The following is a 274,648-nucleotide window of genomic DNA, read 5'->3' as shown; positions in this document are numbered from 1 at the left end:
TCAACCTGTATGTTGACCTTGAGGGATGCATGGATTTAGACCCCAAGGCCCCTCTGTTCATCCACACTCTTAAGTAACCGACCATTAACCCTGGTCTCAGCCTTCAGGTTTGTCCTTCCAAAATGCATCACCTCACACTGATCGGGATTGAACTCCATCTGCCACTTCTCCGCATGACTGCATCCTTTCTGTATCCTCTTGTAACCCTCGACAACGCTCAGCTCTATTGACAACTGAAGTAACCGACCATTAACCCTGTACTCAGCTTTCTAGTTTGTTCTATCAAATTGCATCACCTCACACTGATCCAGATTGAACTCCATCTGCCACTTCTCCACTCAGTTCTGCATCTTGTCTGGATCCTTTTGTAACCTACAACAATTGTCCACACTGACCATCAATACCTCCAACCTTTGTGTCATCAGCAAACTTACTGACCCATCCTTCTGCTTCTAGAGTCAAAAAAAATTACAGTTCTGTGGCAAGTGATCTTGTTGGACTTGGAGCAATTTTGTTTCCCATTCATATACACAAGTCACCAATCAATAGTTCAGATATCGCAGCAATGTGAAATGTGGGAGCCCGCCCCCTCCCCCCCACCACTCCTTCAGACTCACTGGAAAAACGAAACCACTGTGGAACGTCAACAAAAGGGAACGGTTGGGAAGAGTCGAAAGGGTGCCTGACCCGGCTGTCTCCGCCAGCAGCTCGCTGTCCGTCAGGAACAACCGTCGGCGTGGCAACGCCCCCCCTCCCCGAGGATCGTCTGAGGTTTTACTGCAATTCAAATCGAGTTTTTGTTCTACTGCTGACAGGGAGATGACTGGGCGGTCGGAATAAAGTAAAACCACCTGCCCCTCCCTGTATAGGGCAGCAGCTGGGGCACCAGGCGGAATTCCAGTCTCCTCAACAGGGGGAGGGGAGGAGGTGGGAGACTGGAATTGGTAGGTGCAGAGGGGAGTGGAGAGGACAGAGTGTCCAAGAATGGAGTGGGGGGGGGGGGTGGTTTGAATGTGAGTGAAGGGAGATGAAGCGGAGGGGTAGAGAAAGGGTGGGGTGAACGAACTCAGAGCCGAGGACGGACCTCTCCATCTGAACATCTCTGACCCCCTCCCCACTCCCAACCACCCCATTCCCCCTCTCCCCTGGGGCAAGCAACGATGGGTCAGGGTGACTAGAGGGGTTTCATGGGGAGATGGACCCGGGGGAGGGGGTGGGGGAAGAGATGGACCCGGGGGAGGGGGTGGGGGAAGAGATGGACCCGGGGGAGGGGGTGGGGGAAGAGATGGACCCGGGGGAGGGGGTGGGGGAAGAGATGGACCCGGGGGAGGGGGTGGGGGAAGAGATGGACCCGGGGGAGGGGGTGGGGGAAGAGATGGACCCGGGGGAGGGGGTGGGGGAAGAGATGGACCCGGGGGAGGGGGTGGGGGAAGAGATGGACCCGGGGGAGGGGGTGGGGGAAGAGATGGACCCGGGGGAGGGGGTGGGGGAAGAGATGGACCCGGGGGAGGGGGTGGGGGAAGAGATGGACCCGGGGGAGGGGGTGGGGGAAGAGATGGACCCGGGGGAGGGGGTGGGGGAAGAGATGGACCCGGGGGAGGGGGTGGGGGAAGAGATGGACCCGGGGGAGGGGGTGGGGGAAGAGATGGACCCGGGGGAGGGGGTGGGGGAAGAGATGGACCCGGGGGAGGGGGTGGGGGAAGAGATGGACCCGGGGGAGGGGGTGGGGGAAGAGATGGACCCGGGGGAGGGGGTGGGGGAAGAGATGGACCCGGGGGAGGGGGTGGGGGAAGAGATGGACCCGGGGGAGGGGGTGGGGGAAGAGATGGACCCGGGGGAGGGGGTGGGGGAAGAGATGGACCCGGGGGAGGGGGGTGGGGGAAGAGATGGACCCGGGGGAGGGGGTGGGGGAAGAGATGGACCCGGGGGAGGGGGTGGGGGAAGAGATGGACCCGGGGGAGGGGGTGGGGGAAGAGATGGACCCGGGGGAGGGGGGTGGGGGAAGAGATGGACCCGGGGGAGGGGGTGGGGGAAGAGATGGACCCGGGGGAGGGGGTGGGGGAAGAGATGGACCCGGGGAGGGGGGTGGGGGAAGAGATGGACCCGGGGGAGGGGGGTGGGGGAAGAGATGGACCCGGGGGAGGGGGGTGGGGGAAGAGATGGACCCGGGGAGGGGGGTGGGGGAAGAGATGGACCCGGGGGAGGGGGGTGGGGGAAGAGATGGACCCGGGGGAGGGGGGTGGGGGAAGAGATGGACCCGGGGGAGGAGGGTGGGGGAAGAGATGGACCCGGGGGAGGGGGTGGGGGAAGAGATGGACCCGGGGGAGGGGGTGGGGGAAGAGATGGACCCGGGGGAGGGGGTGGGGGAAGAGATGGACCCGGGGGAGGGGGTGGGGGAAGAGATGGACCCGGGGGAGGGGGTGGGGGAAGAGATGGACCCGGGGGAGGGGGTGGGGGAAGAGATGGACCCGGGGGAGGGGGTGGGGGAAGAGATGGACCCGGGGGAGGGGGTGGGGGAAGAGATGGACCCGGGGGAGGGGGTGGGGGAAGAGATGGACCCGGGGAGGGGGTGGGGGAAGAGATGGACCCGGGGGAGGGGGGGTGGGGGAAGAGATGGACCCGGGGGAGGGGGGTGGGGGAAGAGATGGACCCGGGGGAGGAGGGTGGGGGAAGAGATGGACCCGGGGGAGGAGGGTGGGGGAAGAGATGGACCCGGGTGAGGAGGGTGGGGGAAGAGATGGACCCGGGGGAGGGGGGTGGGGGAAGAGATGGACCCGGGGGAGGGGGGTGGGGGAAGAGATGGACCCGGGGGAGGGGGGTGGGGGAAGAGATGGACCCGGGGGAGGAGGGTGGGGGAAGAGATGGACCCGGGGGAGGGGGGTGGGGGAAGAGATGGACCCGGGGGAGGGGGTGGGGGAAGAGATGGACCCGGGGGAGGGGGTGGGGGAAGAGATGGACCCGGGGGAGGGGGTGGGGGAAGAGATGGACCCGGGGGAGGGGGTGGGGGAAGAGATGGACCCGGGGGAGGGGGTGGGGGAAGAGATGGACCCGGGGGAGGGGGTGGGGGAAGAGATGGACCCGGGGGAGGGGGTGGGGGAAGGGATGGACCCAGGGAGGGGGTGGGGGAAGAGATGGACCCGGGGGAGGGGGTGGGGGAAGAGATGGACCCGGGGGAGGGAGGAGGAGGGGGGAAAGAGATGGACCCGGGGGAGGGAGGAGGAGGGGGGGGAAAGAGATGGACCCGGGGGAGGGAGAGGAGGGGGGGGAAAGAGATGGACCCGGGGGAGGGAGAGGAGGGGGGGGAAAGAGATGGACCCGGGGGCGGGAGAGGAGGGGGGGGGGGGAAGAGATGGACCCGAGGGGGGGGGTTGGGAGAGATGGACCCGGGGGGGGGGGGGGGGGGGTTGGGAGAGATGGACGGGGGGGGGGGGGGGGGTTGGGGGAGATGGACTCGGGGGACCGACACGCGGCGGGGAGACGGATCCCGCGGGGACCGACACGCGGCGGGGAGACGAAACCCGCGGGGACCGACACGCGGCGGGGAGACGAAACCCGCGGGGACCGACACGCGGCGGGGAGACGAAACCCGCGGGGACCGACACGCGGCGGGGAGACGAAACCCGCGGGGACCGACACGCGGCGGGGAGACGAAACCCGCGGGGACCGACACGCGGCGGGGAGACGAAACCCGCGGGGACCGACACGCGGCGGGGAGACGAAACCCGCGGGGACCGACACGCGGCGGGGAGACGAAACCCGCGGGGACCGACACGCGGCGGGGAGACGAAACCCGCGGGGACCGACACGCGGCGGGGAGACGAAACCCGCGGGGACCGACACGCGGCGGGGAGACGGGACGCGGCGGGGAGACGGGACGCGGCGGGGAGACGGGACGCGGCGGGGAGACGGGACGCGGCGGGGAGACGGGACGCGGCGGGGAGACGGGACGCGGCGGGGAGACGGGACGCGGCGGGGAGACGGGACGCGGCGGGGAGACGGGACGCGGCGGGGAGACGGGACGCGGCGGGGAGACGGGACGCGGCGGGGAGACGGGACGCGGCGGGGAGACGGAACCCGCGGGGACCGGGACGCGGCGGGGAGACGGAACCCGCGGGGACCGGGACGCGGCGGGGAGACGGAACCCGCGGGGACCGGGACGCGGCGGGGAGACGGAACCCGCGGGGACCGGGACGCGGCGGGGAGACGGAACCCGCGGGGACCGGGACGCGGCGGGGAGACGGAACCCGCGGGGACCGGGACGCGGCGGGGAGACGGAACCCGCGGGGACCGGGACGCGGCGGGGAGACGGAACCCGCGGGGACCGGGACGCGGCGGGGAGACGGAACCCGCGGGGACCGGGACGCGGTGGGGAGGGAGACGGCCTGGGGGTAACCAGGGGGAAACGGACCCGGGGGACGGGGGACCCACCACTCACTCGGCTCCTCGGACGCCTCCCCTCCGCCTGACTCAACGAAACCAAAATGGCGGCGCCGCCCAGCGACCCGGAAGTCCCGCCCTGACCCCGTGACGCCGCCGGGCTATCACCCGCTGAAGAAACGCCGCTTCGACAAACTAAATTGACAAATAAAACAAAAGCTATGGGGAAGGGGGAACAAACCTCCATATCATCCGTTGAACCGTCAATTCCCCGAACAATGACCGGTTTTATGTCACATTTAATTAAAGTGGAATCTCCACCATCATCCAAGATGGCGGCCCCCATGCGTCGCCCCTCCCGGCCCTTACCTTCCCACCGACCTCTTCCCTCTACCCGAATCAGCTCCCTGGGCCTCCGGCGGGCGGATTTTCAGCCGCTGCGCCTTTAGACGAGGCGGCGAGGGCGGTGCAAACGTGCGGAACGAACCGAAACCGTCCAGTCGCGGCCGGCGCCGGCAATATGGCGGTGCGGAAGTGACGTGCGGACAGACTTGCGCCCGTTCTTTTCTTGTAAACCCCCTGATTTTTTTTAAACTTTCGCTTTATTTTTTTTGTAAATATTTACCACATCGGCTGGTTTGAGGCGAAAATACCTCGAGAGATTTAAAAATAAAAATCAGTTGAGGGTTATTGCCGTGAGCGGAAGTGGAGCCCGGGTTAACGCAAAGCTTTTTTTTAGTTCGATTCCGCAGTATTTTTAAACATCCTTTATTTTCATTTTTAATCTGTTTTGAGGCTGAATTTGAACAAGGAAAAAGTAATAAAGAAGTAATGCAAAGTTCTTGGACGAGGTGAGGTGGGCGGGAAATAAAAACAAAATGGCGGCGCCCAGCTCCCGGGGATTTAAAAAAAAAGGCTCAGTCATTACCGCAAGATGGCGGCCTTGCGGGGCCAGGGCGGGGGTTGGTAAATCTTGTGGTTCTCGGATTCTCTTTGTGTGAATAGGGAGGAGGAGGAAGAATGAGGAGTTTTGGATTTCAGTCTTCAGACCATAAGAAGCAGGAGCTGGCCAATGGCTGATCATTGACTCAACACCACCGACCTGCCTTTTCCCTTTAATTCCTTTTTATCGTAAAAATCTATCCAACTGAACCTTAATGAAGTCGCCTCATCTGCTTCCCTGGGTAGAGAATTCCACAGGTTCACTACTCTCTTGGAGGGGGAGGGGGGAGAGGGGGGAAACAGTCCCTCTTAAATCTACTTGATGCTGCGTTCCCTAGTTCTGGTCTCCCTGACCGTGACATCAATTTTCCTGCCTCAAGCTGGCCTCAATCTTTCTCGAGGATCTCTCGTTCTTCTGCATTCGAGCAAGGAGAATCCCAGTCTCTCCTCGTAGGTCAACTCCCCCCCACCCCACCGTCTCCGGGATCAACCTCTGGTCCACCCCCGGTGTGGAGACCCAAAACTGCGCACAGGTATAATATTTAAGGCATTTTCATGCTGACAAATTGGATAACATTTCTTTGAAGGTATTGCTGCAGCTTATGTTTTACATTTTGCATATCTTCTTCCTAAAGACAAAGAAAGGATTTGTTGTTGGTCATTTAATCTCATGTGCCAGTCATAATTAAGAACATCCTTCTGGTATACAAAAGATCAGCAAAAATCTGGAAGGGTTGGTCACTGCACATCAGTATTTGTTCTCTGGTTGCCCGATTTCTAGTTTCCAATTTACACATGAAGTTGACAATGATGGTCAAAACTTCAGCACTGAAACAGTGCCATTCAGGGACTGGGAGGTGCTGGGTGCTTATTGCAGCCTTTAGATCACGTCTGACAGCAGTGGTCAGTTAGCACTATTGTGTTAAAGAGATCAAGCAGGCATTGTGGCTCAGTAGAAGAGGCGAGAGTTGAATCCTGTCTGGAATGTCCTTGGTTGCTCTCTTTCTCTGCCCCAGTTTACTGGCAAAGTCTGTGTGATGGTCTCTTCATCATAATTCCCATTACTAGATATTCTATAGCTAATATTGACCTCCCTGCTCTTGGATTCAATGCCTCAAGGCCAACATTCCATTTGCCTTCTGAACCACCTGCTGCACCTCCAACCCAATTTTTTTAGTGATTCCCAGATCCTTCTGCATTACACCAGGCTCACCTTTTAAATGATCATCTGCTCTTCTATTTTTCCTGCAAAAGCCGATGACCTCGCATTTACTGAGTTGGACCCCATCTGCCAGATCTTTGCCCACTCACCTAACTGAACTAGATCCTTCTGCAGCCTCCCACCACCTCTGTACGATCTGCTTACCCTCTCAATGTAGTATCGTCCACAAACTTGGCTACACGACACTCTGTCCCCTGCTTGACACCTCATACACCACTGCTCTATATCGCATTTTGGTCTGTTTTTAAAAAAAATAGTGGAAAAGGCAAAGGTGGAGGCGCAATGCCGGAGAAACTCAAATGGTGTAGAGTGAGGCAGAGGTGTTGACTAATACAGTAATTTACTACTTTAATAAGGAATTCTTGTCCCCTCTCCTGGCCCAACAGCTTCGTGTTTGATTTTGGGTTTTGACCAGTGGTTCTCAACCTTTGTCTTCCCATTCCCATCCCTCTTTAAGTAATCTCTACGCCATTGGTGCTGTTAGAAACAGAAGTACCTTCACAGAATTTGCTCGAGACAAAAATTGAGAACAAAGAACTTTTATTATACTATTACAACAATGCAAAGTTGGGTGCTTCCCCTTACCCTGGGAATACACACAGATACTGGGGCTGACCCAACTTTTATACATTTCATTTCAGTACAGAGATACCTTCCTCCCAACATTCTTCTGCCTCCTGGATTGGTTTAGCATTAGGTAATGATCGAACTGGTATGATCGAAATGTAACGTGCAACTTTTGACTTTTGAACATGTATTTTAGAAGAAAACCCAGCCTATAAGTGTTGTTTAACTACCCCCATCCCCCTCCATTTTACAGCTTGTGACCGAGGTCATAATCCTGCCACCACCCCCACCCTGGAAATGCCAGAGAGGGGTGGTTGATAACTGATTGTCAGATCGGAGGCCCGGTGACGAGCGTAATGCCTCAGGGTTCAGTATTGGGCCCATTACGGTCTGTCCTAGACCAAACAATCTGTGGGGGGGGGGGGTCAATTAGATTAGTCATTACGGTTTATCCTAGAGATTATGGTGTTTGCAAGAGATTACAGTTTGTCCTACACATTACGGTTCGTCCTAGAGATTACAATTTATCCTCGACATTACAGTTCGACCCAGAGATTACAGTTCATCCTAGAGATTACAGTTTGTCCTAGACATTACAGGTCTTCCTAGTGATTATGGTTTGTCCAAGACATTATGGTTTGTCCAAGAGATTATGGTTTGTCCTAAACATTCCGGTTCATCCTCGACATTATGGTTTATCCTAGAGATTACGGTTTTTGTGAGATATTACGGTTCATCCTAGAGATTACAGTTCGTCTGAGAGATTACAGATTGTCCTGTACATTATGGTTCATCCTCGACATCACAGTTTGTCTGAGAGATTACTGTTCGTCAGAGAGATTACAGTTTGTCCTACGCATTATGGTTTGTCCTAGAGATTACGGATCATCCTAGACATTACAGTTTGTCCTAGAGATTACCGTTTGTGGCTTGGGCTTGTAGGTCACCTGGTAGAGTCAGCCGCGCCGGAGTGTTTGGGCGGCCTTTCGCCACCCACATGTTTCTCCAACCCATTACTTCGCTGCTGGATGAATATCTGGTCCAGTGTCCAGTCTTTTGTGTCTGTCGATTTTGTGCTTTCTGATTAATTGATGTAAAGAACTTTGGAACAACATTACATCGTGTTTCAAATGTGCTGTTTAAAAAAAATCCAATTTAAAAAAATGAAAACATTACTTAATTAACATTTTTAACCTAATTTACCAAGGGAGTCAGGTCCTTGTGTGTTGTTCCTATGGTTTTTCCCACTTTTAATTCAACTGTACTCTGGATCTTTCGCTATGGAATTTCATTTTCAGTAAAAAATACAGTGGTTACTTAATGCAGCAAAGATAATGATGCATAACCAATGTTTCAGGCTTGAGCCCTTCATCAAGGGGCACCAAATGGCAAGGTAGTGTCTGTGGGCCGCTGTCCATTCAAGAATCTTGACGGCAACGGGGAGGAAGTCCTTGACCCTCTGAGTGCTCGCCTTCAGGTTCCTAGACCTTTTCCCCGATGGTCGGTTACTTAAGGGTGTGAATTAACAGAGGGATCTTGGGGTCCAAATCCATACATCCCTCAAGGTTGCTGCACAGGTTGATAGAATAGTTGAAAAGATCTATGGGATGCTGGGATTCATTAGTCGGGGGATTGAGTTTAGGTGTCAAGAGGTCATGTTCCAACTCTACAAATCTCTGGTGAGACCCCACTTAGAATCTTGTGTTCAGTTCTGGTCCCCTCATTACAGGAAGGATGTGGAAGCTGTGGAGAGGGGGCAGAGGAGATTCACCAGGATGTTGCCTGGATTGGAAAACCTGTCTTACGAGACAAGGTTATCAGAGGTGGGACTTTTCTCTTTGGTGTGTAGAAAGATGAGAGGAGACTTGATCAAGGTCTACAAAATTCTGAGAGGTGTAGATAGGGTGGACGGCCAGCACCTGTTTCCCAGGACAGGACCACCAAACACCAGAGGATATCTGTACAAGGTGAAGAGAGGGAAGTTTAAGGATGTTTTTTTGCACAGAGAGTTGTGGGGGCATGGAATACCTCGCCGGGGGGTGGGGGGGTGGTGGAGGCTGGAAGAGTGGGAGCATTTAAGAGAGTCAGGCTCATGGATGGAAGAAAAATAGAGGGTTACAGGGTAGGGAGGAGTTAGTACCGGCTAACTCGGTGTTCATGAGGGCCTCAGGGCCTCATGATGGCCCCGTTGGTGCAGGGAGGAGAGCGCTGGGCTCGCTTCGAATCTTCTGATCACCTTCGAAGTCCACGAGGACCAGAGTTGGGCCAGTGAAAGTCCAGAATAGATCAGTAAGAGATGTCGTCCCAATCTCAGAACGAGCTAATTCAACAGCTTGGATCCTCATTAAGAAGAAAAGGAGAGCTCAGTTATTTCATTCAGGTTCAACATCATCTGATTGTACATGTCCAACCTGACAAAACTGCGTTCTCCGGTGTAAAATATGCAGGCGCACAGCCAGACGTAATGCACATACAGACATATACAGGACAAGAATTCATCTCTACAGATAAATATTGTTCCATGAATACAAGAGTCTTGGAGGGTCAGTGTGAGCCCTTCCTTTGGTCATTCAGCCCATGGGGAGAAGCTGTTCCTCAGCCTGGTGGTTCCGGCTCTGATCCTCCTGGATCTTTTCCCCAACGGGAGCAGCTGGAAGACGCTTTTGCATGCCCTCTTCGAACAACGACGGGATGAGGGGTGGGGGAGATTCATCTCTGCCGCTCTTACGGTCCCTGTGAATTAACCTCCAATCCATTTCTCCACCTGGTGATGCAGCTGGCCAGGACGCTCCTGTAGCAGGTTGACAGGATGGCGGCCAGTGGCCTTGCCCACCTCAGTCTTCTCGGGGAGAGCAGTCGCTGTCATGCCTTCCTGACCAGCGAGGAGACGCTGACTGTCCACGATGGTTAAGTAGACTCCAAGGGACTTGGTTCTCTCTCCACTGCAGAGTTGTTGAGGTATAGTGGGGGGGGGGGGGGGGGGAGTCATTCCTGGTCCTCCTGATAATCTCCTTGTCTGCATTGAGACTCAGGTTATCACTCTCGCACCATGCCTCTTCTCTGGAAGCGCAACTCCTCGCTGTTGCTGACGAGGCCAATGACTAGTGTCGGGGCTAGAGGTGGCGAAGCAGTCGAGGGTCATCTGCGTGAACAGGAGTGGCTGAGCACACAGCCCCGAGGTGTTGTGACATTCTCCCATTTTTCAGTTCATTTTATTGTGTGAGACGATTCCTTTAAGACAGGGGTGTCAAACCCAAATTCACCGAGGGCCAAAATTAAAAACTTGGACTAAGTCGAGGGCCGAACTAATTATTTATTGAAAATTTTCAACATCTGCATGTTTTCTCTTCTTTCAACATATGTAATATTAAACTTTTTCTTATTAAAATAAATGTTTAATAATAGTTTTGGATAAACTTTCCAGAAGCATTAACAAATGAGAAATAAAATATTCAATAAATAATATTTCTCTATAGAGGATTTGTCAAATGTTGCTAGTGTGCTGTCGAACAGTAAAATCTGAGGGCTATTGAGAATGTGGGAGAATAACATGATTCCTGAAACAATCAAATGGGTGACTGATTGTGGGCATGAACTCTAGCAGGGTTATTTGCCATGCCCTTTTTCCATTGGTACAGATATCCTTTGATTTACACACTTTTCAAGTTTTATGCCTAATGAGCTTGTATCCAGGTGCAGGACTATTTTTAACCAGGAATATATTTATCACTGTGACATGAAACTATTGGAAGATCGTTTTATCCTGAGATTAAAGTTCATAATACTTACTCAGGCCTGTGTGCGGGAGGGCGGGGTTTGCGGGCGATCGGGTTGGACAATGACAGTGCGGGGGCATCGGCTCTCGCTGCAGGGCGGCATCTCGGTGGATCAGTGGCCCCGTCACCGTGAATCGCTGGTCGGCCTGTGGCAGGGAGGGGGAGTGGGCAATGGTCCTGGTGAGGTCAGGCCCGAGGCCTCCGGTTCCAGGCGCTGGGAAGCGGCCTTGGCTTCCCCTGACACCGACCAGGCCCCAAAGCCAGAGTCCACGGTGAGACCCTGCAACGTAAACTGAGGAGGTGGGGGCGATTAGCGGGCTGACGCCAATGCATTCTGGGATTTATAGTATTAACTGTGCATGCGCTATACTAGCGCGGCTGCCAGCGGGCCACCTCTAATACATTTTTGAAATGATCTTGCGGGCCAAATATAATTATATCGTGGGCCAAATTTGGTCCATGGGCCAGAGTTTGACATGTGTGCTTTAAGAGAACAGATCTAACAACCTGCCTGCAGGATCATTACTGGATAAATTTGCTGAGTCAACACAGAAGCCCTGGAAAAGCCAAGTGCAATGACCATGTGAACAGAACAGTTTCTGAAAAAGGCTGCATCATTTGTTGAGTAGGCCATTTCAAGAAGGCAGGACAAGAGTCAACACCTCAGTTGTGGGAATGAAAAACTCACTTGGCCTCATTGTGTGGTCACAGACAGAGTTGTCAAATTTCCTCCTTTTGCTTTTAGAGGGATGAGAGATGACTTCAACTGACCCACGAAAAGGGCTTTAATTGCAGAAGAAGACGCTCATCTAAAAAAGGTATTTCTCTGAAGCCCCTCCACAAGGGTCTCGTGAGTAATCAACGTTGTGCCACCCTCGGTCTCTTCTTATATATATATATATATATATATATATATATATATAAAACAGTTTTATATATATATATATATATATAACAGTTATATAACAATTACAGCACGAAAACAGGCCATTAGGCCCTTCTAGTCCGCACCGAACCAAACACCCCTTTCTAGTCCCTCCTCCCTGCACAATGCCCATAACCCTCCATCTTCTTCTCATCCATATACCTGTCCAACCTTTTCTTAAATAATACAATTGACTCCGCCGCCACTATTTCTCCCGGAAGATCATTCCACACGGCTACCACTCTCTGAGTAAAGAAGTTCCCCCTCATGTTACCTCTAAACCTCTGCCCCTTAATTCTTAACTCATGTCCTCTTGTTTTAATCTTTCCTCCTCTTAACGGAAATAGTCTATCCCCATCCATTCTGTCTATCCCTTTCATAATCTTAAATACTTCTATCAAATCACCTCTCAACCTTCTACGCTCCAAAGAATAAAGACCCAATCTGTCCAATCTCTCCCCATACTCCAGATGCTTAAACCCAGGCAACATTCTGGTAAACCTTCTCTGCACTCTCTCCACTCTGTTTATATCCTTCCTATAATTAGGCGACCAGAACTGCACACAGAACTCCAAATTAGGCCACACCAACGTCTTATACAATCTCAACATCACCTCCCAGCTCCTATATTCCATGCAATGATTGATAAAGGCCAGCATACTAAAAGCCTTCTTCACCACCCTATTCACCCACATCAGGAACTGCTAACTCTATCTTAAGACCTACATATCTCACCCACCCAAACCCCGTGCGTCCCACCCATCTGAACCCCATTTGTCCCTATCCCGCGCGTCCCACCCATCTGAACCCCTCATCCCACTCATCTTTACCCCATGCTTCACACCTGTTTGAACCCTGCACCTCCCACCCATCTCAACCCCACTTGTCCCACCCGTCTGAATCCCACTCGTCCCACCCATCTTAGCCCCATTCGTCCCACCCATCTGAGCCCTGCACATCCCACCCATCTGAATCCCACTCGTCCCACCCATCTGAACCCCACACCTCCCACCTGTCTGAACCATGCATGTGGCATCAATTTCAAACCCTCATGTCATCAATGAATTTCTAAAACTGAACTTTGAACTGCCTGCAGAGAATTGAGCCTTGGGGTATTCCACACACACCAGTATATTCACTCATAGTTAAAGTTAGATAATTGTATATAAATTTAGATAAGTTAGTTAAATTATTGTAGGTGGTATATGATTGTTGATTAATATTATTTTAAATATAAAACTGTCTGGGCTCATCTTTATCACTGTTGACGTGTACATAACAGGTGTGATTTAGGTCAGATTTAATGTCAAAGTACATACATGACGTCATGTACAACCCGAGATTCTTCTCCCTGTGGGTCAGGCAGAAGTACCTTATTAATGCAAAAATATATTGTGCACATGTATACATGAGAATCAGAATTTATTGTCATGAACACGTCATGAAATTCGGTGTTTTGCAGCAGCGTCACAAGGCAAACATTCATATTATAACCATATTATAACATTACTGTAAAAATAACGGCACAAAAAAATCAAGCTGTGTCTGGGGTTCATGGATCATTCCGGAATCTGATGGTGGAGGGGAAGAAGCCGTCCTTGTGCTTGTCTTCACGCTCCAGTACCTTTTCCCCGATGGTAGCAGAGTGAAGAGGGCATGGCCTGGGTGGGCGAGGGGTCTTTGAGGATAGAGGCTGCTTTTTTAAAGACCCCCAACTTGTGTTGATGTCCTCGATGGAGTGAAGTCTGGGGCCCATGATGTAGCAGGCCGAGTTAACAACCTTCTGGAATTTATTCTTGTCCTGAGAGTTGGTGCCTCCGTTCCAACTGGCCAGAATGTTCTCCGCGGTCCCCACCTGTAGAATTTTACATTCGGTGATGTACCAAATCTCCTCAAACAAGGTCTGGCCGTTGGCAAGCCTTCTTTGTGATGGCATCAATGTGGAGGCTCCAAGACAGATCCTTGGCAACGTCGACCCCTAGGAATTTGAAGTTCTTGACCCTTCAGATTTATTATCAGAGAACATCCATGATATCACATACAAACTGAGATTCTTTTTTTTCTTGTGGGCATGGTAGAATTTCTGGCAAGTGCAAAAAAAAACTGTGCACAATGTAGACGTGTAACCAGATAAAAGAATGCAAACTGACTGTGTATAGGCCATGTTCAAGGACTCTTCCTTAGACTGGAATGAATCTCTGCAAACTGCTGGTCTAGTTCTGCTCGCAGGGCTTGAGAGAGGTGGGTATAGAGACCAGGTTCAGGAACAGCTGCTACCCCTCCTCCATCAGACTCTTCAACGACAAACTCAGAGACTCATTTAACTCTGATTTGTGCACTTTAGTGATTTTTCTCTCTCTGTATTGCAGTTTGTTTACATTTCATTATCTGTTAACAGGTCTATGTTGGATACAGTTTATTTTTTCCATGACCGATTAGTGGTAATTCTGCAGCACCCGCAGGGACAAGAATCTCAGGGTTGTATGTGATGTCGTGTATTCGCCCTGACAATAAATCAGAAATCATGAGGCCTTTTCACACATTGTAAGATGGAGATTCTCGGGAAATTCTCCCATGAACCGGTGTGTAAAGGTCGGCCTGGGAATTTTAAACGGCTCTGCGGCCTTTCCTCATGGGTAGGACCATGGCCCAGGTAATTTTCCCAGGACACCCTCTCCCTGCGGTGTGAAGGGCCAAATGGCCGAGCAGGGAAGCCTCGTGACGTCAGCGTTTGCACCCTGCGATTAAAGTTAAAAGATTCCCACCTCCAGACAACCTCCTTTGGCCAGTGGCGATGGCAGCAGAAGGCAGGATGAATGGCCGTCCTTGTTAACCATAATCCCTCACACTGCTGGATTTATTTGTGCACTTTATTGATTTTCTTTCTCTCTGTATTGCAGAATCAAGGTGAGTCACGAAATTCGGGTTTTTGCAGCATCTTCACGGGGCAAATAGTCATCTTATGACGCTACTGTAACAATAACAGGGCTCAGAAAGTCAGGCCATGTTTGGGTTCACAGATCGTTCGGGAATCTGATGGGGGAAGAAGCTGTCCTTGTCTAGTCTTCAAGCTCCTGGACCTTTTCCCCAATGGGAGCAGAGTGAAGAGGGGGTGGGGGGGCTTTGAGGAGAGAGGCTCTACCTCGTGTCAATGTCCCTGATGGAGTGAAGTCTGGGGTCCATGATGTCACAGGGCAAGCAAACAACCCCCTGGAGTTTATTCTCGCCCCGAGAGTGCGCCTCCATTCCAACCGGCCGGAACGTTCCCCACCAATCCCACCTGTAGATGTTTACGGTACCGAATCTCCTCAGAAAGTCAAGCCTTTTTCGTGATGGCATCAACGTGCAAGTTCCAGGACAGATCTTCAGTGATGTTGCTGCCCCCCAGGAATTTGTTCTTGAACCTCTCCACTATCGATTTCAGATTTATTTTCAGAGTACATCCATGACATCACATACAACCCTGAGATTCATTTTCCCTGTGGGCAGAATTACTGACAGTGCAAAAAAAACTGTACACAATTAAGACATCTAACCAGATAACGAAGGCAAACAAACCGACTGAAATACAGAGAGAGAAAAATGAATAAAGTGCACAGGAGGCCTTAGTTTTGTGGCCCCTGGACCTCTTTCCTGATGGCAGCAGTGAGAACAGAGTGTGTGCTGGGTGTTGTGGGTCCTTGATTGCTGCTGGTCTCTGATGGCAGCGTTCCCCATAGGTGCTCTCGACAGTGGGGGAGGGTTTAGCCTGTGATACCCTGAACTGTGCCCACTACCTTATGGAGGGCTTTATGCTCAGTGGGTATGTGTCCCCATTATCAGACCATGATGCAGCTGGTCAGCCACAAACTGTCTGTACCACACTGATGACTGTATCCAGACTGCCTGCGCCACACTGACGACTGTATCCAGACTGCCTGCGCCACACTGACAACTGTATCCAGACTGCCTGTGCCATACTGACACCTGTACCACACTGACAGCTGTATCCAGACTGCCTGCACCACACTGGCGGTTGTATCCAGACTGCCAATACCAGACTGATGACTGTATCCAGACTGCCTGTGCCACACTGATGACTGTATCCAGACGGCTTATACCACACTGACAGCTGTATCCAGACTACTTTGCTGTTTGCAGGGTTCTTTTTTGCTGTGTCTTACATCTGGATGAAACCTCCATAAACCGTGGAATATCTGCATGTAAAATTGTATTTCTTTACACAACAGACCATTCTCAATAGCTGTGAATGGTCTATCTTGTCCTACAACATATACAGTGCATTTCTGATTATCCAAAAAGCTTGGTTAACTGGATTTTTTGGATAACGGAGAAATGGCTTTAAGCAGGCCAGTTAAACAGCAAGAAATAAAAATTCATGGGAAGATTTTTCGGGCATGAAATCATGTTTAATTCTTACCAAAAAAGCAATATGATCTCTGCTTCCAAAATAAGATAAATGCATAAATTTAAGATTTTTTAAACAATTTTTTTCGGATAACTGAGAATTTCAGTTAAGTGGTTTTCAGATCACATGATCAAGGAACAGAAGCAGCCCATCAAAGTCTTCTCTGACTTTCCACCCTGAGCTGAACCGTTCTCACCTCGAGTTCCAACTCCTGGCCTTTTCCCCTTGACTCCTGATACCCCTGATTCATTTGCTATTGATTAATCTACCGCCCCCTTAAACTCCCCCAGCGATTGGGCCTCCACAGCTGGATGTGGCCATGAATTCCACAAATCCATGATCCCTCTGGCTAAAGAAATTTCTCTTTGTCTCTGTTTTAAACGGGCCCCTTCTCATTCTAAGACCGTGCCCTCTGGTCCTGGATTCATTCACCAAGGGAAACATCTTATTCACATTGACTCTGTCCAATCCTTTCAGCATTCGAAATGTTTCCATGAGCCCTGTTTCCACTGGTATCCCAGTTAACTGGCTGTGCAGTGTCCTGGGATAAGAAGCCCCTTGTGCAGTTGCTTTTCCTCTGATCGGAGTGTTCTCCAACTGGAAGTGGGTGACCCTTCTGGTGTCCCTTTTCCACTGATAAGCACACCAATGTCAGCAGATGCCCTGGAGATGAGTATGGGATAGAGGCGGTTAATCATTTCACACCGGCGTTTGGAAAGTGTTCCTTTTCGAGGAAAGGTAATGATGGAAAAACGGAAAGAGAAGACAAACAAAATATAAAAGGGCTACGCTGAACTATATGACTTTAAATATTAATGGAATACATAACCAAATTAAAAGGAAGAAACTACTAAACTTAAATGAATAAATGTATTCCATTAGAAAAAATAACATATAGGTTAAGAAATAATATTGAAATATTCGAACAAGTATAGGAGCCTTACATTAAATACAATAGCGAAAACCTACCGGGGACAAACATTACCTAAGTTGATGGAAGGAGAAGGAAAGAAAAGAATGGACTCAGTAGAATTTCTGGTGTATTTTTGTTGAATGACAACATTGTCTGACTGGCTTAATGCAACCTAGATTGTATACCTAAAATGGATGAGGGGGGGGTGGCTTGGGAGGAGGGGGGGTGGAGAAAAAGTCACTGTATATGTGTGAAAAAAAAATAGTGTATATCATGGCTAATGTGATTTATGGTGTGAAAAATAAAAAATTTTTTAAAAAAAAGAAAGTGTTCCTTTTCCACTGGACCCTGACCTGCTAAATTCCTTGTTAATTCCTGGGACAGGGTGCCAGTGGGAAAGGGGCTTGTGAGATCCCCTCTCATTCTTCTACTCTCCAATGAATACAGTCCAAGAGCTGCTAAACATTCCTCATATGTTAGCCCTTGTTACTCCTGGTAAATCTTCTCTGGACTCTGTCCAACATCATTACATCCCTTCTAAGATAAGGGGCCCAAAATTCCACACGGTTAATCCGCATGAGGTCTCACCAGTGCCCTGAAGAGTCTGATCAACACCTCCTTATTCTGATACACTGTTCCTCTTGAAATTAATGGCAACATAGCATTCGCTTTCTTTACTGCGGATCCAACTGGCAGTCGGAAACGTACTGTAGTCTTTTTAAGATAAATGTCATGATATCCAACTTTTGTACAGGCTGTGTTAAAAATGCGATTTGAGAGCCCAATTGCATAAATCTAGGGTAAGATAGGAGTTAGACTTGGACACAGCAACTCTGGTCAGATCTGAGCCAGGGACGTTTGTTGGCAATCAATGCCAAGAATGGACCAGTCCACTATATCTTTCTCCACACCCCACAGAGATGACACCAATATGAATCTGACTTATCAGAGATGTGTTTCAGGTGCGGTGTAGAAGTGGATTCTTTTTTTACCCTCTACCTGGCTTTGCATGAAGGCGAGGCCCTTCTGGGACAACCTCTGTGACGCTCTGGCTGAGATTTCCCAGGTTGACCCACAGTTTTGTCTTACCGCAGTGGGTCAATTGCGAATTCATCCTCATCGCCTGATGTGGCCAGAAAATGGCATAGCAGTAACATGTAGATCTGATTCCCACCTCCTCTCAGTAAAGGTTCCATTATTGTCACATACTACTACATTTAGGGTATAACATACATGAATTTCTTTAATTTTGTCAACCGTAAGGCAGAGAGTCCCTCACAGAAACGAGCCCCCAGCAACTCATGACCCCTGGTTTACAGGACCAGCGCTCTAACAACTGAGCTATCAGAGCCTTGTAGGGGATCTTCGGAGATGAGAAGCTGCATACAGTCTCGGGAAGGGACTGAAAAACCAGCAGCCTTCTTTAGGATGTTTGTTAGGCACCTCAGTGGTGCCAATTTAGGGTTCCAATTGCTACTGGCCAGCCGCTAGGCCTCTGTAAAGGTTTCAACACTGTGGTATTCTTGTGACTCCCTGTTTTACTGTACACACTGACGATGGAATGATCTTTTCTTTGTTCTCTCTCTGTTTAATAGGACATATACAGGGGAAGGGGTGGAGGGAGGGGTTCTCTTGATGTTTTGTATTTGATATGATTGTTAAATCTATTTAAGATGATCAATATTACAAGAGTGATTTTACTCTGTGCAGTGTTCGGTTTTATTGCAAGCTTTCTCTGGATGTATACTTTATGTTCAGTGAGTCACATTCATCTAAAATGTTTCGTTTTATACAGCATGCCATTCTGACACCCAGCAACATGAATAAGGAGCGACCATTTGAAGGTTTTATTCTGTATCTTTCGGCAAACTCAAAGGGTGGGCCAGTGTGCTCCAGGTTGAGGAAGGGGAAGGTACCACAGCGCTCCAGGGGAATGGGGAAAGGGTGACACACTCTGGGGGGGGAGGGGCGGTGCAGTCCAGAGGGGGAAACGCACCAGGGTTTGGGTAGGGGGGTGACATGCTCTGGGACTGGGGGGGGCATGGGGAGACAGAGAAGAAGGAAGTGACACGCTCTGGGGTGGGGGGGGGAGACAGGTAAGGGGTGAAATGCTCCAGGGGGACAGGGAAGGGGGTGACATGCTCTGGTGTTGGGTAAGGAGTTGATGTGCTCTGGGGGTACAAGGGGGGTGAAGCACTCCAGGGGAGATCGGTAAGGGGCCAACCTGCCCCTACTCCTCGCCCTCAGGGGGCAAAGCAATCCTGTCCGTGCTGTAGTAGTTCACGTCGATAGCCGGAAGCCCCTCGGCCTCTCTCTGCTTCAGCTGTCGCTCCGCCTCCCTCCTGGCCCACTGCCGCATCCTGGGGGAGGGGGAGGATGTGAGTTAGACCAGGGGGAAGGGGGAGGGGCGTGGATTAGACCTGGGGGGGAGGGGGAGGTGGGTTAGATGGGGAAGGGGTGATAGGGGAGAGGGAGTGAGTGGAAAAGGGGGGTGGCACAGCCAATTGATCGAACTGAGGACGGGAATCCGTTCGTCAGAGGAGGGAAGGCGAGGAGGGAGATCCACGCCATGGGAGGGGTGGTGAGGAGGGAGCTCCCATGCTGTGGGAGGGGTGGTGAAGAGGGAGCTCTGTGCTGTGGGAGGGGTGGTGAGGAGGGAGCTCCATGCCGTGGGAGGGGTGGTGAGAAGGGAGCTCCATGCCATGGGAGGGGTGGTGAGAAGGGAGCTCCCATGATGTGGGAGGGGTGGTGAGGAGGGAGCTCTGTGCTGTGGGAGGGAGCTCCATGCCGTGGGAGGGGTGGTGAGAAGGGAGCTCCATGCCGTGGGAAGGGTGGTGTGGAGGGAGCTCCATGCTGTGGGAGGAAGTAGCTTCACACCATGGGAGGTGCAGTGAGAAAGGAGCTCTGTGCCGTGGGAGGGGCGGTGAGGAGGGAGCTCCGTGCTATGGAAGGGGCAGTGCGGAGAGAGCTCCACGCCATGGGAGGAGCAGTGAGGAGAGAGCTCCGCGCCATGGGAGGGGCGGTGAGGAAGGAGCTCTGCACTGAGGGGTGGTGAGGAGGGAGCTCTGTGCTTTGGGAGGGGCTGTGAGGAGAGAGCTCTCTGCTGTGGGAGGGGCTGTGAGGAGGGAACTCTGTGCTGTGGGAGGGACTGTGAGGAGGGAGCTCCACGCCATGGGAGCAGCGGTGAGAAGGGGAACAGGAGGCCGTGGGAATAGGCAGCTGGGATTGTCGGAGATTGTCCTCACCCATGGTCTGGCAGGTAGTGGACGAAGACAGAGCCCACCACGATGGCCAGGGAGATACCGCAAAAGAAAGCCAGTCTCATGTTCCAGACATCGACATAGGGGTCAGCGCTGAAGCCATGGTAGTCCGGGTTCTGTAATGGGAAGGTGTAGCATCAGCCAGGGGGAAGAACCAGTCAGCGCACACACCCCCCCAACCCCCAAACACTCCACCTGGCTGGTCTGTCACACTGTTACAATTGTTCACCCTCCTCACTACAGAGGGGGTGAAGCAGCTGTTGAGGGGATGTGAATCGAGCTCACAGTCTGCAAGGGGAAGGAGAACAGCCAGAAGTCGTGGTCCATGTGGGGACCAATGACTTAGTTAGAAGTGGGGATGAGGTCCTGAAACAGGATTATGTAGAATTAGGTAGGAAGTTAAAAAACAGGACCTCCAAGGTAGTAATCTCTGGATTGCTGCCCGTGCCACGAGCTAGTGAGGGTAGAAATAGGAGGATGTGGAGGATGAATGCGTGGCTAAAGAGATGGTGCAGGGGGCAAGGGATAAGATTTCTGGATCATTGGGATCTCTTCTGGGGAAGGTCGGACCTGTACAAGAGGGACGGACTCCACGAACTGGAGGGGGACCAATGTGCTGGCAAGTAGATTTGCTAGAGCTGTGTGGGAAGGTTTAAACTAGTTTGGCAGGGGGTTGGGGAACAGAGGGTGAGAGCAATGTCCAGGGAGTATGGCCACCTAGCTAGGAATAAAAAAAGAAAGGTAGGATGGAGATTAGGGTAGAAGGTAAAAAAGAGAATATATGTGAGGGTCATTCTCTGAGATGCATATATTTAAATGCAAGAAGCATAGTGAACAAGGTAGATGAGCTGAGAGCATGGATAGATACTTGGGGTCACGATATTGTGGCAATTAGTGAGACCTGGCAACTTAATGTTCCGGGATACATTTGTTTTAGATGTGATAGATCAGGGGGTGAAAAAGGAGGAGGAGTTGCTCTGCTTGTTAGGGAGGGCATTACTGCTGCGAGGTGGCAGGATGGTATGGAGGGATCGACCAGTGAGGCTGTTTGGGTGGAATTGAGGGGTGGAGGAGGCAAGAGGGTGCTAATAGGGGTGTATTACAGACCACCAAATGGGCCAAGGGAATTAGAGGAACACATTTGTAGGGAGATAACGTATATGTGTGAAAATCATAGGGTAGTGATCATGGGAGAATTTAACTTCCCACACATTGATTGGGATACCCATACGGTTAGAGGGCTGTTTGGGCTGGAGTTCGTTAAATGTGTTCAGGATTGTTTTCTAAATCAGTTAGTAGAAGAACCGACTCGGGATGGTGTAATACTGGATCTCCTGTTAGGGAACGAGCTAGGTCAGGTAGCGGACATTAATGTTGGAGAACCAATTGGGTCTAGTGATCATAATTCTGTTAGTTTTAGGGTAGTTTTAAGGAAGAGCAAGGAGAGGCCTAAAGTTGAGGTTCTGGATTGGAAAAGAGCAAATTTCATAGGAGTAAGAAGGGATTTGGGGAGTATTGAGTGGGACAGGATATTTTCAGGTAAGGATGTTAATGAAAAATGGAGGATATTCAAAAAAGAAATTTTGAGGGTACAGAGTAGTTATGTCCCAGTCTGGATCAAAGGAAAGGCTGGAAGTCATAGGGAGGCTTGGTTTTCGAGGAATATTGGAAATTTGGTTAGGAGAAAAAGGGAGGTGTACAAGAGGTATAAAGAGCAGGGAGCTGAAAAGTTGAAGGAGGACTACAAGGAGTGTAGAAGGAATCTTAAGAAAGAAATTAGAAAGGCCAAAAAAAGGCATGAAGAGGCTTTGGCTGACAGAGTAGAAATAAATCCAAAGGGTTTCTATAAGTACATTAAAAGTAAAAGATTAGTGAGAGATAAAATTGGACCCCTTGAAGATAGTGAGGGTAGGCTGAGTGAGAAGTCTGAGGAAATGGGGGAAATTTTGAATGATTTCTTTGCCTCGGTATTCACTAGGGAAAAAAATGTTGAACCAGTTGAAGTAAAGAAAAATAGTGGGGAGGTCATGAAGCATATAAGGATAACCGAGGAGGTAGTGATGGCTGTGTTAAAAAAGACAAAGGTGGATAAATCTCCCGGACCGGACAAAATATTCCCTAGGACACTCAGGGAGGCTAGTGGACAGTTAGTGGGGCCATTAACAGAAATATTTAGGATGTCACTGGCCACGGGGGTGGTACCAAAGGATTGGAGGGTGGCGCATGTGGTTCCTCTGTTTAAGAAAGGGTCCAAATGCAAACCTGGGAATTATAGGCCTGTAAGTCTGACGTCTGTGGTGGGCAAGTTGATGGAAAGTGTTCTGAGGGATGCTATTTACAAATTTTTGGAGGTACAAGGATTGATAGGGAGTAATCAGCATGGTTTTGTCAGCGGTAGATCATGCTTGACAAACCTGATTGAGTTCTTCGAGGGGGTTACAAAAAAGGTTGATGAAGGGAAAGCTGTGGATGTTGTCTATTTGGACTTTAGTAAAGCTTTTGACAAAGTTCCCCACAGGAGGTTAGGAAAAAAGGTGGAGGCATTAGGTATAAATAAGGAGGTAGTGAAATGGATTCAGCAGTGGTTGGATGGAAGGTGTCAGAGAGTAGTGGTAGAAAATTGTTTGTCCAATTGGAGGCCGGTGACTAGTGGAGTTCCTCAGGGCTCGGTCCTGGGTCCACTATTATTTGTTATATATATTAACGATCTGGATGTAGGGGTAGAGAATTGGATAAGCAAGTTTGCGGATGACACAAAGATTGGTGGTGTTGTGGACAGTGAGGTAGATTACCGTAGATTAAAAGGTGATTTAGGAAGGCTGGAGGTGTGGGCTGAGAAATGGCTGATAGAATTTAATACAGATAAATGTGAGGTGCTGCATTTTGGAAAGGCAAATTTAAATAGGTCATATACATTGAATGGTAGACAATTGAGGAGTGCAGAGCAACAAAGGGATTTAGGAGTTATGGTAAATAGTACCCTCAAGGCTGATACTCAGGTAGATGGTGTGGTGAAGAAGGCATTTGGAATGTTGGCCTTCATAAATCGGAGTATTGAATTCAAGAGTAGGGAGGTTATGATGAAATTGTACAAGGCATTGGTGAGGCCAAATTTGGAGTACTGTGTACAGTTTTGGTCACCAAATTATAGAGTAGAAGATTGAGAGGGGACTTGATAGAGGTGTTTAAGATTTTAAAAGGGACAGACAGAGTAAATGTGGATAGGCTTTTTCAATTAAGAAAGGGGGAGATTCAAACTAGAGGACATGCTTTAAGATTGAAGGGGGAAAATTATAAGGGGAACATGAGGGGAAATTTCTTTACGCAGAGGGTGGTGGGGATGTGGAATGAGCTTCCGGCAGACGTGGTCAAGGCGGGATCATTGGTTACATTTAAGGAAAGACTGGATCGTTACATGGATAGGAGGGGACTAGAGGGGTATGGACTGGGTGCTGGTCAGTGGGACTAGGAGGGTGGGGATTTGCTACGGCATAGACTAGTAGCACCGAACTGGCCTGTTCTGTGCTGTAAGTGGTTATATATGTTTATTAACAAAATTTTCACCTAGAAAAATTATAATGTGTGTTACGTCTGGCTGTGTTTTTCACCATAGAACAGAGAACGCTGTTTCGTCAGATTGTACTTGTGCAATCAGATGATGTTACTGGAGGAGACGCCCCCACCTCCTCCCTCCGCACCATTTGTGGCCCCAAATCATCCTTGCAAGTGAAGCAACACTTCACTTGTGAATCTGTAGGGGTCATCTACTGCATCCGGTGCTCCCGCTGTGTTCTTCTCTACAGCGGAGAGTCTGGGCGCTGTCTGCCATGATAGCATGGATCTCCCAGTGGCCGCCCATTTCAACTCCACGTCCTATTCCCTTGCCGACGTATCTGTCCATGGTCTTGCACTGTCAGATTGAGACCACTTGCAAATTGGAGGAACAACACCTCATCTTCTGTCTGTGCCCCATCCAACCAGAGGTCATTAACGTCGACTTCTCTGGTGTTCGTTAAACCCCCCCCCCCTCCACTTCTGCCCCTGTCGTCTTCCCCCAGTTCTGCCTCTCCGCTTTCCCTGTCTCAGACATGATAAATTCTCACCTCTCCCCGCATCATAACCAATTAACACTCTTTGTTGGCTGGCACTTCCCCTGGCCTCCACTGTCTACATTGAGATTTCCTTTCTCTTTACCCATTCTTATTCCTTGAAGAAGGGCTTAGGGTTGAAATGTCAAAAAATATCTATGGACGCTGAAAGACCCCAGCTGAGCTCTTCCAATAATTCAGTGTGTCATTATGACTTCAGGAAAGCCAGAGGTGTACAACCCAGTGATCGTTGGGGGAATCAGAGGTGAAGAGAGTGAGCAAATGTAGCCACCATCTCAGAGGATCTTGCCTGGACCAAACTCACTAATGGCAACATGAAGAAAGCCCATCAGCACCTCGACTTCCTCAGGAGTTTGCAGGTTTGTTAAGACACCGGAAATCCTGGCAAATTTCTACTAAGTGTGCTGACCAGCTGCATCCCAGCCTGGCACGGGGACACCAATACCCTGAGTGTAAAGCCCTCCAAAAGGTAGTGGACGCAGCCCAGGACACCACAGGCTAACCTTTGAGAACACCATTGGAGAGCAGCAGCAATCATCAAAGACCCCCGCCACCCAGCTCACGCTCTGTTCTCGCTGCTGCCATCAGGAAAGCGGTCTAGGGACCACAAGACTCGTATCACCAGGTTTCAGGAACAGCTGCTCCCTCCATCATCAGACTCCTCGACAACAAACTCAATCAGAGACTCGTTTAAGGACTCTGACATGTGCACTTTACTGATTTTCTTTGTTCTCTCTGTATTGCAGTTGTTTACATTCGTTATCTGTTTATATGTTTACAATGTGTACAGTATATTTTTTGCACTACCAATTCTGCCACACCTGCGGGAAAAGGAATCTCAGGGTTATACATGATGTCAGAATCAGAATTTATTGTCATGACAAGTCATGAAATTCAGAATTTTGCACCAGGTTCACAGGGCAAACATTCATATTATAACCATCTTATGTTACTATAAAAATGTGCACAAAAGGTCAGGCCTTGTCTGTGGTTCACTGATCGTTCAGGAATCTGATGGCAGTGAGGAAGGAGCCATCCTTATGCCCCTGGGTGCTCGTCTTCAGGCTCCTGTACCTTTTCCCTGATGCTAGCAGAGTGAAGAGGGCATGGCCTGGGAGGAGGGGGTCTTTTTAAAGACACTGCCTAATGTTGATGTCCTCAATGGAGTAAAATCTGGTGCTGTGATGTCACAGGCCGAGTTATCCCTCTGGAGTTTATCCTTGTCCTGAGAGTTGACCCCTCTGTTACAGAGTCCAGAGGACCCCAAAAACCAGCAGTAATAGATATGCACCACAACACAAGGTTACAAACAAAAGTAGTTTTTAATTATATTTGAACAAGAAAACAAAATTAAACTCTAACTTATTACTATCAACTTACTTAACCTACCTTACCTACTTAATTCCTCCCTCTAATACTAAGCGCAGGTGTGTGTAATGTATATTTAAGATTAGAAAAGTTCTTTGGATCACAGTCCAATCTCACTGGTTGCAGACAATTCTTGTACTGTGCACAGAAGTTAACATTAATAAAGTTCACCAGTCTTTGGTGCTTAAGAGGCAAATGGTTACCACTCAGGAGGGTTCTTGCTGGTTTTCAGAGAGAGATTCCATTTCCAGGACATCCGCAATGGATTCCTTCTCAATCAGTCTTGCTGACGAAACTTTCCCCCTTCAGGGTTCTCCAGATGATCCTCTTTCTTTCAGGTCACCTTTTACACCGCCAGTCTTCTCCTTCGACCAGACAGCCTTCCAAAGTTTGCCAGCTTGTCCTTCTGGAACTGATTTCTGTGTCTCTCTATGTTTCACACCCTCCCTCTCGGAGAGCAAAACTCTTCTCTGCTTGCAAAGATAACATGCTCTCCCAGGCAAACGGCTGTTCATACTTTGTTGCCTCCTGCAAATATTCTGTGTTTTAAAATGTGTGTGTGTAAGCTGCTCTAACAATTCCTCCCAAACCACCTCTAAATATTCTGTCACACCTGAGATGCAGCCAGCCAGAATGCTCTCCATGGCTCACCTGTAGAGGTTTACAGGAGTTTTCGGTGACACACCTTATCTCCTCAGACGACCTCACAAAGTATAGCCGCTGGCGAATCTTCTTTGTAATTGCATCAACATGGAGGCTCCAGGACAGATCCTCGGAGATGTTGACACCCAGGAATTTGAGGTTCTTGACCCTCTCCACGACTGAGCCATTGATGAATACTGGGTCGTGTTCTCCTGATTTCCTCCTGAAGTCCACAATCATCTCTTTGGATTTGCTGATGCTGAGCACAAGGTTGTTGTCGTTCAATGAGCCGATTGATTTCCCTCCTGCATGCCTCCTCATTGCCGACTGGGATTCTGCCAACAACTGTGATGTCATCGACAAACTTTGTGGATTGTGCCTGGCCACACGGCCGTGGGTATATAATGAGCAGAGCAGTGGGCTAAGCGTATATGTACTCTAACAATAAATGTGAAACTGAATCATTAACACCAGATACAGGTTGGTGCATTACAATTTCTTCGCATCAACCATACCTCACACCACAAAAACTAAATAAATCCAAACCAGAAATCTCAAAATTTCCTTTAGGTGAGGTGTGAGATTGGAACCTTTATCCATTTAACCTTACTATGTACAAGGGTGAGATCCTTCTGGGAGGACCTGAGGGACAATCTGAAAAAAATTATAAAGGTGAACTTTCCACAGGATCCAGAATTGTACCTTCTGGGTAACATTATGCTCGTGAGTTTTAAACCATCCAAGAACTAGATTCAGTTTGTGAAGGTCGCTTTGTCAGTAGCTAGGAAGCGTTTAACACTCATGTGGAAGGCTGACTCCCAGCTAAATATCACACAATGGAATACGGAGATGCAGAGTTGTATTGCCCTGGAGAAAACACACGTATAATTTAAGGAGGAAATATGACACATTCTTTAGGGTGGGGCAACGCTAGCTGCAACACAGGTATAATTCTATCCCTTCTGAATAAAAGAAAGGCAACAATCGTGCCAGAAGTGAGTCGTGGCGCAAGTGATGGGTTCTTGTATTCTGTTCTTTCTCTTTTGTATTTCAGGTTACTTTGGGTTTTTCATAAGTTCCTTTAAGGGTATGTGATTTTACTGACTTTTTTTTGTGTTTGTTTAATTTGTATAAACTCTGTGGTGTGAGGGAATGGGAGGGGTCGGGGGAAAAACAGACTATGTTATTTACCACTGTTGAGATTGTGTTGTTTGGACTTGTGTGTCTTGGAAATTCAACGATCCTTAACACTAAATCTATCCCCAGCTATGTGTAGGTTTAGTGTTTGTCTATGTCTGTATGAATGTGTGTGTGTTCATGATAGAGTAAGACTGTGTGTAAGACTGTGTCCATGTGTTTGTCTGTCAGTGTGAGTATGTGTGTGTGTGTAAGACTGTGTCCATGTGTTTGTCTGTCAGTGTGAGTATGTGTGTGTGTCTATGTCAGTGTGTATGTCTGTGTGTTTGTCAGTGTCAGTGTGTGTGTGCGCCTGTGTGTTTGTCTGTCTATGTCAGTGTGGGTGTCTGTCAGTATAAGTATGTGTGTCTGTCTATGTCAGTGAGTGTGTGTGTGTCTGTGTTTGTTAATGTGAATGTGTCAATGTTTGTCTATGTCAGTGTGAGTGTATCTGTCTATCTATGTCAGTGTGCATCTGTGTGTTTGTCTATGTTTGTGTGAGTGTTTTTGTCTGTCAGTGTGAATGTGTGTCAGTGTTTGTCTATGTCAGTGTGTGTTTGTGTGTTTCTCTATGTCTGTGGAAATCTGTGTGTCCATGTGAGAGAGAGAGAGAGAGAGAGAGAGAGAGAGAGAGAAAAAAATCTAGTAAGTTACTTCAAAGTTCAGTCTTTTAAATTCAGTGTTGAAGCATATGCTTTTGGAGTTTGATGCCCAGAATTAATGATGAACTGATGGGAAGACTGGAGTTGTGTCTGCTACAGACTCATGAATTTTCCCTGTGTTGCCTTTGAAGAAATATCCATCCACATGGACTGTGCTCACAACACTCCTGGTCCTTTTGTAGGCAAGACTCGAACTGGGCAGCCTCCATGAACCTTCCAAGACCTTCATATTAGTCACACCCAAAATGAAGCAATTTGCTTTGCAAAAAGACACTCCTGGCACAGGTCAATCCACCAAAAAGGCCCAGTCTTTCACAGATCTGGCTTTGCTCTGAATTACACAAAAATGGCCGGCCATGAGATTTACTTCAACAAGCTGCTTCCTTCTCAGCAGTCAGAATGGTTCTTCCTTTGCAAATATCAGAATGTCTTTGGAACAGACTGTGACCTGCCTTCAGTTCTTCCAATATATAGAATTGTCGCTGGGCTGTGACTTGTGATGGTGCTTGTGTGAAATGTTAAATGTGACCATTCAGTCCGTCCTGTCTATACTACCCCTTACAGTGATAATTTTACTAAAACGGGAGCTCAAATTCCAATTATCTTGTCTTGATTTTACGTGTTATCACCTTTGAATCCACTTAACTGGACTGATACTTCCCAACAACGAGCGCCAGGACCCTGCGGAGCACCGCTGTGTCTCCGCTCTCTGACCGGCACCGCCGCCGTGTTTTTTCCCTCACCTTGTCGTAGAGCATGACCTCTTGAGGCGGGGCGTCTCCATGCCCGATGGGGAGCGCGGGCTCCGGGGCCGAGGTGACGGACCCAGCCTGCTCGCGGGATGAGTGGCCCAAGACCCGGCGTGAAGATACGGCCTGGCAGCCGGCCCCGACGCCGGGACGCCAGACCCTCAGCCGACGCAGCAGCCCTATGCTGCGAGCCGCCATCTTCCTCCGCCGCCACAGCTGGATGCCGCTCAGTTCCCGATGGACAGTTCGCATCGCCAATCAGCAGCCACCACTCCTCTGACAGACAGGGCACTGGCCAATTGACGCCGCATTCGCCCATGGAATTTTCCACCTTTCCTCTAATGGACAGTGCGTCGCGCTAATCGGCGTAGTAGTCCTCATGGAACCGCCCACCTATTTGCTGATGGACAGTGCACTGTACCAATCGGCACTGCCACAGCTGCTGGAATCACCCCTCCCCTCTGACAGACAATGAGAGGCGCCTTTCGGCGCCGCAGGATCTCATGGAAACGCCCCCTCTCTTCTGCTGATCAGTGTGCCTCGACAATCGACGCCGCCGCAGCCCTTGGAAACTCTCCCTCTGCTCTGATGGACAGGCCCTCTTTCCAATCCGCTGCAGGGCTTGCGATCCTCTGCGCTTTCTTCGGGCGGGCGGGCGGCCCACCTTCGGACAGTCAGCTCACCAATGGGCGTCGGCCCCTCCCCCTTCGTAGCATCTCCGACAGACAGTTCCAACCTCCAATCGGCGTCGCAGCAGCCCATGGAACCGAGGGCTTCTCCTCTGATGGACAGCACTATCGTACAATCCGCTGCAGGACATTCCACCACTTATCAATAGGCAGTAACCCCACCCCCACTTACCAATAAGCAATGACCCCACCACCATCTTGCCTCAGCCTGACAGACCCTCCAATCAGAGCGGTCTGGCTTAGTCTCTTGGCCAATTGGTGCACGCGACCCTCTGTGGGGCTCGCGGTTGACCCCTTCTGCCAGCGAGAAGCCACGGCCTGGCAGTCGGCCCCGGTACAAGACACCAGCGAGCCGCCATCTTCCTTCGCCACGGCCCAGGGGTGCGACCGGGTGTTAATGTCGGAGGGAGAGAGGGCGCGCACATTTTGGGACCACGTTAATGGGCCGCCACAAGGCCCACCAGAGTTTGTGAGGTGTCTGAGGAAGTTCGGCATGTCACCGAAAATTCCCGGATGGCAACGAGGAAGCGGGCAGGAGGGAAATTGTGCTGCTTGTTTTACGAGCTGGTCAACATCAGCTAAACCAAGGAGATCACAAGATCAAAGAACAGAAGCAGACCACTCGGCCCATCGAGTCTTCTGTAAATCTACACTAAGCCCCTCTACACTAGTTCCAATTTCTGGACTTTTCCCCATATCTCCTGATGCCCTCACTAATGAGATACTTGTCTATTTCTTGTTTAAATACTCCCAGTGATCTGGCTTTCACTGCGGTATGTGGCAGCGAGTTCCACAGATCCATGACCCTCTGACTAAAGAAGTTCTCCCTAATCTCTGTTTTATATAGACTTGGAGATGATGGTGGACTTCAGGAGGGAGTCAGGGGAACACGACCCAGTCCCCATCGAGGGCTCAGTAGTGGAGAGGGTCAAGAACTTCAAATTCCTGGGGGGGGGTATCAACATGTCCGAGGATCTGTCCTGGAGCCTCCATGTCGATGCCATCATGAAGAAGGCTCCCAGCGGCTAGACTTTGTGAGATTTTCAGTACATCACCAAAATCTCTCAGACTTCTACAGGAGGACCACGGAAAGTGTTCAGGCCAGTTGGAACGGAGGTGCCAACTCTCAGGACAAGAATAAACTCCAGAGGGTTGTTTACTTGGCCTGCGACATCACGGGCCCCAGACTCCACTCCATCGAGGACGTTGACATGAGAGGGTTTCTTAAAAAAGCAGCCTCTATCCTCAAAGACCCCCCCCCCCCAACCCAGGCCAGGCCCTCTTCACTCTGCTACCATCGAGGACTCAACGGCACAATGACAGCTTCTTCCCCTCCACCGTCAGATAATAAACTGCCTTTCTTTTCAGGTGCTATTATTTTTATTTTTTACAGTAATGTCAGAAGATGGTTAGAATATGAACGTTTGGGAAAAAAACGAATTTCATGTCTGTCCGTGGACTCATGCATGGCCACATTGAGACCAACCACAAACTGGAGGAAAAAGCACCTCACCTTCTGACTGGGCCCACTCCAACCAAACGGCATTAACATCAACTTCTCTGGCTTTCATTAAACAACCCCCACCCCCACCCCCTTCTTCCCCGTCATCTCTCCATTCCCTATCTTCTTTCACACAGACATCATAAATTCTACCTCATCCCTCAACAAATCCAATGAACACCCTTTGTTGGTCTGGATTCCTTCTACTTTCTTTGAATTCTGAGACTTTCTGATCTATCCTACATCCTTACTTGAAGAAGGGCTCAGGCCTGAAACGTCGGTAAAAAATAATTGTCTCCTATAGGTGCTGAAAAGACCATCTGACTTCCTCCAGCATTTCTGTGTGTTTACAATATGGCATAACCCGCCTCCCTATCCCGCCTCAGCCTGACAGACAGTCCCACCCTCCAATCAACACTGCCTGACACCTGGCTTCTTCCGCTAGCCCCGTTCAGCCAATCAGCACTGCGGTATGCAGCAGGACTCACGATCGTCTGCATCCGCGTCCCTAATCTCCCCCGCCCCCCCGACCGACAGCCCCACCTTCCAATCAGCATTGTGATTCCCCAACGATCTGCCCCCCCCCCGTGGCCCCTGTCCTCCAATAGGCGCCCTCTCGACAGACAGGCAGCCCCACTCACCAATCGGCCAATGATGTGAGCTGCATTACCCCCGCCTACTCCCTGACAGATGGCCTGGCTCTCCCACCGTGTGGAGCCTTGCTGGAGACACAGAACCATTTCCTGGCACAGGGGAGGTTACGACACGGGGAAAGCCATTCAGCCCATCAATCTGCTCTCTCATTCGATCAGATCAGGGCTAATGGCCTCAGAACCCCTTCCCCATTTCCCTTTAGTTCAAGTTGTGTGTCCTAACCTCTTAACCCCGGATCCCTCCATCTTTCAACATTCCCCACCGTTCACCCCCATACCCTGAGTGTGGGTCAAGCATTGGCCAATTGATAGGAAGTAGAGAGTCGGAATACAGGGATCATTTTCTGGTTGGCCACCGGTCGCTAGCGGTGTTCCACGGGGATTGGTGTTGGGGCCGCTTCTTTTAATGTTGTATGTTAAAGATTTGGGATTATGTCGTTGTGGCCAAGTTTGCAGACAGAACGAAGGTCGGTGGAGGAGCGGGTCATGTCAAGGAAACGGCAGTGGGGTTGAGTGGGAGAACGGGCTGAATCTATTTTTGCATTCAGGAATAAATTCCATCTGCCAATTTTCATGTTTAATGTCCTCAAAATGATGATTTATTTTCCACAGCCTCCAGACAAGAGATTTCCAAAGAAACTCAGACTTCTTCCCATAACCATCCTGAACCACGGACCCCAGACTCTGATGGTGACCCTCTGCTCGAGACTCCCCAGCACTGAAGTGGGGGGGTCGGGGGGGTATGTGAGTTGGTTCAACGAACCAAGATACATTCTCTCTGTGATTTCATTTAGGAACCTCTGAAAGGTTTCATAAAAGATTGAAATTTTAATATCAATTATTTAAATCCAAACACCGTTTGGCAGAGACATTTAGACATGTTCTGGTCTAATTCGATACTTCCTCCCTGTCCTGGAAAATAAAAAGCACATTATGCTGTTGATTTCCGCTTTACACCTTCTCCTCCCACCACAGCCTCCTCTGGGGTCAGATTGTGAGTGAATCTCCCTCCCCACCGTCCTGTCACACATTCCCCGGTGGGGGGGGGGGTCGGACAGAGTGAAGGTCCCTCCACACAGTCCCGTCACACACTCCCCTAGGGGGTGAGACATAGATGAAGCTCCCTTCGCACCGTCCCTTCACACACACTCCCTTGGAGGGGGGGTGGTCGGACACAGAATGAAGCTCCCTCCACACCGTCCCTTCACACACTCCCTGGGGAGGGGTCGGACACAGAGTGACCCTCCCTCCTTACCGTCCCGTCACACACTCCCCGGGGGTTCGGACACCCTCCCTCCTCACCATCTAAAAGGAGATGAGATAGTTCTAAATTATTTTTTAATTGAAGAGATTGATTATTTGAGAATTTGGGCGGTGGGGGTGAAGGGGAAAGGGTTCCCAGGGGGTGAACCCAAACTCTATGGTCCTCCCAGCCCTTTCCTCTCACCCCTCTCTCCCCATCCCTCTCTTCTCTCCCCACCAAACCCACTTCCCCTGGCTAACTCACAGGAAGCAGGAGCCAATGCCGATGGAGATGGCAAAGATCAGGACGAGGAGGTTTATGACCAGCCACACAATGGCCATGTGGGGAGAGCCCAGCTCTACTTTCCGTGCCACTGTGGGAGGGAGGCAGAGACACCGGTCACTGAGGCTCCCTAGCCGCTGAACTCTCACCTCCCACCCCAACCGCCTTCAACCTATCACCTGCATCCATCCCGGGGTGGAGGCAGGGAGAAGCCCTTTAACCCATTTAATCCCTGCCCCACTGTCTGTGTACACTGGACTCATTTTGGGCTCATCGACTCCATGGACTGCACTCTTTCTCACTCTCCCCACACACATGTATATATACACACACACACAAACACAGACACCCACACACATAAACACAGACACCCACACACACACACAAACATACAGAGCCAGACACAAGCACAGACATACACGCACAGAGACACACAGGCACACCTGCACACCCATACACATACACAGAGACACACACACACACACCCAGACAGATACCAACACACATTCTCTCTCTCCCTCTCCCACACTTTTTCTCTTTCTCACTTCCTCTCCCCCTCCCCCTGAACATGCATCATACCCCAGAGCAGCAGGAAGGGTCCACGGGGGCCTTGAGCACTATCGCATCCACACACCCTCCTCCTCCTCTCATCTCCGCCTCTCCCATCTTCCCTCCCTCCATCCTCACCTCCCTTTCATCATCCCCTCCCTGACCCAGCAGCTCTGGGAGGACATCAAGCAAGAGAGGCAGGGAGAGAGGACATATCTGGATGCACCGTCCCCCTCTCTCCCTCCCTCCTTCCCCCATTTGCCCTCACCTCGCTCCTTCTCCCTCTTGTTCCCTCTCTCCCCACCCCACCCTAATCCCCTCCCCTACATCGACTCTCTCTCCGTTACACTCCCGCCCTCTTCCTTCCACTCTCCCCCTCCATTGCCCCTTGTCCCCTCCCTACATCAATCATCCCACCCATTCCTTCCTCTAACCCTCCCCATCTCTCTCTCTCTCCTTTCCCCTCCTCACTCTCCCTCCTTACTCTCCCTCTACTCTCTCTCCTTCCCTCCACCTTCTCCTTCCTTACTTCCCCTCTCTACTCCATCCCTCCCTCCCTCTCTCATTTCACTCCCCCTCCCACTGTCCCTGCCTCAACCTTCTTCCCCATCTCTCATTTCCTCTCTCGCTCCCCCTCCTTCCTCCCATTCTCTCTTCCTCTCCCTGCCTCTATCAACTGCTTCATCCCTTCTTCCCCTCTCTCCCTCCCTCCACATCTCTCCCTCTCCTTCCCTCGCTTTCCCTGCCTCAACATTTCTCTATCTCTCTTTCGCCCCTTTCCTCTCTCCCTCCTTTTTTCCTTCATACCTCCCCATCTCTCCCCTCTCCCTTCCCTCTCCACCCTCCTTTTCACCTCCCTCTCCACCCTCCCTCTCCTCTTCCCCTCCAGACCCTACCTTCCTCGAGGACCACGGAGCCTTGCACTGTGTCCTCCGGATGCCTGGACACCCAAGTCTTGCAGCGGTATTCCCCGAAATCCTCCCTCTGCAGATTGCGGAGCTGCAGCCGGGATACAAGACCCTGGGAGTGGAGGGCCATCCTCTGAACTTTGCCAGGGAGGAGGTCCAGGGAACCCACTTCATGCCGAGCTAGGGTGAGGGTGTGGTTCCCAGTGCCTGGCAGCACCCGCTCCCACTGCCATGCGATCTGGGTTCTGGGGATGGCACCCTCTGGCACGGCACGGCACTCCAGCTGGACGGCTGCTCCCAGCCAGCCCCAGACCCGACCTGACGGAGCGATGGAGGAGATCCGGGGGGCCGAGGTGGGGTCCGATCCGACTGGGGGCAGGGAGACCTCATCTGGGTTGCTGTCTGTCAACGGGAGGGCAGGTTCAGTGGTGGGACATGTGGTTCATCTCCTCTCCCTCATCTCCCCTCACTCTGCCCCTCCTGCTCCTCGTCCCCTGTCTCTCCCTCCCCACCATTCCCCCTTGCTTCTGCTCTCCTCCCCTTTCCCCTCCACACACCCTCCCCTCCACCTCTCCCTCCCTACCCCCCCCAACCCCTAGCCCCACTCACCCAAGGCCAGGACGGACAGGATGGAGAAAGCCTCTCCCTCCTCGTCAACCATCAAACCCCGGCAGACATACTCGCCAAAGTCAGCCTCCTCTAGCCGCACAAAGCGGAGGTGGTGGTCTGGCCCGCAAGAGAGCAGGCCCACCCGGTCAGCGTAGCCAGGGTCCACCCAGGGTCCTGAGGGTCCGTCCTGGTCTGTGCAGGAGGCCACCGTCACCGGCTGGCCAGAGCGGCTTACCTCCCAGCGCGCCTGGTACCGTGCTCCCCTCTCACCATCCGGCTGGGACAGCAGCAGGATGCGGCAGTACAGGCTCAGGGGGTCCCCGACTCTGGCCCGCAACAGGCCTGTCCCATTCAGCAGCAGTACGTCCGCACCCAGAGATTCATTCCCACTCTCCCCAGCCACCAGGATATTGAGGACCTGGATAAAGTCTTGGGATAGGACAGAGGAGGAGGGGAGGGAGAGAGAAGGGAGGAAGGGATGCAGAGTGAGGAGGGAAGGGAGAGAGAGTGGGGAAGGGGAAAAAAGAGGAGGAAGGGGAGAGAGAGGGGGAAGGAAAGGAGGAAGGAGAGGGGGGAAGGAAAGAGGAGGAAGGGAAGGGGAGAGAGAGAGAGAGAGAGAAAGGAGAAAGGGGAGGGAGAGAGGGGGAAGGGGAGAGGGAGGAGGAAGGGAGGGAGAGGGGTTAGGGGGAGAGGGGGAAGGGAGAGAGAGTGGGGGAGGAGAAAGGGGAAGGCAAGAGAGAGGGTGGGGGGGAGAGAGAGTGGGAGAAAGGGAGGAAGGGAGAGAAGCAATGAAAAGGATGTCTCTGGACAGGGTACATCTGTCAGAACGTCTCTCGCTGGAAAGCTGAGGTTCCCCTCCACAAACCACAGTTACCTTCCACAGCACAAGACTCCCCCTCTCCTCCTTGCTCCACGCCCCTTTCTCACTCTCCTTCTGCCTCCCCTCCAGAACCACCCTCCCTCCCCTCCCCTTCACTCAGTCCTCCTCACCCTCCCGATGTTCCATCGACTGGGAAAGAGGAGTGGACCACGCATCCTTGTCAGTATCAACAAAGCTCCATCCCAGAGTTTCACCCCCCCCCCCCCACCTTCCAGGACATGTCTTGAAGCTCCCTCACACCTTCTCCCCCAGAAGGTCCCTCTTTTCCCCCCCCCACAATCTCCCATCAAGAGCTCTTCCTTTCCTTCCAGAGCCTCATCTCCAAGAGATCCCAATCCCTCCCCCTCCCTCCTTTACCCTCTCCCTCCCTCCCAGAACTTCCTCTCCCCCCCCCCCACCTCCTAGAGCTCAGTCTTCTCCCTTCCTCCCGGAGCACCTTCCCCATCCCTCGCCTACCAGAGATCCTTCATCCTATCCTGGGAGCTACCTCACTGCCCTCTCCAGGGACCCTCCAAGTGCTCCCTCCCTCCTCACTTCTGCAGCTCCCTTATCCCCTTTCTAGAGCTCCCTCATCTCCCAAAGCTCCCTCATTTGCCTCTTGTGAAGGTCCCTCACCCCCTCCCAGCCCTGTGAGCCGGGATACACATTGGCCTCCCCCTCCCGGGGGCTGTGTGGAAAGATTAGGGGAGGGAAGGACACCAGTGGGGGGGGGGGGGGGAGAAATGCAGGCCAACCTACCCAGGTCCGCGGTGGAGACCTGGAGGAGGGAAAGAGCGGCCCACAGGAAGGTACACATGATAGGGACGTAGGGACGACCGGCCTCCCAGCCACAGCGACGGGCCCCTGCGTGAACCGCCATGCGAGGGACAGAGATGCAGAAAGGAGCAGCAAGAAGTGGGCGGTCTTGTTGCCAACGACAATGTTCCCACCGCTTTGTGAGATCACAGTCACTGGTGACATCACAGAGAGGGGGGCAGGAACTCCAACACCCCACTCTATTGACCCCTACACCCCTCCAGTCCCCTACCTGTCTCTGTAATGCGGTGGAATCGGCGGACTATGTCATGAAATGAATGTGCAGTATATGTGTAATAGAGTTAAGATACTGGATACTTTGAAACAATTATTATAACTGTAGAGATAACTTTTGAATGATTGCTGTGACTTACTGAGAAATGGGTATTGGGACCCCCCCACCCAGACAGGTTAGCTGCCACTAACAGCATTCCAGACAACTATCTATTATTACCTCTTCCATAAAGCCATCTCCTGGTCCTCTGCGCACTACAAGCTTGTCAAGCAGAAGGAATGGTCTACAAAGGCTTTGAATTCAGCATCTGGAACCCACCTGGAGTATTGCGTCCAGTTCTGGTCTCCAAACTTGAGGAAGGTGGCTGGGGGAAGCAACTGTTTACATGTGCCAAGAGCCAGCTAACAAATCTGCACTGTCTTAAAGGACCTTTTGAACTACTGTTATCATGTTGGCCGCGAATTCATATCTTTTAATTATATCATGTACATATAGAAAGCCAATCAATGATATAACCATTTGCCTGCCTTTAGAAATGAGCAAACACTGACTGTAACACCTCAGCGTGAAACAATCCCCTCAAAGGAATGTTTCCTTAATCATATGTAGCAAAAATGCCTTAAATTATGTACCCTGTAACCTTGCACTTTGAATGAGGTTCGACAGTATTAGGGAGGTGACTTTGTCGGCCCAACCCTAATTACTGCTCATTCCTGCTAGCGTGACTCTTAATAAATTCTGTGTGTGGTACTTTGTGGTTTGGCTGTACTTCTTCTACCTTGAAAGGGCTAAACTATTACAATGCCCTTCGGTCCCCTACACCCTCCCCTCTGGTCCCCTGCACCCCTTCCTGTCTCTGTAACCCCTTCTGATCCCCTACACCCTTCCCTGTCTCTGTAAAACCCCTCTCCATCCCCTACACCCCTCCCTGTCTCTGTCACCCTCTCCGGTCCCTCCGCCCCTCCCTGTCTCTGTCACCCACTCTGGTTCCCTCCGTCCCTCCCTGTCTCTGTCACCCACTCTGGTCCCCTCCGTCCCTCCCTGTGTCTGTAACCCCCTCCAGTCCCCTCCGCCCCTCCCTCTCTGTAACCCCCTCCAGTCCCCTCCTCCCCTCCCTGTCTCTGTCACCCCCCTCTGGTCCCCTCCGCCCCTCCCTGTCTCTGTCAACTCCTCCCTGTCTCTGTCACCCCCTCCGGTCCCCTCCCTGTCTCTGTCACCCCCTCCAGTTTCCATATCCCTGATAAGTTAACAACTAAAGAAACTGCTCACACCTACCACCTGAAAATCTCCCATGTCCAAACAATATTTATTTTTGCAGATGAATACTTGACCCGCGAGGGTATGTATGTGTGTAACGTCTGGTTGTGTGTCTGCGTGTTTTGCACCGAGGACCGGAGAACGATGTTTCATTGCATTGGACTTGTACAATCAGATGACCATAACACAGCGCCGCAGGGCTGCATTCATAGCCCCCTGCTCTACTTGCTTGGCACCAGTGACTGTTTGGCTCAGTACGACAATACCATCATATGTATATTGATTCCCAAGATGAGGTCTTCCGGTCCAGAGCTTCCGAAATGTCTGCTCTCTTCCACAAACGTGGCTTCCCCATTAAGTCAACCTTACCCGCATCTCCTCCATCTCCCGTTCCTCTGCTCTGGCCTCCCTCTGCACCCAGATGCAACAAACGTGGAATCCCCCTCATCCTCACTGACCACCAGCCTCCATGTCCAACACATCATCCGCTCGAATTTCTGACATTTACAGCAGGATCCTACCACCAGACACATCTTTGTAGGGACTGCTCTCCATGTCTCCCACTTGCACTCATTGCTCCCCAACCATCGCCCACCCCACCCCCCAGCACCTTTCCCTGGGGCAGCAGGAAGTACCGCACTCCCTCACCGTGGTCCGGGGCCCTAAACAGGCCTTGCATGTGAAGCAACACTTCACGCGTGCGTCGTGGGAGATCGTTTCGCTGAGCCCCTTCACTCTGACCTCCCAGTGAACGACCACTTCAATTCCGCGCCCTACTCCCGCGCTGACATAACCGCTAACGGCCTCATGTACAATCCCACCAAGACCACCTGTAAATTGGAGGACTAGGATTTCCTGTCCGGGTGCTCTCCAACCAAACAATCTTAACATTGACTACTATGGTTCCTGCTCGCCCACTCCCCGTTCTCCTTCCCTTCCCCATTCTCTCTGTCTCCTCCAGCATTCCAAGAGCCACCACCCCCCCACCATTTTGTTCACGTGCCTGCCGACTTTTTGTTCACTCCTTGATGAGGGGCCCAAGCCCGAAACATTGGTGATGAATCTTTATTTTTGCTACATAAAACACCCATGACTGTGTGGCCAGACACAATCCAATGCCATCTACAAGTTTGCTGGTGACACCATGGTCAGCAGTAGAATCCCAGAATGCAGGTTCAGAAAGCTGTGAAGAGGGCAAATGGAATGTTGGCTTTCATAAAGAGGGGATTGGAGTATAGGAACAGAGATGCCCTTCTGCAGTTATACAGGGCCCTGGTGAGACCCCACCTGGAGTATTGCGTCCATTTCTGGTCTCCAAACTTGAGGAAGGACATACTAGCTATAGAGGGTGTGCAGCGCAGATTTACAAGGTTAGTTCCAGGGATGGTAGGGTTGTCATATGCAGCAAGGCTAGAAAAACTGGACTTGTATCCATTGGAGTTTAGAAGGATGAGGGGGGACATGATTGAGGTATACAAAATCATCAGGGGGATAGACAAGGTGAAGTCTGATTACTTGTTCCCAATGATGGGGGAGACGAGGACTAGAGGGCATAGTTTAAGAATACAGGGTAGGCCCTTTAGGATGGAGATGAGAAAGCATTTTTTTACCCAGAGAAGTGTGAATCTGTGGAATGCTCTGCCACAGAGGGTGGTAGAGGCGGATTCGCTATGTTCAAAAGAGAGTTAGATAAGACTCTTGTGGGTAATGGGGTTAAGGGTTATGGGGATAAGGCTGGAAAGGGGTACTGATGGTAATGATCAGCCATGATCTAAAATGGCGGTGCTGGCCCGACGGGCCAAATGGCCTACTCCAGCTCCTATTGTCTATTGTCTATAATGAGGAGGTGTGCAGGAGGGAGATGGAACGGCTCATTGAATAACAACAACCGTGCTCAATGTCAGCAAAACCAAGGAGACAATGGTGGATTTCAGGAGGGAGTCAGGGGAACACGACCCAGTCCCCATCGAGGACTCAGCTGTGGAGAGGGTCAAGAAATTCTAAATTCCTGGGGGTCGATATCTCCAAGGATCCGCCCTGGAAACTCCATGAAGAAGGCTCACCAGCGGCTGTACTTCTCAAGGTGTCTGAGCAGATTCAGTACGTCACAGAAAACTCCCATAAATTTCTCCAGGAGGGGACCATGGAGAGTGGTCTGGCTGGTTGGATCAGAGGCACCAACTCTCAGGGCAAGAATAAACTCCAGAGGGTTGTTCACTAGGCCTGCTACATCACAGGCACCAGACTTCACTCCATCGACAAGAGGCCAGGGTCTTAAAAAAGCATCCTCTATCCCACCACCCTCTTCACTCTGCTACCATCGGGGAAAAGGTCCAGGAGCCTGAAGGCGAGCACTAGGACGCCTTTTTCCCCTCCGCTGTCAGATTTTTGAATGATTCATGAACCCCCGACATGGCCTGACTGTTCGTGCTCTTATTTTTACAGTAATGTCTTAAGATGGTTATAATATGAATATTTACCCCATGATGTTTCTGCAAAACACTGAATTTCATGATTAGTTCATGACAATTAATCCTGATTCTGACATCAATAAGATTTTTTTTTAATTTTTCTCACTGTAAACCACATTGATCAAGATACATACATTTTTCTTTTCAAATATATACAGTGTCGTTTTCTCCCCCCCTTCCCATCCCACCCTCCCTATCTCCCCTCCCATTCATTTAAAGTACAGAATCTAAGATACATTAAACCCGTCAAACAATGTTGTCACAATAAAAATAAACAAGAAATTCCACTGAGTCAATTCTTTTCATTTCCTTCTCCTTCTGTCATTTTAGGTGGTAGATGTCCCCGATAGATTTTCTCTATTGTGTTCCATATATGGCTCCCATATTTGTTCAAATATTGTAATATTATTTCTTAAATAATACATTTATTCATTTCTATATACCATTGTTCTATTCTCAAGTTATCTTCTAATTTCCAGGCTGACATAATATATTTTTTTTGCTACGGCTAGGGCTATCCTAACAAATCTTTTTTGTGCACCATCCAAATCAAGTCCAAATTCTTTGTTTTTTATGTTACTTAGGAGGAAGATCTCTGGATTTCTTGGTGCATTGCTTTCTGTGATTTTATTTAATATCTGGTTTAGATCTTCCCAAAATTTTTTCACTTTCTCACATGTCCAGATTGCATGAATTGTTGTTCCCATTTCTTTTTTACAACGAAAACATCTGTCAGATACTGTTCGATCCCATTTATTTAACTTTTGAGGTATAATGTATAGCCTGTGTATCCAGTTATATTGTATCATACGTAACCTCGTGTTTATTGTATTTCTCATAGTTCTAGAGCTTAACTTCTCCCATGTTTCCTTCTTTATCTTTATGTATAAATCTTGTTTCCATTTTAGTTTTACCATTTGTTTCCTCATTCTCCTTTTCTTGCAGTTTAATATACATATTTGTTATAAATGTTTTGATTATCATTGTGTCTGTAATCACATATTCAAAATTACTTCTCTCTGGTAACCTCAGACTGCTTCCCAATTTGTCCTTCAAGTAGGATTTCAGTTGGTAGTATGCCAACACTGTATCTTGAGTTATATTATATTTATCCTTAATTTGTTCAAAGGGTAGTTATTTATTTCCTGAAAAGCAATTTTCTATTCTTTTGATCCCTTTTTTCTCCCATTCTCTAAAGGAAAGGTTATCTATTGTAAAAGGGATTAGTTGATTTTGCGTCAGTATTAGTTTTGGTAATTGGTAATTTGTTTTATTCCTTTCTACATGAATCTTCTTCCAAATATTGAGCACATGATGTAATACTGGTGAATTCCTACGTTGTACCAATTTTTCATCCCATTTATATAGTATATGTTCAGGTATCTTCTCCCCTATTTTATCTAGTTCTAATCTAGTCCAATCTGGCTTTTCCCTTGTTTGATAAAAATCTGATAGGTATCTTAATTGTGTGGCTCTATAATAATTTTTAAAGTTTGGCAGTTGTAAGCCTCCTTGTTTATACCATTCTGTTAATTTATCTAGTGCTATCCTCGGTTTCCCCCCTTTCCATAAAAATTTCTTTATTATTTTCTTTAAATCCTTGAAAAATTTCTCTGTTAATTGTATTGGTAATGTCTGAAATAAATATTGTTTCCTTGGGAAAATGTTCATTTTAATACAGTTTATCCTTCCTATCAGTGTTAGTGGTAAATCTTTCCAATGCTCTAAGTTGTCTTGTAATTCTTTTCATTAGTGGATAATAATTGAGTTTATATAGATGGCTGAGGTTTTTATTTATTTGTATACCTAGATATCGCATTGCTTGCGTTTGCCATCTGAATGGTGATTCTTTCTCAAATTTTGAGAAATCTGCATTATTCATTGGCATTGCTTCGCTTTTATTTGCATTAATCTTGTACCCCGACACTTCTCCATATTCCTTCAATTTCCTCTGTAATTCTTTTATTGATATTTCTGTTTCTACTAAGTAAATTATAATGTCATCTGCAAATAGACTGATTTTATATTCTTTGTCTTTTATTTTTATCCCTTTTATTTTATTTTCTATTCTTATCAATTCTGCTATTTTCCCTTAAATACGGATACACTCATGTACACACATATATACATACACACACATATATTTATATATATATATATATATATATATGTTTTCTTTTTACTCTCTTCTTTCTTGTTCTCGTTGTTTTCTGTGTTCTCTTCCTGTTGTTTTTTTTTAATTTTTTTATTTTTCACACCATAAACCACATTAACCATGAAACATACTTTTTCCTTTTCAAATATATACAGTGCCATTTTCTTCCCCCCCCCACTCCTCCCATCACACCCTCCCTACCTCCCCCTTCCCGTCCATTTAAAGTACAAAATCTAGGATACATTAAACCAGTCAAACAATGTTGTCATTCAATAAAAATAAACAAGAAATTCCACTGAGTCAATTCTTTTCATTTCCTTCTCCTTTCGTTAATTTAGGTAGTGAATGTCCCCGTTAGGTTTTTGCTATTGTGTTTCATGTAAGGCTCCTATATTTGTTCAAATATTTCAATATTATTTCTTAAACTATATGTTATTTTTTCTAATGGAATACATTTATTCATTTCTATATACCATTGTTGTATTTTCCAATTATCTTCCGATTTCCAGGTTGACATAATACATTTTTTTGCTACGGCTAGAGCTATCTTAACAAATCTTTTTTGTGCATCCTCCAAATCAATTCCAAATTCTTTGTTTTTTATGATACTTAGGAGGAAGATCTCTGGATTCTTTGGTATATTGTTTTCTGCAATTTTATTTAATATTTGGTTTAGATCTTCCCAAAATTTTTCTACTTTCTCACATGTCCAGATTGCATGAATTGTTGTTGCCATTTCTTTTTTACATCGAAAACATCTATCAGATACTGTTGGGTCCCATTTATTTAACTTTTGAGGTGTAATGTATAGCCTGTGTATCCAGTTATATTGTATCATACGTAACCTCATATTTATTGTGTTTCTCATCGTTCCAGAACATAACTTCTCCCATGTTTCCTTTTTTATCTTTATATTTAAATCTTGTTCCCATTTTTGTTTAGTTTTACCATTTGTTTCCTCATTCTCCTTGCAGTTTAATATACATATTTGTTATAAATCTTTTGATTATCATTGTATCTGTAATCACATATTCAAAGTTACTTCCCTCTGGTAAACTCAGACTGCTTCCTAATTTGTCCTTCAAGTAGGATCTCAATTGGTAATATGCCAGCACTGTATCTTGAGTTATATTGTATTTATCTTTCATTTGTTCAAAGAATAATGATCTATTTTCTGAAAAACAATTTTCTATTCTTTTGATCCCTTTTTTCTCCCATTCTCTAAAGGAAAGGTTATCTATTGTAAAAGGGAGTAACTTGTTTTGCATCAATATTAGTTTTGGTAATTGATAATTTGTTTTATTTCTTTCTACATGAACCTTCTTCCAAATATTGAGTAGATGATGTAATACTGGAGAACTTCCATGTTGTACCAATTTTTCATCCCATCTATATAATATGTGCTCAGGTTTCTTTTCCCCTATTTTATCTAATTCTAATCTAGTCCAATCTGGCTTTTCCCTTGTTTGATAAAAATCTTAATTGTGCGGCTCTATAATAATTTTTAAAGTTTGGCAGTTGTAAGCCTCCTTGTTTATACCATTCTGTTAATTTATCAAGTGCTATCCTCGGTTTCCCCCCTTTCCATAAAAATTTCCTTATTATTGTCTTTAACTCTTTGAAGAATTTCTCTGTCAGGTGTATTGGCAATGCCTGAAATAGGTATAATATCCTTGGAAAAATGATCATTTTAATACAGTTTATCCTTCCTATTAGTGTTAGTGGTAAATCTTTCCAATGCTCTAAATCGTCCTGTAATTTTTTCATTAGTGGATAATAATTGAGTTTATATAATTGGCCGAGATTTTTATTTATTTGTATACCTAGGTATCTTATTGCTTGCATTTGCCATCTGAATGGTGATTCCTTCTTAAATTTTGAGAAATCCGCATTATTCATAGGCATTGCTTCACTTTTATTTACGTTAATCTTGTAACCCGACACTTCTCCATATTCCTTCAATTTCTTATATAATTCTTTTATTGATAGTTCTGGTTCTGTTAAGTATACTATAACATCATCCGCAAATAAACTGATTTTATATTCCTTGTCTTTTATTTTTATCCCTTTTATATTATTTTCTGTTCTTATCAATTCTGCTAGTGGTTCTATAGCTAACGCGAACAATAAAGGTGATAGTGGGCATCCCTGCCGTGTTGACCTGCTTAAGTTAAATTGCTTTGATACATATCCATTTACTGTCACTTTCACCAATGGTCCCTTATATAATGCTTTAATCCAATTAATATACTTCTCTGGTAAACTGAATTTTTGCAATACTTTGAATAAATAATTCCATTCTACTCTGTCAAAGGCCTTCTCTGCGTCTAAAGCAACCGCTACTGTTGGCGCTTTACTCCCTTCTACTGCATGAATTAAGTTAATAAATTTACAAATATTGTCAGTTGTGCGTCTTTTTTTAATAAATCCACTTTGGTCTAGATTTACCATTTTCGGTACATACTCTGCTAATCTGTTTGCTAATAGTTTAGCTATTATCTTATAATCTGTGTTAAGTAATGATATTGGTCTATATGACGCTGGTGCGAGTGGATCTTTCCCTTGCTTTAGTATTACTGTAATTATTGCTGTTTTACATGAATCTGGTAAGCTTTGTGTTTTATCAATCTGGTTGATTACTTCCAGGAGGGGTGGAATTAATATATCTTTAAATGTTTTATAGAATTCTATTGGCAATCCATCCTCTCCTGGTGTCTTATTATTTGGTAATTTTTTTTATTATCTCTTGTATTTCTACTATTCCAAATAGTAAATTGTTAATTTATTTTGTTCCTCTACTTGTAGTTTTGGTAGTTCAATTTTAGTTAGGAATTCATCTATTTTCCCTTCTTTCCCTTCGTTTTCAGTTTGGTATAATTGTTCATAGAATTTTCTAAAGTTTTTCTTGATCTCCTTTGGATTATATGTGATTTGTTTGTCTTTTTTCCTTGATGCCAATACCATTTTCTTAGCTTGTTCTGTCTTAAGCTGCCATGCAAGAATTTTGTGCGTTTTTTCCCCTAGTTCATAATATTTCTGTTTTGTCTTCATTATATTCTTCTCCACCTTATATGTTTGCAGTGTTTCATATTTTTTTTTTATCTGCCAATTCTCTTCTTTTAATTGTATCTTCCTTCATTGCTAATTTTTTTTCTATATTTACTATTTCCCTTTCCAACTGCTCTGTTTCCTGATTATAGTCCTTCTTCATCTTGGTTACATAACTTATTATTTGCCCTCTAATGAATGCTTTCATTGCATCCCATAGTATAAACTTATCTTTCACTGATTCCGTGTTTATTTCAAAATACATTTTAATTTGTCTTTCAATGAATTCTCTAAAATCCTGCCTTTTGAGTAACATGGAGTTTAATCTCCATCTATACATTCTTGGAGGGATGTCCTCTAACTTTACTGTCAATATTAAGGGTGAATGGTCCGATAATATTCTAGCTTTATATTCTGTTTTTCTTACTCTATCTTGCATACGAGCTGATAACAAAAATAGGTCTATTCTTGAGTATGTTTTATGTCTAGCCGAGTAATATGAATATTCCTTTTCCTTTGGGTGTTGTTTCCTCCATATATCCAAAAGTTGCATTTCTTCCATCGATTTAATTATAAATTTGGTTACTTTGTTCTTTCTGTTAATTTTTTTCCCAGTTTTGTCCATATTTGAATCCAAATTCAGGTTGAAATCCCCTCCTATTAATATGTTCCCTTGCGTATCTGCTATCTTCAAAAAAATATCTTGCATAAACTTTTGATCTTCTTCGTTAGGTGAATATACATTGAGTAGATTCCAAAACTCCGAATATATCTGACATTTTATCATTACATATCTCCCTGCTGGATCTATTATTTCCTCTTCTATTTTAATTGGCACATTTTTACTAATTAATATAGCTATTCCTCTTGCTTTTGAATTATACGACGCTGCTGTTACGTGTCCTTCCCAATCTCTCTTTAATTTCTTGTGTCCAATTCAGTTAAATGTGTTTCTTGCACAAATGCTATATCAATTTTTTCTTTTTTCAGTAAATTTAGCAGTTTCTTCCTTTTAATTTGGTTATGTATTCCATTAATATTTAAAGTCATATAGTTCAACGTAGCCATTTTATACTTTGTTTATCTTCCCTTTCCGTTTCTCCATCATTACCTTTCCTTCTTATCCATTTCTGCTTTCTTGTTTTGAACCCTTTATAAGACAACATTTCTAAACCATCAAACATTTTCCCTATTCTCCTATTTAAAACTTCTTTAACCCCAATCTCCCCTCCCCCTCCTGAGTTGACCTTTATCCCTTGTCGGACAACCACATCTCCCCTCTCCATTTGGATTTGCGAATTCACTCGCAAACGTCAGCTGATTTTGCAGTGACCGTAACTCCTCCCCACCCAGCCCCCCCAGAAGATTTCAATTTTCATATGTAACAAAGGTCACTCTTTTAATTCCCTCCTTATTCCCTCTATTCCATTTCCCTCCCTTATTAATTCTTGTCTATACTCTATATATTTTCCTCTAAATATGGATACATTCATGTATGCACACTATATATATACACACATATACCCCTTTACACACATACATATAGATCATGGTCATTTTTACTCTTATTACATGTCTTCATCTCTCTGCTTGTTTTGTAGTTGTTCTTCAAATTTCCTTGCATCCTCTGGATCCGAGAATAGTCTGTTTTGTTGCCCTGGAATAATTATTTTAAGTATCGCTGGGTACCTTAACATAAATTTATATCCTTTTTTCCATAAGATCGTTTTCGCTGTATTGAACTCCTTCCTCTTCTTCAGGAGTTAAAAACTTATGTCTGGATAGAAAAAATTTTTTTGACCTTTATATTCCAGTGGCTTTTTGTCCTCTCTTACTTTCTTCATTGCTTTCTCCAATATATTTTCTCTTGTTGTATGTCTTAAGAATTTTACTAAAATGGATCTTGGTTTTTGATGCGGTTGTGGTTTCGGGGCTAAAGTTCTATGTGCCCTCTCTATTTCCATTTCTTCCTGTAATTCTGGTCTTCCCAGGACCCTGGGGATCCAATCTTTTATAAATTCTCTCATATTCTTGCCTTCTTCATCTTCCTTAAGGCCCACTATCTTTATATTATTTCTTCTATTATTGTTTTCTATCATATCTATCTTCTGAGCTAACAGCTCCTGTACTTCTTTAGCTTTTTTATTAGATTCTTTCAATTTCTTTTTTAAGTCTTTTACTTCCATATCTACAAATGTTTCTTGTTTTTCCATATTTTCCACTCTTTTTGCCAATTCTGATATGGTCACTTCCATTTTATTCATTCTTTCTTCTGCATTCTTAAATCTTCTTTTTATCTCATTAAATTCTTGTAATTGCCATTTTTTCACTGATTCCATATATTCTTTAAAAAAAAGATACATCCATTGTGTTGCTTTTCTCTTCTTCCACTTCTTTCTGTTCTTCTTCTTCTTCTTCCTCTGGATTGACCATCTGTTGTTTCCTTGTTTTCTTTTTACCCTCTTCTTTCTTGTTGTCGTTATTGTCTGTGTTCTGCACCTGCTGCTGTGCTGCAGGTGTCTCTCTCAGCTGTGGAGATCGACTCCGCAGCTGTTCCCCCCCTCCCGTCAGTGTGTTTTTTTTCCATGCGCATCGCGCATGCGCGACTCCTCATGCATGCGCGTTTGCGCACTTTTACTCGGCTCTGCGAGCCATTTTTGTAGTCCCGAGCCCGGGAGTTCGACTGACCTGAGGGAGCGGCTTCTCTCTCCGCGGTGGGCCTCTTCGGACAGGTAAGGCCTTTACCTTCTTCTTCTGACATTCTTTCTTCCTCTTTTCTTCCCGTTGTTTTCGACTTTTCTCTCTTCGCTGCCATTTTCTTCCCACCTTTACTTTCACTTTGTTTTAATTTTTATGTTTGTGTTTTGTGTGGTTTTTTTAAAACTTTTCCAGAGAGGGCTGGAGTTCTCTGACCGGCCACTACTCCATCACGTGACTCCTCCTGACATCAATAAGATTGAGGGAATGCAGAGAAGATTCACCAGGAGCCTGAAGATGAGCACTCAGCGGCACAAAAACAGCTTCTCCCCCTCTGTCCAATGTTCCCTCTAACTTTTAGTCGTCAGTGTGTGCAAAAGCTCTTAATTTTTTTTTCCTTGTAACAAAAGTAGGGTGGCACGGTTGGTGTAGCAATCCCGCAGCTGTCTATAAGGAGTTTGTGCTATTACGAGCTCCCGTTTTAGTAAAATGGAATTATCACCGTAAGGGGTAGTATAGATAGGAGGGACTGAATGGTCATAGTTAACAATTCACACAAGCACAAGTCAGAGCCCAATGATCATTCAATACATTGGAAGAACTGAGGGAAGGTTTGTCACAATCTGTTCCAGAATTTGTTCCAGAATTCGGTACGTTTCCAAAGACATTGTGATTTTGCAAAGGGAGAGCCGTTCTGGCCGCTGGAGAGGGAACAGCACTTTGAAGCACCTCGTGGCCAGCCATTATGTGGAATTCTGGGCAAAGCATGCTCTGTGAATGACGGGGCCTTTTTGGTGGATTGACCTCTGCCAAGAGGGTGTTTTTGGGAAGCAAAATGCTTCATTTTGAGTGTGACTAACAGAGAAGGCGAGACCAGTGCCAGCATCTTAGAAGGTTCGTGGAGGCCCCCCAGTTCGAGTCTTGCCTACAAAAGAATCAGGAGTGGTGACCACAGCTCGTGTAGATGGATATTTCTTCAAAGACAATGCAAGGAGAATTAATGAGTGTGTAACAGACACAACTCCAGTCTTCCCATCAGTTCAACATTAATTCTGGGCATCAAATTTCAAAGGCCTATGCTTCAACATCCACACACACACACACACACACACACACACACACACACACACACACACACACACACACACACACACACACACACACACACACTCACTCATACTAGGCAGAGACACACACTGTATGTGTACACAGACACATACACAAGACACACAAACAGACACTAGGCTCGCACACAGACACATACACTAGACGCACACAGAAACTAGACACTTGACACACACAGATACTAGACGCACAAACACAGACACTAGACACACAGACACTTGACACACACAGATACTAGACACACAAACACAGACACTAGACACAGACACAAGAAACAGACATTAGACACACACTGAATGCTTGTGCAAATGTACACTTGAAACTGTTCCAAGATAATTTTGGCCCAGCCTATCTGTCACAGGTAATAAAACTGTACTGGCCTGTTTGAATCTAATACAAATGTGAGGAACAACTTGTTCACCCAATTAACAAGTTAACAGAAACAGTTTGCTCAGAGACTATTTTCAATAAGTATAATAATTAATGCCTACATTATTTTGGGTCACTCGCTTTTTGTGCACACATTAATTTTCCTTGTGTGGTGGCTGCAAAACAGATGCACAGCTTCGAGGGAACCGGGTCTCTGCCATCAGATTCCCAAATGAGCAATAAACCAGTCACAGCCTTAATTTGACTTTCTGTGCACTATTTTAAAAAAAATTATTGTTGTAAGGTGGTTTGTATGAATTGTTTGCGCTGCGATGCTGCAGCAAAACAATGAATTTCGTCGTTATGTGTCCGCCACTCTCTCCTACAGTTTAGTCTATGGGGCTCATGTGTCCAAAGTCAGATGATCTCATGTTGCCATTGTGATAAATGCCACAATGGGTCTGGGCACCCATAATGTCACTAGCTTCAAGTTATTTAAGGGAAAGAATAGGTCTGGTCCTCAAGTTGGGGTTCTAAATTAGAGGAAGGCAAATTTTTTGGAAATGAGAAAGGATCTAGGAAGAGTGGATTGGGATTGTTAGCACTAGGCCCTTTCAAACTGCTGTGTAAAACAGGATTAACTGGGCAATTTGCCCGGTTGGTGCCTCAGTTATGAAGCAGTTTGAAAGGGTCTGACCCAGTCAAACTCCGTCAGAATCCCACTGAGTTCCCATGGTGAGAGATGAGTAAACTTGACATGAAAATATGAAAGATGGGGAAACTAGTACAGACACATGGAGTGATGGATTAAACCAGTATGAACAGGCTAAGCATGGAAATTAGGATGCAGGAAGCAGAGTCAGCCTATGTAAGATAAGAACCTTCTAGTCCTTTCGACAGGATCAGTGAGCCCACCGTATGAATAAGATAAGGAGAGGCAAGGAATAATAGAATGTAGGAAGTAGAGGTAGTCTGGGTGAGATAAGGGTCTCCTAGCCCTAGACAGAAGTACCAAGTTCTACATACACCTACGGCTCCTAGAACGCTTCCACCAGCGTTGTCTCCGCTCCATCCTCAACATCCATTGGAGCGCTCACACCCCTAACGTCGAGGTACTCGAGATGGCAGAGGTCGACAGCATCGAGTCCACGCTGCTGAAGATCCAGCTGCGCTGGATGGGTCACGTCTCCAGAATGGAGGACCATCGCCTTCCCAAGATCGTATTATATGGCGAGCTCTCCACTGGCCACCGTGACAGAGGTGCACCAAAGAAAAGGTACAAGGACTGCCTAAAGAAATCTCTTGGTGCCTGCCACATTGACCACCGCCAGTGGGCTGATAACGCCTCAAACCGTGCATCTTGGCGCCTCACAGTTTGGCGGGCAGCAGCCTCCTTTGAAGAAGACCGCAGAGCCTACCTCACTGACAAAAGGCAAAGGAGGAAAAACCCAACACCCAACCCCAACCAACCAATCTTCCCTTGCAACCGCTGCAATCGTGTCTGCCTGTCCCGCATCAGACTGGTCAGCCACAAACGAGCCTGCAGCTGACGTGGACTTTTTACCCCCTCCATAAATCTTCGTCCGCGAAGCCAAGCCAAAGAAAGAAGAAACATATATAATTAGTAAGCCTTACACAGATTTATCAAGTTATTAAATTAGTAAACCCTAGACAGGATTAGCGAACTCTGCATATGAAGAGACTGTAGCTCTGAGAGTTGGAAAGGTGTGAATGGGGACAAGGGCAAGGTTGTGAATAAGGACAATGGGGATAATGACATGAGAAGACACCAACAGGATACCCCCTGGTCCTCCAAGTCCACTGAAACTGCACGTAGGCAGGAAGGATTGCCTCATGCCAAACCTATCCAGGAGGCAAAAGAATGTAAGGGGGAGGGTATTCTGATACTGAAATTCACTGTATAAAAGTTGGGTGAGCCCCAGTGTATGTGTGTATTCCCAGGGTAAGGGGAAGCACCCAACTTTGCATTGTTGTTATAATAAATGTTCTTTGTTCTCAATTTTTGTCTCGAGCAAATTCTGTGAAGGTACATCTATTTCTAACAAATGGGGACTCGTCCGGGATCACACTCCCTCCACTGACAGAGTGCCCGATGACGAGAGTAGGTGCACCCCAGCAGATTCAGCTGGACTCATGGACGACGGGTGGCTGGTCAGTGGAAGAAGCGAGTGATATCCGAGAAGAGGCATTGAGAACAAATGACGGGAGAACGTTAAGGAAGCGCGATAAGAGTAGCTACTGGATCTGGTAAGAGAAATTTTTATACCTGTTAGTATGGGAGGTATGGGCAGTAAGAAAGAGAATCCTAGTGAAGGATTGGATGATCAGATAACCAAACAGAATCCGTTAGGAGTAATGTTATCTGACTGGGGTTCGGGGAGAACCCGGGGAAAAGACAAACTTATCATGATTAAGTACTGTTGTCTTGAATGGGTTAAAAGCCCTATTAAAGGGAGCTCGATATATTGGCCGAGGCTCGGATCTGAGGATGACTGGATGTGTCAGGAGCTGAACATCTGGCTGTATAAGAATCAAAGGGATAACATTGAAAGCAGGGAATAGGCAGCCTGCTGGCTCAGAGGATCGGTTGACGAACTTGTGAGATGGGAAAATTGATCTAAAATTATGAACATGGAAGAAACTAAAATTCATCAGTAACCAGTACAAACAGGATGAGCTTGGGGATTAGGATGCAGGAAAGCAGAGTCAGCACGATTAACATAAGAATCTTCTTTGTGACAAGAGCCACCATAAGACTAAGATAAGGAATGGTAAAGTACAATAGAATGTAGGAAGTTGAGGTAGTCTGGATCAGATAAAGGTCTCCTAGCCCTAGATAGAAGTATCAAGTCCTACATATCTAATTAGCTAACCTTACACAGATTTATACATATTAAATTAGCCAACCTTAGATAGGATGAGTCAACTCTGCATACCAAGAGACTGTAGCCCCGAGAATCAGGAAGGTGTGAATAAGGACAATGACATGATGGGACACTCACAGGATACCCCCTGGTCCTCCAAGTGTACTGAAACTGCACATAGGCAGGAAGGATTGCCTATGCCAAACCCATCCAGGGGGAAGAAGAATGTAAGGGGGAGGGCACTCTGATACTGAAATTGACTGTATAAAAGTTGGGTGAGCCCCAGTATGTGTGTGTATTCCCAAGGTAAGGGGAAGCACCCAACTTTGCATTGTTGTTGTAATAAATGTTCTTTGTTCTCAATTTTTGTCTCGAGCTATTTCTTTAAAGGTAAATTCTGTTTCTAACAAACTGGTCCTGAAAGAAAAGAGAAGTGAGGACAAGAGAGATGAGGAACCTCTTGTACCTGGAACACAAGGATGGGATGTATTACATTCCGTTCCTCAAGAGAATAGGGGTGGTATGATGACCCGTTCACAAAGTATTAGATTGCCTCCACAGTCGACGAGAGACAGAGGCAATGGTAGTTTTGAGCAGAGTGAGAACCTCCAGGAAGAAAGGGCAGGACAATGTGAGTCAGTTTCTGAAGAGCAGGATTTCAGAAATAATAAGCTAGAAGTTAGCTAGATGAGACCCCTACAGGAAGTTCCCTTGGGAGGGGGTCTCGGTTTTGTAAATGTGCCCTTGACCAGTACGGAGGTGCGTAATTTTAAGAGGGAAATGATTTCCCTGATAGAGGATCCCCAGGGATGCGCTGAACAATTGGATCAATTGTTGGGACCGAATATATATACATGGGATGAATTAACGGCTATATTTAGGACTCTGTTTACCCTGGATGAGTGTGGAATGATTCGCCAGGCAGGGATTAGAGTCTGGGATCGGGATCACCAAGGGGGACCAGATGCGGTACCTGGAGAAGCTAAATTCCCCTTGGCTAGACCTAATTGGGATAAAAATACCAATGATGGTCGGGTATTAATGGAAGAGTATAGGGTTAATCTGATTAAAGGAATCAGGGAATCTGTTCCGAAGGGACAGAACTTTAAAAAGGTATTCGAAGTTCCTCAGGGACCCGAGGAGACCCCCTCGGCATTCTTGAATAGATTGCGTACGGCTATACAGCAATATGGGGGTCTGGATATAGAATCCCCAGCAAGGGAACAATTAGTATTAACGAGTTTCGTTACAAATTCAACCCCAGACATAAGGAGGAAATTACAGAAAACTGAGAATTGGCATGAACAGGGAATAACTCAGCTTCTACAAATTGTGCAAAAAGCCTTTGTACAGAGATCTGAGGATAAGCAGTAGGGAAAGGCTAAAATTTTAATGCAGGCATTTAAGGGAGCTGTGGAGGGGCAGCAAGGAAAAGGTAGGGACTGTGTGCCAGCTCCTGGACGTTGGGAGAAGTGCCGGGAGTGGGAGAGTAGAGACCAGAGATAATTTCATAAATCACGACTTCTCACTTCAGTCACTGACCAATATTGATTAAAATTCATGCTAAAATGTAAATGTCATAAATGATCATTTATCAATACTGTAGAATGAGCGAATTTAACTACCAGTTAATTCCAATTTATGAAATAAATTGTATTCAAATGTGATTTTGCACAGGGAGTACCTGAGAGTTGAGTGATGTTATAACATTTGCAGGGAGAAATGTTTGCGCAAATAGGGTGAGTTCTATACGTCTTAACTTTAAATGTATGTGAGATAAAGAGATAAAGAAAGGATCTGATGTGTAAAGTGGCTGGATCAGCCAGTTGAAGGGGGAGTGTGCATGTCCCTTTAAGCACGTTGTGGCACTAATGAATTGTATGCTGTTCACTTGAAACTGAGGCTCCAGGCTCCTCTCTTGCAGTTAGAGGTATGGAGCCCTCTCAATAGATTTAGTACACATTCAGCAGTCAAGGTCTGTGAGCTTAAAGATCGCCCACCTCTGGAGAATAAAGAAACCGCTGGGGAATCCAATAAGTTAATGATTGATTTCTCTGGTGCATTTTCCTCTGGAGTGAAACTCATGCCTCAGCACAATTTCTCTGTATTGCGACTGTAATTTAGTTCTGGAATATGATTAATTAGTGGCATAGTCCAGAACAATTGGGTGCATAGGCATAACAATATCATTAATAGCTCACAGATCTTGTACCAGATGCTATTCAGTACATCTTGACTTAAGGACTGGAGAAATTGACATGATGGGACACAGACAGGATACCCTCTGGTCCTCCAAGTTCACAGAACAGCACGTAGGCAGGAAGGATTGCCTAATGCCAAACCCATCCAGGAGGCAGAAGAATGTAAGGGGGAGGGTATTCCTATACTGAAATTCACTGTATAAAAGTTGGGTGAGCCCCAGTGTATGTGTGTATTCCCAGGGTAAGGAGAAGCACCCAACTTTGCATTGTTGTAAAATAAATGTTCTTTGTTCTCAATTTTTGTCTCGAGCAATTTCTGTTAAGGTACTTCTATTTCTAACACCGACCTAACTGAGAGGGCATCAAGGAACCCAGTTAAACTTACGTAGGTCACGTCCACAGGCGAGTTGCACGGGGAAATGGCCGACCTGCTTCTTCCGGTGATGTCAGCGCTGGCGTGCAGGCGTAACAAGGCAGCCAGATTCCAAACATACAGCAGTATTTCCGGTGAGTGACGCATCATCGCTGGGTTGGGATCCCTCTTAAATCACCTGGTTGTTGATTTAATGGGTCAATCAACCTGAGATTTGAAAGGTGCTTCAGCACCTTTGCCCCAGTAATCGCACCCGGGTCCCAGGAGGGCTACCCAGGGGCTGCAGTTTAAAAGAAGCTATTGTCTGTAATGTATGTACTGGAGGGGCTGCCCCATCCCCTGAACCTGCAACTCCTCCCTCCCAGATATCCCAATAAAGGCTGTCACGCCCAGTATCTGCTTTGGAACTGGGGCAGCCACATGTGAGATGTGTTGATGTCTTAAGGTGCTTCATCACGGCTCCCTGTCTAATGTGGTTGATCAATTTGTGCCATGGACACGGGCGGATAAAATGGACATCGACTCTAAAGATCCGGAGGCCTCCGTCAAATTTGATCAGTGGCCGCACTGCCTCAACGCTTCCATGAGACGCAACAATGTGCAAAGTGAGGAAGACAAACGAGATCTACTCTTCACTCAGCTCGGCCACCGAGTCTTCCAGAGGATAAGGGACTGCACTTCTTACTTGGCCACAGTGTTGGACCCCAACGGATGTTATCAGGGTTATGTTGTTTTTCTGGCAAGGGTGTGTTAGGTAGGTTTTCAAGGGTGAAATTTTGAGAGTTCAGAGTTGGCATGTTCCTGTTAAGATTAGGTGTTGTGGACAGCGAGGAAGATTATCAAAGCTGACAGGGTGATAGAGTACAGTTAGGAGAGTGGGCTGGAGGATGGCAGATGGAGTTTAATACTGATCAAGGTCAGGTGTTACATTTTGGTTGGACTAAATGGTAGAGAATTGAGGAGTGCAGTGGAACAAAGGGATTCAGGAGTCATGGTACATAATTCCCTGAAAGCTGAATAATATGTGGATAGGGTGGTGAAGAAGGCAATTAGTATGTTGGCTTTCATAATAGAACACAGGAGTTGGGATGTCATGTTGAAATTGTTTAAGGCATTGGTGAGGCCAAATTTGGAATATTGTGTGCAGTTTTGGTTGCCGAATTACAGAAAGGATATAAACAGTGTAGAGAGAGTCCAGAGGAGGTTTACGAGAATGTTGCTGGGTTTTCAGGGTTTGAGTTACAGGGAAAGGTTAAACAGGCTGGGATTTTATTCCCTGGAGTGTAGAAGGTTGGGGGGGGGGGGTGATTTGATAGAGGTCTTTAAAACTAGAAGGGGGATGGATGGAGTCAATGTGGACATGCTTTTTCCACTGAGAGTGAGAGAGATTCAAACAAGAGGGTGAAAGGGGAGAGGTTTAGGGGAAACATGAGGGGGAATTTCTTCAAGCAGAGGGTGGTGGGGGTGTGGAACTTCTGGCAGTGGTGGTAGAAGCGAGATCAGTTAATATTCTTTTTTTTAAAAAACTTTATTTAAAAGATTTTTGAACAAGTTACAATCAAACAACAGAAAGAAATCAATTTATATATATATATATATATATATGTGAGAAACAGAAGTACCTTCACAGAATTTGCTCGAGACAAAAATTGAGAACAAAAAACATTTATTATACAACAATGCAAAGTTGGGTGCTTCCCCTTACCCTGGGAATACGAACACATACTGGGGCTCACCCAACTTTTATACAGTTCATTTCAGTGTAGAGGTACCCTCCCCCTTACATTCTTCTGCCTCCTGGATGAGTTTGGCATTCGGCAATCCTGTCTGCCTACGTGCTGTTTCTGTGAACTTGGAGGACCAGAGGGTATCCTGTCTGTGTCCCATCATGTCATTGTCCTTATTGACAAACCTGCCTTTGTCCTTATTCACACCTTCCCAACCCTCAGGGCTTACTAACTCTTATATGCAGAACTTGCTAATTCTGTCTAAAGGTTAAATAACCCTTATCTTATTCAGACTACATTCTATTATCTATTATCTATCCTTACATACTGGCTCTCACAATCCTCACTTTTCTTTTAGCTATGCTTCGTGAATTCTAATGTAACTGGTCTTTTTCCCAGTGAGTCAGCATCATCAGACAGAATTTGGGAAACATACATCCTTTGGGTTATAGTGATCTGACGAGGGGTTTGTTGAATTAAATACTGCACACAAGTCTTTAGGCAGTGGAGCACCATAATCGCCAGAATAGCAAGTCCAGCTGCTATAAGGGCTGTGGGTATCAGACTCCAGTTACCAATAAAAATGCTAGTCCATCCCACACCGGACCAAGGTTGCCAAGTCTGAACCTGGGGATGGGAAGATTTTCGAACTCCTGAAGAAGTGTCTTTAACCGCCTGACCGTTATGAGCATTGTCATTAACCAGTTTTTCACAAACGCTGCCTTCAGCAGCCAACGAGTAATCGAGAGGCAAGCGGTTTTGTTGAACTGTGGCTCGTATCTGTCGTCTTTCTTCAGCCCATAAATTGAGGAGTCACGTGATGGAGTAGGTGCCGGTCGGGGAACTCCAGGCCTCTCCGGAAAAGTTTTTAAAAAAAACAGAAAAAACACAAAGGCACAAACACGAAAATTAAAATAAAGTGAAAGTAAAGGTGGGAAGAAAATGGCAGCGAAGAAAGAAAAGTCGAAAGCAACAGGAAGAAGAATGTGAAGGCCTTACCTGTCCGAGGAGGCCCGCTGTGGAGAGAGAAGCCCGCTGCCTCAGGTCAGTAGAAGTCCCGAGCTTGGGACTACAAAAATGGCTCAAGCAAAAGTGCGCAACCACGCATGCGCGATGCGCAAGACAAAAAAAACACTGACGGGAGGGGGGACCAGCTGAGGAGTCGATCTCCACAGCTGAAATTGACACCCACAACACAGCAGCAAGAGGAGAACATAGAAAACAACGAGAATAAGAAAGAAGAGAGTAAAAGGAAATCAAAGAAACAACAGATGACCAACCCAGAGGAAGAAGAAAAGGAAGAACACAGAGAAATGGAAGAAGAAGGGAAGGGCAAGAACATGGATATATTTTTTTTTAAAGAATACATGGATACAATAAAAGAATGGCAATCACAAGAATTTAGTGAAATAAAAAGAAGAATAAAAGTACAGAAGAAAAAATGAATAGATTAGAGATGGTCATGTCAGATATAGGAAAAAGAGTGGACAAGGTGGAAGAACGAGAAACAGCCATAGAAATGGAAGTAGAGGAATAAAAAAGAAATTAGAAGAATCTAATAAAAAAGTTAAAGAGACACAAGAGCTGTTAGCTCAGAAGATAGATATAATGGAAAATTATAATAGAAGAAATAATATAAAGATAGTGGGCCTTAAGGAAGATGAAGAAGGCAAGAATATGAGAATTTATAAAAGACTGGATCCCCAGGGTCCTAGGAAGACCAGAATTACAGGAAGAAATGGAAATAGAAAGGGCACATAGAACATTAGCCCCTAAACCACAACCACAACAAAAACCAAGATCCATTTTAGTAAAATTCCTAAGATATACAACAAGAGAAAATATATTGGAGAAAGCAATGAAGAAAATAAGAGAAGACAAAAAGCCACTGGAATACAAAGGTCAAAAATTTTTTTTCTATCCAGATATGAGTTTTGAACTCCTGAAGAAGAGGAAGGACTTTAATACAGCAAAAGCGATCCTATGGAAAAAAGGATATAAATTTATGCTAAAGTACCCAGCAGTACTTAAAATAGTTATTCCAGGGCAGCAAAACAGACTATTCTCAGATCCGGAGGAAGCACGAAAATTTGCAGAACAACTACAAAACATACAGAGAGATGAAGACATGTAACGAGAGCAAAAATGACCACAAACTATATGTATGTGTGTATGTGGATATATATATATATGTGTGTGTGTGTGTGTGCATGTATATATGTGTGTACATGTGTGTATGTGTATTTAAAGGAAAATATATAGAGTATAGATAAGAATTAACAAGGGAAAGTACGGGAAGAGAGGAAGTAAGGAGGGAATTAAGAGAGTGACCTTTGTTATATATGAAGATTAAAATCTTTTCTGGGGGGGCTGGGTGGGGAAGAATTACGGTCACTGCGAAATCAGTTGAGGTTTGTGAGTGATTTCGCAAATCCAAATGGAGAGGGGAGATGTGGTTGCCCGACAAGGGACAAAGGGCAACTCAGGAAGGGGAGGAGATAATGGGGTTAAAGGATTTTTAGATAGGAGAGTAATGGAAATATTTTATGTTTTAGAAATGTTGTCTTATAATGTGCTTAAAAAAAGAAAACAGAAATGGATAAGAAGGTGATGATGAGGAAACGGAAAGGAAAGATAAACAAAGTATAAGATGGCTATGTTGAATTATATGACTTTAAATATTAATGGAATACATAACCAAATCAAAAGGAAGAAACTGTTAAACTTATTGAAAAAAGAAAAAAATGATATACCATTCGTGCAAGAAACACACTTAACTGAAGTGGAGCACAAGAAATTAAAGAGAGATTGGGTAGGACATGTAACAGCAGCGTCATATAATTCAAAAGCTAGAGGAGTAACTATATTAATCAGTAAAAATGTACCAATTAAAATAGAAGAGGAAATAATAGATCCAGCAAGGAGATACGTAATGATAAAATGTCAGATATATTCGGAGTTTTGGAATTTACTCAATGTATATTCACCTAATGAAGAAGATCAAAAATTTATGCAAGATATCTTTTTGAAGATAGCAGATACGCAAGGGAACATACTAATAGGAGGGGATTTCAATTTTAATTTGGATTCAAACATGGATAAAACTGGAAAAAAAATGAATAGAAAGAACAAAGTAACCAAATTTATAATTAAATCAATGCAAGAAATGCAACTTTTGGATATATGGAGGAAACAACACCCAAAGGAAAAGGAATATTCATATTACTCGGGCAGACATAAAACATACTCAAGAATAGACCTATTCCTGTTATCAGCTCACATGTAAGAGAGAGTTAGGAAAACGGAATATAAAGCTAGACTATTATCAGACCACTCACCCCTGTTATTGACAATAGAGTTAGAGCACATCCCTCCAAGAATGTATAGATGGAGATTAAACTCCATGCTACTTAAAAGGCAGGATTTTAGAGAATTAATTGAACGACAAATTAAAATGTACTTTGAAATAAATACAGAATCAGTGAAAGATAAGTTTATACTATGGGACGCAATGAAAGTGTTCATCAGAGGGCAAATAATAAGTTATGTAACCAAGATGAAGAAGGACTACAACCAAGAAACAGAACAGTTGGAAAGGGAAATAGCAAATATAGAAAAAGAATTAGCAATGAAGGATGACACAACTAAAAGAAGAGAATTGGCAGATAAAAAAATAAAATATGAAACACTACAAACATATAAGGTGGAGAAGAACATAATGAAGACAAAACAGAAATATTATGAACTAGGAGAAAAAACGCACAAAATTCTAGCGTGGCAGCTTAAGACAGAACAAACTAAGAGAATGGTATTGGCATTAAGGAAAAAAGACAAGCAAATCACATATAATCCAACGGAGATTAATGAAAACTTTAGAGAATTCTACGAACAACTATACCAAACTGAAATCGAAGGGAAAGAAGATAAAATAGATGAATTTTTAACTAAAATTGAACTACCGAAAATACAAACAGAGGAACCAAATAAATTAACAAAACCATTTGAAACAGAAGAAATACAGGAGATAATAAAAAAACTACCGAACAATAAAACAACAGGAGAGGATGGATTCCCAATAGAATTATACAAAACATTTAAAGATTTATTAATTCCTCCCCTCCTAGAAGTAATCAACCAGACTGATAAAACACAAAGCTTACCAGAGTCATTTAAAACAGCAATAATTACAGTAATACCAAAGATGGAAAGATCCACTTAAACCAGCGTCATATAGACCAATATCGTTACTTAACACAGATTACAAGATAATAGCTAAACTATTAGCGAACAGATTAGCCGACTATGTACCAAAAATAGTAAATCTAGACCAAACTGGATTTATTAAAAAATGATGAACAACAGACAATATCTGTAAATTTATTAACTTAATTCATGCAGTCGAAGGAAATAAAACTCCAACAGTAGCGGTTGCTTTAGACGCAGAGAAGGCCTTTGACAGAGTAGAATGGAATTATTTATTCAAAGTACTACAAAAATTCAGCTTACCAGAGAAATATATTAATTGGATTAAAGCATTATATAAGGGGCCATTGGCAAAAGTGACAGTAAAGGGATATATATCAAAACAATTTAACTTAAGCATATCAACAAGGCAGGGATGCCCACTATCGCCCTTATTGTTCGCATTAGCCATAGAACCATTGGCAGAACTGATAAGAGCAGAAAATAAAATAAAAGGGATAAAAATAAAAGACAAGGAATATAAAATCAGTCTATTTGCAGATGACATTATAATTTACTTAGTAGAAACAGAAATATCAATAAAAGAATTACAGAGGAAATTGAAGGAATATGGAGAAGTGTCGGGGTACAAGATTAATGCAAATAAAAGCGAAGCAATGCCAATGAATAATGCGGATTTCACAAAATTTGAGAAAGAATCACCATTCAGATGGCAAACGCAAGCAATGCGATATCTAGGTATACAAATAAATAAAAACCTCAGCCATCTATATAAACTCAATTATTATCCACTAATGAAAAAAATTACAAGACAACTTAGAGCATTGGAAAGATTTACCACTAACACTGATAGGAAGGATAAACTGTATTAAAATGAACATTTTCCCAAGGATACAATATTTATTTCAGACATTACCAATACGATTAACAGAGAAATTTTTCAAGGATTTAAAGAAAATAATAAAGAAATTTTTATGGAAAGGGGGGAAACCGAGGATAGCACTAGATAAATGAACAGAATGGTATAAACAAGGAGGCTTACAACTGCCAAACTTTAAAAATTATTATAGAGCCACACAATTAAGATACCTATCAGATTTTTATCAAACAAGGGAAAAGCCAGATTGGACTAGATTAGAACTAGATAAAAGTTTGTCCTTTTTCCTTAATGGCAATACCATTCTTTTAGTTTGTTCTGTCTTAAGCTGCCATGCTAGAATTTTGTGCATTTTTTCTCCTAGCTCATAATATTTCTGTTTTGTCTTCATTATGTTCTTCTCTACCTTATATGTTTGTAGTGTTTCATATTTTATTTTTTTATCTGCCAATTCTCTTCTTTTAGTTGTATCTTCCTTTATTGCCAATTCTTTTTCTATATTTGTTATTTCCCTTTCCAACTGTTCTGTTTCCCGATTGTAGTCCTTCTTCGTCTTAGTTACATAACTTATTATTTGCCCTCTGATGAACGCTTTAATTGCGTCCCATAGTATAAACTTATCTTTCGCTAATTCCGTATTTATTTCAAAGTACATTTTAATTTTTCGTTCAATGAATACTCTAAAATCCTGTCTTTGAAGTAGCATGGAGTTTAATCTCCATCTATACATTCTTGGTGGGATGTCCTCTAACTCTATTGCCAATAACAGGGGTGAGTGGTCTGATAATAGTCTAGCTTTATATTCTGTTTTCCTAACTCTCCCTTGAATGTGAGCTGATAACAGGAATAGGTCTATCCTTGAGTATGTTTTATGTCTACCCAAATAATATGAATATTCCTTTTCCTTTGGGTGTTGTTTCCTCCATATATCCAAAAGTTGCATTTCTTGCATCGATTATAAATTTGGTTACTTTGTTCTTTCTGTTAGTTTTTTTTCCAGTTTTATCCATGTTTGAGTCCAAATTAAGGTTAAAATCCCCTCCTATTAGTATGTTCCCTTGCGTATCTGCTATCTTCAAAAAGATTTCTTGCATCCATTTTTGATCTTCTTCAATAGGTGAATATACATTGAGTAAATTCCAAAATTCTGAATACATCTGACATTTTATCATTACATATCTCCCTGCTGGATCTATTATATCCTCTTCTATTTTGATTGGTACATTTTTATTGATTAATATAGCTACTCCTCTGGCTTTTGAATTATATGATGCTGCTGTTACATGTCCTATCCAATCTCTCTTTAATTTCTTGTGTTCCACTTCAGTTAGATGTGTTTCTTGTACGAATGCTATCTCAATTATTTCTTTTTTCAGTAAATTTAGCAGTTTCTTCCTTTTGATTTGGTTATGTATTCCATTAATATTTAAAGTCATATAGTTCAACATGGCCATTTCATACTTTGTTTATCTTTCCTTTCCGTTTCCTCTTCACCACCTTCCCTTCTTATCCATTTCTGCTTTCTTTTTTTGAACACATTATAAGACAACATTTCTAAAACAAAATATTTCCACTATTCTCATATCTAAAATTCCTTTAACCCCAATAGTCCCTCCCCTTTCTGAGTTGCCTTTTGTCCCTTGTCGGGCAACCACATCTCCCCTCTCCATTTGGATTTGCGAATCCACTAGCAAGCGTCAACTGATTTCAGTGACTGTAATTCTTCCCCACCCAGCCCCCCCCAGAAAAATTTTAATCTTCATATATAACAAAGGTCACTCTCTTAATTCCCTCCTTACTTCCTTTCTTTCCCTTCTTAGATACATACACACATACATATAGTTTGTTGTCATTTTTGTTCTTGTTACATTTCTTCATCTCTCTGTCTGTTTTGTAGTTGTTCTGCAAATTTTCGTGCTTCTTCCGGATCCGAGAATAGTTTGTTTTGCTGCCCCGGAATAACTAGTACCGCCGGGTATTTTAACATAAACTTATAACCTTTTTTCCATAGGGTCGTTTTTGCTGCATTGAACTCCTTTCTCTTCTTCAGGAGTTCAAAACTTATATCTAGTAAGAAAAAAATTTTTTGACCCTTGTATTCCAGTGGTTTTTTGTCTTCTCTTATTTTTTTCATTGCCTTCTCCAATATATTTTCTCTTGTTGTATACCTTATGAATTTTACTAGAATGGATCTTGGTTTTTGTTGTGGTTGTGGTTTAGGGGCTAATGTTCTGTGTGCCCTTTCTATTTCCATTTCTTCCTGTAATTCTGGTCTTCCTAGGACCCTGGGGATCCATTCTTTTATAAATTCTTTCATATTTTTGCCTTCTTCATCTTCCTTAAGGCCCACTATCTTTATATTGTTTCTTCTATTATAATTTTCCATTATATCTGTCTTCTGAGCTAACAGCTCTTGTGACTCTTTAACTTTTTTTTATCAGATTCTTCTAATTTCTTTTTTAAGTCATCTACTTCCATTTCTCTTTCTTCCACCTTGTCTATTCTTTTTCCTATATCTGTCGTGATCATCTCTAATCTATTCACTTTTTCTTCTGTACTTTTTCTTCTTCTTTTTATTTCACTAAATTCTTGTGACTGCCATTCTTTTACTGATTCCATATATTTTTAAAAAAATATCCATGTACTTGCCCTTCCCTTCATCTTCCATTTCTCTGTGTTCTTCCTCCTCTTCTTCTGAGTCCACTCCAGGATCTGTGTCCTTTACCTCTGTCTCTTCTGGTTTTCTTGTTGGGTTGTTTGTTTTATTTTGTTGGGTATTTCTGGTCTTCTTATTTTTATTAGAAGTGTCTTGGAGTTGGTCTTCTTCAGCTGGGTTGGTCATCTGTTGTTTCTTTGATTTCTTATTTTTATTCTCTTCCTTCTTGTTCTCATTATTTTCTGTTTTCCTCTTGCTGTTGTGTTGTAGTTGTCTGTTTCAGCTGTGGAGATCTACTCCTCAGCTGACCCCCCCTCCTGTCAGTGTTATTTTTGTCTTGTGCATCGCGCATGCGCGGTTGCACACTTTTGTTTGGCTCCGTGAGCCATTTTTGTAGTCCCGAATTCGGTGCTTCCACTGACCTCAGGGAGCGGTCTTCTCTCTCCACGGCGGGGTCCTCGTATCGGTAAGGCCTTCACCTTCTTCTTCCGACGTCCTTCCTTCTTTTCTTCCCGTTGTTTTTGGTTTTTCTTTCTTTGCTGCCATTTTCTCCACACTTTTACTTTCACTTTGTTATGGCTTTACCCGACCTAAATAAGCCATTTGACCTATATACCAATGCGAAAGGCGGTGTGGCCATGGGAGTATTAACGCAAGAGAGGGCAGGCTTTAGACAACCAGTTGCCTTTCTTTCAAAATTTTAGATCTTGTTTGTCGTGGTTGGCCAGAATGTGTGCAAAGAATTGCAGCCACTGCTATTTTAGTCTAGGAAGGACGAAAGATTACGTTTGGTGCCCCGATGATAGTTCACACCTTTCACACAGTCCGCACCATTCTCTTACAACGTGCCGGAAGGTGGCTTACTGATTCCAGAATTTTAAAGTATGAAGCGATTCTCATGGATAGGGATGATTTGACACTGATTATAAACAAAGAACAGAATCCAGCCGCCTTCTTGGTTTCTCCAGATTCTGATACTGTCCCCAATGATTTAGAGCATGTATGTTTAGAAGTGATAGATTTACAGACAAAAATTAGAGATGATTTAAGTGATGAACCTTCATGGGAGGGTGAAAGATGGTTTATTGATTGATTTTCCCGCTGCATTGACGGCATTCGGTATAGCGGGTATAGTGTAGTGGATGGGAATGAAGGAGTTGTGATTGAAGCCGGTCGTCTTCCCCGGTCATTGGTCGGCACAATCCTGTGAATTATATGCCCTCTGTAGAGCTCTCCAGGGTTTAGAGGGAAAGGTGGGCACAATCTATCCTGACTCAAAGTATGCTTTTGGTGTAGTGCACACCTTTGGAAAGATTTGGAAAGAGCGGGGAATGATAACTGGGAAAGAACAAAAGTTGATCCATGAAAACTTAATTGTTCAATCCTTAGATGCTCTTATGTTACCTGAGGAGATAGCTGTAGTTCATGTACGGGGCCATCAACTTATTGACAGTCCTGAAGCACAGGGGAACAGACGGGCAGATGAAGCTGCCAAACAGGCTGCACTCACAGAAAAAATAGACATGCAGCTGTTACTCCCCACCCCACATGAGGTTCAAAAAACTCCCATCTTTTCACAGGAAGAGGAGGTTTATATTAAAGACCAGGGAATGCGTCAAACTGCCAATGGGTTGTGGTGAACGGAAGAGGGACGCCAAGTACTGAACAAAGCCTTGGCTCGTCAGATTATTGATCAGCTCGACCAGCAGACACATTGGGGAACACAGGCACTTGTTGATGCTTTTGTACGGTCCTTTAATTGCTTGGGAATATACACCATATCCAAGCAAAGTACTCGGGGGTGCCCAATCTGTCAGCGAGTGAATAAGAAAGTCATGCGCCAGGTAATGCCTGGCGGTCGCAATATAGCCGTACGCTCATTTCAACGAATAGATTGACTTCACGGAATTACCTAAGATAGGGGTTTATAAATACCACCTGGTGATGGTGGATTATTTTACTCGATGGGTTGAGGCTTTCCCAACCCCTAATGATCGTGCTAGCACTGTTATCCGGATATTACTAGAGTCTCTTATTCCCCGTTATGGCATTATTCAAACCATTGACTCAGATCGAGGTACACATTTTACCTCTCAGGTACTCCAGGGTGTGTGTAAAATCCTGGAAATAGATTGGCAGTTACATACCCCATGGCACCCCCAGAGTTCAGGCCGTGTTGAACAGATGAATCAGACCCTGAAAAATCAAGTCACTCGACTTCATGAGGAAACTGGCCTCTGCTGGATTAAATGCTTACCCTTAGCTTTAATCAGGACTCGCACAGCTCCTCGTAAGGACCTTGCTGTCTCACCATATGAACTGATGTTTGGTCTTCCTTTCATGGGATTCCACACTGATACCCCTACCCCTGAGGCTAATGACCAGTACATATCTAAATATTTACAGGGACTTTCTACTTCTCTGTATGACTTACGACAGAAGGGTTTATTAGCTCAAAACCCACCCCTGGACTATCCTATTCATTCTGTTAAACCTGGTGATTGGATATATGTAAAAGCGTGGCAAGACCATAAACTAAAACCAATATGGGACGGCCCTTATTGTGTACTGATTACAGACACTGCAGTGCGAACGAAAGAAAAGGGGTGGACTCACATACAACACATTAAACAAGCTAATCCATGGACTAAAGACGTTGATAATATACCCTCCACCTGGCGTGCAGTCTCGCATCCTTCTGGTCTGAAAGTTATGCTACGCCGTGAAAAAGTGCTGTAATGTTATTTTTATTATTTGCTGTATTGTTTTTCTGCTGGTTCGCAATTTTTGGGAAACCACCCAATTGTACACAATGTATTAAGTCCTCCTGGAATAGGGGCATCAGAGGTGATAATTACTTTGAGGAATGGACATTTATCTTTAGAATGCAGACAGGGCACAGGTATAGACTCTATTCATAGTGGGGTACCTTATTTAGTATGGTTTAATTTAGGATCCCAACATGGACCAGGGAAACAGAACTGCCCTAGGGGAGTGGATTGGGTTTGCTTCCCGGCCTCTACAGATATTAAAAAGTGCTAAAAATATGGTACAAAGAAGATGGTGGGAAAATGATAGGCAGAACATTAGTCAGGGCTATACCTGGAGTAGGGATAAAGGGGGTATATATGCTAATGCTCGCAGACGAGCTGCTACTCACAGGTTAGGTAACAATAAATGCTCCCCCCCAACTTGGCATCTTGTAAATCATCCCTTGGGTCACGAATACATTCGGAAGGCTAAAGGCCATCACTATAAGGGGGGGATTCCAGTTGTAAACGGCTCAAGCTGCTCCAGAATACCACTGCTGTTTGGCATTTAAACCGTTTAATCAGACTCCAGGCAGTTCTGGAAATTATCACCAGACAGACAGCGATGGCCTTGGATTTATTGAACACATTACACAGCTAATCAAAACCGCCTGGCTCTCGATTACTTGTTGGATGCTGAGGGCGGCATTTGTGGAAGATCGATTGATGACAATGGTCACAATGGTCAGGCGGTTGAACTTTTTACTGGTGACTGGAGGTGGATACACAGCCCTTATAGCAGTTGGACTCGTTATTTTAGCCATCATGATACTTCCCTGCTTAATGACTTGTGTGCAGTGTTTACTTCAACGGACCCTTCGTCAGATCACTACAACCCAAAGGATGTATGTTTCCCAAACTGTCTGATGATGCTGAGATTGCAGTTCGTTTGCTGACTTGCTGGGAAAAAGACCAAACTTCAAGTTGAGAATTTACTAATCGTAGCTAAAGAAAAAGTGTGGATTGTGAGAGATAATAGAATATAGGAAGTAAAACTAGTATGAATGAAATAAGGAATACTAGACTAGACGAAGTTAAGTAAGTGCTGAGTAGGGATGAATTCAGATAAGAGTGTGAGGAAGGGTTACGCAAGTATAATAGAATGGGTCTTATAGTGATAGACAGAATTAGCAAGTTCTACATATAGAATTAGTAAAGTCCTGGGGGTTGAGATGTGTGAATAAGGAGAAAGGCAGATTCATGAATAAGGACAATGACATGATGGGACCCAGACAGGATACCCATGGTCTTCCAAGTTCAGTGCTCCTTGGCATACAGAATTACCAAATGCCAAACCAATCCAGGAGGCAGAAGAATGTTAGTGGGGGGGGGGGGGGGGGGGGGGAGTTATCTCTACACTGAAATGAACTGTATAAAAGCTGTATAAAAGTTGGGTGAGCCCCAGTATGTGTGTGTATTCCCAGGGTAAGGGGAAGCACCCAACTTTGCATTGTTGTAATAGTATAATAAAAGTTCTTTGTTCTCAATTTTTGTCTCGAGCGAAATCTGTGAAGGTACTTCTGTTTCTCACAAATGAAGTGTTTGAAAACCATTGGGGCTCCCCTCCTTCGCAGATGCGTGGACGAGCCCCGTCCGGCAGCTTGGCGAGAGACTGTCCGCGCAGGCGCACAGCCGGCAACAAGAAACGGAGGAGGCTGAACGCGCAGGTGCAAAGCCGGCAGCTCGAGGAATGGGAGGTGGGGTTGCTGGCCGCGCAGGGAAAAGCGGGGCAGTCCAGCGCGAAGCGAGGGCAAAGAGGGATTGACTGCGCAGGCGCGACGGTGGGCGAGCGGCGCATGCGCATTGACTTCACGGCGGCCTAAGGAGGACATGGCGGCGGCAGCCTTCCAGCGTCCATTCGACCCCGAAGACCACGACCTGGACAAGGGGTTCCGGCTGACGGCGCTCTCTGACCTGAAGGGATGAGGGTGCAAGGTCCCGCAGGAGGTGCTGCTCAAACTCCTGCAGGGACTCGGGCCCGAGCCGCAGCCCGATGCCGGGGCCGCAGGCGCGGGCGACGACGACGGCGGCGGCCAGTTTCTCGGCACCGTCCTGCCGCGGATCGGTGAGTGTTCGCCATCGCCAGCCGATGAGCCCAGAGGCGTTGGCCCACCCACCAACCAATCGACAGCCACGCTGTGAGATGGATAGCGCACCATCTAATCCAGACGGGGGGGGGGGGAGAGCATTGCTCTGAGTGACGGGTGCGCCAGCCAATCAGTGCAAGCTGAGCGCTGCTTGACTGAACTGACGGCCAGCCACAGTGATGAACTGGGCGGGTGATGGGTTTTGGTCTGATTGACGTGGGATACGTCCAATCAGGAGTGGAAAGTGGACCAAATTGATTTACTATTGGCCTAGCGCTTAAAGCCCACCTCTGCCTTCGAGAAATAAACACAACAGGAGCTTTCTGATACGACAGGACAATGAACCTTGAATGGCAGCCAACAACTTTTGGCCTGCAACGATTTGATTTCTTATCACCTCACCCAACAGGACGTACACGACAATATCTTGTCAGGGTGAACAGAGAACTTGGGGCTTGGCAGCGAGCAACCTACAAGGAGGCAGACTCCCAGCCCTACCCTCCCTGTCTCTGTAACCCCCTCCAGTCCCACCCCGTTTCTGTAACCTTCCCTTGTCCCCTACATCCCTCCCCATCTCTGTAACCCCCCTCCTGTCCCCTACACCCCTCCATGTCTGTAACCCCCTCCAGTCCCCGACATCCCTCCCTGTCTCTATAACCCCCTCCTGTCCCCGACATCCCTTCCCGTCTCTATAACCCCCTCTGGTCCCCTACACCTTACCTTGTCTATGTAACCCCCTTCTGGACCCCTACACCCCTCCCTGTCTCAACCCCTCCCTCCAGTCCCCTACACCCCTCCCTGTCTCTGTAACCCTCTCTGGTCCCCAACACCTCTCCCTCTTTCTGTAACACTCTCCTGTCCTCTGTTTCAGGGATCGGGATGGACTCCTGTGTGATCCCGCTACGGCACGGCGGTCTCTCCCTCGTCCAGACAACTGATTTCTTCTACCCTCTAGTTGATGACCCCTATATGATGGTAGGTGACCAACGGGTCTTTGCTTTGTGGTGTGGGGTACAGTACTGATGGGGATGGGTTTGTCAATGTGTGACACCAGGGTACAGTACTAGTGGGTACAGGTCTGTCACTGTAAAACTGGGGTACAGTACTGGTGGGGACAGGTCTGTCACTGTGTAACACCAGGGTACAGTGCTGGTGGGAACAGGTTCTGTCACTGTATAACACTGGGGTACAGTACTGGTGGGGACGGGTCTGTTACTGTATAACACTGGGACATAGTTCTGGTGGGGATGAGTTTGTCACTGTGTAGCTCCGGGGTACAGTACTTGGTGTGGGTCTGTCACTGTATAACACTGAGGTATAGTCTGGAGAGGACAGGTCTGTCACTGTGTAACACCGGGGTACAGTACTAGTGGGGTGGGGACAGGGATGGGTCTGTTGCTGTGTAACACCGGGGTACAGTACTAGGTGTGGGTCTGTCACTGTATAACACTGAGGTATAGTCTGGTGAGGATAGGTCTGTCACAGTACTGGTGGGGATGGATCTGACACTGTATAACACTGTGATACAGTACTGGTGGGGACAGGTCTGTTACTGTATAACACCGGACATAGTTCTGGTGGGGATAAGTGTGTCACTCTGTAGCTCCGGGGTACAGTATTGGTGGGGATGAGTTTGTCACTGTGTAACACTGGGGTACAGTACTGGTGGGGACAGGTCTGTTACTGTATAACACTGGACATAGTTCTGGTGGGGATGAGTTTGTCACTGTGTAGCTCCGGGGTACAGTACTGGTGGAGAGTGGTTTGTCACTGTGTAACATCGGAGTACAGTACTAGTGGGGACGAGTCTGTCACTGTATAACACTGGGGTATAGTACTGGTGGGGACGGATTATCTAACCCAGTGGTTCTCAACCTCTTTCTTTCCACTCACATACCACTTTAAGTAATCCCGATGCCATTCATGCTCTGTGATTAATAAGGGATTGGTTAAGGTGGGATGTGGGTGTGAAAGGAAGGTTGAGAATCACTGCTCTAGACTCGATTGTTACTGAAATATTTGGCTTGAGAAAACTTGTCATTGGCCCATTTCCTTTGAAGTTATGAAACCATGCACATAACAAGTCAGTTAGGTACGAGGAAAAGAGTGGTTTTCAAACCTTTTCTACTGATCTAACCTTTGTTCCTCATCTCTCTCTTTCTGCCTCGCCTTCCCTCCCTAACCCTGATCTCTTTTTCCTCTCTCCCTCCCCATGCGTCCCACCTCTTGTCTCTCACTCTCTTTCTGTCTCTCTTCACTCTGCATCTTTCTCTTTGACTCTCTCCACTCTGCATCTCCTCTCCTCTCTCACTCCGTCTCTATCTTTCTCACTCTCTCCTTCCCTCCCCCTGAACACTGCCCCTCTCCATCCCACCCTTCTAACCACACCCCCCCCCCCCCGCATTCCACTCCCCATCTCTCCACTGTCCCCAGGGCCGTATTGCGTGCGCCAACGTGCTGAGTGACCTCTACGCCATGGGCATCACAGAATGTGACAACATGCTGATGCTGCTGAGTGTCAGCCAGAAGATGACAGAGAAGGTGAGGGGTGAGGTGTTGGGAGACCAGAGGGGGTGGCGAAGAGCCCAAGGGTGGGGAGAGTTGCCACGGGTAACAGCCTACCACTTCTCTCCTGGCAGGAGCGGGACAAGGTGGTGCCGCTGATGATCCGGGGTTTCAAGGATGCTGCGGAGGAAGGGGGCACATCGGTGACGGGCGGGCAGACCGTGGTCAACCCTTGGATCATCATCGGGGGTGTCGCCACAGTCGTGTGTCAGCCTAACGAGTTCATCATGTGAGTTTACCTCTCGCCCTTCTCTCCCCTCACCTCCCTCTCCTCCTTGCCCCATTCCCCTTCTCCACCAGGATGGGGAATCGCCTTGTTAGGAGTATATTTGGTATATTTCTTCTGAATAGTGTCTGCTGCCCCCTGTTGACTCCTCTCTCCCTCACCCCCAGGCCTGACAATGCTGTTCCAGGAGATGTGTTGGTGCTGACAAAGCCGCTGGGGACCCAGGTGGCTGTTAACAGCCACCAGTGGTTGGAGAACGTGAGTTTTGGTCTTCAGGTGGGGGGAATCCGATGCTCAGCACCCACCTGCGAGCAGTCACCTCACTGGGTTTGTTTTGTTTTCAATGGCCTGGCAGATTGAGAGGGGTTGAATGGCCTTTCCCTCTCCCTCCAGGATAACAGGCCAGAGAGAGGCTGAACAGACTTTGTTCTGTCCACTGGAGTAGCAGTGAGGTCCTGAACAACATCCTGTCAATGGGATAGCAGGAGGAGAGGGGCTGAACAGTATTCTGTTCACCGTGATAGCAGAATGATTGAGGCTGAACTGCCTTCTGTTCACAGTGGTAGCAGAGTGATTGGGGCTGAACAGCCTTATGTTCACCAGGGTATTGGGGGGAGACGGGCTGAATGTCCTGTCCACTGGGGTAGCAGGCCAGAGAGGAATTGAATGGTCTCACCCCAACGCCTGACGACCCCTCCCTCCCTCCCCTGCAGCCGGAGAAGTGGAACAAAATAAAGCTGGTCGTTTCACAAGAGGACGTGGAACTAGCGTACCAGGATGCCATGTTCAACATGGCCCGCCTCAACCGCACAGGTAACGCCCCCCAATCTCCCACCGTTTCGACCCAGTCTTCCCCTGCCCCAGGGAATCCGTCCACCTCTCCACTCCCGCAGTGGATCTGTCCGCCTCCCCCACCCCCAACATTGGAACCTGTCCCAATCTAACCCATCCCAGTCTCCCCCTCCCTCAGGGAACTGCCCCAGACCCTACCCCAACATCCCTTCCCTCCTCATCCCCTGCACCACGCCCCCCACGTGCACGCCCCCCACGTGCTCTCCCCCCACCCTCGTCCTCACCCATCATGTTCCCCCTCCCCCCCATGACCCCCAATCACCCAACACAGTACAACCCAGTCACATCAGACTTGATCGGACATTGGGCGGCGTGGTTGTTGTGGCGGTTAGCGTAACGGGGTTCGAATCCCATGCTGTCGGAGTTGGTACATTCTCCCTGTGTCTGCGTGGTGTTTCCCTGTAGGGGCTATGGTTTCCTCCCACCCTTCAAAACATCCTGGGGGTTGTAGAGTCAATGGGGTGTAAAATGGGTGGCACAAGAAGGCCTTGTTACCGTGCTGTACTTCTAAATTTAAAGTGAACACTTCCTATATTAGCAACTGTTTGCCCAGACTTCTCACAACCAAGGACAATGTGCTACGCACCGTTCCTTATCTAATGTGGGCACAGCTCAGATGCTGTTGACAGCCCCGATCCTATGTGGTGCACATCTTACCAGTGAATCATCCAGCATTGTCCACAGTGGTGTCCGTCTCAGAGCCGAGGAGCAAAAGATGCTGCACGTGAAGGACTTTGTAGTGCAGTGAGCTGGAGGATCCAGATCGGGTCATCACTAGGTGGTTACAGGGGTTGTTGGTCAGGTGTGCACTCATGGGTGGGCGGAGTCCGACCTTGAGTAGCAGGTGATACAACCTCCGACCTGGTTCCAGTCAGAGAGGTCACGTGACCCTCCACAATCCACACTTCCTTGATGGACTGCATTTTTTCCCTGCCGTAAAGGCAAACAAAGAGCCGCTGCCCGGTGCCCCTAACGATAGGAAAAAGAGAAGCCAAAGAGAGACCCTTCAGAGATACTGAGTGTCTGTGGATTCTCCTCCAGCACTCGGCTCAGACTCCTGTTCGATCCATCGGCCACCCGAGCTCCAGATCTGAACCTCTGACATGCTTGTCACCTGCCTGCCTCAGCAACTTCTTGAGTACCTGGTTCCCACGAGCCAGTCTCCAGCAGCTCGCGGCCTGTATTGGTCCCCAAAGCCCTTGTGTTCCCTAGAGTCATCATTGACTCTGTGAGCTTTCAGACTTTTACACTCCCCTCCCTACCCTGATCTTAGAATACACTTCGACGAGGCCAGTGCTGCAAGGACACAGATTCCAGCCTGTCCCTACAAAGATCTTTGACTGCATGGGCTTCCACCGGGTGCTCCTGCTTCCTCCCACTCTCCAAAACGTACGGGGTTTGTCGGTTAATTTTGCGGCTCAGGTTTAAATGGCTGGATTGTGTTTCTACCATGTTGTAAATAAAGTTTTTTAAAAAACCCTGTTTTGAAGGTTGGGAGGAAACCGGAGCCTGCGGGGAAAGCCCACGGGGAGAACATACATTCACCTGACAGCGCGGGATTCGAATCCTGGTCCCGATCGCTGAAACAGCATTGTGCTAACCGTTACACCAGGGTGATTCCAGGAATGAAGGGGTTGGCCTCTGAGGAGAAATAGGGGCAATTGGGACTGTACTTGCTGGAATTGAGAAGAACGAGAGGGGACTTTATAGTAATGTATAAAATTATGAAAGGCATAGATAAGATAGAGGTCAGTAAGTTGTTTGCATTGGTGGGAGAGAGACCAGACCGAGGGGCATCGCTTAAAGATCCAGGTGAGTAAATTGTGGACGGAGATGCTTTTCCCGCAGGGTGGTGAATCTGTGGAATTCGCTGAAGTAGTGGAGGTGACCTCAGTCAATATATTTAAGACCAGGTTGGATAGATTTCTACATCGTTGGGGAATTGAGGGATATGGGGAAAAGGCAGGACGATGGAGATGAGCCCGTCGTCAGATCAGCTGTGATCACGTTGAAGTGGCATAGCAGACTTGATGGGCTGGATAGCCGACTCCTGCTCCTGTCCTAACCACAAGGATATTGCCAGGACCTGAGCAACTGAGTTGCAGGGAAAGGTCAAACAGGTGATGACTTTATCCCCTGGAGTGGAGAAGAACAAGGGGAGATTTGATAGATTATGTTGGGCCAAGAGCAGTGGTTCTCAACCTTCCCTTCTTGCTCACACACAACCTTAAGTAATCCCTATGCCATAGGTGTTCTGTGATTGGTCGTCACCTTTATTGCTCGTACCACAGTAAAAACGGGATAGTGTTCCTACAGGACCATGGAGCATATTTACAAAAATAGGTTAAATACATTGAAATATTAAGACGTATACAGTAAAAGTCCACGGTACTCTATCCATTTATGTTCTGGGAATTCAGGAGCCTGATGGCTTGAGGGGAAATCTGTTGCCCCCTCTGGACGTAAGGGCCCGAGTGCTGCAGTACCTCCTACCAGATGGCAGAAAGGAGAGCAGTTTACGTGAGGGGCATGTGGAGTCCTTCACAATGTTTATTGTCTTCCGCATGTATCGAGTGTTGTCAACGTCTTCCATGGTAGGAAGAAGTCCCTCAAGTGATCTTTCCCGCTGACTTCACTATCCTCCACTCGGTTTTGAGGTCCGAGGGAGTACAGCTTCCAAACCAGGCAGTGATGCAGTTGCACAGAATGCTCTCAATTCATCCTCTGTAGAATGTAGTTAGGATGGAGGGTGGGAGATGAAACTCCCTCAGCCTTCGCAGGAAGTAGAGGCGCTGCTGGGCTTTCTTGGATATGGAGCTGGTGTTAAGGGACCGGGTGAGTTCTCCACCAAGTGCACTCCAGGGAACCTCAATGGTGGAGCCGTCAATGGTCAGTGGAGCGTGGCCCCCGCCCCCACCCCGGGCCCTGCTGAAGTCGACAATCATCTCCTTTTATTAATGTTCAGATACAGGTTGTTGGCTTTGCACCAGCCCATTAGCAACTGCACCTCATCTCTGTACACTGACTCCTCATTCTTACTGATCAGGCCCACCACGGTCATGTCATCAGCGAACTTGAGTGGTTCAACCTGTGTTTAGCTGCACAGTCGTGGGTCAACAGAGTGAACAGCATTAAGGGATTACTTAACATGGGATGTGAGTGGAAAGAAAAAGCTCGAGACCCAATTGTTATTGAAATATTTTGTTTGAGTAAACTTGTCATTGGCCCATTTCCTTTGGAGTTCTGAAGGGTGAAAGGGAAAAGCAGATAAGAAGGACAAACCAAGAATGGACGCACAGTGAACAGTCAGGCATTGAGGAATGCAGTAGAATAGAGGGATCAGAAACCTAATTCCCTAAAAGTGGCCTCACAGGTGGACTGGGTCGTAAAGAGAGCTTTTGGCACATTGGCCTTCAGAAATCAAAGTATTGAATCCAGGATTTGGGGTGGTGAGGCCAAATTTGGAGAATTGTGTGCAGTTTTGGTCACTGAACTACAGGAAGGGTAACAATAAGATAGTGCAGAGATTTACCCGGATGTTGCCTGGACTTCAGGAACTGAGTTACAGGGAAAGGTTAAACAGGTTAGGACTTTATTCCCTGGAGTGTAGGAGAATGAGGGGAGATTTGATCAAGGTGTTTAAAATTATGACGGGGAAAGACAGAGTAAATATAGGTTGGCTTTTTCCACTGAGGGTCAGTGAGATGCAAACCAGAGGACATGGGTTAAGAGTGAAAGGGGAAAAGTTTAAATTTTACATATAGCACGGTAATAGGCCATTTCAGCCCACGAGTCCGTGCTGCCCAATTTACACCCAATTAACCTATACCCAGTACATTTTGAACAATGGGAGGAAACATGAGCCCCCACCCTGGGTAAAACCCACGCAGAGAACGTACAAACTCCTTTCTCCCAGCGCTGGATTTAAACCCTGGAACCATTCGCTGGTGCTGTAAAGGTGTTGTGCTAACCAGTAGGCCAACTGTGCCATTTAAGGGGAACTTCTTTGCGCAGAGAGGGGTGGGAGTGTGGAAAGATCTTAAATGAGGGCTCGATTTAGACATTGATGGAAAATATGGACCGGTACGTGCAGGGGTGGGTCATGGTGCGGTTGAAGGACAGTGGGCTGATGGTTTCGGCCTGGCCCAGGAACGCCGAGTCTCTGAGCTGCCGTGGGTTAGCCGTGAGTGACCTCTTCCCCCTTCTGCAGCGGCCGGCCTGATGCACACCTTCAATGCCCATGCTGCCACTGACATCACCGGCTTCGGCATCCTGGGCCACGCGCAGAACCTGGCGAGGCAGCAGCGCAGTGAGGTCTCGTTCGTCATACACAACCTCCCCGTGCTCGCCAAGATGGCGGCCATCAGCAAGGCCTGCGGCAATATGTTCGGCCTCCTGCACGGAACCTCGGCAGAGACCTCCGGTGAGTTAGGGGGGAGGGGGAGATGAGCCTCTTGGCATTCGAACAACGCTACAGGCCCCATGTTTTAACAGTTCTCTTTAAACTCGTTAAAAATGTATCATACACGTCGGCGTTCATGTGCTGTAAGACTGTTGTCTTTACTCTCGTCTGCTGTACCTTACAGTGCAAGGAAAAAGGAGTCCCTTCAGAGACAATATTTTTATTGAAATTGGTTCCATATTGAAAAATCCAGAGTAAAGATGAATACATATTAAATGTCCAAAATAGTATGTTACTCTTAGATCATAACAGTCCATCCAAGGTACCCTGCATTCTCAATTAATCAAATGATATTACAGGAATATTTCATTATTAAAAAGTTAACGGTTCCATTATTGTCACATAATACAACATTTAGAATGTAACATACATGAAATTCTTTAACTTTCTCTACCGTAAGGCAAACAGAGAGTCCCCACTTTGTCCAGCACCCCTCACAGAAATGAGGCCCCAGCAAGGAACGAACTCATGACCCCTGGTTTACACAACCAGTGCCCCTAACAACTGAGCTAGCTGGGCCCTTTTAAAATGCCATGTAGAATGGGGTTAACTTACTTGGTTGAAGATCCGGGGCAGGGCCATTTGAAAGGGCCAAACCAGGTCAAAATCCACCCGGTCCCAAACCTACCTTGGAGGTGGGTCAGGGAAGCCAGTGAGACTTAACCCTGGTGTCCTCCTCCCCCGGGAACAGAAAGAACATGGCCTGTGTGAACAGGTGCCTGTTCAATTGACACACCCCTCCTCACCAGTATTATCGACCCTGCCCCCGGCATTGTATCAACTCCTTGCACAGTCCCGTTGACCCCCAGGGGTCAATCTCATCCACTTTGGAGACACCTTGCTTCAAACCCATCACTAACAACGAAGCTGTTTGGCCAGGAGAGGAAACAAAGAATTACTTATCAAAATGGTAAATCACCTTATTAGTCAACACCCCTGCCTTCCTATGAAATCAGAGCTTCTGAAAGTAATTCATCGGGCTCACGTGTCCAGAGTCAAATGATCTCAGTTTTATGCGGATACCAAGACACAAGAGAAACTTGTCCGCGAACTACTCTTTGCAGACGATGCCGCTTTAGTTGCCCATTCAGAGCCAGCTCTTCAGCGCTTGACGTCCTGTTTTGCGGAAACTGCCAAAATGTTTGGCCTGGAAGTCAGCCTGAAGAAAACTGAGGTCCTCCATCAGCCAGCTCCCCACCATGACTACCAGCCCCCCCACATCTCCATCGGGCACACAAAACTCAAAACGGTCAACCAGTTTACCTATCTCGGCTGCACCATTTCATCAGATGCAAGGATCGACAAAGAGATAGACAACAGACTCGCCAAGGCAAATAGCGCCTTTGGAAGACTACACAAAAGAGTCTGGAAAAACAACCAACTGAAAAACCTCACAAAGATAAGCGTATACAGAGCCGTTGTCATACCCACACTCCTATTCGGCTCCGAATCATGGGTCCTCTACCGGCATCACCTACGGCTCCTAGAACGCTTCCACCAGCGTTGTCTCCGTTCCATCCTCAACATTCATTGGAGCGCCTTCATCCCTAACGTCGAAGTACTCGAGATGGCAGAGGTCGACAGCATCGAGTCCACGCTGCTGAAGATCCAGCTGCGCTGGGTCGGTCACGTCTCCAGAATGGAGGACCGTCGCCTTCCCAAGATCGTGTTATATGGCGAGCTCTCCACTGGCCACCGAGACAGAGGTGCACCAAAGAAGAGGTATAAGGACTGCCTAAAGAAATTTCTTGGTGCCTGCCACATTGACCACCGCCAGTGGGCTGATATCGCCTCAAACCGTGCATCTTGGCGCCTCACAGTTCGGCGGGCAGCAACCTCCTTTGAAGAAGACCGCAGAGCCCACCTCACTGACAAAAGGCAAAGGAGGAAAAACCCAACACCCAACCCCAACCAACCAATTTTCCCCTGCAACCGCTGCAACCGTATCTGCCTGTCCCGCATCGGACTTGTCAGCCACAAACGAGCCTGCTGCTGACGTGGACATTTACCCCCTCCATAAATCTTTGTTCGCGAAGCCAAGCCAAAGAGAGATCCTCCCAGGGGCTAAACATTTCACTCTCCTGCACTCCTATGTCTGCCATGGCCTTGTGTACTCTCCCACTCTGACCACCCACAAACTGGAGGAACAACACCTTATTTTCCATCTGGCCCCCTCCAGCCACATGGCATGAACATCGACTTTTCTGCCTTCCGCTAAACCTGCTCGCCTTTTTCCCCCCTCCCCCCCTTTTCCCAGTTCCACCCACCCAGCCATCCCTCCTCCCACTCATCGTTGCTGTCCCGTCCCTCCTTTCTCCACCTATCATCTCCTGCCCTGGCAACCCCCCCACCCCCAACTCTTCGGATACTTGCCGGCATTTTCTCATTCCTTGAAAGGCTCAGGCCCGAAACGTCAGTTCTGTATCTTTACCGTTGCTACATAAAGGACATTGTTTGACCTGCTGAGCTTCTCCAGTATCTTGTGCTTTTACTTCAACTGTAGTGTCTACAGAACCTTCATGATCTATTTTTCTCCTCGTTGTGATACGAGGAGAGACGCTTAATTATTTCATATGTTCTGGACACGCCAGAGTTGAGAAATATTGGAACAAAGTATTTCGACCTTTCTCTGAACTTTTTATAGTTAATATTAAACCTAATTCTCCCAACTCCTTTATTTGGTATTGTTGGAGAGAATGGCACAATGCCAATGGCATCTGATTTGCATGTATGAGCTTTTATTTCTCTTATGGCCCGGTGGGTGGGTGGTGTTGCTCAGACGGAGGGCCGTTTACCCCGTCTAATCACACTCAGTGGCCACGTGACATCACGTCTAAACTGAAAGACAGTTAGAGGCTCTGTTCCCGATGTGAACGTAAATTTTCAAACTCTGTGGTGACGCTTTTTGAGTTACTTTTATAATTGTTGATTTGTTATGAAGGTAGAACAGTCGACTCATGAGGACATTTATCATTCTGATAAGAATTCTGTCTTTCTTTTCTTTTTGGCCAAACAGCTTCATTCTTGGTCGTGGGTTTAGATTTTCCTTTTTTTATAATAAAATATCAACACATAATCTATTTGATTAAAATGTGGCTGAAATGATGTGATTTAAGTGTAACGTATCCTTTTGAATTTTAACATATATCCGTACGTACTCTGTATTTTTGGATGTGAAATTTCAAGATTAATTTAAAAATTGAAAATAAAGACTCATAAAACGGTCTTCACGGAGTTCACTTTGGAAACGGAGCCTCTAACCTTCTGTAAGTTTAGACGTAACATCACATAGCTACTGAGTGCGATTAGATGGGGTAAACATCCCTCCGACTGACCAACACTGCCCATCGGGCTACGGGAGAAGCAAAAGTTCAGACAGGCAAATCAAATGCCGTTGGAGCTACACCATTCTCTCCAACAATACCAAATAAGGCACTTAAAGGATTAGGCTTAAAATTAACATTAAAAAGTGCAAAGTTTGAAATACTTTGATCCAATATTTCTCAAGGCTCTGGTGTGTTCAGACCAGATGAATTCATGAAGTATCTCAACAAGGAGATAGATAAGCAGTTTGACTTTGGACAAGTGAGCTCTATGTAGGAGGGAGTGGTGGGCATTTAAAGAAGAGAATTTGAACATTACATTCCAAGTTCCTTCAGAGATTAAAAGCTGTAGGTTCTGTTCCCAGGATTTTTAAATTTTATCTAAAGGAGCCCCTCTTATTCCCAATAGACACTGAGTGTCCGTGGATTTGCCTCCAGTGCTCCTGTAGCCTCTGCAGCTGCACAGACTCTCGGCCACCTAAGCGTTTGATGCGATCGGCACCCGAAGCCCCTTCAGGAGCCTCTTGGTGCCCTCTCAAATCCCGGCTCAATACCACGTGGGACCCTCTGCCCATCAGACCCTCACTGGGTCAAAATCATGACAGGAGCAGTCGTAGGCCATTCAGCCCATTGAGTCTACCCCACATTTCAATCATGATTTGATCCGTTCTGCCACTTGGCCTTCTCCCCAGAACCTTTGATGCCTTGGCTCATCAAGAAAATACACCCAATGACTCAGTCTCCACGACCGCCTGTGGTGGCAACTCATTCCACAGACTCAACCCCCTCTGGCTGAAGAAATCTCTGTTCTAAGTGGACATTCTTCAATCCTGAAGTTGTGCTCTCTTGTGCTGGACTCTCCCACTGTGGAGCAACAACCTTTCTCCATCTGTCCACACATTTCAACATCAAAATGTTTCAATGAGATCCCCCCCAACAAATTCAGGCCAAGAGCCGTCAAGCGCTCCTCATATGATAACCCTTTCATTCCTGGAGCAAACCTCTGAACCCTCTCCAACGTCCACATGTTCTTCAACGAGGAGCCCAAAATTGCTCACGATGCTCCGTGTGAGGCCTCAACATCACATCCCTGCTCTTGGATTCGATTCTTCTCAAAATGAACGCCAGCATCGCGTTTGCCTTCTTCACCCCCAACTCTACCTGCAAGTTCACCTTCAGGTGCACAAGTAAACAACCATACAACAATGCAGCACAGAAACAGGACCTTCTAGTCTGTGCTTAACTATTCTGTTCTGCCTAGTCCCACTGACTGGCACCCTCCATACCCCTCCCATCCACATACCTGTCCAAATTCTTCTTAGAATTGAGCCTGCATTTCCCTCTTCAGCTCATTCCACCCTCTTTGTGTGAAGAGATTCCCCTAAACTTTTCCCCTTTCACCCTTAACTCATGTCCTCTGGTTTGGATCTCACTGACCCTCAGTAGGGAAAAGCTGACTGACATTTACTCTGTTTACCCTCATAATTTTAAACACTTCCATCAAATCTCCCCTCATTCCCTCTATCCTCCAGGGAATAAAGTCCGAATCTGTTTAACCTTTCCCTGTAACTTAGTTCCTGAAGTCTGGCAATGTCCCAGTAAATCTTCTCTGCCCTCTTTCTATCTTATTGATATCTTTCCTGTAGTTCTGTGACCAAAACTGCACACAATTCTCCAAATTTGGCCCCACCAATGTCTTGTACAACTTTACCATCACATCCCAACTCCTGAACTCGATACTTTGATTTCTGAAGGCCAATAGTTCTCTTTACGACCCCATCCACCTGTGATGCCACTTTCAGGGAATGATGTCTCTGTATTCTTGGATCCCTCTGTTCTACCACACTCCTCAGTGCCCGACCGTTTACCGTGTACATCCTCTCTTGCTTTGCCCTTCCAAAATGCATTAAACTCCATCTGCCATTTTGGAGCCCATTTTTCCAGCTGGTCCAGATCCCTCCACAAGCTTCGGAAACCTCCCTCGCTGTCCACAACAGTGTCATCAGCAAAGTTGCTGATCCAATTTCCCACATCATCATCCCACCACTCTCAGTGGAAAGAAGTTTCACCCTAAACTTTTCCCCTTTCACCCTTAACCCGTGGCCTCTGGTTTGTATCTCACTGACCCTCAGTGGGAAAAAGCCGTCCTACATTGACTCTGTCCCCCTCATTATTTTAAACACCTCCATTAAATCTCCCCTCACTCTACGCTCCAGGGTATAAAGTCCGAACCTGTTTGACGTTTCCCTGGAACTCAGTCCCTGAAGTCCGGCAACATCCTGTTAAGATCACACAATGAACTCTTTTCCGACGTGTTCTGCACAACGTGGATTAGGAGTTTTGGCTGCGCTGTCTCTTACCACTAGCTGTATTGTAAAGGCGCTGTCTCCCTCCTCTTTCCCCCTTCCCCCACCCAGGTGGCCTGCTGATATGCCTTCCCCGCGAGCAGGCAGCTCGCTTCTGCGCTGAGATCAAGTCTCCCAAATACGGCGAGGGACACCAGGCCTGGATCATCGGTATCGTGGAGAAGGGCAACCGGACGGCCCGCATCATTGACAAGCCCAGGATCATCGAGGTGGCTCCACGAGGGGCCTCGTCACCCCAGGACAACAACGCCAGCCCCGAGGCCCCCTCCTAAAGATGGCCGCAACATCCTTCCCGCACCCCCCAGCCTAGCCGTGGAGAGCAACTCTTCTCTGTGACCTTCCCTCCCCCCAACTCCCAGTCAATGGTGTTCCCTCTATAACCTTCCCTCACTCCAGTGTTCCCTCTGTAACTTTCCCCCACTCCCAGTCAATGGTGTTCCCTCTATAAGCTTCTCTCACTCCAGTGTTCCTTCTGCAACCTTCCCCCACTCCCAGTCAATGGTGTTCCCTCTATAACCATCCCTCACTCCAGTGTTCCCTCTGTCACCTTCACCCCAATCCCAGTCAACGGTGCTTTCTCCATAACCTTCTACCCCTCCTGAACAGTGTTCCCTCTGTAACCTTCCTCCTCCGGTATTCCCTCTAATTGTCCCCCAAACTCCCACTCGATGGTGTTCCCGCTATAACCTTTCTCCCACTCTGCTGTTCTCTGTAACCTTTCCTACACTTTACCCTCCCCCCGCAACTGCCAGACAATGGTGTCCCCTCATCCCATCACACCCCGTCCCCACTCGACAGCGTCCCATCTATAACCTTCCCAGACCCAGTCTCCCAGCCGTGGAACAGATCGGCGGGAGGAGTGAAGAGGGGGGAGGATCCCTGGCCGAGGCCGTTTGGGGAAGTGGCCCCTTTTCTACCATTATCGTCCGAGTGAACCTCCCTCCCCCTTCGCTTCAGACCTCCGTTACTTCAGCCGATCAAGCATTCGGCAGACGCCCACCGTCTACCGGGGGGGGAGACCCCTCCTCGTGAGCCGACGACAATGTTACGTCAGTCGCAGCCTTTCACCCGTTTAAAATTCTCCCTTTTGACATCATTCGCCCCCCCTCCCCGCGAGAGGTGCCTGTGCTCTCCCGTGCAATCGACAGAAGCCTCCCCCCCCCCCCAGAGGTGTGAATTTTAAATCGTTTCCCGATTTTGTACAGGATCTAGATGTAAAAAAAATCAACCCCTCCCCCTTCCCCCTCTCTCCCACCCTTGTTTGAGCAGCTGGGGCAGGGAGAGGAGGGAAAGGTTTGCCTCCAGCTGATGAGGGGATTTTTTTTTCTCCCCGCCTCACATCTACCCCCTCCCTACCGCCCCCCCGTCGAGCCCACCCCGCCCTCTGCCCATGACGCCTCTCCCCTCAACCGCGCCCCCTCCCGTATGAGGGGCGACGGGGAGTGGCCGATCTCGAGAGGGCCGCATGGGAAGGGAATACGGGGAGGGGTGAAGGAGGGGAGGAGTGTCTGGCCAGACCCATTCCTTACCCTCATCACAGGGAACAATAAAATGATTTTTACAAAATTCTTGTTTGTGTCTGTGCGTATAGAGATATTACTCCCCCCCCAGAGAGAGGAGACACCGGTCAGTGTACAGATATCCCTCTGAGGGAGAGGGAGAGAGAGAAGACACCCTTCAGCAATCAGACCACACAAACTTTAGAGATCATTTATTACAAGAATAGTGAGAATCATTCAGTCCAGACACTGAACAGCAAAAATAGAAGGAACTCTCGAGGGTCTCAGTGGGTCGGGTGTGAAATGGACGCTCTACACCTTGCCGGGGTGACAGCTCTTTCAATCTTCCCCCACCCCTCTCTTGTCCGACATTCCCTTCCCAGTGCCTCGCAGAAGCCCTCCCTCTCCCGTAATAGGGAGAGGCGGGGGTGGGTCTATCCCGTTCCTTCGACCAGTAAACCCACACCCACTTAGTTTTCGGGTGGAGAGTCAACCCAGGGAAATCCACCCGCCCTCCAACCCCAGCAAGGGGATGAATTCGGGATTCAAAGTTCTGGCTGCTGTGGTCGGGGTGGGGTTGGAATTCAGTCGATAGTGATTCGATGTGGCGAACAGTCCCTCTAACCCTCGCCTCACTCCCCAGCCGTCCGGTGTACTCGCGGGGAGGGGAGAGGGTCCGATCACTGGATGCAGTCCATCACGTGGATCTGCAGGGTGTCCATGTCCGGAGCTTGGTACTGACACTTGGGGCACCTGTAGTCTGGCACGTCGTGAGCGAAGCCGTGTCCCGGCGGCAGGTCGGCAGGAACGCTGAAGGGAACGGTGCTTCCGTTCGGGAAAAAGTTACCTGAACGGGGAAGGAGGGGATGGATCAAGACCGTGGTTGCCGGGAGGGCACTCCCAACCCCACCCTTCTCCCTTCCTCATCCCTCCCTACTCCCTCTCTCCCCTCCATTCCTCCCTTCTTCCTCTTTCCCCTTCATCCCTCCCTTCTTCCTCTTTCCCCTTCATTTCTCCCTCTTGCCCTCCATCCCTCCCTTTTCCCTACCTCCAATCCCCTCCCACCACCTCACCCCTTTCCATCTCCTTTCTATCTTCCCCACACACCCTCGCTCCCCATTAACCCATGTCATTTCCTCCTTCGCTCCTCCCCACTTCCACCCCTTCCTCACCCCTCCCCCTCGCTCCCCATGCACCCGTCTCACCACCCCCAAACCCACCTGTACCCCCCATATGCCCACGTAGGCTGTCGCTGTGTCTTCTCTGCAGCTCCTCGATGTGAGCCCTGGGGACGGGGGGTGGGGATGGAGAAGAGGAGCAGACAGTTTAGTTCACACCCCGGGGGAGAAACATAACTTCCATCTCTCTCCTCCCCCACCCCTTCCTCCCTTCTCCTTCCTGCCTTCCCACCCTTCAACTCCTCCCACTCTCCTCTTCCCCCTCCACTCCTTCCTCCCTCCTTCCCCTCCCCGCCTTCCCACCCTTCAACTCCTCCCACTTCCCTCCTCCCCCTCCACTCCTCCTCCTTTCCTCCCTCCCTCCCCGCCTTCCATTCCCCTTCCTTCTCCCCTACCTCCCTCCTCACCTTACCACCCCTCCACCTTTCACCCTGTTTCCCACTCCCCCTCCTCCTCCTCTCATCTCCCCTCTTCCTCACTCACTCCCTACGTTACCCCCTACCCGTCCCTCCCTCCTCTCTCCCCTTTCCTTCTCTCACCGCATGGCCACCTCCTGCTCTCCACGCAGCCTCTCCAGCTCCAGCTCGACGGCCCTTAGACGTTCCTGCTGCGCTTCCTTCAGCTCGTGGAGCTTCTCGCGGGCCGCCCTCTCCACCAGGAAGTCCGCCTTGAACACCTCGGCCTGCGGGTAACAATGGCATCGTGTGGGGGTTGGAGAAAGCGCCCTGACTCACCCAACACTGGAGCAAGGCGGGGGGGGGGGGGGGGGGGGGGGGAGCCCTTCAAGCCGATCCCCTCCCCGTCAAACTCCTGCTCGTCACAAGGAGAATATTTCCCCTTCCTGGGAGAAGAGGACCCTCCTCACCCACCCGGCACACCGAAACTCAGATGACCCTTCCAGGTCTGATGCCACCTGCCTGAAAAGACAAACCCCTCTGCAATGAGCTGAGTCACCCCTCCCTCGAAACTTCAGCGAGCAGGGTTGCAGAAAACTCGAATAAACTAACTGTCCCCATTACCCCTTCCCTCTGGAATTGGCCACCTTTTTGCAAACACCCCTCACTCCAAAATGGGTCTCTCCTCCCTGTAGTCAGGACAAAGAGCACAGGGCGCGTGGTTACAGACACAGAGCGCGGTGTTATGGACACAGAACTCGGTGTTACAGATACAGAGCGCAGTTTCGGACACAGAATGCAGGGTGTGTTGTTACAGCCAGAGTACAGGGCGCAGTGTTAAGGGCACAGTTCTCCACCCCCTACCTGAGCTTTTAGGACGGGGATGGTCTCCAACTCGGTTTTCATCGACTCTGCCTCATCCTTAAGCTTGTCAATCAAGTCCTGCTTCAGGGCCAGCGCTGACTCTGCCTCTCTCAGCTGTTCTCCAATGTCATCAGCATGGCCCTAGATGGATGGGGGGGGGGGGGGAGGAGAAGAGAGGTAGGTGGGAGGGAGAGGGAAGATGGAGGAGGGACAAGAGAGGAGGGTAAGTGCTTCCTGCCATTTACATCTGCACAGATGCACCAACGTTGTGGTGTCCTGCAGGGACACAGACACCAGCCACAGATACGGACATCAGAGTGCAGAGGAGGTGAGGTTATTTAGTGCTGCATTCACAGTAACAGGAGGCCTTAACGCCCCACTTACTCCTCTCCCTCCAAGCCAGGGGGCGCTGGGGCAGTGGGAGCTATCAGCGGGAACTATCGGGAGTGGGGGGAAGAGGCCGGCACGGACTGTGATCGTCTTCACTGAGCCTCTTTGGCCTTGCCCACTCTCTGCAGCTCGAAACACGGCAGAGCAATGGCCATCTTGCCGACCCACAATCCCCCCCGGCAGCTGGAAATGTTTTGGAAACCACAGAGCGGTTCCAGCTGCCTGGGGGGATTATGGGTTGGGAAGACGACCATTGCTCTGCCACATATTGATGACGGGTGGCGTGGCGGCACCAGTCGCCTTCGTCGGGTCTGGAGGGTGTGACGAGGCGCCTCTGGATATGAAGAGGACGCTGGAGCAACCTTTTAGGGTTGCTATCTGAAAGGGAAGTTTTCCATCCGCTCCTGTCGCCGGCCTCAAGGCGGACGCCTAACGAGAGATGGCAGAGTGAGTCACAACAGATCTTTGGCTGGCCCCAGGATCAATGTGGTTTAGAGTGGTAGTTTTTAAACATTTAGACGCAGTTTGATAACAGGCCCTTCTGGCCCACGAGCCGGTGCCACCCAAAACCCCCCGGTACATCTCGAATGAGCGGTGGGAGGAGACCGGAGCCCCCCCCCCCCCCCCCCCCACTCCGGGGAAACCCACAGATGCGGGGAGAACTTGCAAACACCTTTCAGACAGCGTGGGACGAGCTGTAACATCCTTGCTCTAACCGTGCCCCCCCCCCCACCCCATGGGGTGTGGAGAGATTGAAGAATTGTTCGATGAGAATCTCTCCTTGGCCCTGGACCGAGTGAACCTTTTGCCTGCAGGTATCAGTGAGAGGGGAATGGGGTTCCTTTATTGACATTGGAACAGAGAACATCCCAGCACAGTAGAGGCCCTTTGCCCCACGAGGTTATACCGAACCAGGAAAACCTATTTCAGTCTTCCTCACGTCCATAACCCTCTATTTTTAATTGTACCCACGTGCCTACGAGTCTTTTAAATTTCTCCTATTCCAACCGCCACCACCACCCCCAGTAATGTGTTCCAGACCCCCTCCACTCTCTGTAAACAAAAATGTCTCCTCCCTTCACCTGGACCAGACATCCTCTGGTGCTTGCTGACCCCGCCCTGGGAAAGACACTGCTTGTCCACCCTGTCTACACCTCTCAGAATCTTATCGACCTCAATCAAGTCTCCTCTCGTCCTTCTACGGTCCAAAGAGAAACGTCCTGGCTCTGCTAACCTCGCCTCATGAGACACGTTCTCCAATCTAGGCAACGTCCTGGTGAATCTCCTCTGCCCCCTCTCCGCAGCTTCCACATCCTTCCTGTAATGAGGTGACCAGAACTGAACACTAAGTGGGGTCTCACCAGAGATTTGCAACGTGACCTCTCTCCTCCTGAACTCAGCCCCCCAACTAATGAAGCCCAGCGTCCTAACGACCCTGTCAAGCTGCACGGTGACCGGGAGAGATCTAGGGTCTAAATTGCAAGAGTATGGCTTTGCAGGTGCACAGGTCATCAAGAAGGCAAGTGGGCGGTTGTTCGTTCCTGGAGGGGATTGCAGGGAGGTTTGGCTGCAATGTAACCATGTACAGCACAGAAACAGGCCAGTTCAGCCCTTCAAGTCCGTGCCGAACATCTTCTCCCACTTAGTCCCACTGACTCGCATTCGGCCCATAACCCTCCACACCTCTCCTGTCCATATACCTATCCAACCTTTCCTTAAATATTAACATCGATCTCACTTCTACCACCATGGCCAGTTCATTCCACATCCCTACCACCCTCTGCGTAAAGAAATTTCCCCTCATGTTTCCCCTGAACCTCTCCCCTTTTACTCTCAATCCACACCCTCTTGTTTGAATCTCCCCCACTCCCAGTGGAAAAACCCTGTCCACATCAACTCCTTCTGTCCCCCTTCTAGTTTTAAAAACCTTTATCATATCACCCCCCCAACCTTCTACGCTCCAAGGAAGCCTGTTCAACCTTTCCCTATAACTCAAACCCTGAAAACCCGACAACATTCTCGTAAACCTCCTCTGCACTCTCTCTACACTGTTTATATCCTTCCTGTAATTCGGCAACCAAAACTGCACACAATATCCCAAATTTGGCCTCACCAATGCCTTAAACAATTTCAAAATGACATCCCAACTCCTGTGTTCTATTATGAAAGCCAACATACTAAATGCCTTCTTCACCACCCTATCCACATGTGATTCAGCTTTCAGGAAATTATGTACTCCTGAATCCCTTTGTTCCACTGCACTTCTCAATTCTCAACCATTTAACGTGTATGTCCTATTTTGATTAGTCCAACCAAAATGTAGCCACAGGCCCCTCCCTTGCTGGGTCATCTCCACTTTTCCTCCACTGCGAGGGTATGGGTTGGGGAGAGGGTGGTCTCCCGGTTTTCTGGCGCCCTGAACGTCCTTTGCTACAACCCAGTCCTCTGCTACAACCCAACCCCCCCTCCCAGCCCAAGGCCATCTTGAACCCAGAAAAAAAACTATTCGCTCCGTTTACAGCCTGCTCGGAGCCAAGTATCAGGACTGGGCGGTTGGACCCTGCAGGGGAGTGCCGTGTCTCCGCTCCCCACTCTCCCAAGGGTCCCCACCATGTCCAGACGTGCCCGCTTTCTTCACCACCCCATTGACCACCACCCCATCGACCACCCCTCCCCAGAGGGAGCGTCTCATGCCGACGTCTGCAGCAGACGAGCCTGGGAGCCATGGGCTGAGTCCACCGGGCACTCCGAGTATCCCCAGCGTTCTCTCCGAAGTGCACCGTTGGAGGGAGGTGGCTGACCACGAGGAAGGCAGGACGGCGAGGGGGGCCCACACCTCGGAACTGCGCCGGAGCTCACCCTGTTCTGCCGGCCTTCCTTCACCATCGTGTCGTACTCGGCAAACAGCTGATGGTAGGCCACTTGAAGCTGTGCCAGTTTCCTCCTGCAAGGGATCGAACAAGACAGCCTCGCGTCACATTCCCAGAAACAAAGGCCGAGGTGCAGAGGCACGGGAACGGGTGGTTGGGGGTTCATACAGCGAAGGGGTCACAGGCTGGGGACAGATCCAGGGGTTTGAGGGGGGGTTTATATATAGAGTAACAGATCCCCGGGAGTGGGTCACAGGTTGGGATCTGATCCAGGGGTTCGGGGGCTTTATATATAGAATAACAGATGCCCAGGAGTGGGTTACAGGCTGGGATCTGATCCAGGGATTCGGCAGGTTTTATATATAGAATAACAGATCCCCGGGAGTTGGTTACAGGCTGGAGTCTGATCGAGGGTTTCGGGGGTTTTTTATATAGAACAGGTCCCTGGGAGTGGGTCACAGGCTGGGATCTGATCCAGGGGTTCGGGGTGCGGATTATATATAGAATAACAGATCCCCGGGAGTGAGTTACAGGGTGAGATCTGATCCAGGGGTTTGGGGGTTTATATATAAAATAACAGATCCCTGGGAGTGGGTTACAGGCTGGGATCTGATCCAGGTTTTTTGGGGGCAGGGTTTATATGTAGGATAACAGGAACCCGGGAGTGGGTTACAGGCTGGAGTCTGATACAGGTGCTTGGGATGGGGTCTGATTCAGGTGTTCTGCACGCACTTGTCCTCTGAAGCACCCTGCCTCTCTGTCTTCAACGCAGACTCAGAGTTCTGAATGTCAATGCGGAGTTGGTCGATGGTGATGCTGGACTGTTTCCTCTGTGTCTCTGCCACCTTCTCCTGGTTCCTCCGCCTCTCCTCCAACACCTGGCACCTGAAAATAGCACAGGGAGCTGGTGAACACCACTCCAGTCCCCTACACCTCTCCCTGTCTCTGTCACCCCATCTGGTCCCCTGCACCTCTCCCTGTCTCTGTAACCCCCTCCGGTCCCCTACACCGTTCCCTCTCTCTGTAACCCCCTCTGGCCCCTACAGCCTTCCCCGTCTCTGTAACCTCCTCCGGCCCCTACACCCTTCCCTCTCTCTGTAACCCCCTCTGGCCCCTACACCCTTCCCCGTCTCTGTAACCCCCTCCGGCCCCTACACCCCTCCCCGTTTCTGTAACCACCCCTCCGGTCCCCTGCACCCCTCCCTGTCTCTGTAACCCCCGCCGGTCCCCTACACCCCTCCCTGTCTCTGTAACCCCCTCTGGTCCCCTACCCTCCCTGTCTCTGTAACCCCCCTCTGGTCCCCTACCCTCCCTCTCTCTGTAACCCCCTCTAGACCTCCACACTCCTCCCCTTCTCTGCTCCCTCCATTCCACCCCCAAGGACATGCAAGCCACCCAAGCACTCACCTGCCCTCCAGCGCTGTGCATTGCTTTGTGATGGACTCCACATTAGACTGACTGTCCCGCAGCTCAGCCAGGAGCGAGGTAACCTGCGCTTTCAGTGACATGCGATCATCTGAGAGTTGCTGCAGGAAAAACACATGGCAGGTGCAGGTGAGATGTGCATGATACTGGGAAAAAATATGGTCCGCCGGTCCAATGCAAGACACATGATGTCTGTCACACATCCCCTACCATGAATACAGCCCAAATGCACACCATCCGGTGTACCCAATGCTCCAACACACCATTCAACACTGTCCAGTGCACCCATTACACACTCTCCAAACACAGTCCAATACACCCTCTCCAAGCACAGTCCAGTACACCCAATACACACACTCCACACACAGTCCAGTACACCATTACACATTCTCCAAATACAGTCCAGTACACCCATTACACATAATACAAACACAGTCCAATACACCCTCTCCAATCACAGTCCAGTGTACCCAATACACACTCTCCAAACACAGTCTAGTACACCATTACACATTCTCCAGTCCAGTTCACCCAATACACCCTCACCAAACACAGTCCAATAGACCCAAAGCACACTCTCTAAACACAGTCCAGTACACCCAATACACCCTCTCCAATCAGTCCAGTACACCCAATACACATTCTCTAAACCAGGGGTGTCAAACTCAAATTCACAGAGGGCCAAAATTAAAAACTTGGACTAACTCGAGGGCCGAATTAAATATTTATTGAAAATTTTCAACAACATCTGCACGTTTTCTCTTCTTTCAACATATGTAATGTTAAACTTTTTCTTATTAAAATAAATGTTTAATAATAGTTTTGGATAAACTTTCCAGAAGCATTAACAAATGAGAAATAAAATATTCAATAAATAATATTTCTCTATAGAGGATTTGTCAAATGTTGCTAGTGTGCTGTCGAATAGTAAAATCTGAGGGCTATTGAGAATGTGGGGGAATAACATGATTCCTGAAACAATCAAATGGGTGACTGATTGTGGGCATGAACTCTAGCAGGGTTATTTGCCATGCCCTTTTTCCATTGGTACAGATATCCTTTGATTTACACACTTTTCAAGTTTTATGCCTAATGAGCTTGTATCCAGGTGCAGGACCATTTTTAACCAGGAATATATTTATCACTGTGACATGAAACTATTGGAAGATCGTTTTATCCTGAGATTAAAGTTCATAATCCTTACTCAGGCCTGTGTGCGGGAGGGCGGGGTTTGAGGGCGATCAGGTTGGACAACGACAGTGCGGGGGCATCGGCTCTCGCTGCAGGGCAGCATCTCGGCGGATCAGCGGCCCCATCACTGTTAGTCGCAGGTCGGCCTGCAGCAGGGAGTGGGAGTGGGCAATGGTCCTGGCGAGGCCTTGGCTTCCCCTGACACCGGCCAGGCCCCAAAGCCAGAGTCCACGGTGAGACCCTGCAACGTAAACAGAGGAGGTGGGGGCGATTAGCGGGCTGACGCCAATGCATTCTGGAATTTATAGTATTAACTGTGCATGCGCTATACTAGCGCAGCGGCCAGCGGGCCACCTCTAATACATTTTTGAAATGATCTTGCGGGCCAAATGTAATTATATCGGCCCGCGGGCCAGAGTTTGACATGTGTGCTCTAAACAGTCCAGTACACCATTACACACTCACCAATCACAGTCCAGTACACCCATTACACATTCTCCAATCACAGTTCAGTGCACCATTACACACTCTCCAAACACAGTCTAGTACACCCAATACACCCTCTCCAATCACAGTCCAGAACACCCAATACACATTCTCTAAACAGTCCAGTACACCATTACACACTCATCAATCACAGTCCAGTACACCCATTACACATTCTCCAATCACAGTTCAGTGCACCATTACACACTCTCCAAACACAGTCTAGTACACCCAATACACCCTCTCCAATCTCAGTCCAGTACACCCAATACACACTCTCCAATTTCAGTCCAGTACACCCAATACACACTCTACAATCACAGTCCAGTATACTCAATACACACCTTCCAAACATGGTCCAGTGTACCCAACACACACCCACCAAATGCAGTCCAGTGTACCCAATATACATACTCCAAACACACACCAGTGTACCCAATACACACAGTGTCAGAACCTGCTTGAATAGACCAACACCACAAACAGTCCAATTTACTCAATATACACCTTACAAACACAGACTATGCCCACAGCCACTAACACAATCTAATGGCAACCAACCTGGATGAATACACACATTCACACTCAGACACACAGAATTCAACACACCCGACACAAGCATGGAATCACACACAGACAAACTCCTTCAACACAATCTGCTAAACAGGCTGAGCACACACACACACCCACAGTCCAATACACCCTACCCCACCCCCACACCATAAAAGACACTCCCATAGCCTAATACCCCATAGCCTAATAGACCATTCCCAACCCCATAACACACACACCCACAGTTAATAAAGACATCCCCCACCCCAAAAAACACATACACCCACAGTCTAATGCCCCCTTCCCGACCCCATAAAACACACAATTCCACAGTCTAATACACACTTCCCCACCCTGCACCAGAAAAAACACACACCCACAGTCCAATAGGCCCCTCCCCTCACTCCAACCAATGAGACACAGTCCCACAGATTAATACACCCTACCCAACCCCCACCCCTTAAAACACATTCCCACAGTATAATATAGACCCCCATCCCACACCCCATGAAACAAACACACCCACAGTCTAATACAACCTTCCCCACCCCATAAAACACACGCTCCCACAGTCTAAAACACCCTTCCCCACACCCACCCCATAAGACCTCTCCCACAGTCTAATACACCTTTTCCCACCACTAACAACATAAAACACACTCCCAGAGTCTAATACACTCTTCCACAGCCCCCACCCCATAAAACACACTCTTCCACAGCCTGATACACCCTTCCCCACTGCCACACCCCATAAAACACACTCCCAATCTAATACACCCTTCCCCAAACCCCCACCCCATAAAACACACACTCCCACAGTCTAATACACCATTCCCCACCCCTTAAAACACACACTCCCACAGTCTAATACACCCTTCCCCAAACCCCCACCCCATAAAACACACACTCCCACAGTCCAATACACCCTTCCCCACCCCTTAAAACACACATTCCCACAGTCTAATGCACCATTCCCCACCCCCCACCCTATAAAACACAATCCCATAGTCTAATATACCCTATCCCACCACCACCCCATAACGCACACATCCACAGACTAATACACCCTTCCCCAACCCCCACCCAATAAAACACACTCCCACAGTCTAATACACCTTTTCCCATCACTAACAGCATAAAACACTCCCACAGTCTAATACACCCTTCCCTACACCCACCCCATAAGAGACACACACCCACAGTCTAATGCACCCTTCCACACACCTCACCCATAAAACACACACACCCAGACTAATACACCTTAACCCACACCTAACCCAATAAAACACACACTCCCAGTCTAATACACCATTCCCCACCACCACCCCATAAAACACACACTCCCACATCCTAATACACCTTTCCCCACACTCTCATAAAACAAACACTATCAGTCTAATGCACCCTTCCACACACCCACCCCATAAGAGAAACGCTCCCACTGTCTAATACACACTTCCACACACCCCAGCCATAAAACACCCACCCAGACGGAGGAGGAGTCACGTGATGGAGTAGTGGCCGGTCGGGGAACTCCAGCCCTCTCCGGAAAAGTTTAAAAAAAACACAGAAAACACAAAGGCACAAACACAAAAATTAAAATAAAGTGAAAGTAAAGGTGGGAAGAAAATGGCAGCGAAGAAAGAAAAGTCGAAAGCAACGGGAAGAAGAGAAGAAGAAAAGACATCAGAAGAAGAAGGTGAAGGCCTTACCTGTCCGAGGAGGCCCGCCGCGGAGAGAGAAGCCCGCTCCCTCAGGTCAGGTGAAGTCCTGAGCTCAGGACTACAAAAATGGCTCACGGAGCCAAGTAAAAGTGCACGCATGACAAACAAAACACTGACGGGAGGGGGGAACCAGCTGAGGAGTCGATCTCCACAGCTGAGAATGACAGCTACAACACAACAATAAGAAGAGAACATAGAAAACAACGAGAACAAGAAAGAAGAGAGTAGAAAGAAATCAAGGAAACAACATATGACCAACCCAGAGGAAGAAGAAGAAGAAGAACACAGAGAAATGGAAGAAGAAGGGAAGGGCAAGACAATGGATATATTTTTTTTTAAAGAATATATGGAATCAGTAAAAGAATGGCAATCACAAGAATTTAGTGAAATAAAAAGAAGAATTAAAAGTACAGAAGAAAAAATGAATAGATTAGAGATGGTCATGTCAGATATAGGAAAAAGAGTGGACAAGGTGGAAGAACGAGAAACAGCCATAGAAATGGAAGGAGAGGACTTAAAAAAGAAATTAGAAGAATCTAATAAAAAAGTTAAAGAGACACAAGAGCTGTTAGCTCAGAAGATAGATATAATGGAAAATTATAATAGAAGAAATAATATAAAGATAGTGGGCCTTAAGGAAGATGAAGAAGGCAAGAATATGAGAGAATTTATAAAAGATTGGATCCCCAGGGTCCTAGGAAGACCAGAATTATAGGAAGAAATGGAAATAGAAAGGGCACATAGAACATTAGCCCCTAAACCACAACCACAACAAAAACCAAGATCCATTTTAGTAAAATTCCTAAGATGTACAACAAGAGAAAATATATTGGAGAAAGGAATGAAGAAAATAAGAGAAGACAAAAAGCCACTGGAATACAAAGGTCAAAAAAATTTTTTCTATCCAGACATAAGTTTTGAACTCCTGAAGAAGAGAAAGGAGTTTAATACAGCAGAAGCGATCCTATGGAAAAAAGGATATAAATTTATGCTAAAGTACCCAGCAGTACTTAAAATAGTTATTCCAGGGCAGCAAAACAGACTATTCTTGGATCCGGAGGAAGCACGAAAATTTGCAGAACAACTACGAAACAGACAGAGAGATGAAGACATGTAACGAGAGCAAAAATGACCATGAACTATATGTGTGTATATGGGTATATATATATATATATATTTATATATATTTATGTGTGTACATGAGATTATCCGTATTTAAAACAAAATATATATAGATAAGAATTAATAAGGGAAAGAGAGGAAGTAAGGAGGGAATAAAGAGAGTGACCTTTGTTATATATGAAAATTGAAATCTTTTCTGGGGGGGCTGGGTGGGGAGGAGTTACGGTCACTGCGAAATCAGTTGATGCTTGCGAGTGAATTCGCAAATCCAAATGGAGAGGGGAGATGTGGTTGCCCGACAAGGGATAAAGGGCAACTCAGGAAGGGGAGGGGATAGTGGGGTTAAAGAAATTTTAGATAGGAGAATAAGGGAAATGTTTGATGTTTTAGAAATGTTGTCTTATAAAGTGTTCAAAACAAGAAAGCAGAAATGGATAAGAAGGAAAGGTGATGATGGAGAAACGGAAAGGGAAGATAAACAAAGTATAAAATGGCTACGCTGAACTATATGACTTTAAATATTAACGGAATACATAACCAAATTAAAAGGAAGAAACTGCTAAATTTACTGAAAAAATAAAAAATTGATATAGCATTTGTGCAAGAAACACATTTAACTGAAATGGAGCACAAGAAATTAAAGAGAGATTGGGTAGGACATGTAACAGCAGCATCATATAATTCAAAAGCTAGAGGAGTAGCTATATTAATCAGTAAAAATGTACCAATTAAAATAGAAGAGGAAATAATAGATCCTGCAGGGAGATATGTAATGATAAAATGTCAGATATATTCGGAGTTTTGGAATTTACTCAATATATATTCACTTAACGAAGGAGATCAAAAATTTATGCAAGATATTTTTTTGAAGATAGCAGACACGCAAGGGAACATACTAATAGGAGGGGATTTCAACCTTAATTTTGATTCAAACATGGATAAAACTGGGAAAAAAATTAACAGAAAGAACAAAGTAACCAAATTTATAATTAAATCGATGCAAGAAATGCAACTTTTGGATATATGGAAGAAACAACACCCAAAGGAAAAGGAATATTCATATTATTCGGGTAGACATAAAACATACTCAAGAATAGACCTATTCCTGTTATCAGCTCGCATGCAAGACAGAGTTAGAAAAACAGAATATAAAGCTAGAATATTATCAGACCACACACCCCTGATATTGTCAATAGAGTTAGAGGACATCCCTCCAAGAATGTATAGATGGAGATTAAACTCCATGCTACTTAAAAGGCAGGATTTTAGAGAATTCATTGAACGACAAATTAAAATATACTTTGAAATAAATACGGAATCAGTAAAAGATAAGTTTATACTATGGGACGCAATGAAAGCGTTCATCAAAGGGCAAATAATAAGTTATGTAACCAAGATGAAGAAGGACTACAATCAGGAAACAGAGCTGTTGGAAAGGGAAATAGTACATATAGAAAAATAATTAGCAATGAAGGATGACACAACTAAAAGAAGAGAATTGGCAGATAAAAAAATAAAATATGAAACACTACAAACATATAAGGTGGAGAAGAACATAATGAAGACAAAACAGAAATATTATGAACTAGGAGAAAAAACGCACAAAATTCTAGCATGGCAGCCTAAGACAGAACAAACTAAGAGAATGGTATTGGTATTAAGGAAAAAAGACAAACAAATCACATATAATCCAACAGAGATTAATGAAAACTTCAGAGAATTCTATGAACAATTATACCAAACTGAATACGAAGGGAAAGAAGACAAAACAGATGAATTTTTAACTAAAATTGAATGACCGAAATTACAAATAGAGGAACAAAATAAATTAAAAGAATCATTTGAAATAGTAGTAAAACAAGAGATAATAAAAAAACTACCGAATAATAAAACACCAGGAGAGGATGGATTCCCAATAGAATTCTATAAAACATTTAAAGATTTATTAATTCCTATTTAATAAATAGGAATAATATTAAATATTATTAAATAAACAATATTATTTATTAATAATAGGTCTATTATAAATAAAAGACAAGGAATATAAAATCAGTCTATTTGCAGATGATGTTATAGTATACTTAACAGAACCAGAAATATCAATAAAAGAATTACATAAGAAATTGAAGGAATATGGAGAAGTGTTGGGTTACAAGATTAACGCAAATAAAAGTGAAGCAATACCAATGAATAATGCGGATTTCTCAAAATTTAAGAAAGAATCACCATTCAGATGGCAAATGCAAGCAATACGATACCTAGGTATACAAATAAATAAAAACCTCGGCCATCAAATTAAACTCAATTATTATCCACTAATGAAAATATTACAGGACGACTTAGAGCATTGGAAAGATTTACCACTAACACTAATAGGAAGGATAAACTGTATTAAAATGAACTTTTTCCCAAGGATACAATACCTATTTCAGGCATTGCCAATACACTTGATGGAGAAATTCTTCAAGGAGTTAAAGAAAATAATAAGGAAATTTTTATGGAAAGAGGGGAAACCGAGGATAGCACTAGATAAATTAACAGAATGGTATAAACAAGGAGGCTTACAACTGCCAAACTTTAAAAATTATTATAGAGCCGCACAATTAAGATACCTATCAGATTTTTATCAAACAAGGGAAAAGCCAGATTGGACTAGATTAGAACTAGATAAAATAGGGGAGAAGATACCTGAACATATATTATATAAATGGGATGAAAAATTGGTACAACGTAGGAATTCTCCAGTATTACATCATCTGCTCAATATTTGGAAGAAGATTCATGTAGAAAGGAATAAAACAAATTACCAACTACCAAAACTAATACTGACGCAAAATCAGCTAATCCCTTTTACAATAGATAACCTTTCCTTTAGAGAATGGGAGAAAAAAGGGATCAAAAGAATAGAAAATTGCTTTTCAGGAAATAAATTATTATCATTTGAACAAATGAAGGATAAATATAACTCACGATACAGTGTTGGCATACCACCAACTGAAATTCTACTTGAAGGACAAATTGGGAAGCAGTCTGAGGTAACCAGAGGGAAGTAATTTTGAATATGTGATTACAGACACAATGATAATCAAAAAATTTATAACAAATATGTATATTAAACTACAAGAAAAGGAGAATGAGGAAACAAATGATAAAACTAAACAAAAATGGGAACAAGATTTAAACATAAAGATAAAGAAGGAAACATGGGAGAAGTTATGCTCAGGATCTACGAGAAATACAATAAATACGAGGTTACGTATGATACAATATAACTGGATACACAGGCTATATATTACACCTCAAAAGTTAAATAAATTGGACCCAACAGTATCTGACAGATGTTTTCGCTGTAAAAAGGAAATGGGAACAACAATTCATGCAATCTGGACATGTGAGAAAGTGAAAAAATTTTGGGAAGATCTAAACCAGATATTAAATTAAATCACAAAAAGCAATATACCAAAAAACCCGGAGATCTTCCTCCTAAGTAACATAAAAAACAAAGAATTTGGACTTGATTTGGATGGTGCACAAAAAAGATTTGTTAGGATAGCCCTAGCTGTAGCAAAAAAATGTATTATGTCAGCCTGGAAATTAGAAGATAACTTGAGAATACAACAATGGTATATAAAAATGAATAAATGTATTCCATTAGAAAAAATAACATATAATTTAAGAAATAATATTACAATATTTGAACAAATATGGGAGCCATACATGAAACACAATAGAGAAAACCTACCAGGGACATCTACCACCTAAAATGACAGAAGGAGAAGGAAATGAAAATAATTGACTCAGTGGAATTTCTTGTTTATTTTTATTGAGTGACAACATTGTTTGACGGGTTTAATGTATCTTAGATTCTGAACTTTAAATGAATGGGAGGGGAGGTAGGGAGGGTGGGATGGGAAGAAGGGGGGGGAGAAAACGACACTGTATATATTTGAAAAGGAAAATGTATGTATCTTGATCAATGTGGTTTATAGTGTGAAAAATTAAAAATAAAAAAAAACACACACCCAGACTAATACACGCAACCCCACACCTCATCCAATAAAACACACAGTCTAATACACCCATCCCCACCCCCCCACCCAATAAAACACACACACCCAGTCTGATACACACTTCCTCTCCCCCCCACCCGATTAAACACACACTCCCACAATCTAATACACCCTTCCCCACATCCACCCTATAAGACACACACTCACAGTCTAATACATCCTTCCACACCCCCTAGCCCATAAAACGCACCCACCCACAGTCTAATACACACTCCACCACTCCAACCCCATAAAACACACACCCAGTCTAATACACCCTACCCCACACATCACTCAATAAAACACACACTCCCAGTCCAATACACTCTTCCCCACCCGATTAAACAAACACTCAGTCTAATGCACATTTTCCCACACCGCCACCACATAAATTACACACTTGCAGTCTAATACACACTTCTGCATCCCCACACCATAAAACACACAGTCTAATACACCCATCCCCAAACCCACCCCATGAAACACACACACCCAGTCAACACACCCTTCCCCACCCCATAAAACACACTCCCAGTCAATACACGCTTCCTCACACCTCACCCATAATACACACACTCCCACTGTCTAATACACCCTTCTCCACCCCACCCTATAAAACAATCACAGATTCTAATACACCCCCATCCCACAAAATAAACACACCTACAGCCTAATACAACCTTTTCCAGCCCCACCCCATAAAACACACAATCCCACAGTCCAATACAAGCTTAACCACCTGATAAAGGACACATTCCCAGTCAAATGCACCCTTTCCCACCTGATAAAACACATAGACACCCACAGTCCAATAGACCCCTCCCCACCCTCCAATCAATAAGAGACACAGTCCCACAGACTAATACACCCTACCCAACCCCCACCCCTTAAAACACATTCCCACAGTCTAATATAGACTTCCCCAACCCACACCCCAAGAAACAAACACACCCAGTCCAATTCAACCATCTCCACACCATAAAACACACACACCCAGGCTAAAACACCCTTCCCCACACCCACCCCATAAGACATACTCTCCCAGAGTCGAATACACCCTTCCCCACCCCTTAAAACACACTCCCACAGTCTAAAACACCCTTCCACACACTCACAATAAGACACACTCCCAATCTAATACAACCTTTCTCACCCCTCCAGCCCATAAAACACACACACCCACAATTTAATACACATTTCACCACCCCAACCCATAAAAGACACACACTTAGTCTAATACACCCAACCCTCGTCACCCAATAAAACACACACACTCCCAGTCAATACACCCTTCCCCACCCCCCATCCGATTAAACACACTCCCACATCCTAATACACCATTCCCCACACCCCCATAAAACAAACACTCCCACAGTCTAATACACCCTTCCCCACACCCACCACCTAGGACACACACTCCCAGTCTAAAACAACCTTCACCACACCCCAGCCCATTAAACACACTCCCACAGTCTAATACACACTTCAACACTCCCACCCCATAAAACACACACACCCAGTCTTAATACACCCAACCCCACACGTCACCCAATAAAACACACACTCCCAGTCTAAATAATACACATTTCCCCACCCCCAACCTGATAAAAAAAAACTCCCACAGTCTAATACACCTTACCCCACACCCCCACCACATAAATTACACATTCGCAGTCCAATACACCCTTCCACACCCCCACCCTGTAAAACACACACTCCCAGTTGAATACACCCTTCCCCACCCCATAAAACACACGCTCAGTCAATACATGCTTCCCCACCCCCACCCAATAAAACACACAGCCATATTCTAATAAAAGCTTCCCCACAACCCACCCATAATACATACCCTTCCCCACCCTATAAAACACAATCATAGATTCTAATACACCCCCATCCCATAAAACAAACACACCTACTGTCTAATACAACATTTCCCACCCCCACCCCATAAAACACACTCCCAGTCCAATCCAAGCTTAACCACCTGATAAGACACATTCCCAGTCTAATGTACCCTGCCCCACCCTCCACCCCTATAAGACACACACTCCCACAGTCTAATACACCCTTCCAAACCTCCACCCCATAAAACATACACACCCACAGTCTAATACGCCCATCTCACCCAACCCCATCAAATACAAACGCACCCACCCCTAAAACACACTTCCCCATTCCCCACCCCATAAAATAGACACCCACAGACTAATACACTCTTTCCCACCCCCACCCCGTAAAGCACACACTCCCAGTTTAATACACCCTTCCCCACCCCACACCATAAAACACACTCTCACAGTTTAATACACCCTTTCCCACACCCACCCCTTAAGAGACACACACCCGACATCTCATACACCCTTCCACACCTCCACCCCATAAAACACACACACCCAGTCTAATACAATCTTCCCCACACTTCACCCAATAAAAGACACTCCCAGTCCAATACACCCTTACCCACCCCCACCCCATAAAACACACACTCCCACAGTCTAAAACACCCCACCCGCTAAAACACGGCAGTAGGAAGTGCGTCAAACACATGCTGAAAACCTCACCTCCACCTGCCGGGTCAGGCCCTGAATTTTGGCTTCAAACTGCGCCTCCTGTTTCTTCCACCTCTTCTCCAACTGTGCCTGATGTTTCTCCACCTCTGTGGAACAGTCCTGGACATCGGGATTCCTGGGGGAACGGAACACACATTCCCGGGGACAGGTGGTTACTAAGATGGGGAAGGGCGTAGTGGACCCAAGGGGGTTACAAGGACAGAGAGGGGTGTAGGGGACTGGAGGGGGTTACAGAGACAGGGAGGGGTGTAGGGGACTGTCGGGGGTTACAGATACTGGGAGGGGTGTAGTGGACCAGAGGGGGTTTTAGAGATAGGGAGGGTTGTAGGGGACTGGAGGGAGTTACAGAGACAGGGAAAGGTGTAAGGGACTGGAAGGGTTAGAGACAGGGATGGGTGTAGGGGACCAGAGGGGGTTACAGAGATAGGGGTGGGTGTAGGGGACCAGAGGGTTACAGAGATGGGGGGAGGGTGTAGGGGACCGGAGGGGGTTACAGAGTCAGGGCGGGGTGTCGGGGACTAGTGGTTTTAGAGACAGGGAGGGGTGTAGGGGACCGGAGTGGGTTACAGAGACAGGGAGTGGTGTAGGGGACCGAAGAGGCTTTTAGAGACAGGGAAGGGTGTAGGGGACTGTTGGGGTTACAGAAACAGGGAGGGGTGTTGGGGACCGGAGAGGATTACAGAGACGGAGAGGGATGTCGGGGATCGGAGGGTGTTACAGAGATTGGGAGGGGTGCGGAGGGGGTTACAGAGACAGGGTGGGGTAGAGGGGACCAGAGGGGGGGTTGCAGAGCCAGGGAGGGGTGTAGAGGACCAGAGGGGGTTACAGAGACAGGGAAGGGTGTTGGAGACTGAAGTGGATTACAGAGACGGGGAGATGTGTCGGGGACCGGATAGACAGGCCTGTTGAACTGTACCTGACTGGCATTTGTTTTGCGAGTTCTGGAACAGCTTCATGTTGCTGATCTTTCTGTTGTTCCTGATGGACACAAAACATTCCCTCACCAGGTACTCTCCGCTGACACCTTGCTGACCCCTCCCTACATCCCTCCCTCTCTTCAGCTGAATGGGGGAGAGGAGAGGATTGACAAGGCAGGGGTGGAGTGAGGCTCCGGTGATGGAAGGAGTGGTGGGGGTGAGGAGAGAGGGAAGGGTGGTGTAGGGGAGTGAGAGGGGTTGGAGAGGGTGTGAAAGAGGTGAGGAGGGAGGGAACGGTGAGGAGGGAGGGAGGGGATGGTGAGGAAGGAGGGAGGGGACAGCGGGAAGTGTAGACTCCCATTCAAGTGGAGTTGCTGGACTGCGCTCCCTCTCCCTTTATGTACCCAGCCTGCACCAGATCTGCACCTGGACCAGCTGGAGACGTAACTCCTGGTTCTCCGCCCTCAACACCTGCAGATCGTCCTCCAGTTCCTCCTTGCGTGCCTTCAGAAGGTGGACGTACTCCCCTCCATCCTGCTGAGTTCCAACACAGAGAGTCATTTGCCTGTCCAGAGAACAGTGCAGCACAGAAAGTGACCCTTCAGCCCTTCTTGTCTGGGCCAAACTATTCTTCTGCCGAGTCCCACTGATCTGCATCCAGTGCATCCCCCTCCCATTCACGTCCCTGTCCAAATTCTTCTTAAATGTTTAAATTGAGCCGGCGTTAACCACTTCAGCTCCTGTGTCGGTCCCCGTACCCTGAGTCCTCTCTGTTCTACACTACCCACTGTTCACCGTGTTGGTCACTGTACCCCAAGGTCTCTCTGTTCTACGACACTCCCCACCATTCACCATGTTGGCCCCATACCCCGAGGTCTCTCTGTTCTACAACACTCTTCACCGTTCACTGTTTCGGTCCATTACCCCGAGGTCTCTCTGTTCTACGACACTCCCCACCGTTCATCGTGTTGGTCCCCATACCCCAAGGTCTCTCTGTTCTACGACACTCCCCACCATTCACCATGTCGGTCCCCGTACCCCAAGGTCTCTCTGTTTTACGACACTCCCCATCGTTCACCGTGTTGGACCCCGTACCCTGAACAAGTACAACCTGACAAAACGGTGTTCTCCAGTCCTCAGTGCAAAACTCCCTTCCTCTCTCCCCTCTTCTCTATATCACCCCCCCTCTCCCCTCCTCTCTCCTTACCTCTTACCCCCTGTATACCATATCCCATTCTCTCTTCCTCACCTCTTTTTTCCTGTATCCACACTCTCCCCATCCCTACTCGCTCTCCCTTCTCTGTCTCTCCATCTCTCTCTCTCTCTCTCTGCCCCATTCTCTCTTCCCCCCTCTCTCATAGAACATTCCAGCACAGAAACGGGCCCTTTCAGCCCTTCTAGTTTGGGCCAACCTCTTTTTCTTGCCTAGTCCCACTGACCTACACCCAGTCCCTACCCCTCCCATCCATGTACCCGTCCAAATTCTTCTTAGATATTAAACTCAAGGCGGCATTCCCTACTTCAGCTTGTTCCACACCCCCCACCCCCCAACCCCCTGCTATCTGCATGAAGAACCTTTCCCCTTTCACACTTAACCTCTGGTTTGTATCTCACCAACCCTCAGTGGGGAAAAGCTGACCTATGTTGACTCTGTCTGTACACATGATAATTCTCCATTCTTTTCTCTATGTTCTGAGTTCTATCTTCTGCTTTTTGTAATCCGTCCATGGTCCTGCATTCTCTGTTCTGTGTTCTACATTCTTAGTTCTACATTCCATGCTCCATGTTCCCTGTTCTGTATCCTGTGTTTCATGTTGTGTTTTCTGTCTTGCATTCTACATCCTACATTCCCTGTTCCGTGTTTTATGTCATGCATTCCCTGTTCTGCTTCCTGCGTTCTGCACACTGTGTTTCAAACCCTGCTTTCTATGATCTTGTGTTCTGCATTCTAGATTCTGCATTCCCTGTTCTGCATTCTTTGTCCTGTGTTCTATGCCCTGCACTCTACATGCTGCGTTCTTTGTCCTGTGTTCCCTATTCTGTTCTTTGTCCTGTGTTCCATGCTCCATGTTATGTGTTCTGCGTTCTCTGTCCTATTCTATACATCTTGCGTTCCCCGCCATACATCCTGCATTCTATATCTTGCGTTCCTTGCTCTGTGTTCTATGTCCTGTATTCCTTGCTCCGCCTTCTCTGTTCTGCATTTTACATCCTGCGTTCCCCACCATACATCCTGCATTTCCTGTTCTGTGTTCTTTATCCTGCATTCCCTGTTCTGCATTTTTCATCCTGCATTCCCTGTTCCATATCCTCTGTTCTACCTCCAATGTTCCCAACAAGAAACTCCCTTTGGCCCCTGCAGGGGGATCACACAATTGGGAGAGTGAGGGTTGGGGGTAGAGCGACCAACCTGAGCTCCGTGATCCTCTGCTGGCTGGATGGCCGAGCAGTTGAACATGCTTTGCGTCAAGGTGGAATACGAGGCCAAGGAGCTCTCCACGCTGGTCCGGGGCTGGCTGCCGGACGTTGGACCCTGCGGGGGTGGGGGGGGGGCGAAACCAGCGATCAGGGGGACATGGGGGGGAAGATTGGAGCCGTCAGGACCCTCCCTCCCTCCATCCAGTCCCACAAAACGCTCCTCCCACCCCCACCCCGCTCCCCTGCCCAGGAGACGGAGAAACGCAATAGAGGGAGAGCTGCAGACCCTGGATTCCAGAGCAACACCACCAACAGACTGGAGGGGCTGTGGTGTCAGGCAGCATTCACAGGAAGCTAAGGGTTACCAACGTTTTGGGCCTGAGCCCTTCCTTTCAAGGCCTGGGCAAAAAGCAGGCAGAGTAAAGAGGTGGGGAGGGAGGAGAAGGGAAGGGGCAGGGAGCGGAGGAGGGGAGGGGGCAGGGAGCGGAGGAGGGGAGGGGGCAGGGAGCGGAGGAGGGGAGGGGGCAGGGAGCGGAGGAGGGGAGGGGGCAGGGAGCGGAGGAGGGGAGGGGGCAGGGAGCGGAGGGGGGAGGGGGCAGGGAGCGGAGGAGGGGAGGGGGCAGGGAGCGGAGGAGGGGAGGGGGCAGGGAGCGGAGGAGGGGAGGGGGCAGGGAGCGGAGGAGGGGAGGGGGCAGGGAGCGGAGGAGGGGAGGGGGCAGGGAGCGGAGGAGGGGAGGGGGCAGGGAGCGGAGGAGGGGAGGGGGCAGGGAGCGGAGGAGGGGAGGGGGCAGGGAGCGGAGGAGGGGAGGGGGCAGGGAGCGGAGGAGGGGAGGGGGCAGGGAGCGGAGGAGGGGAGGGGGCAGGGAGCGGAGGAGGGGAGGGGGCAGGGAGCGGAGGAGGGGAGGGGGCAGGGAGCGGAGGGGGCAGGGAGCGGAGGGGGCAGGGAGCGGAGGGGGCAGGGAGCGGAGGGGGGAGGGAGCGGAGGAGGGAGGGAGCGGAGGAGGGGAGGGAGCGGAGGAGGGGAGGGAGCGGAGGAGGGGAGGGAGCGGAGGAGGGGAGGGAGCGGAGGAGGGGAGGGAGCGGAGGAGGGGAGGGAGCGGAGGAGGGGAGGGAGCGGAGGAGGGGAGGGAGCGGAGGAGGGGAGGGAGCGGAGGAGGGGAGGGAGCGGAGGAGGGGAGGGAGCGGAGGAGGGGAGGGAGCGGAGGAGGGGAGGGAGCGGAGGAGGGGAGGGAGCGGAGGAGGGGAGGGAGCGGAGGAGGGGAGGGGGCAGGGAGCGGAGGAGGGGAGGGGGCAGGGAGCGGAGGAGGGGAGGGGGCAGGGAGCGGAGGGGGCAGGGAGCGGAGGGGGCAGGGAGCGGAGGGGGCAGGGAGCGGAGGGGGCAGGGAGCGGAGGGGGCAGGGAGCGGAGGGGGCAGGGAGCGGAGGGGGCAGGGAGCGGAGGGGGCAGGGAGCGGAGGGGGCAGGGAGCGGAGGGGGCAGGGAGCGGAGGGGGCAGGGAGCGGAGGGGGCAGGGAGCGGAGGGGGCAGGGAGCGGAGGGGGCAGGGAGCGGAGGGGGCAGGGAGCGGAGGGGGCAGGGAGCGGAGGGGGCAGGGAGCGGAGGGGGCAGGGAGCGGAGGGGGCAGGGAGCGGAGGGGGCAGGGAGCGGAGGGGGCAGGGAGCGGAGGGGGCAGGGAGCGGAGGGGGCAGGGAGCGGAGGGGGCAGGGAGCGGAGGGGGCAGGGAGCGGAGGGGGCAGGGAGCGGAGGGGGCAGGGAGCGGAGGGGGCAGGGAGCGGAGGGGGCAGGGAGCGGAGGGGGCAGGGAGCGGAGGGGGCAGGGAGCGGAGGGGGCAGGGAGCGGAGGGGGCAGGGAGCGGAGGGGGGGAGGGAGCGGAGGGGGGGAGGGAGCGGAGGGGGGGAGGGAGCGGAGGGGGGGAGGGAGCGGAGGGGGGGAGGGAGCGGAGGGGGGGAGGGAGCGGAGGGGGGGAGGGAGCGGAGGGGGGGAGGGAGCGGAGGGGGGGAGGGAGCGGAGGGGGGGAGGGAGCGGAGGGGGGGAGGGAGCGGAGGAGGGGAGGGAGCGGAGGAGGGGAGGGAGCGGAGGAGGGGAGGGAGCGGAGGAGGGGAGGGAGCGGAGGAGGGGAGGGAGCGGAGGAGGGGAGGGAGCGGAGGAGGGGAGGGAGCGGAGGAGGGGAGGGAGCGGAGGAGGGGAGGGAGCGGAGGAGGGGAGGGAGCGGAGGAGGGGAGGGAGCGGAGGAGGGGAGGGAGCGGAGGAGGGGAGGGAGCGGAGGAGGGGAGGGGGCAGGGAGCGGAGGAGGGGAGGGGGCAGGGAGCGGAGGAGGGGAGGGGGCAGGGAGCGGAGGAGGGGAGGGGGCAGGGAGCGGAGGAGGGGAGGGGGCAGGGAGCGGAGGAGGGGAGGGGCAGGGAGCGGAGGAGGGGGCAGGGAGCGGAGGAGGGGGCAGGGAGCGGAGGAGGGGGCAGGGAGCGGAGGAGGGGGCAGGGAGCGGAGGAGGGGGCAGGGAGCGGAGGAGGGGGCAGGGAGCGGAGGAGGGGGCAGGGAGCGGAGGAGGGGGCAGGGAGCGGAGGAGGGGGCAGGGAGCGGAGGAGGGGGCAGGGAGCGGAGGAGGGGGCAGGGAGCGGAGGAGGGGGCAGGGAGCGGAGGAGGGGGCAGGGAGCGGAGGAGGGGGCAGGGAGCGGAGGAGGGGGCAGGGAGCGGAGGAGGGGGCAGGGAGCGGAGGAGGGGGCAGGGAGCGGAGGAGGGGGCAGGGAGCGGAGGAGGGGGACGGGAGCGGAGGAGGGGGACGGGGCGGGGAGGAGGGGGACGGGGCGGGGAGGAGGGGGACGGGGCGGGGAGGAGGGGGACGGGGCGGGGAGGAGGGGGACGGGGCGGGGAGGAGGGGGACGGGGCGGGGAGGAGGGGGACGGGGCGGGGAGGAGGGGGACGGGGCGGGGAGGAGGGGGACGGGGCGGGGAGGAGGGGGACGGGGCGGGGAGGAGGGGGACGGGGCGGGGAGGGGGAGGGGCGGGGAGGGGGAGGGGCAGGGAGGGGGAGGGGCAGGGAGGGGGAGGGGCAGGGAGGGGGAGGGGCAGGGAGGGGGAGAGGAGTGGAAATGGGGCAGAAGGGAATGGGATATGATTGAGAACTGGGTGGGGTTGGGGGAACCTGCTCAGCCAGGCCTTACCTTTTGGTCCATGCCCTCCTCTCCCAGCCGGCGCCACAGCTCGCCATTCACCGCCCTGAGATGCTCGACCAGTCTCCTCGCCTCGTGGAACCGGCAGGTCACAAACTCCTTTTCCTTCTGGTTACGGCTGTGGAAGTCCTGGAGATCCTGGCAACGGTCCCTCAATGCCTGGTTACTCTGGCGGATTGCCTCTGGGTCAAAGCCGGGGTAGGAAAGAGGTGGAATTGGCAGGGTACGGCGGGGGGGGGGGGGAAAAACATGGTCAGAATCCCCTCAATTTTCCTTCCCAGAGGGGGGTGATACCCACTCATGGAGAACATTCTGTCAGGGGGGTGGGGGGTGGAGTATGACAGAGACCTGACAGCGGAGACACAGGTAGATGGGCGGGGGGGGGGGGTGGTTGGGGAGTATTGTAGAACAGAAAGACCTGGGGGTACTGGGACATCGTTCCCTGACAGTGTGGACACAGGTCGAAAGGATGGGGGACGGGGGTTGGGGAATGTGGTAGAACAGAGGGACCTAGGGGTACAGGGACATCGTTCCCTGACAGTGGAGACACAGGTAGATAAGGGGGTGGGGAGTGTTGTAGAACAGAGACAGTTGGGGGTTCAGGAGATGGAGCAGATCGGGGGTTGCAACCCCTCTGCCTGGGTCAAAGGTCACCCCGCTCACCTCTGAGGCCCGCATTCTCATTTTGCAGCTGCCGATTCGATTGGATGAGGGTCTCCAGGGCACAGAGGTCGGCAGGGATCGCCAGCGGGGTGCCGCCGGGTCGGGGGGTCAGGGGCCTGTCGCTGGCTTCTGCTTCTGGGTCGCCCTCAGCAGGGTCACTGGACTGCACCATGGCCGTGATGGGGGAACCTGGAACCTGAGACATGGAAGGGGCAGGAAAGGTGGGGAAGGGGCAAGGGGAGAGCCTATAGGAGGGGAAGGAAAGTCATTAGTGAAGGGGGAAGGAGAGACGGGGCCGGAGAGAGTGGGGGTAGGAGAGAGAGGGAGGGGGGAAGGAGAGAGGGGGAGGGGGAAGGAGAGAGGGGGAGAGGGAGGGGGAGGGGAAGAAGAAGAGAAGGGGGAAGGGAAAGGAGAGAAAGGGAAGGGGGAAGGAGAGATATAGAGAAAAAAAAACACGAGACATTAGAACCCCAGAGCCGAGTTGGAGTGAATCCAATGTCGTTTGCCCCATTCCGGGCCCAGCGAACCTCGGCACTTTTTAGTTGGGAGAGTTTGCGGCGGGAGGAGTGGAATGGCTGCATATTTAAACTATTGGGGAACGTTCCCTCTGTTGTTTCACCCCAGGATGGGACAGGCAGGCGGCGGGAGTGAAGGTGACGCAGCTTCACCTCTCCCTCCAACTCCTTTCTCCCCCTCTCTCTCTCTCTCTCACTCCCTCCGCTTCGCCCCCCTGCTCCTCCCCTCTTCAGCCCTGCAAAGAAAGAGAGGAGCGACAAAACCGCGGTCCAGGACACACACACAAACCTGGATTCGAGCGGCCTTGGTGAGGAATCAGCGCTCGGAGGAGGCGCCCGGCCCGGAACCCGGAAGCAGAGGGAGGGGAGAGATAGATAGATACTGCAGATAGAAACAGAGAGAGACAGAGTTTGGAGAGAAAAAAGAAAGAAGGGAGACGGAGGAGAGGGAGAGAGGGGGAAGAGGAGAGGGGGAGAGCGCGGGAGAGGAAGGGGAGAGGGAGGGGAGGAGGGGAGAGAGAGGGAAGGAGGGGGGAGAGAGGGGAAAGGTGGGGGGGAGAAGAGAGAAAGTTAACCCGCTAAGAAAGCGATCAATTCCGCACGTCCCAACGTCCTGGGTATTTCCTGGTGAGACGGAGGAATGGCTACTCTGGATGACGATCACTGCTACCAAGTGTCAATCCGACTTTAATACAGGTTAAAAAGTGTCATTTGACCAGAAGAGGACAGTGCCAATATTACAATATGACAACCGCACGACAGTGTCGATACAAAGTTGCACTGGTTACATTGTGTCCATTACAGTGGCCAGTGTTCGCAGACCCCGTGCAAGGAGAGGCGGCACCGGTCGGCAACTCTGCCGCCGCGGTGAGAATGGTTGACCAGGGACCCATCTCTCACCCCAAGGGGCCTGTATTACCCGCTCACCACCCATCTCAATTTCCTGTCTGACACCATCAGCTTCGCCTCCTTCTCATGACAAGGGCAGCATAGATTCTGACACAGTCCCTGTGAGAGATAATGGATTATAGGAAGTAAATTTAGTATGAATAAAATAAAGAATAATAGACTAGACGAGAGCAAGTTAAGTAAGTGCTAAATAGGGATGAATTCCGATAAGAGTGTGAGGAAAGGTTACGCAAGTATAATAGAATAAGGGTCTTATATATATATATATATATATATATATATATAGTGATAGAAAGAATTATCAGGTTCTGCATATAGAATTAGTAAGTCCTGGGGGTTGAGATGTGTGAATAAGGAAAAAGGCAGATTCATGAATAAGGACAATGACATGATGGGACCCAGACAGGATACCCCATGGTCTTCCAAGTTCAGAAACTGCACGTCGGCAGACAGAATTACCAAATGCCAAACCAATCCAGGAGGCAGAAGAATGTGAAGGTGTGGGGGGGGGGGGGGGGGGGTGGGTGGAGGGTACCTCTACACTGAAATGAACTGTATAAAAGTTTGGTGAGCCCCAGAATGTGTGTGTATTCCCAGGGTAAGGGGAAGCACCCAACTTTGCATTGTTGTATAATAAATGTTCTTTGTTCTCAATTTTTGTCTCGAGCGAAATCTGTGAAGGTACTTCTGTTTCTCACAAATAGGGGCTCGTCCGGGATCCCACTCCCTCCACTGACAGAGTGCTGGACGACGGGGGTAGGTGCACCCCGGCTGATTCAGCTGGACTCCCGGACGAAGGGTGACTGGTCAGTGGATGAAGCGAGTGATATCCGAGAGGAGGCATTGAGAACAAAAGACGGGAGGACGTTAAGGAAGCGCGCTAGGAATAGCTACTGGATCCCGGTAAGAGGAATTTATTTACCTGCTAGTATGGGAGGAGTAAGTTGCAAGGGAAACAGTCCTGGAGAAAGACGGGAGGATCAGATACCTAAAAATAGTCCGTTAGGATTAATGTTATCTGATTGGGGTGCGGGGAAAACCCGTGGGAAAGATAAACAGACCATGGTCAGGTATTGCTATCAGGAATGGGTTAAGAATTCGATAAGAGGGAGTTCAGTATATTGGCCAAAGTTCGGATCCGACGAGGACTGGATGTGTCAGGCATTGAACATCTGGCTCTACCAAAATCAAGGAGGTAATACCGAGAGCAGAGAATATGCAGCCTGTTGGCTCAGTTGATTGTTTGATCAAATGATTTTGAGCGAAAAGGATTGTAAGAACAAGAAGGACGAGGAACCTTCTGCCCCTGAAATACATGGAATGTGTTACATTCCCTTCCACCACCTTATGCTCCCCCTGTGCCGGCTCCTATCTTCCCCATCTCACCTACGCTTTACCCTTCTTTACCTTCACCTCCTCCTCCACAGTTAGAGAAAGAAAAAGAAAGTTGGGGTGGTATGATGACCCGCTCACAGAGTACAAGATTACCGCCTCACTTGACACGAGAGGGAGGAGACTTTGATTATGAGGGTCATTCAGAACATCATAGAGGGGGGGATAAGCCAGAAATTAACTGGATGAGACCTCTCATAGAGGTTCCCTTGGGAGGGGATGTGGGGGGGGTCTCGGATTCATAAATGTGCCTCTGACCAGTATGGAGGTGCGCAATTTTAAGAAGGAAATTACCTCTCTGATAGAAGACCCTCAGGGATGTGCGGAACAATTAGATCAATTTTTGGGACCTAATATATATACCTGGGATGAATTAATGTCTATCTTTAAGACTCTGTTTACTTTGGATGAGCGTGGAATGATTCGCCAGGCAGGGATTAGAGTCTGGGATAGGGAATACCAAGGGGGACCTGAGGCGATATTTGGAGAAGCTAAATTTCCCCTGGTAAACCCAAATTGGGATAAGACTACTAATGATGGTCGCACGCGAATGGATGAGTACAGGGTTAATCTAATTAAAGGAATTAAGGAGTCGGTTCCAAAAGGACAGAACTTTAAGAAGGCATTTGAGGTTCCCCAAGGTCCTGAAGAGACCCCCTCCGCATTTCTGAATAGATTACATGCGGCCATACAGCAAAATGGGGAGTTGGATATACGATCCCCACCAGGTGAACAGTTGGTATTGACGGGCTTTGTTACTAATTCAACCCCAGACGTCAGGAAGAAATTACAAAAGACAGAGAATTGGTATGAACAGGGAATAACACAGCTTTTACAGATCGCACAAAAGGCATACATCCAGAGGTCTGAAGATAAACAGAAAGGAAAGGCTAAGATTTGGATGCAGGCAGTCGAGGAAGTTGTGGAGGGACAGCAGGGAAATGTTAGGAGCTGTGTGCCAGCTCCTGGATGTTGGGAGGAATGCCAGGAGTGGGGAAGTAGAGACCAGAGCAGAGGCAGAGATAGAGGAGAATTCCGGGGTCGACGACCATCCACGGGACCCGGTGGAGACCCTGGTAGAAATTTGGAAACAGGAGCATTAGTTAGCTATTATTGCAAAAAGGAGGGACACTTTAAGAGGGAATGCCCAATGCAAGCCAGGGAGACATGATCTTATGCATTGATGGAGGCAGATTATGAATAGGGGGGGTCATGGTTCTCAGCCAATACACACCGTGGGGCTGCACGGAGAACCATTGGTAAAGAGGAGTCACGTGATGGAGTAGTGGCCGGACAGGGAACTCCAGCCCACTCCGGAAAAGTTTAAAAAAAACCACACAAAAGACAAAGGCACAAACATAAAAATTAAAAGAAAGTGAAAGTAAAGGTGGGAAGAAAATGGCAGCGAAGAAAGAAAAGTCGAAAGCAACAGGAAGAAGAGAAGAAGAAAGATCGTCAGAAGAAGAAGGTGAAGGCCTTACCTGTCCGAGGAGGCCCGCTGCGGAGAGAGAAGCCCGCTCCCTAAGGTCAGTTGAAGTCCCGAGCTCGGAGCCAAGTAAAAGTGCACCCCGCGCATACGCATGAAAAAAAAAAACACTGACGGGAGGGGGGACCAGCTGAGGAGTCGATCTCCACAGCTGAGAATGACAGCTGCAACACAACAACAGAAAGAGAACATAGAAAACAACGAGAACAAGAAAGAAGAGAGTAAAAAGAAAACAAGGAAACAACAGATGATCAACCCAGAGGAAGAAGAAGAAGAACATAGAGAAGTGGAAGAATTTAAAGAATATATGGAATCAGTAAAAGAATGGCAATTACAAGAATTTAGTGAAATAAAAAAAAGAATTAAAAGTGCAGAAGAAAAAATGAATAGAATAGAGATGGTCATGTCAGATATAGGAAAAAGAGTGGACAAGGTGGAAGAACGAGAAACAGCCATAGAAATGGAAGTAGAGGACTTAAAAAAGAAATTAGAAGAATCTAATAAAAAAGTTAAAGAGACACAAGAGCTGTTAGCTCAGAAGATAGATATAATGGAAAATTATAATAGAAGAAACAATATAAAGATAATGGGCCTTAAGGAAGATGAAGAAGGCAAGAATATGAGAGAATTTATAAAAGAATGGATCCCCAGGATCCTAGGAAAACCAGAACTACAGGAAGAAATGGAAATAGAAAGGGCACACAGAACATTAGCCCCTAAACCACAACCACAACAAAAACCAAGATCCATTTTAGTAAAATTCTTAAGAAAAACAACAAGAGAAAATATATTGGAGAAAACAATGAAGAAAATAAGAGAAGACAAAAAGCCACTGGAATACAAAGGTCAAAAAAATGTTTTCTATCCAGACATAAGTTTTGAACTCCTGAAGAAGAGAAAGGAGTTTAATACAGCAAAAGCGATCCTATGGAAAAAAGGATATAAATTTATGCTAAAGTACCCAGCAGTACTTAAAATAGTAATTCCAGGGCAGCAAAACAGACTATTCTCGGATCTGGAGGAAGCACGAAAATTTGCAGAACAACAAAAAACAGACAGAGAGATGAAGACATGTAACGAGAGCAAAAATGACCACGAACTATATGTATGTGTGTATATGGGTATATATATATATAAATATATATATATGTGTGTGTGTGTGTATGTATATATGTGTGTACATGAGTGTATCCGCATTTAAAACAAAATATATATAGATAAGAATTAATAAGGGAAAGAGAGGAAGTAAGGAGGGAATTAAGAGAGTGACCTTTGTTATATATGAAAAGTGAAATCTTTTCTGGGGGGGCTGGGTAGGGAAGAGTTACGGTCACTGCGAAATCAGTTGACGCTTGCGAGTGAATTCGCAAATCCAAATGGAGAGGGGAGGTGTGGTTGACCGACAAGGGATAAAGGGCAACTCAGGAAGGGGAGGGGATAGTGGGGTTAAAGAAATTTTAGATAGGAGAATAAGGGAAATGTTTGATGTTTTAGAAATGTTGTCTTATAAAGTGTTCAAAACAAGAAAGCAGAAATGGATAAGAAGGAAAGGTGATGATGAGGAAACGGAAAGGAAAGATAAACAAAGTATGAAATGGCTACGTTGAACTATATGACTTTAAATATTAACGGAATACATAACCAAATCAAAAGGAAGAAACTGCTAAATTTACTGAAAAAATAAAAAATTGATATAGCATTTGTGCAAGAAACACATTTAACTGAAATGGAGCAGAAGAAATTAAAGAGAGATTGGGTAGGACATGTAACAGCAGCGTCATATAATTCAAAAGCAAGAGGAGTAGCTATATTAATCAGTAAAAATGTACCAATTAAAATAGAAGAGGAAATAATAGATCCTGCAGGGAGATATGTAATGATAAAATGTCAGATATATTCGGAGTTTTGGAATTTACTCAATATATATTCACTTAATGAAGGAGATCAAAAATTTATGCAAGATATTTTTTTGAAGATAGCAGACACGCAAGGGAACATACTAATAGGAGGGGATTTCAACCTTAATTTGGATTCAAACATGGATAAAACTGGGAAAAAAATTAACAGAAAGAACAAAGTAACCAAATTTATAATTAAATCGATGCAAGAAATGCAACTTTTGGATATATGGAGGAAACAACACCCAAAGGAAAAGGATTATTCATATTATTGGGGTAGACATAAAACATACTCAAGAATAGACCTATTCCTGTTATCAGCTCGTACGCAAGAGAGAGTTAGGAAAACGGAATATAAAGCTAGACTATTATCAGACCACTCACCCCTATTATTGACAATAGAGTTAGAGCACATCCCTCCAAGAATGTATAGATGGAGATTAAACTCCATGCTACTTAAAAGGCAGGAATTTAGAGAATTAATTGAAAGACAAATTAAAATGTACTTTGAAACAAATACAGAATCAGTGAAAGATAAGTTTATACTATGGGACGCAATGAAAGTGTTCATCAGAGGGCAAATAATAAGTTATGTAACCAAGATGAAGAAGGAGTAAAATCGGGAAACAGAACAGTTGGGAAGGGAAATAACAAATATAGAAAAAGAATTAGTAATGAAGGAAGACACAACTAAAAGAAGAGAATTGGCAGATTAAAAAATTAAATATGAAACACTACAAACATATAAGGTGGAGAAGAACATAATGAAGACAACACAGATATATTATGAACTAGGAGAAAAAACGCACAAAATTCTAACATGGCAGCTTAAGACAGAACAAACTAAGGAAATCAATATGGCATCAAGGAAAAAAGACAAACAAATCACATATAATCCAACGGAGATTAATGAAAACTTCAGAGAATTCTACGAACAATTGTACCAAACTGAAAACGAAGGGAAAGAAGACAAAATAGATGAATTTTTAACTAAAATTGAACTACCAAAATTACAAATAGAGGAACAAAATAAATTAACAGAACCATTTGAAATAGAAGAATCACAGGAGATATTAAAAAAACTACCGAACAATAAAACACCAGGAGAGGATGGATTCCCAATAGAATTCTATAAAACATTTAAAGACTTATTAATTCCTCCCCTCCTGGAAGTAATCAACCAGATTGATAAAACACAAAGCTTACCAGATTCATGCAAAACAGCAATAATTACAGTAATACCAAAGACAGGGAAAGATCCACTCGCACCAGCGTCATATAGACCAATATCTTTACTTAACACAGATTATAAGATAATAGCTAAACTATTATCAAACAGATCAGCCGACTATATACCAAAAATAGTAGATCTAGACCAAACTGGATTTATTAAAAAAAGATGAACAACAGAAAATATTTGTAAATTTATTAACTTAATTCATGCAGTAAATTCAAGGGAATAAAGCTCCAACAGTAGCAGTTGCTTTAGACGCAGAGAAGGCCTTTGACAGAGTAGAATGGAATTATTTATTCAAAGTACTACAAAAATTCAGTTTACCAGAGAAGTATATTAATTGGATTAAAGGATTATATCAGGGGCCATTGGCAAAAGTGACAGTTAATGGATATCAAAGCAATTTAACTTAAGCAGATCAACAATGCAAGGATGCCCATTATCACCCTTATTGTTCGCGTTTGCTATAGAACCACTAGCAGAATTGATATGATCAGAAAATAAAATAAAAGGGATAAAAATAAAAGACAAGGACTATAAAATCAGTTTATTTGCAGATGACGTTATAGTATACTTAACAGAACCAGAAATATCAATAAAAGAATTACATAAGAAATTGAAGGAATATGGAGAAGTGTCGGGGTACAAGATTAACACAAATAAAAGTGAAGCAATGACAATGAATAATGCGGATTTCTCATAATTTAAGAAAGAATCACCATTCAGATGGCTAATGCAAGCAATACGATACCTAGGTATACAAATAAATAAAAACCTCGGCCATCTATATAAACTCAATTATTATCCACTAATGAAAAAATTACAGGATGACTTAGAGTATTGGAAAGACATACCATTAACACTAATAGGAAGGATAAACTGTATTAAAATGAACATTTTCCCAAGGATACAATACCTATTTCAGGCATTGCCAATACACTTGATGGAGAAATTCTTCAAGGAGTTAAAGAAAATAATAAGGAAATTTTTATGGAAAGGGGGGAAACTGAGGATAGCACTAGATAAATTAACAGAATGGTATAAACAAGGAGGCTTACAACTGCGAAACTTTAAAAATTATTATAGATCTGCACAATTAAGATACCTATCAGATTTTTATCAAACAAGGGAAAAGCCAGATTGGACTAGATTAGAACTAGATAAAATAGGGAGAAGATACCTGAACATATATTATATAAATGGGATGAAAAATTGGTACAATGTCGGAATTCTCCAGTATGACATCATCTGCTCAAAATTTGGAAGAAGATTCATGTAGAAAGGATAAAACAAATTACCAATTACCAAAACTAATACTGACGCAAAATCAGCTAATCCCTTTTACAAAAGATAACCTTTCCTTTAGAGAATGGGAGAAAAAAGGGATCAATAGAATAGAAAATTGCTTTTCAGGAAATAAATTACTATCCTTTGAACAAATGAAGGATAAAAATATAATATAACTCAAGATACAGTGTTGGCATACTACCAACTGAAATCCTACTTGAAGAACAAATTGGGAAGCAGTCTGAGGTTACCAGAGGGAAGTAATTTTGAATATGTAATTACAGACACAATGATAATCAAAAAATTTATAACAAATATGTATATTAAACTGCAAGAAAAGGAGAATGAGGAAACAAATGGTAAAACTAAAGAAAAATGGGAACAAGATTTAAACATAAAGATAAAGAAGGAAGCATGGGAGAAGTTATGCTCTGGAACTATGAGAAATACAATAAACACAAGGTTACAATATAACTGGATACACAGGCTATACATTAGACCTCGAAAGTTAAATAAATGGGACCCAACAGTATCTGACAGATGTTTTCGCTGTAAAAAGGAAATGGGAACAGCAATTCATACAATTTGGACATGTGAGAAAGTGAAAAAATTTTGGGAAGATCTAAACCAGATATTAAATAAAATCATAAAAAGCAATATACCAAAAAACCCAGAGATCTTCCTCCTAAGTAACATAAAAAACAAAGAATTTGGACTTGATTTGGATGGTGCACGAAAAAGATTTGTTATGATAGCCCTAGCTGTAGCAAAAAAAAAGTATTATGTCAGCCTGGAAATTAGAAGATAACTTGAGAATACAACAATGGTATATAGAAATGAATAAATGTATTCCACTAGAAAAAATAACATATAATTTAAGAAATAATATTACAATATTTGAACAAATATGGGAGACATACATGAAACACAATAGAGAAAACCTACCAGGGACATCTACCACCTAAAATGACAGAAGGAGAAGGGAATGAAAAGAATTGACTCAGTGGAATTTCTTGTTTGTTTTTATTGAGTGACAACATTGTTTGACGGGTTTAATATATCTTAGATTCTGAACTTTAAATGAATGGGAGGGGAGGTATGGAGGGTGGGGTGGGAAGAGGGAGTGGGGGAGAAAATGACACTGTATATATTTGAAAAGAAAAATGTATGTATCTTGATCAATGTGGTTTATAGAGTGAAAAATAAAAAATTTAAAAAAAAGGAAAAAGAAAAAATAAATGGCAACTGTTTTGTTTTAATGAGAGTTTAAATGTTAATTACATTTCAGTTTCAGATGTTTTGCATTTCCTCATTGATTTGTTTTATGTTGACGTAGCCAGTTATAGTGCTATCAATACGGCCAAGGTGCTTTGGCGGCCTTCCTGACTCTATAAGTCACTGAACACTCTGTCGGGAATCATTCCCTGATTATTTCACTTATGTCCGACTGCGCCACATTATCATGCTATCTGGGATGTTAAAGTTGTGTTGGATTTGTTGTGACATTTGTTGGCAGCATACATTTTGGACTTATATGACTAATCTCGGAAATTGCTCATGCTTGAGGCCTTGACTTTGTTTAAACTTGAACTATAGCATTTGAGAATATGATTTTGTTGAATTTCATGTTTGTGACTTGTTGAAACATAGTAAACCTGGTAGTGTGGGACCAAAAAAAAAGAGAACCATTGGTAAATTTAAGCATAGGACTCCACAGTGACGAGATGACTTTTCTCGTAGATTCAGGGGCAGCCCGGTCTAGTATTTTACAACGGCCCAAGGGTGTTAAAACAGAAGGGACAGTGATGATTTCGGGAGTGGGAGGAAGAGATTTTAATCATCCCTCATTGACTCGTCATGTGCACGGTTTCAGACGCTAAAGGAAATGGGCCAATGGCAATGACAATGAAAGAGTTTATCCAAAACTATTATTAAACATTTATTTTAATAAAAAAATGTTTAACATTACATATGTTGAAAGAAGATAAAACATGCAGATGTTGTTGAAAATTTTCAATAAATATTTAGTTCGGCCCTCGACTTAGTCCAAGTTTTTAATTTTGGCCCTCCGTGAATTTGAGTTTGACACCCCTGATGTAGGGGACTGGAGGGGGTTATAGAGACAGGGAGGGTTGTAGGGGACTTGAGGGATTGCAGAGACAAGGAAGAGTGTAGGGTGCTGGAGGCGGGGTTACAGAGACAGGCAAAAGGTGTATGGGTCGGGAGGGGATTACAGAGACGGGGAGGTGTGTAGGTGACCGGAGGTAATTACAGAGACATTAGCGGGGTGGTGGTTTGTTGGGGACCAGATGGGGCTTACAGAGATAGGGAGGGGTGTAGGGGACCGGAAGGGATTTATAGAGACATGGAGTTGTGTTTGGAACCGGAGGGAGTTACAGCAACAGGAAGGGATTTTCAGGACCGGATGGGGTTACCGAGATAGGCAGGTATGGTGGGGGGTGGGGGGCACCAGACTGTGTTGCAGTGACAGGCAGGGTTGTCTGGGACCGGATTGCATTACAGAGACCTGGAGAGAATGAGGGAACCAGAGTGGGATTCAGAAACCAGGAGGGGTGTAGGGGACAGGAGGGGGTTACAGAGATAGGGAGGATGTTGGCGACCGGACAACGTCCTAATCAGGTCTTCTTCTACCCCTACCCAGGGATCAAGGCACAGTTTTGTTCCAGGTGAGGGTTAAAGTGAGCTGATTTCATGTTGGCTGTGGGTTGGTGCGGAGCTTGTGCTGAATCACGATGAGTGTCTCGCTCTCCCTGTGCATTGTTTGCCTGACGGTGCTGGCTCCGCTCCTTCTGCCCGCCTGGGACAGGTTTGCAAGTGGGCTTCTGCTCCCGGCTGCTCTGCAATCCTTCCCCACCTGGGTGAGGGGACTTGATATGTCATGCTCCCTCACTGCGGGACGGTGGGCGAGGGAGTGCCGAACTGTGTTGTGAGCTCTTTCCTGGGGGGAGTGGGGGGGGGGGAGGGGGGAGGGGGGGGAGGGGGAGGGGGGGGCGCGGCGAGCAGCTCAGGGAAAGGTGGAGGCAGCTCCGATCTGACGGGAGGGGGTGTGAGGAAACGCCGATCCGTGCTGGTGAAGATGGAGTGAGGCCACTCGTACTCGGGGAAGGGAGAGAGGGAGCGCCGCACTGGGGAGGAGAGGAAGCGCAGATCAGCGCGGGGAAGGTGGAGGGAACTCTGTGCTCAGGGGAGGGAGCGCAGATCAGCGTGGGCATGGTCGAATGAGCTTCGCGTTGTCCGGGTGGTTGTGAGGGAGCGCCGAGCAGTGCGGGGTTAGGTGAAGGGATCTCCTCACTGAGGGGGAAGGGGTGAGAAGCTTCTCTTGGGGGAATGGTCTGTGGGAACACCTCCCTGTGGGGTTGGAGATGCGAGGGAAGGGGTGAGGAAGCGTCTCACTGGGGTGTGGATGTGGAGCGCATGTGAGGGAGGTGTAAAGGAGCGCCTCACTGGTTGTTGGTGGTGGGTTGTGATTGTGGTAGCGCCTCATTGTGGTAGGGGAGTGGGTGTAAGGGAGCGCCGGCACCAGCTGGCGAGGGGCAGGACGCCGCCCGTGATTGGCCGAGGCTGGTGGCGCTGATTGACCGCTGCCCTCCCCGAACAACGTTGCCGGCCCATTGTCCGCGGGAGCCGCTGATTGGCCGCTCCCGGCTCGCTACACCTCGTCGCCTGGGGCGACGGCCCCAATGTATCCTTTTGTTAGCCGCTTGACGTCAGGCCTCGGAAGGGCAAAGGCGGAAATGGGGATTCCTGGCAGCCACGTTCAGTGTGAACGGGGCATCCGAGTGTAGCCGCCCATCTGAGCCAGCCCCCTGGACAGCCCCGCCGCCTGGGAGGCGGAGCGGGGCAGGAGATCCCTCCTCGTCCTGTCCTGCCTCGCGTTTCTGTTCCTCCTCACCCTTTTCACCCTACACATAGCATTTATATATTTCCTCTTCCTCTAAGCTGAGCAATTGGAAAACAGACCTTCCCTTTCTCTCTCTCCCTCCTTGTAGCCCGCAGGATGAGTTTGGCACACAAACGCTCCCCTCTCAGCCAGTCTGATATCGTCGACATCTACCGGCACGACCTGATCGAAGACCAGCAGTTCAGTCAGTCTGACCCGCACGCTTTCATCATTCTCGGCGCCTCGGTGAGTTCCAAATCCTTCCTGTGGTTTGCTTGTCTGCAATCGACATTTTCCCCCCACCGCCCCCGGGTCTGAGGAGAGGATCCCTGGCTCTCCTCCCTTGAAGGGCATCGACAACGCCTGGTGCAGGCGAAAGGCGATAAACATTCTGAAAGACTCCACATACCTCCCGCAAAGAAAACGGTTCTCCCTTCTGCCATCGAGTAGGAGGTACAGAATAGATGTTAAAGCTCCCAAGCCCTTAGTGGATGAGCCTCCCCCTCCCGCCATCACCGATCTCCTAATGCCTTACTCCCCTTTGATTGGCCAATTTAGGGTGCTTGGTTGACCCGCGCTTAAATGGCAAACTCAGAGAGATGGCGCCTTCGCAATTGCAGCCCCCGAATTTTGGAACAACATTCCTCCCTCTATCACATTAGCCCTTTCTGTCGACCCCTTCAATCCAGATTGTTGAAGATTCCCTTCCATCAACTTCCCTTCCAACAACTTCCCTTCCATCCAGGCTAAAGTTGTGTTTTTATTCGCAAGTGTTTGGAGGTGATTATTGATTGTTACCGTGTTGTCTGTACAATTCTGAACCTCGGACCTAGAGAAACGCGATCTCATCTTTACTGTGTTAGCATGGGATGAATAGTAAAGAAAGGTGACAACTTGATAGGAGGCATAGGGAGAGGACTGAGTGATGGGGAAAGGATTAAATGGAAAGAACTGAGCGGCAGGGAAAGGGTTAAACGGCAAGAACTGAGCGGCGGGGAACGGTTGAGGGAAACATGAGCAGCTGCAGATACTGTGATTGTTGTTAACACCAAAATGCTGGAGGAAGTCGGCGGTCTTTTCAGCATCCATAGGAGACAAAGATATTTGCCAATGTTTCGGGTCTGAGCACTTCTCAGGAAAAATCAGAAAAGTCTGAAGCAGGGTAGATCAGAAAGTCTCAGAATTCAAATATTGTGGAGAGGGGACCAGAGAAGACAATATTAATGCTGTCCAGCTGGGAGGGGGGCCCGTTCGGAAGATGAGCTGTTGCTCCTCCAATTTGCGCGCAGTCCCCGTCTGGTTGTGCATGAGGCCACAGTCAGACACGTCAGTGCGGGAATGAGGCGGCCTTTGGGAGATACCCCCAGCCGGGGGCTCCACCAAGCGGTCCATGTCCATCCCCCTCTGACGGAGAGGAAGCTGCAGCGGAAGCGCCGGATACGGGTTGACGGCCCCCTGCAGATTCACCCGTGATGTGCAGCTTCCCTGGGAAGGGCGGTTTGGGGCCCCGATTGGTCTGAGTAGGGAGGCGTGAGCTTCTCCTGATGGCAACAGAGAGAACAGAGTGTGTACTGTGTGATAGGGGTCCTTGATGATCCCTCAATGTCACCTAAACCAAGGAGCTGATTGTTGACTTCAGGAAGGGAAAGCCTGAGGTGAATGATCCCATGATCACTGGGGGATCAGAGGGGGAGAGGGTGAGCACATTAAGTTCATGGGAGTCTCCATCTCAGACAATCCAACACACCAATGAAGAAAGCACGTCCACACCGACTTCCTCAGGAGTTTGCAGAGGTTCGGTTCGACACCGGAAACCCTGGCGAATTTCTACAGAGGCCTGGTGGAAACTGCTGACTGGCCTGGTACGGGGGAGCCAAAACTCCCCGACAGAGCATAAAGCCCTCCTAAAAGAGTCGTGGACGTCGCAGGCAAAACTCTCCCCCACCGTCGAGAACGTCTACGGGGAACGCTGCAGTTAGCGAGCAGCAGCGATCGTCAAGGACCACACATCCACTCAACACACACTCCATTCTCGCTGCTGCCATCAGGAAAGAGGTGTCGAGGCCACCAGACTTGCACCCACAGGTTCAGGAACAGCTGCTACCCCTCCACCGTCAGACTCCTCAACGACAAACTCAATCAGGGACTCGTTTAAGGACTCTTGGGGACTTTACTGCTCTCTCTCTCTCTGCATTGCACAGTTTTTTCCCATTTGTCTGTTCATGTTGTGGACAGATTTTGCATGACCAGTTAGTGGTAAATCTACTGTGCCCACAGGGAAAGGAATTTCAGGGTTGTACGTGATGTTGTGGACAACAAATCTGGCTAATCAAGAACTGAACAACTTCCGTCTTAAATACACCCAACGACTTGGCCTCTACGACCACAAATTCCCACAGATAAACCCCACCTCCACCCCCCCCCCCCCCCCCCCCATCCTCTGGCTGAAGAAATCCTTGTTCTCAGTGAACGCCCTTTCAGTCCTGAAGTTGTGCCCTCTCGTCCCGGACTCCCCACCATGGGGAAATCAATCTGTCCACGCCGACTCCATCCACGCCTTTCAAAACAGGTAATGTTGGGGAGAAATTGTGTTTTCCCCCTGGCCGGGGGAGGGGGATGGGTGGGCAGGGTTTCATTTTCCATGACAGACGATGGGATTGTAAAAACACACCTAAACACTGGAGGAACTTAGCTGGTCTCCCGCGGGGCTGAGCCCTTGGTCAGGGCGTGAAGAAGGTGAAGCCTTATTTTAAATCCACAGGAGCAGATGGACACAGGGCAGCTTACGTATGGCTTTGTAGATTCATTATTGGCTTTGGCTGTGGACACAATTTCCCAAGGTGGTTTGAATCCCGGGGGCTCGAGGCAATTCCGAAGATTCAATCCAACTGGGGATGCTTTGCCCTGTTGTATGGAGAGGAAGCGGGAGAGAGGTTACAGCCTTTCGGCCCATTGAGTCTGCAGCAGCTCATTGGAAATGTGGTGTGCAGTTTCCCCCCCTCCCACCTTTATTACTCAGGGGAGAGAGGTTACAGCCTTTCGGCCCATCGAGTCTGCAGCAGCTCATTGGAAATGTGGTGCGCAGTTTTCCTCCTCCCCACTTTTATTACTCAGTCTGTAACTCCCCCTCCCTCCCTCGAAGTTCTGGATGGTGTAAGGGTGATGCTGCCTTGATTGTGTAATGAGCTGGGGTGGAGAACTGAGAGCAATTTCAACACTGGTCTGGGAATCACTCCCAGAACCTGCTGTTCCAAGGCACTGGTTACAGAGTGAAGTTCCCTCTACACCATCCCGTTACACACACTCCACTTGGGGGGTGGGGGGGTCGAGAGTGAACCTCCCTCTGCACTGTCCCATCACACACTCCCCGGGTGGGAGTGAGGGTTCAGACACAGAGTGAAGCTCCCTCCACACTGTCCCACATTCCCCAGGGGTTATGGAACAGATCATCTACTGCAGCCGCTGCTCCCACTGCAGCCTCCTCTATGTCGGGAGATCGCCTCATTGAACACCTCAGCTCCATCCGCCGGGGGTCTTCCAGGGGCCACCCTTTTCCAATTCCCCGCCCCGTTGACCCGGCCGACATGTCTGTGGTCCTGTGTGCCGCTGGACTGAGACCTCCCACCAGTCGGAGAAACAGCACCTCGCCCTCCAACCAGAGGCATGGTCTGTGAGGGTAAAACTTTGAGCCCCCCCCCCCCACCCACCATTTCCTTGCTTCTCATCCAGTTTCTCTCTCTCCCCTTTGTTCTCTGGTTTCTTTACCCACAGCTCTTGCAGAGAACCTCCCCTCCTGGATCATTTCTCACCTGTCAAGCTTATCGTCATTGATGTACAAGTCAAACCTGATGAAACAGTGTTCTTTGGTCCCCATTGCAAAGCACGCAGTCACACACCCAGACATAACACACGTACACGTAACACACATGCAGGACAAGTCTTCATCTCGAACAGTGGTAATCAGACATTTTCTTCCAAGATTTATTTCATTGCCATTGTAATATTACACGGAATTGCTTTTACCTGCTGTAAGGCGGACAGATTCGCCATCAATAGGAATTGCCTGAAGTGCCTCTTACAGTCAAGGAGAGAGAAGCAAAAGGGAATCCATCCCCCACTGAGATACTGAGTGTCTGTGGATTCACCTCCAACGCCCCCACAGCGTCTAGTTCGACCCATCAGCAGTCCGAGCTCTAGATCCAAACCTCCGACATGGTCTGGTCAGGAGTCCCCTCGGCTACTCTCCACCCCCCCACCCCTACTCCTCGTGTCCTGGTTCCGAGACCTGACCATTTTCGAACTGGTCCGCAACCCCCTGTGCGTGCGTGGGACCTCCAGCCGCTCATCCTTCCGCGGTCCACTCCTCCCTCAGAAGGCTCTTCCTCTCCTCTGGTGCCCCCCACCCCTCGGCTTCCCTGGAGTCCGCAGTCCCCTCATAACTGCTGCCGATGAACACGGGCTGCCATTTTGGGGCCCAGACTCTGCCCCCTCCACCGATCATGGTAATTGGAACCTCATTAACCTACACCCTTAGAACATTTTCAACAGTGGGAGGAAACAGGACCCCCCTCCAGGGAAAACTCCATGCAGACATGGAGAGCATGCAAACTCCTTACAGACAGCATGAGGATTTGATCCCTGGCCCTGATTGCCAGTGCTGTAATGGTGTTGCACTAATTGACATGCTGCAGCGGAGGAGATGATCATGGTCTTCAGGGGGTCCAGGAACGACCCCCCTCCATCCACTACACATCAACAACTCTGCGGTGGAGAGAGAACCAAGTCCCTTGGAGTTCACTTAACCATCGTGGGCACTCAGCGTCTCCTCACTGGTCAGGAAGGCGTGACAGCAACCACTCTCCCCGAGAAGACTGAGGTGGGCAAGGCCACTGGCCACCGTCCTGTCAATCTCCTGGCTGAGTGTGTCGCCGGGTGGAGAAATGAATCGGAGTGACCGTAAAAGCAGCAGAGCTGCCTGTTGATGGGATCATTGTCTGAAGAGGGTGTGCAAAATCATCGAGGACCCCTTCACCCACCCCCTCCCCCCCCTCATACACACAGCATCTTCCAGCTCCTCCCGTCGGGGAAGAGATCCAAGGAGGATCAGAGCCAGCACCACCAGGTTTTGGAACAGCTCCTTCCCACGGGGCAGCGGAAACACCGACCAAGCTCATAGAAAATGACAGCACAGTTCAGGTCATTAGGCCCTCAATGTTGTGCTGACCTATATAATACTAAAGAAAAGAACCCCATACCCTCCATTTTCCTTCATCATCTCTAAGAGTCTCTTAAATGCCCCCAGTGTCCAGGCCCCCACAACTCTATATATAAAAATTTTTTTGGCGGTGTCTTAAGAAAGCAACCTCAGGCCAGGACCTTTTCACTCTGCTGCCATCAGGGAAAAGGTCCAGGAGCCTGAAGACAAGCACAAGGATGTCTTCTTCCCCTCCACTGTCAGATTCTGATTCTCAACTTCCCTCAGAATCAGGATTTACTGTCATGAATGAGTCACGAAATTTAGTGTTTTTTGCGGCAGCCTCACAGGGCAAACATGCATATTATAACCATCTCACAATGTTACTGTAAAAATAACAGGGCTCGGAAAATCAGGCCATGTCTGGGGTTCACGAATTGTTCAGGAATCTGACGGCGGAGGGGAAGAACCTGTCCTTGTGCTCGTCCTCAGGCTCCCCAATGGGAGCAGAGTGAAAAGGGGGATGGGTCCTTGAGAAGAGAGACTGCTTTTTTAAGACCCAACCTCATGTCAACATCCTGGATGGAGTGAAGTCTGGGGCCCGTGATGTTGCAGGCTGAGTGAACAAGCCCCTGGAGTTTATTCTCACCCTAAGAGTTGGGGCCTCCATTTCAACCAGCTAGAACGCTCCTCCACGGTCCCCACCTGTGGAAATTTACTGGAGGTTTCGGTGACGTGCTGAATCTCCTCAGACACCTCACAAAGTTGAGCTGCTGGTGAGCCTCCTTCGACATGGAAGGTCCAAGATAGATCCCTGGTGTTGTTGACCCCCAAGGAATATGAAGTTCTTGACCCTCTCCATGACTGAGCCGATCGATGAGGATTGGATCGTGTTCTACCGACTCCCTCCTGAAGTCTACCATTGTCTCCTTGGTTTGGCTGACATTGAGTCCAAGGCTGTTGCTGATTGATCTTCCTCCTGCACACTTCCTCAATGATTTGTCTGAGATTCTGCCGCGTTGGAATTGCGCCTGGCCACACAGTCATGGGTGTATAATGGGTTGAGCAGTGGGCTAAGCACATATTCTTGTGGCGTGCCTGTATTAATGATCTGTGAGGAGGAGACGTTGTTTCCCATTTGTACTGACTGTGGTCTTCCATCTGTGTGCCTGTCGAAGAGTCTCCCAAATGTTCCACCCCCCCCCCCCCCCCCCACCGTAGGCATTCCAGGCCCCCACAACTGGTTTGCTGATTCAGCCCTGGGAAACAGGCGCTGGCCCTATTGATGCCTCTCAGAAACTTGTAGACCTCGATCAAGCCTCCTAGCGAAGGAACCGCTCACTCCGACCATCCGAGACCCTCACATTCATTTGCATTGATGAGTTCTTGTCCTGGATACGTACTATTTGTCTGTACATGCGTTAAGTCTGTGTGTCTTGCACCAAGGACCAGAGAATGGTACAGCACAGGAAAACAGGCCATTCGGCCCTTCTAGTCTGTGCCGAAACATCATCGCGCTCATTCCACTGACCTGCCCCCTTCCTCACTGTCCACAAAACCTCCCATCTTTGTGGCAACCTCAAACTTGTTCACTCTTATAAGCACAAGACAAGAAGCTTCACAGTGATTCTCAGTTCACGTTTTGAGCCTACCCGACCGCATATGCATTGCGCCGCCGCAAGCCGTTGAACCACATTGTTTATCCGCCCGCTCCCCCATTCACGCAGCCCGCGGGCTCGCCCGCTCCTCTGTTGGCAGGCGGTGACGCGTGGGCTGAGGTCACGCCCCTCCACTCGCTGCGGTTGCCGGAGCAACGGGGCCGCTCCACTCGGAGCTGGTTGTGGCGGGCAACCGGCCGGCGGGTCCGGACGCCTGGTGACGCCTCCTGTGAAAGTTGAAGGCACCATTCTTCTGTTTAGTGCAATTCTTAGGGAATTAGATCGAAATAAATGAGCTGGTGGCGCCACTCCGTGGTAGAATGGCCTGTACCATTCATGATCTCCCCCTCCACCTTGTTTTCCCTCCCCCCCCCCCTTCGAGGAGGGCGGGGTGGGTGAAACCACTGGGTTAGGGGAGGGCCGGCGATGATCGGGGATTGGAGGCGGGGCTCTAGGGCGGGGCCTCAGACGGAGAGGAGGAAGATATGGCGGAGTCCTTAGTGGTGGTTCTGGGCGCCTCGGTGAGGGAGGGGAGGATGAGGGAAAGAGGAAAGGATGAGGGAGAGGAATCAAGGAGGGGATGAGGAAGGGAGGGATCAAGGAGGGGATGGGGAAGAGGGATGGGGAGGGGGTGAGTAAAGGAGAGGGGGAGAGGATGAGGGAGGAGGGGATGGGGATGAGTGAGGGAGGGATGCAGGAATGATGAGGATGGAAGGAGGGAGGGAGATGAAAGGATGAGGGACTGCTGGGTGGTGGAATGAAAGGTGAGGATGGAGGGAGATTCGCCTGGCGACCCTAACCAGGGGCGTCATGGGTTGATGTCACCCAGAGCGGTAGGTAACTCATGGTGTCGCCCCCATGGACCTCCTCCCGTCCCAGACGGCCCAGAATAGTTTGTAATGGTTTTATTTTGTCCCAATGTTACTCGTAATTCCCGTAAATCACTGAATGTAACGGGATCACAATCCGTGGCAGCACCAGCGATCGTAGCCAGAGCCTGTCAGGAATCTGTGCCCTCTTCCTGTGTCTGCGTGGGGGTTTCCTCCCACCGTTTGAAACGAACCAGAAAGGGTGTAAATTGGGTGGTGTAGGCCGGAAGGGCCTGTCACTGTGCTGCACGTCTAAAAATTCAATTTAAACCAGCAAAATTAAAATCGTGCCTTTCAATCGCAATATCACACATATTTAGATTTACAGAGTGTCATGCAGTGACGGGGTAAGGGAACGCCACGAGTTACGAGTAACTGTGCAGAAACCCATTTGATTTTTCTCAATTGCGGCGGGTTCATTGCCAATAAAGAAAGTTACTGCTCATGGTCCGCAGATACTAATTAGCACAAATGCCAGAGTTTGACAAAAAAAGCACCGATTGTAAAATGCGCCGCCAGCAATGAAAACAACAACGCTTGCTGACACAGCCACGTCTTTGCTACACTGGCAGCTCAAACCCAGAGCACACTGGAAGGCTCAAAACGTAGATGAGCATCGCCACGTCGGGGGATTGATATGGGAAGCTGGGCTTACGAAAAAAATGTCTTCGTTGTTATAACGAATATTTTTGTTGAAAGCTAATAGATCTCTGATGAAACCCTGTGGAAAACATTTTACAGACTGGCATTTTGCAGTCACCTCCCTCTGATTGTGTCGCCAGGTGCGGTTCCACGCCTCCTTCCTCGAGATGCCAGTGACCCTATCAGCAGGAGAATTCAGCGCCTGCTCGATTTAGGGAGGAAGGGTACAGAGGGTCGTGGGGAACCTTGGCGTCTAAATCCACAGATCTGTCAAGGTCAAAGCTGGGTTTCATTAGTTGGGGTGGGGGAATTGAGTTTTCAAGAACCCTGAGGTCATGCTGCAGTTCTACTCATCCCTGGCAGGACCACATGTGTTCAGTTCTGGAGGGACGGGGAAGCTGTGAAGAGTGCCTGCCGCCATTTTGCTCACACCTTGATGAAGGGCTAAAGCCCCAAACGCTGGTGATGTGTCTAGAACAGTGGTTCTCACACACCTTCCTTTCACTAACGTCCCACTTTAAGTAATCCCTCTGCCGTCAGTTATCAGTGAGTGATTACTTAAGGTGGTCTGTGGGTGGAAAGAAAAAGTTTAAAACCCACTGCTTTAATCATCCCTCATTGACTCATTCTGTGCACGGTTTCAGAACTCCAAAGCAGATGGGTCAATGATAGTTTTTCTTTCTTTTTAAACTTTATTCATTAGTTCAAAAAACAAATAATATATGACATATTCAGCAATTAAACATGAACATGAACATTTTTTTAATATATATAGAAAAAAAGAAAAGAACCCCCCCCCCCCCTTCAGCCAACTCTCCTCAGGAGAGCTATAAAAAAAAATATTAAAAAAAAGTTAGATATACATATTGAAATCTACTCAATATAAATTGAAATGTAAATATTCTGAGTATAACAGCCACATTAATTAAAAAATTATAATTATGCGAAATGTAATTTTTTTCCATTATTAAACAATATTTCATCCATTATGCCATCTATTAATATCAATCATATTTGTATCTTTCCACATACTAGCAATACATTTTTTCGCTACGGATAAAGCTAAATATACAAAAGCAAACTGGAACTTATCTAATCCCAAGCCTTTCAGAGGTTGCAAATTACCCAATAAAAATACTGTTGGATCTAAAACTATTTTAATCTTATACAGATATTCTAAAAACGATGGAATTTTCTTCCAAAAAGATTGTTTATGTATACATGACCAGACAGCATGAAAAAAAGTTCCAACCGTATCACATCTAAAACACAAATCTGATTCATTAAAATCATTTTTTTAAAAATTTTCAGGTGTCAAATATAATTGATGTAAAAAATTGTAATTAATCATTGCATAATGTGCGTTTATCGATCTAGTTACACTATCATAACAGATATCTAACCAACCAATCCTCTTCAGAAAAAATAAAACCAATATCTGCTTCCCATTTAATTTTAGATCTATCCCAACCCTTTTTATCCATATCATCCTATAATATTTGATACATAAATGAAATAATAACCCTTCTCTGGTACCTTCATAAGTCTCAAATTTAGTCATTTTAGGTAAAATCATATCTCTACCAAACATATGTTTTACCAAAGATCGAATTTGATAATAAAGAAATAAAGGATTCTTATCAATACCAAAATCTTCCCTCATCTGATTAAAAGATAAAAACTTACCCTCTTTAAAACAATCTCCCAAATTTTTCACACCTTTAAATCTCCAATGCAATAAACTTTGATTATGTATTGAAAAAGAAATAAGTTGATTATTATACAATGGAGTCAAAGCCAATAATTTACCCCTAGAGCTTATCATTTTATTTTTCTTTATCCATAACTTCATTAAATATTTTAGTATAGGCACATTATTTTGTTGTAACAAATTTATATTCCACCTAAACAAAAATTGATGTATTTCAAATTCAGAAATACCTGCCATCTCAATTTTAGCCCAATTAGGAGGCCGTACCAAATCCATCAATGAACTAATAAATTTAAGTTGGGCTGCCTAATAATAATTTTGAAAATGTAATCCCCCTAACTCAGGGGGATATTGGTTAATTTATTCAAAGCTAATCTTGAAAATTTACCCCTCCATAAAAACTCCCTAACCATTTTAATTAAATCTCGAAAAAAAAAATTTCTCAAGCAAAATATTTCAGTAACAATTGGATCTGGAGCAGTGATTCTCAACCTTCCCTTTCTGCTCACGTCTCACCTTAAGCAATCCTTTACTAATCCCGATGGCATAGGGATTATTTAAAGTGGGATGTGAGCAGAAAGAACAACTGCTCTATAAACAGCACTGTTTGACCTGCTGAGATTCCCCCAGTGTTGTTTATACTTCAACTCCAGTGTCTGCAGACCTTCGTGTTTTACACTTCGTTGCCTGGATTGGAGAACGTGTCTCATGAGGCAAGGTTAGCAGAGCTGGGACTTTTCTCTTCGGAGCATAGAAAGATGAGAGGAGACTTTTTTGAGGTGGACAAGATTCTGAGAGGTGTAGACAGGGTGGACAGCCAGTGCTTGTTTCCCAGGGCGGAGTCAGCAAACACCAGAGGAAGTCTATACAAAGTGAAGGGAGAGAAGTTTAGGGGAGACTTTTTTGAATAAATTTTTGATTTTCCAAACGCATTTATTGACAATCAGAGTAAATTGGCCCACTCAAACTGCCATGTAAAATGGGGTTTTTGCATGGTGAGCAACCCCTGATATGTGGGCATTTGAAAGGGTCCAAATGGGTCAACCCGGTCAGAACCCACCTGGGTCCCCTGACCTTCCTCAGAGGTGGTTGGGAGACCTAGTAAAACCTCCCTGGGTGTCCTGCTCCGGTGCTTTGAAAGGGGAAATGGTTGACCTGGTTACTCTGGTGACGTCAGCACTGGCGTCACAGGGAAAACCCCTGGCTGAGGGGCCGCTGCTGCGATCGGGGAAGGGAGAGGGAAGGTAGATTGCTTCCGGGGGGGCATGATTTGGGTGGGGGGGAGGGAAAAAATGTCGCTGTTGCGGGACCCGGGTAGGCAGAGAGGTCGTTGCTGTGGGGAGGGGGGAGGTCGCTGCCGTGGGGGGGGGTCGAGGAGAGAGGTCGCTGCCGCGAGGCGGGAGAAAGTAGGGCTGGGATCGGTCACTGCCATGGGGGGGTTGGCCATGATTGGGCAGGAGAGAGGTTGCTGCCATGGAGCCTGGGGGGGGGGGGTAGGAAAGGGGTCACTGCCGCATGGGAGCCACAATCGGGGGAGAGAGAGAAGTCACTGCCATGGGAGGGAGAGACAGAGGGGGTGGCGACTGACACCTGGTGGGGGATGGAGGAGAGAGAGAGAGAGACTGACTGCCAATAGTTCCTGTGAGTGCATGAGGAGTGTGGAGGGGGAGAGGGGGGCCACGATCGGGGGGGGGAGAGAGGTCAGTGCCACAGGGTGGGAGGGAGGGAGGGCCATGATCAAGGGGAAAGGGAAGAAAGGTCGCTGCTGTGGGAGGGAGGGGGAGGGAGAGATGGTAGGGGTGGTGACTGACAGTTGGTAGGGGGTGGAAGAGAGAGACTGACTACCGATAGTTCCTGTGTTCACGTTATCGCAGTGGGGGGTGGTGTGCGGGATTCCCCTTAAATCCCCTGGTTGGGGTCAGTCCCCTCTGCGATCCAGCACCTTTTCCCCAGTAATCGCACCTTGGTCCCAGGAGGGCCACCCAGGTGCTGCGATTTGAAAAGGGCTGTAGTTGACAGCGTCAGTTAACAATGATCAGTTCGATACAAAGTTTTCTACTGAGTTCAAGCTCTTTCCACCACCACTCCCCACCCCCCCCACCCATCCTCAACATTTAACCAACCACATTTACACTCGACATTGAAGACACTACCAACAAGGGTGTGAAACGTATCAGGGTTTTATCAGTCACGGCGGCCAGCGCTCACGCTGCTTTCTTCTCGACTTTACCTGGTTGGGATGGGACGGATCCTCCCCCCACTTCACAGATTGAGGGGCAGATGGGGGAGGTGGGGGGTGGGAATTACGATGGTCCACAGTATAGGCGTGCTCCTATGGATAAGTCTGGTGGCCAAATTTTCACAAAAATGTTAAACATTTTTTCCTAAAGTTGTCGGTGATTTTCTCCAGGGGAACATGGCTCTGCAATGCCTAGGCCTGAGTCAGATTTCCAGGTGGCCGCCGTGCCCTTCCTAGCGACTGCCACTGCCATCATTATGAATGGGAATTTGAACAGCTTCATTAGATTTCCTGACAGGAACAGCTCTGGGTCCAGTGGGAATCCTGGACTTGGCCTAGTTCCACCCAGAAGGCCCTAACCTTGGTATATGTCCAGGTTGCAGGTACAAAGATTCCTGTCTCGATGCCACACCTGAAGCATTCATCTGACAATTCTGGTTTAGGTCTGTTCAATTTTTGCGGCATCAGGTACAGCTGGTGTGGAAAGTTGCAACGGCCTGTACTGCGCGTCGATATCTGCAGTCAGGCTGATCCGGTACTGGTTTGACCAGCATCGCTCATCAGTCACTATTCCCAAGTCTGTCTCCCACCTCTGCCTTGATTTGTGGAGGCCTGTTTGGGTCCTCCCACTTGGAGCCAGAAAGAAATTCCTGAGATGAACTTCCATGTGTTTTCCCCCATCGAATCAGGCATGCTAGTAGGTCCATAGTTGGACTTGATTTGTCCTGCAGAAAAGATCTTATCTGAAGGTAGCAGTGGAACATCTTATTTAATGAATCATACTTCTGTCTGAGTGGTTCGAATGACATTAGCCACCCCCACTCGTAACAGTCTTCGACGGCCCTGACACCAGGTGTTCAGGATCTAGTTACCTACCGTCAATGATATTAATCTATTTGGAGTCTGGGGTGTTTTTAGGGACAGCCGTATTTTGGTTCCTAGATCCCAAATGAGGATAATTTGTTTTAATATATGGCTACCGGTTTTCCCAGATAACAATTTAGCATCCCATTTATAAATAAAGTCCTCTGCTACCTTCTCACCTACCATGTGCAGGTCAATTTATGCCCAGGATAGTTCACCATCCCCCCTCCCCATCAAAGAATGAGGTGATGTATCTTGACAAGGATGTTTGTAATCTGCCTAGACTGTAATTCCAGGTCAATTTTTCCATAGAAACCCTGACCATATTCCATTCCATAGAAATGTCCTTACCCACGAGAGCAAATTTTGGAGGAATTCCCAGGGCAACACCATGGGCAGTATCCGGAAGAGGTACTGGTCTTGGCAATACATTCATTTTATTACAGTTGACCCTACCCACGAGCGTTATGGGCAGGGACATCCATCTGTGTAAGTCCTCATTTCTCTCAACCAAGTGGGCATAATTTAGTTGCTATAAATTATTCAACTTATTGTCTATTGAACTGAGTTGTTTGAATGACATTAGCTGCCCCTGCTCGTAACAGTCCTCTACGCACTTGATGCCATTACAACTTTGCACTTCCACCTCATCCCATTGACCATATAACAATTACACCACAGAAATAGGCCAACTCGGCCCTTCTAGTCCACGCCGATCAACTTCTCCCACCGACCTACACTCCAACCCTTGACCCTCCATTCCTTTCCCATCCATGTACATATCCAGTGTCTCCTTCAATGCTCATATTGAGGCTGCCCTTGTTCAGAATCTCATTCCACACACCCGCCACTCTCTGAGTGAAGAAATCTCCCCTTATGTTTCCTCTAAACTTTTTCCCCAACTCATGTCCTCTCATTTGTATCTCCCCCTTCGAGGAAAAAAGCCTCTCCATGTCCACTGTGTCAATACCCCTAATAATTTTAAACACCTCAATCCAATCCCCTCTCAATCTTCTATGCCCCAAAGAATAAAGACTGAACTTATTTAACCTTTCCCTGTAACTTAGACCCTGTAACCGTGGCCACATTCTATTCAATCTCTGACACTCTCCAAATTGTTGAGATCTTTCCTCTGCTTTGGCGACCAAAACAGTACACAGTGCTCCAAATTTGGCCTCGTACAATTTTAACATCCCAGCTCCTACACTCGATGCTCTGATTTATAAAGGCCGACATCCCATAAGCTTAATTCTCCACCCTGTCCACATGTGAATTCACCTTCAGGGAATGATGTCCCGTTACTCCTATTGTTTTATTGCAGTCTTCAATGCCCCACCAATGTCCAATTTTGATTAGCCCTACCTCACACTTATCTGCATTAAATTCTATCTGCCATCTTTCAGCCCACTCTTCCAAGTGGCCTAAATCCCTCGGCAAGCTTCAAAACCCTTCCTCACTGCCCACCGCTCTGCCAATCTTAGTATAATCAGCATTTACTGATGCAATTACTAAATGGTCTACCCCTTATTCTTTAACTGTGGCCTCTGGTTCTGGACTCCCCCTAACATTGGGAACATGTTTTCCTGTCTCTACCTCAGTGGTTCTCAACCTTTTTCCTTCTGCTCACATTCCACTTTAAGTAATCCCTCTGCCATCAGTACTTTGTGATTAGTAAGGAATTGCTTAAGGTGGGATGTGAATGGGAAGGGAAGGTTGAGAATCACTGCTCTAGACTCAATTACTGAAATATTTTGCTTGAGAAAAATTATCATTGACCTATTTCCTTTGGAGTTATGAAACTGTGCACATAGGTCAATGAGGGACGATTAAAACAGTGGTTTTCAAACCTTTTCTTTCCACCCACATTCCACTATAATCAACCCCTTACTGATCACAGAGCACTGATGGCATTGGGATTACTTAAAGTGGGATGTGAGCAGGAAGAAAAAGGTTGAGAACCACTGTTGGTAGCATGCCCAGTCCCTTACCAATCTTATATGTTTCAATCAGGACCTCCCCCTCATCCATCTAAATTACAGTAGCTCCAATTTTTCATCACACAACAGTCCTGCTGTCCCAAGAATTGACCTCATGGGTCTGTGCTGCCCTCCCTCAAGTAGCAAGAATCTCCTTCCTCAAGCTCGGAAATCAAAACTGCCCACACATACTCCAGGTGGGCTCACTCGGGAGGACCTCTCTGCTCCCTGACTCAACTTGTCTGGTTCTGAAGGTTAACGTGCTGCTAGGTTTCTTTGCTAGGTTTCTTCACTGCCTGCCTGCTTGATTTCAGTGTCCTGAACAAGGACACTGAAATCTCGTTGTACCTGTCCTCTTCCCACCTTCAGATAGTCATTTGCTGGCCTGTTCTTGACATCAAGAGTGCGTGATCCACATTAAGCTGCAGCTGCCCACTCAACCCAACCTGTCCAAGGCACCCCACAGTACACCCTCCTCACTGCCACCCAATGAAAGTTGGGGAAAGGAGGAGGGGGGGTGGGGGCACAAGGCCAGGGAGAACCTTTCTAAAGCTCAACTGGGCAGTAGTTATTCCACCGCTGGCAATATTACACGGAGTCTGGCTGCGAGGCTGACATCTTGACCTCCGGAAGAAATTGCCCGAGGCGCCTCTTGCAATCGGTGAAAAAGACCTGAGTTCAAAGCCAATGAATGTCCGTGGATCTACCTCCCACGCCCCCACTGGAGTCCTGTACGATCTGTTGGTGGCCCAAGCTCTAGAAACGATCGTGAAGCCTTCAGCACCCTCAGTACCCCACCTCACAGCAGGATCAGGAGTTACTGTCACGAACAAGTCAAGAAATTCAGGGTTTTGCAGCAGGATCACAGAGCAAACATTCATATTATAATCATCTTACAACGTTAATGTAAATAACGGGGCACGAAAAGTCAGGCCATGTCTGGGGTTTGTGGATCATTCCGGAATCTGATGGCAGAGGGGAAGAAGCCGTCCTTGTGCTCGTCTTCAGGCTCCTGGACCTTTTCCCCGATGGGAGCAGAGTGGAGTGGTGGGGGGGTGGGGGGTCCTTGAGGAAAGAGGCTGCTTTTTTGAGACCCCGCCTCGTGTTGACATCCTTGATGGAGTGGAGTCTGATGCCCGTGATGTCACAGGCTGAGTGAACAATGCCCTGGAGTTTATTCTTATCCTGAGAGTTGGTGCCTGTTCCATCCAGCCAGAACACTCTCCGTGGTCCCCACCTGTAAAAGTTTACAGGAGTCTTCAGTACCGAATCTTCCCAGACCACTCACAAAGTTGAGCCTTCTTCATGATGGCATCAAAGTGGAGACTTCAGGACATATCCTCGGAGTTATCAACCCCCAGGAATTTGGAAGTTCTTGACCCTCTCCACAACGGAGCCTTCAATGAGGACTGGTTTGTGTTCCCCTGACTCCCTCCTTAAGTCCACCATCGTCTCCTTGGTTGGCTGACATTGAGTGCAAGGTTGTTGTCGTTCAACGAGCCAATCGATCTCCCTCCTGCACGCCTCCTTATTGCTGTCTGGGATTCTGCCAACGACCATGGTGTCACTGGAAAACGTAGATTGGATCCCGGTTCAGATACCTGGTACCCTCTTCAGCCAGTTTCCAGCAGTTCGTAGCCCAGTGCGTCCATCAACCGCAGTCGATAGCAAGTCCACGGCCTGCGTAGATCCAATAAGATCAACAGAGTGGGGGGGGGGGGGGGGAGGATGGCCGAAAGATTTGGTCATCTTCTTCCACACAGAAGGGAGCTGTTCCAGATTCTTTCGTGAGGTCCGAGAGGGAGCTGGGTCAAGCTGTGAGCCAAGGTCAGGGTGATTTGGTTAACCTCATTCAGGGAAGGGGAGGGGGCAGGTTTCAAGTGTGGGGTGGGCAGGGGTTCAGGTACGCTTCTTCATGCACTGACACTACTCCTCTCTCTCTCCTTGTCTCCTCAGGGGGATTTGGCCAGGAAGAAAATCTACCCAACACTCTGGTGAGTCTCTCTAACCCCTTTATTTCCCTTGTTCCCCCTCTCTCCCTTTCCTCCCCATCCCACTCTCTCCCCTTCTCCCTCCCTTTCCCCCCTCTCTTCTTGCGCTCTCCCCCCTCTTCCAACTCTCTCTCCTCCCCTGTCTCCCCATTTTCTCCCCCTCACCCCTCCCTCCTCTCCCCGCTTTCTTCCCCTCTCTCACCCCTTCTCTTCCCTCCCTTTTGCTTCTCCCTCTCTCTCTCTCCCTGCTCTCTTCCCCCTTCTATTCCTCTCATCCCCTTCTCTCCCCTTGTCTCCCTCTTGCCACCCCGCCCTTCTCTCTACCATAGGGCTTCTTTGGCAGCCAGGTACTCCCCCACCCCTCAGAGGGGTGGATAATTAGCCGATGCCAACTGCTATCAGCCCTCCGGGTGCCCCAACGAGCCTCTTTTCTCTTGCGCCGGTGGGGGTGGCGGTAGGGTTGGCTGATGTGTGCAGAAGGTGCGGGAAGGTATTCTTGCCCCCTCACTGAATCTCTTTACCACCCTCTTGCTCTCCATAGGTGGCTGTTCAGGGATGGCTTCCTTCCAGTAGATACCCACGTGGTCGGCTTCGCTCGATCGAACTTGACCATGTCGGCAGTTCGTGCCCGGGTTCAGCCATACCTGAAGGTAACTCTCCCCACCACCACCTCCCGGGATTTCCATCACTGCTTCTGCCCCTCCTGTAGATCCCTCTCACTCTCCCTCCCCCCTCTCCATCCAGATGCTTCCTCACCCCTCCCACTTCCAGAAGCTCCCAAACCCTGTCCCTCTTGAAGCTCCCTCCCCTCGGCATTCACGCACCTCTCTCCCTGACTTTCTCTGTCTCTCCCTGTGTCTCCCTGTCTCACTCTCTCTGTCTCCCCCATCTTCCTCTTTCTCTGTCTGTCTCTCTCTCTCTATATCTCCCTCTCCCTCTCTCTCTGCATCTCTCCAACTGTATTTCTCTGTCTCTCCCTGTCTCTCTCTATATATCTCCCTCTCCCTCCCTCTGCATCTCTCCGAATGTCTTTCTCTGTCTCTCCCTCTCACTCTCTCTCTCTCCCCATCTCCCTCTTTCTCTGTCTGTCTCTCTCTCTTCCTCTCTCTCACCTCTCTGTCTCTCTCTTCTCTCTCCCCCACTCTCTCTCTCTCTCTCTCTCTCTCTCTCTCTCACTCACTTCCTCTCTCTCTCTCATTCCAGGCCACGGAGGGTGAGATGGACAAGCTGGATGCCTTCTTCCGCTGTAACTCCTATGTGCAGGGGAAGTACGATGATCTGAGCAGCTTCAAGCTCCTGGACCGCCATCTCTTGAGCCTGGATCAGGGTGCCAGAGCCAACCGCCTCTTTTATCTGGCCCTGCCTCCCAGCGTGTATGCCAATGTGACCAGCAACATCAAGGCAGCCTGCATGGGCCATGGGTGAGGTTTCTTCAAGAGTCTGATAAAAGCATGGGGTAGCAGTCTCATTTCACTGGGGGAAGGGCTCATTTAGGAGCCTGATAACAGCATGGGGTTGCATCATTTCACAGGGAGTTGGGTTCATTCAGGAGCCTGATAACACCCTGGGGCAGCATCATTTCACTGGGGATGGGGATCCTTCAGAAGCCTGATAACCGCATGGGCAGGGTTGCTTAACTGGGGGTGTGGTTCATGCAGGAATCTGATATCAACAAAAGGACCCCTGTGTTTGTGGGATTCAGGACCTCCATTGTTTGGGTTAGACAGGACCCTCATGTTTGGGTTAGATGGGACCCCCAAGTTTGGGTAAGATGGGACCACTGTGTTTGGGTTAGACGGGACTCCCCAGTTTGGGTTAGATGAAAGCCCTGTGTTTAGGTTAGACAGAACCCCTGAGTTTGGGTTAGATGGGACCCCCATATTTGGGTTAGATGGGACCCATGAGTTTGGGTTAGATGGGACCCCCATGTTTGGGTTAGATGGGACTCCCATGTTGGGTTAGACGGGACTCCTAACTTGCCCCATAACTTTCAGGAATCGGTAAAGGGCTGCATCATTTCAGTGGGGGTGGGGATCATTCAGGATACTGACAACAGCAAAGGGCAGTGTTTTTGCTCTGGGTTTTGTTTTGGGTGGAGGGCTCTATACACCATTCCTCCCCTCCAGCGTGGGGGTTATGGCATCCACCATCCACGATTTTCACTCACATGGCAAGCGATTGCAGCCGGCTGAAGGACTTGGGGGTGCTTGTGTATGAATCACAAAGGTTGGTTTGTGAGTGTAGCAGGCTGTCAAGAAGGCCAATGGAACATTGGCCTTCATTGCCAGAGGGATTGAATTTAGGAGCAGGGAGGTCCTGCTACAACCGTACAAGGTCCTGGTGAGGCTGCATATGGAGAACCGCGTGCAGTTCTGGTCTCCTGACTTGAGGAAGGACATACTGGCTTTGGAGGCGGTACACCAGGTTGATTCCAGGAAGGTCACACCAGGATCTAGACAGAATGTAGAGTCGGGCGGAGAAGTGACAGGTGGAAATCAATCTGGGTAAGTGTGAGGTGATCTATTTTGGAATGAGGCTGAGTCCAGGGTCGGTTACTTAAGGGTGTGGATGAACATAGGGACCTTGGGGTGCAAATCCCTCAAGGTCGCTGCACAGGTTGATAGGATAGTTAAGAAGGCCTGTGGGATGCTGGGCTTCATTAGTCAGCGGATTGAGTCAGGAGTCGAGAGGGCATGTTGCAACTCTACAAATCGCTGGTGTTCAATTCTGGTCACCTCATTACAGTTAGGATCTGGACTCTATGGAGAGGGGGCAGAGGAGATTGACCAGGATGTTCAGTTCTGGTCACATCATTGCAGGAAGGATGTGGAAGCTCTGGAGAGGGGACAGAGGAGATTGACTAGAATGTTGCCTGGATTGGGAAACATCATATAACAATACAGCGTGAAAACAGGCCATCACGGCCTTCCTTATCCGTAACGAAACTCTACTAGTCCCACCGACCTGCCTTCTGCCCATAACCCTCCATATCTTTTACATCCATAGACCTCTCCAAATTTTTCTTAAAATATAAGATTGTAGCTGCCTCCACCATCCCCACCAGAAGCTTGTTCCATGCCGACACTGCTCTCTAAATAAAGAAGTTTCCTCTTGTGTTACACCTAAACTTTTGCCCCCTAACTTTCAGCTCATGTCATCTCATGGGGCAAGGTGAGTGGAGCTGGGACATTTTTCTGTGGGGCGTAGAAGGATGAGAAGAGACTTGTCGAGGTCGACAAGATTTAGAGACGCGTCGATCGGGTGAATAGCCAGTGCCTGCCTCCCAGGGCAGGATCAGCAAACCCCAGAAGACGTCTGTACAAAGTGAAGGGAGGGAATTTTTTTTTAATTTTTAATTTTAATTCTATCTATCTATTTATTTATTTATTTATTTTACACAGAGAGTTGTGGGGGCCTGGAATATCTCGCTTGGGGGGTGGAGGCTGGATCATTGGGGGCATTTAAGAGACTCTTAGACACATGGATGGAAGGAAAATAGAGGGTTACGGGGTTAGGGAGGGTTTAATGGGAATGAATTATATGGGTTAGCACAACATTGAGGGCCAAAGGGCCTGCACTATGCTGCAGTGTTGTAAGTCCCATCAGCCATGATCTCACTGAATGGCAGAGCAGCCTTGATGGGACGGATGGGCGACCTCCTTGCCCAAAAGTGGCACCACGGGTAGACAGGGTCGTAAAGCTTTTGGCACGTTGGCCTTCATAGATCAGACCATTTGAGTCGGGACGTAATGGTAAAGTTGTACAAGACATTAGTGAGGCGAAACTTCTAAGATTTATTTTATTGCCATTGTAATAAAACAGGGCCATATTACACGGAATTGCTTTTACCTGCTGTAAGGAGGACAGATTTACCATCAGCAGGAATTGCCTGAGGTGCTTCTTACAGTCGGAGAGAGAGAAGCAAAAGAAAGTTGTGTCCGTCACCCCCCACCTCGCCAAATCACCGAATGTCCATTGATTCACCTCCAGCAGCCTCACAGAGTCTATTCCAACCCATCGGCCACTCCAGATCCGATCCTCCGACACGATCGGGAACCCCCCCCACCCCCCTCCGGTACCCCTCATAGCCAGTCTTGACCGGTCTCTGCAGCCCCCTGGTGCGTGTTCTCCTCCCCAAAAGCCTCAGTGGCTTCTTCACCTCTCAAGTCGCCAGCACCCCCTGGCCGCATGCGTGGGACTTGCAGCCGCAAAGCCCCTCGCTGGTCCGCCGCTGCGGTCATCTCCTCTGCTCCTCCTTCTCAGGCAGGGGTGCGGGGGGGAGGGGGTGACCTCCCCATTTCCAGACCTCCACATCCCTGGAATCTGTCACCCCTTCCTTGCCACTGCCGATCACAGGCACCGCCATCTTGGGCGCGGACCCTAGATTTTAAAATAAAACAGCCGTTGGCTCCTTGGGCTGTTCAAAGCCCAAAGGTGACGGCAGTCAGACTGGGCGGTTGGACTCAACGGGAATGCAAAATCTCTCCATTCCTCGCAGTACTGGTCACTGAACTGCAGGAAGGATCTCAATAAGATACAAAGAGTGCAGAGAAGATTTATGGGGATATTGCCAGGACTTCAGGAACTGGGTTACAGGGACAGGTTTGCATTCTTATAAAATTTTTAAATTTAGACATACAGGCCCTTTCTGTGACACCCAATTTACACCCAGTTGACCCCGGTACATTTTGAATGGTGGGAGGAAACCGGAGCCCCTGCCTCCCTTTACAGGGAAAACCCACGTGGAGATTTGATCGAGGTGTTTAAAATTACGAGGGGGACAGATGGAGTAAAGATCGGTTGGCTCCCCCCCCCTCCCTCCACTGAGGGTCGGTGTGAGACAAACCAGAGGTTAAGGGCGAAAGGGGAAAAGTTTCGGGGGAACGAAGGTTCAAAGGGGAGAAGTCCAGGGGGAACGTCTTCACGCAGAGAGCGGCAGGGGTGCGGAATGAGCTGAAGTGGGCTCAATTTTAATATGTAAGAAGAATTCGGACAGGTACATGGATGGGAGGGGTACGGACTGGGTGCAGATCAGTAGGACGAGGCAGGACGATAGCTCGGCACAGACTAGAAGGGCCTGTTTCTGTGCTGTAATGTTCCACGATGTATCTTCCTGATAGGCCACTCTAAACAGAGAACACCACAGCACAGAAGACAGGCCCTTTGGGCCTTCTAGTCTCTGCCAAACTATTATTCTGCCTCTTCGCACCCCTTCCATCCATGTAACTGTCCAAATTCTTCTTTGGCAATCAGCTCGTGCCTCAAAAAAAAAAATCGATTTGAGTGTTTTAGTTCTTAGAGTTTTGAGAAATAGGCCCTTTCTTGTCACGAGCCAATGCCGTTCAACTGACGTACAGCCCCTGGTACGTTTTGAACAGTGGGAGGAAACTGGAGCGCCCGGGGAAAGCCCACACGTACACCGGGAAAATGCACTGACTGCACAGGGACTCGAACCCTGGTCCCGATCCATGGCGCTCTAACAATGTTACATTAACCTTGCCACCCCTTCTGTTCTTCACTCTGCTTGCCCCTAACCCCCCCCTTCCCCACCCCGTCAGAGGATGGAACAGGGTGATCGTGGAGAAGCCTTTCGGCAAGGACCTGCAGAGTTCCAACAAGCTGGCTGACCACCTTTCCTCGCTCTTCCAAGAAGACGAGATCTACCGCATCGACCACTACCTGGGCAAGGAGATGGTGCAGAACCTAATGATCCTGAGGTAATGCAAAGGAGCTGCCCACCCCTCCTCCCCCACCCCTCTCCTGGGACCTGCCCGTGACTAGTAGCGAGCCTCGACTGAGAGGGAAGGGTCTGGGCTCAGTCGCTAGAGTTCAGGAGGCTGAGGGAGAGTACAGAGGTGGGCAGCAAGGTGGGATTCCTTCAGGAACCTGATTACAAGAAAGAACAATGTTTCGCTGGAGGTGGGGATCATTCGGGAATCTGATAACAGCAAAGAATAGCAACATTTCATTGGTGGTGGGGTTCATATAGGATCTGATCACAGCACGGGGCAGCATTGTTTAGCTGGGGGTGAGGTTCATTCAGGAGTCCTGATAACAGCACAGGGCAGCATCACTTCACTGGGGGTGGGGTTCGGTCGGGAGACTAATAACAGGATGGGACAGCATCCTTTCACTGGGGGTGGGGTTCATTCAGGAGACTGATACAAAAGGGGCATCTGATGTGAATGTTCTACCCCCGACTAATCCTGGTGGTCAATGGGGTTTATATATATAGAATAACAGATCCCTGGTCACAGGCTGGCATCTGATCCAGGGGTTCGGGATCTGGGGTCATAGAGTCTGGGCAGTAAGTCTGTCTGCTCGTTCCATAGGTTTGCCAACCGGATCTTTGGCCCGGTGTGGAACAGAGACAACATTGCCTCAGTCATTCTGACATTCAAAGAGCCCTTTGGGACAGAGGGACGAGGCGGCTACTTTGACGAATTTGGGATTATCCGGTAAGACCTGGTCTCGCTCAAAGTGGAGGCCAACAGCTCCGGTGGGGGCTGCCTCGGTCCTTACTCTCTCTCTCTCTCTATCATCCCTCTTTTCTCACCCTCTCTCTTTCTCCCCTTCCCCTTCTTTCCTTCCCCTTCTCTCTCTCCCGCCTATTTCTCTACCACTCCAAACCATGACGCTCTACCCCACCCCTTTTCTCACCCCACCATCTTTCTCTGCCCCACCCCTCCACCCTGTCTCTCTCCAACCTACCCTGTCTCTCCCCTCCACCACCCCCACATTCCGCTCTCTCCCCAACCCCTTCTCTCCCCATCCCCCTCTCTCCCCATCCTCCTTTCTCCTGCCTTCCCACTTTCCCATCCACCCTCTCTCCCCTCCCCTATTTCTCGCTATCCCCCCTTTGTCTCTCACTGACTCTCACCTCTTTCCACACCACCCCCCCCCCCCAGGGACGTAATGCAGAACCACATGATGCAGATGTTGTGCCTCATTGCCATGGAGAAGCCGGCATCCACGAACTCCGATGATGTACGGGACGAGAAAGTGAGTCCTTGTTCACTCTGACCCTTCACCTATCTCCCCACCCTCTCTCTGTGTCCGACTCCGGGGAATGTGCGACGGGACAGTGAGAAGGGAGCCTCACTCTGTGTCCCACCCCCTGGGGAATGTGAGACGGGACAGTGCGGAGGGAGCTTCATCCTGTGACTGACACCCTGGGGAGTGTGTGACGGAGCGGTGCAGAATGAGCTTCACTGTGTCTGACCCCCTTAGGGAATGACAGTGCGGAGGGAGCTTCACTCTGTGTCTGACCCAGGGCTGGTTTTAAGCCTATTTGACCAATTTGATCAAATTGGGCCCCGCGCCTCAAGGGGGCCCCACGCACGTGTTTGAGCCCAGGCCTTGAGCAGAGAACACTCTGATGAACTTCGTTTAAACTGGTAAGAAAATAATAATACTATAGGCCTTATAAACTGAGGGATTTGTCAGTGAACTCGTCAAGTTATTTCCCTTAATTGATCGTATTATCTCAAGTGAAATATTTTTAGGAAATATGTATTTGATTAAACTACTGGCTATAGGCCTCCTTTGTCTCCTTAGCCAAAAATTTCATGTTTCGTATTCATTTGACCCAGTAAGATCGATGTATTCCGGAGCTGATGAAGCATCTCTTATTATTATCAAGATCAAAACAGGCGATAGGCTAATCAATAAGAGAACTTGTACTTTAATATGAGATTGAGATAGCGTCATGTTAGCTTAGGGCCTAGCCTATAGCCTAGGCTTAAGCAGTTAGCCTGAACGTAAAGAGCCTAGGCCTAAGCATAGAATTTCTGACATGTTTAGCAATTGTAGATGGAATTGGTGAGGATATTCGGATCTTGTAAAGATGAATAACCCCGAAGTTAGGTCAGTTTAAGTTGATCTTTACTAGGCTAGGTCGCTGTGGGGGTTATAGCCTACATCTTTACGAGCTGGTTTACAAGGTTATTCGGCTATAAGGGCATGTACTGTACATCTTGGGGTTATTCACCTTTACAAGATCCAGATATTCTAAGCAAGGCTGCCTCTGTCATTGCTTCATCATTTTGCAGTGGTTTGATTTAGTATCAAAATAGTACTAGGCTACTGTTACTAACTATGGTATTGCACTGCCAGGCTTTAATATAGCCTATTTCATGTTTTTGGTGATTTGGAACAGGTGCAGTTTAGCTCGACCATGCGGAAATTGTTTTCTTTGGGGGCGAATTTCCTCCATTGCATGCATCAGTTTTTCCGTCGATTTTCTCGCCAAATATCTAGTGACATACTAGCACTAGACATTTGACTAGAAAATCAGCTAAACAAATCAGCAAAATTAAAGTGCTTCCCCCCCCCCCATTCTGGAATGTAACCTTAACTAACAAACCAACCTAACCTAACTAACCTAATCGTTACTAAAAAAAGGCAATTCTTACCTTATTCGAAGTTGTCGTCATTCAACAAATCCAGAATCGGTCACTTGTTTTGTGTTCTGTGGCGTTCACAAGTTGAGAGTTGGGTGCGTTGTTCCAAGGTCAGCAGGCTGATTGTTGCATTATCAACAAGTGGATTCAACAAATGGTCTAACTTCATACAAGGTTGTGTGAGCATGAAAATTCTAAAAACCATTTGGAAGCCACATGGAGTTTCTGGGAGTTACATCAAAGACTTTGTAGTGGACAGACAATTGACAAAGAACTTGAAATAATCGGCAATGAACATGCAAAGCACTGGCAGCAAGTATTCAAAAAGCTAGTAGCAATAGCACAGTTTCTTGCTGAGAGAAATCTAGTATTTAGAGGAACAGAGGAAAAAGTTGGTAATGAGAGTGTACACAATGGAAACTTTTTAGGTCTTGTTGAGCTGTTTGGAAAGTTTGACCCTGTTCTTGAAGAACATTTACGAAAAGTCCAAACCCACGAAATTCATAATCACTATTTAGGAAAAGATACTCAGAATGAACTACTAGACATTATGGCTACAGCAGTTTCGAATGAGATACTGAAACACGTGAAAGCAGCTAAGTACTACGCCATAATTTTCGACTGCACATCTGATATGAATCACCAAGAGCAAATGTCTCTAACGATCAGGTATGTGTCTGATGGTAACTTGGCTCCTTCAGGTGTTTACGAACATTTCATAAAGTTTATGCAGGTTGAAAGTAGCACAGGAGAAGATTTATATAAAACATTATTAAACACATTGAAGGAATTAAATTTAGAGGTGAAGGACTTTCGAGGCCAAGGCTATGACAACGGTAGCAACATGAAAGGTCACACATCTGGAGTACAAGCACGACTGCTGAAGGATAATTCAAGAGCTTTCTTTGTATCCTGTGCATGTCACAATTATAACCTTTTACTCGGAGATGTAGCCAAGTGTTGTCCAGATGCTATAACATTTTTTGGGATCTTGGAAAGATCTACATATTGTTCTCAGCATCAACTAAGAGGTGGGCAGTTTTTAAACAAACATGTACCCGGGTTATCAGTGAAACCCTTGAGCAACACAAGGTGGAAGTGTTGGATTGATACCGTTAAAGCTATTCGTTATCAGGTTGGAGCAGTATATGATGCACTTGTGGAAATATCTGAGATAACAGATGAGCCCAAGGTAAAAGCAGAAGCTGAATCTTTAGCAAACCAGCTAAAAGACTACAAATTTTTCGTTTCCTTGATACTTTTTAAAGTTAACTATGTAAGCAAGGAACTATTAGGTGAAACAAAGGACATTGATGAAGACATGGAGTCATTTGAAAAAGGAAGAGAATGTTTTCATATGAGGCAAAAGATTTAAGTTTTAGATGATCCAAAAGAAGCACAGAGTTCAGTGCTTCGGCTTAGTGCTGGACAAAGCTATTCAATCTTTAGAGTCTCAATTTATGGAGCTTAAAAGCCATGTAAAATTATTTTGATTTTTAAATAACATTCAGAACTTACAAAAGATGGAAATAAGGAAACACACAGCAGACCCTGAAGCAGCTTTAACTGATGGGAGGGGTAGTTACTGAAACAACTAAAGACGTGGATGATTATCTGTTGGCTGAAGAACTTAAAGCTCTGAAAACTTTTCTTCCCTTCATTGTCGTGAAGTCTCAAGCTCCGTTTGAATACCTGGACGTAAACAATTGATTCACAACATTTCCTAATATTTTTATTGTTTTGAGGATTTACTTAACAATCCCCGTAACAGTCGCATCGGGCGAAAGAAGTTTTTCAAAACTAAAACTGTTTAAAACATACTTACGATCAACAATTTCACAAGAGAGACTAAACAATTTGGCGACGCTATCTATAGAAAATGACATTACTAAAATTGTTTTGAAAGATTTTGCAAATAAAAAAGCCAGAAAAGACTGTTTCTAAAAGACCTGCATAAACAGTTTGTGCGTAATTGTCTTAACGTATTAAAACTTTCATATTGTCTTTCAATATTTAGTATGTCAAGCACTTGATGCTTTTTGACTAAGACTGGCATACTACACAAAATATAAAACATCAATTTCAACTTTTGTAGAGTAGAGGCCCCGCTATCAATTTTCTAATTGGGCCCCGCAATTCCTCCCCACCCCCCCCCCCTCCCGGGGAGTGTGTGACGAGACAGTGTGGAGGGAGCTTCACTGTTTCCCACCCCCTCTGGGGTGTGTGTGATGGGACTTTACAGAGGGAGCTGCACTCTGTGTCTGACCCCCACCCCCCCAATCCCCGGGGAGTGTGTGATGAAACGGTGTGGAGGGAGCTTCACTGTTTCCCCCCCCCTCCCCCCCCCATGGTGTGTGTGATGGGATGTTGTGGAGGGAGCTTCACTCTGTGTCTGCATCCCCCCCCAAGGTGTGTGTGACAGGACAGTGAGGAGGAAGATTCACTCTTTGTCCCACCCCATGGGGATCGTGTGATGGGACGGTGCGGAAGGAGCCTCAGTCTGCGTTTCCTGCCCTCTGTTGCAGGTAAAGGTGCTGAAGTGCATCCCAGAGATCGAGATGGAGAACGTGGTGGTGGGACAGTACACCGGCAACCCCACAGGGCAGGGGGAAGCGAGTAAGGGATACCTGGATGACCCAACTGTGCCCCAAGGCTCCATCACTCCCACGTACACCGCCGTTGTGCTCTACATCCAGAATGAACGGTGGGATGGTGAGTGTCACACTAGGGACTTCAGGCTGCTCAGCTACTTTATGTCCTACTGCCCCCCACCTCTGGCCTATCCCATGGGGGAAGGGTGGAGGCTATTTTAGCTGCTCTCCAGACTGGGCGGGCCGGACAGGGCTGTTCAACCCCACTCTGGGGAGTGGGGAAGAGGGGTTCAGCGAGGGAGGGAGGCCAAGGGAAGGGAGGGAGACAGTGGAGGGAGGGAGGGACGGACGGTGGAGGGAGGCAGGAGAGATGCTGGAGGGAGGTAAGGGGCTGCAGAGGGGGTTTCACCCCCTTGCCCAGTTTTACCCCCCTGCCTGGTTTTACCCCCCTGCCCGGTTTTTCCCCCCCCCCACCAGTTTCACTCCCCCCCCTCCACCTGGTTTCACCCTCTCGCCTGGTCTCAGCCCCCCTGCCTGTTTTTTCCACCCCAGGCATCCCCTTCGTGATGCGATGTGGGAAGGCACTGAACGAGCGAAAGGCTGAGGTCCGGCTCCAATTCCGCGATGTGCCTGGCGACATCTTCCACAGCCAGTGCAAGCGGAATGAACTGGTGATCCGGGTCCAGCCCAACGAGGCCGTCTACACCAAGCTGATGACCAAGAAGCCCGGAATGTCCTTCAATCCTGAGGAGACCGAGCTCGACCTGACCTATGGCAGCCGCTACAAGGTCAGGGGTCAGCAAGGGTTAACGCCAGCAACCCCAGGGAGAGAGAGGTCCCTGAGGGAGGGTGGGGGTTAATGTCAGTGTCCCCGGGGGGGAGAGGGTCACTAAGGGAGGGAGGTTAACGTCTGATCCCGGGGGAGAGGGGACACTGAAGGAGGGGGGATTAACGTCAGTGTACACAAGAGAAGGGTCACTAAGGGAGTGGGGGTTAACATTAGCGACCACGGGGGGGGAGGAGAGGGGTCCATGAGGGTGGGGGGGTTAATGTCAGCAACCCCAGGTGGGGGTGATGGGACACTGAGGGAGGGGGGGTTAATATAATTGTCCTCAGGGAGAGAGGGATTAACGTCAGTGTACCCAGAAGAGAAGGGCACTGAAGGAGTGGGGATTAATGTTAGCGACCCCGGGGGGAGAGGGAACACAAAGGGGGGGGGGTGTTTAATGTCAGTGATCCCGGGGGGAAAGGGGTCACTGAAGGAGTGGGGATTAATGTCAGCAACACTGGGGTGGGGGGAAGAGGGGTCACTAAAGGGGTGTTTAACGTCAGTGATCCCGGGGGGAGAGGGGACACTGAGGAAGGGGGGGATTAACATCAGTATCCCGGCAGGAGAGGGGTCACTGAGGGAGGGGGCATTAATCTCAGTGTCCCCGACGGGTGAGGGGTTGCTGTGGGAGGGGGGATTAACGTCAGTGTCCCCGGTGGGAGAGAGGTCACCGAAGGAGGGGGAATTAACGTCAATGACCACGTTGGCAACGAATGTGAAGGGATTCTCAGTCAACACGCATCATGATATCGATGGAATTTGTCCCACACAGGACGTGAAGTTACCAGATGCCTACGAACGCCTGATTCTCGACGTATTTTGTGGGAGCCAAATGCACTTTGTTCGGAGGTGTGTGCAAAGTTTCTGCTCCATCCCTATCAGAAATTGACCTGTGAGCAACACAAATTGACTCTCATTGGGGGACGTTCCATATACACTGACCCTCACTGGTGGACAGGTCCCACACACACACACACACACACACACACACACACACACACACACACACACACACACACACACACACACACACACACACACACACACACACACACACACACACACACACACACACACACAGAGCCTCACGGGGGATGTGTCCCACATACACTGAACACTGGGAGATGGATCGCACACACACTGACCCTCACTGGGGGACGGGGCCCACAAATTGACCCTCGGGGGATGGGTCCCACATACACTGATCCTCGCTGGGGATGATTCCCACACACATAGACCTTCACTGGGGGGTATGGGTCCCACACACATAGACCTTCACTGGGGGGTATGGGTCCCACACACTGACCCTCACCAGGGGATGAGTTCCTCACATTGACCCCCAATGGGGAACGGGTCCCACACACACTGATCCTCACTGGGGGACGGGTCCCACACACACTCACCCTCACTGGGGGACAGGTCCCACACACACTCACCCTCACTGGGGGACAGGTCCCACACACACTCACCCTTACTGGGGGACAGGTCCCACACACACTGACCCTCACTGGGGGATGGGTCCAACACTTACTCCTGGACACTGGAGTTCAGAATTAACTGTTGATTGGCTTTCTCTCCCCAGTGATGAGCTACGGGAAGCGTGGCGGATTTTCACACCACTGTTACACAAACTGGAGGCTTCCAAAATACGTCCTATCCCCTACGTATACGGGAGGTGAGATTAACTGGCGCGGTTCCAGGTGCCGGAGGGAGGTCGGACGGCTAAGGCCTGTTCCCATCACTGCCCAGTGAACCTGGGTTTAGAGAGAGAGGTGGGGGGGGGGAATCAGCTAGGGATCCTGCTCCCTGTTACTACCCAGTGACCCCGGGGTCAGGGGGGAGGGGAATCAGCCAGAGTCCTTGCTCCCTATAACTGCCCAGTGACCCTGGGTTTAGAGAGAAAGGGGGGGAAATCAGCTAGGAATCCTGTTCCCTGTTACTATCCAGTGACCCCGGGGTCGGGGGTGGGGAATCAGCCAGGGTAGCTGCTCCTCGTCACTGCCAAGTGACCCTGGGGTTGGGAGTGGGGGGGGGGGGGTCAGCCAGGGATCCTGGTCAAGATTCCTGAGGAAGACTCACTTCCAGTGACCCATGGGATCTTCTCCAGGGTTGTGGGGAAGGAAGGAGTTTGAAGGACATGACGATAGATAAACCATTATCTACTCCCCTCTCCCACCTTTCTCTCACCCCCTCTTTCTCCCATCTCTATCCCCCATTTTTCCCTATATCTCCCCTCCCCTATCTCTCCCTTTCCTGTCTCTCCCTCCCTCTCTCTTTTACTCCCTCTTACTACCTCTTCCCCCTCTCCTCTCTACCCTCTTGACCTCCCCTCGACCCCATCTCTCCCCCTATCCCCACCGCAGTCGAGGGCCTGCCGCTGCAGACGACCTCCTGAAGAAGGTGGGCTTCCGCTACGAGGGGACCTACAAATGGGTGAACCCACACAAGCTTTGATCTCGAGGTGCAAAGGAGCCCCCCCCCCCCAACCTTGTGGACACCCTCTCATCTCTTCTCCTCCCCCCCCTTCAGACCAGGACATAAGGAAGATCTGGAACCTCTCCACCTCACGGTGCCCCCCCCCCCCGGGTCTTAGTGTCGTCTGGGGTCTCCCACGGTCCTCTCTTGCATCCACCTGAATCTCCTCGGTGAGCCCCTTTCTCATGGACTGTGTTGTCGACATGTCCTGCCTCTGAATCAGGGTGGGAGGAGTGGGGTGGGAGAGGGAGAATTTGGGGGGAACGCAAGTTCTTTCTCGGAAGCCTTTGTGATGTGTCAGTGCTGTGACGGGCAAGATGACATGACCTCCCCTTCCCTGCCTACATTCTCCCTCCCCGTCCCCTTCCCCTTTCCATTGTGGGCTGAGGGCACAACGGTCTCCGGAGACCAGCAGCCTGTTCACTCATCGTCCAATGGGACTGGATTTGGGGACATTGTGGATGGGCGAGAGGACGGGGGTCAGGAGTGGGCTGGGGATTGTAGGATGGGGCAGTGGGGAGAGGGGTGGAGAGAGAGGGGGGGTGAGAAATGAAGTGGAAGGTGAGGAGAGTAGAGGTGGGAAGAGGGGAGGAGAGTGAGAGGGGAGAAAGTGGGGGAGAGATAGGAGGGAGGGGGAAGGAAGGGGGAGGGATAGAGAGCAAAAGATGAACTGGGAGGGAGGGGATGTGTGGAACAGAGGAATTGGGCTCAGTGTGATGAGCAAAGCCCTCTCTTCCTCCCATGGTCTCCCTCTCCCCCCTAGAGAGACACACACGCGTGCGAACTTATGTACAGGAAGACGCGAGGACCCAGGGGTGTGGGGGAGACATTTTTATTGAGAAACATGAGTTTTATTTCCCCCGTGGTGAGGTGGTGGGGTTGCTCGGGGGGGGTCTGACCTGTGTGACAGTCTCTCTCCGCTGGATGCTGGGGTGGAATTTGGGTTGAGGAAACTCGCCTTCCCGTCCTTGTCGCTCAGTTGATGGGGCATTTGGACAATTCAAGATGGCTTCCTCTCGCCGAGGGCAGATCAAGATGGCTTCCCCTTGCAGTGGGTGATTCAAGATATCTTCAACTCACCGAGGTCCAGTCCCCACAGGAAGAGAGAAATTGAAGAGCAGAGCTAGGAGGGAGAGAGGGAAGAGGGAGAAAAGTGGGTAAGAGATGAGGGTAGATGGAAGGGAAAGGGTTGGAGAGGTGGGAGGAGGGAGAAAGGGTGGGGTTAGAGCGGACGGAGATGGGGATAGGGGTGGAGAGTTGGGGGGAGAAGAAGGAGCAGAGAGTTGGTGTGAGAGAGAGGGAGAGATGGGGAAGGAAGCAGAGACAGCAGGAGAGACACGGAGGGAAAGGGGGAGGGGGAAAGATGGGGAGATTTGGAAAGGAGAAGAGGGAGTGAGATTCAGGGAGAGGCGAGGGATCGGAGAGAGGGAGATTCAGGGAGGGAGGGGTGAGGGGTCGGAGAGGGGAGATGCAGGGAGGGAGGAAGAGGGGGAGATTCAGGGAGGGAGGGAAAGGTGAGGGGTCAGGGAGAGGGGAAGGAGGGGGGAGAGAGGTGAGGGGTTGGGGAGAGGGGAAGGAGGGAGGGAGGGCTGGAGAAGTAAGGGATAGGAGAGAGGGAGGGGGAGAGAGGTAATGGGTCGGAGAGAGAGGGAGGGGGAGAGAGGACACTGAGAGCCGCTATCTCTGCAGCCTCCCCCCTCAGGAGCAGACGCAGTAGTAGGAGCTGATGGAATTGTCCCAGTTGCCGAAGAGACCCTTGCCCACCTCGACGAGCCGGGGCTGGACACCGGTCCGAAAGGTGCGCCGTTTGCCCATCTTGTTCCGTTTGTTCCACACGGTGAGCTGGCAGCGGGGTCCGACAACCAGCGAGGAGACCCGGTCGTTCCAGAAACGCTCGATGGAGGGGACGTCGGACGGGCTGCTGATGTCCACAAAGCCCCCACCGCAGCAGCGGTCATACAGCACGTCGCTGTCCTCGTAGAAGCGGGCACAGACGCGGGGACCGCCGGGGGTCTGCAGCTGGTTGGGCTCGGGGCACTTGGCGAAGGTACCTGCCAGGCACAGAGCGAGCACGGCCGTCTGCATACCGTTCATGTTGGCTGGGATAGAGAGTCCGGTCTGGTGGACGGACGGTGTTTCCTGTCCTTTTTTATAGACCCCCGTCCCCGTGACCTTCAACTCTTTCCCTCTGGGACCGACGCATCTGGGACCCACCTGCCAGGGTTCCCAGAACATGGACGGGGGTGGGGGGAATGTGTTACAGGAATTGTGTGACTGCCTCTCTTACCCCCCTTTTTTTCTCCCTCCTCTCTATCCCTTTCCCCACTCTCTTGTCCCCTCGCCCTGGAGCGAAGGAGGCTGAGAGTGGAATTTCCCGGTTGATTGACTCAGAGATAGCCCAGAGGGTTGTCACCGCCTTAGCCCGCGGATTCGGGAAGTCTCACCATGCTGGGCTTCAGGTGAGAGGGAGAAGATTTAAAGGGGTCCCTTTCTGAATGCGGGGGGTGTGTTTGGTTTTGTCGGACTGTAGCAATACAGTTCGGTCAAGTTTATCTCAACCGATTGCACACGTTCAACCTGATGAAAAGTACGTTCTCCGGTCCTCGGTGTAAAACACGTCGACACTCACTCAGATGTAAACACACACATAGACCAACAGTACGTCCGCAGGACAGGAATTTATCTCTACAAATAAATATTGTTTTATACATAAAAGTCTCGGACAGTGAGTGTGAGCCGTTCCCACTGCCCCGTGGGGAGAAGCTGCTTCTCAGTCTGGCGGCGCTGGCTCTGATACCCCTGGATCTCTTACCCCGACAGGAGCAACTGAAAGACGCCGGGTGTGCAGGGTGGAAGGGATCCTCAACGATTTTGCATGGTCTCTTCAGACAACGATCACATCGATGGTGGGGTGGATTCTCTTGGTCCTTACGGATTGACCTCTGATCCATTTCTCTGCAGCAGTTGCAAAGTTCAGATGACATTTGGACGGAGAGGGAAGGTTCAGTTTGATCATGGGCGATACAAGGGAACACAAGGTTTGATTGGATCAGGATGAAGGAGAGATGGGCCAAAGGGCCTGCTTCTCACCAGTGTAACATCTCGATGTGAGTAATCTCTACGGGCAAGGGGGCATGCTGCCTCGGTTCCAGAGTCCTGGGTTCGATCCCCAGCTCCTTTGTGTGTGCGAATGTGTCTGGCTATGTGTCCGTCCGTGTGTGTGTCCCAGTGAGCCCAGGGTTAGAGAGAGGGGGAATCAGCCAGGATTCCTATTTCAAGATTTATGGAGTGATCTCCCTTTCCCCACTCCCAGTGACCCATGGGACCGAGTCCAGGAGTGTGGGGAGTGTAGTAGACCTCTACCCCCTCATCCTCCTCTCCCCATCTCCTTCACCCTCACACTCCACTCTCTCCCCTCCCTGCCTCCTCTCTCCCTTCTCGCTCACCATGTCTCTCACCCTACATTCTCTCTCCCCGTCTCCGTCTCTCACCCACATCTCTTTCTTCCACCCCTGTCTCACACCTCTCTCACCCCTCTCCCCTACGTCTCTTCCCCTTCCCTCTCCCATGTCTCTGTCTCTCCCCAATCTTGCTCCACCTCTCTCTCCCATCCTCTTCCCCCCCCCTCTCTCCCTTCTCTTTCCCCTCCCTGTCTTCCCATCCCCCACCCCAGTCGAGGACCTGCCGCTGCAGACGACCTCCTGAAGAAGGTGGGCTTCTGTTACGAGGGAACTTACAAGTGGGTGAACCCACACAAGCTTTGATCTCGAGAGGCAAAGGAACTCCCTGCCTTCCAACCCCTCCCATCCTTGCAGACCACCCTCTTGCCCCTTCTCCCCCTCTCCTAACCAGGGCGCATGGAATATCCCTGGAACCTCTCCTCCTCGTGGCCACCATCTTAATGCCGGCTGGGTTCTCCGAGGAGTGGGGGAGGGCGAGAGAGATGGGGGTTAAAGAGAGGAGGATGGGAGATTGGTGGAAAGGGGGAGCGAGTGAGAGGCATGGGGTTAAAGTGAGGGGAGATAGGGGGTGGAGAGGATGAGGGGGAGGGAGAGAGTGATGGGGTTTACGTGAGGGGGAAGGGGGTAACGTGAAGGGGGGTGAGGGAGAGCGAGATGAGGTTAATGTGAGGGGGAGAGAGGAGGGGGGTTAATGTGAGGGAGAGGTCATCGTCGGAGTGGGCTGAGTAAGTGGCGAGAACAGCTAAGGGATAGCAGAAGTTGAAGCCAGAATGTTTGAATCTAACCTGAGGTTTGTGGGGAACGGGAAATTAAAAATTGGGAACAGCTCCCTTGACCCCACCTCGTGTTACCGATTAAAGAAAGCCTGGGTATTGCAGGAAACAGCCTCCCTGCCTTCTTTGCCATCGGGACGTTGGGACTCTCCTCTCGTCCCGTGCCCAGGAGACGGATCATCGGCCGAGGAATTCTGGGCGGACCATGACCATCCTGTTAACCTGGGATCTGACATCGGGTGAAGAGTCCTCAGCTCCATATCCCAGCTGGGGTGGCGGCTGCCGAGCATCGCAATCATCTCATCTGTGGCTTTAACGGCCCTGGGCAAGGGGACGGAGGCAGGACTGGAGGCTGTTGATGGAGACTCGCGGCAAACCCGACAGGCGGCGGGACTATCGACTCGCCACTCAGGGTGGGAGATCAATGGAATAATGGACTGCGAACTAACGCCAGCCTCCGATACAGTTGCCAGTTTATGGCCGTATCGTAACAGCTCCATCCGTTCCACGCACAGGGTCAGGGTCTCGAGCAGAGTGGAGCCAGGCAGCCTGTGCGGTTTCCAAACCGGCTGGCTGGACGTGGCCTTTATCGCTCTCTCTGGTGAGTCCGAACATCTCGAGAACGGTTAGATTGTCTCAAACAAGGTTCAAAGGCACAGGCTTAACTGGATATTTGGGAAATCACGGGGATCACATATTTTACAGGCACTGGTGATCCTACCAGCAGGGTCGGGGACCCTGTGAGCTGCTATTACCAATAGAAATGTCTATTGCAAAGCTATGATAGCTATGATCGGCCTCTATCCCATAATAACCCATAATATTATTCTTCCTTTACCATTGTAGACTAATTGCTTACCATCTAACGATAAACAGGTCGGGATGAAGTTGTATTAAATAATATTGAGGCTAATTTTGGACAAGTAAGAAAGAGACAAAATGACCTCCGAATACCTCGGAAATTAACAGCCAAGGCTGGGACAGATAACCGTCAGGGAGGGGTGGTCCACAAGGAGAGGCTCTGGGGAAAGTGGTACGGAGCCGGCACTGACCTTGTATGTGAAATAACGAGGTGTTCGATAACTCGCTAAAGTGTACAAAAAGAAAAAAAAATCACTTGCTTTGTTGAGCAGAGATCTCTCCTGAGAGTGGAAGCAAGCAGAGTTCTTCCAGGTTCACCTGGCCAGAAGAGCCCACCGAATCGGGCTGGTGTTTGCAGCGGGAAGCAGCAGTTTTGAAATACATCTGGCGAGCCAATGTTGAGAGATGCTCACAGGAGGGTGTCAGTCATCGACTGATTTAACATCTGAGGACTAAGAAGAGGCCCACGGGGCAAGAAAGGGCCACCCTATTCGAGGAACACAAAGAATTCAGCAGGGAGTCATGTATTTTGTTCCTCTGGTCATAGAAAGTGGGAATGGCAGCCAAGGCAGGGGAACGCTCCTCTTGCAGAATGTGGGTCGTCAGGGAAGCTAGCGGTATTCTTGACGATGTCATCTGCAAGACGTACATCCAGCTGTAGCTCCTGACTAGCCAAGTTAAGGGACTGGAGCGGGAGTTGGACGAATTCCAGATCATTCGGGGGTGAGGGCGGGGGGCGATCGTCAGGAGTCACAGGGACACTCTCACTCCTCGGAGGCAGGAGGAGGGTAGATGGGCGATGGTCTGGAGAGGGGAAAGGGACCAGGCAGGCAGTGCAGGGCACCCCCTGTGGCCAGGTCCCTCAATAACATTGTGGATACTGGAGGGCGACCCACAAGGGACAAGCCACTGCTGTCAGATCTCTGGCACTGAGTCTGGTCCTGTGAAGAAGGGAAGGGGGGGGGTGGTGAGCTGCAGTGAGAGGGGATCCCATAGTTAGGGGGGCAGATGAGAGGTTCGGTGGAAGAGAACCTGTTGCCTCCCTGGTGCCAGGGTCTGGGATATCTCCGACTGAGTTACAGCCTTCTCAGAAAGGAGGGTGAGATGTCATGGTCCATGTGGGTGGGGGAGGGTGAGGAGATCCTGCAAGCAGAGGTCAGGGAGTTAGGTTGAAGGACAGGACCTCCTGGTTAGTGGTGCCAGGATTTCAGCCCAGGCCACATGCTGGTGAGGTGAGAAATGCAGCTTAACATGCAGCCAAAGGATGGAGGGCTTCAGGTTTCTGGATCATTTGGCCTCTCCTAGGGAAGATCTACCTGTTCTGAAGGGACAGTTGGCATCTGAACTGGAAGGGACTAATGTCCTTCCAGGAAGGTTTGCTGGTCCTGTCCTGGGGGGGGGGTGTTTAAATGAGATTTGTGGGGGTGGGGAATGAGATTCCAGAGCAGATGGAGGAGTGGACATGGGAAAAGATGGTGTGAAAATTCCACACATCGTTAGAAGTGTACGTGGTGGAAATTCTCAGGTGCGGCTATTTCCCTGCAAGGAATGTTGTGGGGAAGGCGGACAGGCTGAGAGTGAGGATCGGTCGTGGGATTGTGGCCAGGAGATAAATATTGAGAGATGTTCCCTGGATGGTGTCAGTGATCGACTGAATTAACATCTAAAGACTAAGAACGGGCCTTCAGGACAAGAGAGGGCCACAAGCCTGCTATGGACATCCTGCAGAGCATGTACAAGCCCCTGACAAACGTGTGCTATGCCCAGTCCCTACTCAGCATCAGGTCCCAGCAGCCAGGAGAGATGGCAGATGCCTATCTGGGAGCCCTGCATGAGCTAGCCCGCCCATGCCTGAAACTGGGGTGACTGAAGGGGAAGTGGAGTGACTGATCCAGGACGGCTGCTTACAAGGGCTGCCCTTGAAGACTGCACTCAAGGAGGATCCGACAGAAACTGTTGGAGGAAAACATTACTTCACTTACCAGGACAATGGAGCTGGTCCACTCCTTGGAGGCTGCAGCCCATCATGAAGAGGTCTTCGATGCCTGACTCCCCCAAACTGCGGCCTGTCAGATACAAATGAGTGCAATCGCCAAAGGGCCCGACGTGGAGGAGACGATTGCAGTTGCTAGTGCAGCTCGCCCCTGTAAGTACTGTGGGTCCCAGTGTGGGTCAGACAGGTGACCCCGCAAAGGCTGCCCAGCAAGGAGCTCACATTGCTCCCGATGTGGGAAGAAAGGCCACTTGACCAAGGTGTAGCTTTCCAGGCCAGTCGGGAATGCTGCGACCCTCCGCGACCAGCTGGGAGCCCTCCCAAACGCCGCCACATGCGAGGACTGGACAACGCCGTTACTCGCCCCGCCACTTCCACCCTCACCGCTGACATCACTTCCAGCCCAGCCACCAACTCTCACCGCTGAAGTGTGCTCACCGCTGAAGTGTGCTCACCCCAAGCGCCGCCATCTTCCTTCAGACGACTTCCACTCGCACAGATGATGTCACCTCCAGCTTCACTGCTGGTCAGGTCACCCAACCACACTAATCCCATGTGTGTCCAACAGGCACCGCCATCTTGGGCCAGCCGGGCCCCAACTGCCACAACACATGCATCACATCAACAGAACAAAATGGGCGCATACCCGATCGCCCACCTGACGCACCCCACGCCCCAGAAGGAAGCTGCTGGCTGTGACTCGCCTCATCCATCAGGGAGCAGCGACTCGGACCCCAACATGGTCCTTGCATCCACCACCTTAAAAAGGAACACTCCTCATGGACTCGGGCGCTCAATGATGGACATCGCTGTCAATGGGAAGGTAACAAAATGTCTGTTCAATAGCGGTAGCTCTGAGAGGTTCGTGCACCTGAAAGTGGCCCAGATGATAAAACTCAAAATCTATCCCACTAACTTCGCTATCGCTTTCTCAGCCCAGGACAGCTCCATCACGGCCCTCGGGCGCTGCTCAGTGGAATTGATAGTGGGGAGGGGGGAACATACCAAGAGTTCAGGCTCCTGGTTATGCCCAGCTCTGTGCCCCTATTCTCTTAGGACTGCATGCCACCTCCAAAGCCTCCCCTTTGGTGGGTACTCCCCCCGCTCACACTCCACAGCACACAGCCCAGTGATGGACTCCAATCCACCTGTGACCTCTCCATGCTACAGGTAACCCCCTCCCAACTTCAACTACCTGACGCCAGACTGCAAGCCCATAGCTGCCAAGACCAGGTGCTATTGACAGGGGCTTCATTAAGGCAGAAACAAGGCGGCTTCTGGCGGAAGGGATCATAGAGCCCAGCACCAGTCCCTGGAGAGGACTTTTACCATTTTTATTTAGTGGTAAAAGGGGGTAACAAACCGGATGGTCATTGATTGTAGACCAGACCAGTCCCAGAACCTCCCCTTCACTGTCCAAGAAGTCTGAACCATGACCAAGTCATGCAGGGTCTGTACAGAGTGCAAACCACTTTTCTTCCACCTGCCCCAGGCCTATGTGTCAAGGTCACTCGGCCCTTTGAATGGCTTAGCATCGACTTCAAAGGCCCCCTGCCTTCCGCGAACAAGAACATCTATTTCCTCTAGGTCGTAGACGAGTACTCCCGTTTCCCTTCGCCGTCCCTTGCCCGGACATCTCCACAGGCACCGTTATCACCCGGCATTCCTATATACGTTGATTTGAGTTTTTATATAAAGATATTATTGGTATTTAGTAATAATAGTAGGTATGTCAAAGTTGAGGTTTGCTACTTTTAATGTTCGAGGATTAATTAGTCTGATTAAGTGCAAGCGAGTCTTGGCGTATATTAAAAAAATGAAAATTGATATTGCTTTTTTACAAGAAACACATTTGAATGTGAAGGAAAGCATGAAATTAAAAAGGGACTGGGTTGGGCATGTATATTCTTCATTTAATTCTAGAGCTAAAGGTGTAGCAATTTTGATACATAAAATTTATCTTTTGAATTGCACTCAATGGACGAAAAGGCAGGATGTATTCTTAAACTGAATTGTAAAATTTTTAGTGAATTCTGGACTTTACTTAATATTTATGCCCCAAATGCAGATGATGAAATATTTATTTCAGATGCATTTTTATGTTTGGGTCAGGCTAATGATAATACTTTGGTGGTGATTTTAATTGTGTTTTGGAATCTTTATTAGATAAATCTCCGAAGAAAGTTAAAAAATCCAAGATGGCAATTCAGGTCCAAGCGTTGATGAAAGATCTTAATTTAGTAGATATTTGGAGACGTCTTAATCTGACAGAGAAAGATTTTTCCTTTTATTCATCTAGACATGAATCGTTTTCAAGGATTGACTTCTTTTTAGTATCGGCACATTTACAAGGGAAAATACAACAAGCGGAATATAAAAGTAGGGTGATTTCAGATCACTCCTTGTTATATTTTACATATGCAACTTCTGAGAAAATTCAAATGGCTTATCGTTGGAGGTTTAATACAATGTTGTTAAAAAATATGGACTGTATTGATTTTTTGAAAAAACAAATTAATTTTTTTTGAAAGAAAATTCTAATTCTGTTCAAAGTAACTTTGTATTATGGGATGTTATGAAAGCCTATTTGAAAGGAAAAATAATTAGTTATACTAAAATATAAAAGAATTGATTAAATCAGTCTTGAATTAGAGAAACAGATCGATGAGAGAAAAGGAATTTCAGAAAGATGCTACAGAAGATCAGAAAATAGAATTATCTAGGTTGAAATTGGAATATAATACTTTGCAATCTTATCAATTTGAATATGTGATTAATAGGACTAAACAACGGTATTACGAATGGGGAGAGAAAGCACATAAGGTATTGGCGTGGCAATTAAAGAAAGAATAGATTTCAAGGACTATTAATGCTGTTAGACAGAATTCTCTTATTACATAAACCTCGTGAGATTAATGATGAATTTTATTCATTTTATAAAAAGTTATATACATATGAAGGAAAACAAGAAACTGGATCGATTGATCTTTTTTTTATCACAGTTGAATTTACTGATATTAGAGGATGCAGATATACAGGAGTTAGAAGAACCATTTACTGATTCGGAAATTAAAATGGCTATGCTGGAAATGCCGAATGGTAAATCACCTAGTGATGATGGATTTTCAGTTGAATTTTATAAAATATTTTATGATGATTTATCTGCAGTGTTTGGGGATGTATTACGTCAAGTTGGAGAACATTATGAATTACCTGAGTCTTGTTCTAGTACTTTAATTACAGTAATTCCTAAAAAAGATAGAGATCCTTTCAAAATATCTTCATATAGACCAATTTTGTTGTTAAACGTAGATTATAAAATAATAGCTAAAATATTAGCGAATAGATTGGCTAAATTTTTACCCAAGTTGATTCATATTGATCAAACAGGTTTTATAAAGAATAGATATGCTTCAGATAATATTTTGCGCGTGATTAGTTTGATTAATAGATTTCGACAATCTTCAGATCACCCGATGGTGATATCCTTAGATGCTTAAAAAGCATTTGATAGAGTTGAATGGAATTTTTTGTTTAAAGTTTTGGAGAAATTTAAATTTGGTCCTTCTTTTATTGGTTGGATTAGGGCTCTATATAGTAAACCGATAGCTAGAGTTATTGACGAATGGATTGATTTTGGAATCTTTTAAATTGACTCAATCAACTCGTCAAGGTTGTCCTTTATCACCAGCTTTGTTTGCGTTAGTGATTGAACCTTTAGCACAGTTGATAAGACAAAATACACAGATACAAGGTATGAAAGTTTTAGACGAGGAGTATAAAATTAATTTATTTGCTGATGATGTATTGGTGTATTTAACAAACCCAGCTCAGTCACTTTTGCACTTGAAGGAGTGTTTAATACAATATGGATGTCTTTCTGGATATGAAGTTAATTGGGAAAAAAGTGAAATTTTACCGGTAAGTGAAGGAGATTATTCAGTTTATAAGAATATTATTAATTTGAAGTGGACTGATCGAATTAAACATTTGGGTATAATTTTGAATGTTAATTATCAATCTTTATATAAATTAAATTATGCTCCATTAATGAAAAAAATTAAAATTGATTTGATTAAATGGAAAGATTTTCCTATTAATTTAATGGGTAGGATAAATACAATTAAGATGAATATCTTTCTACGTATACCATATTTCAATCTATTCCGTATTTACTTGATAAATTTTTTTTTCGAGATTTGAATAAAATGGTTAGGGAGTTTTTATGGAGGGGTAAATTTTCAAGAGTAGCTTTGAATAAATTAACTTGGAAATATGAGTTAGGGGGACTACGTTTACCACATTTTCAAAATTATTATGAAGCAGCCCAACTTAAATGTATTAGTTAATTGATAGATTTGGTACGGCCTCCTAGTTGGGCTAAAATTGAGATGGCAGGTATTTCTGAAGTTGAAATACATAAATTTTTGTTTAGATGGAATATAAATTTGTTACAACAATATAATGTGCCTATACTAAAACATTTAATGAAGTTATGGATAAAGAAAAATAAAATGACAGGCTCTAGGGGTAAATTATCGGCTTTGACTCCGTTGTATAATAATCAACTTATTTCTTTTTCAATACATAATCAAAGTTTATTGCATTGGAGATTTAAAGGTGTGAAAAATTTGGGAGATTGTTTTAAAGAGGGTAAGTTTTTAATCTTTTAATCAGATGAGGGATAATTTTGGTATTGATAAGAACTCTTTATTTCTTCATTATCAAATTTGATCTTTGGTAAAACGTATGTTTGGTAGAGATATGATTTCACCTAAAATGACAAAATTTGAAAATTTTCTTATGAAGGTACCAGAGAAGGGTTATATTTCACCTATGTATCAAATATTACAGGATGGTATGGATAAAAAGGGTTGGGATAGGTCTAAATGTAAATGGGAAATGGATATTGGTTTTATTTTTTCTGAAGAGGATTGGTTCGATATCTGTTATGATAGTGTAACTAGATCGATAAATGCACGTTATGCAATGATTAATTACAATTATTTGACACCTAAAAAAATTTTTTAAATATGATTTTCATGAATCAGATTTGTGTTTTAGATGTGGTGATACGGTTGGAACTTTTTTTCATGCTGTTTGGTCATGTATCTTTTTGGTTACAATCTTTTTGGAAGAAAATTCAATCGTTTTTAGAATATCTGTATAAGATTAAAATAGTTTTAGATCCAACAGTATTTTTATTGGGTAGTTTGCAACCTCTGAAAGGCTTGGGATTAGATAAGTTCCAGCTTGCTTTTGTATATTTAGCTTTATCCGTAGCAAAAAAATGTATTGCTAGTACGTGGAAAGATACAAATATGATTGATATTAATAGATGGCATAATGAGATGAAATATTGTTTAATAATGGAAAAAATTACATATGTTTTACATGATAATTATAATTTTTTTATTAATAAGTGGCTGTTATACTCAGAATATTTACATTTCCATTTATATTGATTAGATTTCAATATGTATATTTAACTTTTTCTTTAATATTCTTTATTTTTTTATGGCTCTCCTTAGGAGAGTTGGCTGAAGGGGGGGGGATCTTTTCTTTTCTTATTTTATATATATATATATATATAAAAATAAAAAGTTCATGTTTTTTTTTCTTTAATTTTTTATTTTTCACACTATAGATCACATTATTCAAGATATACACATTTCTCCTTTCAAATATATACAGTGTCGTTTTCTCCCCCCTCCCTCCTCCCCTCCCCCCCCCCCACCTCCCCCTCCATCCATTCAAAACTCTGAGTCCAAGATACATCAAACCCATCAAACAATGTTGTCACTCAACATTAACGAACAAAAACTTCCACTGAGTCAATTCTTTCCATTCTCTTTTCCTTTTGTCATTTTAGGTGATAGATGTCCCGGTAGGTTTTCTCTATTATATTCCATGTACGGCTCCCATATTTGTTCAAATAATGTTATATTATTTCTTAAACTATATGTTATTTTTTCTAATGGAATACATTTATTCATTTCTATATACCATTGCTGTATTTTCAAATTATCTTCTAATTTCCAGTTTGACATAATAAATTTTTTTGCTACAGCTAGGGCTATCTTAACAAATCTTTTTTGTACACTCTCCAAATCAAGTCCAAATTCTTTATTTTTTATGTTACTTAGGAGGAAGATCTCTGGGTTTTTTGGTATATTGCTTTCTGTAATTTTATTTAATATCTGGTTTAGATCTTCCCAAAATTTTTTCACCTTTTCACAAGTCCAGATTGCATGAATTGTTGTTCCTATTTCTTTTTTACAACAAAAATATCTGTCAGATACTGTTGGGTCCCATTTATTTAACTTTTGAGGAGTGATATATAACCTATGTATCCAATTATATTGTATCATATGTAATCTCGTATTTATTGTATTTCTCATAGTTCCCATGTTTCCTTTTTTATCTTTATGTTTAGATCTTGTTCCCACTTTTGTTTAGTTTTATCATTTATTTCCTCATTCTCCTTTTCTTGTAATTTGATATACATGTTTGTTATAAATTTTTAAATTATCATTGTGTTTGTAATCAGATATTCAAAATTGCTTCCTTCTGGTAACCTCAGACTACTTCCCAATTTATCTTTTAAATAGGATTTCAATTGGTAATATGCTAGCACTGTATCTTGAGTTATATTATATTTATCCTTCATTTGTTCAAAGGATAATAATTTATTCCCCGAAAAACAATTTTATATTCTTTTAATCCCTTTTTTCTCCCATTCTCTAAAAGACAGGTTATCTACCGTAAAAGGGATTAGCTGATTTTGCGTCAGTATTAGTTTTGGTAATTAGTAGTTTGTTTTATTTCTTTCTACATGAATCTTCTTCCAAATATTAAGCAAATGGTGCAATACTGGAGAATTCCTATGTTTTACCAATTTTTCATCCCATTTATATAATATATGTTCAGGTATCTTCTCCCCTATTTTGTCGAGCTCTAATCTAGTCCAATCTGGCTTTTCTTTTGTTTGTTAAAAATCTGATAGATATCTTAATTGTGCGGCTCTATAATAATTTTTAAAATATGGCAGTTGTAAGCATCCTTGTCTATACCATTCTGTTAATTTATCTAGTGCTATCCTCAGTTTCCCCCCTTACCATAAAAATTTCCTTATTATTTTCTTTAACTCCTTAAAGAATTTTTCTGTCAAGTGTATTGGCAGTGGCTGAAATAGGTATTGTATCCTTGGAAAAATGTTCATTTTAATACAGTTTATCCTTCCTATTAGTGTTAATGGTAAGTCTTTCCAATGCTCTAAATCTTCCTGTATTTTTTTCATTAGTGGATAATAATTAAGTTTATATAGATGGCTGAAGTTTTTATTTATTTGTATACCTAGGTATCGTATTGTTTGCATTTGCCATCTAAACGGTGATTCTTTCTTGAATTTTGAGAAATCCGCATTATTCATTGGCATTGCTTCACTTTTATTTGCATTAATCTTGTATCCCGACACTTCTCCATACTCCTTCAATTTCTTATGTAATTCTTTTATTGATGTTTCTGGTTCCGTTAGGTATACTATAACATCATCTGCAAATAAACTGATTTTGTATTCCTTGCCTTTTATTTTTATCCCTTTTATTTTATTTTCTGTTCTTATCAGTTCTGCAAGTGGTTCTATGGCTAACGCGAACAATAAGGGCGATAGTGGGTATCCCTGTCTTGTTGATCTGCTTAAGTTAAAATGTTTTGATACATTCTATTTACTGTCACTCTTGCCAATGGCCCCTTATATAATGCTTTAATCCAATTAATATATTTCTCTGGTAAACTAAATTTTTGTAGTACCTTGAATAAATAATTCCATTCTACTCTGTCGAAGGTCTTCTCTGCGTCTAAAGCAACCGCTACTGTTGGAGTTTTATTTCCTTCTACTGCATGAATTAAGTTAGTAAACTTACAAATATTATCTGTTTTTCGTCTTTTTTTTATGAATCCAGTTTGGTCTAGACTTACTATTTTTGGTACATAATCAGCTAATCTGTTTGCTAATAATTTAGCTATTATCTTGTAATCTGTGTTAAGTAGAGATATTGGTCGATATGATGCTGGTGCAAGTGGATCTTTCCCTGTCTTTGGTATTACTGTAATTATTGCTGTTTTGCACGAATCTGGTAAGCTTTGTGTTTTATCAATCTGGTTGATTACTTCCAGGAGGGGAGGAATTAATAAATCTTTAAATGTTTTATAGAATTCTATTGGGAGACCATCCTCTCCTGGTGTTTTATTATTCGGCAGATTTTTTATTGTCTCTTGTATTTCTACCATTTCAAATGGTTCTATTAATTTATTTTGTTCTTCTGTTTGTAATTTCGGTAGTTCAATTTTAGTTAAGAATTCATCTATTTTGCCTTCTTTCCCTTCGTTTTCAGTTTGGTATAATTGTTTGTGGAATTCTCTGAAATTTTCATTAATTTCCGTTGGATTATATGTGATCTGTTTGTCTTTTTTCCTTGATGCCAATACCATTCTTTTAGTTTGTTCTGTCTTAAGCTGCTATGCTAGAATTTTGTGCATTTTTTCTCCTAGTTCGTAATATTTCTGCTTTGTCTTCATTATATTTTTCTCCACCTTATATGTTTGAAATGTTTCATATTTTATTTTTTTATCTACCAATTCCCTTCTTTTAGTAGTGTCTTCCTTCCTTGCTAATTCTTTCTCTATATCTGCTATTTCCTTTTCCAACTGTTCTGTTTCCTGATTGTAATCCTTCTTCATCTTAGTTACGTAACTTATTATTTGCCCTCTGATGAACGCTTTCATTGCGTCCCATAATATAAACTTATCCTTCACTGATTCCGTATTTATTTCAAAATACATTTTAATTTGTCTTTCTATGAATTCTCTAAAATCCTGTCTTTTAAACCTTCCGACAGGCCACTCGGACCGAATCATGTCCATGCGACTCCCCCTTCAAAACAAGCATTGCATCACCCTCATCAGTGTCTATGCTCCAACCCTCCAGGCGGAACCAGCAGAAAAGGACAAGTTCTACACTGACCTGCGCAACCTCATCCAACGCACCCCTACAGCCGACAAGGTTGTCATCCTTGGCGACTTCAACGCTCGCATCGGCAAAGACTCAGAAACCTGGCCAGGAATCCTGGGCAAGCATGGTGTCGGCAAGTGCAACGACAATGGGCGCCTCCTGTTGGAGCTCTGCGCATAACAGCGGCTTGTCATTACAAACACCCTTTTTCAGCAGAGGGACAGCCTTAAGACTACCTGGATGCATCCCCGATCCAAACACTGGCACCTCCTGGACTACATCCTGGTGCGAGAAAGTGACAAACGAGATGTGCTCCACACCAGGGTCATGCCCAGCGCGGAATGCCACACTGACCACCGGCTGGTTCGCTGCAAGCTCAACCTTCACTTCAAGCCAAAGCCCAGGAACAGTAAAGCCCCCAGAAAGAGGTTCAATGTTGGAAACCTGCAGTCAGATGAAACGAGAGGAAACTTCCAGGCAAACCTCAAAGCAAAGCTCGACGATGCAATCTGCCTCACGGACCCGTCCCCTGAAACCCTCTGGGATCAGTTGAAGACTACCATACTGCAATCCACTGAAGAGGTACTGGGCTTCTCCTCCAGGAAAAACAAGGACTGGTTCGACGAAAACAGCCAGGAAATCAAGGAGCTGCTGGCAAAGAAGCGAGCTGCCCACCAGGCTCACCTTACAAAGCCGTCCTGTCCAGAGAAGAAACAAGCCTTCCGTCGCGCATGCAGCCATCTTCAGCGCAAACTCCGGGAGATGCAAAATGAGTGGTGGACTAGCCTCGCCAAACGAACCCAGCTCAGCGCGGACATTGGCGACTTCAGGGGTTTCTACGAGGCTCTAAAGGCTGTGTACGGCCCCTCACCCCAAGTCCAAAGCCCACTGCGCAGCTCAGACGGCAAAGTCCTCCTCAGCGACAAGATCTCCATCCTCAACCGGTGGTCAGAACACTTCCAATCTCTTTTCAGTGCCAACCGCTCAGTCCAAGATTCCGCCCTGCTCCAGCTCCCTCAACAGCCCCTAAGGCTAGAGCTGGATGAGGTCCTCACCCAGGATGAGACATATAAGGCAATCGAACAACTGAAAAGTGGCAAAGCAGCAGGTATGGATGGAATCCCCCCAGAGGTCTGGAAGGCTGGCGGCAAAACTCTGCATGCAAAACTGCATGAGTTTTTCAAGCTTTGTTGGGACCAAGGAAAACTGCCTCAGGGCCTTCGTGATGCCATCATCATCACCCTGTACAAAAACAAAGGCGAGAAATCAGACTGCTCAAACTACAGGGGAATCACGCTGCTCTCCATTGCAGGCAAAATCTTCGCTAGGATTCTACTAAATAGAATAATACCTAGTGTCGCCGAGAATATTCTCCCAGAATCACAGTGCGGCTTTCGCGCAAACAGAGGAACTACTGACATGGTCTTTGCCCTCAGACAGCTCCAAGAAAAGTGCAGAGAACAAAACAAGGGACTCTACATCACCTTTGTTGACCTCACCAAAGCCTTCGACACCGTGAGCAGGAAAGGGCTTTGGCAAATACTAGAGCGCACCGGATGTCCCCCAAAGTTCCTCAACATGATTATCCAACTGCACGAAAACCAACAAGGTCGGGTCAGATACAGCAATGAGCTCTCTGAACCCTTCTCCATTAACAATGGCGCGAAGCAAGGCTGTGTTCTCGCACCAACCCTCTTTTCAATCTTCTTCAGCATGATGCTGAACCAAGCCATGAAAGACCTCAACAATGAAGACGCTGTTTACATCCGGTACCGCACGGATGGCAGTCTCTTCAATCTGAGGCGCCTGCAAGCTCACACTAAGACACAAGAGCAACTTGTCCGTGAACTACTCTTTGCAGACGATGCCGCTTTAGTCGCCCATTCAGAGCCAGCTCTTCAGCGCTTGACGTCCTGTTTTGCGGAAACTGCCAAAATGTTTGGCCTGGAAGTCAGCCTGAAGAAAACTGAGGTCCTCCATCAGCCAGCTCCCCACCATGACTACCAGCCCCCCCCACATCTCCATCGGGCACACAAAACTCAAAACGGTCAACCAGTTTACCTATCTCGGCTGCACCATTTCATCAGATGCAAGGATCGACATTGAGATAGACAACAGACTCGCCAAGGCAAATAGTGCCTTTGGAAGACTACACAAAAGAGTCTGGAAAAACAACCAACTGAAAAACCTCACAATGATAAGCGTATACAGAGCCATTGTCATTCCCACACTCCTGTTCGGCTCCGAATCATGGGTCCTCTACGGGCATCACCTACAGCTCCTAGAACGCTTCCACCAGCGTTGTCTCCGCTCCATCCTCAACATTCATTGGAGCGCTTTCATCCCTAACATCGAAGTACTCGAGATGGCAGAGGTCGACAGCATCGAGTCCACGCTGCTGAAGATCCAACTGCGCTGGGTGGGTCACGTCTCCAGAATGGAGAACCATTGCCTTCCCAAGATCGTGTTATATGGCGAGCTCTCCACTGGCCACCGTGACAGAGGTGCACCAAAGAAAAGGTACAAGGACTGCCTAAAGAAATCTCTTGGTACCTGCTACATTGACCATCGCCAGTGGGCTGATATCGCCTCAAACCGTGCATCTTGGCACCTCACAGTTAGGCGGGCAGCAACCTCCTTTGAAGAAGACCGCAGAGCCCACCTCACTGACAAAAGGCAAAGGAGGAAAAACCCAACACCCAACCCCAACCAACCAATTTTCCCCTGCAACCGCTGCAACCGTGTCTGCCTGTCCCGCATCGGACTTGTCAGCCACAAACGAGCCTGCAGCTTAAATCTTCGTCCGCGAAGCCAAGCCAAAGAAGATACATTTTTGGAGGGATATCCTCTAACTCTATTGTCAATATCAAGGGTGAATGGTCCGATAATATTCTAGCTTTATATTCTGTTTTCCTAACTCTATCTTGTATACAAGCTGATAACAGGAATAAATCTATTCTTGAATATGTTTTATGTCTATCCGAATAATATGAATATTCCTTTTCCTTTGGGTGTTTTTTCCTCCATATATCCAAAAGTTGCATTTCTTGCATCGATTTAATTATAAATTTGGTTACTTTATTCTTTCTGTTAATTTTTTTCCCGGTTTTATCTATGTTTGAATCCAAATTGAGATTGAAATCCCCTCCTATTAATATATTCCCTTGCGTATCTGCTATCTTCAGAAAAATATCCTGCATAAATTTTTGATCTTCTTCATTAGGCGAATATATATTAAGTAAATTCCAAAACTCCGAATATATCTGACATTTTATCATTACATATCTTCCTGCTGGATCTATTATTTCCTCTTCTATTTTAATTGGTACATTTTTACTGATTAATATAGCCACTCCTCTAGCTTTTGAGTTATATGACGCTGCCGTTACATGTCCTATCCAATCTCTCTTGAATTTCTTGTTCACTTCAGTTAAGTGTGTTTCTTGCACAAATGCAATATCAATTTTTTCTTTTTTCAGTAAATTTAGCAATTTCTTCCTTTTGATTTGGTTATGTATTCCATTAATATTTAAAGTCATATAGTTTAATGTATCCATTTCTGCTTTCTTTCTTTGAACAGTTTATAAGACAACATTTTTAACACATCAAACATTCCCCCTATTCTCCTACCTAATATTTCTTTAACCCCATTGTCCCCTCCCCTTCCTGAGTTGCCCATTATCCCTTGTCGGGCAACCACATCCCCCCTCTCCATTTGGATTTGCGAATTCATTCGCAAGCGTCAACTGATTTTGCAGTGACCGTAATTTCTCCCTACCCAGCCCCCCCAGAAAAGATTTCAATTTTTATATACAACAAAGGTCACTCTCTAAATTCCCTCTTTACTCCTCTCTTCCCCTTTTTTCCCTCATTAATTCTTCTCTATACACTATATATTTTCTTTTAAATGCACATACACTTATGTAATATATGTATTATATATGTATATAGTCCTATACACACGTCTTTTTAGTTCGCAGTATTTTGTACTCTCATTACACGTCTTCATCTCTCAGTCTATTTTGTAATTGTTCTGCAAATTTTCGTGCTTCCTCTGGATCTGAGAATAGTCTGTTTTGCTGTCCTGGAATAAATATTTTCAATACCGCTGGATGCTTTAGTATAAATTTATACCCTTTCTTCCATAAAATCGCCTTTGCTGTATTGAACTCCTTTCTCTTCTTCAGGAGTTCAAAACTTATATCTGGATAAATAAAAAATTTTTGCCCTTTGTACTCCAGTGGCTTGTTGTCCTCTCTTACTTTCTCCATTGTTTTCTCCAGTACCTTTTCTCTTGTAGTATATCTTAGGAATTTTACTAAAATGGATCTTGGCTTTTGTCGTGGTTGTGGTTTAAAGGCTAATGCTCTATGTGCCCTTTCTATTTCCATTTCTTGCTGTAGTTCTGGACATCCTAAGATCCTGGGGATCCAATTTTTTACAAACTCTCTCATATTCTTGCCTTCTTCATCTTCCTTAAGGCCCACTATCTTTATATTATTTCTTCTGTTATGATTTTCCATTATATCTATTTTCTGATCTAACAGCTCTTGTGTCTCTTTAACTTTTTTATTAGATTCCTCTAATTTCTTTTTTAAGTCCTCTACCTCCATTTCTACTGCTGCTTCTCATTCTTCCACCTTGTCCATTCTCTTTCCCATTTCTGTTAAGGTCATATCTATTTTATTCACTTTCTCTTCTGTATTGTTTATTCTTCTTCTTAAATCACTAAATTCTTGTGCTTGCCATTCTTTAAATGAGTCCATGTATTCTTTAATAAGAGAAAATATATCCATTGTCTTGCCTTTCCCTTCTTCTTCCATTTCACTGTACTCTTCCTCTTCCTCTTCCTCTGGGTTGGCCATCTGTTGTTTCTTTATTTTCTTTTTCTTCTCTTCTTTCTTGTTTTCATTGTCTTCTATGTTCTCCTCTTGCTGCTGCTGTTCTGTAGCTGTCATTGCCGGCTGTGGAGATCGACTCCCCAGCTGGTCCCCCCTCCCGTCGGTGTGTTTTTTTGCATGCGCATAGCGCATGCGCGACTCCTTACACATGCGTGGTTGCGCACTTTTACTCAGCTCAGCGAGCCATTTTTGTAGTCCACTTTCTACCGACCTGAGGGAGCGGGCTTCTTTCTCCACCACGGGCCTCTTCGAACAGGTAAGGCCTTCTCCTTCTTCTTCCGTTGTCTTCTCTTCCTCTCTTCTTACCGTTGGTTTCGATTTTTATTTTTTCGTCGCCATCTTCTTTCCACCTTTATATTCACTTTACTTTAATTTTTATTTTTGTTCCTTTGTGCTTTCCTTTATTTTTTTCAACTTTTCTGGAGAGGGCTGGAGTTCACCGTCCGGCCACTACTCCATCACGTGACTTCCCCTCTAAAAAGTTCATGTTTATGTTTAATTGCTGCATATGTCATATTTTTTTAAAAATTAATAAATAAAGTTTAAAAAAACAAAAACAAAACCATCACCCGGCATTCATGCACAGTGACTGGGGGGGGGAGGGGGGGTCCGGCTTCATGAGTTAAGAGCTGCATCAGCACCTGGTAGTGCAAAGCATCGTGAGTAGTCCTACAACTAGTTACAATCTGAGGGGCAATGGGCAGGTGGAGTGTGAAAATGGGGTGATCTGGAAGGCAGTTCTCCTGGCCCTGAGGTCCAAAGGCTGCTCTGTAGCATTAGGTCGCTCTTGTGCACAGCTGCTAATCAGACCCCTCACGAGCACCTTTTCTCGTTCCCCAAGAAATCAACGACTGTGGTTCCCCCTGCCAGCTTGGCTCACATCTCCGGGACCGGTGCTTCTTCGCAAATACGTGAGGGGCTACAAGGCTGACCCGCTGGTCGAGCAGGTGCTCCACCTCCACGCCAACCACAACAACGTCTACATCAGGTACCCCAGTGGCTGTGAGGACACCGTCTCAACTAGGGATCTGGCACCAGCATGAGCCCCAACCTCCAGTATTTGGGATTTGGATGCTGATCTTTTCCCTCCACCCCTCCAGAGGGCCCCACTCCTGGCTGACAACACCCACTGCAGACAGATGTACAGATAGACACCACACTGCCCACACATACACCCGCCACGACTATGCTGAACCCAGCCAACGCTCAGGCAAACACGCCCTCACCGACCTTTGACCCAAGACCCAACCCTGTGATGGTCCCAGCAACTCCAACGGCCACCAAACTGACTGAATCTGTAAATACCACCTGACATTCTTTTTACATACCCCCTGAACTTAATTTTAGAAGGTGATGAATGTGGTGATATGACCACCAGCCGAGTGCAGGGGGCGATCTCTGTGCCTGCAGGAAGACCACCTAGGGAGCTGACTCCACCTGGCCAGCTGTCAATCTGCCAACCTGAATATAGACCTGAGCCGGCCCCTCCTGACCAGTCACACAGGGAGACACCAAGGCATGAACTTACTGTTGGACAGTCTTTCCTGAGTTTTGTTGCTCACTGCTACCTCAGGGAACCACAAATAGTGAAATGGATTCAACAAGGGTTGGATGGGAAAAGCCAGAGTGTGGTAATGGATGGTTGCTTCTCAGACTGGAGGCCTGTGACTAGTGGTGCCTCAGGGGTCGGTGCTGGGACCATTGTTGCTTGTTGTCTACATCAATGATCTGGATGATCATGTGGGAAATTGGATCAGCAAGTTTGCAGATGACACTAAGAATGGAGGCGTTGTGGACAGTGAGGGAGGGTTTCGGATCTTGCAGAGGGATCTGGACCAGCTGGAAAAAATGGGCTGCAAAATGGCCAATGGAGTTTAATGCAGACAAGGGTGAGGTGTTGCAATTTGGAAGGACAAACCAAGAAAGGACATACACGATAAACTGTCGCAGTAGAACAGAGGGATCTGGGAATACAGAGACATAATTCCTTGAAAGTGACATCACAGGTGGACAGGGTTGTAAAGAGAGCTTTTGGCACATTGGCCTTCATAAATCAAGGTCTTGAGTACAGGAGTTAGGATGTTATGGTAAAGTTGTACAAGACATTGATAAGGCCAAATTGGGAGAATTGTGTGCAGTTTTGGTCACTGAACTACAGGAAAGATACCAATAAGATAGAAAGAGGGCAGAGAAGATTTGCTGGGACGTTGCCCGGACTTCAGGAACTGAGTTCCAGGGAAAGGTTAAACAGGTTTTGACTTTATTCCCTGGAGTGTAGAAGAATGAGGGAGATTTGATCGAGGTGTTTAAAATTATGAGGGGGAGGACAGAGTAAATGTAGGTCAGCTTTTCCCCACTGAGGGTTGGTGTGATACAAACCAGAGGACGTGGGTTAAGGGTGAAAGGGGAAAAGTTTAGGGGGAACTTCACACAGAGAGTGTGGAATGAGCTGAAGTGGGGAATGTAGGCTCAACTTCAACATTGAAGAAGAATTTGGATGGGTACATGGATGGGAGGGGGTTAGAGGGATAGGGAATGGGTGCAGGTCAGTGAGATGAGGCAAAAATATGGTTCAGCACAGACTAGAGGGGTCAAAGGGTTGTTTCTGTGCTGTAATTTTCTTTGATTCTAGAGAGGGGGGAGGGGGCGGGAAAGGGAAGTGAGGGGGAGAGAGGGGAAAGAGAGAAGAGAAGAGAGAGTGGGGAGAGAAGAGGGAGGGAGGAAGGTTTTTTTGCAACAAACACCAGAGGGCACTGTTTCATTGGGTTGGATGTACAGGTTACCTGAACCGACACGGTGAACGGTGGGGAGTGTCGTAGAACAGAGAGACCTCTGGGTACGGGGACCGACACGGTGAACGGTGCGGAGTGTCGTAGAACAGAGAGACTTCGGGGTATGGGGACCGACACGGTGAACAGTGTGGAGTGTCGTTCAACAGAGAGACCCCGGGGTACGGGGACCGACACGGTGAATGGTGGGGAGTGTCTTAGAATAGAGAGACCCCGGGGTACGGGGACTGAGACAGTGAATGGTGAGGAGAGTCATAGAACAGAGAGACCTTGGGTGCTGGGCGGACTCCTTCCATGTTCCCACAGTTGCTAGTTCTGGCATCAGTCCCAGTGCCAAGCTCAGAACCTGCACCTTGGTCCCTGACCCGCACTTAACTCCAACCTTCCCTCGATAAAGGGCTGGTTGTGTGACGAGGAATGTTACCTGTCCAGTTCCCGACCCAGGGTCAGTTGGGAGAAGGTTGTAGGAATGATGCATCCTGGACCCAATTAAAAATACAAAGTTGAGAAACTCAGCAGGTAGCAAAAAACCATGCAACATTACAGCAAAGAAACAGGCCCCTTTGGCCCTTCTAGTCTGTGCCGAACTATAATTCTGCCTAGTCCCAACTGTCCTGCACCCAGTCCAGCCCCCACCCATCCACGTACCTGTCCAAATTCTTCCTAAATGTTAAAATTGAGGCAGCATTCCCCACTTCAGCTCGTTCCCCCTAAACTTTTCCCCTTTCATCCTTAACCTTTTGTTTGTATCTCACCGACCATCAGTAGGAAAAGCCAATCAAAATTTACTCTGTCTATACCCCTCATAATTTTAAACACTGATCGAATCTCCCCTCATTCTTCTACGCTCCAGGGAATAAAGTCCAAACCTGTTTAACCTTTCCCTGTAACCGTTCCTGAAGTCTGGGCAACATCCTAGTAAATCTTCTCTGCCCTCTTTCTATCTTATTGATATCTTTCCTGTAGTTCGGTGACCAAAACTGTACACAATTCTCCAAATTTGGCCTCACCAATGTCTTATACAACTTTACCATCACATCCCAAGTCCTGGGCTCAATACATTGATTTCTGAAGGCCAATGTGCCAAAAGCTCTCTTAACGACACTGTGACGCCACTTTCAGGGATTCCCAGATACCTGCAGACTCTCACGTTTCACTCTTGTGGAAGGACGGACTGGCTTTGGTGCAGAGGAGTTTCACCGGGGTGATTCCGGGGATGAGGGGGTTGGCCTACGAGGAGAGATTGAGGTGTCTGGGATTGGACTCGCTGGAATTTAAGCGAATGAGAGGGGATTGGATAGAAACATATAAAATTATAAGTTGTTCCCATGGGTGGAGGAGACCAGAATTAGGGGGGATATAAGCGTCAGGATTAAGGAGAGTAAATTTTGGATGGAGATGCTTTCCCCAGAAGGCGGGGGATCTGTGTAATTCCCTGCCTGATGTAGCAGTGGAGGCGACATATTTAAGATCAGGTTGGATGGATTTTTATATCATTGAGCAATTAAAGGATACGGGAAAAGGCAGGGGGTGGATATGAGGCCAATCAGCCGTTGAAGCAGACCCCGATGGCCCGGATTTTTACAACACTACAGAAACAGGCCCTTTCAGTCCTTCTAGTCTGTGCCGAACTACAATTCTGCCTGGCCCCAATGACCTGCACCCGTCACATCCACGTCCATGCCCAAATTCTTCTTAAACATTAAAATGGAGCCGGCATTCCCCACTTCAGCTTGTTCCACATTCTCTGTGGGAAGACGTTCCCCCTAAAATTTTCCCCTCTCCCCTTAACCTCTGGTTTGGATCTCACCGATCCTCAGTGGGGAAAAGCCAACCCACATTTTCTCTGTCGATCCCCCTCATAATTTTAAACACCTCCATCAAATCTCTCCTCGCTCTTCTATTGTAGCATGAATAAAACACTTTTATTAGCTTATATCTAAGGGAGGGTCTCACGGTCGTCTTTAGAAGGGCTCAGGGTTCAGGCAGGAAACCAGAGTTATAAGTGAGCAGGTGGGGGCGGAGCCAGGAGGCAGGGGTGGAGCCAGGAGGCGGGGCCAGCCATCAGCACAAAACTCTACCAGTGAATTCCAGTTCACTGCATTCGCCCCATCCTGTGGAATTTAGGGTTTATGAATGATGACAGAGAACATGGATTCAGAAAAAAAGTTGAAGAATATAGTTATTTACAAATTTACAGATTTAAGCGGTCTGGGGATCTGGAGATCATGCTGGAGCACCTTGGCACTTGGGGGATTGACTCCTTGCGTCTCCTGGTCCCCTTGCAAGGGAGGAGAGACAGGTTGGGTCTTCGGCTCAACGATGGAGGGGGATGCGCTTTCCATCTGAACTGGATGCCCTGAGGCCCTGACTGGGGGTGGCAAGAATGAGCTCTGTGGCTCGCAGGGCACCTGAGGCAATGGACCCTCTGTTCCAGTGGTGCCAGGTCCCTGAAGGAGAAATGTCCTCCTTGCCATCTGGGTACTACACATGGGCTTACGTGGGATTGGCGTGGAGCAGTTCCACCCTTTCCACAAGGGGGTCGGGGTCTTCTCCTCACGTGCTTCCCAAGAATGGCGAACAGGAAGTGGGAGTACTCATCGATGACAGAGAGGAGGATGTTCCCATTTGTGGAGGGGAGAGGTCCCTTAAAATCAACACTGAGCCGTTCAAAGGGCCTGGATAACTTGATCCAGTGCGCCTTTGCAGGGTGCTAGAAATGTGGCTTGCACTCTGCGCAGACCTGGCAAGACCTGGTCATTTCCCTGACGTCTTCCATGCAATAGGGCAGATAGTGCGCCTTGACAAAATGAGTCATGTAGGTGACCCCTGGATGGCAGAGTTCATTATGCAGAGAGCGCAGTTGGCCGGTGTGCACAGAGGCACAGCTTCCTCTGGATAAGGCATCTGGAGGGTCATTAAGGGCTTTGGCCAATAGGCAATGTTATAATTGTAGGTGGAGAGAACAAACCCCCATCTAGCAATTTTGTCATTCTTGATTTTTCACCTCTGAACATTATTAAACATGAATGTGACTGAGCGCTGGTCATTGAGGAGCGTAAATTTCCTACCAGCTAGGTAGTGTCTCCAGTGCCTCACGGCTTCTACAATGGCTTGTGCCTCCTTTTCCACTGATGGGTTCAGGAGCTCGTGGCCTTGTAATGTCTGCGAAAAAAATGCAACTGGCCTCTCCACCTGGTTGAGGGTAGCGCGCCCAGGGCTATGTCCAAAGCGTCGCTTTCCACTTAGAAAAGTACATTCTCGTCCACCACATGCATGGCAGTTTTTGCAATGCTGTTCCAGAGGTAGTTAAAAGCCACTTGGGCTTCAACCGAGAGGGGGAACTTAGTGGCTTTTAAGAGGGGATGAATTTTGTTGGCGTATTGAGGTACTCACTGGGCATAATATGAGAAAAACCCCAGGCATCTCCTCAAAGCCTTTGTGGTCCTGGGATTGGGGAGTTCTAACAGGGGGTGCATACCTTCGGGGTCGGGGTCAATGATGTCATTCTCCACCATGTAGTCAAGGATAGCCAGTTGTTTAGCCCTGAGTTTTAAGTGAGGTTCAGGGCATTCGCCACGTGGAGAAAACTCTGGAGGTTGGTGTCATGGTCCTCCAGGGTATGGCCACAGATGGTGACATTATTGAGGACAGGGAAGGTAGCCTTCAACCCATACTCATCCGCCATTCTGTCCATCTGCCTCTGGAAGATAGAAACCCTGTTAGTGATACTGAAAGAGACCCTTCGGAATTGATAGAGACGACCGTTAGTCTCAAATGCCATATATGGACGGTCCTTGGAACTGATTGGCAGCTGGCGATATATAGCAGCTTTCAGGTCGATGGTCGAATAGACCCGATACTGCGCAATATCATTCACCATGTCCGAAATTCGAGGGAGGGGATATGCGTCCAGGAGTGTGAACTGATTAATAGTTTGGCTATAGTCATTTACTAGCCTGGACTTGTTTTCCCCTTTTTACCACTACCACTTGTGCTCTCCATGGACTGGTGCTGGGTTTGATGATCCCTTCCTCCAGCAGACATTGTGCCTCAGACTGTATGAAATCTCAGTCTGGTGTGCTGAACCTCCTGGATTTGCAATCTGGGAACAGATTCAGGAAAAGAGGGGGGAGGGGGGTGGTTGATATTCAGTGCAGAGAAGCTGCATGTGTTTTCTGATTTTAGGGACCCTCCTTTCCAAACCGTTACAGTTTTAAGGTGACACAGGAAGTGCAGACCCAACAACACTGGAGTACACAATTCATCAAGTATGTGCAGGCGGATCTTACAAAATTCTCCCCCTTCAAACAACAGATGTACTGTACAATGTTGCTGTGTGGTAATTGGAAGGATACATCTTTAGGTTGGACTCTTGCATAGTCCGTGAGTCTATGAAGCTTTCAGTGGAGCCCGTGTCGATTAGGCATTTAGTGGAATGTCCATTTACCTTCACAGTCACTATGGAGTTGGTGAGGTCTATCTTGATCTAGGACTCCAGAAACTCCGTATTCATCACTCGAGTGGCCACCACCATCCTGGGTTGCCCTGCATGGGTAAGATGGTGTTGACCTTGTGGCACGGCAAGATGGCCGCCCTCCTTCCTCTTCTGACGATGATGGCGCTGAGTTTAAATTTGGGTCGCGGCAAGATGGCGGCTGAGCCTTCTCGTGCCGTTTCCTCACTGCCCCCCTCCATCGGCGGGTCACGCAGCGAGTGGGCTCGGGTGAATTCGGGGTAGACGGCTTGGGGCTGGAATCAGATCCGGGAGCGGTACAGGCTGCAGACTTCCCTGGGCGACAAACACGCGCCTGATGCCCTTTCTTGCCACAACTGGAACACACTGTGTCTTTAGCCGGGCAACGGGATCGAGGATGCTTACTCTTGCCGCAGAAAAAGCACTCCCTAGCACGGGAAATGGCAGCCATTAGGGCTGGGGTAGCGGGAGCAGTCGGTCCTTGGAAGGGGTTACCTCGGTGATCGAGCTCGCTGGCTTCGAGGTCACCGTTCTCGAGCTGGCCTGTTCCAGTGATTTGGCCAGGTCCCTCTTACCCGATTTGAGCAGTCTCTGCCTCATGTACCTCAAGCGGGCCCCCGTGACTAAAGTGTCCTGGATCTGTTCTCCCTCATGAACACGGCCCATAGCCGCTTCGTACCTGCACTTCTTGGCAAGAGTCCACAGATCCAGAAGGTAGTCATCGATGGTCTCTCCTGGTTGCTGGCAACATAGAGCGAGTCAGTGCCTCGCTAGGACTTCGTTCTGCGACTTCAGGTACCAAACCTTCAACGCCTCGATGGCAGTATCATATGTACAGCAGTCCCTGATGACTGTGTACTCTTTTGTTCCTACCCTTGAAACGAGTACAGACCTTCTGAGTTCATCGGTGTGGAAGATGTCTCTGATCACGTTCAGGTAGGCCTAGAAGGAGGTTAGCCAGTGGGCAAAGGAGTTAAGGGTTATGGGGATAAGGCTGGAAAGGGGTACTGATGGTAGTGATCAGCCATGATCTGTAAAATGGCGGTGCTGGCTCGACGGGCGAAGGGCCTACTCCAGCTCCTATTGTCTATTGTCTATTGAACTCCTCAGCTGTGTCGGTATCAAACCGGGCTGAAGCAGCACTTCCATCATCAATAAAATTGCAGTGTGAATAAAAGCTCTCACGACTGGAGGGAGAAGAAATGCTTTTATTAGCTTATAACTGAGGGTAGAGTCGCACAGTTGTCTGCAGAAGGGTTCTGGGTTTAGACAGGACACCATGGTTGTATATGGGTAGATGGGGGTGGAGCTGGGAGGCGGGACCAGCCATCATCACAACACACTACCAGTGAATCCTAGTTCACTGCTCCAGGGAATCAAGTCTGAACCTGCTTAACCCTTCCCTGTAACTCAGGCCAATGTCCCAGTAAATCTTCTCTACCCTCTTTCCATCTGGGCCCCTCCAGCCCATGGCGTGAACATCGACTTTCCTGCTTTCCACTAAATCTGCTCACCTTTCCTTTCCCACCTCCCTCTCCTGTCTTTCCAGTTCTGCCACCCACCCAGCCATCCCCCTTCATCGCTGCTGTCCCTTTCCTCCCTCCCTCCCCTCCCCCTCTTCCCCTCTCTCACCCCTATCTCCCCTGTCTCCTCCTTCTCTCTGGCTCTCTCTTCCTCCCCCTCTCTCTCTCCCCCCTCCTTCTCTCCCCTCTCTCTCCCCCTTCTTCTCTCCCCTCCTTCTCTCCCTCTCCTCCATCCCTCCCTCCCCCTCCCTTCTCTATACCCTTTCTCCTTCCCGCTCCATCAGAGGATCTCCGCTATCTGAATCAGGGGTCTTCACCAATCCAATCTGTCTTCGTCTCTCCCCAAAAATCCACGCGTCCCTTCACGCCTCCACTTGGAAGGTGAAGAAGGTTCCAGAAGGCCCGGGCTCGTAGCTGGGTGGCGGGGTGAGGGGTTCCAAGGGCCGAGAAGATCCAGACACCAGTCTCTCTGCATCGCTCTCGGACCCCAGTCTCCGCACCCCATCTGAGGAGGGGTCCTGCTGAGCTCCTTTCCTCTGAGGCTCCTGCACCACCGTCTCGTAGAGGGGAGGGGGGGTCTCCAGAGGGGTGGTGAGGGCAGAGGGGCCCGAAATGGTCCAAATCAATCCTGGGACGTCCGTCACAATGGTTCGGCAGGGTGGGATGGTGAGTGATCTGTTCCTCCTGTTGGGGGGGAGGGAAGATAAGGGGGGGAGGAGAGAGGGGAGAAAGGAGGGAGAGAGAGGGAGAGAAAGGGGGAGAGAGGGGAGTGAGGGGGAGAGAGGGGGAGGGAGAGAGTGTGGAGTGAGAGGGAGAGAGATGAGGAGAGAAGAGAGAGATAGAGGGAGAGAGGGTAGAGGGAGAGAAGGGGAGAAAGGGGTAGAGAGAGGAAGAGGGAGAGAGGGGGAAGAGAGTGAGAAGGGGGGTGGGAGAGCATTAGGTGATGGTACTGAGGCCAATGCTGTCACACAGAGACTCTCCCCACATTCCTGAAGGCCTCTCCCCCATACCTGAGCATTTCACCTTCCCTTGAGTGCTTCTCCTCGTTTCTGAGGGTCTCGCCCTCTCATCGCTGTCTCGCCCTATTTCTGAGGAACTCTCCCCATTCCCAAGGGTCTCTCCCCATTTCAGAGGGTCCCACCCATCTCTGAGGGACCTCCTTATTCCCGAGGGTCTTGCCCCATCCCTAAGGATCACACTCCTCTCCTGGCACCTACCTGCGGCGCGGTTCTTCAGCCCCCTCCGTCGGCTGCAGCCCCTCCTCACCCCCCACTTCGCTTTCCCGGAGGGTCCGGAGCCTGCGGACGAGGCCCAGGCCAGCGGCGAGAAGGAGGGTGGCGGCTCCGCAGACGCAGAGGCAGAGCGAGGCGGCTCGGAGAGTCCCGGAGCCCGTTCCGGGGCTAGAGGACAACCAGGTCAGGGTGACCGTACCCGTCAGTAGGAGGGAGAAGCCCAGGGAGGTGAGGATCCGATGAAGGAGATGATCGGCTGGTGGAGACATCCCCTCTCCTCACTTCCCCTCTTTGTCTCCTCTTGTCACCCCTCCTCACAGAGGGGGGTCCTTATTGAAGGTCCAGACAGATCATCCTGTGGAATAAGTGGAGGTGGGAGAATTGGGAGCAGATTCCCCCTCCCCCTCCCCTCTCTCCTCTTCTTTCCCCTCTATCTTTATCTCCCCTCTCTCCCTCCCCTCTCTCCCTTTCCCCCTCCCCCTTGCTCCCCCTCTTCCCTCTCTCCCCTCTCCTCTCTCCCCCTCCCTCTTCCCCTATCCCCTTACTCCCTCTCCTCCTCTCCCCTCTCTCTTTCTCCACCTCTCCCCCCTCTCTCCCTCCCTCTCTCCCCCTCTCTTCTCTCCCCCTCATTCTCTCTCCCCCTCCCCCTCCCCTCTTCCCCTCCCCTCCCTCTTCCCCTATCCCCTCTCCCCTTCCCCTCCTCTCTCACTCCCCCCTCCCCCTCTCTCCCTCCCTCTGCTCTCCCCTTCATTCTCTCTACCCTTCCCCTCTTCCCCTCCCCCTCCCTCTTCCCCTATCCCCCTTACCCCCTCCCTCTCCCCTCTCACTCCCCTCTCTCCCCCTCTTCCCCACTCTCACCCCCTCTCTCCACCTCTCTCCCCCTCCATTCTGTTCTCTCTCCCCCTCTCCCCTCTTACCCTCTCTCCCCTCTCTTCCCTTATCCCCTCTCCCCCTTTCTCCCCCTTCCATCTCTCCCTCTCTCACACTCTCCCCCTCTCCTCCTCCCCCTCTCCCTCTCTCCCTCTCTCCCCCTCTCTGTTCTCTCTCTCTCCCCCTCTCTCCCCCTCTCTCCCCTCTCTCTCTCCTCTTCTCTCCCCCTCTCTGTTCTCTTCCCCCTCTCTCTCCCCCTCTCACTCCCCCTCTCCCTTTACCAACCTGGAGAAGACGGTTAGATGAAGAGATGGATTGTTGTCGACAGGGAAGAAGTTTCACCAGTGAGTGAGGGAGCTTCCCCAGTGAGTGAGGGAGCTTCCACCAGGAATGAAGGAACTGTCCCAGGAAGTGGGAGCTGCCCCAGGGAGTGAGGGAGCTCACACCTTGAAGGGAGTTCAGTTGCCAGAGGTCATTGCTGATTAATGACACTCCCTGTTCCCACGTCCCCACAGTCCCTCCCCCTTCCCTCCCTCCCTCTCTCTCCCCCTCCCACCCTCTCTCACACTCCCTCCAACCCTCATTGTGAGGGAAGGAGACACCAATTCAGTATCATGTTTAAAATTGTTCTCTTTATAAAAATCAGTGATGAATTTGTGGGGGAGAGAGGGAGGAGAGAGGAAAGAGTGGGGAGAGGGTGAAGGAGGGGAAAAGAGGGGGGAGAGAGTGGGGAGAGGGGGGAGAGAAAGGGGAGAGGGAGTAGAGAGGGGAGAGAGGAGAGGGGAAAGGGGGGGAGAGAGAGGGGCAGAGAGAGGAGGGGGAGAGAGAGGGGCAGAGAGTGGGAGAAGTGAGTGGAGAGATAGGGGTGAGAGATGGGAGAGAGAAGGGAGGGGGATGGGGAGATAAAAGGAGAGAGAGACGGGGAGAGTGGGGGAAAGAGGGAAGAGACATGTGGAGAGTGAGGGAATGGGAGAGGGAAACAAGAGCGAGAGAGGAGGGAGAGAAGGGGAAAAGAGGGGGATAGAGATGGGGGGAGAGAGAGAGAGAGAGAAAGAGTGAGAGAGAGAGTTTCCCAGTCAGGACACAGTGTGAAGCTCCCTCTGCTCTGACCCATCACACACTCCCCGGGGAGTCAGACAGAGTAAAGCTCCCTCCAAACTGTCCTCACACATTCCCCCCCTCCCGCCCCGTCCATGTTCTGGGAACCCTGGCAGGTGGGTCCCAGATGCATCCATCCCAGAGGGAGAGGGAGAGAACTGAAGGTCACGGGGACGGACTGACTCTGGGGGCGTGGGTCTATAAAAGGGGGCAGGAACTCCGACCGTCCACCAGACCGGACTCTCTCTATCCCAGCCAACATGAACGGTATGCAGACGGCTGTGCTCGCTCTGTGCTTGGCAGGTACCTTCGCCAAGTGCCCCGAGCCCAACCAGCTGCAGACCCCCGGCGGTCCCCGTGTCTGTGCCCGTTTCTATGAGGACAGCGACGTGCTGTATGACCGCTGCTGCAATGGGGGCTCCATGGACATCAACAGCCCGTCCGACGTCCCCTCCATCGAGCGCCCCTGGAACGACCGGGTCTCCTCGCTGGTTGTCGGACCCCGCTGCCAGCTCACCGTGTGGAACAAACGGAACAAGATGGGCAAACGGCGCACCTTTCAGACCGGTGTCCAGCCCCGGCTCGTCGAGGTGGGCAAGGGTCTCTTCGGCAACTGGGACAATTCTATCAGCTCCTACTACTGCGTCTGCTCCTGAGGGGGGAAGCTGCAGAGATAGCGGCTCTCAGTGTCCTCTCTCCCCCTCCCTCTTTTTCTCTCCGACCCATCACCTCTCTCCCCCTCCCTCCCTCCCTCCCTCTCTCTCTCCAACCCCTTTTCTCTCCCCCCTCCCTCTCTCCTTTGCCTCCCCTCCCTCCTTCCCCTTTCCCCTCTCTCCGACCCCTCACCTCTCTCACCCCTCCTTCCCTCTTTCCCCTTATTCCCTCCCCGACCCCTCACCTTTCTCCCTAACTGAATCTTCCCCTCTCTCTGACCCAGAGAGGGATCGAGAGATTTCAGGGAGGGAGGGAGGGAGGGAGAGGGGAAGGGGGAGAGAGATCTCCCTCTCTCTCTCTGACCCCTCACCTCTCCCTCCCAGAATCTCACTGCTCTCCTCCGTCTCCCTCCCACCCCCACCTTCTCTTTCACCCCTCTCTCCCTATCCTTCTGTCCTTTCCCCTCTCCCCAGCTCTGCCTCCCCTCCCCATACCTTCCCTTCCTCTCTGTCTCTCTCTCCTGAATCTTCCTCCCCTCCCATTTCCCTTCCCCATGTCCCCATCCCCTGACCCTCTCTACCTCTCACCGCCTCTCTCCTCTCTCCCCGAATGTCTCCCTCCTCTCCCTGAATCTCAAACTCCCCCTTTTCCCTCTCCACATCTTTCCCCCTCCCCCCTATCCCTCCCCCTCTCTCCCCTGCTCTGTCTCTGCCTCTCCTTCCTTCCCCATCACTCCCTCCCTCTCCCCAACTCTCTGCTCCTTCTTTTTCCCCTCTACTCTCCACCCCTATCCCCGTCTCTGTCCGCTCTAACCCCACCCTTTCTCCCTCCTCCCGCCTCTCCAGCCCTTTCCCTTCCATCTCCCCCCATATCTTACCCACTTTTCTCCCTCTTCTCCCTCTCTCTCCCAGCTCTGCTCTTCAACTTCTCTCTTCCTGTGGGGATTGCACCTTGGTGAGTTGAAGCCATCTTGAATTGCCCTCAGTAACGGGAAGCCATCTTGAATTGCCCTTGGTGAGGGGAAGCCATCTTGAATCATCCACTGCAAGGGGAAACCATCTTGATCCACCCTCGGTGAGGGGAAGCCATCTTGAAGTGACGGAGGACGGGAAGGAGAGTTTCCTCAACTCAAATCCCACCCTGGCACCCAGCAGCAAATAGGATGCATGCAGAAATGGGGAGAGATACCGTCATACAGGTCTGACCCCCAGAGGAACCCCACTACCTCACCATGGGGGAATAAAACCCCATGTTTCTCAATAAAACTGTCTCACCTGCAACCCTGGGTCTTCGCGTCTTCCTGTACACATATACATATGTATGTTCGTGTGTGTGTGTGTGTGTGTGTGTGTGTGTGTGTGTGTGTGTGTGTGTGTGTGTGTGTAGGGGGAAGAGGGTGATCATGGGAGGAAGAGAGGGGTGTGACTGTGGGTAGGGCCTTGCTCATCTCACTGAGCCCAATTCCTCCGTTCCACACATCCCCTCCCCCATAGTTTATCTTTCTCTCTCAGTCCCTCGCCCTTCTTCCCCCTCTCCTTCCCTTCTCCTCCTCTTCCTCCCCTCTCTCCCTCCCTCCCCTTCTCTATCCCCCTCTCTCTGCACCCTCTCTCCCCCCTCCTCTCCCTCTCCTCTCTTTCCCCCTTCTCTCCCCTCCCCTCTCAACCCACTCCTGACCCCTTCTTGCCTATCCACCAGGTCCCCAAAAGGAGCCCCATTGGGCAATGGACAAACAAGCCGCTGGTCTCCAGAGGCTGCTGTACCCCCAGCCCGTGACAGGCGACGGAGAATGTAGGTGCTCATCACAGACCCAACACATCACAACGGCTTCCGATAAAGAACTTATGTTCCCCCTGAATTCTCTCTTACCACCCCAACGCCATCCCCACCGAGTCAGGGGCAGAACATGTTGACAAAGGGACTTGCTGAGGGGATTCGGCTGAGTGGGAGAGAGAGGGCTGTGGGAAAGCCCAGCTGGCGCTAAGACCCGTGGGGGCTGTGAGTCAGAGATTTCCAGGGAGATTTTCCATGTTCCCCAGTTGGTAGAGGGGAGAAGGGGTAATAGGGTGCTCCTCAAGGATGGGGGGGGGGGGGATATTGGAGGACTTCTTATCAATGTCTGCCATCTTAAGTTGCCCTTTGTAAACAAAAACCATTTTGAATTGCCCACAGCAAAGGGAAGCCATCTTGAATCACCCTCGGTGAGGGGAAGCCATCTTGAATTGCTCTTGGCAGCACGTAGCCATCTTGAATTTCCAACAGTGAGAGGAACCCATCTTGTATCGCCCTCAGCAAGGAGAAGCTATCTTGAATCACCCTCAACAAGGGGAAGCCATCTTGTATTGCCCTCAGCAAGGGAAAGCCATCTTGAATTGCCCTTGGCAACACATAGTCATCTTGAATCGTCCGCAGTGAGAGGAAACCATCTTCAATCACCCTTGGTGAGGGACACCATCTTGAGTCACCCTCAGAGAGGGGAAGCTATCTTAAATTGCCCTCAGCGAGAGGAAACCACTTTGAATCGCCCTAAGCGAGGGAAAGCCATCTTATATTGCCTTTGGCAAGGGTAAACCATTTTGAAATGCCCTCGGCGTGGGAACATGATCTCAAATCGCCCTCGGCAATGGGCATGATGTTTCTTTTTGTGTAATAAAGAAACTTGGGTTCTTTTAAAACAACAGTGCTTCATTAGCTGTAGAACTCATTCACGACATGTGGAGGCATCCATCTTGAATCCAGTCAAGCTGCCACCAACTTGTCTCTGACTCCCTCTAGTGGTCAGGAGGATGACCAGCACTCTGTCCCCATGTCCCCTTTCCTTAAGATGTTTAATCTAGCAATGAGACGCACCAGTACAGTTTTCATTTCAATGTAACATTCAACATCAACACCAGCAGCACAAACATTTCCTTTCAAAGATTTAGCCCATCAGGTGCCTTGCTAGCTTGTGTGGGGTCTGCTGGTCCACTCCTGTCCAGCATGACTGGTGCTTCCTCTGTTGCTGTGCAGGCTGGGTCTTTTGGCATCTGTCTGCTCCTGCCATATCTCTGGTGTTTTCAGCAGGCTCTTGTGATTCTTCCTCAGTATTTGACCCTCCTCTGTTCTTAGAGTGTAGGATCTTGGATTTATGTCCTCCAGAACGGTGGCCTTCTTGTCCCAGGTTTCGGAATCTCTGAGTAGCTTGGTAACTCGACAGAACTCAACATGGATCTGGTGCTCTCTCAGACAGCTGTGTGAACTCCTTTCTCCGCTCTGCCGCTTGACTGGGGATGCAGAGGGCTTGAGGTCACACATCAGAAAGCATACTCTTCTGCAAGTTCTGGAACTCCGACTCCATTGTCACTGTGGACAATTTGAGGATTTCCATGTCTTTCAAAGATTGTTTTCATATGTTGGATCAGACAGGCAAGTAATTCTTTCCATCCAGGTGGAAGCGATCTGCCACGGAACCTGCTGTTATGATCTGGGTTCCTTTGGGCTGCTTTGCGTGATGATTCCGACAGGTCTCACAGCTGGAAAACACCCTGTCAGTATTTATCTCTGGCCAATAAACAGCAATTCTGGCCCTCCTCTTGCCTTTTTCCGTCCCAAGGTGACCCTCACAGTGATTGAGGAATGGCGATTCTGCTCTGTCTGAGTGGAAGCCCATGCCCAACACTCAGCTCAGCTCCAACGTTGAGGCACGGCTGGCACTCCCGCTGAGGCCACACCTCCCTTCAGATTCTTGATGGCCTTGTGTCGAGCGGTGGCCTTTTCTGCTTCTGCTGTAATCTGCTCAGATTTCGTGTCAGCTGCGGGAAGCGATTCAGGGATCAGGCTCACATCTGCCCATTGGGGGACTCTCATTGTGTGCTTCACTCTGCGTTGATGCCCTGGACAACACCTCAGCCAACGCAACCCTGGTGTGTACAGCAATTGAAGGTCCTAACATTGTAGCTTCATCATCAGTCTTTGCATCCTATTAATGGTTTGTGTACTGGCCCTGCCACAAATCTGGGTCAACCACACACATAGCTGTGGAATTTCTTGTGCCGCTAGGCCAGACCTAGACGCCCTTTCTTGATCTGTGCAGGTCGACATTCAGATGTTGTCATTGTCCTCAATGCATCTGATACTGGCCTCCAATCTTCTCCCACAGCCTGAAGTCGTATGGCACCTATTACAGCTTTTGTCGAGTCCGTGGATATTCCCATCCTTCTGGACGCGTCAAAGAACATTAAAAACATCTGTTCAGTAGCTACAATGGTCTTATAACCATATAACAATGACAGCACGGAAACAGACCCCTTTTGTCCATGCTGAACACCTTGTCCCATTGATCATATAACAATTATAGCACAGAAACAGGCCAACTCGGCCCTTCTAGCCCACGATGAACATTCTCCCACCTCACCCCACTGACCTACACTCCAATCCGTGAACCCTCCATTTCTTTCCCATTCACATACTCATCCAACATCTCCTTCAATGCTCATATCGAGTCTGCCTTTCCCCAGAAGCTCATTCCACACACCCACCCCTCTCTGAGTGAAGAAATCCACCCTCATGTTTCCTCTAAACTTTTGCCCCCTAACATGTCCTCCCGCTTGTATCTACCCCTTCAAGGAAAAACAAAGCCTCTCCACGTCCACTCGATTGATACTCCTAATAATTTTAAGCACCTCAATCCAATCCCCTCTCAACCTTCTATGCCCCAAAGAATAAAGACAACCTTTCCCTATAACTTAGACCCTGTAACCATGGCCACATTCTAGTCAATCTGACACTTTCTCCAAATTTTTGAGATCTTTCCTCCGCTTTGGCAACCAAAACAGTACACAGTGTTCCAAATTTGGCTTAGTACAATTTTAACATCCCAGCTCCTACACTCGATGCTCTGATTTATAAAGATCAACATTCCATCAGCTTAATTTACCACTCTGTCCACACGTGACTTCACCTTCAGGGAACGACGTCCTGTTATTCCTAGATCCTTCTGTCCTACTACATTCTTCAATGTCCCATCAATCCCCATGTCCCCGTTTAGTCATCCCCATTTGTCCTCGTCCTGGGCCATCCACTTGAATTCAGATTTGTCCCTGTAACAACTTACTCAAGTCATTGTTTTGGAAGATGGGTTTCAGATTTAGAATCGGGATTGACTGTCCTGAACAAGTCAGTGATTTGAGGCAGCCTCACGGGGAAAACATCCATATTATAACCATCTTATGACATTAAAAATAACAGGGCTCGGAAAGTCAGGCCATGTCTGGGATTCACGGATCATTCTGGAATCTGAAGGCAGAGGGGGAGAAGCCGTCCTTGTGCTCTCTTCAGGCTCCTGGACCTTTTCCCCAATGGAAGTGGAGTGAAGAGGGGGTGGTGGAATCTTTGAGGATAGAGGGTGTTTTTTGAAGACCCCGCCTCATGTCAATGTCCTCGATGGGGTGGAGTCTGGGACCCGTGAATTCGCAGGGTGAGCGAACAACCCTCTGGAGTTTATTCTCATCCTGAGAGATGGCCCCTCCATTCCAACCGGATGGAATGCTCCCCGTCATCCGCACCTGTAGAGAGTTTTCGGTGGTTGCCGAATCTCCCCTCATGACCCCTCGCAAAGTTGTGCCTGTCTCGTGATGGCATCGATGTGGAAGATCCAGGACAGATCCTCAGAGACGTTGATCCCTCTCCCCATCCCCCAGGAATATAAAGTTCTTGGCCCTCTCCACCACTGAGCCCCTCAACAGGGACCGGGTCGTGTTCCCTTGAGTCCCTCCATAATTGTCCCCTTGATTTATCTGACGTTGAGCACAAGGTCATTCGCCGAGCCGATCGATCTCCCTCCCGCGCGCCTCCTCGTTCCCGTCTGGGATTCTGCTGACAACTGTGGTGACACTGGCAAACATGTGGATGGCGTCGGTTTGAATTTACCAATGAAATTGATCATTCCCAGTATCCTCAATATGGCCTTTTTTGTCAGTGGGTCTGAGCACCTTGTTCCTGCCTAGCTCCACATCTGTCTCCGACAGCTCATCTCCCAGAAAAGGTCATTTCCTTCGCACCAAACTGACATGTTTGACTTTAACCCCCACTCTCTGGACGCCTTGCAGCCCGCCTTGCAGTCACATTGCTTCTGTGCGGATCCCCTGTGGGATCATGCCATCCACGGACACGCTTTATCCCCCCCCCCCCCTCATTTATGACGTGCCCCATCGTCCCGTGGAACACTTCCGGAAATGGGGAGATTCCAGCCAGAAGCCCCAGGCTCTGTCAGAGCAGAGGATGCATCTAATTTTAGTGGAAAAGTGGGGTGCACTCATTAAACAGCCGGGGACCGAGGAGAGCAGAGGGGCAGAGAGACCTGGGGACAGAGACATCATTCCCTGAAGGAAGTGTCGCAGGTGGACAGGGTTGTAAAAACAGCTTTTGGCATCTTAGCCTTTATAAATCAGGGCATTGAGTCCAGGGGTCGAGACGTTGTGGTGAAATTGTTTAAGACTTTGGTGAGGCCAAATTTGGAGAATTGTTTGCAGTTCTGGTCATCGAACGACAAGAAGGATCTCAATAAGATAGAAAGAGTCCAGAGAAGATCTGCTCAGATGTTGCCCGGACTTTGGGAAAAGATTAAACAGGTTCCGACTTTATTCCCTGGAGCGTAGAAGAATGAGGGGAGATTTGATCGAGTTTTACAAGGGGTGTAGACAGAGTGGATGTGAGGAGGCTTTTCCCACTAGATCGGGGGGAGGGGGATCAATACGAGAGGACACAAGTTTAGGGTGAGAGGGTAAAGTTCTTCACTCAGAGAGCAGTGGGACTGTGGAGTGAGGGGTGGGCTGTGAGTTATGAGAATAAATTGGATGGGAGGGTTATGGGCTGGGAGCAGGTCAGTAGGACATGGGAGGTGATTGTTGGCACAGAGAAGAGGGGCTGAATAGCCTGTCTCCCCCACCCGTGGATTTAAGAACTTTGCTCTGGCTGTCTTGGTCGAAGTCTGATTGTGATTTCCTGGCATCCAAATGCACGTATGGGGCCAGTTCCTGTTCATCTTTGTGACCCACCCCATCGAATCTGTCCTATCCGTGGGCTCCTCTGTGTGCTGTATGGCCCCCGGAGGCGGGGGTGGGGGAGGAGAACGCCATTCGGTGACCTCCTTCAACTGTTCTTTACAGGTGGCTGGTAGAATTGCTAACCCCTGGAAGATGTCGGGAAATTGATTCAGTATTTCCTCTATGCTGTTCCGGTTACTGGGCCCTGTTGATGGGGTGCACCCTCTTGCTTTGTGATTCATATCTACCGGGAACTACTGCAAACCTGAGGAGGTGCTCACCTTGAGTTTACCTGTACCTTTCGTGTCAATGCTCTGCCCATCCTTGCCTTTGAATTCACAGGATTTGCACAGATGTATGGCTTCATCTTCATTGTCTTGATGTCCCGCTCACAGATCAAATCAACCTTTTCCCCCTGTGTCCAGCTTAAAAGGAATATTCACGCCAATTGTTTGCTCCCAAGGGTGCATGCTTAGCCTGCTGCTCTACTCGTTAGACACCCATGACAGTGTGAGGCCAGGCCCTATTGACAGTGTGAGGCCAGGCTAAGTCTGCCGATGGAGCAATGGTCGTTGGCAGGATCAGCGAGGAGGCACGCAGGAGGGAGATGATCAGCTTGGGGAACATCAGCAATCTTGAGCTCAGCATCAGCAAAACCAAGGAGACGATGGTGGACTTCGGTGGGGGGAAGTCAGGGGAACATGACCCAGTCCTCTTCAAGGGGTTCATTCGTGGAGAGGGTCAAGAATGTCTAAATTCCTGGGTTGTCGACATCTCCAAGGATCTGTCCTGGAGCCTCCACGTCGATGCCATCATGAAGAATGCTCAACTTTGCGAGGGATCTGGGGAGATTCGGGATGTCACCGAAAACTCTACAGGTGGAAACAGCGGGGAGCACTCCAGCAAGTTGGAATGGAGGTGCCAACTCTCAGGGCGAGAATAAACTCCAGGACATTATTCACTCGCCCTGCGACATCATGGGCCCCAGACTTCATTCCATCGAGGACGTCAACGTGAGGCGGGGTCTTAAAAAAGCTGCCTCTCTCCTCAAAGGTGCCCCCCCCCATCCTCTTCACTCTGCTAGCATCGGGGAAAAGATCCAGGAGCCAGAAGATGAGCACAAAGACGGTTTCTTCCCCTCCACTGTCAGATTACGGAATGATCCACGAACCCCAGTCAAGGCCTGACTTTCCGAGCCCTGTTATTTTTACAGTAATGTCGTGTGATGGTTGTAATATGGATGTTTGCCCCATGAGGCTGCCGCAAAAACACCAAATTTCATGGCTCGTTCATGACAATAAATCCTGATTCGGATTCCCACTCGGCTGTTCAATGTCTTGGTTGGAAAGCTTTCTGCACTCCCGATGGGGAGACTATCACTGAGAGGGGTATCTTCTCTAGTGCACGCACTTTCACTTCTGCTGTATTTCCCTTGGGAACAAAGTGGCCTGGCACAGTGATGCTGCCCTTTGGACTAGTTCCAGCCTTTTCCATAAGGCAGGCAATCAATGCCATGTTGAGGGCCACGTCATCCTCCAAACTGCACTCTTTTTTTGCTGCTTCTTGCATCTCGCTCTCTGTGTCAACGTTTTTGCTGGGCCCTGGCTCTCTCACTGATTCATTGGCCATGGCAAGGCGAGCTCTGTCTCTTGCAGCAACCTCTCTCTCCCTCTCACTTTCCTCGCCACTAATCCTGAACACAATTTGACCTCGGATCATCGAATCTTGCAGTGGTCTGAACATTGCTTTCATTTTCAAGTCCATGAAGAGAGTGTCGAAGCTCCCTCCCTGCAGCTGCGCTCATGAAGTTCGTATATCTCAAACGTTTCATTTCAACAGCATTCATCAAATGTCTCGATAACCTTGTTGAACTCGCCCCTGATCTTCTGCCTTGGCAAGAATGAGCACATTGGAAACCTCTCGTGCTTGAGCCCCCGCCACGGTAAGTAGCAGGGCAATCTTCCATGCATCAGGTTTGCTATCGAGCCCAATGGCATGCAACACGAATCGTTGTTTGAACACCCTCTACTCGTGGTTGACATTCCAGTCCAATTTACAGCATCAGGAATCTTTACACTCTCCATATCTCTGCTGGTAACGACTGGTACGCACTCTGCACACTCCTGGTACCATGTGATAACACAATACAGCACAGTACAGGCCCTTCAGACCTCAACGTTGCGCTGACCCATATATTCCTTATAAAAAATACAAAACCCTCCCTAGCCCATCACCCTTCTTTCACCCATGTGTCTAAGTGTCTCTTAAAGGCCGACAATGTTCCAGCCTCCACCACCATCCCCCAGCAGAGCACTCCAGGCCCCCACGACTCTTAATTTTTTTTTACCCCTGACATCTCCCCTAAACTTCCCTCCCTTCACTTTGTACAGACGCCCTCTGGGGTTTACTGATCCTGCCCTGGGAAACAGGTGCTGGCCGTCCACCCGATCGATGCCTCTCAGAATCTTGTCGGTCAAGTCTCCCCTCATCCTCACGCTCCAAAGAGAAAAGTCTCAGCTCTGCTCACATAGCCTCATAAAGACTTATTTCACAATCCTGGTGAATCTCCTCTGCTCCCACTCCACACTGTCCACATCCTTTCTGGAATTAGGTGACCAGAACTGAACACAAGACCCTGGTGATGATTCTTTCTTTGTAATAAAGAAAAATGGATTCTTTTAAAGCAACTGTCTTTTATTATTAGCTAAAGAACACACACGACCTTATGGAGCCATCCATCTTGAATCCAAGCCGAACTGAAACAGCTCGTCTCCGACCACCTCTAGTGGGAGCACTCTATCACCTCTATCATCTTCACACAGAGGGTGGCGGGAGTACAGAACAAGCTGAAGTGGGAAATGCAGGCCCAGTTTTAACATTGAAGAAGAATTTGGACAGGTACATGGACGAGAAGGGGAATGGAGGCCTACAGACTGGGTGCAGGTCAGTGGGATGAGGCAGGTACTAGTTTGGCGCAGACTAGAAGGACCTGTTTTATGTAGTGACCTGTGGTTCTAATGTCTCCTTCAATTGGTAGGCCATGAGGCCTGGATTGATAGGCTGTGAAGCCTGCATTTGGAGGCTAAAAGCATGGAGTGGTAGGCCTAAAGCCTAGATGTACAGGTGAAAACCTGGATTGGTAGAATTGATGCACTATCAATAACTCAAAAGGCTGGAGATCCAGAACAATAGGCTTTTATTTATAACAAACGAAGGTCACTCTGTGCTGTGACCCAGACTTTCTGGGGAGTTCTGGTGTTGAAGCCTTTATACAGGGTCAAGAAGGAGGATTTACGGGTCCAGTCACAGGAAGGGGTGGAGTCAGAGAGATGAGTGTACAGCAGTTCACCATAACACCATAAGGTCTTTCCTGGTAGACCCTATTTCATTAAGCCAAGGAACCTAGACTGGAAGGTCAAAAAGCATGAATTAGTAGGCCTTGAAGCCTGGACTGGTAGGCCTTGAAGCCTGGACTCGAAGGTCTAAAACATGGATTTGTAGGCCAAAAGTCTGCGTTGGAAGGTCTGAAGCCTAGATTTGTAGGCCAAAAGTCTGGGTTTGTAGGCCTGAAGCCTAGATGTGTAGGCCAAAAGCCTGGGTTGATAGGCCAAGAAGCCATTTTTGGTAGGCCCCAAGACTGGTTGGGTCATACAGTGGCCTCTACATTAAATGTGGTTGCCCTTCGACTGCTGCAGCTGTTGCTGGGCCTCTCCTCGGCAAAGGCCATACGCAATGAGGTGGTGAGCGAGCGGGACAGCACCTGGCAGAAGTTGTGGCCGGCAAACACGTAGAGCAGCGGGTTGAGGGCGCTGTTGAATGAGGCCAGCGCCACTGTGGCATGGTCCCAGGCAATGGAGGGTGGCTGGGTGGCGAAGGCCAGCGCCAGGCCGCAGGCGTGGTAGGGCAGCCAGCAGACCATGAAGGCGGCCACCACTGTGGTGGCCAGTCGCAGGGGTCGGCTGATATGGCGCCCCCAGAGCTGGAGGCCCACCAGGAGGTAGCAGATGGCTATCACCAGCATGGGCAGGCCGAAGGCGAAGACGACCCGGCTCACCTCCACCACCGTCTTCGTGCGGAGCCCGAAGAGTGTGCCAGAGTAGTCGATGGAACATTTGAGCCCGTAGATGGTAAAGGCCACTTTGCGGGTCAGGAGGCTGGGGAGGCACATCAGGCAGGCCAGGAGCCAGGCCAGGCTGCAGGCCCAATGTGCCAGGCAGGGCGTCCGGTGGCGGAGAGACCAGAATGGGGCGATGATGGCGGTGCAGCGGTCAGCGCTGACCAGTGTAAGCAGGAAGACGCTGGCGAACATGTTGAGCATGATGGTGCATGGCAGCAGCTTGCAGAGGGCCAGGCTGCGAGGCCAAGTCCCATGAAGGGCGAGGTTGGCAGCCTGGCAGGGAAGGGTGAGGCAGTAGGCCAGGTCGGCAGCCGCCAGGTGCAGGAAGAACACGGCGCTCGGGCCAGTCCGTGGATTCCGGCACGTCACCCACATCACGGCCACATTGCCTGGCACGCCCACGGCCATCGTCAGGGCATAGGTTGCCAGTGTCAAAACTAAGGAGGCATCCAGGGGGCTGTGGGAGGGCGATTGGGTCTCCGGGTTTTCATCGTAGTCAGAGATGTTCCAGAAATCGCTGAAGTTGAACAAATCCAACTCATTGAAGTCTCTGTAGTTGATCATGGTGGTTCTGTTGGGGAGGGAGGGGGTGAGGGGGGAGAGAGGGGAGAGAGGGGGGAGAGATGGGGGAGGGGGAGAGAGAGGGGGGGAGAGAGGGGGAGGGGGGAGAGGGGGAGAATGGGAGGGGAGAGAGGGGGAGAATGGGAGGGGAGAGAGGGGGAGAATGGGAGGGGAGAGAGGGGGAAGCGGGCAGAATGGGAGAGATGGGGAGGGGGAGGGGGGGGAGAGATGGGGAGGAAGAGAGGGGGGGGAGGGGGGAGAGAAGGGGAGGGGGCAGAATGGGAGAGATGGGGAGGGGGAGAGATGGGGAGGGGGAGAGATGGGGAGGGGGAGAGATGGGGAGGGGAGAGGAGCGGAAAGAGAGGGGGGGAGGGGGAGAGGGGGAGCGAGAGGGGTGATGGGGCAAGAGAGAGTAAGGAAGATGCTGAGAAGAGTAACCCCTTTCCCCAGAGCTCCCTCAAACCCCCTGGAGCTCCCTTATCCCCTCCCAAAGCACCCTCACCCCTTCCCAGAGGTCCTCACCCCCTCGCAGCACTCCCTCATCACCTCCCGGAGCTCCGTCACCCCCTCCCTGAGTTCCCTCACCTCTTCCCAGAGCTTCCTCACCCACTTCTGGAGCTCCCTCACCCCCCCCCCACCCGGAGCTCCTTTACCCCCTCCCGGAGCTCCCTCACCCCTTCCCAGAGCTCCATCACCCACACCCAGAGCTCCCTCCGCAGAGCTCCCTCAACCTCTCCCGGAGCTCCCCCACCCACCCCTTCCCTCACCGCCTCCTCCTCACTCCCAGTTCAAACCATACGGCCATCACGTGTATTTCAGAATGGGAAGGCAGCCCTTCATCCCATCTCGCTCTTGCTAGCTCCGATCCTTGAACTCTTGCCCGCTTTCCCCTTGGTTCCCAGGATGAAACTCCCACACCCACCCCAGCTACTGACCCTCCCATTGTGGGTCAGAGGGTTTACCTCATCCACAAGCCCCGCTCCTTCATTCAGAGACGGGGGTGGGGGTGAGAGAACTTGGTGAAGACTCTGCAAACCCAGAGGGGGTGAAGTGAGAGACACCCCCTTCTCCACCATATCTGGCCCCATAAATCAAAGTATTGAGTCCAGGAGTTGGGATGTGATGGTAAAGTTGTAGAAGACATTGGTGAGGCCAAATTGGGAAAATTGTGTGCAGTTTTGGTCACTGAACTACAGGAACGATATCAAAAAGATAGAAAGAGTGCAGAGAAGATTTACTGGGATGTTGCCCGGACTTCAGGAACCGAGTTACAGGAAAAGGTTAAACAGGTTTGGACTTTATTCCCTGGAATGTAAAAGAATGAGGGGAGATTTAATGGAGGTGTTTAAAATTATGAGGGGGATGGACAGAAGAGAAGTCCGGGCAACATCCCAGTAAATCTTCTCTGCACTCTTTCTATCTTTTTGATATCGTTCCTGTAGTTCAGTGACCAAAACTGCACACAATTTTCCAAATTTGGCCTCACCAATGTCTTCTACAACTTTACCATCACATCCCAACTCCTGGACTCGATACTTTGATTTATGAGGCCAGATATGGTGGAGAAGGGGGTTTCTCTCACTTCACCCCCTCTGGGTTTGCAGAGTCTTCACCAAGTTCTCTCACCCCCACCCCGTCTCTGAATGAAGGAGCGGGGCTTGTGGATGAGGTAAACCCTCTTCCTTCCCCCCCCCCCATGAAATGTTAAAATTCTGCCCCTTCATTGTGAGCCGGGGGAATAGCATGATCAGCACCTCCCATCATCTCGTGCACCCTGTCGACCTCCGTCGTTCCCCTGCTCTCCGATCCGGTGAATCTCCTCCACCCCCTCTCTTTGCCGGCCACCTCCTCCCTGCAGTGAGGTGATCTGAGCAGAATATTCCAAGTGGGGGAGGGTGGGGGGGGTTATAACCCAGGCTTTGTATCGCTGCAATGTGACCTCGCGGCTCTTGAATTTGATCCCAGGGTAGGCGGAGGGCCAACACACCGCCCGCCTTCTGTGCAACTTGGCCAACCTCGTTGTCTCGGTTTCTTGGCACCGCCCAGAGTTCACACTGGACTTCCTGACATGAACTTGGCTCTAGATCCCCTGGATTTCAGCAAGAAAAAGCCAGAGGTAAACACTCCAGCGATCATTGGGGTAGAGAGGGTGAGCAAATCTTGGGAGCCCTGCGCTCTCGGATGATCTTTGCTGGACCCAACTCACCGATGAAGAAAGCCTGTCTATGCCTCAACTTCCTCAGGAGTTTGCAGAGGTTCGGTTCGACACCAGAAATCCCGGCAAATTTCTACAGAGGCATGGCAGAAACTGCTGACTGGCCTGGTACAGGGGCAGGGCACCAATACCACCCCAACCCTGAGCCTAAAGTCCAGCAAAAGGTCGCGGACATCACAGGCAAAACCCTCCTCACTGTCAGAATCAGAATCAGGATTTACCTGATGTCCTGAACATCGGTGTTTTTGCGGCAGCCTCATGGGGAAAACATCTATATTAAAACCATCTTACGACGTTAATATAAAAATAACAGGACTCGGAAAGTCAGGCCAGGTCCAGGATTTGCGGATCGTTCAGAAATCTGATGGCAGAGGGGAAGAAGCCGTCCTTGTGCTCATCTTCAGGCTCCTGGACCTTTTCCCCGATGGGAGCAGAGTGAAGAGGGGAGTGTGGGATCTTTGAGGAGAAAGGCTTCTTTTTTAAGACCCCACTTCATGTCAACGTCCTTGATGGAGTGAAGTCTGGGGCCCGTGATGTCGCAAGCTGAGTGAACAAACCCTTGGAGTTTATTCTCGCCCTGAGAGTTGGCGCCTCCGTTCCAACCAACCAGAATGCTTCCCACAGTCCCTGCCTGTAGGGAGATTTTGATGATGTGCCGAATCTCCCCCACGCAAAGTCGCGCCTGCTTCAATGTGGAGGCTGCAAGACATACCCTCAGAGGGGTTGACTCCCCCCCCCCCCACCCAGGGATTTGGTCCTTGACCCTCTTCAGGACTGATCTCCTCGGCAAGGACTGGGTCGCGTAGATGAGAACACCTATGGGAAGAGCCTCCAGGATGACTGCGGGCACGCAAGGGGTTTGGCTCCATGTGGAAGGCCCATTTGGGGCCCCGAATGGTGGGAGGGGGGAGTGATGGAGGGAGGGGGCCCCTGCAGAAGGCTGAAAGGAGGACATGTCTGGTGGTGGGACCATGTTGCAAGAGGCGGCAATTCCGGATGATCCAGACTGCGAGGCGGAAGGATGGGGGCCAGTGAATCTGCGGGTGACACAAAGATTGGAGGGGTCATGGACGGAGCTGATGGTCGTTAAAGGTTACGAGAGGATCCAGACTTTGGCGGAGAAGTGGCAGATGGAGTTCAGTCCTGATCAGTGTGAGGTGATGGATTTTGAATTGATGCTGAGTCCAGGGTTAACGGTCGGTTACTGAATGATGTGGATGAACAGAGGAACCTTGGGGTCCAAATCAGTACGTTCCTCAAGGTCTCCCCACAGGTTGGTAGGATGGTTAAGAAGGTCTATGGGACACTGGGCTTCATTAACAGACGGATTGAGTTCAAGAGTTGAGAGATCATGTTCCAACTCTACAAATCAGGCCCTTCTAGACTGTGCCGAACCACTCTTCTCCCACTGGCCTGCACCCGGTTCCCATCCCTCCATTCCCCTCTCCCATCCATGTACCTGGGCAAATTCTTCCTCAATATTAAACCCACGTTCCCCTCTTCAGCTCGTTCCACCCTCCCATCGCTCTCTGTGTGAAGAGGTTTCCCCTGAAACCTTTCCCCCTCCTCTCACCTACCCTCAGTGGGGAAAAAGCCAACCTACATTTACTCTGTCTGGACGCTTCATAATTTTAAACACCTTGATCAAATCTCCCCTCATTCTTTTACACTCCAGGCAATAAAGTCCTCTCCTATTTAACCTGTAACTCAGTTCCTGAAGTCCCAGCAACGTCCTAGTAAATCTTCTCTGCAATCTCTCAGTCTGACAGATATTCTTCCTTTAGTTCGGTGACCAATCAAATCTCTGGCGAGACCACACTTGGACGATCGTGTTCAGTTCTGGTCGCCTCATGACAGGAAGGATGTGGAAGCTGTGGAGCGGGGGCAGCGAAGAATGACCAGGACGCTGCCTGGATTGGAGAACGTGTCTCACAAGGCAAGGTTAGCAGAGCTGGGACTTTTTTCTTTGGAGAGTAGAAGGACGAGAGGAGACTTGATTGAGGCCAGATTTTAAGAGGCGTAGATCGGGTGGCCGGCCAGTGCCTGTTTCCCAGGGTAGGACCAGCAAACCCCAAAGTCTGTACAAAGTGAAGGGAGGGACATTTAGGGGGAAGGTATTTTACACAGAGGGTTGTGGGGGCCTGGAATGCCTCACCAGCGGGACAGTGGGGGAGGCTGGAACATTGGGGGCATTTAAGAGATTCTGAGACAGGCTCCTGGAGGGTTATGGGTGTGAAGGAGGGAAGGGGGAGATTGTGGAGTAGGTTTATATGGGTCAGCACAACATCGTGGGCTGAAAGGCCTGGACCGTGCTGGAATGTTTTATGCAAATGAGAGGGGTGGCATTTTGGGAGGTTTAATGCAGGTAAATGTTGGGGGTCTGGGGAGTGTTGTGGAGCAGAGGGATCTGGGAGAGGGTTGTGGAGCAGAGAGATCTGGGGGGTGTGTTGTGGAGCAGAGGGATCTGGGGTGTGTGTTGTGGAGCAGAGGGATCTGGGAAAGTGTTGTGGGGCAGAGGGATCTGGGGAGTGTTGTGGGACAGAGGGATCTGGCCAGGTGGGACCACAGTGGGTGGGACAGATCTACGGATTGGACAAGTTTAGAGGGTCATTGGGCAGATGGAACCAGGGTGGGTGGGACTGGTCCACGGATGGGACTGGTTTAGAGGGACGTGGGGCAGGCGGGACCAGTGTGGGTGCGATGGATCTGCGGATGGGACGGGTTCAGAGGGACGTAGGGCAGGCGGGACCAGGGTGGGTGGGACGGATCTGCGGATGGGACGGGTTTAGAGGGCTGTGAATCTACAACAGTGAATGGACGTTGTTTGACCCAGTGAGGACAGGGCAAACTCCTTCTACATCCCTCTCCATGGCCACTATTCAACTCGCCGCCCCCTCCCCTCCCCCTCCCCTCCCCATTCCCCATCCCAACACAGTTCTGCCTATCTTAAAACCTGTTGCTCACTGCAGGAATCTGCTATTGGTCAGCTGGGGTGCGTCCCCAACAATCCTACCTGAGGAGGCTGGGGCCAGTGGGTGGGAGATCTCTAGTGGATCCGCCGCAGAAAGACAGAACGCTTATGGTCACGAGCTTCTTCTTTTACAGTTCCTGCCACTTCTGGTCACAGACCTCAAAAGTCTCTCAGCTTTCCAAATGTGATGGGGTCGAGTCACAGACCGGAAACCACTAAACCATTTCCGTGAAGAATAATCATCTCCCTCCGCATTGTCACGTCACACACTCCACGGGGGATGGGACACAGAGTGAAGCTCCCTCCACACCATCCCGTCAAACACACTCCACAGGGGTGGGGGTGTATCAGACACAGAATGAAGGTTCCTCTGCACTGTCCCATCACACACTCCCTCTGGGGTGGGACACAGAGAGAAGGTCCCAACGCACCGTAACGTGGAATAACAGACTCTAGTAATTTCTTATTCACTCGCTGACAGACTGGGCACCCTCAAGTACTTTGCTTGGCTATGGTGTATTTTCCTGAGCAATTAAAGGACTGTACAAAAGCATCAACAAGTGCCTGTGTTCCCCAATGTGTCTGCTGGTGGAGCTGATCAATAATCTGACGAGCCAAGGCTTTGTTCAGTACTTGGCGTCCCTCTGCTGTCCACCACAACCCATCGGCAGTTTGACGCATTCCCGTGAAAAGATGGGAATTTTTTGAACCTCATGTGGGGTGGGGAGTAACAGCTGCATGTCTATTTTTTCTGTGAGTGCAGCCTGTTTGGCAGCTTCATCTGCCCGTCTGTTCCCCTGTGCTTCAGGACTGAATAATTTGATGGCCCCGTACATGAACTACAGCTATCTTCTCAGGTAACATAAGAGCATCTAAGGATTGAACAATTAAGTTTTCATGGATCAACTTTTGTCCTTTCCCAGTTATCATTCCCCGCTCTTTCCAAATCTTTCCAAAGGTGTGCACTACACCAAAAGCATACTTTGAGTCGGTATAGATTGTGCCCACCTTTCCCTCTAAACCCTGGAGAGCTCTACAGAGGGCATATAACTCACAGGATTGTGCCGACCAATGACCGGGAAGACGACCGGCTTCAATCACAACTTCTTCATTTCCATCCACTACACTATACCCGCTATAACGAATGCCGTCAATGCAGCGGGAAGATCCATCAATAAACTGTCTTTCACCCTCCCGTAAAGGTTCATCACTTAAATCATCTCTAATTTTTGTCTGTAAATCTATCACTTCTAAACATACATGCTCTAAATCATTGGGGACAGAATCAGAATCTGGAGAAACCAAGAAGGCGGCTGGATTCTGTTCTTTGTTTATAATCAGTGTCAAATCATCCCTATCCATGAGAATCGCTTCATACTTTAAAATTCTAGAATCAGTAAGCCATCTTCTGGCACGTTGTAAGAGAATGGTGCGGATTGTGTGAGGGGTGTGAACTAACATCGGGGCACCAAACGTAATCTTTCATCCTTCCTCAACTAAAATAGCAGTGGCTGCAATTGCTTGCACACATTCTGGCCAACCACGACAAACAGGATCTAAAATTTTTGACAGAAAGGCAACTGGTTGTTTAAAGCCTGCCCTCTCTTGCGTTAATATCTACACCACCTTTCGCATTGGTATATAGGTCAAATGGCTTATTTAGGTCGGGTAAAGCCAAAACTGGGGCACTAATAAGACGCTGTTTCACCAAGGTAAAATCTTTAATCTCCTCCTCTGACCAGACAACAGTTTCACCCCTGAGAGTCACAAGTTTATCATAAAGAAATTTGACCAGGCTTGAATAATTCTCAATCCAAATTCTACAGTATCCCACTAAACCAAGGAATTTTCTAAGTTCTCGAGCACTCTTTGGAGGCGGGATCTGCAGAATACCGTGTGTTCTCTCTGGACTTATCTTCCTAATTCCTTGACTAACCAGATGACCTAAGTATTTAACTTCAGGTTGAACAAATTGTAACTTTGATTCGCTCACCTTATTCCCTAGAAAATTCAGAAATTCACAGTGTATTGTTTAACCACATCATACGTTTTTCCCATGATTAATAAATCATCAACATATTGTATTAATTGACAATCCTCTCTCCGAGGGGCCTCATCTGGTACCTGTTCTAAAACTTGGCCAAACAAATTTGGTGATTTTGTAAAACCCTGGGGAAGGACCGTCCACCAGTATTGATTTTTCCGTCCTGTAAAAGGATTTTCCCACTCAAATGCAAACATGTCCCTACTGTCTATTGCCAACGGACAGGTCCAGAAGGCATCTTTGAGGTCAATTGCACTAAACCACTTACTATGGGGTTCAATTTTACCCATTATCGTATAGGGGTTAGGTACAACCGGATAACGGGTGAGAATAATTTTGTTTAACTCCCTCAAATCCTGCACTAATCAATAGGTACAGTCTGGTTTTTGGACAGGTAAAATTGGGGTATTAAAAGGTGACATACAAGGTTCGAATATACCATCTTTCACCAATTGGTCAATTACTGGCTGCAGCCCCTTTCGGCCAGCCATAGGAATTGGATACTGCTTTCGTCTAATTACTTGGTCAGGGTCTTTTAAAGTAACTTGCAGGGGAGGAACATCTAACCCTCCTCTATTGCCTCTTTTTGCCCATACTCCAGGATTTATTAGTTCCCGATCCTCCTCTGTTAGTACATAAAATGGAACCCCGATACCTGATCCCTGTGGTCTGGTACCGATAGCCAATTGGTCTTGTAAATCTCGTCCCAACAGGCAAACTCCAGCTTCGGGAACTAGTAAAATATCCTCTGTTATTATCTTTTCTCCCATTTGTATCCTTACATTCTTTAGTATAGGGACCGTAAAATCTCTTCCTCCCACTCCCGAAATCATCACTGTCCCTTCTGTTTTAACACCTTCGGGCCATTGTAAAATACTAGATCGGGCTGCCCCTGAATCTACTAGAAAAGTCATCTTGTCACTGTGGCGTCCTATGCTTAAATTTACCAATGGTTCTCCGTGCAGCCCCACGGTGTGTATTGACTGAGAACCGTGACCCCCCTATTCATAATCTGCCTCCATCAATGCATAAGATCGCGTCTCCCTGGCTCGCATTGGGCATTCCCTCTTAAAGTGTCCCTCCTTTTTACAATAATAGCAAACTAATGCTCCTGTTTCTCAATTTCTACCAAGGTCTCCACGGGGTCCTGGGGATGGTCGTCGTCCCCGGAATTCTCCTCTATCCCTGCCTCTGCTCTGGTCTCTACTTCTCCACCCCTGGCATTCCTCCCAACATCCAGGAGCTGGCACACAGCTCCTAACATTTCCCTGATGTCCCTCCACAACTTCCTTGACTGCCTGCATCCAAGTCTTAGCCTTTCCTTTCTGTTGATCTTCAGACCTCTGTGCGATCTGTAAAAGCTGTGTTATTCCTTGTTCATGCCAATTCTCTGTCTTTTGCCATTTCTTCCTGATATCTGGGGCTGAATTCGTAACAAAGCCCGTCAATACCAACAGTTCACCTGCTGGGGATCCTATATCCAACCCCCCATATTGCTGTATGGCCGCACGCAATCTATTCAGAAATGCAGAGGGGGTCTCCTTGGGACCTTGGGGAACCTCAAATGCCTTCTTAATATTCTGTCCTTTTGTAATAGACTCCTTAATTCCTTTTACTAGATTAACCCTGTACTCATCCATTTGCGTGCGACCATCATCAGTAGTCTTATCCCAATTTGGGTTTACCAGGGGAAATTTAGCTTCTCTAGGTATCGCCTCTGGTCCCCCTTGGTGTTCCCTATCCCAGACTCTAATCCCTGCCTGGCGAATCATTCCATGTTCATCCAAAGTAAATAGAGTCTTAAAGATAGACATTAATTTATCCCAGGTATATATATTAGGTCCCAAAAATTGATCTAATTGTTCTGCATATCCCTGAGGATCTTCTATCAGAGAGGTAATTTCCTTCTTAAAATTGCGCACCTCTGTACTGGTCAGAGACACATTTATGAACCCGAGTCCCCCACATCCCTTCCAAAGGGAACCTCTCATAAAGGTCTCATCCAGTTAATTTCTGGCTTATCCCCTCCTCTTTTTTTTTTAAATTTTTTATTTTTCACACCATAAATCACATTAGCCATGATACACACTTTTTCCTTTTCACACATATACAGTGACATTTTCTCCCCCTCCCTCCCTCCTCCCAACCCACCCCCCCACCCCCCCCTCCCATCCATTTAAGGTATACAATCTAGGATACATTAAACCAGTCAGACAATGTTGTCACTCAGCAAAAATACACCAGAAATTCTACTGAGTCCATTCTTTTCTTTCCTTCTCCTTCCATCAACTTAGGTAATGATTGTCCCCGGTAGGTTTTCGCTATTGTATTTAATGTAAGGCTCCCATATTTGTTTGAATATTTCAATATTATTTCTTAAACTATATGTTATTTTTTCTAATGGAATACATTTATTCATTTCTATATACCATTGTTGTATTTTCAAATTATCTTCCAATTTCCAGGTTGACATAATACATTTTTTTGCTACGGCTAGAGCTATCTTAACAAATCTTTTTTGTGCATCCTCCAAATCAATTCCAAATTCTTTGTTTTTTATGTTACTTAGGAGAAAGATCTCTGGATTCTTTGGTATATTGTTTTCTGTTATTTTATTTAATATCTGATTGAGATCTTCCCAAAATTTTTCTACTTTCTCACATGTCCAGATTGCATGAATTGTTGTTCCCATTTCTTTTTTACATCGAAAACATCTATCAGATACTGTTGGGTCCCATTTATTTAACTTTTGAGGTGTAATGTATAGTCTGTGTATCCAGTTATATTGTATCATACGTAGCCTCGTATTTATTGTATTTCTCATCGTTCCAGAACATAATTTCTCCCATGTTTCCTTTTTTATCTTTATATTTAAATCTTGTTCCCATTTTTGTTTAGTTTTACCATTTGTTTCCTCATTCTCCTTTTCTTGCAGTTTAATATACATATTTGTTATAAATCTTTTGATTATCATTGTATCTGTAATCACATATTCAAGGTTACTTGCCTCTGGCAAACTCAAACTGCTTCCTAATTTATCCTTCAAGTAGGATCTCAATTGGTAATATGCCAGCGCTGTATCTTGAGTTATATTGTACTTATCTTTCATTTGTTCAAAGGATAAGAATCTATTTCCTGAAAAACAATTTTCTATTCTTTTAATCCCTTTTTTTTAACCATTCTCTAAAGCAAAGGTTATCTATTGTAAAAGGGAGTAACTTGTTTTGCGTCAATATTAGTTTTGGTAACTGATAATTTGTTTTATTTCTTTCTACATGAATCTTCTTCCAAATATTGAGGAGATGATGTAATACTGGAGAACTTCTATGTTGTACCAATTTTTCATCCCATTTATATAATAGGTGTTCAGGTATCTTTTCCCCTATTTTATCTAATTCTAATCTCGTCCAGTCTGGTTTTTCCCTTGTTTGATAAAAATCTGATAGGTATCTTAATTGTGCGGCTCTATAATAATTTTTAAAGTTTGGCAGTTGTAAGCCTCCTTGTTTATACCATTCTGTTAATTTATCTAGTGCTATCCTCGGTTTCCCCCCTCTCCATAAAAATTTCCTTATTATTTTCTTCAACTCCTTGAAGAATTTTTCTGTCAGTTGTATTGGCAATGCCTGAAATAAGTATAATATCCTTGAAAAAATGTTCATTTTAATACAGTTTATCCTTCCTATTAGTGTTAGTGGTAAATCTTTCCAATGCTCTAAATCGTCCTGTAATTTTTTCATTAGTGGATAATAATTGAGTTTATATAGTTGGCCGAGATTTTTGTTTATTTGTACACCTAGGTATTTTATTGCCTGCATTTGCCATCTAAATGGAGATTCCTTCTTAAATTTTGAGAAATCCGCATTATTCATAGGCATTGCTTCACTTTTATTTACGTTTATCTTGTAACCCGACACTTCTCCATATTCCTTCAATTTCTTATATAATTCTTTTATTGATAGTTCTGGTTCTGTTAAGTACACTATAACATCATCCGCAAATAGACTGATTTTATATTCCTTGTCTTTTATTTTTATTCCTTTTATATTATTATCTATTCTTATCAATTCTGCTAGTGGTTCTATAGCTAACGCAAACAATAAAGGTGATAGTGGGCATCCCTGCCGCGTTGACCTGCTTAAGTTAAATGGCTTTGATACATGTCCATTTACTGTCACTTTTGCTAACGGTCCCTTATATAATGCTTTAATCCAATTAATATGCTTCTCCGGTAAACTGAATTTTTGCAATACTTTGAACAAATAATTCTATTCTACTCTGTCAAAGGCCTTCTCTGCTACTGTAGGTGCTTTATTTCCTTCTACTGCATGAATTAAGTTAATAAATTTACAAATATTGTCTGTTGTGCGTCTTTTTTTGATAAATCCAGTTTGGTCTAAATTTACCATTTTCGGTACATGCTCTGCTAATCTGTTTGCTAATAGTTTAGCTATTATCTTATAATCTGTGTTTAGTAAAGATATTGGTCTATATGACGCTGGTGAGAGTGGATCTTTCCCTTGCTTTAGTATTACTGTAATTATTGCTGTTTTACATGAATCTGGTAAGCTTTGTGTTTCATCAATCTGGTTGATTACATCCAGGAGGGGCGGAATTAATAAGTCTTGAAATGTTTTGTAGAATTCTATTGGGAATCCATCCTCTCCTGGTGTCTTATTATTTGGTAATTTTTTTATTATCTCTTGTATTTCTACTATTCCAAATGGTTCTGTTAATTTATTTTGTTCCTCTATTTGTAGTTTTGGTAGTTCAATTTTAGTCAGAAATTCATCTATTTTCCCTTCTTTCCCTTCGTTTTCAGTTCGGTATAATTGTTCATCGAATTCTCTAAAGTTTTCCTTAATTTCTTTTGGATTATATGTAATTTGTTTGTCTTTTTTCCTTGATGCCAATACCATTTTCTTAGCTTGTTCTGTCTTAAGCTGCCATGCTAGGATTTTGTGCGTTTTTTCACCCAGTTCATAATATTTCTGTTTTGTCTTCATTATATTCTTCTCCACCTTATATGATTGTAGTGTTTCATATTTTATTTTTTTATCCGCCAATTCTCTTCTTTTAGTTGTATCTTCCTTCATTGCTAATTCTTTTTCTATATTTACTATTTCCCTTTCCAACTGCTCTGTTTCCTGATTATAGTCCTTCTTCATCTTGGTTACATAACTTATTATTTGCCCTCTAATGAATGCTTTCATTGCATCCCATAGTATAAACTTATCTTCCACTGATTCCGTATTTATTTCAAAATATATTTTTATTTGTTTTTCAATAAATTCTCTAAAATCCTGCCTTTTAAGTAACATGGGGTTTAATCTCCATCTATACATTCTTGGAGGGATGTCCTCTAGCTTTACTGTCAATATTAAGGGTGAATGGTCCGATAGTATTCTAGCTTTATATTCTGTTTTTCTTACTCTATCTTGCATACGAGCTGATAACAAAAATAGGTCTATTCTTGAGTATGTTTTATGTCTAGCCGAGTAATATGAATATTCCTTTTCTTTTGGGTGTTGTTTCCTCCATATATCCAAAAGTTGCATTTCTTCCATTGATTTAATTATAAATTTGGTTACTTTGTTCTTTCTGTTAATTTTTTCCCCAGTTTTATCCATATTTGAATCCAAATTCAGGTTGAAATCCCCTCCTATGTTCCCTTGCGTATTTGCTACCTTCAAAAAGATATCTTGCATAAACTTTTGATCTTCTTCGTTAGGTGAATATACATTGAGTAGATTCCAAAACTCTGAATATATCTGACATTTTATCATTACATATCTCCCTGCTGGATCTATTATTTCCTCTTCTATTTTAAATGGCACATTTTTACTAATTAATATAGCCACTCCTCTTGCTTTTGAATTATACGAAGCTGCTGTTACATGTCCTACCCAATCTCTCTTTAATTTCTTGTGCTCCAATTCAGTTAAGTGTGTTTCTTGCACAAATGCTATATCAATTTTTTCTTTTTTCAGTAAATTTAGCAGTTTCTTCCTTTTAATTTGGTTATGTATTCCATTAATATTTAAAGTCATATAGTTCAACGTAGCCATTTTATACTTTGTTTATCTTCCCTTTCCGTTTTTCCATCATTACCTTTCCTCCTTTTCCATTTCTGTTTTCTTATTTTAAACCCTTTATAAGACAACATTCCTAAAACATCAAACATTTTCCTTATTCTCCTATTTAAAACTTCTTTAGCCCCAATCTCCCCTTCCCCTCCTGAGTTGTCCTTTATCCCTTGTCGGACAACCACATCTCCCCTCTCCATTTGGGTTTGCGAATTCACTCGCAAGCGTCAGCTGATTTTGCAGTGACCGCAACTCCTCCCCACCCAGCCCCCCCAGAAAAGATTTCACTTTTCATATGTAACAAAGGTCACTCTTTTAGTTCCTTCCTTATTCCCTCTATTCCATTTCCTTCCCTTATTAATTCTTGTCTATACTATCTATATTTTCCTCCAAATACGGATACATTCACGTATGCACATTATACATCTACACACTTATACCTCTTTACCCACATACATATAAAACGTGGTCATTTTTACTCTCATTACACGTCTTCATCCCTCAGTCTATTTTGTAATTGTTCTGCAAATTTTCTTGCTTCTTCTGGATCCGAGAATAGTCTGTTTTGTTGTCCTGGAATAAATATTTTCAATACCGCTGGATGCTTTAGTATAAATTTATACCCTTTCTTCCATAAAATCGCCTTTGCTGTATTGAACTCCTTTCTCTTCTTTCGGAGTTCAAAACTTATATCTGGATAAATGAAGATTTTTTGCCCTTTGTAGTCCAGTGGCTTGTTGCCCTCTCTTACTTTTTCCACTGTCTTCTCCAGTACCTTTTCTCTTGTAGTATATCTTAGGAATTTTACTAAAATAGATCTTGGTTTTTGTTGTGGTTGTGGTTTAAAGGCCAATGCTCTATGTGCCCTTTCTATTTCCATTTCTTGCTGTAGTTCTGGACATCCTAGGATCCTAGGGATCCAATCTTTTATAAACTCTCTCATATTCTTGCCTTCTTCATCTTCCTTACGGCCCACTATCTTTATGTTATTTCTTCTGTTATAATTTTCCATTATATCTATTTTCTGAGCTAACAGTTCTTGTGTCTCTATAACTTTTTTATTAGATTCCTCCAATTTCTTTTTTAAGTCTTCTACCTCCATTTCTGCTGCTACTGCCCGTTCTTCCATCTTGTCCATTTTTTTCCCCATTTCTGTTAAGGTCATATCTATTTTATTCACTTTCTCTTCTGTGTTGTTTATTCTTCTTCTTAAATCATTAAATTCCTGTTTGCCATTCTTTAAATGACTCCATGTATTCTTTAATAAGAGAAAGTAAATCCTTTATCTTGCCTTTCCCTTCTTCTTCTATCTCACTGTACTCTTCCTCTTCCTCTTCTTCTGGGTTGGCCATCTGTTGTTTCTTTGTTGCCCTTTTCTTCTCTTCTTTCTTGGTTTCATTGTCTTCTGTGGTCTCTTCTTGCTGCAGGTGTTCTGCAGCTGTCGTTGCCGGCTGTGGAGATCGACTCCCCAGCTGGTCACCCCTCCCGTCGGTGTGTTTTTTTTCATGCGCAACGCACATTCGCGAGGAGTCGCGCATGCGCGGTTGCGCACTTTTACTTGGCTCAGCGAGCCATTTTTGTAGTCCACTTTCTACCGACCTGAGGGAGCGGGTTTCTCTATCCACCGCGGGCCTCTTCGAACAGGTAAGGCCTTCTCCTTCTTCCTCCGTTGTCTTCTCTTCCTCTCTTCTTATCGTTTATTTCGATTTTTCTTTTTTTGTCACCATCTTCTTTACACCTTTATACTCACTTTTCTTTAACTTTTATTTCTGTGCCTTTGTGTTTTCCTTTGTTTTTTCTGACTTTTCTGGAGAGGGCTGGAGTTCACCGTCTGGCCACTACTCCATCACGTGACTCCCCCTCCGTAGGAACGTTCTTAACCATGAGAGCAGGGCTTGGAAAGAAACCCCTGGGTAACGCCACATGCAAGGTCTGAAAGAGATACTGGAGTCTCGGCAGCACATTCATTTTGACACAGTTGGCTATAATCCCATCCAATAAGTGGCAGAATCTCGCTTGTCCCAATTAACCTTGTACCCAGAGACCTCCCCATAGTCCCCCAGAGTAGAGCACAGCTTGGGTAATGAGTTTACTGGGTCTGTGTTCTTCCTGGCCCCACTCGAAACCCCCTAATGTCTGGATCCTGATGGATGGCCTTGGCCCCATAGCCAGTGCGAACAGAGCTGGAGACAGCAGGCATCCCTGTCTTCTTAATCTTCTGAGCAGGAAGGCTGAAGAGGTCTGCCCATTGGTCACAACTTTCACCTTGGGTGCATGATCCAGCGCCCTTATCCAGTTAATAAAAGTTGGCCCCAGCCCTATTCTCTCCAGGACTTAAAATAAAAAGTTCCACTCTATTAAATGCTTTTTCTGCATCGAGAGCCATGGCGAGGCCCCTCTCATTGCGCCAGGTACATTATGCTTAATTGTCTGCCCACGTTATCCGCTGCCCGTCTGTTTGGAACAAAGCCCACTTGATCTTTGTTAATTAGTTCTGGCAAATGTTCACCAATTTATTTGCCAGGGCTTTGGCGATGATCTAATAGTCCGTGTTTAATAGCAAAATAAGAGGACAGCTTTCACGGGTACTTGTCTTTTTTCAAAATCATCATAATGATTGCTGTCGAGAAAGATTCTGGGAGTCTATGGGTCTCCTTCACCTGATCTATTATCTCCATGTAAAGAGGTATCAACAGATCTTTCAATTCAGGTGGAAACCCATCCTCCCCCAGAAACTCGTTGGTTTGCAGCGAGTTCAATGCACTCACTATTTCTTCTTCAGCAAAGGGATGGTCTGAACCTTCCTGCCCTCCCGGATCCAAGTATGGCAACTCTACTTTAGACAGGGACTCGCCAATTTTACTGGACCTCCCTTCCAATTCTGATTTGTATAAACCTTAATGAAATTTCCAAAAGGTGTCCTTTGGTTTGTAAGAGATCCTGCCATCCCCTGCTTGAATCACACTGATCAATCTTGAGGCTTGCTCTGCTCTCAATTGCCATGCTAGGACCTTATGGGCTCTCTCCCCCAAGTCAGAGTCTTGTAATATGGCCTTTTCAATGCTGTGTGTTTGAAGTGAGTTGTCCTCATCTCTTTATTTGTTAAGACCCTGTATGATCTTCTGAGCACAATTTTTGAAAGTCCTTTTCGAGGTGAGCAATTTCTTGCTCCAGTTCGCCCACCTCCCTCTCATATTCTTTATTGTTTTAGTATATCCAATTATTTTAGAATATCCAATTATTTGACTCTTTGTGGGGTGTCCCATAAAAGGAACTTATCTGGAGTGGGAGGTACAGTCGGCTTCACAAAACACATCTATCTGCGTTCTTATAAAACTACAAAATTCCGGGTTCTTTAACAGCAGTGTATTAAGACTGGCTCCTTCTTGTCCGACAACTAAAACAATTAATCTTCCATGATCCCACCCTCTTTGTGGGATGAAGCCAGGAAAAAGTCTATTCTAGAGTAGGAGTCATGTTGCCTTAAGTAGAAGGAATAATCCCTCTCACTTGGCTGCTTCTGCCTCCACATGTCTATCAGATTCAACTCCCTCATGCTGCCAATAGCGACATGCGCTCCTTTGTTTTTACTATTCTTTCCATTGATTTGTCCAGACAAAAATGGAAATCTTCCCCAATTAGAATATTCTCTTTTTCTTCTGCCAATCTCAGGAAAATATCCTGCATAACCTTTTCATCATCTACATTGGGGGCTTGTAGTTTAATTAGGGTCCAGGACTATGACTATATCTGGCAGTTCACCATTTTGAATCTACTGGTTTGACCTGCCATCACACCCTGCACTCTCACCAGAACACTCTTCCAGATCAGAACTGCCACCCCCTCCCCTTGCTTTCGAACCAGTCGAGGAGGCCAATACCTGGCCGGCCCACCCCATCTTTAACATTTGGTGCTCTCTGGTTCTGTTCAATGAGTTTCTTGGAGGAAGACCAGGTCCGCTCCCATTTTCTTAATGTGCACCGAGACTCTTTTTCTCTTAACTGTTCCATTCAGACCATTAACATTAAAATGCACAAACCTTTTAGCCATTGCTCCAGTGGTTATCATAACAATATTTTCTTTGCACCTCTGCCACCCTGAGACCCCCCCCCCCCATCCAGCTCCCCCCACACAATCAGCCATTTGCCCCCAAGCACTTGAACCACACCAAACCCTAGGGGATAAAATCTAAAGTAACTAGCCAAAAGAAAATAAAGAGAGAGACACAAACACCGTTTACAGTCATGCACTTTCTTAGCCCCCTATTACCTTCCTATCACTGCCTTTGTCCCATATTATACCCACCCCCTTGCTCAGTGACCCCCTCCCTTCGGCTGTCACCGCTCCCATTATTTCCCCCCCTCAGTCTCCTGAAACCCCCAGACAAAAAATTGCAATTATAACATTCATTTCTCTTTGTTCTAACCTCACTTTTCATATCTTCTTCTGGTTTAAACACCAGAATACATTGCAGTCGACAGTAAGTCTGTGTATCCCTATAACAATAACTATAGAACAATTAGAGCAGGGAAACAGGCCATCTTGGCCCTTCTGGCCCACACTGAACCAAGTCCTCTCCTCCAGTCGCACCTACCTGCACCCCGCCCGTAACCCTCCATTTCCCTCCCACCCAGAAACCGATCCAACCTTTCCTTAAATGATAACATAGGCCCTGCTGCCACTACCTCTCCCGGAAGCTCATTCCACATGGCCACTGCCCTCTGAGTGAAGAAGTTTCCCCTCATGTTACTTCTAAACTGAGAGGAGTCACGTGATGGAGTAGTGGCCGGCAGGGGAATACCAGCCCTCTCTAGAAAAGAAGAAATAAAGTGAAGAAAATACAAAGTTCAAGAAATACAAAACATAACAAATAAAAGATAAAGTTGTAGAGAAAAGAAAGAAAATGGCACCCAAGAAGGAAAAAGTAAAAACAACGGGAAAGAAAGAAGAAGAAAAGACGCCAGAAAAGAAAGGAGAAGGCCTTACCTGGATGAAGAAACAGGGAGCCGTTGTGGAGAAGAGAGCCCGTTCTCCAAGTTTGGTGACGACCCCATAAAGTCACAACCCCCCCCGACCACTGGACTACAAAAATGGCTCTTTGAGCCAAACAAAAGTGTGCTTACTAAGGAGAAGGAGAACACCGATGGGAGGGGGCTCAGCTGAGGAGCAGGCAAACGAAACGCGACTAGCTGAGGGATGCCCGACACCAGGGCTCTCAGCTGGAAGAAGAGGAAAGCAACAGGAAAGGGAGTGAAAAGAAAGAAGAGCTGCAGCAGGAGGCCCAACAGATGAGTAGCCCAGAAGAGGATGAACAGCAAGAAGCCAAGCAAGAAGAAGCCCAGCAAAGTGAGGCAAGCAACTCATCAGGAAAGTCAGAAGAGACACAGATACAAGGAAAAGAAGAAGACACAAACACAGGTACAGACACAGAAGAAGAGGAAGAAGAAGAACAAGATTTGCACAGAGAAATAGAAGGAAAACAGATGGACAGTATATAGATTTTTAAAAAAATTTCAAGAACAAATGAGAGCATTAAAAGAATGGTTTACATTAGAATTTAGTGAAATGAAAAATGTAAAGTACAGAAGAAAATGTGAGTAGAATAGAACTAGTCATGACAGAAATAGGGAAAAGATTAGAAAATGTGGAAGAATGAGAAATGACTGTAGAAATGGAAGTGAATGACAAGAAGAAAATTGGAAGAAAGTGACAAAAAAGTTCAAGAGTTGTTATCTCAGAAAATTGATATGATGGAAAATTATAGTAGGCGAAACAACATAAAAATAGTGGGCCTAAAGGAGGATGAGGAAGGCACAGACATGAAGGAATTTATAAAAGAATGGATCCCAAAGATCCTGGGAATGACAGAAATACAGGAAGGAATGGAAATAGAAAGGGCACACAGAACACTAGCTCCGAAACCACAGATACATCAAAAACCAAGATCCATCTTAGTTAAATTTTTGAGATATATGACAAGAGAAAATATACTGGAACGGGCAAGGAATAAAATTAGAGAAGATAATAAACCATTGGAATACAAGGGTCAAAAAATATTTTTTTACCCAGACATAAGTTTTGAACTCTTAAAGAAGAGGGAGGAGTCACGTGATGGAGTAGTGGCCGGACGGTGAACTCCAGCCCTCTCCAGAAAAGTCGGGAAAAACAAAGGAAAACACAAAGGCACGGAAATAAAAGTTACAGAAAAGTGAGTATAAAGGTGGAAAGAAGATGGCGACAAAAAAAGAAAAATCGAAAGCAACGAGAAGAGAGGAAGAGAAGACAAAAGAGGAAAAAGGTGAAGGCCTTACCTGTCCGAAGAGGCCCGCTGCGGAGAGAGAAACCCGCTCCCTCAGGTCGGTAAATAATGGACTACAAAAATGGCTCGCAGAGCCGAGTAAAAGTGCGCAACCGCGCATGCGAATGAAAAAAAACACACCGACGGGAGGGGGACCAGCTGGGGAGTCGATCTCCACAGCCGGCAACGACAGCTGCAGAACACCTGCAGCAAGAAGAGACCACAGAAGACAATAGAAACAAGAAAGAAGAGGAGGAAAGGGCACCAAAGAAACAACAGAGGGTCAACCCAGAGGAAGAAGAAGAGGAAGAGGAAGAGTACAGTGAAATAGAAGAAGAAAAGAAAGGCAAGATAAAGGATTTACTTTCTCTTATTAAAGGATACATGGAGTCATTTAAAGAATGGCAAACACAGGAATTTAAGGATTTAAGAAAAAGAATAAACAACACAGAAGAGAAAATAAATAAAATAGAGATGACCTTAACAGAAATGGGAAAGAAAATGGACAAGATGGAAGAGCGGGCAGTAGCAGCAGAAATGGAGGTAGAAGACTTAAAAAAGAAATTGGAGGAATCTAATAAAAAAACTAAAGAGACACAAAAACTACTAGCTCAAAAAATAGATACAATAGAAAACCATAACAGAAGAAATAACATAAAGATAGTGGGCCTTAAGGAAGATGAAGAAGGCAAGAATATGAGGGAGTTTATAAAAGAGTGGATCCCTAAGACCCTAGGATGTCCAGAACTACAGCAAGAAATGGAAATAGAAAGGGCACATAGAGTATTGGCCTCTAAACCACAACCACAACAAAAACCAAGATCTATTGTAGTAAAATTCCTAAGATATACTACAAGAGAAAAGGTACTGGAGAAGACAATGGAAAAAGTAAGAGAGGGCAACAAACCACTGGAGTATAAAGGGCAAAAAATCTTCATTTATCCAGATATAAGTTTTGAACTCCTAAAGAAGAGAAAAGAGTTCAATACAGCAAAGGCGATTTTATGGAAGAAAGGGTATAAATTTATACTAAAGCATCCAGCGGCATTGAAAATATTTATTCCAGGACAACAAAACAGACTATTCTCGGATCCAGAAGAAGCACGAAAATTTGCAGAACAATTACAAAAATAGACTGAGGGAGGAAGACGGGTAATGAGAGTAAAAATGATCACGATTGATATGTATGCGGGTAAAGAGGTATAAGAGTGAATAGAGACAATGAGCATATGTGAATGTATCTGTACTTAGAGGAAAATATAGATAGTATAGACAAGAATTAATAAGGGAAGGTAATGGAATAGAGAGAATAAGGAGGGAATTAAAAGAGTGACCTTTGTGACATATGAAAAGTGAAATCTTTTCTGGGGGGGCGGGGTGGGGGGAAATAGCGGTCACTGCAAAATCAGTTGACGCTTGCGAGTGGATTCGCAAATCCAAATGGAGAGGGGAGATGTGGTTGTCCGACAAGGGATAAAGGACAACTCAGGAGGTGAAGGGGAGATTGGGGATAAATAAGATAGAAATAGGAGAATAAGGAAAATGTTGGATGTTGTAGGAATGTTGTCTTATAAAGAGTTGAAAATAAGAAAACAGAAATGGAAAAGGAGGAAAGGTAATGATGTAAAAACGGAAAGAGAAGATAAACAAAATATAAAAGGGCTACACTGAACTATATGACTTTAAATATTAATGGAATACATAACCAAATTAAAAGGAAGAAACTACTAAATTTAAATGAATAAATGTATTCCATTAGAAAAAATAACATATAGGTTAAGAAATAATATTGAAATATTCGAACAAGTATAGGAGCCTTACATTAAATACAATAGCGAAAACCTACCGGGGACAAACATTACCTAAGTTGATGGAAGGAGAAGGAAAGAAAAGAATGGACTCAGTAGAAGTTCTGGTGTAATTTTGTTGAATGACAACATTGTCTGACTGGCTTAATGCAACCTAGATTGTATACCTAAAATGGATGAGAGGGGGGGGTGGGGGGGGTGGCTTGGGAGGAAGGGGGGGGGGGCGAGAAAAAGTCACTGTATATGTGTGAAAAAGAAATAGTGTATATCATGGATAATGTGATTTATGGTGTGAAAAATAAAAAAAATTAAAAAAAAAAAGAAGAGGAAGGAGTTTAATACAGCAAAATCAATTCTATGGAAAAAAGGTTATAAATTCATGTAAAGACATCAGCTGTGCTTAAAATATTTATCCCTGGGAGAAAAACAGACTGTTCTTGGGTCCGGAGGAAGCATGCAGGATAGAAGGAGAGATGAAGAGATGTGACAAGAATGAAGAATGGCGATAAAATACATGTAAAGATGTAAAAATAATGTATATGTAAGAAGGGAAAGAGAAGGGAAGAAAGGAAGTAAGGGAAATAAAAGGGGGTGAGCTTTGTTATATATGGAAAAAAGTCTTCTGTGGAGGTTGGGGGGAGAGAATAACCGTCACTGCGAAATCAGTTGACGCTTGCGAGAGGGTTCACAATCCAAATGGAGAGGGGAGCTGTGGTTGCCTCGCAAGGAATAAGGGGGAACTCAGGGAGGTGGGGGGATATTTGGGGTTAGGGGAATATTGGATGTGGGAGTTGTTGGAGTATTTTATGTTTTAAATGTGTTCTCATACATTGAGTTTAAAAAGGGAAAACTGAGAGATGAAAATGGGGAAAAGGGGGATAGTAGTGGTGAGGAAGTGGAAATGAGGTGTAAACAGGATATAAGAAGGCCACGTTGAATTATATGACTATAAACATTAATGGAATACATAGTAAAATAAAACGAAAGAGGCTATTAAGTTTCCTGAAAAAAGAAAAAAATAGACATAGCATTTGTGCAGGAAACGCATATAACTGAATTGGAACATAATAAATTAAAGAGAGACTGGGTAGGGCACGTAACGGCAGCATCATATAATTCAAAAGCTAGAGGTGTAGCTATAGTAATAAATAAAAATGTACCAATCAAAATAGAAGAGGAAATAATAGATCCAGCAGGGAGGTATGTAATGATAAAATGTCAGATATATTCAGAATTTGCTCAATGTATATGCACTTAATGATGAGAATCAAAAGTTTATGCAGGATTATTTTTTGAAGATTGTAGATACACAAGGAAATATATTGATAAGAGGGGATTTTAACCTTAATTTCAATCCAATGTTGGATAAAAGTGGACAAAAGACAAGTAAAAAGAATAAAGTGGCCAAATTTATGGTTAAATCAATGCAGGAAATGAAACTTATGGATATATGGAGGAGGCACCCAAGAGAGAAGGAATACTCATATTATTCAAGTAGGCATAAAACATACTCGAGGATTTATATGTTTTTGTTGTCGGCCCATATTCAAGGGAAAGTTAGGAAAACTGAATATAAAACTAGATTACTATCTGATCATTCACCCCTGTTATTAGAAATAGAACCTGGAGGATATCCCACCAAGAACGTATAGATGGAGATTAAACTCTATGCTACTTATAAGGCAGGAATTTAGAGAGTTTATTGAGTGCCAAATTAAAATGTACTTTGAAATAAATACAAAAATCAGTGAAAGACAAATTTATATTATAGGATGCAATGAAAGCCTTTATTAGAGGGCAGATAATAAGTTATGTAACTAAGATCAAAAAGGACTACAATTGGGAAATAGAGCAGTTGGAAAGGGAGAAAGTAAGTACAGAAAATGAACTAGCAACAAGGGAAGATACAACAAAAAGAAGAGAATTAGCGGACAAAAAAATAAAATATGAAACATTACAAACGTACAAGGTGGAGAAGAACATAATGAAAATAAAGCAGAAGTATGAGCTAGGAAAAAAAACGCACAAAATATTAGCCTGGCAACTTAAAACAGAACAAGCTAAAAGAACTGTACTGGCATCAAGAAAACAAATTACATATAATCCAACAGAGATTAATGAAAATTTTAAAGAATTTTATGAACAATTATACCAAACTGAGAATGAGGGGAAAGATGATAAAGTAACATAACATAACAATTACAGCACGGAAACAGGCCATTAGGCCCTTCTAGTCTGCACCGAACCAAACACCCCTTTCTAGTCCCACCTCCCTGCACAATGCCCATAACCCTCCATCTTCTTCTCATCCATATACCTGTCCAACCTTTTCTTAAATAATACAATTGACTCCGCCGCCACTATTTCTCCCGGAAGATCATTCCACACGGCTACCACTCTCTGAGTAAAGAAGTTCCCCCTCATGTTACCTCTAAACCTCTGCCCCTTAATTCTTAACTCATGTCCTCTTGTTTTAATCTTTCCTCCTCTTAACGGAAATAGTCTATCCACATCCACTCTGTCTATCCCTTTCATAATCTTAAATACTTCTATCAAATCCCCTCTCAACCTTCTACGCTCCAAAGAATAAAGACCTAATCTGTCCAATCTCTCCCTATACTCTAGATGCTTAAACCCAGGTAACATTCTGGTAAACCTTTTCTGCACTCTCTCCACTCTGTTTATATCCTTCCTATAATTAGTAGAAGAGTTTTTAGCTAAAATTGAACTGCCAAAATTGCAAGGAGGAACAAAACAAACTGATAAAATCATTTGAAATAGAGGAAATACAGGATATATTAAAAAAGCTGCCGAACAATAAAACGCCTAGAGAGGATGGATTCCCAATAGAATTCTATAAAACATTTAAAGAGTTATTAATTCCTCCTCTCCTGGAAGTAATGAACCAAATAGAAGAAACACAAAACTTGCCAGATTCATGTAAGACAGCAATAATTACAGTAATACCAAAGATGGGGAAGGATACATTAACACCAGTATCATATAGACCAATATCTCTACTTAACTCAGACTATAAGATAATAGTGAAATTATTAGCAAACAGATTAGCTGACTATGTACCAAAAATAGTAAAACAAGATCAAACTGGATTTATTAAGAAAAGACGAACAGTGGATAATGTCTGTAAATTTATTAAACTAATTCATGCAGTTCAAGGAAATAAGAAGCCAACAGTGGCTGTTGCTTTAGACACAGAAAAATCCTTTGACAGGTTAGAATGGAATTATTTATTCAAAGTATTACAGAGTTCAATCTACCAGAAAAATATATTAATTGGATTAAAGCATTATATAATGGACCATTGGTAAAGGTAACAGTAAATGGATTATTATCGAACCAATTTAAATTAAGTAGATCAACTAGACAGGGATGTCCACTATCTCCCTCACTGTTCGCTTTAGCAATAAAACCATTGGCAGAACTGATAAGAACAGAAAATAAAATAGAAGGGATAAAAATAAAGGAGAAGAAATATAAAATCAGTTTATTTGCGGATGACATCATAGTATACTTAACAGAACCAGAAATATCAATAAAAGAATTACATAAGAAATTGAAGGAATATGGAGAAATATCGGGGTACAAGATCAACGCAAATAAAAGTGAAGTGATGTCAATGAGTAATGCGGATTATACCAAATTTAAAAAAGAATCACCATTTTAATGGCAAACACAAGCAATCCGATACCTAGGTATTAGGTTAGATAATAACTTAAGCCACCTGTACAAATTATCAGCCACTAATAAAAAAATTGCAGGAAGACTTAGAACATTGGAAAGAATTACCGCTAACGTTGATAAAGAAGGTAAATTGCTTTAAAATGAATGTCTTCCCAAGGATACAATACTTATTTCAATCATTGCCAATTTCCTTAACAGAGAAATTCTTTAATGAACGAAAGAGAATAATAAGGAAATTCTTATGGAAAGCGGGGAAACCAAGGATAGCATTAGATAAATTAACAGAGAGGTACAACCAACGTGGTTTGCAGTTACCAAACTTTAAAAATTATTATAGAGCAGCACAATTAAGATTTTTATCAGACAAGGGAAAAACCAGACTGGACTAAGATAGAATTAGATAAAATAGGGGAGAAGGTACCGGAACATATACTTTATAAGTGGGATAAAAAGCTGGTACGATATAAAATCTCACCAGTATTGCATCATTTACTTAATATATGGAAGAAGATTCACTTAGAAAGGAAAAAAACAAATTTCCAAATACCAAAATTATTATTGATGCAAAATCCGCTAATCCCTTTTACAATAGATATCCTTTCCTTTAGAGAATGGGAGAGAAAAGGAATTAAAAGAATAGAAAATTGTTTTTTAGAAATAATTTATTAACATTTGAACAGTTGAAGTACAAATATGGAATAACTCATGGTACAATGTTTGCATATCATCAATTGAAAGCTTATTTAAAGAAAAAATTGGGAAACAGACTGAGGTTACCAGAAGGAAGCAGCTTTGAATATGTGATTACAGACACAATGATAATTAAAAGATTTATAACGAACATGTACATTAAGCTGCAAGAGAAAGAAAATGATGAAATAATCTATAAACCCAAACAAAAGTGGGAAAAAGATTTAAACAAAGATAAAAAAATGAAACATGGGAAAAGTTATGTTCTGGAACTATGAAGAATATAATAAACACAAGGTTACACATGATACAATATAATTGGTTACACAGATTATATATCACGCCCCAAAAGTTAAATAAATGGGACCCAACAGTATTAGATAGAAGTTTTCGCTGTAAGAAGAAACGGGAACAACAGTACATGCAATTTGGACATGTGAGAAAGTGGAAAAGTTTTGGGAAGATCTAAATCAGGTATTAAATAAAATCACAAAAAGCAACATACCAAAAAATCCAGAGATCTTTCTTCTAAGTAATATAAGAAGTAAAGAATTAGGCCTCAAACTGGATGAAGCACAAAAAAGATTTATTACGATAGCCTTAGCAGTAGCAAAAAAATGTATAATGTCAACTTGGAAATCGGAAGAGAGCCTGAAAATACGGCAATGGTACATGGAAATGAATAAATGTATTCCACTGGAAAAAATAAAATATAATTTAAAAAATAACGTCACAGTATTCGAACAAATTTGGGAGCCCTACAGAGAGGGCCTACCGTGGACCTCCACCACCTAAAATGATAATAAGACAAAATGACTTGATCCAGTGTGTAAAAGTAGATGACAACATTTTCTTGTTTATTTTCATTGCGTGATGACATTGTTTAATGGGTTTATTGTATTGTATATGTTGAATGTTTATTGGTTTTGGAGGGGGGTGGGAAGTGGGGAGGGAAGGTATGGGGGAAAAAGCCATTGTGTATATTTAAGAGGGAAATGTTTGTATGTATTTTGGTTGATATGGTTCACAGTGTGAAAAATGAAAAATTATATTAAAAAATGTTACCTCTAAACTTTTGCCCCTTAACTCGTGACCTCGATTCAATCTCTCCTCCCCTCAAGGGAAAAGGCCTCTCCACATCAACTCTGTCTGTCCCCCTCATCATCTCAAATCCCCCCATCAAATTCCCCCTCAACCTTCGACGCTCCCAGTAACAAAGACCTAATCTGCTCAATCTTGTCATCTGGATTCTGAAACCCAGGTAACATTTTCATAAATATTCTCTGCACTCGCTCCCCCTTGTTGATATCCTTCCTATAATTTGGTGACTAGAACGGCACACGGTACTCTAAATTTTGCCTCACCTATGCCTTAAATAGTCTCAACATCATTTTCAAACTCCTGTATTCTATGCATTGATTTATAAAGGTCAATATACTAAAACCCTTCTTCACCACCCTGTCCACATGAGATTCCACCTTACGATGCACCATTATCCCTGATCTTCCTGCTCCCCCTTTCACCCTAAAGCCGTGTCCTCTTGTATTGATCTCCCCTGATCTAAGTTGGAAAAACCTCCTCACATCCACTCTATCTCCACCCCTCAGTAAACCTCAGTCAAATCTACCCTCATCCTTCTACGCTCCAGGGAACAAAGTCAACTCCTGAAGTCCAGGCAACATCCCAGTAAATCTCCATACTCTTTTGATCCTTCCTGGAGTTCAATGACCAGAACTGCCCTCAGTTCTCCAAATTTGGCCTTGCCCATGTCTTAAACAACTTCAACACAACATCCCAACTCAATATTTTGACCGATAAAGGCTAAGATGCCAAAAGCTCTCTTTATGACCCTGCCCACCTGCGATGCCCCCTTTGGGCAACGATGTCTCTGAATCCCCAGATCTCTCTGCTCCTCCACACTCCTCAGTGCCTGACCAGACGTGTACCCTGCTGTAGATTGCCATGGTTTGCACCTTGCACTGTAGCCTCTGTTCATGAACTTTCCTGTGGACGGTGGTCATCGACGTCTCCTTACCTGCCTCCTGAAGGGTGTTTCTGGTCTGCCCGCCAGGCATCTGGGGACTTTCCTTCATTATGATGAGAGCTCCTCTGCCATCAACAGCGGAGGGGAAATAACAATCCCTTTGCAATTAGTCGGCCTCATCAGCAACAATGAGGAGTCACGGTTCCAGAGAAGAGGCAGAAAACCTTGTGACGAGATGCAAGACTGAAAACCGGAGTCTCAACATGGACAAGGAGATGATCATGGCCTTTAGGTGGACAAGCAACAACCCCACCCCCCTCCACTACACATCAACAAATCTGTAGTGAAGGGGAGGGACTATTGGGGTTAAAGGAATTTTAGATATGAGAATAGTGGAAATATTTTATGTTTTAGAAATGTTGTCTTATAATGTGTTCAAAAAAAGAAAGCAGAAATGTATAAGAAGGGAAGGTGGTGATGAGGAAATGGAAAGGAAAGATAAACAAAGTATGAAATGACTATGTTGAACTATATGACTTTAAATATTAATGGAATACATAACCAAATCAAAAGGAAGAAACTGTTACATTTATTGAAAAAAGAAAAAATTGATATAGCATTCGTACAAGAAACACATCTAACTGAAGTGGAACACAAGAAATTAAAGAGAGTTTCGAGAGGACATGTAACAGCTGCATCATATAATTCAAAAGCCAGAGGAGTAGCTATATTAATCAATAAAAATGTACCAATCAAAATAGAAGAGGAAATAATAGATCCAGTAGGGAGATATGTAATGATAAAATGTCAGATATATTCAGAAGTTTGGAATTTACTCAATGTATACTCGCCTAATGAAGAAGATCAAAAATTTATGCAAGATATCTTTTTGAAGATAGCAGATACGCAAGGGAACATACTAATAGGAGGGGATTTTAACCTTAATTTGGACTCAAACATGGATAAAACTGGAAAAAAAAACTAACAGAAAGAACAAAGTAACCAAATTTATAATTAAATCGATGCAAGAAATGCAACTTTTGGATATATGGAGGAAACAACACCCGAAGGAAAAGGAATATTCATATTATTTGGGTAGACACAAAACATACTCAAGGATAGACCTATTCCTGTTATCAGCCCACATTCAAGGGAGAGTTAGGAAAATGGAATATAAAGCTAGACTATTATCGGACCACTCACCCCTGTTATTGGCAATAGAGCTAGAGGACATCCCACCAAGAATGTATAGATGGAGATTAAACTCCATGCTACTTAAAAGACAGGATTTTAGAGAATTCATTGAACGACAAATTAAAATCTACTTTGAAATAAATACGGAATCAATGAAAGATAAGTTTATACTATGGGATGCAATGAAAGCGTTCATCAGAGGGAAAATAATAAGTTATGTAACTAAGATGAAGAAGGACTACAATTGGGAAACAGTTGGAAAAGAAAAATAACAAATATAGAAAAAGAATTAGCAATAAAGGAAGATACAACTAAAAGAAGAGAATTGGCAGATAAAAAAATAAAATATGAAACACTACAAACATATAAGGTGGAGAAGAACATAATGAAGACAAAACAGAAATATTATGAGCTAGGAGAAAAAACGCACAAAATTCTACTGTGGCAGCTTAAGACAGAACAAAATAAAAGAATGGTATTGGCATTAAGAAAAAAGGACAAACAAATTACATATAATCCAATAGAGATCAATGAAAACTTCAGGGATTTCTACGAACAACTATATCAAACTAAAAATGAAGGGAAAGAAGACAAAATAGATGAATTTCTAACTAAAATTGAACTACTGAAATTACAAACAAAGCAGCAAAATAAATTTATAAAACCATTTGAAATAGAAGAATTACAGGAGATATTTAAAAAACTACCGAACAATAAAACACCAGGAGAGGATGGATTCTCAATAGATTTCTATAGAACATTTAAAGACTTATTAATTCCTCCCCTCCTGGAAGTAATCAACCAGATTGATAAAACACAAAACATACCAGATTCATGCAAAACAGCAATAATTACAGTAATACCAAAGACAGGGAAAGATCCACTCGCACCAGCATCATATAGACCAATATCTCAACTCAACACAGATTATAAGATAATAGCTAAACTATTAGCAAACAGATTGGCCAACTATGTACCAAAAATAGTAAATCTAGACCAAACTGGATTTATTAAAAAAAGACGAACAACAGACAATATCTGTAAATTTATTAACTTAATTCATGCAGTAGAAGGAAATAAAACTCCAACAGTAGCGGTTGCTTTAGACGCAGAGAAGGCCTTTGACAGAGTAGAATGGAATTATTTATTCAAAGTACTACAAAAATTCAGCCTACCAGAGAAATATACTAATTGGATTAAAGCATTATATAAGAGGCTATTGGCAAAAGTGACAGCAAATGGATATATATCAAAACAATTTAACTTAAGCAGATCAACAAGGCCGGGATGTCCATTACCTCCCTCACTGTTCACGTTAGTGATAGAACCACTAGCAGAACTGATAAGAACAGAAAATAAAATAAGAGGGATAAAAATAAAAGAGAAGGAATATAAAATCAGTCTATTTGCAGATGACGTTATAATATACTTAACAGAACCAGAAATATCAATAAAAGAATTATGTAGGAAATTGAAGGAATATGGAGAAGTATCGGGGTACAAGATCAGCGCAAATAAAAGTGAAGCAATGCCAATGAATAATGTGGATTTCACAAAGTTTAAGAAAGAATCACCATTTAGATGGCAAACACAAGCAATGCGATACCTAGGTAGACAACTAAATAAAAATCTCGGCCATCTATATAAACTAAATTATCATCCAGAAATGAAAAAATTACAAGACGACTTAGAGCATTGGAAAGACTTATCACTAACACTGATAGGAAGGATAAACTGAATTAAAATGAACATTTTCCCAAGGATACAATACATATTTCAGTCATTACCAATTCACCTAACAGAGAAATTCTTCAAGGAGTTAAAGAATATAATAAGGAAATTCTTATGGAAAGGGGGAAAACTGAGGATAGCACTAGATAAATTAACAGAATGGTACAAACAAGGAGGCTTACAACTACCAAACTTTAAGAATTATTATAGAGCCGCACAATTAAGATACCTATCAGATTTTTATCAAACAAGGGAAAAACCAGATTGGATCAGATTAGAACTAGATAAAATAGGGAAGAAGATACCTGAACATATACTATATAAAGGGGATGAAAAATTGGTGCAACGTAGGAATTCACCGGTATTGCATAATCTGCTCAACATTTGGAAGAAGATTAACGTAGAAAGGAATAAAACAAATTACCAACTACCAAAACTAATACTGACGCAAAATCAACTAATCCCTTTCACAATAGATAACCTTTCCTTCAGAGAATGGGAGAGAAAAGGGATCAAAAGAATAGAAAATTGTTTTACGGGAAATATATTATTATCCTTTGAACAAATGAAGGATAAATACAATACAACTGACGATACAATGTTTGCATATCACCAACTGAAAACCTACTTGAAGGACAAATTGGGAAACAATCTGAGGTTACCAGAAGGAAGCAATTTTGAATATGTGATTACAGACACAATGATAATTTAAAAATTTGTAACAAACATGTACATCAAACTGCAAGAAAAGGAGAACAAGGAAACAAACGGTAAACCTAAACAAAAATGGGAACAAGATCTAAACATAAAGAATGAAACATGGGAGAAGCTATGCTCCGGAACTATGAGAAATACAATAAACAAAAGGTTACATATGAGACAATATAATTGGATACACAAGCTATACATCACACCTCAAAAGTTAAATAAATGGGACCCAACAATATCAGACAGATGTTTTCGCTGTAAAAAGGAAACGGGAACAACAATTCATGCAATTTGGACATGTGAGAAAGTGAAAAAAATTTTGGGAAGATCTAAACCAGATATTAAATAAAATCACAAAAAGCAATATACCAAAAAACCCAGAGATCTTCCTCCTAATTAATATAAGAAACAAAGAATTTGGACTCGATTTGGATGGAGCACAAAAAAGATTTGTTATGATAGCCCTAGCTGTAGCAAAAAAATGTATTATGTCAACCTGGAAATTAGAAGATAACTTGAGAATACAACAATGGTATATAGAAATGAATAAATGTATTCCATTAGAAAAAATAACATATAATTTAAGAAATAACATCACAATATTCGAACAAATATGGGAGCCATACATGAAATACAATAGAGAAATCCTACCGTGGACTTCCACCACCTAAAATGACAGAAGGAGAAGATAACGAGAAGAACTGACTCAGTAAAATTTCTTGTTTATTTTTATTAAGTGACAACATTGTTTACTGGGTTTAATGTATCTTATAGATTGAACTTCAAATAAATGGGAAAGGGGGTGAGGGAGGGAGGGAAGGGAGGGGGGAAAAGGGGGAGAAAATGACACTGTATATATTCAAGAAAAAAAATGTCTGTATGTATATTGGTCAATATGGTTTATAGTGTGAAAAATAAAAAATAAAAAAAAAACAAATCTGTAATGAAGAGAGAACCAAGTCACTTGGAATCCACTTAACCATCGTAAACACTCAGTGTCTCCTCGCTGGTCAGGAAGGCGGGACAGTGACTGCTCTCCCCAAGAAGACTGAGGCCACCGGCTGCCGTCCTGTCAACATCCTACAGGAGCGTCCTGGCTGGCTGCATCACCGGGCTGAGAAATGGATCGGCGGGAACGTAAGAACAGCAGAGAGAAGTCTCCCCCCCCCCCGTCCTGTCAATAGGATAATTGTCCAAAGAGGGTGAGCAAAACCATCGAGGACCCCTTCCTCCACCACACCCCTCACACACACAGCGTCTTTCAGCTGCTCCCGTCAGGGGGAAGAGATCCAGGAGGATCAGACCCAGCCCCACCAGGCTGAGGAACGGCTTCTTCCCATGGGCTGAACAACCAAAGGAACGGCTCACACTGACCCTCCGAGACTCTTGTATTCACGGAACTATATTTGTACAGATTAATTTTTGCCCTGCGTGTGTCTGGGTGTACGTCTGGGTGTTTTACACTGGAGAATGCGGTTTTGTCGGGTTGGATGTGTACAATTGGATATTAGTTTTGGTAATTGATAATTTGTTTTATTTCTTTTTACATGAATCTTCTTCCAAATATTAAGTAGATGATGTAATACTGGAGAACTTCTATGTTGTACCAATTTTTCATCCCATTTATATATGTGTTCAGGTATCTTTTCCCCTATTTTATCTAATTCTAATCTGGTCCAATCTGGATTTTCCCTTGTTTGATAAAAATCTGATAGGTATCTTAATTGTGCGGCTCTATAATAATTTTGAAAGTTTGGCAGTTGTAAGCCTCCTTGTTTATACCATTCTGTTAATTTATCTAGTGCTATCCTCGGTTTCCCCCCTTTCCATAAAAATTTCCTTATTATTTTCTTTAACTCCTTGAAGAATTTCTCTGTCAGTTGTATTGGCAATGCGATGTGTACAATTGGTTGATGTGGAACCAGACTGAACTTATGGAGCTCTCCCTTTCATCTTAATGAGGTTCCAAGCTGTTGAATTAACTCGTCCTGAGGTTGGGGACAGTAACGCAACAAATGACTCAAAGACTTGTTGACTCAAACCAAGGCTTTTATTAGCAAAGATCTGGATTGTAGTACATCGAAGTTGACCAGTCCAGACTGACCTGGATCTGGTTAGGAGCAGTGCTTTATGACCTACCGGTGGGCGTGGCTACAGCTTTCAGCCAATCACTGCTACTATATGTAAATATATACAGTGGTGATAGTATCCTGTACTATCACGTTCACCCCTTCTTTCGGAACTGATCCAGGGGTGAGTAAAAGGGAAAAAAAGAGAAAAAAAAGGGGGAGATAGCATACAGTGTTCACGGGCTGTAACGGTCAGGAGGCCTGGATATTCAATGTGATCGCTGTGGTGCTGGAATTGGGGTAGCTGGCAGAGTATCATCACTGGGGTCCCAGGGTGTGGGCGCAGTTTTGCCTAGTCCGCCGTCATCGTTGGCCGTGGGCTGGTCCAATCTGCTGCCGTCGTCATCCGCGAGGTGCTGCTGGTCCCATTGTCCCAGGACAGGATTGGACGGAGGTTGGGGTTGGAATGTAACAATGTTAGACCCGGCTTGGGCCAGGTCCCTCACTGAGACCGTCTCTTCCCACCCGTCCAGGTTCTTGATATAAGCATAGTGTGTGTTCGCGTGTAACAGTGTTATCCAGTTGACAAGGGGGTCATATTTCAAGTAGCAGACATGACCTTTCAGTAGGACAGGTCCAGGGACTGTGGTTGTCCCCGATTCGGACTTCCGAAGGAACGAGAACATATGTTCATGCGAGGTAGCGTTGATGGCATAACAGGGACCTGATAGAGTGTAGGGCATTTGGCAGGACATCCTGCCAGCAAGTGGTGGGGAGGCCTTTAGACCAGAGGGAAAGCGTGACCTGTTTCCAGATGGTGACATTCTCCCTTTCGACCTGCCCGTTACTGCGCGGGTTGTAGCTAGTGGTCCTGCTCGAAGGAATACCGCACTCCAGAAGATACTGCCTCAGCTCTGCACTCATGAACGAGGACCCCTGGTCACAGTGGATGTAACTGGGGTACCCGAAAATGGTGAATTTGCCGTGCCTCCTCTATGACTGAGGAGATGGTCATGTCCTAGCAGGGGATAGCGAACGGGAAGCAAGAGTACTCGTAGATCACCGTGAAAATGTAGGTATAATGGTTCGTCGATGGTAGGGGCCCCTTGAATTCCACACTAAGACATTCGAAGGGCCTGGTGGCTTTAATGACGTGGGTGTTCTCGGGCTGGAAGAAGTTGGGCTTGCACTCAGCACATACTGGGCAGTCTCGAATTATGGAGGGGATCTCCTCGACCATATAGGGCAGGTTGCAGGCCTTTACAAAGTGGGCGAACCTGGTGACCCCCGGATGACAGAGCTCCTCATGGAGTCTCTGCAGCCTGTCCAGTTGTACACTGGCGCATGTCCCACGGGAAAAGGCGTCGGGTGGGTCGTTGAGTTTGCCAAGCCGGTACAGAACGTCATAGTTGAAGGGAGAGAGTTTGATTCTCCACCTGGCGATCTTGTCGTTTTTGATCTTACCTCACTGGTTGCTGCTGAACATAAATGAGGACGCACGTTGGTCGGTCAGCAGCGTAAAGTGCCCACCAGCGAGGTAGTGTCTCCAATGACGTACCGTCTCTACGATGGCCTGGGCCTCCTGCTCAACAGAGGAGTGTGATGGGTGTGGCCCTGGCGGGTCCTAGAAAAGAAAGCGACAGGCCTACCGGCCTGGTTTAAGGTAGCTGCCAGTGCAAAGTCGGACGCATCACTCTCCACCTGGAAGGGTACAGATTCGTCGATGGCGTGCAGAGTGACTGTGGCAATGTCCGACTTGATGCAGTCGAAGGCTGCTCTGGATTCTGCTGACAAGGGGAAGGAGGTGGACTTAATTAGTGACCGTGCCTTGTCAGCCGACTGTGGGTCCTATTGGGCATAGTAGGAAAAAAACCCCAGGCAGCATTTGAGTGCCTTCTGGGTTTGGGGCGGTGGAAGATCCATGAGAGGGAGCATACGGTTGGAGTCTGGCTTTACCACCCCATTTTTCACCATGCAACCTAGAATTGCAAGGCGAGTGGTGCAGAAGACTCACTTCTCGAAATTGTAGCTTAGGTTCAGCCGTTCTGCGGTTTGGAAGAATTTCTCAAGGTTGGCATCATGATCCTGCGGGTTGTGGCCACAGATGGTGACGTTGTCCAGACACGGGAATGTAGCTGTCAGGCCGTTCTGGTCTACCATCTGGTCCATCTCTCTCTGAAATCTGCGACACCATTTGTGACAGATGGGGACCCTGAGGAATTGATACAAACGCCCTTTTAAAAAGTTCTAACCCCTCCCTGCCCCATAACCCTCTATATTTCTTCCATCCATGAGCCTAAGAGTCTCAAATGCCCCCAGTGTTCCAGCCTACACCACCATCCCCGGCGAGGCATTCCAGCCCCCCACAACTCTCCATGAAAAAAACACCCCTAAACTTCCCTCCCTTCACTTTTTACAGACGTCTTCTGGGTCCTTTGATGACCCTGCCCTGGGAAACAGGCACTGGTCGTTCACCCGATCGACGCCTCTCAGAATCTCAATCGAGTCTCCTCTCATCCTTCTACGCTCCAGAGAAAAAAGTCGCCGGCTCTGTTAACCTTGCCTTGTAAAGACTTGTTTCCCAATCCTGGTGAATTTCCTCTGCCCCCTCTCCACACCGTCCACATCCTTCCTGTAATGAGGCGACCAGAACTGAACACTAAGTGTGGTCTCACCAGAGATTTGTAGAGTTGTGACATGACCTCTCAACTCCTGAACTCAATCCCCCGACTAATGAATCCCAGCGTCTCATAGACCTTCTTAACTATCCTATCAACTTGTGTGGTGACCTTGAGGAATGTCTGGATTTGAACCCCAAGGTCCCTCTGTTCATCCACACCATTCAGTAACCGACCATTAACCCTGGACTTTTTTTTGTCAAAAAAGTAAAAAAAAACAAAAGAGAGTTAGATAAGACTCTAGTGGGCAAAGGAGTTAAAGGTTATGGGGATAAGGCTGGAAAGGGGTACTGATGGTAGTGATCAGCCATGATCTGTAAAATGGCGGTGCTGGCTCAATGGGCTGAAGGGCCTACTCCAGCTCCTATTGTCTATTGACTCAGCCTCCTGGTTATGCATCACCTCACACTAATCCAGATTGAACGCCATTTGCCACTTCTCCGCCCGACTCTGCATCCTGTCTCTGTCCTCTTGTAATCTTCCTTGACCCTCAGCTCCATCCATGGCCCCTCCGACCTCCGTGTCACCTGCAAAACAGACTGACTCCATCCTTCCGCCTCATTGTCTGGGCCATTTCCCCAGTGCAATCAAGCCTTTGCCCACCCATAGGTGAGGGTGCACCTTATGACTGGCTCTCTTGAACCCCTTGCCTCACTCAATCGAACCTGAGCAGGAGCTGGGATGCGAAAATTGTGAGAGGATTATGTGCAGTTTTGGTCACCCAAGTATAGGAAAGATCTCAACGATTTGGAGAGTGCGACAGAAACTGTTGCCGGGATTAGGTGATAGGGAAAGGTTAAATAAGTTCGGTCTTTATTCTTTGGAATATAAAAGGTTGAGAGGGAAGTGGGTCGAGGGGTTTTTTAATTATTGGGGTTGTCGTGGAGAGGCTTTTTCCTTTCAGAATGGAAATGAGAGGACACGAGTTAGGGCACAAAAGTTTAGAGACATTGTCACTCAGAGAGCGCCGTGAAAGGGTGGGGGGGGGGGGGAAGGCGAAGGCTGGGATATGCACATGGACAGGAAAAGTGGGAGAAGTGGCTCGGTTTGGCTTGCCCACACCATTCGGTGGTTCCCCTTCTGAGGTTCAGGGACAATATGAATCATCTTGCAATTCCCCTCCTTCCTTCCCCACCAAAATATCTCCAAACAAAAGTCAGGAGCAGAACACAGTTAAAAAGAGAAGTTCCACCAGTCTTTCTAATCGCCGCCTGCTCAGCCAGCCGTGGATCTTGTACAAGGCTTCAAACTGTCAGCTGTTCTTATCGCTGGGCCCAAGATAAGCAAGCTCCAGCCTTTGGTTATTTCTTGTTACAGGTTATCTTCCCCAAATCCCCATGTGGATTTGCATCTCCTGGGGCCATCCAGTAGGCCCTTTCCAGCTGCGTGTAAAATGGGGTTAACCATGGCAAATTGTGCCCCACTCACATGGCAGCTTGGAAGGGTCTCACTCAGCCCGCTCAAATGGGGGAAATGGCCGACCTGGTTACTCAGCACAGGCATCACAGAGGGAACCCCCACCCCTAGGCGAAGAGAGCTTGCTGCGATCGGGGGGGTGGGGCCACTGCCACGGTTGGGGGGGGGGAGGGGAGAGGTCACTGCTGCGGTGGTGGTGGTGGCCGCGATTGATGGGCCAGGTGTCGACTGGCGGTGGAGGGGTGGAGTGGCGACTGACAGGGGAGGGTGACAAACTGGGGGGGTAGGCCAGATCCCACCCCCCCTTGCAGCTTAAAAGGTGCTTCCAGCCCCCCCCACATAAACACCGATCGATGTTCCTGACTTCCACCTCTCCCTCCATCTTTGCAGACCCCTGGTTTTGGGCTCTTGCTTTGAAGGACAAAGTACACACTGGATATAAATTTGGGAGTCTCTCCCACCCCCCCCCCACCCACCCACCCGCTGAAGTTAAAGTCACTTTCTCCCCCCCTCCCCTCACTCTGTTCCCTGCAGGAGGGGGCCCCATTTATCCTTCAGGAAGAGTCTTGAGAAGGAAGTGAAAGGTTCCATCAGCCTGCAGGGAGAATCTCAGGGTTGTACGCGACGCCGTGTACGTGCTCACAGTTCATCAGAAATTGTGATGCTGGTGTTCATTTCGAGAAGAATCGAATCCAAGAACAGGGATGTGATGTTGAGGCCCTGGCAAGGCCTCACATGGAGCCTCGTGAACTGTGTTGTGTTCCACGTTGAAGAGAGGATGTGGTGACGTTGGAGAGGGTTCAGAGCAGCTTCACAAGGACGATTCTGGGAACAAAAGGGTCATGGTATGAGGAGCGTTTGACAGTTGGAATCTAGGAGAACGAGAGGGTGGTGGGGGAGGGATCTCATCAAAACATTTGGAATGTTGAAAGAGCATGGACAGAATCAATGTAGAAAAGTTGTGTGAAGATTGATGAGGATATTGCCTGGGAACTGAGTTCCAGGGACAGGTTAAACAGGTTCGGACTTTATTCCCTGGAGTGTAGAAGAGCAAGGGGAGATTTGATTGAGGCAAAGTTATGAGAGGGACGGACAGAGTCGACTTTTTCCCCTAAGGGTCAGTGAGACAAAAGTCAAGGTTATCATCATCTGATTCTTCAACCCAACAAAACAGCGATTCTGCTCCTCGGTCCAAAATGTGCAGACACCTAACCAGACGTAACTTGCTGACAGATGAGGGGTGAGGTGATCACGTGGGAAACTGGGCCAGCAGGTTTGCAGGTGACGCTAAGATCGGATGTGTTGTGGACAGCAAGGGAGGTTTTCGAAGCTTACGGAGGGATCCGGATCGGCTGGGAGAATGGGCTGCAAAAAGGCAGATGGAGTTTAATGCAGACAAGGCAAGGTGATGCATTTTGGAAACATAGTGAACGGTTGGGCACAGAGGAGTGTGGTAGAAGAGGGCTGAGAATACAGAGGCATAATTCCCTGCAAGTGTCGTCACATGTGGACGGGGTCGTAAAGAGAGCTTTTGGCACAATGGCCTTCAGAAATCAAACTATTGAGTCCAGGAGTTGGGATGTGATGGTAAAGACATTGGTGAGGCCAAATTGGGAGAATTATGTGCAGTTTTGGTCTCCAAACTACAGGAAAGATATCAGTAAAATAAATAGAGTGCAGAGAATTACTAAGACGTTGCCTGGACTTCAGAGACTGAGTTAAACAGGTTATTCCCTGGATCGTTAAGAGATTGTTGCATAGGAAGATGGAACCAAGAAACAGAGGGTTTTGCAGGAGGGAAATTTGAGGCAGTCGGTTATTGGGTCAGTTGAACTCTGCAGGGTGAAGTGTCTGGACCGTGAGATATGTCACTGTGTTCTGCAGAGACCAGCAGATGTTGAGGGAGATTGCAAAACTTATCTCGTCAGCAGAACCTCAGTAAAAGTCTTGTCAGCTCTAACCGCAACAAAGGGCCCTTCTCAGGCCCTGGACAAGGAAATGAGCTGGAGAATAGGAATAAAATCTGTCCAAAATCTGTTTTGTTGGGGAGGGGAGTGACGGGATAATGTGGTAAGAGCATCACCCTCACTGAGTCACTAAGCAGCTGATTTCTGACATCATCACAGACTGAACGCTGACACACTACTTCTGGATCTCTCTCCCCCCTCTCTCTCCCCCACTCCCTCTCTCCATCTCTCTCCCCCGTTCCCTCTCTCCCTGTCCCAATCTCTCTCCCCATCTTCAATCCTCCCTCCCCCTCCCTCCCCATCTCTTCCTCTCCCCTAATCTCTCTAACATCTCTCTCCCCATCTTTCTCCCACCCTCTCCCAATCTCTCTCCCCCTCCCCATCTCTCTCCCTCTCCCCCTCTCCCTAATCTTTCTACCATCCCACTCTTTCCCCACCACTCTCCCCATCTTTCTCCCACCCTCTCTCCCCCCTCTCCTCCCTCTCCCCCTCTTTCCTTCCCCCTCCACTCACTTCCCCCTTTCTACTCCCATCCCCTTTATATTTCACCCTCTCCACCCACTTTGTTCCACCCTTCTCCTTCCTCCTCACCCGTCCCCTCTCACAAGTTCGATGTTGGAACAAAACAGACTGAACATGAGTGTAAAAATTAATTTTATACATTAAACCAGGGGGTCCTGTCCAAGACACAGCAAGTGGGACCTGCCACTTCCATAGTGGGGGGGAGGGAGGGGGGGAGAAAGAAGAGGGGAGGAGAAGGGAGAGGGAGAGAGAGGGGAGGAGAGGAGAGGGGGAGAGGGGAGAGAGAGAGGAGCGGAGAGAGGCGAACATAAACCCGATCATGAGGATTTAACCCAAATGCATCACCTCTCCCACCATCCCCGTTCCGTTCAGATTGGAAGGGAGGGCAGAGGACCGAACTCCAGGACCGTGACATCGCAGTAATAATATCAGAAAATATCTAAAAACGTTCACACAATATATAAAAGTACAGGAAGGGGGGGGGGTCACAAAGTGCTCTTCAATTCAGTATGGGGAGGGGTGAGGGGGAGGGAGATGAGGGGAGGGAGGATTGGGCCCGCCGCTAGGTGAGGGGGGGGTTGATACGGCTTGGGGGGAGCGAAGCCTCCCCTCGGACTCCGTCCTGCCCTGGGAGGCCTGGGTCAGGGGTCCTGAGCCAGAGGAGGGCATCAGGGGGGCTCGGGGCTGAAGCGCAGGGTGACGTGGCTCTGGGCCAACAAGAAGACATGGCGGTGAGCTGCTCCCTCCTGCGGTTCGGGGACCCCCACCTTGAAACCGATCAGCGGGACGCTGCGGAGAGCCTTCACATCCTGGTGGGGGGGGGGGGGGGAGGTGAGGAGGGAAAACAAATATTAGAGGGGGAGCAGATGGCTTCTACACTGATCCTCACAGAGCAACTTTGCAACTCCTTTCTGGAACACCGTCATACCCACCACCCCTCCCCCCATGGACCTCCCTCACCCCCTCCTTGAGCTCCCTCACCCCCTTCTGGAGCTCCCTCACCCCTTCTGGAGCTCCCTCACCCCCTTCTGGAGCTCCCTCACACCCTTCTGGAGCTCCCTCACCACCCTTCTGGAGCTCCCTCACACCCTTCTGGAGCTCCCTCACACCCTTCTGGAGCTCCCTCACACCCTTCTGGAGCTCCCTCACAACCCCCATCCTGGAGCTCCCTTACCCCCTCCCAGAGCTCTCACACCCTCCCCTCCTGGAGTTCATTCCCTCCCTTCCTCCTCACCTCAGAGCTCCCTCACTCTCCTCAGAGCTCACTCAATTCTCTCAGAGATCCCCCACTACCCCTCCCACCCCCCGGAGCTCCCTCACCTGTGGTGCTCTGTAGAGGTCGAGGACAAGGGGCTCATTCTTCGGTACCACACACCACATCTTGTGCCACCTCCTCTCGCCGCTCTCCATGTAGTTTACATAACCGCACATCAAGCTTCCTTCAGCTGCCTCCGAGGTTTCCTTCTACAGGACCAAGCCCCAGGTCAAGAGGGCCTTTCTTCATCACCCCATCCCCACCAAACACCAAGCTCCTCTCATCCCCTCCGTGACTGACACGCTCCCCAGGGAGGTGGGACAGAGTGAAGCTCCCTCCGCACCATCCCGTCACACATTCCCAAGGGGGGTGGGGTGGGACAGAGTGAAGCTCCCTCTGCACCTTCCCGTTACACACTCCCCCGATTTGCCCCTGACGTGGCAATCAGCTCCCTCCCTCTCTCACTCTCGGACAGACAAATTTGGGACGCACCTGCCGGGCTTCCCACAAGGACGGAGTGGGGGGATGGGGGAGGGGTATGTGTCAGGACAGTGCGGTGGGGAGCTTCACTCTGTGTCCAATGCGCTGTTCCCGGCTGTGTATGTGGTGTTACTGGTGAGATACAGAGACTGGATCCATGCGCGCAGGGGAGGGGAAGGAGGGGGAGGGGAAGGGAGGGGTATGAAAGGAGGGTAAGGAGGGGAGGGGTGGGGAAGGAGGGGGTGGGGGGAGAAGGGGAGGGGAAGGAGGGGAGGGGTGGGGAAGGAGGGGTGGGGAAGGAGGGGTGGGGAAGGAGGGGGTGGGGAAGGAGGGGTGGGGAAGGAGGGGTGGGAAGGAGGGGGTGGGGGAAGGAGGGGTGGGGGAAGGAGGGGTGGGGAAGGAGGGGTGGGGAAGGAGGGGGTGGGAAGGAGGGGGGTACGGAAGGGGGGGTACGGGAAGGGGGGGGTACGGAAGGGGGGGTACGGAAGGGGGGGGTACGGAAGGGGGGGTACGGAAGGGGGGGTACGGAAGGGGGGGGTACGGAAGGGGGGGTACGGAAGGGGGGGTACGGAAGGGGGGGGTACGGAAGGGGGGGTACGGAAGGGGGGTGTACGGAAGGGGTGGTGTACGGAAGGGGGGTACGGGAAGGGGGGGTACGGAAGGGGGGGTACGGAAGGGGGGTACGGAAGGGGGGTACGGAAGGGCGGGGTACGGAAGGGCGGGTACGGAAGGGGGGTACGGAAGGGGGGTACGGAAGGGGGGTACGGAAGGGGGGTACGGAAGGGGGGTACGGAAGGGGGGTACGGAAGGGGGGGTACGGAAGGGGGGTACAGAAGGGGGGGGTACAGAAGGGGGGGGTACAGAAGGGGGGGGTACAGAAGGGGGGGTACGGAAGGAGGGGTACGGAAGGAGGGGAGGTTAACGGGGGTTGGTGACTCCCACCTGTCTGTAAGCACCGCAGTGATGGCATCGGCGGCAGATGTGGTCAAATGGGTACCCACACATCATACACAGGGCGACATCTGTCTCGCTCCCCGGCCCAGGGACTCGTCTCCACGGCTCACACACCTACCGGTAGGGCAGGGGAGATCAGGTCCTGGCAGTTCGCAGGGAGGGGAGGGGCGGTGAGGGGGAACACGGTGATGAGAGGGAGGGGATGGTGAGGAGGGAGGGGGAAGGTGAGCAGGGAGGGAGAGGACAATGAGGAGGGAGGTAGGGGATGGTGAGGAGGGAGGGGGCAGTGAGGAGGAAGGGGAGTGAGGAGGGAGAGTGAGTATAGTGAGGAGGGAGGGAGGGGACAGTGAGGAGGGAGGGGGTATTGGAATGACTCACCCCCCCCACTCACGGGAGAGGCAGGGGGAGTCACGTGCTCCCCACCGGATCCCTGCAGCACTCGGGACGTCTGTAGGGTCTCCTTATGCTTCTGGATGGTGCTTTGGATCGCCTGGAGGGTGGGATGGAGGGAGGGAGGCAGGGAGGGAAAGGGAAGGAGGAACATTGGCAAGGAAAGAGAGAGGGAAGGAAGGCGGAAGGGAGAGATGGTGCGAGTAATAGAGGGAAGCAGGAAAAGAGAGATTGAGAGAGCAGCAGAAGAGTCTCAAAACTTAGTTTGACAGTGACAGAATTCCCTCCCAATATGTGAGACGGTGCAAGGGAGCTTCACACTGTGTCCGACCCCCGGGGAGAGCGTGACGGGACGGTGCGGGGGGGGAGAGCGGGACGGTGCGGGGGGGAAGAGCGTGACGGGACGGTGCGGGGGGAGAGCGTGACGGGACGGTGCGGGGGGAGAGCGTGACGGGACAGTGCGGGGGGAGAGCGTGACGGGACGGTGCGGGGGGAGAGCGTGACGGGACGGTGCGGGGGGAGAGCGTGAGGAGCGTGACGGGACGGTGCGGGAGGAGAGCGTGACGGGACGGTGCGGGGGGAGAGAGCGTGACGGGACGGTGCGGGGGGGGAGAGCGTGACGGGACGGTGCGGGGGGAGAGCGTGACGGGACGGTGCGGGGGGAGAGCGTGACGGGACGGTGCGGGGGGAGAGCGTGACGGGACGGTGCGGGGGGAGAGCGTGACGGGACGGTGCGGGGGGAGAGCGTGACGGCACGGTGCGGGGGGAGAGCGTGACGGCACGGTGCGGGGGGAGAGCGTGACGGCACGGTGCGGGGGGAGAGCATGACGGCACGGTGCGGGGGGAGAGCGTGACGGGACGGTGCGGGGGGAGAGCGTGACGGGACGGTGCGGGGGGAGAGCGTGACGGGACGGTGCGGGGGGAGAGCGTGACGGGACGGTGCGGGGGGAGAGCGTGACGGGACGGTGCGGGGGGAGAGCGTGACGGGACGGTGTGGGGGGAGAGCGTGACGGGACGGTGCGGGGGGAGAGCGTGACGGGACGGTGCGGGGGGAGAGCGTGACGGGACGGTGCGGGGGGAGAGCGTGACGGGACGGTGCGGGGGGAGAGCGTGACGGGACGGTGCGGTGGGAGAGCGTGACGGGAAGGTGCGGGGGGAGAGCGTGACGGGACTGTGCGGGGGGAGAGCGTGACGGGACTGTGCGGGGGGAATGTGTCACGGAACAGGGCATGGGGAGTGTGTGACAGGACGTTGCGAGAGGGAGTGTGACAGGTCAGTGTGGGGGAAATGTATGAAAGGACGGTGAGGGCAGGGGAAGTGTGTGACAAGCCGGTGAGGGCAGGGGGAGTGTCGGTGAGGGCAGGGGGAGTGTGTGACGGGAAGGTGAGAGTGGGCGGGTGAGTGATGGGACGGTGCGGGTGGAGTGTGTGATGGGACGGTGGAGGGAGAGTGTGTGACGAGACAGTGCGGGGAGAGTGTGTGAAGGGACGTTGCGGGGAGAGTGTGTGAAGGGACGGTGCGGGGAGAGTGTGTGAAGGGACGGTGCGGGGAGAGCGTGTGAAGGGACGGTGCGGGGGGAGTGTGTGAAGGGACGGTGCGGGGGGAGTGTGTGATGGGACAGTGTGCAGGGGGGTGTGAGACAGGACGGTGAGGGAAGGGGGAATGTGTGACGGGACGGTGAGGGTGCGGGTGGAGCATGTGATGGGACGGTGGTGGGGGGGTGGGAGTGTGTGGCAGGACGGTGCGAGGGAATGTGTCACGGAACAGGGCATGGGGAGTGTGTGACAGGTCAGTGTTGGGGGAGTGTGTGATGGACGCTGTGCAAGGAGGTGTGTGACAGGACGGTGAGGGCAGGGGGAGTGTATGACGGGAAGGTGAGGGTGGTGAGTAAGTGATGGGATGGGGCGGGTGGCGGAGTGTTTGACGGGACGATGCGGTGGGAGTGTTACCTGGATCCAATCCTTCTTTTCCTCTTCTGTTCTGTAAGAAAATCGATGATTAGAAACAAGATCCTCAGCCCGAATCCCCCCTCAGCCCGAATCCCCCCTCAGCCCGAATCCCCCCTCAGCCCGAATCCCCCCTCAGCCCGAATCCCCCCTCAGCCCCGAATCCCCCCTCAGCCCGAATCCCCCCTCAGCCCGAATCCCCCCTCAGCCCGAATCCCCCCTCAGCCCGAATCCCCCCTCAGCCCGAATCCCCCCTCAGCCCGAATCCCCCCTCAGCCCGAATCCCCCCTCAGCCCGAATCCCCCCTCAGCCCGAATCCCCCCTCAGCCCGAATCCCCCCTCAGCCCGAATCCCCCCTCAGCCCGAATCCCCCCTCAGCCCGAATCCCCCCTCAGCCCGAATCCCCCCTCAGCCCGAATCCCCCCTCAGCCCGAATCCCTCCTCAGCCTCCTTCGCTCCCGGAGAAAATTGCCAGTTCTGATACCTCAACCACCCCCTCGGAACGTCCTGAATAATCTTCCTGCCACCATTCCCACAGCTCAATGATATCCCTCCCATGGCTGTGCGTCAAAACTGCCTGTGATACTCCCAGCATGGTCTCACCCGCGTCTCGTACAGGTTTGTAACAGGACATCCCAGCTCCTGGTCTCGGTGCCGTGTCCTATGATATCCCACCCCCCTGTCTACCTGTGTCCCCAATGTCAGTGAATGACGTCCCTGTACCCCCAGGTCTCTTTGTTCTGCAATACTCCCCACCCCCTGTCTATTCTGTTCTACAACACTCCCCACCCCCCCCGACTACCTGTGTTCCTACTGTCAAGGAACGATGTCCATGTACCCCTAGGTCTCTCTGTTCTACCACATTCCCCACACCCCCCCGTCTACCTGTACCCCCACTGTCAGGGAACAATGTCCCTGTACCCCCGTCTCTTTGCTCTACAACACTCCCAACTTCACCGACTTTCACTGTGTCTCAGAGGGCAATGTGACAGAGATAGTTCCTATGGGAGGGAGCATAGGGCAACTTCATTTCACTGAAGTGGGGTCCATTCAGGAGCCTGATAACAGCACAGGGCAGTATTGTTTAATTGAGGCAGAGTTCATACAGGAGCCTGATAACAGTATGGGGCAGCTTTGTTTAATTGAGGTGGGGTTCATGCAGGAGCCTGATAACAGCACAGGGCAGTATCATTTCACTGAGGGTGGGGGTAATGCAGAAGTTCGATAAAAGCATGAGGAAGTATCATTTCACTGAGGGAAGGGATCATGTAGGAGTTTGATAACAGCACGGGGAAGTATCATTTCACTGAGGGTGGGGATCATGCAGGAGTTTGATAACAGCACGGGAAGTATCATTTAACTCAGGGTGGGGTTCATTCAAGAGCCTGATAACACTGGAGAATGATTTTTCTTCCTTAACACATTTGAGCGTATTTTATGGACATTGTCTGCTGACTTCAAAATTCAAGGACTTTCATGGTTTTATTTCTTTCTCTCTGTACTGCACAGTCAGCTTGCTTTATCTCTTTACGTGTTTACACTGGGTACAAATCATTTTTGCACTCTAAATAAGCGGTAATTCTGTTGCACATAGGATCTCAGGTCTGTATGTGATGTCATTTGCATTGACCATAAATCTGAAATGAGTACCTGGTCTGCAGTTCCAGTGAGCGCTGTTTCCCAGACACCAGAAACGTCCAGCTCGAAATCTGCTTGTTGGTGTCTTTCACCTGCCAAGTGCAAGCAGACATCACTTCTGGCCCTCGATTTCAGGAGTATGTGATGGGATGGTGCAGAGGGAGCTTCATTCTGTGTCCAACCCCCGGGGAGTGTGTGACGGGACGGTGCGGAGGGAGCTTCACTCTGTGTCCCACCCCCCCGGGGAGTTAGGGACCTTGCAGCTCGATGACCTCGCTTTGGTCAGGGAGAGTGAAGATGTCATAGATAGGATTTATAGTCAGGTGGTCACACCTGGCCCATGGGAGGAGGGGCAGTGGGTTACTGTTAGGAGGATGAAAGAGAATGTGGAAGATCTCTGAGATGCATTTATTTCAATGCAAGGAGTGTGGTAAATAAAGTGGATGAACTAATGGTGTGGATTGACACGTGGTGTTATAATGTGATAGCAATTAGTGAGAGTTGGTTGAAGGAAGGTTGTGACTGGCAGCTAAAATATTCAGAGATTTCGCTGCTTTAGACGTGACAGAATTGACAGGGTACAAGGGGAAGGTGTTGCGTTGCTTGTCAGGGAAGATATTACAGCAGTGCTGAGGCAAGATAGACTGGAGGACTCATTGCGCGAGGCTCTGTGGGTTGAACTAAAAAAATAAGAAAGGTGAGGCTACAAGTATAGGGGTATATTATAGGCCGCCAGAAGAGGATAGGGAACTGGAAGAGCAAATGTTCAGGGAAATAGCTGAGATGTGTAGTAGAAATAGGGTTGTGATAGTTGGGGATTTCAATTTTCCTAACATTGATTGGGAAACACAATGAGTGAGAGGGCAGGATGGCTTAGACTTTGTACAGTGTGTTCAGGATTGCTTTTTACAGCAGTATGTTGAAGCGCCTACTAGAGGGGAGGCAGTGTTAGATCTATTGGTAGGGAACGGAATAGGGCAGGTGACGGAAGTGTGCATTGGTGAGAACTTTGGATCCAGTGATAAAGGGTGCATTCGCTTCAATTTAAATATGGAAAGGGATAGATCAAGTCTGAGGTTGAAGATCTTCGAGTGGGGGAAGGCTAGATTTGAAGAAATGAGAAGGGATTTGCAGAAAATTATATGGGCTGATCTGGTAAGAATGTAGAGGAGATTTGGAGGGTATTTAAAGAAGAGATATTGAGACTTGCAGGATCTTTATGTGCCAGTCAGATCGAAAAGCAAGGCCAAAAGCTTAAGGGAACTGTGGTTTTCTGGAAAAATTAGGAAGTTGGTTCAGGATGAGGGGGACATTTACTAAATTTAAGAAGCAAAAAATGGATAAGAGGTATGATTGCAGAAAAGACCTGAATAAGGAAATCAGAAAGGCAAAAAAAAGGTATGAGGTGTCAATAGCTGATAAGGTAAAAGTGAATCCAAAGGGTTTTTACAGATATGTGAATAGTTAAAGGAGGGTTAGGGATAGAATAGGACCGCTGGAAAATGAGAGCAGTGAACTGTGCGAGGAACTAAGAGATATTAAATGATTTTTTTCTCATCTGTGTTTACGAAGGAAAAGGACATTGTACAATGTGAAATAAGTGAGGCAAATGGCTTAGTTATGGAAAAGACAGGGATTAGTAAAGAGAGGGTTTTGGAGCTTCTAGGGTCAGTAAAAGTGGATGTCTCCTGGTCCTGATGGGACTTTTCCTAGGACGTTAAGGGAGGGCAGGGAGCAAATAGCAGGGGCTCTAATAGTGATTTTTCAACGATCACTGGAGGAGGTTGTGGTGCCGTGGGATTGGAGGGTTGCTTATGTAGTTCCGCTGTTTAAAAAAGGCACGAGGTGTCGGCCAAGTAATTATAGGCCTGTAAGCTTGACTTCGCTGGTAGGGAAAGTTATGGAGGGTATTCTTAGAGATGGTGTTTATAAATATCTGGATAGGCAGGGATTGATCAGGAGCACCCAGCATGGGTTTGTGAAGGGGAAGTCATGTTTGACGAACCTTGTTGAGTTTTTCAAAGAAGTGACAAGGAAGGTGGATGAAGGTAGGGCAGTTGATGTAGTCTATCTGGATTTTAGCAAAGCTTTTGATAATGTTCCACATGAAAGGTTAGTAAGGGAGGAGTCACGTGATGGAGTAGTGGCCAGTTGGGGAACTCCAGCCCTCTCCAGAAAAGTTAAAAAAAAGACAGTGAAAAACAAAGGCACAAACAAAAAAACCAAAATAAAGTGAAAATAAAGGTGTGGAAAAAATGGCAGCGAAAAAAGAAAAGCCAAAAGCAACGGGAAGAAGAGAAGAAGAAAGGACGTCGGAAGAAGAAGGTGAAGGCCTTACCTGTCTGAGAAGGCCTGCTGCGGAGAGAGAGAAGCCCACTCCCTAAGGTCAGTGGAAGCCCCGAACTCGGGACTACAAAAATGGCTCATGGAGCCAAGCAAAAGTGCGCAACCGTGCATGCGCGAGGAGTCATGCATGCGCGATGCGCAAGACAAAAATAACACTGACGGGAGGGGGGACCAGCTGAGGAGTCAATCTCCACAGCTGACAATGACAGCCACAACAAAACAGCAAGAAGAAAACACAGAAAATAACGAGAGCAAGAAAGAAGAGAGTAAAAAGAATTCAAAGAAACAACAGATGACCAACCCAGAGGAAGAAGACCAGCAGCAAGACACTTCTAATAAAAATAAGAAGACCAAAAATACCCAACAAAATAAAACAAACAAACCAACAAGAAAACCAGAAGAGACAGAGGTAAAGGACACAGATCCTGGAGCGGACTCAGAAAAAGAAGAGGAAGAACACAGAGAAATGGAAGATGAAAGGAAGAGCAAGACAATGGATATTTTTTTTTAAAGAATATATGGAATCAGTAAAAGAATGGCAATCACAAGAATTCAGTGAAATAAAAAGAAGAGTAAAAAGTACAGAAGAAAAAATTAATAGATTAGAGATGATCATGTCAGATATAGGAAAAAGAGTGGACAAGGTGGAAGAACGAGAAACAGCCGTAGAAATGGAAGTAGATGACTTAAAAAAGAAATTAGAAGAATCTGATAAAAAAGTTAAAGAGACACAAGAGCTGTTAGCTCAGAAGATAGATATAATGAAAAATTATAATAGAAGAAACAATATAAAGATAATGGGCCTTAAGGAAGATGAAGAAGGCAAGAATATGAGAGAATTTATAAAAGAATGGATCCCCAGGATCCTAGGAAGACCAGAACTACAGGAAGAAATTGAAATAGAAAGGGCACACAGAACATTAGCCCCTAAACCACAACCACAACAAAAACCAAGATCCATTCTAGAAAAATTCTTAAGATATACAACAAGAGAAAATATATTGGAGAAAGCAATGAGAAAAATAAGAGAAGACAAAAAATACATAGAGTACAGAGAAAGATTGAAGAGGTTAGGACTTTATTCCTTGGAACGTAGACAGTTGAGAGGGGATTTGTTAGAGGTGTTTAAAATTATGAAGGGAATAGATAGACTAGATGCTAGTAGACTCTTCCCCTTGAGAGCAGGGGAGGTTGAAACAAGAGGACACAAGTTGAGGGTAAGGGGGCAAAATTTTAGGAGAAACATTAGAAGATGCTTCTTCACTCAGAGGGTGGTGGCTGAATGGAATAATCTTCCAGAGTTGAGGCAGTCAATTCTTTCACTTAAGAGGAGGCTGGATATATACATGGATAAGAGAGGGTTGGAGGGTTATGGGCGGAGAATAGGTGGGGGGATCTAGCGGAGTTGTTTGTGTGAACCAGCGAGGATTTGAAGGGCCGAGGTGGCCTGTTTCCATGCCATAAACTGTTAGATGGATGGTGCGGAGGGAACTTCACTCTGTATCCAACCCCCCAGGGAGTGTGTGACTGGATGGGGTAGAGGGAGTTTCACTCTGTGTCCCACCCCCCACGGGAAGAGTGTGATGGGACGGTGCGGAGGGAGCTTCACACTGTGCCCGAACCCCCCGGGGAGTGTGTGATGGAACAGTGTGGAAGGATTAACGCCTACCTCCATCCCGTTAACGTCGATCCGTGCACGGACACTGAACTTCTGGCCAATCAGGCGCAGTTTGGGGACACAGTACAGCAGCCGGTCGTTGAACTGTGGAGGCCGGGAGCAGGGAGTGGGGTGGGAAGGAAACACACAAGGAACAGGTTAGTGGTGAGGGACGTGGGGATCATTCAGGAGTCTGATAACAGTACGGTTTCACTGTGCTCCCTCCCCACCTACCCCCACTCACCAGAATGAGGTAACGGTGCTGTATGTTGCCCTTCCGGGCTGAGAGTTTCAGGATGTGACCTTCCTTGATGAGTTCGTTGCTGGGGTTTACAATGTCCTCTTCACCTCCCAGGAGCGCATGGACCTTCAGGAGCTTGTGCATGCGTTCCTGAGGTGGAGAGGAGGTGCTCAGGGATGATCGGCAAGTCTCCCTCCCCTACCCCATGGTCCCCACCCCGTTCCCACACCGCGGACCCCACCCCTTTCCTCACCGTGGATCCCACCCCTTCCTGTTCACACCCCATAGACCCCATCCCTCATTCCCTCCGTGGACCCCACCCCTTCCCTTTCACCCCTGCAGACCTCTCTCTCCATTCATCCCCTGCAGACCCCACCCCTTTCCATTCGCACCCCGTGGACCTCTCCCCTCCCCACTCACTCTAATCCCGTTCACAGCCCACAGACCCTACCCCCTCAACCCCACCCCTGCCGCCTCTCTCTCTAGTCCTTGAACCCTTCCCCATCCCTGCTCCCCTCTCCCTGATCCCGCTGAACCACCCCTCTGTATTTCCCTCTCTCCCTCCACGATTAAGCCCCCCCATTCCCCACCTCTCTTCCTCACTTTCCCCCTTCCCCATCATCGCCTCACTGATCCGACCCACCCCATCCCCCTGCCTTCCCACCTCCCTCCCCAGAACCTCACCATCTTCCTGATGGCTGCATTGGAGTGTTCTGCTGCCCTCGAGATCAATTCCAATGACTCTGTAAACACCGATGGCTCGTTAGGAGGTGGGGAGGGGGGAGTGAACAGGCCTGGAGAGAGAGAGAACGTGCCCCACAAGATCCCACACACACACATGCACACGCACCCATACACACACAGATACATACACACACCCACACACTCACGATACTTAAGAGTGTGGAGGAGAAGTGGGAACTTGGCGTCCAAATTCCTCAAGGTCGCCATGCAGATTGATAGGGTAGTTAAGAAGGCTTGGGAGGTGGTAGGTAGTGAGGGAGGGTTTCAAAGCTCACAGAGGGATCTGGACGAGCTAGGCTGCAAAACAGCAGATGGATTGTAATGCAGACAAGGGTGAGGTGTTGCGTTTTGGAAGGACAAACTAAGAAAGGACGTACACGGTGAACGGTCGGGCACTGAGGAGTGCAGTAGAACAGAGGGATCCGGGAATACAGAGACCTGATTCCCTGAAAGTGCTGTCACAGGTGGTCAGGGTCATAAAGAGAACTTTTGGCACATTGGCCCTCATAAATCAATCTATTGAGTCCAGGAGTTGGGATGTGATGGTAAAGTTGTTTAAGACATAGGCAAGGCCAAATTTAGAGAATTGTGGGCAGTTCTGGTCACCGAACTACAGGAAGGATCGAAAGAGTGCGGAGAAGATTTACTGGGATGTTGCCCAGACTTCAGGAGTTGAGTGACAGGTTAGGACTTTGTTCCCTGGAGCGTAGAAGAATGAGGGTAGATTTGACTGAGGTTTACTGAGAGGTGGAGACACAGTGGACACGAGGAGGCTTTTCCCACTTAGATCGATGGTGGTGTGGGTGGTGGCGGGGAAATCTATGTGAGAGGACATGGCTTGAGGGTGAAAGGGGAAAGATTTAGGGGGAAGTTCTTCACTCAGAGAGCAGTTTGAGTGTGGTACGAGGATGGTGAACACGGGCTTGGTTGTGTCTTTTAAAGATAAATCGGAGAGATACATGGATGGAAGAGGCCTGGGGGGTTCTGGGATGGGTTCAGGTCAGGGCAATGATGTTTTACCACAGACTAGAGAGGCTGTATTGTTCTATGGAGTGACACGGGGTGGGGGAGAAGGTGCAGAGGAGATTCACCAGGATGTTGCCTGGATTAGAGAAGTGTCTCGTGAGGCAAGGTGGGCAGAGCTGGGAGTTTTCTCTGTGGAGCGTAGAAGGATGAGAGGAGACTCGATCGAGGTCGACAAGATTCTGAAAGTCATAGATCGGGTAGACGGCCAGCGACTGTTTCCCAGGGTGGGATCAGGAAACACCAGAGTACCTCTGTACAAAGTGAAGGGAGGGAGGTTTAGGGGGAATTTTTTTTTTTTTTTTTACCCACAGAGAGTTGTGGGGGCCTGGAATGCCTCACCAGGGGTGGTGGTGGAAGCTGGAACATTGAAGGCATTTAAAAATCGAGGGATATGGGGGTGAGGGGTTGGATTGCGGAGTAAGTTTACATGGGTCAGCACAACATCAAAGGGCCAAAGGGCCTGGGCTGCGTTCTAAACGGCAGAGACACTGATGCAGAGGGATCTGATGTTTACAGGAAGGGCAGTGGGGGGGGGGGGGGGGGTGCTTCAGAAAGGTAGCCCTGAGTTAGAGCGACACAGGGGTTCCCATTACAGGAAGAGTGTCGGGGGCTTTGGAGAGGGGAATGGGAGAGATAGCCCTGGGTTGGATCAACACAGGGATCCCATTACAGGAAGAGTGTGGGGGACTTTGGAGAGGGGAATGGGAGAGTTGGGACCAGAGTTGTAGGGTCACTATGTATCCCTTTCAGAAAAGGTGGGAAGGCTTCGGAGAAGGGGGTAGGAGAGATAGCCCTGGGTCGGATCAGCACAGGGGGTCCCATTACAGGAAGGGTGTGGGGGGGGGGGGCTTCAGAGAGGGGGTCGGGAGAGTTTGATCAGGATCAGAGGAACAGTTTGGGTCCCCGATGGAGCTTCGGAGAGGGGTGGTGAACAGGATGTCGTCCAGGATCTGTGAGCCTCTCCGAGGACCCCACACCCCTTCCCTTCCCCCCCACCCCCAGCCCTGCCTTACTCTCAGAGTCCCGCCAGTCGGGGAGTCAGGGGACAACTGGCCCAGGTAACTCTGCAGCAGGAGCTGGTAGCGAGGGAGCCTCTGCACGGGTTCCAGCATGTGGTGCTGCAGAGTGAGGCTTCTGCAGCGCTGGTCGCCCTGCGGGGGGGAGAGAGAAGGGGTCAGGGGTGATCCTAGGGGGGTCCGACAGGGGTACGCCCGAAGAGGGGGTTCAACGGGGTACACCTGAAAAAGGGAGTTAGACTAGGGTCTGATAGGGATACGCCCAACAGAAGGGGTCCAATGAGGGTCCGACAGGGATACACCAGACAGAAGGGATCTGACGGGTACAATCAACAGAGGGGGTCTGACGAGGGACTGACAGGGGTACGCCCAACAGAGGGGGTCCAACGGGGGTCCAACAGAGGGGATCCAACGGGGGTCCAACAGAGGGGGTCCAGTGGGGGTACACCCGACAGAGGGGGTCCAATGGGAGTACAACAGGGGTACGTCCGACAGAAGGGGTCCGATGGGGTACACGATAAAGGGGTTCGGACTAGGGTCTGACAGGGGTAAGCCCACAGAAGGGGTCTAGCGAGGATCTGACGGGGGGCACGCTTAACAGAGGGGGTCTGACGAGGGTCCCCGACAGGGGTTCACCCGACAGAGGGGGTCCGACAGGGGTTCACCCGACAGAGGGGGGTCCGACAGGGGTTCACCCGACAGAGGGGGTCCGACAGGGGTTCACCCGACAGAGGGGGTCCGACAGGGGTTCACCCGACAGAGGGGGTCCGACAGGGGTTCACCCGACAGAGGGGGTCCGACAGGGGTTCACCCGACAGAGGGGGTCCGACAGGGGTTCACCCGACAGAGGGGGTCCGACAGGGGTTCACCCGACAGAGGGGGTCCGACAGGGGTTCACCCGACAGAGGGGGTCCGACGGGTTCACCCGACAGAGGGGGTCCGACAGGGGTTCACCCGACAGAGGGGGTCCGACAGGGGTTCACCCGACAGAGGGGGTCCGACAGGGGTTCACCCGACAGAGGGGGTCCGACAGGGGTTCACCCGACAGAGGGGGTCCGACAGGGGTTCACCCGACAGAGGGGGTCCGACAGGGGTTCACCCGACAGAGGGGGTCCGACAGGGGTTCACCCGACAGAGGGGGTCCGACAGGGGTTCACCCGACAGAGGGGGTCCGACAGGGGTTCACCCGACAGAGGGGGTCCGACAGGGGTTCACCCGACAGAGGGGGTCCGACAGGGGTTCACCCGACAGAGGGGGTCCGACAGGGGTTCACCCGACAGAGGGGGTCCGACAGGGGTTCACCCGACAGAGGGGGTCCGACAGGGGTTCACCCGACAGAGGGGGTCCGACAGGGGTTCACCCGACAGAGGGGGTCCGACAGGGGTTCACCCGACAGAGGGGGTCCGACAGGGGTTCACCCGACAGAGGGGGTCCGACAGGGGTTCACCCGACAGAGGGGGTCCGACAGGGGTTCACCCGACAGAGGGGGTCCGACAGGGGTTCACCCGACAGAGGGGGTCCGACAGGGGTTCACCCGACAGAGGGGGTCCGACAGGGGTTCACCCGACAGAGGGGGTCCGACAGGGGTTCACCCGACAGAGGGGGTCCGACAGGGGTTCACCCGACAGAGGGGGTCCGACAGGGGTTCACCCGACAGAGGGGGTCCGACAGGGGTTCACCCGACAGAGGGGGTCCGACAGGGGTTCACCCGACAGAGGGGGTCCGACAGGTGTTCACCCGACAGAGGGGGCCCGGCCGAGGGGGCCCGGCCGAGGGGGCCCGGCCAAGGGGGTACACCCATCAGAGGGGGTGCAGTGGGGGTACACCCATCAGAGGGGGTCCAACTGGAGTCCAACAGGGGTACACCCAACAGAGGGGGTCCAACAGGGGTTGTCCGACAGAGGTACACCCGACAGAGGGCGTCCAACAGTGGTACACCTGACAGAGGGGGTCAAATCGGTATACACCCGACAGAGGGGGTCCGACAAGGGTGTCCGACAGAGGGTTCCGACAGGGGTAGGCCTGACAGAGAGGATCTGACGAACATCCAACAGGTGTACGCCCTACGGATGGGTTCCGACAAGGGGTGTCCAACAGGTGTATGCCCAACAGAGGGGATCTGACAGGGGTACGCCCGACAGTGGGCATCCGATGGGAGTCTCACAGAAGGTGTCCGTCAGAGGGGTCCGACAGGGGCACATCCAACAGGGGAGTCCGACAGGGGCACATCCAACAGGGGAGTCCGACAGGGGCACATCCAACAGGGGAGTCCGACAGGGGCACATCCAACAGATGGGTCCAATGGAGGTCTTGCAGGGGTACGCCCAACAGAGGAGGTCTGATGGGAGTCCAACAGGGGTATATTCAACAGAGGGGTCCTACAGGTGGTTCACAGGGGTCCTACAGGTGGTTCACAGGGGTCCTACAGGAGGTTCCAACAGAGGGGTCTGAAGGGTGTCTAACAGGAGTATATCCGATGGGAGGGTCAGAGAGGGGTCTGATGGGAGATATGATAGTGGTGTCCGACGGGGAGGTGGGGTTGAGACAGGGAGGCGAACAACCCCTTCACGGGGATCCCGTCCATACCCCAAATTCAGGGGGGCCCAGCTATCCAAAACAGGGGCTCCCGTCAAACCCAAACAAGGGGGTCCCGTCAAACCCAAACACAGGGGTCCAACAACATAGGGAGGGGTCTCGAATTGCCAAATCAAGGAGATTTCTGTTGCTGTTATCAGTCTCCTTAATGAACCCCAACCCCAGTGAAAAACCATGCCCTGTGCTGTTATCAGGGCCCTACATGACCCTGTCCCAAGTGAAATGATGCAACCTCGTGCCGTTATCAGGGTCATGAAGTAACCCCACCAACAGGATGGGGAGCAGGGGGACAGGTTAACCACTCCTCACCTGGATTTCCTGCAGGATACCCTTGAAATGGACCGACTTTCCCATCCACAGGTCGACCAACTCGATGGCACGGTTGAAATTCTTCACGTACTCCCCGTACATTTTCAGAAAGGGGGCCAGCTTCTGCAGGATATCTCCGATCCGTGGAGTAGTCTCCCTTTGTCGTGGGGCGAGGACGGGGGAAGGGAGAGTGAAATCCATGGGAATTAAAAAAAACTATGAAAACAAATCCCTCCCTCCGTAACCATCTCTGGTCCCCTACACCCCTCCCTGTCTCTGTAACACCATCCAGTCCCCCACACTATTCCCCGAGTCTGTAACCCACTTTGGTCCCTACATCCCTCCCTGTCTCCATAACCCCCTCCTGTCCCCGACAACCCTCCTTAACTGTTTTACTTCCTCCAGTCCCCTACACCCCCTGTCTCTGACTCCCTCTAGTCCCCTACACCCCTCACTGTCAGTGTATCCCACTCCGGTCCCTTACACCCCTCCCTATCTCTGTAAACCCCTCCGGTCCCCTACACCCCTCCCTGTCTTTGTAACCCCCTCCGGTCCCTCACATCCTTCCCTGTCAACTGTAAGCCCCTCCAGTCTCCTAAACCCCTCTCATCTGGTTCCATCCACCCCTCCCCATCACTGTAACCACCCCCCCCCAGTACTCTACACCTCTCCCTCTCTTTAACTCCCTCCGATCCTCTCTACCCCTCCCTGTCTCGGTAACCCCCTCCAGTTAGGCCGGGCTTACAGAAAGTGAACAACTGCCTGTCCCACCATGATCCCCTGCCACATCTCCACGATGATATCATCAGCCCTGATCGAATTTTGTGGCTGAAATGAACCCTGTGACCGGGCTGAGGACTTGAGACCCATTCTTCAGTGAGGGCCACAGACTCAGCACGAGACCCATCCCGTCTATCCCTTCCTCCCTCCTTTCCCTTCCTCCCTTACCCCTCCCCCTCCTTCACTGTCCCCTTCCCTCTCTCTCCCTCCTTCCGTCCCCCTCTTCCCCTCCTTCCCTTGTCTCCTTCTCCACCTCCCTCCCCGTCTCCCACTTCTTCTCCCATTAGAACCATTAGAACACCCCAGCACAGTAACAGACCCCTTTGGTCCTTCTAGTCTGCTGAACTATTTTTTTGCCTGGTTGAACTGACCTGCACCCAATCCCTATCCCTTCATACCCCTCCCATCCATGTACCCATCCAAATTCTTCCTAAATATTCAAATTGAGCCTGCATGCCCCACTTAAGCTCGCTCCACACACCCCTCCCCCACCCCTCTCTGTGTGAAGAAATTCCCCCTAAACTTCTCCCCTTTCACCCTTGACCTCTGGTTTGTGTCTCACTGACCCTCAATGAGGAAAAGCCAACCTACATTTACTTTGTCTGTCCCCCTCAATTTTAAACACTGATCAAATCTCCCCTCATTCTTCTATGCTCCAGGGAATAAAGTCGAAACCTGTTTAACCTTTCCCTGGAACTCAGTCCCTGAAGTCCGGACAACATCCAAGTAAATCTTCTCTGCCCTCTTTCTATCTTATTGAAATCTTTCCTGTAGTTCGGTACCAAAACTGCACACAATTCTCCAAATATGGCCTCACCAATGTCTTGTACAACTTTACCATCACATCCCAACTCCTGGACTCAATACGTTGATTTTGGCCAATGAACCTGTCCATCTGTGACACCACTTTCAGGGAATTATGTCTCTGTATTCCCGGATCTACCGCACTCCTTGTACATCCTTTCTTGGTTTGTCCTTCCAAAATGCATTATCTCACACGTCTGCATTGAACTCCATCTGCCATTTACTGGCCCATTCTCCCTCCAGATCCCTCTGCAAGCTTTGAAAACCTCCCTCACTGTCCACAACGTCCCAAATCTTAGTGTCGCTGCAAAGTTGCCACTCATCATCCAGAGAACAAACAACTCCCCCTCCTCTCCCCCTCACGTCACCCCATCCTCTCTCCTTCTCCCCCTCCTTTCCCTACCCCATCTCTTCCTCCTGTCTCCCCTTCCCCACCTCTCCCACTTCACCATCTCCTCTCCCACCTCTCCCACTTCCCCATCTCCTCTCCCCTCTCACCCATCTGTCCTCCACTCCCCTCCCTTCTCCCTCCCTCCAGCTGCCCCATGCCCCCACTTACCATTCAAGCATCCTCCTCTCGAGCTCGGGCAGCAGGAACTGCCGGTGAAAGCGATGGATGGAGCAGATGTTGGAGAAGATGGACATGACCACGTCCTCGGGCAGGGAGCCCCCGACCCTCGCCTCCTCCAGCAGGCGGGCACGGAATACCTGGGGGGTGGGGAGAGGGGTCCGTGGCAGAGACAGAGGGGAGAGAGGAGAAAGGGGAGAGAGGAGAAGGGGGAAGAGAGGGGGAGAGATAGGGGAAGAGAGAGGAGAAAGAGGGAGGGGAGAAGGGAGAGAGAGGGTGGAGAGGGGAGAGAGACAGGAGGAGGGGGAGAGAGAAGGTGGAGAGGAGAGAGAGAGGGTAAGGGAGGGAGAGAGAGGGAGAGGAGAGAGGGGTGATGGTGAGAGAGTGCAGAAGGAAAGTGTGGAGAAGATCGTTGGGAGGGAGAGGAGGAGAGGGAAAAGAAGGGGAGGGGAGAAAACCATGAGAGGGTACAGGGTGTGGAGGGAGGGGGCGGTGAGGCCGACGACTTGACCCTCCCTCTCATTCATCACCTCACCTTGTCAAGCAGGTAGAGTCGGGACACGTATGCCTTCTCTGAGACCAGCAGTTCGTTGGCAATCTGGTAAACCCTCTGGTCCACTGTCATCTTGGGAGAGAGAGGGAAGAAGAAAGGGGGGGGGGGGAGAAGAGAGAGGGGGAAGAGGGAGAGAGGGAGGGGAAGAGAGAGGGGAGAGAGAGATGGGGAGAGAGGGGGAGAGAGAGGGAGGGGAGTTGGGGAGAGTGGAGAGAATTTGTCACCTGAATTGGCCACACTCCCCAGTCACCCCATCTCAGACCCTCCTTCACAGTCACAGCAGGAAGATATTCTGTCTCATAGCCACAGGATTCGAGTTCCATCCTCACCACCACCGCTCTGCGCGTGTGTGTGTGTGTGTGTGTGTGTGTGTGTGTGTGTGTGTGTGTGTGTGTGTGACGGGTAGGGGGGTGGGTAGAAAGGACGGAGGAGAGAGAAAGAGATAGAGAGGGAGAGTGGGGGGGGAGAGGGGGAAGAAAGAATAGGGAGGGAGGAAGGGAATTGTGAGGGAGCGGGGGAGATAAGTGTGCATTTCTCACCAGCCCAGCCCTTACCTCCAGCGAGTCCTGCCGTAGTACCACAGGAGGGTTCTCGCCCTGTCCTCCCTCCTCCTTCTCCTCCCCACTGTCCTTCTCTCTGGGAAGGGGAGGTGGGATGGACAAAGAGCCCTCTTCCCCAGAGAGGCCAGCCTCATTGCCAGGAGCCGGCAGGCTGAGGCTGCTGATGCCGCTGTCCCGGTTCGGCCTCTTGGGGCCATCGTCCAGGGCTCCTCCGGTGTCACAAGGTCCACCCTGTGGCAGCTCGAGGCCCAGGGCTGAATCCGAAGAGGTCCTGTGGCTCTTGGCCTCGTCCGCCAAGCTCGTCTCAGGCCCCAGTGAGATCTGTTCCCTATGAGTGGAGGAAGAGACACAACCACAGGCGTTAAAATGTAGACCCTTCCTCTACGCGGGGTCCTGAGGACAAAACCAGGCCTCCCCTCCAGTGGGGGGAACTGATCATTATTCATGCCTGCTGAGGGGACTGTTAACACTCAAGCCCACTGGGGGGGGAGCATAACACTCAAGCCCACTGGGGGGGGGCATAACACTCAAGCCCACTGGGGGGGGGGCATAACACTCAAGCCCACTGGGGGGGGCATAACACTCAAGCCCACTGGGGGGGGCATAACACTCAAGCCCACTGGGGGGGGGCATAACACTCAAGCCCACTGGGGGGGGGGGCATAACACTGACGCACGCACCGGGGGAAGCATTAACACTGTCGCACCCATTGGAGAGACCATTAACACTGTGGCACTCTCTGGGGGTGGACAGTTAACCCCTTCAAACCGCCCCCCCCCCCCGGGAAACGTTAACCCCTTCACCCACCCCATCCGTAAATGTTAACTCCTTCACCCCCCCCCCCCACCCAGGAACGTTAGCCCCTTCACCCCACTCCCCGGGGAACGTTAGCCCCTTCACCCCACTCCCCAGGGAACATTAACCCCTTCACCCCCCCTCCCACCAACACGGCAAACTTACCGCTCAAACCTTTCGATGAGCAAACTGACACGGGACGGTCCCCGGGGGTCGGCAGGGAGTGGGCGGGATGGAGCCGGGGGGATGGGCTCTGCTGACCAGGGGCGGTGGAGGTGGGTCGGCTTTGGAGGTACTGAAGGGATGGAGGGAAGAGACAGGGGAAAGAGGGAGAACAAGTGAGAGAAAGAAAAGGAGAGAAAGGTAGCAAAAGAGGGAAAGGGAGAGGAAGAGATGAATAGAGAGTGAGCCACTTTGATCACTGGCCATTCTGTAACCACCCTACCCCCACCGTCCCCAACACCCCTCCCGGTCTCTGTAACCCCCTACGATCCCCTACACCCCTCCCTGTCTCAGTAAACCCCTCCAGCCCCTACACCCTCCGTCTCTGTAACCCCCTCTGGTCCCCTACACCCCTCCCTGTCTTTGTGACCCCCTACAGTCCCCTACATGCCTCCGTCTCTGTAATCCACTATGGTTCCCTACACCCCTCCATCTCTGTAACCCCCTCTGGTCCCCTACACCCCTCCCTGTCTCTATAACCCCCTCTGATCCCCTATACTCTTCCTTAACCCCCTCCGGTCACCCATCCCTCCCCCCAGAAGTCCGCCAGTGGGTACCTTGCGGCTTCTCCCCTGCTGGTCTCCGTCCGGGGGACATCTCCGCCCTGGCGTTCCGGCCTGGCGTTCGCCTCCCGCCATCCACCGGTCCTGGAGCCTCCACCTTGTCAGAGGAGCCTGCCCTCAACAGCCCTGGGTTCCCAGTGGGGAGAAAGGAAGGGTGCAGGAGCGGAGCGAGGTGGGGTAGAAACAACAGGAGGAGGCAGTGAGACTGGCACCTACCACAGACCTCGTAATTGCTCAGCAACTCTGGGGGATCTGCCCTTTGCTATAAGAAGGGGCCAGAGGAAATTCTCCTGATAGTGAATCCTTCTGGTGGCCAAAATCTAATTGTCCTTGGGAGATGCTCTGTCCGACGTTCTATCCTGGACCCAACACACTGATAAAGAAAGCCTGTCTGTGCCTCGACCTCCTCAGGAGTTCGGTCTGACCCTGGCGAATTTCTAGAGGTGTGGCAGGCAGTCCGTTGACCAGCCTAGTACGGGGGACACCAATAACCACCCTTCCCCGCCCCCCTCAGTAGCTGCAAAAAGGTTACCACTGCTGGAGTGGTCGATTCAGGCGAAAAGAGGCTAAAGGTCCTATAGGACATCACAGGCAAAACCCTCCCCCACCATCGAGAACGTCTCCGGGGGAAACGCCACACCACCTGGTGAATCTCCTCTGCTCCCCTCTCCATGTATGCCTCATCCTTCCTGGAACAGGACTTGCGCCACTGGGTCCAGCAACAGCTGCTCCCCCCTCCACCGTCAGACTCCGCAACGACAAACCCCACCAGTGGCTCCTGGGCACTTTACCCTCTCAGTATTGCACAGATCGAATGTTCACATTCGTTATGTGTTTACGCTGCGTGCAGATTATTTTACACGACGAATTCTGCAGAGGACACAAATCTCTGGGCTTGTATGTGATGTCAGGCACATTCTCTGACAATAAACCTGAAATCTGCTCCATCCACTTTATTCCCTGCCCAAATCAAAGAACCTCGATTCGACTCATTTCGACCGACAGCCCCGCTCCCCAATTCACCTGCACCCCCCCCCCCCGGTATGTTTCGAATGGTGGGAGGAAACTGGAGCCCCCCAGGAGGGGAAAACCTATGTTGTCTTGGGGAGGACATGCCAGACTGTGCAGGATTCAAACCCCCGGTCGCTGGCCCTGTAGCAGCCTTGTGTTCACTGCGATACATGGAGCTCCAAGGCCTCTGCCCTCCTCTCGCTCCCCTTCCCCGTGTCCCTGCCTCTCCCCCTGGCCTCCTCATCTCATTCCCCTCCCTGCCTTTCAAATCCACCTCTCTGCCTTTCCCGCGCTCTCTCCCCACCCTTTTTTCCCACCCCTCTCTCTCCTTTTCTGACCGCTCTCATCCCATCTCTTTCTCTCCATATCCTCATCTTTCCCTCTATCTCTCTCTTCATCTCTTCCTATCCCCATCTCTCCCTTTCTCTCTCCCTGCCTCTCCCTCTCCATCTCCCCATCTCTTTCTCTCTCTCTCTCCCCTTTCCCAACTGTAATGGTATGGATTATATATGCTAATTGGCTTGGGCTGGCCCGTCCCCTAATGATACTTTCCTCCGGACTCCTCCCCTGGGACCCAGGCCATAGAGGTTGGGCCACCTCTCCCTTCCCTGCACTTCCCTAGTTTGGATCTGGGCCAGCTCAAGTCTTCTGTACAATAAAGCCCATCGTTCCCCTCAAGTCTTTGTCCTTGTGATTACTGGGGCAACTAGAAGTGCTCAACAATTTACTGCACAAAAATTTTAACGTCTCCAGTAAAGGAGAAGTTGCTGTGCCCCAATTGGCTAGAGGTGGTTCCCCAAGTCCCGGGTGCATGGAACTCTTCAAGCAGTGGGTCAATTGCTTCAATAACTTCCTGGAGGCTGCTGCTCGGGCAAAAAGAGGCTAAAGGCCCTACAGGAAAGAGTCGGCCAGAGAGCTTTCCAGGCCATCCAAAGGTGCACAACCTACATTGAGGCAATGGCTGAGCTACAGGCGCTATACAAGCCCAAGATCAACGAGGTCTACTTCCGCTACCTCCTGGTGTCTAGAAAACAGCAGCCTGGTGAGCCAGTAGAAGAGTTTGTTCGAGCCCTAGTCACACTGGGGACCATGGGCCCAGTGCATGGAAGACCTGGTCCGGGATGCTTGCGTGTCGGGGTAGAGGTCAGATTATATCCAACAATATCTCCTCAAGGAGGATCAACACCCATTGAAATGGGCGATCCAACTGGCCAGTACCTTAGACTCGGCCCAGCACCACATGGAGTCAATCGTGGGCAGAAGGGGGCCTACCGAGTACACGTCGCCATGAGGGTCACCATCCTGGGAGTTGGTGTCAGCTGATCCGACTGCGGTTGCAGTAGCGCCAGGATTATCGAGATGCAACTTCTGTGGGCAGGCAAGACATCCGCGACGTTTCTGCTCTGTGAAAGGAGCTACCTGCTCGGGGTGCGTGAAAAAGGGCCACTACCAACGTGTTTGCAGGTCCAGAGTCCCATCTCAGAGCAGCACAGCGTGTATGGCCGAGGAGTTTCCGGTGCCGGCCGTGTGCAGCAGCATCCCTCACCAGCGACATCACTTCCGACCCCGATGATACCACTTCCACCTTCTTCACCAGAGTTGGCAGCATGGTCAACATGGAGGCTGCCATATTGGGCATTGGGTCTCCCCACAACGACGAAGACGACGCACCTATCCTGGCATCAATCACCTTGGACCAAGTTAGCCCTCACCCAATCATGAACTCCATGATGCAGATCAAGGTGAATGGGCACAAGTCAAACTGCCTCTTTGATTATGGCAGTACTGAAAGTTTTATCCAACCTGAGGTGGCCCGTAGACTCTCGATCCCCATTTGGCTGATGATCGGCTCCGTGTCAATGGCGATGAAAGACCAGCGGACTTGTATCCGGGGGTACTGTGTGGCATCTCTGATGGTGGGGGGGAACGTTATAATTTCATGCCCCAGTTCTGTGCGCTGATCCACCTGGGCCTTGACTTCCAGAGTCAGTTCAGGAGCGTGACGATGGCGTTCAGGGGGTCCCCAACCCCAGTTCACCATTTGCACCTGCAGCTTATGGACCCCCCCCACCAATCCAGCACCCAGCCTCTGGCCCCATCCTGCAGCCTCACCACCCTGTGGGTGGCCCCTCCATCACTATTTGCGAACCTCACCCTGGATTGTAAACCGATCGCCACTAAGAGCAGGTGCTACAGCACTGAGGATATGACGTTCATCCAGGTCAAGGTTCAGTGACTCTTGGCAGAGGGGATCATAGCCCCTAGCTCCAGCCCCTGGAGGCCACAGGTCCTCATGGTCAGAGGGGTGGACAAGTCCCGGATGGTGACTGATTATAGCCAAACCATCAACTGCTTCACCCAGTTGGATGCGTACCCTCTACCCCGGATAGCAGACATGGTCAATAAGGTTGCACAATACAGAGTCTTCTCGAACACTGTCCTCAAGTCAGCTTATCATCAACTCCCCCTTCATCCAAGTGACCGGCTCTACATGGGTTTTGAGGCCGATGGCAGACTTTTTCACTTCCTGCAGATGGCTTTCAGTGTTACTAACAGTGTCTCTTCTTTTCAGAGGGTGATGGATCAGATGGTGTAGGAGCACAAGCTGACGGCGACGTTCCCATATCTTGATGTCACCATCTGCAGCCACGACCAATGGGACCACGACGTGAACCTCTCTAAGTTCTTCCTTATGGCCAGTCCTTCAACTTGATGTACAATAAGGACAAGGGCGTGTTCAATACAGATCGTCTGGCCCTTCTCGGATGCGTCGTGGCACATGGTGTCATTCCCCTGGGCCCCGCCCGCAAGCAACCTGTTATGGAGCTCCCAGTCCTAAACACCCTAAAGGCGCTGAAGAGGTGCCTGGGGCTGTTTTCCTATAATGCACAATAGGTGCCCAATTACGCCGATAAAGCCCACCCCCTGATTAACTCCACAACTTTCCTGTTATTGGCAGAAGCCCAGGCTGCGTTTCACCAGATCCAAGGAGACATTGCAAAGGCCATGATGCATGCTGTGGACAAGTCCATCCCTTTTCAGGTGTAGGGCGATACCTCCGATTTTGTACTGGCCTCTTAACCAGGCAGGCAGACCAGTAACCTCTCCCGCACCCTGCACAATCCCGAGGTACATTACTCCTTGGTCGAGAAGGAGGCCCAAGCGATCATTGAGGCGGTGCGCCACTGGGGACATTACCTGGCCGGTAAACGGGCTACCTTGCTGACAGACCAGAGGCCTGTGGTCTTCATGTTCAATACGAAACAGTAGGGTAAAATCAAAAATGACAAGATTCTTAGGTGGAAGATCGAGCTCTCCACCTATAATAACGACATCTTGTCAGGTTTACCAGGTAAACTCAATGATCCCCCAGACGCCCTATCTCGGGGGACGTGCGCCAGCACGCATCTTGACCATCTCCAGACCCTCCATGACAGTCACAAGGTTGTACCACTTCATCAAGACTCGGACCTTCCGTACTCCGTTGAGAACGTCCGGTCCACGACCAGATGCTGCCAGATCTGCGCAGTTCTACCAGCCCGAGAAATCACACCTCATCAAGGCCACAAGCCCCTATGAACGGCTCAGTGACCCACTACAAATAGGAACGCTTACTTCCTGATGATGGTGGACGAGTTCTCCAGGTTCCCTTATGCTACTCCCTGCCTGGATATGACCTTGGCGATGGTAATCAAAGCGCTGCGCAGCATCGTCACCCTGTTCGGGTACCCTGAGTACATCCACAGTGATCGGGGGTCCTTGTTCATGAGTGAGGAGCTGTGACAGTATTTCCTGGCCAGAGGCATAGCCACCAGCAGGACCACCAGCTATCTTCTTTGGCTTGGCTTCGCGGACGAAGATTTATGGAGGGGGTAAAAAGTCCACGTCAGCTGCAGGCTCGTTTGTGGCTGACAAGTCCGATGCGGGACAGGCAGACACGATTGCAGCGGTTGCAGGGGAAAATTGGTTGGTTGGGGTTGGGTGTTGGGTTTTTCCTCCTTTGCCTTTTGTCAGTGAGGTGGGCTCTGCGGTCTTCTTCAAAGGAGGTTGCTGCCCGCCAAACTGTGAGGCGCCAAGATGCACGGTTTGAGGCGTTATCAGCCCACTGGCGGTGGTCAATGTGGCAGGCACCAAGAGATTTCTTTAGGCAGTCCTTGTACCTTTTCTTTGGTGCACCTCTGTCACGGTGGCCAGTGGAGAGCTCGCCATATAACACTATCTTGGGAAGGCGATGGTCCTCCATTCTGGAGACGTGACCCATCCAGCGCAGCTGGATCTTCAGCAGCGTGGACTCGATGCTGTCGACCTCTGCCATCTCGAGTACTTCAACGTTAGGGATGAAAGCGCTCCAATGAATGTTGAGGATGGAGCGGAGGCAACGCTGGTGGTAGCGTTCTAGGAGCCGTAGGTGATGCCGGTAAAGGACCCATGATTTGGAGCCGAACAGGAGTGTGGGTATGACAACGGCTCTGTATACGCTAATCTTTGTGAGGTTTTTCAGTTGGTTGTTTTTCCAGACTCTTTTGTGTAGTCTTCCAAAGGCACTATTTGCCTTGGCGAGTCTGTTGTCTATCTCATTGTCGATCCTTGCATCCGATGAAATGGTGCAGCCGAGGTAGGTAAACTGGTTGACCGTTTTGAGTTTTGTGTGCCCGATGGAGATGTGGGGGGGCTGATAGTCATGGTGGGGAGCTGGCTGATGGAGGACCTCAGTTTTCTTCAGGCTGACTTCCAGGCCAAACATTTTGGCAGTTTCCGCAAAACAGGACGTCAAGCGCTGAAGAGCTGGCTCTGAATGGGCAACTAAAGCGGCATTGTCTGCAAAGAGTAGTTCACGGACAAGTTGCTCTTGTGTTTTGGTGTGAGCTTGCAGGCGCCTCAGATTGAAGAGACTGCCATCTGTGCAGTACCGGATGTAAACAGCGTCTTCATTGTTGAGGACTTTCATGGCTTGGTTCAGCATCATGCTGAAGAAGATTGAAAAGAGTGTTGGTGCGAGAACACAGCCTTGCTTCACGCCATTGTTAATGGAGAAGGGTTCAGAGAGCTCATTACTGTATCTGACCCGACCTTGTTGGTTTTCGTGCAGTTGGATAATCATGTTGAGGAACTTTGGGGGGCATCCGATGTGCTCTAGTATTTGCCAAAGCCCTTTCCTGCTCACGGTGTCGAAGGCTTTGGTGAGGTCAACAAAGGTGATGTAGAGTCCTTTGTTTTGTTCTCTGCACTTTTCTTGGAGCTGTCTGAGGGCAAAGACCATGTCAGTAGTTCCTCTGTTTGCGCGAAAGCCGCACTGTGATTCTGGGAGAATATTCTCGGCGACACTAGGTATTATTCTATTTAGTAGAATCTAGCGAAGATTTTGCCTGCAATGGAGAGCAACATGATTCCCCTGTAGTTTGAGCAGTCTGATTTCTCGCCTTTGTTTTGTACAGGGTGATGATGGTGGCATCATGAAGATCTGAGGCAGTTTACCTTGGTCCCAACAAAGCTTGAAAAACTCATGCAGTTTGGCATGCAGAGTTTTGCCGCCAGCCTTCCAGACTTCTGGGGGGGATTCCATCCATACCTGCTGCTTTGCCACTTTTCAGTTGTTCGATTGCCTTATATGTCTCATCCAGGGTGGGAACCTCATCCAGCTCTAGCCTTGTTCATGAGTGAGGAGCTGTGACAGTATTTCCTGGCCAGAGGCATAGCCACCAGCAGGACCACCAGCTATAACCCCAGGGATAATGGCCAGGTGGAAAGGGAGAATGCCACTGTCTGGAAGGCGGTGCTCCTGGCCGTTAGATCCAAAAACATGCGGTGTCCCACTGGCAGGATGTTTTGCCCAAAGCGCTCCACGCCATCTGATCGCTCCTGTGCACTGCGACTAACACTACCCCACATGAACGCTTGCTTGCTTTCCCAGAGATCGGCGATTAATCCCTCCATTCCTCTTGATTGGCAACCCCAGGGCCAGTCCTGCTATGGGGACATGCAAGGAGCCATAAGACGGGATCCACTGGTGGAAGCGGTACACCTCATACACACCAACCCACAATACGCTTTTGTGAAGTACCCCGATGGCCACAAGGACACTGTGCCTTTCTGAGACCTGGCAAGGGCCGTGGATGCCGACGTCGCACTTCCTGCCACAGCCCACCCCGCGGAGCACACCACTCCAATACTGGAGTCTGAGCCAGCCACCTCTCTTCCCCAGGAGTCAGTCCCTCTTCGTCACCCCGATCCAGAATGCTCCCTCCCTGTCACCCCTCCAGACCGCTTCCCCTCCCAAACAGCAGAGCTCATATACGCCTGCCCTCCAGGGTCCCGCAGAAGGAGGAAGTCGCCGGTGCGGCTAAACCTCTATGAATTTTTTTTTCCTTTTCTCTCTCTCTCTTCCCCTCTTGTGGTGTAAAGAGTTGGGGGGGGGGGGGTCTGTTTAAAAAGAGGGGATGAATGTAATGGTATGGATTGTATATGCTAATTGGTACGGGCTGGTCCGCCCCCCTGATGACACTCTTATCTGGACTCTTCCCCGGGGACCCAGGCCATAGGGGACCCAGGCCATAGAGGTCAGGCCACCTTTCCCTTCCCTACCTTGGATCTGGGCCAGCTCAGTCTTCTATGCAATAAAGCCTAGTGTTCCCCTTAATCTTTGTCATTGCAATTATTGGGACAACTGATAATGCCCAACACCGACATTACTCTCTTCCCATCTCTCTCCTCTCCAGCTCTCAACCATCCCTCTCTCTCTATCTCTCCCTCCTTTCCCTCTGTGTCTCTCTCTCTCTCTCTCTCCCCATCTCTTTATCTCCTCCTCCCCTTCTCTCTCCACCTCTCCCTCCCTCTCCTCATGACTGTGACTTGACACAGCTGCCTGTTTATTTATAAATCAGGTTGAAGTGGCTGAGCTGAGAGTGGAGAAGTAAGTTCCCAACATGGAGAAGCGGGGATACAGATTTTCTGTCTGACAGGGAGAGACCACACTCCCCTCCCATGCCCCAAGAGCTCTGGAGAGAGTTCAAGGAGGGGGGAAGGAGATGATAGGATCTCTTTCCACCTCCCTCTCCCCTTCGCTCTCTCTCCCCCCCCTTCTCTCTCTCTCTCCCCCCTTTCTCTCTCTCCCCTCCCTCTCCACCTCCCCCTATCCCCATCTCCTCCCCTTCTCTTCTCCCTCTCTCTGCACCCCTTTTCTCCCCCTTCCCCTTTCTCTCCCCATCTCCTCTTTCCCCCTATTCCCTCCTCTCTCTCAACCCCTCCTTGCAAAATACCCTGGGCCTCATGGGCCCAACTCAGGTAACAAGCCTTGCTCAAACTCAGCACCTTCTGTCCATCCTCCACCACTGCCCCCTACAATCCACAGGCCTCAGAGTGACCTCACAGAAGCTTGTTTCAACAGGCCCACACTCCACAGAAGCCTGTTTGAAAAGACCCAGTCCCTCATCAGGCTGCTTGAACAGTCCCACGGAACTGTTTGAACAGGCCCAATCTCACAGAAGCCTGTTTGAACAAACATGAGCCTTTCCAAGCCCCAAAGAAACCTGATTGATCAAGCCCAATCAGAGTGATCTCACAGAAGCTTGTTTCAATAGCCCACAACTCCACAGAAGCCTGTTTGAACAGGCCCAGGCCCTCATAAAACTGCTTGAACAGGCATCAGAGTAATTTAGTCCCACGGAACTCTGTTCGAAACAGGCCGAGTCCCATATAAATCTATTTAAACAGGCCAGTCCCAAAGAAGCCTGTGAACAAGCCCTGACCCACAGAACCTATTTGAACAGGCCCAGTTCCACATAACACCTGTTTGAATAGGCCCACACTCCACAGAAGCCTGTTTGAACAGGCCCACACTCCATAGAAACCTGTTTGAATAGGCCCACACTCCACAGAAGCCTGTTTGAACAGGCCCACATTCCACAGAAACCTATTTCAACAGGCCCAGTCTCACAGAAACCTGTTTAAACAGGCCTCGCAGCCTGAAACCTCAGAAGAATTGATGTCCCTGAGTCTATAAACTGTGTCTGCAGAGAAGGAACCTTGGGGAGCGGGAGTTTTCATACCAAGAGGTCAAAGTTGGAGAATTTGGGTTTGTTTTATATGTCTAGATTCCTAATAAACCATGAAGCTTGCAGGTAAAGGCCTGGAATTAAATCTTATCCACTTGCTGGCGATATCAGTTGGGGGTGGGTGGGAAATGTGGCAGAGAGAATACGATGATGGGAGTGGGGGGGGGTCTGATGGAAGAGGAGCAGATGGGACCAGAACTCGGAGGGCAGCCCCTTGAGGGAGAGAGAGATCTGGGGAATTCTCTTCCCTGAGTAGTCAGGAGGAGAGCAGAAGGATGGGGTCAGTGAGTCTGCAGGTGACACGGAGGTTGGTGGAGTCGTGGTCAGAGCTGAGGGTCATCAAAGGTGACGAAGAGAGGGATAGGATGCAGAGTCAGGTGGAGAAGTGGCAGAGGGAGTTCAATCCAGATCAGTGTGCGGTGACAAACCAGGAGCTGAGTCCAGGGTTTATGGTCGGTTACTGAATGGTGTGGATGAACAGAGGGACCTTAGGGTCCAAATCCAGACGTCTCTCAAGGTCACCATACAGGTTGATAGGATAGTTAAGAGGGTCTATGGACTCTGGGCTTCATTAGTCGGTGGGATTGAGTTCAGGAGTTGAGAGGTCAAGTTGTAACTCTACAAATCTCTGGTGAGACCCCACTTCGTGTTCAGTTCTGGTTACATTACAGGAAGGATGTGGATGGAGTGGAGAGGGGGCAGAGGAGATTCACCAGGATTGGAAACAAGTCTTTATGAGGCAAGGTAGCAGAGCTGGACTTTTCTCTCTGGAGTGTAGGAGACTCGACTAAGGTCAACAAGATTCTGAGAGGCATCGATCGGTGGACGTCCAGTGCCTGTTTCCCAGGGCGGGATCAGCAAACCCCAGAGGACATCTGTACAAAGTGTAGGGAGGTAAATTTAGGGTTTTTTTCCCCAACAGAGAGTTGTGGGGGCCTGGAATGCCTCGCCGGGATGGTGGTGGAGGCTGGAACATTTAAGAGACTCTTAAATAGACACAGGGATAGATGGAAAATTGAGGGTTATGGGGTAGGGAGGGGTTAGATATTTCTTTTAAGGAATATATGGGTCAGCAACAAGATCGAGGGCTGAAGGGCCTGTACTGTAGTGTTCCATGTTCTGAGAGGGAGGGAATTCTCCTCCCTGAGGGAAGTTGGAGGGGAGGGGAGAGGGGAGGGGAGGGAGGGGAGGGGAGGGGAGGGGGGAGAGGGGAGAGGGGAGGGGGGAGAGGGGAGAGGGGAGGGGGAGGGGAGGGGAGAGAGGGAGGGAATGTGGCCTCGAGTTCGACCCAGAGCAGGTCGACCCGGAGGCCGAAATCCTCTGAGGGGTTCGAGTGCTAGGGGGTGGAAATGAGTCAGGCCTATGGGTCTGCTCCCCCTCCCTCTCCTGCTAAACTCCTTCCCTCAACCCTCATCCTCAACTCCCTTTCTCCCTTACCCTCCCTCCTCGCATTCCCTCCCTCTCACTCTCTCCTTCCCTCCTCTCTCGCCCTGTGTCTTCCTTCCATTTCCCCCTCCCCTTTCATTCCCATCTCTCCTCTCCCTACCCCTCTCCCTCCCTGTCTGTCTCTCTCCCTCCCCTGTCCATCTCTCTCCCTCCCTCTCTCCCTCCCTTTCTCTCTCCACCGCCCTCCCTCTCACCCCCTGTCCGTCTTTCTCATTCCCTATCCCCTCCCTCCCTCCCTCCTCTCTTCTTCTTCCCTCTGTCTGCCTCTCCCTCCCCTCTTTCCCTCCCTGTCCATTCTTTCTCTCTTCCTCCCTCTCCTTTCCTTTCCTCTCAGGGACTCCACCGGGCTGGTCGTGCAAGGCTCCTCAGCGTTTCCCCCCGCAGGGCCAGGACTGGGAGCGGACGGCGGGGACTATGGGCGAATGGCGATTCCGGGGCAGCTGTTGTTTCATACTCTGCTGCCCGGAGCCATGGGGTGGAGGGGATGGGACCCCATACCCGGTTCCTCCTCCTCTCCCTCCTTCCCTCTCTCCCTCCTTCTCTAACTCCTCTCCTTCCCCCTCTCTCACTCCTCTCCCTCCTTCCTCCCCTCCCCCTTTCCTCTTTCTCCTCCTTCCCCTCTCACTCTCCCCCTTACCTCTCTCCCTCCCTCCTTCACCTCTCCCTCCTTCCCTCTCTCCCTCCCTCCTTCGCTCCTTCCCTCTCTCCCTCCCTCCTTCGCTCCTTCCCTCCCTCCCTCGTTCGCTCCTTCCCTCCTTCCCTCTCTCCCTCCCTCCTTCCCTCTCTCCCTCCCTCCTTCACTCCTTCCCTCTCTCCCTCCCTCCTTCACCTCTTTCCCTCCTTTTCTACTTCCCTCTCTATCTCCTCCTTCCCTCTCCTCTCCTTCCCTCCCTCCCCTCTATCTCCTCTTTCCCCTCTCCCTCCTTCTCTACTTCCCTGTATCTCCTCTCCTTCCCTCTTTGTCACTTCCTCTCCCTCCTTCCTCCCCTCTCCCCTTACCTCTCTCTCCTTCCTTCCCTTTTCCTCTTCGCTCTTCTCCCTCCTCTCTCTCCGCCTCCACCCCCCCTTCCCTCTTTGTCACTCCTCTCCCTCCTTCCTCCCCTCTCCCTTACCTCTCTCTCCTTCCTTCCCCTTTTCCTCTCGCTCTTCTCCCTCCTCTCTCTCTCTCCGCCTCCACCCCCCCCCCCCTCCCGCCTCTCTGTCTCTCTCTCCCCCTCCCCCTCCTCTCTGCCCCACTGTTTGTGCTGGGATTTGCAGGGACGTCCCGGTCCCTGATTTCAGGCTGCCCCCGCGTCCCTGAACCAGCGAAGTGACCAGGATTGCTGCCTGTTTCCCAAACTTTCTCCCCCCACCCACTGGGCTGGGACACTTCGCAGCTCCTTAAAGGACCCCGCACACTCTACTCGCTGCCTCCACCGAGGATCCCCCTCCCTCTTGCCTCTTTACGAGCAAGAGAACGATGGCCCTTGGGCCCCATCTTGCTGAGACTAGACCACCTGAGCTGGTCCCATGCGGCCCACAGCCCTGATACAACTCCCCATCAAATCACTCGTTA

The 274,648-nt window shown here is 48.2% G+C and overlaps 10 protein-coding genes and 1 long non-coding RNA gene across 26 annotated transcripts; 3 read left to right on the top strand and 8 right to left on the bottom strand.

The window, feature by feature from the left end:
• Positions 1-619: 619 nt before the first annotated feature.
• On the bottom strand, positions 620-4,908 carry LOC138756565 (uncharacterized). The gene is made up of 3 exons (XR_011353159.1): positions 4,747-4,908; positions 4,429-4,572; positions 620-777 (listed from the first exon to the last, which is right to left on the bottom strand). It is a non-coding gene; the product is annotated as an uncharacterized lncRNA (long non-coding RNA).
• A 13,917-nt stretch (positions 4,909-18,825) lies between these two features.
• Positions 18,826-29,363, bottom strand: ndufb11 (NADH:ubiquinone oxidoreductase subunit B11). Its single transcript, XM_069929090.1, has 3 exons — positions 29,091-29,363; positions 20,376-20,506; positions 18,826-19,490 (listed from the first exon to the last, which is right to left on the bottom strand). The coding sequence occupies exons 1-3, from the start codon at positions 29,346-29,348 to the stop codon at positions 19,361-19,363; spliced, it is 519 nt and encodes a 172-aa protein (XP_069785191.1). The 5' UTR covers positions 29,349-29,363; the 3' UTR covers positions 18,826-19,360.
• Positions 29,364-32,747: 3,384 nt separating this feature from the next.
• LOC138759129 (uncharacterized) lies at positions 32,748-37,337 on the bottom strand. Of its 2 annotated transcripts, XM_069929088.1 has the most exons (5): positions 37,149-37,336; positions 35,531-35,959; positions 34,910-35,323; positions 33,447-33,555; positions 32,748-32,851 (listed from the first exon to the last, which is right to left on the bottom strand). In XM_069929088.1, the coding sequence occupies exons 1-5, from the start codon at positions 37,267-37,269 to the stop codon at positions 32,812-32,814; spliced, it is 1,113 nt and encodes a 370-aa protein (XP_069785189.1). In that variant the 5' UTR covers positions 37,270-37,336; the 3' UTR covers positions 32,748-32,811. The 2 variants fall into 2 exon arrangements, with proteins under 2 accessions (XP_069785189.1, XP_069785190.1); XM_069929089.1 differs by lacking the exon at positions 33,447-33,555 and having other exon boundaries at positions 37,149-37,337.
• Positions 37,338-70,092: 32,755 nt separating this feature from the next.
• Positions 70,093-85,741, top strand: LOC138759127 (selenide, water dikinase 1-like). 2 transcript variants are annotated; one of them, XM_069929085.1, is made up of 8 exons: positions 70,093-70,359; positions 71,253-71,356; positions 72,815-72,922; positions 73,021-73,175; positions 73,340-73,430; positions 73,886-73,985; positions 78,235-78,447; positions 84,227-85,741. In XM_069929085.1, the coding sequence occupies exons 2-8, from the start codon at positions 71,261-71,263 to the stop codon at positions 84,445-84,447; spliced, it is 984 nt and encodes a 327-aa protein (XP_069785186.1). In that variant the 5' UTR covers positions 70,093-70,359; positions 71,253-71,260; the 3' UTR covers positions 84,448-85,741. The 2 variants fall into 2 exon arrangements, with proteins under 2 accessions (XP_069785186.1, XP_069785187.1); XM_069929086.1 differs by lacking the exon at positions 70,093-70,359 and adding an exon at positions 70,730-70,816.
• A 130-nt stretch (positions 85,742-85,871) lies between these two features.
• ikbkg (inhibitor of nuclear factor kappa B kinase regulatory subunit gamma) lies at positions 85,872-112,822 on the bottom strand. Of its 7 annotated transcripts, none has more exons than XM_069929072.1 (14): positions 112,460-112,822; positions 111,656-111,900; positions 110,984-111,174; positions 107,821-107,943; positions 105,837-105,947; positions 105,410-105,471; positions 104,485-104,608; positions 92,779-92,897; positions 92,104-92,256; positions 91,361-91,445; positions 88,112-88,252; positions 87,392-87,534; positions 86,895-86,959; positions 85,872-86,521 (listed from the first exon to the last, which is right to left on the bottom strand). In XM_069929072.1, exons 2-14 carry the CDS (start codon positions 111,858-111,860, stop codon positions 86,355-86,357), a joined length of 1,689 nt encoding a protein of 562 aa, XP_069785173.1. In that variant the 5' UTR covers positions 111,861-111,900; positions 112,460-112,822; the 3' UTR covers positions 85,872-86,354. The 7 variants fall into 7 exon arrangements, with proteins under 7 accessions (XP_069785173.1, XP_069785175.1, XP_069785171.1 ...); XM_069929074.1 differs by having other exon boundaries at positions 111,656-111,851; XM_069929070.1 differs by lacking the exon at positions 112,460-112,822 and adding an exon at positions 112,183-112,271 and having other exon boundaries at positions 111,656-111,851.
• Positions 112,823-113,787: 965 nt separating this feature from the next.
• On the top strand, positions 113,788-156,001 carry g6pd (glucose-6-phosphate dehydrogenase). Of its 7 annotated transcripts, XM_069929083.1 has the most exons (15): positions 113,788-113,982; positions 123,039-123,063; positions 124,387-124,523; positions 137,794-137,865; positions 141,387-141,424; positions 141,963-142,071; positions 142,625-142,842; positions 146,980-147,138; positions 147,754-147,879; positions 148,330-148,423; positions 152,349-152,535; positions 152,967-153,202; positions 154,016-154,092; positions 154,826-154,918; positions 155,607-156,001. In XM_069929083.1, exons 3-15 carry the CDS (start codon positions 124,395-124,397, stop codon positions 155,695-155,697), a joined length of 1,629 nt encoding a protein of 542 aa, XP_069785184.1. In that variant the 5' UTR covers positions 113,788-113,982; positions 123,039-123,063; positions 124,387-124,394; the 3' UTR covers positions 155,698-156,001. The 7 variants fall into 7 exon arrangements, with proteins under 7 accessions (XP_069785184.1, XP_069785179.1, XP_069785178.1 ...); XM_069929078.1 differs by lacking the exon at positions 123,039-123,063 and having other exon boundaries at positions 113,966-113,982; XM_069929077.1 differs by lacking the exons at positions 113,788-113,982; positions 123,039-123,063 and adding an exon at positions 123,081-123,255.
• Positions 156,002-156,583: 582 nt separating this feature from the next.
• On the bottom strand, positions 156,584-158,034 carry LOC138759128 (syncollin-like). Its single transcript, XM_069929087.1, has one exon. The coding sequence runs from the start codon at positions 157,951-157,953 to the stop codon at positions 157,417-157,419; it is 537 nt and encodes a 178-aa protein (XP_069785188.1). The 5' UTR covers positions 157,954-158,034; the 3' UTR covers positions 156,584-157,416.
• A 27,705-nt stretch (positions 158,035-185,739) lies between these two features.
• Positions 185,740-188,110, bottom strand: LOC138756564 (uncharacterized). Its single transcript, XM_069923001.1, has 3 exons — positions 187,897-188,110; positions 186,727-187,096; positions 185,740-186,193 (listed from the first exon to the last, which is right to left on the bottom strand). Exons 2-3 carry the CDS (start codon positions 187,008-187,010, stop codon positions 185,872-185,874), a joined length of 606 nt encoding a protein of 201 aa, XP_069779102.1. The 5' UTR covers positions 187,011-187,096; positions 187,897-188,110; the 3' UTR covers positions 185,740-185,871.
• Positions 188,111-188,969: 859 nt separating this feature from the next.
• Positions 188,970-189,423, top strand: LOC138756563 (syncollin-like). The gene has a single exon (XM_069923000.1). It carries the CDS (start codon positions 188,970-188,972, stop codon positions 189,363-189,365), a length of 396 nt encoding a protein of 131 aa, XP_069779101.1. The 3' UTR covers positions 189,366-189,423.
• A 9,632-nt stretch (positions 189,424-199,055) lies between these two features.
• On the bottom strand, positions 199,056-206,527 carry LOC138759123 (C5a anaphylatoxin chemotactic receptor 1-like). Of its 2 annotated transcripts, none has more exons than XM_069929067.1 (2): positions 206,289-206,527; positions 199,056-201,070 (listed from the first exon to the last, which is right to left on the bottom strand). In XM_069929067.1, the coding sequence occupies exon 2, from the start codon at positions 201,061-201,063 to the stop codon at positions 200,029-200,031; it is 1,035 nt and encodes a 344-aa protein (XP_069785168.1). In that variant the 5' UTR covers positions 201,064-201,070; positions 206,289-206,527; the 3' UTR covers positions 199,056-200,028. The 2 variants fall into 2 exon arrangements, with proteins under 2 accessions (XP_069785168.1, XP_069785169.1); XM_069929068.1 differs by lacking the exon at positions 206,289-206,527 and adding an exon at positions 203,497-203,580.
• A 34,820-nt stretch (positions 206,528-241,347) lies between these two features.
• Positions 241,348-263,821, bottom strand: LOC138759122 (FYVE, RhoGEF and PH domain-containing protein 1-like). Its single transcript, XM_069929066.1, is given in 17 exon segments — positions 241,348-241,952; positions 242,464-242,607; positions 243,821-243,946; positions 244,224-244,322; positions 246,172-246,202; positions 247,819-247,898; positions 251,822-251,914; positions 252,054-252,200; positions 252,735-252,793; positions 254,834-254,854; positions 254,857-254,971; positions 257,741-257,897; positions 259,884-260,032; positions 260,428-260,517; positions 261,000-261,333; positions 261,966-262,095; positions 262,580-263,821. Coding segments are annotated over 17 exon segments (1,956 nt in total). The 5' UTR covers positions 262,620-263,821; the 3' UTR covers positions 241,348-241,811.
• Positions 263,822-274,648: the final 10,827 nt, after the last annotated feature.

The sequence above is a fragment of the Narcine bancroftii genome, chromosome 3 (genome assembly GCF_036971445.1).
Source record: "Narcine bancroftii isolate sNarBan1 chromosome 3, sNarBan1.hap1, whole genome shotgun sequence".
NCBI classification, from domain to species: domain Eukaryota; kingdom Metazoa; phylum Chordata; class Chondrichthyes; order Torpediniformes; family Narcinidae; genus Narcine; species Narcine bancroftii.
Note: the sequence above shows the minus strand (reverse complement) of the source record. Positions and strands in the feature narration are given on the sequence as shown.

What these genes read in the sequence shown, in the direction of transcription:
- LOC138756564 (XM_069923001.1), bottom strand. Translation starts at nt 187,010, where the DNA reads ATGTCTCCACCAGCCGATCATCTCCTTCATCGGATCCTCACCTCCCTG. An exon ending in GCTGAAGAACCGCGCCGCAG is followed by an intron (nt 186,194 to 186,726) that starts GTAGGTGCCAGG and finishes CCCCCCCAACAG; the next exon opens with GAGGAACAGATCACTCACCA.
- LOC138759127 (XM_069929085.1), top strand. Translation starts at nt 71,261, where the DNA reads ATGGACTCCTGTGTGATCCCGCTACGGCACGGCGGTCTCTCCCTCGTC. An exon ending in GCCAGAAGATGACAGAGAAG is followed by an intron (nt 72,923 to 73,020) that starts GTGAGGGGTGAG and finishes CTCTCCTGGCAG; the next exon opens with GAGCGGGACAAGGTGGTGCC. An exon ending in CAGCCTAACGAGTTCATCAT is followed by an intron (nt 73,176 to 73,339) that starts GTGAGTTTACCT and finishes CCTCACCCCCAG; the next exon opens with GCCTGACAATGCTGTTCCAG.
- ndufb11 (XM_069929090.1), bottom strand. Translation starts at nt 29,348, where the DNA reads ATGCGAACTGTCCATCGGGAACTGAGCGGCATCCAGCTGTGGCGGCGG. An exon ending in AGGTCATGCTCTACGACAAG is followed by an intron (nt 20,507 to 29,090) that starts GTGAGGGAAAAA and finishes TTCCCATTACAG; the next exon opens with AACCCGGACTACCATGGCTT. An exon ending in CACTACCTGCCAGACCATGG is followed by an intron (nt 19,491 to 20,375) that starts GTGAGGACAATC and finishes CCCCTCCCCCAG; the next exon opens with GATGCGGCAGTGGGCCAGGA.
- LOC138759129 (XM_069929088.1), bottom strand. Translation starts at nt 37,269, where the DNA reads ATGGCGGTTCACGCAGGGGCCCGTCGCTGTGGCTGGGAGGCCGGTCGT. An exon ending in CCTGTCCGTCCTGGCCTTGG is followed by an intron (nt 35,324 to 35,530) that starts GTGAGTGGGGCT and finishes TCCCGTTGACAG; the next exon opens with ACAGCAACCCAGATGAGGTC. An exon ending in GGCATTGGCTCCTGCTTCCT is followed by an intron (nt 32,852 to 33,446) that starts GTGAGTTAGCCA and finishes TTTATTTTCCAG; the next exon opens with GACAGGGAGGAAGTATCGAA.
- LOC138756563 (XM_069923000.1), top strand. Translation starts at nt 188,970, where the DNA reads ATGAACGGTATGCAGACGGCTGTGCTCGCTCTGTGCTTGGCAGGTACC.
- ikbkg (XM_069929070.1), bottom strand. Translation starts at nt 112,236, where the DNA reads ATGCAGCCATTCCACTCCTCCCGCCGCAAACTCTCCCAACTAAAAAGT. An exon ending in TGCACAGCGCTGGAGGGCAG is followed by an intron (nt 92,257 to 92,778) that starts GTGAGTGCTTGG and finishes TGCTATTTTCAG; the next exon opens with GTGCCAGGTGTTGGAGGAGA. An exon ending in TCCCCGTCCTAAAAGCTCAG is followed by an intron (nt 87,535 to 88,111) that starts GTAGGGGGTGGA and finishes TGTTACCCGCAG; the next exon opens with GCCGAGGTGTTCAAGGCGGA.
- LOC138759123 (XM_069929067.1), bottom strand. Translation starts at nt 201,063, where the DNA reads ATGATCAACTACAGAGACTTCAATGAGTTGGATTTGTTCAACTTCAGC.
- LOC138759128 (XM_069929087.1), bottom strand. Translation starts at nt 157,953, where the DNA reads ATGTTCTGGGAACCCTGGCAGGTGGGTCCCAGATGCGTCGGTCCCAGA.
- g6pd (XM_069929083.1), top strand. Translation starts at nt 124,395, where the DNA reads ATGAGTTTGGCACACAAACGCTCCCCTCTCAGCCAGTCTGATATCGTC. An exon ending in CCAGAATGAACGGTGGGATG is followed by an intron (nt 152,536 to 152,966) that starts GTGAGTGTCACA and finishes TTTCCACCCCAG; the next exon opens with GCATCCCCTTCGTGATGCGA. An exon ending in CAAATGCACTTTGTTCGGAG is followed by an intron (nt 154,093 to 154,825) that starts GTGTGTGCAAAG and finishes TTCTCTCCCCAG; the next exon opens with TGATGAGCTACGGGAAGCGT.